The sequence below is a fragment of the Barbus barbus genome, assembly GCF_936440315.1.
Source record: "Barbus barbus genome assembly, chromosome: 24".
Taxonomy (NCBI): Eukaryota; Metazoa; Chordata; class Actinopteri; order Cypriniformes; family Cyprinidae; genus Barbus; species Barbus barbus.
The window spans coordinates 7884506-8172863 of NC_136752.1; the positions used below are offsets into that span (position 1 = coordinate 7884506).

The 288358-nt window shown below is 39.3% G+C and overlaps 6 protein-coding genes and 1 pseudogene across 12 annotated transcripts in view; 4 read left to right on the forward strand and 3 right to left on the reverse strand.

The window, feature by feature from the left end:
* The first annotated feature begins 24891 nt into the window (after nucleotides 1–24891).
* Nucleotides 24892–47491, forward strand: LOC306844179 (3'(2'),5'-bisphosphate nucleotidase 1-like; annotated as a pseudogene). The gene is made up of 6 exons: nucleotides 24892–25210; nucleotides 44412–44477; nucleotides 46696–46787; nucleotides 46877–47074; nucleotides 47157–47261; nucleotides 47340–47491. The product of its transcript is annotated as a 3'(2'),5'-bisphosphate nucleotidase 1-like (transcript).
* A 7846-nt stretch (nucleotides 47492–55337) lies between these two features.
* On the reverse strand, nucleotides 55338–81328 carry LOC306844165 (uncharacterized protein). 2 transcript variants are annotated; one of them, XM_079376116.1, is made up of 21 exons: nucleotides 80645–81328; nucleotides 79381–79575; nucleotides 71568–71765; nucleotides 70853–71412; nucleotides 68673–70766; nucleotides 68440–68566; nucleotides 68178–68328; nucleotides 68008–68097; nucleotides 67761–67923; nucleotides 67395–67552; nucleotides 65717–65871; nucleotides 65574–65636; nucleotides 65080–65199; nucleotides 64813–64989; nucleotides 64632–64715; nucleotides 64423–64506; nucleotides 64239–64319; nucleotides 58602–58653; nucleotides 56556–56680; nucleotides 56110–56290; nucleotides 55338–55769 (listed from the first exon to the last, which is right to left on the reverse strand). In XM_079376116.1, exons 1-20 carry the CDS (start codon nucleotides 81056–81058, stop codon nucleotides 56144–56146), a joined length of 5238 nt encoding a protein of 1745 aa, XP_079232242.1. In that variant the 5' UTR covers nucleotides 81059–81328; the 3' UTR covers nucleotides 55338–55769; nucleotides 56110–56143. The 2 variants fall into 2 exon arrangements, with proteins under 2 accessions (XP_079232242.1, XP_079232241.1); XM_079376115.1 differs by having other exon boundaries at nucleotides 80582–81304.
* A 9991-nt stretch (nucleotides 81329–91319) lies between these two features.
* LOC306843474 (potassium channel subfamily K member 5-like) lies at nucleotides 91320–98924 on the forward strand. The gene is made up of 5 exons (XM_079374998.1): nucleotides 91320–91652; nucleotides 93664–93775; nucleotides 95245–95411; nucleotides 95503–95671; nucleotides 96391–98924. The coding sequence occupies exons 1-5, from the start codon at nucleotides 91467–91469 to the stop codon at nucleotides 97095–97097; spliced, it is 1341 nt and encodes a 446-aa protein (XP_079231124.1). The 5' UTR covers nucleotides 91320–91466; the 3' UTR covers nucleotides 97098–98924.
* Nucleotides 98925–100540: 1616 nt separating this feature from the next.
* LOC306844181 (synaptotagmin-14-like) lies at nucleotides 100541–107317 on the reverse strand (the record flags this gene model as incomplete). The annotated part of the gene is made up of 6 exons (XM_079376130.1): nucleotides 100541–100857; nucleotides 102646–102826; nucleotides 102936–103373; nucleotides 104623–104846; nucleotides 104939–105088; nucleotides 106549–107317. The coding sequence occupies 6 exons, from the start codon at nucleotides 107315–107317 to the stop codon at nucleotides 100541–100543; spliced, it is 2079 nt and encodes a 692-aa protein (XP_079232256.1).
* Nucleotides 107318–121549: 14232 nt separating this feature from the next.
* Nucleotides 121550–162167, reverse strand: becn1 (beclin 1, autophagy related). Of its 2 annotated transcripts, XM_079376460.1 has the most exons (13): nucleotides 161991–162060; nucleotides 154769–154885; nucleotides 148202–148332; nucleotides 148035–148099; nucleotides 140208–140266; nucleotides 136833–136923; nucleotides 133350–133486; nucleotides 132985–133179; nucleotides 131741–131887; nucleotides 130304–130453; nucleotides 129699–129759; nucleotides 125568–125710; nucleotides 121557–122653 (listed from the first exon to the last, which is right to left on the reverse strand). In XM_079376460.1, exons 3-13 carry the CDS (start codon nucleotides 148326–148328, stop codon nucleotides 122485–122487), a joined length of 1344 nt encoding a protein of 447 aa, XP_079232586.1. In that variant the 5' UTR covers nucleotides 148329–148332; nucleotides 154769–154885; nucleotides 161991–162060; the 3' UTR covers nucleotides 121557–122484. The 2 variants fall into 2 exon arrangements, with proteins under 2 accessions (XP_079232585.1, XP_079232586.1); XM_079376459.1 differs by lacking the exon at nucleotides 154769–154885 and having other exon boundaries at nucleotides 121550–122653; nucleotides 161991–162167.
* An 8370-nt stretch (nucleotides 162168–170537) lies between these two features.
* Nucleotides 170538–226323, forward strand: LOC306844005 (ADP-ribosylhydrolase ARH1-like; the record flags this gene model as incomplete). Of its 2 annotated transcripts, XM_079375800.1 has the most annotated exons (8): nucleotides 170538–170655; nucleotides 181305–181413; nucleotides 192996–193104; nucleotides 193220–193318; nucleotides 203753–203858; nucleotides 203946–204212; nucleotides 217790–218004; nucleotides 225347–226323. In XM_079375800.1, the coding sequence occupies 8 exons, from the start codon at nucleotides 170648–170650 to the stop codon at nucleotides 225490–225492; spliced, it is 1059 nt and encodes a 352-aa protein (XP_079231926.1). In that variant the 3' UTR covers nucleotides 225493–226323. The 2 variants fall into 2 exon arrangements, with proteins under 2 accessions (XP_079231926.1, XP_079231925.1); XM_079375799.1 differs by lacking the exon at nucleotides 170538–170655 and having other exon boundaries at nucleotides 181285–181413.
* A 36915-nt stretch (nucleotides 226324–263238) lies between these two features.
* The window catches only part of LOC306844004 (ADP-ribosylhydrolase ARH1-like), a 42317-nt gene continuing 17197 nt past the window's right edge, over nucleotides 263239–288358 (forward strand). The window contains exons 1-7 of one of the 3 annotated variants that reach the window (XM_079375796.1): nucleotides 263244–263351; nucleotides 266487–266576; nucleotides 270450–270558; nucleotides 275041–275149; nucleotides 275265–275363; nucleotides 283206–283311; nucleotides 283398–283664. In XM_079375796.1, coding sequence (XP_079231922.1) covers nucleotides 263344–263351; nucleotides 266487–266576; nucleotides 270450–270558; nucleotides 275041–275149; nucleotides 275265–275363; nucleotides 283206–283311; nucleotides 283398–283664 — 788 coding nt within the window. In that variant the 5' untranslated portion in view covers nucleotides 263244–263343. Of the gene's footprint in view, nucleotides 263352–266486; nucleotides 266577–269423; nucleotides 269638–270449; nucleotides 270559–275040; nucleotides 275150–275264; nucleotides 275364–283205; nucleotides 283312–283397; nucleotides 283665–288358 lie in introns of those variants that run through there. The other 2 variants (XM_079375797.1, XM_079375798.1) reach the window with 2 other exon arrangements.

Here is a 288358-nt window from a genome sequence, read left to right on the forward strand (position 1 = left end):
GAGAGTATAGTTCCTAGCCATATCGGCCTAAAAAATTGCAACTTTTCATTTTCCGTCGGTCTTACTACACGATGTAACTACAAAAGAGTCAAGCTTTAAATAGGAAAATTATCGAAACTCTTTGGTCATTTTTGAGCGAGATGCTAACGGTCTAATCCGATTTAATGATCTATGCTAAGCTAAGCTAAAAGTGCTACCGCCAGACTCTGCGATCGGCTGAATGGATTCAAAAACGGTAAAACTCAACTGTTTGACTCTAGGGGAGTTGTAAAATGAGCCTATTTCCAAAAAAGTAGAGTGTTCCTTTAAAGCTCCCTCAGATGTGGGTCCGTCAGATCAGGGGATTCTTGAAGATGCACCCATTTATCTTTACTAATAGCTGTTTCAGTGATGTAACCTCAGTCCCACCAGGGGCCTTGAATCTGCCCCTCCCACACAAGGGCTACAATGGAGCGAAAGCGTTCGGTATGTGAGGATGGAGAGAAGCCTTGATCAGCATGTATATTACATGCTGCATGTAAACACCCACAGAGGGAGATCAAGGAACCGCTCTCACTGTGTCTTTTTTTGGACATGGGGATCCTTCCTCTAAGAGCTGTAACCGGTTGCTAAGCAACAAACAGGATATGGTACTGTATGTCAGTGGCACTGTAGCTTTGATTTACAGTTGGACTCCAAAACCTATACAGTGTGTTTCTCATTACATTACAGAGAGGTGTTGAAATGAGCTTGTAACTTGGGTATTCTCTCATAGTTTCTCAGTAATCTGAAACAAAACAAGGAATGATGCAATTTTTTTTTTTTTTACACAGAATTAAAATAAAATAAAATAAATTAAAAATGCTTGGTTGTAAGATGTGAATTTGAAACCATGTGCTCCAATGGGTAGCATGCTTCAAACAGTAGTAAACTGTACCCTAAACCCAATGAATAGTGTTAATAAAAGCAAATGTGAGATAAAAACACATTTGCTGAAGCAACCATGTCATTTTAGCTTCTTTGTACAAGCTTTTTTATCACAAATTGTGTTGCACAGGACTCATACCAGAGTGATCTGCATCTCAAATGCAATGTGTACCGGGTGAGCTTACGAGCAAGTTTACTATGTAAGACGTCATAAATATGAAGCTGTTTATGTGATGCTAACATCAAAATGTATTAGTTTACAAATCATGCACTATGGTAAAAGAGTTCTGAGGTCATAACATAGAACTGTGAAAGGAACTGCATGAAAATGACCTTTTATTAATCAGTCTGCTACTATATAATTTGTTTAAAAAGGAAAATAAGTTTTCCTACCATAGTGTTCATTTCAGCTGGAAACCCCAGAATTGTATGCCTAAGTATGTTTTTGGAGTTGGGGAAATATTTTGTATGTTTTCTAATACACTGTTGAATAATTACACCTTGTTTCTCAATAATGTTTCCTACTTTTTAAAGGGGGAAAATCCCATTAAAAACCAAAAATAAAAAACGAATAAAATATCAAAAAGATCAAATCTTTTATAAAAATAAAAAATAAAATAATTATAAAAATACAAATGAAATGTTATGCAACTGAACGAGCAAATACAATTACTAGTAATAATAAAGTTCTTTAAAACAATAAAAGAGCTTCAAGTAGTGAACGATCAGAAGAACTTAGTCATAAGGACACTCACACTCGAACAGCAGTGAAGGACTGGAGACCTGCGTCAGCACACCACAGCTTTATATGCCCTGTGGCTGCACAAGGAAGATATGTGTGTCTGCTCAGTGTCTCTAAGTGGTCCTGCTTTCTTTCTGGCTAGCTGCTGGGGAGCACTGAAGACGTTATCATGCCTGTCTGCTCCACACACACACACCAGCTGGGTCTATCCCTTGGAATCAGGCTCTAGGACATTCAGGTTGAGGTTATGTCACACCTGTGCTGCATTTCAGTGGATACGAGCTTTGTGTAACTGGATATTACACACAAAAGATGCCTGTTAATATGTGACAAAAGTAGGAGTGTAAAAAAAGTATATAGAAATTATTTTTTTATTTTATTTTTCAAGTCTCTTATGTTACATTAATTTAAATAAAATTACAGCAATACTGTGAAATATTATTATAATTTAAAATAATGATTATTACCATTTAAACAATTTTAATATATTTAAAAATGCATTCCTGTGATGCAAAGTAGTATTTTCAGCATCATTTTCAGTCTTCGGTGTTACATGATCCTTCGGAAATAATTCTAAAATGCGGATTCACTGCTCAAGAAACATTTCTTTGTATTATCAATGCTTGAAAGTGTTTTTGCCACTTTTTATGTTAATTGTGACAAAGAACTTTTTTTTAATCGTATCACATTTTCCACAAAAATATTTAGCAGTAAAACTGTATTCAACACTGATAATGCCAATAATTATTTATTGAGCAGCAAATCAGCATATTACAATAAGGTTCATGTGACACTGAAGGAGTATTGATGCTGAAAATTCAGATTTGAGATGACAAAAATTAAATTTTCAAATATATTAAAATAGAAAACATTTATCTAAATTGTAATAATATTTCATTGTAGTACTGTTTTTTTACATAAACTAACTTATTTTTTTTTATTAACTGATACAGTATAAAAGTAGCTTCAGAAATAATCTTCAGATGGAATCAAGAGACTTCCAAGATTTCCCAATGTCCTAAATTTCTCAGTGACTTTGTACCTTATACACTCAAGTAAATGTCTTTTAAAAGTAAAGTAAACTGGCCATTTTTTTCCTTTTATCAGGACAATAGAGGTGGATGGGAAAAAGGGAAAATGGGGTTGGGACATGATGACCCAGTCCAAAGACAAACCCCAAACCCTGTGAGCCAGTTCTTATCAAGAACAAGTGCAGTCACTTCCACACCACTGACACCAATTGATCCTCTGTAGTGAATGGGTGCCGTCAGAATGAGAGTCCAAACAGCTGATAAAAACATCACAATAATCCATACGTATTCCACACCACTCCAGTCCATCAATTAATATGTAACATCAATTGTTAAAAGTTAAATATTTGCAATAAATCCATTATTAAGACATTGCTTCCAGCTAAAATACAAGCCCTGAATCTATAATATTGATTCCTCCAGTGAAAAAGTAATCTTGTCTGAATCATATGAGAAATATCCACATATCCATCACAGTTTACAAGCAAAACAAAATGTCCAAAACAGTTCTAAACAAATATGTTGGTGAATTGCTATATGAGAGGACAACAGGAGAATGACTTTTTCATTAGAGGAAGCGTTATTATGCATTATGGACTGGTATTTTGACCAGAAACAATGGTTTAGGGATTTATTACAAACACAGCTTTTTCAGTTGATGGTCTGGAGTGGTGTGGATTACTTGTGGATTAGTGTGATGTTTTTATCAGCTGTTTGGACTCTCATTCTGACGGCACCCATTCGCCGCAGAGCATCCAATGGTGAGCAAGTGATGTAATGCTGCATTTTTCCAAATCTGCTCTGATGAAGAAACAAATTCATCTTGTGTCCAAGGGAGGGGGGGGGGGGATTAGTACCTTACAATAATATGGAAATTACAGTAACTTAAATGTTTAACAGCCTATGCGAGTTTTATCTATACTTACAAATTGTACAATACAGGATTATTAATCTAAAACATGCTAGTTTTTAATGTGCCATGCAGCTAAACTTTAAGCCCACTAGTTGATGATAACTCAATGTTTATACTAACTGTCTGCACACTGACAAAAACTTTTGGCACTCTGTCAAAACTATTATAGCACTGTGACAATCTCTGGCTTTTGTAGCTAAGCAACTACCCAACAAAATGCATACCAATTCTCAATGCAAAGCCATCTTTTGCAACTCTCTTGATGTAAACATTTTGCTTATGAGAGAGAAAACAAGCATCTAAATTTTTTTTTTTTTATAAAAAAGCAATATTTTATAAAGGATGGACTGCCTTGATGTGACCAAACTGTTGTTCTATTTAAAAAAACAAAAAAGCCATCATCCTAAGAGCACTAAGATGAATTACAATAATCTGAGTCACTCGGGTCCTCTGTGATTGCAATAACAGCAGGACGGGTCACTCCAGAAATGTTGGCGAAAGGTCTCTAGTCTCAGTATCTGAAGATGACAATATCTGTACTGTCTGATGGAACACAGATAAATATCCTTGAAGAAGCAACAGGAGTCTAATAAGTGTCTGGCATCGAAGACATTTCTAACTGCTCTTTTGAGGTCAATGTTATAGGCTTATGGGTACATTCATCTGATAACAACCAGTTTCAAAACAACTCTTCATACATCCCACAAATCATTTAATCGTACTATTATTATTCTATAGCTTCAGCATCATCAAGCCGAAAAATCCTAAACCCAAAGAAAACATCTTATCGTGTGTCTTTTATCCCAATCTCTACCAAAATCTACTAAACATGTACAAACAGTATAATAATAATGATATATAAAGGACAATAGAAATGCATATAATTGTTTTATGCTGTTTGTGTTGACAGATGTTCCCATTTTTATCACTTTAACTATGTTTTCCAGGTGTGACAGACTCATTTTTAAATAGTGTGGCTTTTCCAGTAACAAGCTATTTTTTTCCAACAATGAGCAGCGTAGTGTGACAGACAGCTATTGCTATTTTTAATGTTGCACTGTATTGCACACAGCTTTAAACCAAGCTCTCTTAGTACACTCTCTATCAAGCAGCACTCAAAATCTGAATTAGTTTGTTTGGACAGTTCATTTAAAAAAGAAAGAAAGAGATAACCTACAATCATCCTATAAATGGCTTATTTATTGATAGTCCTTGTGCTCTGCTGAAAACCCTTTTTTACCCTGATTTGGTATTCCTGGTCAAAAATAGACCACTTTTTAAAACATTGCTTGTAAATCTCTCATTACGCTATATTATCTCCAAATCTGCACATTAGTTGTAGTTTTGTGGATAATTTTGGCAACGCTCACTCAAAAACTGAGGTGTATAAGCGCAGAATATTGAGGCCTACAATCAATCAGTTCAAAAAATATATAAGAAACCTGTGCTATAACTGATATTGTTATTTTTAACCAGGAACGCCACAAGTGTAACAAGGTAGAGAAAAAAATCTCAAAAAGTACAAAAATTATCATTAAAACTGCATTGATTTTTTTATACCCTGTGTGAGCAAAGTCAGTAAGTTTTATTTCAATGTGATAAAATGAATTAGCATTAACTAGCAAAAAGAAAATTCACAAAATGAGGGTTAAGCTGTACATCCAGTAAAAATAATGATTTGTTTTTTTCATTCGGTAAACATTTCTTCTTTTTTCCCAGATAAATAACCCATAAATGAATTATATATTTTTTGGCTAGACGAGGTTTCTGCTCTTGCAAAACTTTGCTGAACCACATTTTCTTTAGGGGAAAAAAGTACATTTCTGGAAAATAAATAAATATTAGGATGATCTTTTCGACAACATGTTTAAAGACTCCAGAGAATCAATAAAATCAATAATTAAGAGAATGCTGAAAATGTCTCAAGATAGAGTAAACAAGCTCTACCATCTGCTGCCTGCTTGACATTTGACTGCTCCCAGCCCTGTCCCGCTAACAGGCCTCTCTCGTATGGCCGCTTCCTGATGGAATCTTGTCTTCCCACGTGAACGTGACACGCAGCCTATTGAAAACCGGCAGGGCACTTGGCAAAAGAGCTGGAAATGGAGGGGACTCTTCAGTCTGTGGCCAAAGGACAGACAAGCACAGGCCTGTTTTAACCCACATGAAACTGTCTTGCCACTCCACCAATAAAAATTCAAAGCGATTCAAAGGTCCAAAAATGGAAAAAGAAAAAAAAATCTGTCATCATTTGTGCACCATTGTGACTTTCATTCTTCTGTGAACACAAAGTGAGCTTCTCTTTCCATGCAATGGAATTGAATGGGAACAGTGGCTTTGAAACCACAGAAATATATATATATATATATATATATATATATTTGTGCTGTCAATAGTCGTTTACTGTTGTTAAAATATGCTATGTATAGCCTATTTTTTTGCTGTACAAATTAGCATTTCAGATGAACATTCATTGTTGTTATGAAAATATCCAAATCTCAAGAAAATCACATACAAATCATATCCTATCGTAATCGTGTGTTTTTTATCTTATATAATCTATAGTGGCTGTTGTCATGTTTATTTCTACTGCGTAAAAGCCTTAATTTTCTGGCTGAAACTCACGTTGTTTGAGATGTTACAACCACCTCTTCATTCTTAAGTTGCCAGGTAAATATTACAAGTATATAACACATTAGTAAAATGATCTATTTTCATTTTGATTTGTTTATATACACTTTGTGCGGCCATGGTACATTATAAAAGTAGCCCAAAAAAATGCAAGCCACGGCTCTGTAATTTTTCCCGCGACTGCATTTTCAAAATAGCCAAAAATAGCCCCCCCCCTTATCACACAATCAATGATGCGATGACAGAAAAAAGTTGAGGTCAAACCTTATCAAATGATTAATTTGCGTAAAAAAATATTAACATGTTAAGATTTTTAGATTAATCGCATGCATTAACGCGCTAACTTTGACAGCCCTAATATATATATATATATATATACACACACCATGCAACTTTCCTCTAAAGCCATACCAGAATCAGAATGAGCTTTATTGGCCAAGTATGTTTACACATACGAGGAATATTTTTTTTTGTGACAGAAGCTCCACAGTGCAACAGAAAGACAGCAACAGGACAGGACACAGATAATAAAAGAATAATACACAAATATCCAAATAGGCAATGTACAAAACAGCAAAAACACAATATATAATATAGACAATTATGTGTGTACAAGTCTGATATGTGCAAGTTTGAAATGAAAAAATAAATAAATAAATAAGTGTGGTGAATAAATAATGTATAATAGAGTTGTGTGTTCCGCGTCTATTGTCAAGTGTTCATGAGATGTATTGACTGAGGGAAGAAACTGTTTCTGTGTCTGGTCGTTCTGGTGCTCAGAGCTCTGTAGCGTCGACCAGACGGTAACAGTTCAAAGAGGTTGTGTGCTGGATGTGAGGGGTCCAGAGTGATTTTACCAGCCCTTTTGCTCACTCTGGATAAGTACAGCTCTTGGAGAGTGGGGAGGATTGTACCAATGATTCGCTCAGCAGTCGGGACTACCCTCCGTAGTCTTCTGAGGTCAGATTTGGTAGCTGAGCTGAACCAGACAGTTATTGACTGTCTCAGCAGCTGTTTCAGCAGCTTCTGTGGCAGGTTTAACTTCCTCAGCTGGCGAAGGAAGTACAACCTCTGCTGGTCCTTTTTGACAATAGAGTCAATGTGAATATCCCATTTCAGGTCCTGAGAAATTGTGGTACCCAGGAATCTGAATGACTCCACTGCAGTCACAGTGCTGTTCATGATGGTGAGTGGGGGGAGTGCAGGGGGTTTCTCCTGAAGTCCACGATCATCTCCACAGTTTTGCACGTGTTAAGCTCCAGGTTGCTAAGACTGCACCATACTGGATGAGGCCGATCAGTGTGGTGTCATCTGCAAACTTCAGGAGCATGACAGCGGGGTCTGTAGAGGTGCAGTCGTTGGTGTAGAGCAGTGCTTCTCAAAGTCCGGACTCCGGTCCGGATCCGGACCCGGAGGGAATTCAATCCGGACCCGCTTCTATTTCATATTTCAAGAACACTAATTATATTTCCTACTTTGATAAACGCACGTTAAACTTGTAAATCATTTGTTTATTTATTCTTATTTTTTTATGTATTTTGGAGAAGGTCCGAAATTGCAGGCGAGATATTGAAACTTTTCCTTCATGACATTTGTTGTCATCATGACATCCAGTGAGCGTATGACGTTTGACATAATCGGGCGACATTTCACCGCTAATATTTTATTTTTTTTGTTTTGTTTTGCTATCACTTATATTATGGCAATTTGTCTTATAGCAGTGCCCAGTGTATACATTTATTTGTGGCGGCTTGTCACAATATCAAAACCGCTACAAATAGATTTTCCAAAAGGCTTATACTTCGTTGAATAAACTGAGCACTGCGCGTTTCAAAAATAAAATGCTGCGCGGGTGTTTTTATATGAATGTATCTTTTAAAAGAACCGTCCGTTTTCTTCAGAAAAGCTTTGATGTCAATTTTCATTTGGTCTTTCTGATAAAGTAGCGCTTATTTGATTACAGTCGTTACCGGGGAAACAGCTATATATCACGCTGCAACAGCGCCTCCTGCTGGCAGAGAACCAACTTGCATTTGCTAGTCTGCGGGAAACACTGGTGTCTGTCAGCAAACATAAACAAAAAAGCATGCTTCAGAACTGTTTTGAGAAGGTGCTTAAGTTTTGAGCCATGTATTATTACTATGAATTAGGCTACTACTACTACTCTTACTATCTTGTGCCCTGCAATAACCATTTACGCAAACTCTCTTTTGATATAAAAGGAAAAAAAGAGAAAATCGGCCCAAAAAAATCAGCTTCATGTTTTGTAATAACCAATTGTTCCGGACCTTTGACACTGATGAAAATTCAGATTTGGACCTTTGAATGTAGACTTTGAGAACCCCTGGTGTAGAGGGAGAAGAGCAGTGGGGAGAGTACGCAGCCCTGAGGAGCTCCAGTGCTGATGGTGCGGGTGCTGGATGTGAATTTACCAAGCTTTACTAACTGCTGCCTCTCTGTCAGGAAGCTGTTGATCCACTGACAGACAAGAGGTGGGAACGGAGAGCTGTGTCAGTTTATTCTGAAGGGTGTCCGTGATAATGGTGTTAAAAGCGGAGCTGAAATCCACAAACAGGATCCTCACATAAATCCCTGGTCTATCCAGATGCTGCAGGATGAAGTGCAGTCCCATGTTGACTGCATCATCCACAGACCTGTTTGCTCTGTAGGCAAACTGCAGGGGGTCCAGTGAGGGGCCAGTGATGTCCTTCAGATAAGCCAAAACTTGGATAACAATATGATTGCTATCCAGTTTTTACTGAAAAAAAGAGAAACTTGGACATTCTGCTAAATAACTTATTTCTGAAATCAACAAGTCAAACCAAGGAAGAGGTTATACATTAAAATATCGACTTTTATAGCTGTTCAAACTGCATGTTTGTGTTTAGTTACAATGTAATAACATTGTTACAAATACGTTACTACACATGAACTACTTTTATGCAGCGCTGATCTGGATATTTGTGAGCTAAAAATTCAACTTTTATTTTAAAAGGAATATTATAAGACATTTTCTGAATAAGTAAGGGATGATGTACAGTCATGCAGTCATAGACTTTGCTAAACCCTATTTAGAGAGGATTCTGCCTCAACTTTGATCTCAGCCCCCCTAAAAATCAGCAATTAACTAAGTTGAAAGCAAAATCTGTGTTTATGTAATCTCTATTCACGTCTGCTGAAAACAGCAGCTGCAGTAACTAACCTCAAATCTGAGGTTATTTTATTCTTAAACCTCCCGTTGAAAGATATTAACCAGTATTAAAGTTCATTGCATGAAGTATTATCCTTCTCTAAATGGAGGACACAGTCAAAGATGACAGGCCGGCAATGATCGGCATGGAGTGCTGCCCCGCACACAGCTGTCAGATGCACTCTCTCTCATCTAAACACTTTCCTTTCAAGCGAAACAATAATAAAATACTAACAAATATGTACCTTTATTAATACCCATCTACTGAGAGACAGATGTCTGATTATATATACATATATATATATATATATATATATATATATACATATATATATATATATATATATATATATATATATATATATATATATATATATATGTATATGTATTTTTTTTTCAATCATAACAAGATTCAGATTTGCACATAGGGATAACTAAATAACTAAATTAAATGTATCTTCAGAGTTTGGTTAATCTTAAAAAAAAAAAAAATGTAATGTAATAAAATGTTTTTGATCAAACCTAAGAATTTTCTGCCACTATGGGGTCCTTATGGGTGAGTAAATGGGGACAGAATTTTAATTTTCAGGTGAACTAATCTATTAAGCCAAAAACATTCCTTTGCAATATAAAAAAAATAAGAAAAATAAAATAATAATAAAATAAACTAAGTAAGGCAAAACATTGTTTTTTTCATGGACTGTTCAATTTTGAGATGTTGGTCTATTCATAATGTGTTGTTTCAGACCTCTGGAAAGTAAACATCCAAAATACTCAAAGTGTTTATTTTATTGCACTTGTTCTATTTGAACATCTTTAAAGGGCCGTTTTCTCAAAATTATTATTTTTTCCTGTACTGAGCCAGAAATCACCACTTCAGTAGCACTTACATACAGCAAATTTGACTATTTTATTCCTATCTATATTCTGATGTTTTTACAGAGGAGTTTGTTCATATATCATTTGCCTGATTTTAGGCATATGCATTTAGCAAATGCTTTTTCCCAAAGCGACTCACAATAGAGAAACAAAAACAATTTAACAAAAAATGAAAAATGTGACTGAAAATGTATACCAATATGTAAATATTGACTTGATGCATTTATAATAATCAATAGTCCATTATATAGCTTTACACTTATTAAACAAAAGCATCTCTATCTCTCATGTCTTTAATTTTTTATTCGTTTTGTGTTTTAGACCTTGTAATTTACATGAATCAAAGTTTGGTATTGCATTATTGTAGCTCAAACAGTAGTGCGTGACACTAGCAACACTGAGGTCATAGGTTCCATTCTCAGGGAATGAACCGACTACTTATGCATTTAGCAAATGCTTTTATGCAAAGCAACTTACAACAGAGGAACAAAACCAATTCAACACAGAAAAATGTGTCTATACCAATATCTAAATGTACACCTGAAGCATTTCTTTCTTTCTTAATACAATAATCAATAGTCCATTTATACAGCTTTTCACTTATTATACAAAAACATCTCTATGGAGCGATCTCATGTCTTGAATTTGTGATCAGATTTGTCATTTAGACCTTGTAGCATGAAGCATCCAAGTTTTGCATTTTTGTATTTTTAATGTTAAGTTCATGGATTTGATGCCCAAGGAATGGACTGACTATATTTGTATTTATCTAAAGCGACTCACAATAGAGGAACAAAAGCAGTTTGTCACTGACTAAAATGTATACCATGTTAAAATGTTAACTTGATGCATTTCTTTATTCTTTGATAGAATGAACAATAGTCCTTTTTATGAATGCTAAAATTCACTTATCAGAATAAAATATTTCAGAGAGATGTGTAATACCACTCAATTTGCAATGCCTGCTAGCGGTTCCAGCCTGTGCTGGAATCTTTGTACTTCTTTTCAGCTCGATCTGACACAATCGAAGCAGCTACACTGACCCTTCTTGGTAATTATCTGCTGAGTCATTAAGAAGAGCCGGGGTAAGGGCAGATGTCACGATCTATGGCCCGATGTGTCATCAGGCTTTTGTAAATCTAAATATAAATTCACAGAGAGGAAAGAACAGCCTGCATCATCTGCTTCATTACGGTAGAGATTCACAGTATTACTGAGGATTCGAGTGGAGCGGAGCTGGTCGCCACCCACTCCTGTTAGCTGCCACCCACCCACCTACACACACACAATCATAGGCTTCATTATTGGCAGTTAATCACAATTCCATCAAATGCCAAACAGGCTCCTAAAATCCTCCACACACACTCAAGAGTCCATGATCTTTCCTGAATCCCAGAAACACCACCACCATTCTGAGGAATGTGATGAACGAAAAGGGAAACACATGCGCATACACACCCTCTCACGCGCACGCACGGTATCCATGGAAACAAGCGGGAGAGCGGCCCGTCCCACTCTCTTCTGTGGACTGATAGAGGAGGATGAGAAAGAGAAAGGAAGAATGAAAGAGATGCAAAATACAGAGCGAGAACAACGGAGACAGAAATAAAGCAGAGAAAGCCAGAAAGAGGTGCAACGCATCACTTTGGAAGGAATAATGCATGAAATCAGGCTCAGGTTCTGTTACAGACAGTATCAGAACACAGCTCAGCGTGTGTATGACTGGTATCCCCGATCAGAACTCAAAGCCAAATGCTGCCTTGACACCCAACAGCTGAAACGGTGGGAAACACTGCACTGCACCACAGCACTAATGTATACAACATCCAGGAAACCCCCTCTTGTGTGCACTGAATACTAATAGCCACAATATGATTGGCTAGCACTGATGTACGACCCGTGTTCTCAAGCAAAGCCGTGTCATATATATGGCTTGGATGCTCTTATGAAGTTTCCTAGAAAGGAAAATCGAGCAGCCTCTTGTACAGTGAAAGAGTAGAGATGAGGTACCACGGTACAGTGAGGTAATCAGAAGGTAATATCATGATATTGTAATATTCTACATGGTACTGTATGATCACTTTATTAATATACCATAGTATTTGCAAAATACACCAATCTATGTCAAAGAATACCATGGAATTACCTGTATTTGCATTAGAAATATGCACTACTACCCAAAGTGACTTACATTGCCCTACAGTTTGAGTTACATGCTCGTAAATAAAAATGGTTAAACTACAGTTGAATTACCATTTAAACAAAAAAAAGGTTACATGACAATCTACTAACCAAAAGTAGTTAATATAGATCAATTATATAATACATTATATAATTAAATTAAAGAGTGATGTAGCTTGTAAATCATTTTATCACACTACTCATTGGAAAAAGTAGCTGTTTCTGAAAAACGGGAATGTTACTTTGGTACTTAGTCGATACTAAAATAATAACAGGTGGCTATTGCTGACGTGTGTTTGCGCACATGCTCTGTGGAGAGCTTTCATATCTCAAATCTGAATTGTAAATTGTGAATTATACCTTGTAATTTACAATGAAGCTAAATCGAAGTTTTGCATTTTCCCATTATTGTAGCACAAATAAAGCATGACACTAGCAACACCAAGGTCATGGGTTCGATTCCCAGGGAATGAACTGACAACGTTTATATTTATGCAGCCACTTTTATCCAAAATGACTCGCAATAGAAGAACTAAAGCAATTTGTCAGAAAACATGACTGAAATTGCATACCGATATTTAAATGTTTACTTGAATAAGACATTTTGAAATATCATCCCAGTATTTCTGTCCATACAATGAAAGTCAATAAGGGCTAGTGCTATTTGGACCCCACAGGTTTTGAACAACATGAGGGTCAGTCATTGATGAAGAATTTGAATTTTGGGGGAACTATACCTTTAAGTAGTAGTTGCTAATTTTAGTTTGTGAACCCCAACACTGCAATGGTATGCATCCTAAAACCACTGTACTGCCATGGTACAGTACATGTCCAAAAAACCCGGTGTTACTGTGGTGAATGTCAAGAAAAAGAAAACAACTGACTGTACCATGGTATATGTTCAAAAAATAAATAAATGTAAGTACATTGCACTACCATGGTGCATGCCCAATACAAACATGGTATTATATGGTACATACCCCCAAAAAACATGGTAATGTGCATTAATTTTTGTTCTTGGCAGCCTACTTAATTATTGTACAGTTTCATTGTGTGCGTAACATGCACAGATTTTTGTTTATATTGTGTTTATGACTTTTCATTTTGGTTTCATTTTGCCAGCGTAATACACTAAGATCCATGCATGTGAGAACATTGTGTTTCCGGCTGGTCTGAGTCGTGATCAAGTGTGTGCTTAAGATTCTGAGCACTATCTGTTAGAAAAGCACAGGTCCAGCACAATACACACAGAGTCTTCGATTTACAAACGCTTCTCGTGCGAGTTACGCAATGACAGAGGTAGAGCGGCAAAATATTTACTCAGTCTTGCTCACTTGGATGCATAATCTCATTCACACTATCACACACAGTGTATCACACACACACACGCAAGTGTGTGAGAGGTGCTGAGGGCTGTCAAGATGCTCGGCCCCTGCAGTGTGGAGAGTTTCGAGTGAGCTGCAGACGCAGCAGACGTTTAGCTCAGTGTGTAACAGAGCGGTCAAGGGAGAAAGACAGAGCGAGAAACCATGAATCTTCATCAGCGAAACCCAGCGACAGGGTTCCACACCGCTTCACGTGTGGAAGCCTGGACTAAGAAACATAGACAACCTCAAGTCCGCCTCCTACCGTGCCACACGCAAACGCATGATACTCAATGTGCTCCATGTGGCTTCTGGCATGTCCTCGTGTGAAGGATGCCCCACCATCAGGCAGCAGAGCATAAAATCACATCTCTCCACATGGAGAAGGTTGCAATATTGCTAGGCAACGTTCCTGGCCTCTCCGGTTTGAAAATAGAGGTACAACCTGTACCCGCCACACTTGAGCAGATGTTAATGTCTCCATTGAATTAGAAGATCATGTCACGGACACCTGTATCTAAATCCTGCACGCATAGAAACAAGATACAGACCTACAGCAGTTTACACGTCAAACTGTAAAACGACGTTCTGGATTAAGTCCCAAGCACACAACTCCTCAGCACATCTTCATTAATTTCTCAGAGCAACTGGTTCTTCAGTGATACCAACTTGTTTTGATTGGACTTACCTCTGTGCAAGAAGCATCACATACAAGTCTTCTTCAAACCATCCCAGAAGACAGTTATGAGAGAGAGAGAGTCAGGAAAATTCACAAACACAAGGGCTGATAGTCCAAGCAGCCTGGAAAAAATAAAAAAACAGCTACTCTCTGTCTTTTCCCGTTTTTCCGTTGTTCCCCCCTCTCTCTCTCTCTCTGCTGTCTCTCTTTCCCGTCGCCTCCCCAAGAGCAGAGGAGTGGAGAGGAGAGCCGATCTCCCCAGCGCTGGTGTTAAGCTGTGCGTTTAGAGCTCCTCTGCAGCGATCTCGGCATCTTCCACGGACTCCACTGGCACACGGCAAAACATGGAGCCAGATACCGGATTCAGGATTCTTGATTGCCACTGGCCCCTGCTCACTCTGGAATACTAATCTGTATTCCTCTTATTTCATCTGTATCATCTGTTATCCTATTCTGCTCTCACTGTAAATGTCAAAACCATGCCTCATATCCAATCGAGGGGAAGAATCGATCCTGTTCAAAAAGGAATCCTCTTTCTCGTATGATCATGATGATGATGATGATGTCACTGTTTCAGTTTTTTCATTTCTGCATCATTGTCACCACAGATGGAAGAGGACGCAACCTGAGATCGCCACATTACGAAGCCCATAATTTCCCTTTGGGAAACACATTAGCGCGCAGGAGAGATGCTAATCACTAGGTTGTTAACAATTACAATGTGTGTTGGAGAAAAAAAAATAATAGAATGTCTTGACAAGCTTATTGTAGGATCTAATTTTAAAACAGAATACAGCTGATTACAGTGTCTGGTGTTAATATGAGAGCAGGTTCGCATCTAACTGTTAGCTTAGCATTGAACTTCTGTACTGTCTTCAGTTATACTGGCAATTATACTTCAGTTATACTACATGTGCTACTATTTTTGCTTCATAAAATATTTTGGTAGTGCTGGGAGGTACAGTGAATCTGTAAAACAAAAAAAAACTTACCTCTGTGTACAAATCACTGCATTTTCCAGTTGAAATGAACACTAGAGGCACAATTCCTTTCACTATTTTATTTTATGACTTCTAAACAATTCTAACATGCTGCGAGATTTGAAAACTGGTACTTTTTAATGTTAGCGTCACATATAGTGCTTCATATTTATGGATTTTCGAATGCAGTAGGTTTGCTCGGTAGCTCACCCGATACGTCGTTGCACTTGCGAAGTGAAGCGCTTAGGTACAAATCCTATAAAACTACAGTTCGACCCATGTATAAGGAAGTTAATATAGTACAGTTACATCAGCGATTGTGTTTTCATATCACTTTTGCTTTCGTTAACACTCTCTGGTAGATTTAGGGCTGGGTTTGGTGTAGGGGGTTTGTTATTTTCCAAGACAATAGAGCATTAGCCTTTTAGCGACACTCCCCGGACATTTGAATTCTGAACGCCCGTAATACATGCCTGAAGCAACGTAATAAAAACACTGCAATACGTGCCTGTACCAAAGGAATAAAAACGTGGCCACATGTTTTAGCGTAACTTAATGAACAGTTCCTCTTTGAAACTGCTACGAAATGTGCAGTAAGCTACTTGTTTTACTGCCTAAAGTGTTAATTTCAGCTGGAAAGTGCATTGAACGGTATGTATAAGAGTTTTGTAAAAATCTAGGTAGAGGCACATTTTTCAAGAATCTGTGTTGTTTATATAGCATATGTGTCCAAATTTATTTGCTATTGATTTTTCTATACTTCCATTCACTCCAATGTATGTCTATTATCTTAGCATTGAACGTCTTTATTAACTTTAGGTATACTGTCAAATTTAAAAATTATCAAGTCTGGCCTCTAGCAAACATTTTCCTAGTATTTTGCTTCACAAAATATTTTGGTAGTGCTGGGAGGTAGTTTATATGTTTTGCTCATTAAGTTGTTTGTAGCAGCAGCTAAAATTCACATGAAATCCAATTACCTATTTCAAAACGACATACATATATGATTTGAAATCCAATAAAAATCTGATTTGGAAAATAACTTTTCTTCATTATTTGGTGTGCAACACCATATACATTACACTCAATTTATATCCAACCCAGGTTCATCTGAAAAACATGATTGTGGAGACATATTTGAAAATATTATGTGTTGATTACATTTTTTTCTTATATGTTTTGCAACATTGTTAATGTGAAATGTCTGGTTCTAAAAGCATAATCAATTTTATACAAAACAGATGAATGTGAATCTGGTAATGTTTTATAAAGTTACTTATTGTGGCAGTTTGGAAATGAAATGTCAGGTCAGTGGTGCTGAAAGGTTCATTTTCTGTCACGTTTGAAAATAACGTGCCACCAACACTAAATCCTACCATAAACCTAACCGACAATATTAACAAAAGCAAACGTGAGATAATATCGCATCTGCTGAAGCAACCATGCCATTTTAGCTTGCTTCTACAAGTGTTTGATCTATTTTATTGTGACTTGTGTTTCATGCGACTCATACCAGAGTGCTCCATATCGCAAAGTGCAATGCTGTACCAGGTGTGCCACTGAGCAAGTTTATTTTTTCAGAAAAGTCATACGTATGGAGCAGGTTATTTGATGCAAACGTCAAAATGAATATGCACTGTGGTAAAAGTGTTCTGAGGTCATAAAAGTGTTCTGAGGTCTTTTGTAATCTTATTTAAAATGACATGAACTGTACATAAAAAAATGTGTGTGTGTGTGTATGTATAAAGGTATAGAGAAGTCTTTTGTCAGGCTTTATGAGTTTGTTTTTATTTTGCATGTTCTGAAATTCAGTTTTTCTTTTTCTTTTAGGCCCTCCAGGACCGAAGTTTCCCAGCCCTGCACTACGATACAAACCTACATCTGTATCAAATACAATATATCAATGTGTTTCAAGTGTTTTTGTGAATGGAGAATTTTCTCTGTGATTCTGCACCATTGTTGCACAACATTGCCCTAAGGCAACGAAAAAATATTTTGGGATGGGGGGTGAGGGGTGGTCAAAAAAAAAGGTTATATCAATAAAATGTTCCCAAATAAACCAAAAAATTATGTGAAATAAATTGTATCATGTACCATCAAAATGAGTGCAGTGGTGAGACATAAACTTTGCAAGAAAGTGAAGTAGTTGGTATTTTCACATTTTGAATTCATTATGCTAGGTATTGGAGATCAAAAAAATCAATGCTTTTCAAAGACTAGTGTGACAGCGGCACAATGTAGTGAATAGTGAGTGAATGGATGAGATTTTGAACACAATATATGCATGGAGGTGTAAAGTGCAAGACTGCTTGTGGCTCTTATATTGTCTGATGTACCTCAAGAGTTTAATTCCATAACAAAATGTCATGACCATTTTTCCTTTCTCCCTTTCCAAACTGACAGCTACTGTACATCAGTCTCGTGGCATTGTTCTTGGCTTGTGCCATTACTATGGCAACCAATGTAGATACAGTCGTGGTCAGAATTATTGGCACCCTTGGTAAATATGTTCAAAGAAGGCTGTGAACATCTGCATTGTTAATCCTTTTGATCTTTTATTTACAAAATTCACAAAGATTTTACCTTTCATTGGAAAATAAGAATTTAAAATGGGCGGAAATATCTTTATGAAATAAATGTTTTTCTCTAATACACATTGGCCACAATTAACGGCACCCTTTCATTCAATACTTTTTGAAACCTCCATTTGCCAGTTTAACAGCTCTAAATTTTCTCCTATAATGCCTGATGAGGTTAGAGAACACCTGACAAGAGATCAGAGACCATTCCTTCATCCAGAATCACTCCAGAACCTTTAGATTCACAACTCCATGATGGTGCTACTCCACTTAAGTTATCCCCGAAAAAGAAAGTCAATCCTAGCCAGAAGACCCCGAAAGTCAATCTTTCTCTACAGTTCTCCAGCTGTGGTCCTTGAAGAGCCACTCAAATTCTCTTGCTCACCGTGCATTATGACAATATAGACACATGTCTACATCCAGGCAGATTCATAACATTTTCTGTCGATTGGAAATTCTTAATTATTGCTCTGATGGTGGAAATTGGAATTTTCGCTGCTCTAGCTCTTTTCTTAAAGCAACTTCACTAAATTGAGAAGATAATTTATCTTTTGCTGCACATCAGAAATATAGGTAACACTTTATAATAATGTTCAGTTATAAGTCATTTACAAGTGATTAGATGATGATGAACTAATCATTTACAAAACATGACTATACATTCACAAATGATTAAGTAATATGCTAACGATTTACAAATCTGTCATAAGTTATCTTTAAAAAATAGCATCATGAAATAATCAAACAGATCCTTAATGGTTAATAGTTTAGTTAGGTTACAAGTTAATATATTATTAATCACTTATAAATTATTGAAATGTCAACATTGTACTATTATCTCAATAAACATTATAGGTTGTTTGTGTGTGTATATATATTTATGCACACACAGCTGGAAACCATAAAGTTTGTAAAACATTTACAACTGATGAGTAGTCAAAATTGTAAATATGAATGGGAATATACTTCAGAGATATTTTACTCATAAGAATTTCAAGGGGTACCGATAATTGTGTACAACATGTATTTGAGAAAAACATTTATTTCATAATGAGATTTTTCCCCGTTTTCAATTGTTTTAGTTCAATAAAAGGTTAGAGATTTGTTTTTGTTTTTTAAATAAAAGATCAAAAGGATTAATAATGCCGGTTTATTTTATTCTTTGATCAAGGGTGCCAATAATTCTGACCACGACTGTATACTAGACATTTGACTGCACTGTCTGAACAAATGGACTTGATTCATCACTTCCAAAATGACAGCATGGGCAATCAGTCCTGCCAATCAGATTTAAAATAAAATTAGAATTGGATGCAGTGTGAACAAAGCGCTTGGTATCCTCTTCAAAAGCAAACCGAAGAAACTTTCTTTAATTCTTTAAAACTTGATTCTTTAAAGGTAATGACAGACAAAAAGAGACACTTCAAGATTACATAGATAGCAATAGACAGGGGCAAAGGTGAGAGGTATAAAAGATTAATTAAGGCCACTGGAATCCAACAATACCATACATCTCAGAAGCTTAGGCATATTTTACACCAAAGTTGTAAAACAGATATTCTACTGCAGTGAGCTTCACAGAGGGCATTTGGACTTGGGTGGGTATGAATGCTTATATGAGTACTTGACCATTTCACAAGAGTCTGTTGGCATACATGCTTGAACCGAGAGAATGCATAAGAGAGAGTGAGTAACATAAAACATATGGCAAGGTGTCGTTCATCTCTAAGAAACCTGCAATTAGACAACTGGAACAATTTTTGATTGACAGTGTAAGGCAAGCTCCTTTCTGAATCACATGACCACAATTCTCTGAGGATCTCAACTTTTCTGGTGACACAACAGAGGAACTTGTATACACTAAATCTGACCACACTGTAAGACATTTACCACTTGTTTGCATACCAGCAATGCCAGTGTTAACTGGAGTAAAATCCAGCTTTTCATCTTTTTTTTTTTTTTTTTAAAAATAGATAACTCTGTAGACTACCATCTGGTGTCAAATATGGCTAACAATGTATTAAAAAATCAAACATTGTCCTGAGAAAGCAACACTGATTCAGCCAATAGTGTGAGTTTAGGCTATTTGTTTGCTGACCAATGGCAGACAGGAAAGCATTTGGGAAACCTGTTTGAAAACAATCACACTCCACGCCACTGAATATGCTTACTTCTCTACTATACAATGTGAAAAAAATATATAGAAATATATAAATAAATGTATATAAATAAGTCAAAGGGGTAGTATGTCCAAATACACAATATTCAAATAAATGCCCAACTGATTAACTATTTCTGAAAAGATTCCAAAGTGTGCATCCATTGGATACTTTACCATCCAATGAGCCAATATAACAATATAACATCCAATATAACACAGATATAAAAAATGCTTAAATAAATGGTTAAATGCTGATTATTAGTAACTCAAACCCGTTTTTCTAAACCACTCTACCAAACCATCAGTTGCGCACATCTGCCATGTTTGTAGTTTTTTTAACACGTTTTATTCTTGTTTGTAGTTCTGGACCCAATCCTTTGCCAAAGCGCAATGGATTGTGGCCAATATTAGCCATTAAAGTGCGCTCGGACCAACACTTCAAAAATTGACCTGAAAAAGTAAACCATCCAGGGATTTTTGCCATACCCTTTTCAAGATACAATGCTTTGTGACACACTTATTTTAATCTCACATACTATTTAGGATGGATACTATGAACATTGGGACGCAGTTATTAGAGATGGACTTAACATTGCGATATACCAACTTGGAAGGAGTTGGGAAATCGCAACACTCAACTTGGAAGGAGTGCCTTGATAACCAATCACATTACAGCCTTGACATCACTGAATTTCTGTCAGAGTTGTGCGGCAGTCAATCATTGTTTGTAGATATTATAGAAATGAAATGAGAAGTGCCACAAACTGAATTCTATCTAATGCAAAATTCATCATGACTTTCACTTGTAAAACTTATTTTCACAATATTTTTAGTGTAAACTCTAAAAACAGGTCAATCCAAAACAAATGTTTAATGGCAAACATGTTGAAGATTAGCCAAAAGACTGTCAGATCATTAAATGATAAGCTTGTTTTCCCACAAATGCAGTTTAGGCAGCGCATTAAAGCCTCTCCTCTATTGATATCCATCCAAAAAAGGCTTCTGCTTTCTTTCCCTGTGTGCCGCAGTGTTAGGGGCCATTCACACAGAAAGCCTTTTCCATTTTTTTTCTATGTAAACATGCACTAGAAGGATTTGTTTTGACCATATTGCTCACATCTCGCGCGTTTTGCAGCATCTTGCGAATGAAAATGTAAAAAAAAAAAAAAAAAACAGTTTAACACATTTAAAACACTTGGTCTTGAGGCCTTATGTTTTTTCCCATTCCCCTGCCAGTGTCTCAGATTTTTCAAAGCACCCTTAAACTATGACTTTTTTATTCTTTGCTAACATTGGAGGCTTACCATAAAGCAGCTTTATATTTACTGATTGTATTCATACAACACGCACCACTGAGAAATACTTCATCAAGTACTGTACATACAGGACATGAACCAAATTTAGTTTGGTGACGACAGTGGATCCTTGTTTAAAACAACACTAAAACATTTACAATTGCATTGAGTGCAGCTGCAAGTTAGTTTCAGAGTACATTCCTCTAAAGTTGGGTAAAAATTTGGAGCTTTGTCAGACAAAGACAGTGTGTACAAGACAGCTTTGGCCTTTTGAATGCCCATTGCTAAACCTTCCACAACAAAATCGACTGCCTTTCTGCTATCTGTTTCTTGGCTAACACTCATAGCATAAACTGACTGTTACAGCAACTGGAGTGCTTCACATGAACAACGTCTGTAGTTTGGTTAAATATAACCTTAGTTCAAGGCTCTGCTGTTTGTTTTGAAGGAACAAAAGTGTGAGTTTGAACCGAGAGACTGTTGCTTAACACCTAAGGTTCAGACTCATTAGCATCATTAGCATCAGGGTGTGTTTACACTCCCACTGTGACAAATATATCATTAACACTCCTTATGAAGATCACATTCACATTCACAGGCAGCACAAAGGTGCATTAGAAATGTTAAAATACCCTTAAGGTGTCACATTTCTTTGCTTTACAATTTAAAATGAATAAACTGTTTTGACTGGTAGGGTGTGTGTGAGTGTTTGAGACATCTCATGACAGCCTCCCCTTCAATGTGATTCGCTTCATTTATTCAGAGGGCAGATCTATCGGGCTGCTCATTATTTTGTTGCTGCATCCCATTTGAATAAGGTGAATCTTAATCACAGCAGAGGGCAAAAAGAGGGCCTTTTGGCTAACTACTTGCTATTACCATACACAGCTCAAGGACAAAGCATTATTGGACTGATCATCTAGCTTTAGTAGAATTCCAATGGACTAATTAAAATAATTATTTTGTTTCTCTTTGGAACACTTGATTCTGATTGGTCAGTTTCAACATTCAAATATATTAGGGCTGGATGTTTAATCAAAATCAAACCGAAATTGCGATATGGCTTAATGTGAGTATCAAATCACTGAACTGAGAACAGTATTTTTCAGACATGTCTGAAATGTAAACTGCAGAGGGCTTGAACCAAGCAGTTGAGATTTACATTTACATTTACATTTATGCATTTAGCAGACGCTTTTATCCAAAGCGACTTACATTTTGCATTCAAGTTAGTTTTACATTTTATCAGCTCTTGATAAAAGATAAATAAATAAGGAGAAAAATTAAAGTCTCTTTATGGTTTCGCAAGATTTATGTAAAGGGTGAGCTAGTTTAATCACTTTATGTGCTGTAGAACTCCGCCTATGCCAGTCCCAAGACCGGATACAAAAGGAGGAACAAACTATTGCTTCGGAAACAGCAAGAATAAATGGAAATTTTGGTCTAACAAGTGGGATTTCGGCTCTGAGTAAATAATTAATAATAATTTGTTACATTTATATAGCGCTTTTCAATGCACTCAAAGCGCTTTACATACAAGGGGGGAATCTCCTCAACCACCACCAGTGTGCAGCATCCACCTGAATGATGTGACGGCAGCCATAGTGCACCAGGACGCCCATCACACACCAGCTTACTGGTGGAGAGGAGACAGAGTGATGAAGCCAATCAGTGTATTGGTCAGAGGCCAATGGGCAAATTTGGCCAGGATGCCGGGGTAACACCCCTACTCTTTTTCGAAGGACATCCTGGGATTTTTTAATGGCCACAGAGTCAGGACCTCGGTTTATTGTCTCATCCAAAGGATGGTTCTTTTTACAGTATAGTATCCCCGTTACTATACTGGGGTGTTAGGACCCACACAGACCACAGGATGAGCACCCCCTGTTGGCCTCACTAATACCTCTTCCAGCAGCAACCTAGTTTTTCCCAGGAGGTCTCCCATCCAGGTACTGACCAGGCTCAACCCTGCTTAGCTTCAGTGGGCAACCGGTCTTGGGCTACAGGGCGATATGGCTGCTGGCACAGAATATGACTGTAATATATGACAGCATCAGAACAAAACGACAGCGGCGTCCGATGCCCAATATCGGAAACTATTTTCTGGAATGTATGAACTCTATCACAAAGCGGACGACTCGCTCAGCTACTACGGGCATTCGACGACTACCAGCTGGACATCCTTGGCGTCAGCGAGGTCAGATGGAAGACAAATGGCCGAATTAGCAGTGACGGCAAGACCATCTTGTACACGGGTCATGAAGAATGGCACGAACGTGGAGTAGGCCTTATCCTGAGCAAACAAGCGATGAAAGCACTCCTTGGCTGGAAGCCCATCAACGTTCGGATCATCACAGGCCGTTTCGCACATGGACACGCCAAAGCGACCGTGGTGCAAGTTTACGCACCTACAAACAGTGCGGATGACGCGGCAAAGGATGACTTCTACAAAAAGCTCCAAGACGTCTTTGACAACATCCCAAATCATGACCTGAAGAATGAGGATTGGGGATTTCAACGGCCAATTGGGCGGTGACCATCGAGGACTCAAACCGTAATCGGTGCCCACGCATCATCTGCCCTCATTAGCAACAATGGGGAGCGGCTGGCGTCGTTCTGCGAACATAACGGGTTATGCATCGGGACACATGTACTTCCAACATCGGAAAATCCACAAGAAGACCTGGCGATCACCAGATGGGCAAAATTTCAACAAAATCGACTTCATATGCATCAGCCAAAAGTGGAGGTCATCACTACGCGACGTGAGGGTCTACAGAGGAGCAGACATTGGATCTGATCATTACAGGGCGGATATCAAGCTCAAGCTCTGTAACCAAAGAGACCGTTCATGATCGAAAAGTTCAAACATCCCTCCACCGCAGATGCTTTCACCCTGGAACTGTGCAACCACTTCGCCTCTCTTGAAGAGACGGCAAATGTAGAAAACCTCTGGGGAAACCTCAGAGATACCACCACGGAGTGCGCCCAAAACATTATTGGGAGGCGTCGAGGAAGACGGAAGGAACAGTGGATCCAAAATAGATTGTGGAAGTTGATCGATGAGAGAAAAGCCACAAAGCTTAAAAGGGATCAGGCTAAAACAATGGACTAGAAGGAAGAAGGAAGCGAAGATATGCCAGGCTGGACAGATTGGTGAAGAAAAGCTGTCAGAAGGATAAGAAGGAATGGCTAGAGCGTAAAGGTGCCGAAGTGCAGGAAGCTGCTGACCGAAATGACTCCAAGACCTTGTACCACATAGTCCATGAACTGACTGGAACAAAGAGCAACTCCAGCATTCCAATCAAGGACAAAAATGGGAAGCTTTTGATCGCCCAAGATGACCAAAACAAGCGGTAGATGGAACATTTCCAGAAAACATTCTATCAACCAGACCCGACCACCACGTACGACTTCGATGTGGAGTCTGCCCAAGAGGAGCTTCAGGTGAACTCTGGAGACATCACCATAGAGGAAGCGAAGATCTTGATCAAAAGCCTAAAGAACAACAAGGTGGCTGGCTTGGATGAAATAACGGCGGAGATCTTGAAGTACGGAGGGCTACCCATGGCAAAGAAGCTAACGTCGCTCTTTAACAAATGGCGGAATGGCAAAGTCCCAGAGGACTGGCGCAGGAGCGCCATAATCAAGATCCCCAAGAAAGGCAACATCTCCGAGTGTACCCACTGAGGAAGGCGTGCCTGGAAAGGCGTTCTGTGTGGTCCTCCTCTGATGCCTACAAAGTGCTCATCGAGCAGTGCGTCGAATACCGAATACTGTTAGCCATCAATTTCGTAGACTTCAAGAAAGCCTTTGATAGCATCCACAGTGAGTTACAACTGATTACAACTGATGAGTAGTTTACACTTTAGATTAGGGGATGCAGAAAGCTTTCTAAATTATTTATTATGTTTATTGAGATAATAGTACAATGTTGACATTTCAATGATTTATAAGTGATTAATAATATATTAACTAGTAATTATTAACCATTAAAGATCTGTTTGATTATTTCATGATGCTATTTTTAAAGATAACTTATGACAGATTTGTAAATCGTTAGCATATTACTTAATCATTTGTGAATGTATAGTCATAGTTTGTAAATGATTAGTTCATCATCATCTAATCACTTGTAAATGATTTATAACTTAATCTACAAAACATAGAAAAAATATATTAACATATCACTAATTAATCATCTATGAACGCATAGTCGTGTTTTATAAATGATTAGTTCATCATTAGCTAATTACTTGTAAATGACTTGTAAATGAATGAACAAAACATACACAAATTATTAGCAGATCACTTATTAATTGCTTATGAATGTTTTGTAAATAATTAGTTCATCATTAACTAATCACTTAAAAATGACTTACAACTGAACGTTATTATAAAGTGTTACCCATAATGTTGCTGTCTGACATCAATAAATTGGTTGTTTTACACTTTAAAGACCTTATAAAAAGAAAAATTATACAAAATTATTTAGAAATTATAAGCGTAGAATGGTGTAAATATCATCAATATCATAATATATTTATTACATATTGGTTGAAGCCTGTGATTGGCTGAGCTGTGTGATTAAGGCCCCTCCTACTTATGTAGAGTGTGTCCAATGGAAGGTGCTGCACATGAAAATGACGTATTATTAAAGGACCGTGAATTTACATCAGGCAAAATGTACGATTCACCACCAATGGTTTGGAACAAGCTGGCTCGATGTCGTCCTGAGACTTTTTTCGATTATTTACTTATTTACTTATTTACTTATTACTTATCAAGACGATTATTTCAGTGATAACTGACAGGTAATCGGGACACATTAAGCAAGGGCTGTTTTCACTCTGGTGCCTTTTAATTAATAGAAGCTGAAAGTGGAGACAAAAAAAACAATGGAAAGGGGGGGGGGGGGGGGGGGGGGCTGGCTCGGAAAATGTCACAAGCGGAATTGAAACATGCAAAAATACCTCTGCGCATGCTGTAACCTGGAGGTCACTTCTGTGATAGGAATGTTGAACATTTTTGTTGATTTCTCTGCTTCTATCAACTAGGTAACTCCCATGGTGCAAATCGCTATCCCTAATAATGATATACAAAATATTTACTAAATGAAATCCACAACCATAGAACAGTCTTCAAACCAAACCATAAAAACGTTCCAACAGTTACACCCCTAAATAACATATTATATATATATAGACTGGGACTAGGCAAATATATAGAAAATTCACAATAATTCTCCATATTTTGCTTCAATATCAAAAGTGGCACTACAGTTGGTATTTTGATTAATTTCCATGACTTTACAATTTAATGAATCATAATGAATTATTTTAATGAAATATTTACGTCATCACTCATGGTCATGGTCACAGTCACCATGTGGCATTTTAATATTAAAATTATATATATAATATTTAATAAAGTTAATTTATTAGAAAACAACATGGGAAAACAAGCCTTTATTATTCTTAACTAGATTATTAATGTGTTTTAGTTTATGTAATTAAACATCTACTTGGCAACAATGGCTGTTGAATCGAATGACAAAAAAATCATCTGTTGAAGCTATTTCAGAGCAAATACACAGAACTTCTTTCAAACAGTTTTCACTCAGAAATTCCTAGTAAATTTAGCAAATAATTCTAATGAATATTTATTTATATTTTTTGAAAATGATTTAATAAATGAAGAGATACATGGAAAACAGTCAAAATGCTGGAAAAATGTATGATTTTGATTTGCTATATTGCCCAGCGCTAGTATGGACAGTATATGGAGAGAAGCCAAATATCAGTGTACAGCACCATATGACCATTAGTTAGCCATTAATAGAACCTGACCGACCTCTGGAAGAAAGCCGAGAAATAACATAAGGAGGAACACCAAAACGTGACCAGTTTATTTTTATCCCAAAGGAGGAAACACATTCTGCTGTTCATTATAAGCTACAACAAATATATATTCTATAGACCTTATGTAGCTCCGCTCCCGTTCAGTGCTGCGCTCGTTGTCTTCCAAATTCCTGTTTGTATTTCCACAGGTAACGAATTTATGAATATACCGTTCATTTTCAAAATTTCCCAGTCTACCGACATTCATGAAATCAGCTTCAGACAATACAATGCACATAATAATTTTCATTAAATCTACAATAAGTAAATTCACTTCCGCAAAAACAGAAGTTCAAGGACAAAATTCTAAAGATGGCTGCACACTTGTTTCTCTATATAATTTATGATCAGCTGTTGCAGTTAATGACATCCAATCTTTGAAATATTTTTGATAACTACAACTTGTTGTGGTATCATCTATTTCAGATAAACCCGCTTCGAAATGGCATGCAAAAATAGCGGCTGTTAACAGTTGTAGATGTCATGTAAGCTGCAGAAAAAGACCAGATTTTATCCCATTAGTTTAACGTCAAGACCTTCATCTAATTCATCTTCAACTGAACACTGATGACTTCACCCAATTCCACTTTCAAAGATCACAGCATATTTGTCCTCCAAAGCCCATTGACCCGTGGCTCACAGGTATCCCCAGAGGAAGATAACAGCTGCAGGGGTTCAGGAATCCCCCTCAAACCAGCAGTCTCACTGTCACCATGGGAACAGCTGAGAGAGCCACTACAGGTGGCTCTTCGTCCCTGAACCCATTTAGTCCAGCCAATTGAATCTGTTGAATTGCCTGACATGAGCCTTTTTAGGACTGGCATTCACAATGAGCAATTCTGTTTGCTCCAGGGGAAGCCCAATGCTTTCCTCTCTCTCTGTGTATGAGGATATTGCACAATTAGTTTTCCTCAAATGGTTTAGTTGAAATCTTACATTTTGATTTAATATTAATCAAAAAATATTATTATTATATTATTTATTGTAAAGACCGTACACCAGCAATAATGAGTGAAAATGGTTTCAGTATCAAATGTTTTCACTGTATTTGCTTTTAGTCAAACTGAACAAGAAAACACATAAACCACGATTTTATATTAGACCAATAAAAAATGCACTTTAAATAAATAACCCCAGTTCACTTTTTCAGGGCAGGATCGGAAACTAAATGTAATGATCTATCTTTTCAAATAAGACTAATTTCTAGATTTGATTCTTGTGAATTCAGTGCCATCTCATAATCCAAAACGAATAATAGGATTTGCACCTACAGCATTTATGGATACATTAGATTGAAGTAAACAAACATTAAAAATGAAGAAAAGACAAAAAAACTCGGGCAACGTTGGACAACGTTCAAGCTAAATATACCCTGGAAACTGAAATACTTTATTGTTTTTCCCAGAGGGAAATTAATTTTGGATGCCAAGGTGATTCACACAACAATACATAATCTTCTAATTATTTTATAAAAAATGAAGTCAGTAATAGTGCCATTTATTAGTTACAATTCTGGATGCTGAGTGGTCAATACAGCTGTGCTAAAATACTAAATATGTGTATGAAACACAACTTCACTGATCATCTATCATAGCAGATTGTTTTGTTCCATAGTAACATGGCATTTAAAATAACATTTTACAGCTGCAGTACGGAACCTTAGCCTTTCTATTACCAACTGTGGTTGCAATTCATGCATAATTATGATCAATGTCTTCCCATTGAAAATAATACTTTTTAAAAAAAATATATATGTTTTTATATTACTTTTCATTTAATGCAGCATTTCATGTTAACATAGAGTCAATGCCTTTAAAATCCAATTTTTTGAAGCCAGATTAGTGCCATCTGGTGGGAGTAAAATAAGAAAAACATCTGCAATTCCATGGTTTAGCCCATATATTCCTGTATACTGTAACTCTATATAAAAGCCCTAAACATTCTCTAATTGTTTTTAGACATAAATACTTATTTTTATTAAGTTGTGGGTTTAGATATTTATTTAGACATTCTATAAGACAACTTTTTGTAAAGTTTTAGTTTTTTGTTTTTTTTTTTGGTTTGAAATGTTGATTTGAAGCATCAGTTTTTGAATTATTATTACTAGAATCAAACCTGAACACAGAGAAAGCATTTTGTTACACAAAACGTTAAAATTCTATAAAAATGTAACAAAAATGAACAAGAATGTTTTATCAGAGCTTAATTCTTCTGGGTCTGATGTGATTTCAGTTTTCTTACTTGTTTTGGCTATATGGTTATAGCCATACCAATTCATTTGAGTGTGTATAATTGTGTGTGTGTGTGTGTGTGTGTGTATGTGTGTGTGTGTGAGTGGATGTGTGTGTGTGTGTGTGTGTGTGTGTGCGTGCGTGCGTGTGTGTGTGTGTGTGTGTGTGTGTGTGTGTGCGTGTGTGTCTGTGAGTGTGTGTGTGTGTGTGTGTGCGCGTGTGTGTGTGTGTGTGTGTGAGAGTGTGTGTGTGTGTGTGTGTGTGTGTGTGTGTGAGTGGATGTGTTAGTTTTGCACTCTTGATGTTTTAGAGTGTCACCCCATTATTGCTGTGTGCTTTTTTTCTGCATTGTGGCAGATTTGTAGATTGTCGATTTCCCATTCATTTCCTATGGTCAGTCATTTTAGACCACAAGTGTGACTTTTTTATGACCACTTAGCATGCTTGAATCATGCCCTCATTTTTTTTGTGTGTGTGTGTTCACATTCCAAATGCCATAAAAGTCACCAAGTTTCGTACCATTCCGATGAAACTGTGATTTTTAAAAATTCAAAACACAAAATTTTTCAGTCAAAAGTGACCGAAGAGCACCAGAGTAAGTTTAATCTCTGCTGCTTTTGACATGGACTCTGTCACTTTTTATTTTTGACTGGAGACTGTCCACAATTTGAGGTTTCCTTGTTTTGACACTGCATGGGTGATCAGTGAGGTTTCCGATTTAGAACTGTCCTTGTTAAACGCCAGCTAGCTAGTTCAAATTCCATGCAACATTACTAATTATTGCAGAATGCAACCACTCCTCAGCACCTATATGTACAAAATCCCACGCATGACGTGATATAAAAATAATGCGGCCACTCCCAGTAGTGTGGGTGGCATCGGGATGTTAAAGGTACTGTATGTCATTTTCTCTTACATTTTTGTATATTTAGCAAACATGCTAAGTTCACATACTAGTTTCCCTGAAAAACAATGCTACAGCCAGTTATTCTTTATTGAAATGTGCACTCCGTGTCAGAATGTCTGTTTTTGTTTTGGTCAGTGAGATTCCACCCACTGTTGGTTTGCCCAATAGTATTTCAACACTTCGGGTTGCCAGTTAGCGGAAAGTACAGCGTAGTGCAGCCATGGAAGAGACAGCAGATTGTACCTAACCTAAAAAGCCGTGGCATCCATCTAAAAAGCTGTATGACCTATGCAGTAGGTAGGTGTGGCCCTGAGGCTCCGCTTTCTTTGATATGGAAATCTTCTCTGTCGGATTAATTTCTTCTGTTTCGTTCATCGAGATCAGACATTATCTTTCAATATTTTTTTCAGAGGTGTTTTACAGAAGAATTTGAATTAGCCTCTAACTTGAATAAGTTTGCATCTTTAGCTATGTTTCCATCTAAAGTTGTGAATTTAACACAATGCACAAAATTACGATATCGCATGAAACATTTGCAAATGTGGTGTGTAATGACATCAGTGTGCTTTTTAGTTCAGTTATCCAATCACATGGTCTGTTGAGGCAAAGTCACGTGACACATCAAGACATTAATTAAAAATGGGTTTATAGCATAGTTTATGCACAAGTTTTCTCATCGGATAAAAAATCCTCAGGCTCAGTTCAGAGTATGTATTTTTTTTATGCACATTTTTAGAATTTATGCACATCTTGACATTTCCATCCAGCATTTTTTATGCAGTATACCAATTTGTTTTTATGCTATATCCCAAAAATAACAACAGCAGTTCAATAGAATAGAATAGAATAGAATAGAATAGAATAGAATAGAATAGAATAGAATAGAATAGATGAACTGCAGCATATACTGCTGTATGTCTCCCTCTGGTGGCACGATGAAACCTTATTCAGAACAGTGTGACATGTGATATTTACACAAATCCATCCACATACAAAGTTCTAATGTATCTTGAGAAAGCACTGGAAGTGCATAACCATTGGATACTGCCAATTTTGGTTCATAAGCATAATTCTTTTTATCCTAACACCTGAGTCACTGGAATTTGGGACTCGTTCTGGGCAATTTCAGGCAGTCCTAGTTAAACGTTTTCCCTGTCCTGTATCTCCCTCACTGCTGTCCCATCCTGCTTATTTTTTTCTGTCTGATAAAAGTGTCTTCACCTACAAGGGTCCTGTACTAACTGAGCAACTTCTTCATGAATGAACTGATTAAAGACGCTATTAGAAATCATTCTGAATGCTTTCACAAAGGATTGTTGCTGGATCTGGTTTATGAATACTGATGGTTTGTAGGCTATATGGCTGAATACATAATCAGCATCAGATACTGGCTCCAACAAACAGATCTGAGCATGTTCAGGATAACCTCCAATGACATCAACCTCCCTCGTCTCCATAGAAACAGCAGCAGGGCTCTCAAAATATTCACTGGTACATTGAAGTAAACTATAGCCATGCAGGACATTGCGGGCTGATACACAGTCGGCTGGACAGCTTGCCATCAATCAAGTGTGGGCTTAAAAATGTAGAAAATTGCATGAGGTGGTTCATCAGCAACCTTGATGGTCTTTGAACCTTCACAGAGAGGGGTGAGTTAACACAGGGCATCCCAACAACTGATAGAAATTGCCTTGATATTCAAAAGAGCACATTTTCTCTTTCAGATCCAAAAAGCATACATCCAATAGGTATTGAAGAATGAATTTGCCAGCACTGTACGAATGCATTAAAGTCCAGTTCGATGTTTCGGATGTAACACAAATCATGCATAAGTTCATAATAATGGACATAAGACATTCACTTCCAAACACAAGACAATCATCACAGTTGAACTTTATAATGGATAATTAAGTAAATGGCATGGAAAGGCACTAGGAACACTACAGGAAAAACAAAATAACTTCTCTCTGAGTGATTCTTTGGTGGTTTGGGCTTTTCAAAGTAAGTTTAAACTAACTCAACACAGAATACATTTAAAGGAAGAGTTCACCAAACATTCCAATTCTGCAGTCATTTCTTCACCTTCATGTCTTAACTAAGTCTGCTGAAGTTGGTCATGTGATTTTTTTTTTTGGTGGAACACAAAAAGCTTTTCAAAAGTTTGAGTTGTTTATGTTTTACTATTATTTTATTATTTTTTAAACATTAAGTTGATTATGCTCACCGAGGATGCATTTATTTGATCAAAAATACAGAAAAAAACTGTAATATTCTGAAATATTATTATGATTTAAAGTTGTTTTTCCCATTTAAATGATTTGACTGCAAAACTGAATTTTCAGCATCATTAATCCAGTCCTCAGTGTCACATGATCTTTCAGAAATCGTTCTAATATGCTTATCTGGTACTCAAAAAACATAGCCTATTATTATCAATGTTGAAAAAGTTGTGCTATTTAGTGCAAGTTGTAATTTTTATAGAAATCTTAATACGTTTGATTCAGGATTCTTTAATGAATACACAATTTAAAGGAACAGCACTTATTTGAAACAGAAATCTTTTGTAACATTATGACTTCCACTTTTACTGACTTTCAGTTTTGACCATCTCCATCTAATGTGTGTGTGTGTGTGTGTGAGTGTGTGTGTGTGTGTGTGTGTGTGTGTGTGTGTGTGTGTGTGTGTGTGTGTGTGTGATTGTAATACTGTTGAACGATACTGTATTTACCACAGAATGTTCAAGCTGCTATTTTGCACAAGTTGTATGGAGCACTTTTTTTCTCTCTCTCTCTTTTTGTTTTTGTTTTGGAGCTTGACTTTGTCACCATCCACTTTGAGTGTATGAACAAAAACCTTCTTCAAAACCCTTCCTTTTGTGTTCCACATAAGAAAGTAGTACGTCTTACAGGTTTAGAACAACGGGTGAGTAAATTCTGAAATAATTTTCATTTTTGTGGTGAACTATCCCTTTAAATCCACAAATCACTGCACAGCTTGCTTAGTCAGGAGTTAAGATGGCCCTAAATATCACATCCTGTCTCTTACCTGGACTCTTGTCAAGGAAAAGGCAGCAATGTGTCTGCAGTATCCATGGTAACACCTGTGGCAGATGGAGAAATGAAGATGGAAATAGTACAATGGAGTAAATTTCACACACAGAGATCGAGACAATCAGTGAATGGAGGGAAGAGGATGAAGAGATGAGATAAACCATTTCCCTGTGACAGGGGCCATGCTTACTCAAGTTAATGAACTCATCGACCTCCTGACTTTGCATGTGAAAAACGAAATCGCATACATTCACAGCTTACTCCTTAACCCTCAGCATACAAATAAATACTACTCTGCACTTATTCTAGTAAAATCACACAAAGCATGTAAGATGCACATGACGTCATCACTGTTTAGCACTGGCAACAGCAGGTGGGTTACTTAAAACATTAATTAAGACTATTTATGGCCACGTCTTTGGAATGGCAGGTGAATCATTTGCATAATCTTATAAATTAAACGGTCTTGGCTAGACGTCAGTCGCTAATAATGATGATTAGAAGACTATTATTACAACACTGTTTTATTTCCATCAACACCAGCAGCAATACCTTTTTCAGAGCTGACATTCTCCAGAGGCTCGTAGCATCGCTTCAGTCCTTGATGTGAATGCGGATGGTGTTTGTAAGCACACAGGAACGGGCAGGTGTGTATCAGTAGTCCATGGTTTTAATATACACACACGTGTCCAGCAGCAGTGCGCTCGCATCAGCAGAAACCCCGCAGACCCTCCGCATGATGCCGCTGCGCCGGACGCTCCTATACAGCACTGCTGCTTCTTTACTACATAAACTGCCTTATCACAACTGTTTTCTTCGTCTGATTAAAGACACAAAATTAAGCTTGTGAAGACTGAAAGTGGCCATGGTGGAGAGACGTTCAAATAAAGCGTCATTGCAATAAATAACTTGACAACTTTTGAGGCGCTTCGTCCACGAGGGGGAGCCATAGATAGATAGATAGATAGATAGATAGATAGATAGATAGATAGATAGATAGATAGATAGATAGATAGATAGATAGATAGATAGATAGATAGATAGATAGATAGATAGATAGATAGATAGATAGATAGATAGATAGATAGATAGATAGATATAGATTTTCTGAAATGTTTTAGTTGGATGCTCATCTAACATTTGTTAAATGTCACTACTTGCTTAAAGGGATAGTTCACACTAAACTGGAAACTGTTGTTATTTACTCTCCCTCAAGTTGTTCCAAACCTGTATTTCTTTCTTGGGGCAGTCGTGGCCTAATGGTTAGAGAGTCGCGAGTTCAAGTCTCAGGTCCGGCAGGGATTGTAGGTGGGGGGAGTGAATGTACAGCGCTCTCTCCACCCTCAATACCACGACTGAGGTGCCCTTGAGCAAGTCACCGATCCCCCAACTGCTCCCCGGGCAAAAAAAAATCTAAAAAAATCTGCACACATGGACCTATAGTTCAAAGCATATCTCCAATGATTATTTAGGTGACAACTGAGATCCAGTTTTAGGCATGAATTGGCCCAACAAAGACATATGTGACCCTGGACCACAAAGACCAGTCTTAAGTCGCTGGGGTATATTTGTAGCAATAGCCAACATTGTATGGGTCAAAATTATCGATTTTTCTTTTATGCCAAAAATCTTTAGGATATTAAGTAAAGATCATGTTCCATGAAGATATTTTGTATCTTTCTTACCATAAATATATCAAGACTTAATTTTTTATTAGTAATATGCATTGCTAAGGACTTCATTTGGACAACTTTAAAGGTGATTTTCTCAATATTTAGTTTTTTTGCACCCTCAGATTCCAGATTTTCAAATAGTTGTATCTCAGCCAAATATTGTCCTATCCTAACAAACCTCAATGGAAAGCCTATTTATTCAGCTTTCAGATTATGTGTAAATCTCAATTTAAAAAAAAAATAGACCCTTATGACTGTTCGTGGTCCAGGGTCATGTATATCAGCACTTCTATGTCCATTCTGTCATGAGAGTAGTTTTTCACCTCACTGAATCCTAGTCCTGCAAACACGGATTCCAACACACACACATAGAGAATATGCAACTTCTTTAAGGTTGAATGGCTCAGACTCAGGCACTTTCCAAAAACATACAGATAATGAGCGCAGTTTCTTAGAGAGAGAGAGAGAGAAGTTCAGACAATATTCAACATTATTCTTGAATATTGAATATTCCATATCAAGGGATGGAAAACAAAGTAAATGTGTTAACTATGAGTCGGTCACGTAGCTGAGGGGCCCTGATGACCTTTGTGACATAGGCTGTCAAAGTGGGCCTGAGGAGTAAATATATGTTTAGCATATGGAGAGATTGTTTCTGAAAAACAAGAAGAGACCACATTCCAGTAACAGAATACATCTGTGGCTAAATACTAAGATATGATATACTCATAATGTTATTCATTCAACTAAAATCAAACAGGTTAAATACTGATAAAAAAAATTTGATTTATATGGAAGCGGCCATGGATCAAGGATTACATTGCTGCAGTCCTTTGTATTAGACCACTGTGGGGTCCAATACCCGAGGTCTACCAAGTGAGGCCACTACAGAAGGCGGAGTGGTGAAGCATGCGAGTCGCATTTGTCTCTTCACCCCATCATGGACATGCCGGAATCTATTAATTCCGGTCCCCATGGCAGGGGCTCTCCCACCTTCCAGTCACAACAGAGCATTGATGTTGTCCTTCATCAGCTGGTGATGCAGGCAGACGCATATCCTCCTCCTCCTAATTTACGGTTCTACAAACAGACTTGAAGAGATATGAAAAAAAACAACAAGCAAGCATCCAAATACTTAAACATAATAGGAGCAGACCTAAACATCCCCCAAAAGCATACAGCACATTTTTCAACATGCCCATGACTACGTTTTCAGATACAGCAACAAATTCAGTCCAAGCCTCATCTACAAATTCTTCCACAAAGTCACATCAGTGTAGCCTATATAGATCTGTACTGTAGATGCAAACATCCAAGCTAAAGCTAAAGCAGAAGGCTCCTCAGGGTCAGACACGAAAGGTGATCCATTTGAACTGAGCCATACAAAATTCATAGACTCGTAACCAGCAAAAACATCTGGTGTCTTAACCTGTTTTAAGAAAGCATTAATATATTTTATATGAGCCATTATTGGCTTTAGCTTAGGATAATGCTTAGTTGCATTGGACATTTCAGCAACACATGAATCAAGTTCAGCACTTTTCAGCAGCATACTAGTCTGGTCTGACAGCATGTACCTTGTAAATCATACATTTACCTATAAAGTCAGCTTGGAGTGCAGATCCTTAAACTCTTGTACTGACGGCATGGTCCTCAAAAACTGATCAAACTGTTTATCCATATCAAACCACTCATTGACCAGAGCCACATCCGATACTCGGGGTCACATTAACACCTGGTATGGTTGTAAGTCCTTCCCAGTCAAATAAGCAATTGTCATTTTCCTACTGGCAATAATCTCTAAACACAAATGAAACATGTTCATATGCATCCAGGCAGTAACATTATAGACCCCTGAGGTGGTTCTATGGCAATTACTCACAAGACAGTCATGCAATTGCTCCATTCTGACGGCTGATTTACCATTCCAAAATTGTACAGTAATAAGACATCTATGAAATTAGCCTAGGTGAAATTAAACTTATCAAAAGATTAATTACAAATCACCCAAGGGACAGCAACCCCCATCTGGGAAACACTTCATTCAGCAAAACTTTGGCTGTTGCCTCTGCTGTGCAGATCAACTAACATTATGATATATGAGAACCCTCCACTAAGAGGCAGAGGACCGATGAAATCAATTTGCTGATGTGTCCGCAGACCCTGAGGGTGCAGAACAAGTCCAAAAATATTTTTTAGCTTTGAAGGAGAATTCACTTTGAGACATACTAGTCACCTTTTGCAGAAATCAGCACAAGCGTTTCTACTTTTTGGCCACCACCTCGTTTTTCATTGCATGTAACTTCACAGGTCCTGCATGTGCCAAACCATGATGCAAATACATTAATTTACTTTGGGCAGAAGAAGGACACAAAAAAAGCGCTCATTAAACTTCCACAGTCTGTCTTCTGTGCACCCAGTGAAATCCATTGTTCAATTTCATCTGTATCATCGACAGCATAGTTCAAAAATGTCTCTAGGATGCCCCTCCTCCTCTTGTGGAGAGAGAGACATTACACTCACAAGTTTTTTTAGATAGTTTTGCAGCCCCCTGGCAGCAGTGTCTCCAGCTTAGTCTGGTGAATCATCCTTGGAATGTCCTGTGATTGTGAAAACCACTCTTGTTTCAGTGTCATTTGTGCCCTTGTGTCATTTTCAATCAGCTTTATGCAGTTGTGCGCAGATCTCTCATCTAGCAGCAGTAAGGCAGGGTTGATAACATTAACAGCGTCAATTTGTATCTCCATGTTTTGGCTTAAAAGTGTGGCTTCCCACTTAGCTCACCTCTGGTTAGAAATCGAGCCCAAGCGTGGGTTTGTCAACAGTTTGAGAATCTAGTGTTTGGCATGCAATACCACTTATTGGTGGGCTACAATTTCCTTCTTGGTCCTGAAAGCCCACTCTGCACAGTCACAGATCAGCAGACAAAGATGTTGTCCTGGCTTGGACACAGGAATCGGGGTAGAATAGTATCCCACTATTCCATAAGGTGGTCTCCTGGGAACTCATTGGCCCAGGGCAGGTGAGCAGGACTTATTCCCCACCCAGGTCCACTGATGAAAGGGTCGGCTAGCATCGGCATGTCGTAAAGCTGGACAGGAAGCAAGAGTCTCTCTGATACTCACAAACGCATCTCTTCCATTCATTCGATGAGTTCTGATCCTGGTTTTTCTCCTTTCATGGATTCTGTAAGAGGCTTAGACAGTTCAGAATATTCAGACACATACTGGCGGCAGTATTTCAGAAGTCCCATTACTTGCCTTAGACCTGTGACAGTATGGAAAAATACTTTGTATTACAAATCTTTATATTATGTGATTTTCTATTAATGCAATACAATGAATCACAGCTGTCCACAGTCTCCCCGTGGTTTAAGTTAGACAGTTTAGCGTTTATTGAGTAATTTACACCAAAACAAAAAATAACATCTATGCTTTCATGTCCAAAAACATTATTTTCCCTAACATTTCATAATAAATTCAGACAAGCTCATTAATGACTCATTTTTCATCAGTTTTATTTTCATGAAATGGAATGGGTACAAAGGATCGTGGGTGATTGAAGGTCGCAAAGGATACAACCCATGCATCCTTCAATTTCAGCTGAATGAAGGACGCGAAACGAAGGCTGCCTTCCAAGGCTCCTTCCGATTGAGATGGCCTTCAGCAACATTTGATGACGTGGCAGCCGAGATGTGTAGCCTTCGTAGGATGCAGCCTTCCATTTGAAAAGCACCCATCGTCTAACACAGGGGTGTCATACTCAATTCCTGGAGGGCCACAGCCCCCACCCTAATTAAACACACCTGATCCAGCTAATCACGTCCTTCAGGCTTATTTGAAAACTATCTGGTTTGTGTGTTGGAGCAGGGTTGGAAGTAAACTCTGCAGGGCTGCGGCCCTCCAGGAACTGGTGTTTGACACCCCTGATCTAACCAGTGAAGAGGTAATGATGACTGTCAAGTTTGGGGTGTTGATCGACTGCATCTACGTTTAGATTATATCATTCAGAGTCTTTTTTTCAGCTTTTTGTTCAAAATGTTGTTTATTTCTTTATTTTTTATTTATGAAACGTACCCACATTCAAGTGTTTAAAAACTAAAAACATTGATGTAAACTAGTTGTGTACTCAAAGTTTACTTCTGGTATACTTAAAGTACACGTAAAAGTATACTTTTATATACTAGAAAGTGGGCCAATTTAGTTCCAATGAGTATTGAAATAGTACACTTACAAGAATACTACTAGTACAATGATAATTGTAGACTTACTACATAAAGTATACTTAAAAATATACTTGAACTTTACTTAAGTATACTTAATTAAATAAACTTGAAGTATACTATCAGATTCAAAAACAATATCCATCCCTTTGCAGAAGCTACTCAGATCACACCCCACATTTAATCCATAAATTTCTTCCACTTTATTAAATTTATTAACCAGACTATGCCAGCCTTTAGCTATTTCTGGAATTTTTCTGGCAGTTAATGGTACCCCTCCCATCTTACAAATCCAGGAATGGACACATACGGTTAGAAATTTAGATTTTTCTGGCTCTTTCTTTTTTTGTAGCCAGTCAAGTTGTTGTTTGACTTTCCAATCAGTATCAAAGCCCTGAATTACCATTCTTTTGATGAGTTTTGAACATTTCTGTGAAGTAAGAGCTTCAGAGCAGAGCTGCTTACAGCATTTGATATCTTCTGTCTCATCATTAGTATCTGGACTGAACAAGTTTCTTAATTTGTCAGCCATATTTCTGTCACAGTTAAAACCCTCAAGAAAGTATAGCAGTATTAAGGTGATGATCTTTCAATAACAGCACCTGGCTTCTGCGTGACAAAACTACAAAGTATGTTATATACTGGTCCACTCCAATTAGGGTCACAATTTTCAATTCAGGGTTGTTATGGAGGCATCCTTGACCAATCAACTTCACCTTTATTTATCTAATTTAATTCTAACTGAACGTTATCGCTATGTGACTCATTTTTAAATTCAGGGTACCACTGTCTGGAGGTGGAAGGAATCAAGAGTCGAGATTGCAATTTAACACTTCTCTAGTGACTTACACTCATGTGGAGTTGTCTATACAGACACCAGTGTACTGCAGTGCACCAGTGTCGCCCAATTAGAGTGTGTACACGTTTACTGTTTTCTTTTTAATCCCTTATACGATTCTCTCAATCCACTATACACCCCATTACAGGTGTATACTAATACCAATCCACCTCGTACCACCTCGCTTTCCCTTCTCCTAATGCCTTCCACCCAGACTATCCCCAATTAATTTTTTTTTTATAAAATCTTACCTTGTTTGTTGATTGATCAGGGATGTCCCAAATAATGATTGCCCACACACTCTCCGCAATTAACTATTGGGGAATTTACAGTTAAGACCCAGGGATATATGATGAAAGAAAACCAGGAGTTGTAGAGGTAGTCAAATAACAAGTAGTTTTATCAGCAGAAGTCAGCTTGAAACTCGTGAGGAGTTCGTAGGCTGCTCTGCGTACACTCAATACAGCAGTACCTTAACAAAAGTCACTAACGTCATTACTTTAGCTCAAAGGATTCTGGTTGGTTGAAACAGAGATGAAAATCTCCACACGTGGTCATGCATATCTCCACTGATATTTATGTGACAACCGAGATCCGGTTTAGGCATGAAGTGGCCATAAATCAGCACTTCTAGCATCAGATTGTCTGCAGATGTCCATTCTATCCTGGGAGTAGTTATTCACCTCACTGAAGCCTAGTCCTGCTAACACAGATTCCAACTTCAGACTCATACTCTTATCATACAAAATACATCTGAATGACTACTGAAGGGGTGGATTATCCGATCAGCACTAAATATAAGTCTAAACAATTTTGTCAACTGATTACACAAACCACATATGTAGATCCTAAACACCTGTGATTGCAGGTATTTCTAGTGTAAAGGCCCAGGAGATGCAGACAAGCTGCATTCACACTGCCAGCTATTTACAATTGCTCTACAAAATTTGGCGGCCATTTTAATTGGAATCCACATGTTCGGACATTTTGCATGAGGGCAGATATTTCCCTGGTCTCACAAATTTTCCATGCTGACCAACAGAAAGCTGCTTGGTTTAAAAGTGATGGCTATGCTATTTACAATGGACCTTTTTCATCCGGGATATTTTGCTAAATACAGTAATCGTGACCTCACTTTGAGACTCTTTTTTTTTTTGGTGTTGTGCCAGTTAGTCCCATCTATGGAAGCCCGTTTCCGCCATTGAATAAAAAAAAAGGTTATTGTGACTTTTTATCTCACAATTCTGCCTTTTTTCACTGAATTGTGAGATGTAAAGTCAGAATTGCGAGTTTGGAAACGCCCTAGAAAAGTGGGGTTTTGGACAATATTGGCATGAATGTTTTAATTTGTGATAATTTTGCACTGATAAGGGACAACACAAACTACGGAAACATATTTTATTACATAAACAGTTTATACATAGAAAAAACTTAAATTTTCGATTCATCAAAATATTCACCATTAGCAGCTATTACAGCTCTGCATAATCTGGGCATCCGAGCTGTCAGTTTATTCAAGTTCAAGTTCAAGTTGAGCTTTATTGTCATTCCGCTACATGTGGTCTCGCAGGACCACGGTGCTACATAAATACAGACATACAACAATGAAGTAAAAAACACTATAAACCTATACACTACTAACAGATTTAACTATAAGTATACTATATATAAGTATTTACCCTATACAAACTAAAAGAATAAAGGATAAAAAATACAACTATACGAATGCTTCACATAAATATTACCCTATACAAACTAAAAAATAGAAGACAAAAAATACAAACTGTACATGTGCAAAGAGAGACATTTGAGTCAGCAGCTGGTTGGGGAACAGTGCAGGATGTAAACATCATGTAAACATACATATATTGCTGAGTTTTTTGTGAGATTGTGCACACGCAGCAGTGTGTGTAAGTGTCCATAGTGCACATAGTGTAAAGTGTGAGTGTTCAGTGAGTGTAAAGTGTGAGTATTCAAACATTGACTTGATACTGTATATTACTCCAAGCCTCCTGAAGGATTGCCCAAAGATGATTCACACTGGTTGGACACTTCTTATGGACATCACGGTCCAGTTCCTCCAATCGTAGCTCAATTGGGTTGAGGTCGGGTGATTGACAGACATGATGCCAGCTGACTGTTTCCTCTCCAAATAGGATTTGCACAGCTTGGAAGTGTGCTTGGTGTCATTGTCTTTTTGGAAGGTTTAGGAAGGTTGGGGTGTTTCCAAACTTTTGGAGGGCAGTGTAACTTTTATATCTGACTTTTTTTCTCAGAATTGCGTGATATAAACTCACAATTACAAGTTATAAAAGTCAGAATTACAATTTATAAAGTCACAATTTTTTTTCGCAATTGCGAGTTTATATCTTACAATTCTGACTTTTTTCTCATAATTGTGATATGAACTCGCAATGGCGAGTTAAAAAGTCATAATTGTGAGATATAATCTTGCAATTGCCAGTTATAAAGTCCATTTTTGGGAGGGGAAAAAAGACTGATATGTTCTCAGAATTGCGAGTTTATCTCACAGTTCTGACTTTATTTCTCAGAATTGTGACTTTGTCTTGCAATTGCGAGTTTATATCACACAATTCGGAGAAGAAAAAAGTCAGAATTGTGAGAGGAAAAAGTCACAATTACCTTTTTTATTTTTTATTCAGTGACGGAAACGGGTTTCCATACCCATCTACAGCAGAAACATAAAAAAAAGGATTTATACTGTATAGTGGTACTGTGCATCTGTTACTGTCTGATTGGCTCTGATTTTTGGCTTTTCCCACAGCATTTCCCTTTCAGTGAGGACAGAATAATTACTTGTCGCATCTAGCAGTGCTGGGTAGATTACTTACAAATTGTAGTTTGTTTCTGATGACATGATGAAAACTGTGGTTAGTAACAATCTAGGTTACTCATTTTAGGTAATGTATTCTGATTACCTTAGGATTACATTATTATCTCATTTGTTTTAAACTTACCGTCAAATGTACCATATTGATATAAAAAAGCAAATACAAAGAAAACATTTCAGTATTATTTCATTTAAAATATTTAAATTATTTTATGTCAACATCATAATATGCCTTTAACATTACATTAAACCAGGGTTTCTCAAACTGGCCTTAATGTAAGAACTGCAGTGGGTTTGTGAGTTATTAAAAAGCTAATAATTAATTAAATCATAAAAAATGTATAATAAAATAAACTAAACACTTGGACGCCAAAAATAGAAGTATTTTATTTGTTTACCTTTATGTCATTGTGACCATTTACTGACACTAACCTGTAAACATGCAAATGTGTTGTTAAATTATTAAAATATTAACTTTTTCAGAGATATTTCAAGTAAATATTTCATGTCAAGGGGGATTGGCTGACAAAAACATTTGGGAATCGCTGTATTACATGAACAAACATTAATACACAAACATGAAAATTACACACCCAAGGTCTTGATGATGAAGACATAGTGTTTCACAGATATACATCACCATTGTTTAGTAACTTGCATAATTATTTCTAATACATGGTCTAATTTCTTTATGCTTTATTCAAATTCCGAAGCATTTATTTACATGACCATTCTATATTGTCAATTTAGTCAAAACTAAATGGTGTGACACAGTAGGATTTTTAGAAAGGATCATTTAAAAGAGAAAAAAAAGAATATGGGAAAATTAATACATTTTGAATTTACTGCCATTGTGTAAATATGTAATCATGTAATCCATTAAAAAGTAGCTGTAATCTAATTATGACCATTATAATGTAATATACTCTAATTACAAGACCTTAATTTTTAAACCTAATTATGTAATCCATATTGCATGTAATCAGTTACTACCCAGCACTGGCGTCTAGTTAGGAGATAGTGCTGCAAGCATGTCCACTTCAAGGGCACAGTGATGCATTTTTTATCATTTGCTTCTATCCCTCATTCTTCTCTCTCTCTCTAATTGACCTCCATTTTTCCAACACATCTGGTGCCGTCACATGGTGATCTGCTCTTTCTTTCCTCTTATTTCTCTTTCTGTCTTTGCTCTCCTGTCTCTGCTGTAGCTGCAAGGGTTTTGTACAGCCCAGTTTACATACAGAAGCCAGAGCAGCCCTACAGAGCCCTTAACAGTACGGTGATTTCATGTTTTTCTTTTTTGGGCATGAGATGTCACTTTGAAATTAGACTAAAGTAAAAGGTTGTAGTTAGTCAAAAGAGTTGTTAAGTTGGTCATTTACCATTTCTCAGGGCTGATCAGCAATTATATACACTTTGTTGTTGATAAAGTGCAACTAAACAATGAATTTTACAAGTTATCCAGTGTACCTGTTGAATCTGTCTTTGCCATCCATTTTTAGTTTGTAATTGGTTGTTTATTCAACTTTAGAAATTACCTCCACATTACTGGACAAGTACATTGTTAAGAATGGAAAGAATGCACAGGAAATGAAACCAGAAAGAAAGTGGGAATGGGTAGGGATATGTTGCAGACCTGACTCAAACCTGCATTACCACTAATGGTGTGCTCACTCTTATGTTCGACTTTTCTTTTGGTCTGGACCAAAAATGAATATGATCATTTTAGATTCAAGATTTTTATGTGTCACATACACAATTATACAGAGTATAACCAGCAGTGAAATGTAGGTCAGGTCCGCTCCAAGGACAGTGCAATTATATATAATACAAATATTAAGAAAAAGAAAAGTAGAAAAAAATAAAAGATAAAAAATATAAATGTGCAGGTCAGTATGTTGTTGACTTAAATAGTAATAAAGAGGAATATGCAAAAAAGTTGTCCAGGGTATTTAAATAGCAGCAATATGAGGTAGAGAAAAATTATGAATAGCTTATTGATATGGTGATATTTACATGGAGTCAAGTGATGTTATGACACAGAGTTAGAGTTTAGGAGCCTAAGTCTCTCAGTTTTTGCCATCAGGCTACGGAAGCGCTTACCAGATGGAAGCAAAGTGAATAGACGGTTACCAGGGTGATTTGAGTCCTTGATGATTTTGACAGCTCTATTTTTGCAGCGTTTGAGGTAGATGTCCTGCAGAGAGGGGAGAGCAGACCCTGAGATGCGCTCAGCTAAGCGCACAACTCTCTGTAGTGCTTTGCAGTCCTGATTGGAGCGGTTTCCATACCACACTGAGATGCACTGAGTCAATACACTTTCTACGGTCCCTGAATAGAAAGTTTTCAGGATTGCTGGTGAGACCCTGAATTTCCTCAGCTGTCGCAGGTGGTACAGTCTTTGCCTGGCTTTCTTAACCTGTGTTTGGATGTGTGTAGTCCAAGTCAGGTTCTCGGAGATGTTTACACCGAGGTACTTGAAGCTACTCACCCTCTCCACAGGGGTCCCACTGATCATAAGAGGAGTGTAGGGCTGCTGCTGTCTCTTCCTAAAGTCCATGATCAGCTCTTTAGTCTTGGTTCATTTAGCGTTCACACCTTCTTTTTTACACCAAACCTAAAGATACAAAACTGAAGGAATAAGGATAAGTTTACAACCAGATTGAACAACTTTTATGACACATTTTATGATGGAACTTAATGTGTAAAGGAGTCAAAACAGTGCCAGGAATTCCTCTGTTGCACCATTGTAGATCTGCTGCAAGAAGACTGTTCCAGTGCCTGTACCAAACTCTAATGGGATTTGGTTCATTTAGATGTCTTGAGTCCGTGTTGTGTTCATATTTCTAGTAAACTGCACTAGAGTTCATTAGGACAAAGACGCCCTGAAAAAATGGGTCTTAGTCCGCTTGTTTGGTGTGTACCAAGGTTTGGATGGCAGCGTTCACAGTTATTGAAATTAACCACACTAACAGAGCTATCGTGCCAGACTTTGTTTAATCAAATTAAATCTGCCAAGTGTGAACACATCCCAAGGAAGGGGTGTCCAGTCCTGCTCCTGGAGGGCCACTGTCCTTCAAAGTTCAGGTCCAGCCCCAATTAAACACATCTGAACCAGCTAATCAAGGTCTTCCTAGGCATACTAGAAACGTCCAGACAGGTGTTTGGTTAGTTGGAGCTAACCTCTGCAGGACAGTGGCCCTCCAGGTCCTAAACCTTGGTGCACACCAAACAAGCAGACCAAGACCCCTTAAAAAGGTAGGACTTGGTCCACTTGTTTGGTGTGTACCAAAGTTTGGATGGTAGCATTTACCTTATCAAATGAACCAGATTTTGAACCAGTTTGTTTAACTGAACCAATGTTACCATGTGTGAACACATCCTAAGGTCTTACCCATACAGTTCCATATACAAGAGCATAGTGGGTTTAACAATATTTTAATGTTGGAGCTGACTAATAAATACTTTGTATAATGTATAATTTTATTGCAGGACTTTTGGATCATGTGACAGTGCTAATAGGAATTGCTTATGGAGGGACCGCCATTGCTGGAGTCTTCAATCAACCCTTCTACAACTACCAGGTCCAGCCTGTTGGTTGTTCACACATGCTACACTATATTTGGTAGAGGCTGGGATCGGTTGATTTGTTTTATTCTCTCTATTCATTCAGATGGGGCAAAGTGCTTCTTTGGGCAGAACGTTATGGGGAGTATTGGGTTTGAGCGCATTTGGCTTTCAGCTCCAGGAAGTCCCAGATGGTAAAATAATCATCACTACTACACGGTCCCATAGCAATAAACTTGTTATTGATGCAGTGCAAGCTATGGAGCCTCATGATGTCATCCGAGTGGGAGGAGCTGGGAATAGGGTGGGTCACTAGCCTTTGATTTGACTGAGTCAGTGTTGGCGTAGAAGTTGAACTAATTACATCTTCATTCTGGGCCTGGTAGATCATCCAGCTGGTGGAGGGAAAGGCCTCTGCTTTACGTGTTTGCCAGTCCAGGATGTAAAAAGTGGGACACGTGCACCTGAAGCCATTTTGCACACAGTTGGAGGTGGCATTCATTTTTTTTGTCCATTCTTGAAAATGTGCTTGATTTTTAGGATAATTTTATGTTCTTTTTCACATACAGGCAAACTGACAGACATGCATGGTAAGGCATACAGATATGATGCCAATGTGAAGCACATGAACTCTGCTGGAGTGCTGGCAACACTGAGGAATCACGAGTACTATTTAAGCAGAGTGCCACAGGCTGTCCTACAGGCTCTTCCTTCTGACTGAACGATTGCAGGATATGAAGTCATACTCTTCATAGTCAACCGTTGTGTCTCAAAGCTGTGATATGTCCTTGTCATAAATTTTTAATTAATCTAAAACCAGAGATGGTTTAGTACGGTTTTCAGGTCTCACTTTATATTAAGTGGCCTTAACTACTATGTACTTGCATCATAAAATAAGTACAATGTACTTAGTGTGGTCATTGTATTGCAAAACACTTTTGCTGCTATTGAAGTGGGATATGGGTAAGGTTTAAGGGTGGGTTAAGGTGTAAGGAATGGGTCAACAGTGTAATTATAAATGTAATTACAGATGTAACTACATGCAGGTATTTTTTAGAATATAAGTACAATGTACAAACATGACACAATAAGTGCACTGTACCAAATGATTCATTTAAAATGTAAGTACATAGTAATTAAGGCCACTTATTATAAAGTGGGACCGGTTTTTATTTCAGCTTTTATTATTTCTTAATTTAACGCAACTAAAATGATTAAGAGTTCACTATTTACTGAGTACACAACATGTTTTGATCAATTTCCAGTAGAGGACCAAATAAACCCTTTCTAAATGTTTTTCTGCAGTGTTATTATTCATAATATAACATGCAGTTCATTTAAATCAAAATAAATGTCAACATGTTATACATTTGGACAAGAGTATCCACATCAAGTTAAATTTACAAAAAGTGATTTTATATTCATAAAATGCATATTAAATGCAAGCCAAGTGTCTGTTTAAATGTTTGAAATAAAATGTCAAAATATCTGTGAGAGAATGCTCAATCATCATTCAGCATAAAGGATTTATGTAAAAATTAAACGGCATACTTATTCTAATCTGTACTGTAAAATATATAAAAGGAAAATGTGATCATACTAAATTGTATTACATTTTAAATGATTGAAAACTTGCGGTTAAATAAAAGTAAAACCTAGTGGTTTGAAAGATAGTGGTATAGATGGGTAAAGATTAAAAATAACAATGAATTGAGTTTTTTGGGGGCTGCACTGTGATCCTTAAACAGTCTTTTAAAAGTCCTCTAATGATTCTAATATGCCTGACGAGATTTTTTGGTATATGAACTATTATTACACTGAATGACATTTTAGTGGGTGTCTTCTGATTACATTTGAAATTATTCTTGTAATCACTGGAAATTTGGGAAAGACCACCACCCTGTGAAATGTGCTTTTTTTTTCCATGCAAGGCCATTTGACAGTTTTGAATCACCAACCATAACCAATGCTTTACAACTGACACAACAAGTGTGTGCTAATAAAAGGACACTGTTAAAACAGTTTGATTGAAAACAAGACCACAAATTGGATGAGAAATAATCTTTATTAAATAATAGATATTTTATTGAAATGTCCAAAAACACTTGTAAATGTGCCATGAAAACAACAAAAGTACTAATCATATTTGTATTAATGCATGGTATGAAAAAGGCTTACCTGAGGTGTTATGCTGTCAGAAGTGTCTTCCCATATTTGATAAGCAGACCCAATGGCAGCTTGCAGGTCATCTGTTCAGCAGTACCAAGACATGGAGACTTAAAGACAGTTCACTCAAAAAAAAAAAAAAAAAACATTCTCATCCTTCACTGACACCTCATGTTGTTCCAAACCCCTTGTTCAATTCAACTTTATTTGTAAAGTGGTTTTTACGATACAAATCGTCGCAAGGCAGCTTTACAGAAAATTTAAGTTTATATTTTAAAGTTTCTACATTATATTTAGTAGTAGCTGATCAGTGGCGACTATGTCAAGTTGATGTTCATATGGTAGGAATGTACAGTAAAAATGTGGAACAAAGGAGGATAAATGTTAACGAAATGTACTGGCCAGTGTACTCCACATGATGTAAATGAATGGAGATCCAGCCAGTCATGCTCCAAATTGAAGTAAATAAGATTAAATTAAAAACTACTTAAAATAGCCATATGTCCAAATTTAAGTCACTATGTACTTAGAATCTAAAGAGAATTGGTCATATCAATGGCATGTCTAAATATGCCAATTGAACTGATTGTGAACAGTAGAGGACAGTCAATAAACTAAATATAACTCTTCCTCATATCGTGCGACTCCAAATGTACAATTCATTTTGTAGCTAAATAATTTACTTTTGTAACAGATCCCCATTCACTTTCATTTTGTGGAAAAGGGAAGCCAGTACACTATTCAAAATTTCTCTTTTAGTGTTTCTCATTAAGAAGTCAGTCACACAGGCTTGGAATGACATGAGAAAAATTAGTAAATCATGTAAATTGTCATAATTAGGTGAACTATGCCTTAAACTCATGCATTAGTCAGGATACTGCACAACTTGTTTTTGGAAAAACTGGGCTGCCTTCATGTTATTCATCATCCGTCAAATAAGAATCAAACTAACAAAATCATTACCCTCTTTATGTATTGCATAACTCTGAGTAAAAGTTTCCTGTGCAGTCTCTTCTGGGTAATATATTTACGCATGAGGAATGAAGTGGTGTTCCTTCAGTTGGCCTTCACGCTTAATTTATGAGACAATTAACTTACGCAAAAGGATGTTGTGCAACAGAATACAGCACCTGACAGTATGTGTATGCACTACGGCCTCAGTAGGGTGAATTGTAACAGATTCCCATGTGTATGAAATGTCACAAGTGGGTAATGTCATATGGGGTAGGTAAACAATTCCTGAAGGAAGAGTGGAAGTTCATATAAAGAAGCTAACTATGTTGCCAGGAATATTAATTGTGCCAAAAAAAAAAAGTTATCACATATGTTCCAAGTTGCTTACCACAAACCTCAAGCCTGAAAATAACAGAGAAATATATTTTGGTTATGTAAGTGAAAATATAATTTTCTTCATGATCACAAGCAGCCATTGAAAATAGTGAAGAATAGTCTTTTTTTCTGTCACATTTTGTAACATTAACGGACTATAACACTGTAAGAAGGCAGCAACATATGAATTAGTTTCATTGCAGAGTAACAATAATTTATCAGAACATGAATAAAAATAAAGCCACACATTTGTGTTTTGTTTAATAAGACAAAAAGGAACTAATATTCTTTTGGTGCTCTTTTTGAAACAAAAGCATGAAAGGAAAATGTGTTGGTGTAATACTGTTTTAATATGCAGACACAATTTTATTATTTTCCAAACAAACAATAAAATGCTTGTTATCAATATATGAGCAACTTGCAGCGTGGGGAACTTCTAAGAAATTGTAAAAGTATTTCAATTTGACACTCAAACTGCAGTCAAACTAAAATTGACCTTCCTGCAAAGTTCAGCTCCAACCTTGAACTCCTGAACCAACTAAGATCTTAGAAAGCACTTAACAGGGGTGGAACTGAACTCTCCAGGCAGGTAGATCGCCAGGAACTGGATTGGCCACATGAATGCCAGGTAGAGAATTCCAGGAACATTCACGATTCAGATTCATGTGACAGAACACAGCAATGTAGCATGCTGTAGCTGGACTGTGTTACGAAAGCTATAGTTGAGCTACTGAATACTGAAAAATGTATTTTAGTAGTGCAGCTAAATTCAGTTAGTTATACCCCAACACTGCTGGTATATGCAGAACATTCACATAAACATACATGGAACAAAATCAGAACAAAAATAACAGCCTTACATGGACGTCCAGGACAAATGAAAAGCTGCAGCCCAATTGTCCTCGGTTATCCTTTCTTCTGTGAAGACTTTTTGCCCAGTTGGTTGTGGAAATGGGAATGTGGGAAACCGCTTAAAGTGAGATGTGAAACACCTGGAAAGTCATCCGTTAGAGTAGGACCCCCACAAAGTATGATGCGAAAAAATCTTCATGGTCAAACAGACATTTTCACTTCTTCCCCGAGATGTAAACTGCTATGTAACTAATCGCTTTGGAGCTGTAGGGAAATTATATCATGACGATGTTGGGGGGTTGTTATGCTTTAAAGGGGTCATATGATGCGATGTTTTCCTTTGTCTTTGGAGTGTTACAAGCTGTTTGTGCGTATATAAGATCTGTAAAGTTGCAAAGATTAAAGTCTCAAACCCACAGAGATATTCTTTATAAAAGTTAAGACTCAGTCACGCATTCCTAAAACAGCTAATTAAAAAAAAAAGTACTTTGAAAGTAATTTCGAAAGTACTTTGTTTGGCCTCCCAAATGAGTACACAGAACAGAACACAGAACAGTTCAACGCAAATAATCGAGTGTGTGCAGCGCATTTTATGGAGGATTGTTTCCTGAATCTGGGAAAGTAGCCTACAATGTGAACACTATGAATGGCCAGGAACACTATAAAATGGGGCAATTCCAACGCCGCAAGGACAGTCTGGTGCTTCTGACTCACAGCCTGCAAATACGTTTTGATATTCAAATAATTTGTTACTATTCAAACGCGAGTTTTGAGCAGTGTGACATGGTATTATGTTTAGGCTGCGCGGCGCAACGCAACGCGTAAAAAGACAGTATGAGTCATTATAATCAGTAATTATGTCCTCGCTTTGGCAGTGACCAGTTAGCTTCTTCGAAAAGTCACTGTCCTGCTCAGATCAAATGCAAAATTGTCCTCACTGACTGTTATCCATTGTGATTGGGTAAGTAATAACTTTAAGATACACCCCTTATCCATTTTTGACTGGCAAGTTACAGGCCTTCCAATGATGACAGGCAGATTTCAGCAAAAAAGTGAGTAGGCTTGACACTTCCAACCAAAACTGGAGTTGATTGGGCCACTAGGAAGACATTTTAATGTACCAGATTTCAACAGCAGAGGGAAAGAGTTCCAGTAACTTCTATTTCATTCCCCCTCACAAAATGTATAGATTGGACTTGAAAGACTGCACACAGTGATTGTTAAGGTTTACTTGCCCCCCCCCCCCCCCCCCTCCTTTTCGGAGAGCCTTGACACATTCACCGTTTTTTAATTTTTGGAACGAACTACAGATTTTATACTCCTCATACAAAGCAGTATTTTGTTGTTGTTGTTATTTACAATTACTGACACTTTCTAATATTTTATAGTTTTTTCATTCAAACAGAACACTTTTTTGCAACGACTCGCACGTTTTGTAACTTTCACAAATTATTCAAATGGAACAAATGCAGTTTGTATTCATTGTTCATACCATCTTTAAATGGAACTCCCCCTAAAAATTCAATACATTTCACTGCTAAAAGAGAGAAGTAGAACTGTCTCCATTTAAAACCAATCCAGTATTTGGCGAATGCTACACAGGGCAACTTTTTTAAAACAATGTTGCTTGGGCACTTTCCCATTGAGAATGGGTAACAAATTTAAATTGGTCGTGGGCCCTGTGTCTCAGCTGGTTGCCTGTTGATGGCAACATTGCTCAAAAAATTGCCCTTTGGATTGCCCTCAAGTCTTTGGATTGTTAAAATTTGCACAGCATACCAGTCATTAAATAAGCTGTCAGGCCTGTGACGTATAAAAGGTTAAAACACACAATGATCAGACCCAATGTTTGGTGTTATTAGTGCCATTCTTGTTTAGCCAGCTGTGTATAGGTATGAGGGCCTCATTAGGCTTTTTTACTTCCATATAATTGTTTGATCGGATCATTTCCACATGGTTGTTGCCCAAAACATTACAGGTCCCCAGCTGTGTTTAAAAGTTTCTCTTTTTTTCGTCTTTGTGTGTGTGTAGAAACTATTCAAAGCAAGAGTGAGTGAAGAGTCATTATAGCACTGCATTGTGCACTGCTCTTGAATATAAGCAGGATCCAGCCCTGCATTAAACTCAAGCCTATCCACCTTTTTCCATCAACGCAGAAGTAAGCCCATGGGTGAGACTTCCGGATCATTAGCTGCTATAGATAAATAACGAGGAGAATAACAAAGTGCAGTAAACGGTAAAACTGTAATATGATAAGACACATCAATTTTCAATATCAAGCAGCAAAATTAACCGTTTTGAACATCTAAAAATAGCTGGACGCGGATAAGACCGGAAGCTAGACCCATAGAATTTACAAATTTACAAACCCTTTTTTGCGGCAAAAAAAAGGTGGATAGGAAAACTTTGTGTTGATTCTTTTGTGGCATTTAACAAATCATCAAAATATTAAATTCAAGTCAAGTTTATTACTTTGTCTGATCCAGACCTACATATTATACCAGCCTGTTTTTTTGTTATTTTTTTTTTTTTTTATGTATTATGAGCACAATACAAAATCATGTGAATTAATGTCTTTAGGTGACAGCAATCAATCTGTTAATTATATTGTGCAATCTGCACAGTATACTGCCTTATGGGAAAACAATATGGAAAAGTAATATCTTGATTAATACCAACTTAAAATTACCAATGGTACAGACTACATGTGTTGCACTTTAAATGTCAACATCTGCCTCTGAAAGATGGTTTAAGATGCCACAAAACAAGTAAATTCAATGCTGCAGTGAGTTTTTTTTTATCTTTAAATTTCTTGTGTATATGTATTTGTTTTGATGCATTTTTGGCAAGTTGTTTAAATATGCAAAATCTATTTTTTTTTTAAATTACTGACAACCTATATTAAAACCTGTTTTTTGTTGTTTTATTTAGTTTATAGATGTATGCAATGAACAACCACAAGTTTCAAGGACAAGTAATGTTAGTAGAAATACACAGTTGATGTTAGTGTTTTCTCTCTCTTCATTGCAAATGTGTGTAAGTCACCAAACGACAAGTCATTTTTGACAAATATATATATATATATATATATATATATATATATATAAACAGTGAATGACTTCAGACACAAATGCATCAACTACATTATCAACTTTGAACAGGAGGAATATTATGAGTTTATACTCCAGAGGGAGCAGTTGAACGGTCACATTGTGCATTCAATGAATAGTTCACCCAAAAATCAGTAGCCCACACATTGTTCCTAAACCATATTCTTTCTTCTTTGCAACACTATTTTCTTTTAAGTAACAGACAGCAGCCCTTAATTGTCAAGCTCCAAAGACAACAAAAGTACCATAGAGCAGTAGTCCCACAACTCCTGAATTATATTCCAGGTCTAGAAGAAAACTTTATTTTAGGTGCAGAAGATAAAAAGCTCAGAGCAACTAGTGTTTTTTTGAGTGAACTATAACCACAATCCACAAGTCCTCAAATTGCCAATAAAATATTTGTAATCATGTAATTAATCCATTAACTGCCAGAAAATTAAATAAATTAAAGCACCCAATAAATACTTATGAAACACTAGATTCATAGATCATAAATGTATAATGGATTGCGCAGTTTGTTCACACTTACCTTTAACGGCATCTCATTCGTATTGGTGTCTGAATATATAGATGCTGAATGTTTTTATATGAGCATTTAATGAACATCACTGTCGGGTGGACCACTTGATAATACAAGTGCACTAATACCCAGTGCGCATTCATTAAAGAACCCAAATATCAATGCAAATGCATTACATATCCCAACCAATGAGGTTTATGTCAGAATACATACAACTGCATATTGAACACTTATTAATAAAGCTTATTTCTGGCTCTTAGTATAACGAACAGATTGCTTTAGCAAAAATCAGACAAGAAGCATGGGTCACATGTGAAATTTTACAAAAGTATTCATACACTACAAATGCAAATTGGGAGGTTTCATGACACAAAGTATTGGTCTAGCCAAACTCTGTATAAATCATATGTATTTTATGCACAATTCATGCTCATGTTTCCTGGCAACTTATGAGGCAAACCAAATAATAAGCAGGCCAATAAAACAACCACTGGAACAGACCTGTCATTCAATTTGTTGCCACATGAGAAACCAGTAAACTATTTTGTAAGCAAGTCATGCGTCTTGCGTCAATCTGAAGAGTTTCTTTCGAATCTTTAATTACAGTTTAGCCACCAAACCAAAGTTCACAATTCAACATAACAGACAGATTTTTAATAGCAACAAAATGAAAAATGATTGTTTTATGAGACTTTTTAGTAAGCTTTATTGAGTGTGTACATGTGTGTGAACTACAAGAATATTCAGGCCCAAACACATTAGATCTATAGAATAAAAATAAAGTAAGGATATCACCTACAATCAAATGCACCACTGATGCAAAAACCACACACAATGCCTAACCTATTCATATTCAAATAAAATAAAACAAAAAAGGGATTTACATTACACCAGATATTATACGAAGGCCACTGCGTGTACTACAGGATCAACCAACAACTAATCGCCAGTTTCTGAAGAGACGATGCTCTTTCTTCATCAGGCAGTACACTTCGGAAATGAAGAATTTCATGAACTGTGACCTGGAAAAAGAAGATGACTAGTTAAAAACACATGAATAGAGAATTTTAAAAACTTTGTATAATGACAGTGGATCACATTTACTACTACACAGTTATTGAATGAGGCCCAGTCAATCTAAAAATGTTACTTTTTTTCCTTCAGAAATAACTGCAAAAGGAATTTTTCGGGGGAATCTATACCTAAAACATTCTTAAACTTAACAGTTAAAGATGTAAACAAGTAAACTGATGGAAAGCATGTTCTAAAACTTTAAAACTCTAAAACACAAAATGTGTGTCTCTAGCTTTCTATCTGCATCAATCTTGGCTAATCAAAAGAGCTGAATTATTAGAAACTTACCATAAATGCTGTACAAATGTCATTACAAAATCTCCTAAAAATACTTGGTGCGGTTAAGAGCTCTCTGAGCAAGCTGGCCGCTCTCATCCGTGATTTTCTCCCAGTCTGTCTGACCGACTACAAAACCAATCGCGCGCTTTCTTTCGGCATCCTTCTTCTCTTCGAGATCAGCCCAGCGCACCTGGAAAATTAGAAAGTTTAATGAGCAAAAAAATGTTTGTTTAAATCAAGACCCTCCCCAAACTGAAAAGCTATTAAAATTTCTGATTAATTAACCAACTAGTGAGAGTTTTGTTCAGACCAACAAAACAAATACAGACCAACTATTCAAGCCTTTTCAAAAGAGGGGTCTCAATCTGCAATTCTCAAGAACATTCAAAATAAAAACTGAACAGGTCACTATAAGCAGTAATTCAAATCTATATGAAATACGTGCAGCACATTACCCTCTTTTTGCCAGGTTCAGACATGCGACTGGCATAGTCATCAGGCAGCTGAAGGAAGTCCTCAATACCAGACACATCAGTTTCTCGTTTTCTCTTGCCTCCACCAGCCAGACCATCCAGTTTGTCTGGAAGGACAATGCAGCATCTAAAGTCATCACCAATTCTAGATCTGATGAACACTTAAAACCTGGCAAATCACATACTGATATGATAAAAGCTATTATTGTGTTAAGATCGACAGCTGTCCGAAGATGTAGATCATGTGTAGTTTCAAGGGCTTTTCACACTGTGCTGGGTTAGCTTTTTTTTTTTTTTTTTAAACCATCCACACTTCGGACATTTATACAAACTTTCATGTGCTTACAACTTTACCTGCTCACCAATAGATCCTTTGGGATGAATGGGTGCTGTCAGAATCAAAAGCCCAAACAGCTGATAAAACCATCATAACAATAAAAGGGCATTTACAAGACACCGTTTTCATCTAAAAATTGAAAACTTGTGTTTTAACTTTTAAAAATGTGTCCCAAAGTGCATAATACTGCCATTACATGTGTAAACGGTGACAGGGATCATTTAAAAAACGTTATTGCCTGTATGCAAAATGCAAAGGAAAACCTTTGGTCTTTATAGCACACTGTTGTCACGTAAACCAAAGAAACAAACATTTGTTTTACTGGTGAAAGTAATATTATAATGACTCCTATTTTAGCTGAAAGCAACGGTTTAGTTAGAAACATCTAAATGATAAGTGTGTTATCAGCAAACATGCAGCTTTTTGCTTCACAAAACATTAATTGATGGACTGGAGAGGCTTGGATTACTTGTGGATTATTGTGATGTTTTTATCAGCTGTTTGGACTCATTCTGACGGCACCCATTCACTGCAGAGGATCAATTGGTGAGCAAGTGATGTAATGCTAAATTTCTCCAAATCTGTTCCAATGAAGAAACAAACTCATCTATATCTTTCGAGGCCCGAGGGCAAGTACATTTTCAGTAAATTCTCATTCTTTGGCTGAACTATTTCCTTTAACGGTCTGAGAGCAAAAGAAACATGTAAAATATTTTCAGGTGATTTAAAAGCACGACACGATTCTCACAGATGGAAAAGCAGTTATTGAACTATCAAAGACTAATCAACCTAGGAAAAAGTATGAAAAACATTACCTATATGACAATACCAACAATTTTAAACAATTATATTAGGGTGTGTTCACACTTGTCATGTTTGGTTCAATTAAAACAAACTGGTGCGATTGCTCTCTTAGTGCGGTTCATTTGAGCAAGTGTGAACGCTTCCATCTGAATCCTGGTGCGCACCAAACGAGCGGACCGAGACCGCTAAAAAGATGGGTCTCGGTCCGCTTCCAAACAAACTCCGGTACGGTTCGAATGAAATATGAACGCAACACGGACCAAATATTTCTAAACAAACCAAAAACAGGAATGACAAGATGCAAGACTATGCGACATGATTTCACAAAGGGAACAAGCGGTGTATCCTAAACAATATAAGCAGAAAGCAAACATGAGCAACGAGGAGGTAAAGTGCCTTTTATGAGCTTTTTGTGAGTTCCCAGGAGGTGAAAATAAAATCATATACATGCAACAATGAGCGCACTTAGTCCAGCAGATGGCATTAGGTGTATTTGACTTAAAGCGGCACTGAGCAGACCGATCAGAGAATGGGAACTTTGATATCATACACCCGCAGTCGACCGCAACTTTTCTTCTTGTTTGGAGTGTTCAGTTCGGTGAGTTCCGTCACAAAATATACGACATTCAAACTGACCAATCAGGTTGTGAACGTATCTCTATGCCTTTAGTTTTGGTATCTTTAGGTTCGCTGTCAAAAATGCCAGTGTGAACGCTAAGCGGACCAGGACCAAATGTATTTTTGGTCTGGACCAAATGAACAGAACTACAAGTGTGAACACACCCTTAAAGACAACAACCATATATAGTGTATTAAAAAATAACAACAACATACAGTAGATACATATATTGCTACGAATATTGTGTAAATTGCAAATAAATACCCACCAAGCTTTGCTTCTGATGTGTCCATCTCCCATTTGCTTTTTGGAAGGTATCCCTACATTACAGAGAGACACTCCAACGGTTAATCTTCAGGTGATGAGAGACAGAGGGGACAGACAGCGTGACAGGAGGAGGACAGGGACAGAATAGGGGCTGGGGAGCAATGATGATGCTTTGGATGATGAGAGAATAAGCTTGAAAAAGAGATAATTAATAAGTCTCAGAGGCAACAACAAGCTCTCAACAACTGATAAACAGTTCTTTTTCAGGATAAGGAAACGTCTACTAAATACAGAAGATCATGCATATTTTATTACACTATGAAGTATATATGAACCAGATTCCTACTAAATTGACTACTTTACTAATTAATTTTATAGTAGATCACAAAGCCAAGACACTTTTTTTTTTGCAGCTGAAATTGTTAACTATGAGATAAGACAAAAAGCCAACAGCACAATGCACAGGAAATACTCAAGACTGAAACAGAGTCCACTTTTAAATGTAAAATTATTTTTCTCTGCCAAGCTTCAAGAGTATTTCTCAATCCTTCCCAAGAGAAATCATGTTAACACCGGATCTTTGGATTGAGAAACATCGACAATATATATGACAAATATAAAACATTTTTTGTTTTTTTTTTGAACTGGGAATTAACATTCAATTCATAGAGAAATTATAGATACAGTTAAAGTACAAATCCGCAAAACTCACTTAAATTCAAATTTATAAATGGGAGACTAACTAAAAATGTAATGTACTCATCTCTTAATTAAAACTTAACGGATCAGTATTACAGTTTACACAAAAACCAAGAAAATTACACAAAACTTTGGTATAAAGTCATCTACACCGAAGCCACATTAAATGTTTGTTATAGTACACAAGCCAAAGCGATTTTAATGTTACTAATGCACAAATATTAATGTGTTTTGTCTTACAGGGGTCATCGGATGCCCATTTTCCACAAATTGATATGATTCTTTAGAGTCTTAATTAAAAGTCTATAACACACTTTGGTTAAAATGTCTCAATAGTAGTGTTTTGCCTGTCAAAATCAGCTCTGTTTTCAGTAAGCCATTCTAGTCCATGTTGCTTTAAATGCTAATGAGCTCTGCTGACCCCGCCCCTCTCTTCCATGAAGTGACCAGCAGATTGTAAACTTCAGCCGCGAAACTGGCTAACTAGCACATTATTAGGAAAGGTGATTTGCAAAGATTCATAAAAAAAAAAAAAAAAAAAAAAAAACCTTATACTCACTTCTTCTGTAGGTGAGGCTCACAAATGATTCGTGTGAACAGATGCATTTAGGCAGATCGGGGGGTATATTCATATTACATTCAACAACAATGCACCTCAATCGCTTAATTGGAGACATCCGGGTCTAAGGTAAGACGGCCTTGTCAATCAACTACCGTGGGAGTGGTCTGTGCAGAACCACATCATTCTGACAGGAACCTCAGACCAGCCTGATTTGAGAATTTAAAATAAGGATTTAAAAAAATAAAAATAAATAAAACACTGCGTGGATTTTTATCATCATAGGATGGATGTGTACACACTTCCAACACACATTTATGTTCAAACAACTTGTAAAATTAATTTTGCATCCGATGACCCCTTTGATGCATTTTATTTCCTATTGCATATTGAATTATATCCAATGTTTACAATATTTCTATTAAAGTAGAATTAAAGGTGTCATGAACTGAGAAACCAAACTCTCCTTGATATTTTGCCATGTAAGAGGTCACTGTGCTAAAAAACAAGTTTCAGAACTCAAAACTTTCTCGTTAGCCCAAAAACATCTTATATTGAAGCCAGTCTGCCAAAACAACAGCTTGTGGAATGTTCTACACTATGATGTAATAGTATGGATAAGCACCGCCTCCGCAGAAGAAGATTAATGCCTGCTTCGACATCCCTGCCTGTTATCCCCACCTGCCGATTTGCTCATGTAGTGTTTATGAGAGAGGCGAACCTAGGTCTACGTAGAAATCAAACGATAAAGATGCTCCGAAGACAAGACGCTGTGCAGAGCCAAGTTATAGAAACAGTATTTGCACTGCCTTCCTTCTGATCCCAATGTTAGGAAAAAGTGGATTAACTTTATTTTTAAATGAAGATCCAGACCGCGTCACTAAGAACTAGGTCTTTTGTTCACTTTATTGTACCGTGGACTCGTTTACAAACAAGGCACAATTCGACGCAGGATTTTCAGAAAGACTGAAACTAAAAGACAATGCTGTGATGACTATATTGGATCTGACAGTAATGTTACAAAACAAGTGTGAATAACTGTTTTCATTACATGGTCACTATAGATACAGAGCACATTTAGGCCACATTTGGGGGGGTTGACAGCTTATAAAAACATAATTCTGGGTTTTTTAGCTTGTTTGCTGTACACCTTGTCACATAGCAGCTTTTGGACATTTTTCTGTTTTTTGTGTGATCAGTCAGAAATGACAACGAGGCAGCTTTCCACAATACAAAGTCCATGGAGAAAGTTGGATTGTTTTCCCCCCGATTATGACATGTGTCGCTCTCTCTCTATTGCTTTGTCTGTACAGCAGATTTGTTTAATATGCACCGACTCAGTCTTTATGCAGTTTTAACCTAAATCACAGCAGCGTCCATCTGTGAAGGATGTAGGCTGTGAAACACACAAGGTTCATCCAATAATAGCAGTGGGCGTTCACAATTCACCACTCCTATTCAAACAGAGTGTTCTGATATGGGGGTCAAAAACAGGACAGAAAATAGCCTATTACTTCTAAATGATATTTTTTGATGTAGAAATCTTGGTAACATAAGTGGACCTCAGAGAACAGTACAAAATAAAAAAACAGAGGCAGTTCATGACCCCTTTAAAAATTTTCAAGCTTTTACAACCACAAAGTACAGATCTCAAGAATAAACAGTCAGATTTCAGATAGATTTAGAACTATATAACTATTAAAATACACACAAAAAAAGTTGCACACAATCAAAGACTGAAGCTATATGCTCTCTTTGATAAGAGTGTGAACAGTCAGAACACCCTTGAACATTAATGTCCCGAGTGATGTTTGTGATCATAAAAGGCTGTATCAATTTTTAAAAAGGGCATAATTGACCCAGTACCATAAACCATTTAAATCACTGAATAAAAAAAAAATATATTGTTAACATACTGCATATTTTTGGAAGCGCATACATGTACACACAATGATTTCCAATATTTTTAAAGATCTGAATTAGTGTTACGAGGTACTGAACAGCCAGGTTGTTAGAGATCTAGTGTTTTACAAAGAGCTCAACAATCGTCTCTAACATCCCAGGTGTTTTAAATTTTAAATATAATCTGTGAAAAGTAAGGAGTACTGAAAATAGCACAGAAATAAAAGCCGTTTTGAAGGTTTACATGACTGCTACCGACACCAGTAAAGGGGAATATGCCAATATGTTGAGACTAAGACAAAGACATTTTTATAAAAAATAAATTATGAAAATAGTAACTGAATTTCTTGTGTTTGGCAGCTGCAATGATAAACACCGTGTGCTTTGTCCCAATTTCAAAGCCAGGCTTCATTCAGATGTCAAACCAAGTCATATTCTGACATTCTCATACATTCATCTTAGTTTACAAAATCTGTCAGCTTAATTTTAGCAAGACATGAAAGAACAAATAGATGGTCACAAAGCTGGATGTTATGTTATGTTGGATATTACGGACAAAGAAACTATTAATTATTTGTCTTGAATGTTTAAAAGGATAAACTTTCTATAAATGCTTAAGTTTGCATGACCTTTTTAAAATGAGTCATGCTGTCTAAAACAGACTAAAATAATATATATTTTTTTTTACACATTTAGAAAAGCTTAGTGTTCCTAATTTGGCCACCATTCAGTTCAACTATTCTTTAAACCCAATCTTCAATGCCAAGACAGATCAACATTTGTTAAAGTTGCCTTATGTAAGAACCTCCTTGCTTTCTTACAATGTTCTAGAACTACCCATTGCATTACACAGTTACTACATGTATGTAATTCCAACCAGCAATGATCAAAGCATAAACAGAAATCAGGCTTCGGCAAGCAATTCTGCTGCCTTTATCATTTATATTATACTGATATTTTATGAGCAATAGGCAGGCTGGTTTTCTTGACATGGTGGTTATTTGGTTTAGGTCTTCACACACTTTGTTTTATTATAAGCCACAAAGATAAGACTTGTGCAGAGCTTCCTACAAGACAAAACTGAGAAGCTTTCAGGAAGTCTTGCATTCAAATTCAAGTCCCATGATAAAAGATCCATATTTAGGAACTCAATTTTAACATCAGGCAAGACATAACATTTTGGTGTGCTTCTGTGTGATTGTCATAGTAATAGACGCTGTTTAATGTTCGGCTAAATCAAATAAGATGAAGACAAAGCTAAATCAAGAGACATTCCTGTATCCATCTAGAATACAGTAAACAAAAGTTGACATATATAATTAAAGCTACATTCAAGTGCAGCCATACCAATGTTTGAGTTCAATTTGAAGCCTTCTCAAAAACAAAATGATCAAATACATTCAGGAACTTTATACAACAGTCCATTCTAAGGCCGTGTTCACACTTGGCGTCTTTTTTGACTAGAAAAAGTTGACAAGAGCGTTTTTTTTTAATGAAACACAAAGCTGGCAGCGTCTGTTACAAATAGCAGCCGAGAGCGTCTTTTGTTGCCATAGCAACAGCTGCAACAGTAGCCTAGCGCTGTGTACTGCAGAAATGTCAAAAAAAAAAAAGAGTAAAAAGTTGGCTCTTGCGTTGACTTTTGAAGTTAACGGGAAAGAAAATGTCGATTCACAACGACGTTTGTGGGTGCACGACATTATACGAGGAAAAAAACAATATGGCGCTTACAACAATTTAGTCCAGGAGCTCCGGTTGGATGATGCACGGTTTGCGGTACCTTCTCCATTTTTCTTCTTGTTGCTATGGAAACGACAGATCTCGCTACTCGCTTGTCATTGGTCAGCTGTCAAAAAGGCGCTTGACGTGGGGCGTTTTTTTCAGAAAAGTTGAACTTTTTTCAACTCGAAAAAACGCTCTGAGCTGCAGAAAAAGACGCCGGCGGTGGCGTTTTAAAAAGTGCTCAGGACTTTTTTGAAAACACGGTTTACTCCATAGGATTATAATGTAAAACAGACGCCGGCAGCTTTGAAAAAGACGCCAAGTGTGAACACGGCCTAATAAAGTTGTTCCTAATCCATAAATTTGACTAATGGTTAACCGGTTACAAAAACTACTGTTCACAAAAAAAAAAAAACTTCAGCAAAATGTGATCAAGCACTTTCAAAGAAAATCAAGTCACTGCCTGAGTCGAGTGACGTTTGCTGTTGCCAATATATTTGATTGTGAAAGCATTTAATAATTCATAATAAGAATATGGATTGCAATTATACCAAATAGCCCCAGAAATATTCTTTTTTTTTTTTTTTATTGGTTTCACTTTTGTCAACTTGGAATGAGAAAGAGCATCCTGTGACTTTGATGCATGCTTAGAATACTTACCTTGTTTTGTTGAAAAACTGGTTCACGTTTAAAGTAACTACAAAATCAGTTTAAATTATTAGATGAAAGCAGCATGCATGAAAAGAGAGGTCCTACCAGATCAGTCTCGTCGTCATCTTCCTGTTTCACTTCAGCTTTTGGTTCTTCTTCAGATGGGTTGAAGTCTTCCATCTCCACCTATCACAAAAGCACTTTGTGTTACTATGAGAAGGAAACCACCATAAAGAAAAACATTTACAATTATTTTAATGAACATAATGGGTGTCATCAAGACACTTACATCTTCGATCGCAGCGTCCTGCAATAGAGACCTGATATCTAGTCGTACCATATGGGGTGGTGCAGATTCCCAGCCTCTGGCCAGCTGTGTGCAACAAACATATTATTAGCCAGGCTTCTTCTGAACACTTACATCGTATAATTCTGCTGATTAATGGAACAAAGACAGCAGGCTCAAACTCTAAATGTAAATCAAGTTAAAGAAACTACCTTTGTAATATCCTTCAGTGTTCGTCCATGTATGTTTCTCTTTGCACATGTTTGGTGATCAGTGGTGATTTCAGCCAAGTACACCTGAGAACAAAAAAAGCATGAAAACTTGCTCTACGGATATGACTAGCCTTGCCATTCATTTCAAGAAACGATTACGCGAGATGCCAAGGAAGCTCACCTCAAACCCTTTTGTCTTAGCAGCACTCCAGAACTGGTCAAAGTACTTCACTTTATCATTGATGGCATCCAGGATTATGAAGGGAAAAAATCCATCATCCAGTGTTTTCTTGAATGTCTTCAGCATACTGCTTCGATACGTATCTTCCATTTCTGGTTCATATTCATATTCAAGAACCTGATGAAGATGGTCCGAAAGCTTAGCACGATCAGTTGTGGGGAAGTGAGTGAATTTCTCATTTGAAATGAAACTATGAACAGATCAAACCTTGGTCTTGATGCGCTTCCCAGAATCAGGGTCCTTCTCAACTTTTTCCACTTCAGTCATGAAATAGTCATCTAGACCAAGAACTCTGGGTGGCGCACCACCGCATTCAACCTCTTTATCCTATATCAACAAAGGCAAATTTACTTAATGTATTCATTTAAATGACAAAGTAAATTGCAAAAAAGCAAATAGAAAATCTTAGATTAACAAGGTTATATGCAGTCTCTTCGGCTCAGAGCATCTCATCTCAAGCATTTCAAGCTATGCAAGCTTGATTTTGTGAGTTAGCATGTTTATAGCTGAAAAAACATACAGTTTAACAATAATAAAGACATTAAAGCAACTCCCTAGTCCACCCTCAAGGCTGAGGTTTGTTACTACAAGAGTATATGCCAAATTTACCATCAGGAACAGCTGAGGCCAACATGTTTGAGAAAAATGTACATGAACGTTAAGCTCAGCAGCAAATATGGAGACAAAACAAAGCATATTACCCTAATAAGTTTTGCAACATGACTTTTGCCACTTCCAGGTAACCCACGCATGATGACCACAATCTGAAGAACAAGAAAATGGTGAGTATGGTATTCAGAACATGATTATTCAGAAGGAGATTCAGAAGATAATTGTAGCATACCCTGTCAGGTCGAGTTGAGCGACCTGGCGGTTTGAGGATGTCTTCAGCATTTTTTGTCTCTGGTTTTCTCTCCACACGAGGGGGTGCAACAGGAGCAGAAGGGGGCAGTGATGTGGGTGGTGGAGGGCGCTCATCTGGATAGCTCCTCCGATCACCTGGGTAAGAAATACAGGCATCTTATACAGTTCTCAACTTTTTAAGCTTAACAATAACGCAGTTATTTATGGTAAACAGCATTCACTTTTGAATTGGCTTGTGTGAACAGTGAACAGGATTCTTCTAAGCATGTCATTTCTGTGCCACTAGCTTTACCAAAAAACTTTTTTCAAACAGGTTTCCCCAAACACCTTTAGTTAGACAAACAAATGCTCTCATCCCAAGTCACAACATTAGCTGAGCCAAGATTGTTTGATTGAGCCATAGTGTAATCAGCAGTCGAGTTCTTAAAGAAGAGATGCATTAAAGATGGAATAGAAGCAAGCATTTTAAAATAAAAAATTACACGCATCGACTTTAAAATAGTGCTGTCAAACGATTAACTAATCCAGGGCTGCAACTAACGATTACTTTGATCTGTAATCAAAGTAATCTGATTATTTTGACAATTGAGTAATCTTAATTTTCTTAGTAATACAATTAGACCCAAGTGAAAACGAGGCTTTAATATGCCTGTATTTACATATAAACTAATAAATAGGCAATAATAATTGGATTAAATAAAGTATCAAAACCACGTAATTACATGGTTTTATTGAACCACACACCAATATGCCTATAATATGAACATAACCAACTGTATTTATTATATCATAACATTCATTATTATAACAAATAGCCTACCAGCAGAGGGCGCCAACGACGTTTAAATCCATTTCATTTCACATGCAAACACAGAGCGAGGGTTTAAATTTTTATTATGAAATCGTGATGAACAAATCACATATAGAATGTATTATCCTGTGTTGGCATTGGTTTATAAATGATTTACGTTACAAATCTAGTGAGATAATGCACACTGTTTTCCGAGATGACCGTTAAGTAACCCAAACTCACAGCATATAGGAAGAGTTTAGCGCCTTTCACACATACAGTCTTTACTGGTAAATTACTGGTAAATTACCATTAAAATATCATGTGTGAACAGGACCTTTTCAAAAATCCCGGTAAATTTGTTCTGACAACCATATCGTTTTCATGGAGATGACGTGATTACTATGAGCTGTTTACAAAGCTCCGCTGCTTTTTTTAACAGCTTTTCTATGTGAATATGTACTAGAGTGACATCTTTGACCATTGCGCCTCGCAGCTTTTTCAGCGTGTCGCGCTCCAGACCCAGCTTCCCATTCTTCAGGGCTGCGGCTCTGGATACCATTATGCGCGTCTCGTGCCTAAGAGCAAAAACTTCTGATTGGCTAGTAATTTTACATTGGTTGAGAGTGAAAGCGGTGTTCCTCTCATACCATTGGTAGGCGAACCCGTGAGCTTGAACGTGATAAACAAGTTTTTTAAATGTAGGACAACATTTTCCCACAGCCAAACGCCGCACGCTGGAGATCCGGCACGGTGCCGGAGAACTTTAAGCCCTGACATTATGTAAACAAAAACTTTTTTGAATGCGATTAATCATTTGACAGCACCACTTTAAAAAAAGAGATGGATTCTTTTATAATTCACTTACTACCATAGCTTGAGGATCCATGGTCATAATGCTCAAGACTCCTTTCATAGGAAGACCGGTCATAGCTCGTTCGGTTATAAACCTCACGATCCCTGCTTGAGCGACTTGGGTGATCTCTTTCTCGGTCTCTGTGTCCGGGACGAGGCCCAAGTGAAGGTCTGAAACCAGACATACAAAAAAAAAAAAACATATCAAAAGAACATTGCAAATATATGCCGCCACACTTTTTTCCAATCCAAATTGGTGTTTTTCACAGACATTTTTATGTAGGTAAGGAAATTAAGTAATATGGGCATTATATGCATAAAACTCATAACATATGCAACTGTGAAAAATGATGCAGCAGCATGGTCTGGAAGTACTTACCGTTCTTCTCGTAAGAAACGGTCCCTTTCATATCGGTCTCTCTCATAATCCAGATGTGGCTTCTCCCTGTACGGATCTCTCTCCCAATCCCTGTCATAATCTCTGGGACCACCATAAGGGTCACTTCTTCTGTCATAGTATGGGTCTCTGTGGCCAAGCAATTCTAATGAAGGAGAGAGGTTGATCACAGATGTGAATTAAAATAAATCAACACAGTGTTCCTTCATATTCACAGAACAGAACAAACCTTTCTCATAAGATCGCTCTGATGGCAGTGGAGCAGGCCTCAACACAATCCTCTCTCCATAAGAAATCCTTTCCACTGTTGCACCAGCATCTGCTTCACAAAAAACCCAAATGTAGTTTGTCTAAATACCTTTAGAATCAAATCAGTTGAGAGGTAGAACGTGTACTGACCACGGCCATGCCCATAGTCCACTGTTTTAGCAATGAATGAGGCTGTAGGGGCAGGATCTGAAGAATGAAGGAAGCCTGTAGATTGATTTGAAGAGGGCAAACCTCCTTCTGGCTGATTAGTCTGTCCCGTTTCTGACAATAAATTGGTAGCCTTTAAGAAAAAGAAATGGTCAATCAGCAGTTTTTCAATAACATGCTCTTACAATATTGGAGATTAGTTTCTGAATCAAGGAGCGTAATTAGAAAATCAAGGTTGGCATACCTGCAGAGCACTTTTAACTTCAGGTGGAATTTCTAATCCAAGAATTCCAGGGGGAAGTTCTGAAGGCAACGCGGCTGACTCGGTGTTCGAAGCTTCTCCCAAAACCTTCTTGCTTTCCTGGAGCTCTCTATGAGCAAACATGTCACCCAAGTCAATATTTTAACCTCAGCCAGTTGGACTATATGACTTGAATATTGTTTAATTAATGATACACTGATGGGAACTACTTTTACCTTATCATTTTCAACTCCTGGGCAGCTTTGAGAATGATCTCATGCTGCCTTTGAGAAAGAGCAAGTACAGTTTTAGTTGCACTAGGTGAAGACTGCTCATGTGGAGTATCCAGGGTTTGAGGTGCGGGCAGGCCAGCTAGCTGCTCTGGGTTATGTTCATAATGTGGCTCAGTTTCACCAACTGGATGAGAGTAAGCTCTCTCTGGTGGGGGTGGGCTCCTTTCCCAATCAGAACAAGAGTGATAAGGAGGCTCCCTGTCACGTTCTTGATAAGGTAGTCCTCTTCGCTCCTCTCTATACCGATCCTCATCATCATATGGGAATGACTTTTCTCTTCCCTCTAACCAATGATCCTCTCTAATGTGCTCTGGGGGGTGACGTGGTGGGTAGTCTCGGTCAAGTTGCTCCCTGCCCCATTCCTCGCGAGAACTGCAATACTCATCGTCTTGTTCATAATCTTTATACTCACGAGTTGGCCTTCTGTACGCATCATCCTCTGCACCATACGGGTATTCCTCCTCATAATTTTCTTCTTCAAGTGGTGGAGGACCATGCCACCTCTCCCTTGGTATTGGGGGTCTCATGGGAGGTCTTCTAATCTCCACTTCATGGGGAGTCATAGGAGGACGTCTCAGCCCTCTCCCACGAGGATGAGCCCATCCAGGTTCTCGGTCCATTTCTTCTTCATATTCAAGAGGACCAGCTGGTTCCCTTGCTAAGATTTCATGAGGTGCTGATGGCCGTCTTATGTCTCGCTCCATGTCATGGCGGGGTGGCAGTGGTCCCCATGGTCCTAGACCACGTCTGAACCGTGGTCCCATTACCCCGCGAGGTCCCATGTGAGGAGGTCCATGTGGGGGACCAGGAGGAGGAGGGCGCCTTGGACCATGAAGCATAAATCGAGGATGAAAAGGGGGTCTTCTGGGGCCCCTTGGAGGAAAAGGAGGTCTAGCATGCATGGGAGGTCTTCTCTCCGTCCAGTATGGATCTTCTTCTTCCCAGTATTCTTGTGGTTCTTCTTCCCAGTTTTCATCTGTATGAGTGCTCTCTGGGTGCTCCCTGTGACCCACTGGAGGTCTTCTCTCTCTAGGCATTTCATAGTACTCTTCTGGGAAGTGTTCCTCCTCTGGATGCCACATCTCATGGGGTGCTTCCTGGTCGTCCATTTCTACAGGACCTTCCAAAGAGAGGTCTCTCCAAGACGAATCCTGGTCCTCTCCATGCGTTATGTCATCTGGTTGCTGATGGTCATAGGGATCCTCTGACATAATTTCTCTCTGACAGCTGGGATCAACCATTTGTCCTCCGTATTGTCCTCGGCCACGGGCACGGCCCCTGCCTCTGAGAGACACTGGCACTTGGCCCCTTCCTCTTCCTCGGGTTACCTGCGGTGGACCTGTTTGATTCATCACATGTGGCCCCCTAGGGGCCTCCTTAGGTGTATCAGGTTTAAACTTATCGTTTTGAGGAGGCTTCCTTTGTTGTGGTGGCCCATTAGTAACATTGTTGGTTTTAGACATTGTTGGTTGTGAGCTTGGCTTCTGAGAGTTTTTGTTGGTGGTGTTTGGACTTTCTGTAGGTAGGGAAGGTTTAGTAGCATCTTCTTTTAACTTATCCTGCTTTGCAGTATCAGCAATAGTATCGTCAGATGCATTATCCTTAGTTTGAGGAATGGGTCCACTCTGAATAAAAAATCCATCCACTGAGTCCAATATGTCATCTGTCAGTGACGGACCAGTGGAAGCCCCATCTTTTTTGATATTTTGATCTTGACCACTTTTGTTTTTTTCTGGGCCCATTTGAGATGGGGCAACTGGCGGTGCATCAGGTTTTGCTGATGGTTGCTTTATTTGAACGCCAGGGACAGGACTGAATTGCGCTCCATACCTTGGTTGTTGAGGAGGTACAGGGGGTCTTTCAAATCGTGTAGGTGGATTCTGCCTAGGGGGGTACTCGGGTCTTGCTGGAGGACCAGGGTGAGGAGGATTACCTCTGGGAGGTCGCATAAATCGTTGACCACCATCAAATCTAGGTGGTGCACTAAATCGTTGCTGGTGTGGCTGTTCAAACCGTGGGCCTCTAGGACCTTCAAACCTGAAAAAGAAAATATGAAAAATCAGTAATCTGGCTCCAGAAAAACGTGTTAAAGTGTACAATCCCGATTCTTCTAAATGCATTACCTTGGGCCATCAAATCTTCCACGTGGCCCAGGGGGCCCAGGAGGACGAACCCCTAATCCAGGTGGTCCAGCAGTTTTACCTGTTTCAGAGACAGAATTTGACCCAGAAGATGGGAAATGTTCTGCAGGTGATGGCCCCTGTGGAATAACCGGTCCAGATGGTGGTGGGACATGTGGTGAAGGTCCTGGCATGGCATCCATGTTAACTGGTGGAGGCATAGATGGAAGCCCTGGGTTGGCTAAATGCATGTTTCCATCTGGTCCAGGGAGTCGATGCTGCCCATATGGTCCCATCATGCTCCCATATGAAGGAGCTGTACCATACTGATGCTGCATAGCTCTTAGAGATGTGACTCTCTCTTGCAGATGAGCAGAAGTTGAATTCATTTGCTCTTGCCATTGTCTCCACTGGGCTTCATAATCATGTAGCTGGTCTTTGTGTGGGTATGCCTGAAACTGTTCTAACCACAAATTAAAGTGCCTGTCCCACTCTTGGTACAAGGGAGCAAATCGCTGTTGCTGCATTTCATAGTGTTGCAATTGCATCTCAAAGGGCATTGTCTGGTGGATATAATTAAACAACCACAATAAAATTATATGTTATTTTGGTGCTTTTTCCTATGTTTTTGCTCTATACCAAAATATTTTCTAAGCAAACCATGCAAATTAAGAACCACTAAGATTTAATAGAACAAAAAAAAAAAAAAAAATCGCACCTGTAGATGCGCTGGCTGTTGAATAACCTGCTGGTACTGTTGCAGGACCTGCTGTAGTTGAGCATGCTCTTGCATCAGTGCCTGGTACTGAAGGCTGGCCCTTTGATGCTGTACATGCTGCCAATGGGCAGCTGCCGCCTGCAGCTGCTGAAGACGTGCTGCTTCAGCTGGGTCTCCTGTATCAGTGATGCCACTGGGCTGTAGGAAATATGAATAATCATTTGATACGGTACCACGTTTAAAGTTACAGAACAGGTAAATAAATAATAAATACATACACACTAGTTCAGTGGTTCCCAACCACATTACTGTAGGACCCCAATACTGCACATTTTGCATCTCTCCTTTGTCTGACACACCCATTTCAGGTCTTGGGAGTCTCTACTAATGAGCTGATGATCTAAATCAGGTGTGTTTGATTAAGGAGGCATGGAAAACGTGCTGTATCCGAAATCGCCCCCTATACCCTCAAATAGGGCACTATTTGAGGGGACAGCCATTTTAAGTGGTGTTCAAAACCATAGTGGATGTTCTCATTCAATCCCACAATGCACCGCAAAAACGAGTGTACAACCGATGTACACTCAACGGCTAGAGAATCCCCATAATGCACCATGAGAGTAGCGCCGAATGAATTCCCGCGTCTCGCCAGAAGATGGCACCCGCGGCTGAATCATACATTCATTGATTTTAGAAGCGCTTGTCCACGGCGTAATAAGCATAATACAACACAGGTACAAATTAATTGTAAATTGACTATTAGGGTTTTATACATAATATCCGTGACAGAGTTCAAGATAAATTCATTCTTACTACTGGAGCTGCCCGTTTCAAATGCTTATTAAACAGTAAGCAAACTATGCAAAAGCGGCAGTCCTTCCAGTGCACTCAGTGTCCGAATTCACTCACTCGTTTTCATTCACTCCTTCAAGTGAACTGTATGAGTGGACTAATGTAGGGAATAGTGAATGAGGGTATAGGGGGCGATTTCGGATACAGCCATTCAGTGTTGGGGGGCCTCCAGGATCGTGGTTGGGAACCACTGCACTAGTCAACATTTGAAGTGGATCAAAACCTTTCAACAAAGTTCTCCTAAAATGCGTTCTTGTCTTAGGACAACTTTGATGAACTTTTTTGACCCACTTCAAATGTTGACTACTGTACATACAACATATGAACAAAACACCATATATTACTCAGAAAGCTATGTGAAGATGTGCATTCCTTCTGTTGTTCGTAAGACATTTAATAATGATAAACCATGGTTTTCTACTAAATTACGACAGTTAAGGAAGGATAAAGAGGCAGCTTACAGACATGGAGATAGGGTGTTATACAACAAAGCTAGAAACATCTTAACAAGAGAGATTAAAATGCCAAAAGACTTTATTCTGAGATGCTGGAAAAAGGTTTTTCAGCTAAGGACTCTGCTTAGGCTTTTTAAAGGTCAGACTATAAGGAAAGCTTCTGGCCCTGATAAAGTGTCTCCTTGTCTGCTGATAAAGTGTCTCACATTATAGTCCTCCACGTCCGCTGCGTTCTCAAAACTCTGGCCGTTTGATAATACCTAGAATATCAAAATCGACTGCGGGCAGCAGATCCTTTTCCTATTTAGCACCCAAACTCTGGAACAATCAACCTAACACTGTTTCGGGAGGCAGATACACTCTGTCAGTTTAAATCTAGATTAAAGACACATTTCTTTAACCTGGCTTACACATAACACACTAATACACTTCTATTATTAAATCCATTAAAGGATTGTTAGGCTGCATTAATTAGATCAACCGGAACCGGGAACACTCCCCATAACACACGATGTACTAGTTACAGCTTAAGAAGAACGGCATCTACGCTAATATTTGTCTGTTTCTTTCTTATTCTGTTTCTCAGTCCATGTCCGGATTAGATGGTGGATCGGTGCCGGGAGATGATGTCTCCCTGATCGTCGGCGGAGGCCGGGACACCTGGATGTGCCCCGGGGACATATCCCCAGTGAAGACCTCGACTTAAATACAATAAAACTAAAAATAAAATAACTAAAAATATAATAACATACCTAACTACATAATACTATTATTGTTAGAAATTGCAACAATATAAAATAGACAAATACATTTATAAATTTAAAATTTTAATTAAAACAATAAGTAAACAATAAATAAACAATTATCTCCTGGCCAGAGGAGAACTGGCCCCCCGACTGAGCCTGGTTTCTCCAAAGGTTTTTTTTTCTCCATTCTGTCACAGAGGGAGTTTTGGTTCCTTGCTGCTGTCGCCTCTGGCTTGCTCAATTGGGGACACTTAATTTCTAGTGATTATCGTCAAATACAGGGCTCCAGACAAAAAAATCGAGTAAGGAGCCATTGGCTCCTATAAAAGAAAAACTTAGGCGCCAAATTATTTTTTTAGGTGCCACAGAATAAAAGTGGTTTATTTTATTATTATCATTTTATTTTTCCCCCCTATTTTAACATTTCAATCATTTTGTCATGTGTTTATGTCTTATCTTTTCTAGGCTTTATCAGCATTTTAATCCATCTTGTAGATGAGCAGGTCGACCGGGGGACTAAGGTTCACTTAAAGTGTGAATTAAATGTCTTTTACAACTTGAAATATACAGTCACAAAGAATTGTTCGTTACACAGAATCTGTACCAATATCATAAGCATCACTTGGCAACTGAGTGCAGTGCATCCTATAAATGTTGTCACGTCTTTCACACATTCAGTCTGTTTTTCTTCATTAGTAAAATGCGATTTTATAGGAGGAGTTGAATCATGTACAACAGAATAAGTAAAGATAATATGCAACAGCGCATAAATATAGCAAACCGCTCCTCTTTATAGTTATTTTTCTAGCTGACTGATGAGTTTATGGACACTGAGTGGTTATTCTGAGGTAAATGTATTACAATGCAATGTTTACAAGCTTTATACATTTCCTCAGTTTGAAACACTGAATGAGTACAACAGCAAGTTGTACTATAGGCTCTTATTGCCTACCTTTTGATCATGTTAATTTCATACTATAGTAGTAAATCGAAATATATAATGGGTTCACTTGCTGCTTTAACTGAGGCGCTAAAGAGATCGCGCCTGAGCATTAAGTGCGATACTCTCCGCTCGCGCGATCCGGACGCATACACGGACTGTGTGGACGCGGGGTACTGGTGTTTATATTACCCAAAGTGTGCGCTTGTGGTCCGCATTAAAGAGCACCCAAACCGCATCATTTGAATTTCGTAGCATTTTAAAGCTGATACTTTTTTTATTAAAAAGTAAGACAGCACAAAGCTTTTTGCGATTACTGGATGGCAAGTGCGCTTCAAATAACAGGAAGTCTATGCATTAACAGAACACAGCATATAGACTAAGATCTCGATAAGAAGATCTGTGATATTGAAATTAGCTGATAATTAATACAATTATCCATTGCTTTCATTGACGTGAACTCAGTTATATTTGCATATGAAGCGGGAATTGAAGAACGGATTTATATCCGTTTTGCGAAGACACATTTATGTGGCCAAGTGTAAATGGGGAAACATTTTAACAAATCATATAGATATCCGATCAGAGAAAATGCATGAAGTGACCAGGTGTAAACAGGCCCTTTCAGGTCTCTCTCACTGCGTTCAGCAGACTGTGTGCGGCAGAGACGAGGTCTGTTTGAAACTCTTTTCCAGTAAAACTTTGATGCGCATCGTCTTATGTAAGTTTAATACGTGAACATAACAAAAGATGTGAGCGCAAAACAATCGGGAAAAAAGTCCTTTCATGCAAATTATATATAGTCGCCAGTGGCGACCTCAGCAAAAACTTCACTCGCAAATTAATATTTTTGGTCGCAAATGCGACCATTTTAGTCGCAGTTTGGAGCCCTGAAATAGATTTTGCAGATACTATTTAAAACTAGACAATGACATCTCTGAATTCAATAATCTGTATTGTTAAAAGCGCTATATAAATTATATAAATTATATATATATATATATATATATATATATATATAAAAATTATATATATATATATATATATATATATATATATATATATATATATATATATATAAATAAAGCTGACTTGACTTTGTCTGAAATGTTGTGCAGACCAGCTGGCCCCTTTTGCTCAGATTTTTAATAAATCATTAAAACTGAGTAAGGTTCCAGCATGTTACAAGCGTTCTGTTATTATACCTGTTCCCAAAAAAGTTTGCATCTCATGCCTAAACAATTACAGACCAGTCGCTTTAACCTGAAATGTTTTGAGAGGCTGGTAATAATTTATCTGAAGGCCATCATTGGTTCACTGCTGGATTCATTCCAGTTTGCATACAGGCCTAATAGGTCTGTGGATGATGCGCTGAATATGGGACTGTATTTTATTTTGAAACATTTAGATACTCCAGGGTCTTATGCACGTATTCTTTTTGTAGATTTTAGTGCAGCTTTCAATACTATTATACCAGACTAAGAAAGCTTTCTGTGCCAAGTAATATTTGCAGCTGGATCATCAATTTTCTCACTGAAACAGCATTGTATATCTTGGCATAGCATTTGGATGTTACCATATAAATATGTCATTTCTAATAAAGTAAAAGAAGTACTTTACAAAATTATTCACAGATGTTATCCTGTAAATGCAACTGTTAGCAGATATATTCATAGTGTTTGTGATAAATGTACCTTTTGTAAAATATATGTTGAAGATATTGAACATTTATTTATCTTTTGCCCTTTTTCTATTTCATTTTGGGTTGACTTTAAAGTAGACATAAAAAAAGTAAACAAAAGCCCTTAATTTAGAACCTCATGATATTTTACTTTGCTTTCAAAACCCATCTTTTTCAGATAAACAAATTTACATTATCAATCTGTTAATCATCTTAGCAAAGTTTTATATTCATAAGTCAAAAGCCATCATATTACATTTTGTAACACTGATCTTAAAATATACTTTGAAACCCTTTCTAATATGAGATCACCAAATAAGATGCTTATAAAAACAATACAAATTCTAACGCTTTTCAAATTTATGTAACTGCCCTAATGTATAACTTTTGTTTTGATTTTATTTATTTTTTTATCTTATTGTTTAATTTAAATGCTTGTATTCATTTTGTTTTGTTGTTGTTGTTCTGTTTTGAATGCTTTTGAGATGTACAACATTGCCCTATGTATACCTTGTGCTATTGTGTAATGAAACTGAATTAATAAAAAAAAAAAAAAAAGATTGTCTCATGGTGCAGTCGTAATAACTTGTATTTACACATCGGCAAGACTGTAGGGATGATTGTTAATTTTACGAAGAATTCTACCTGCTTTGCTCCATTAAAAACCAATGGGTGTACAGTAAGCAGCACAGATTCTTATAAGTTTATTGGCAACCATCTGTAAGTGATCTGAAGCGGGCGAACAATGTTATGCGTGTGATTAAGAAAGCACAGCGGAGGATGTACTTTCTCCGTCAATTAAAAAAAAAAGAACAATCTGTCTAGTGGAACTATGCGTATATTCTACAGTGCTATGATTGAATCGCTCCTGTGTTCTTCTTCATTTACTGTTTCGTACGGCTCTGCTACTCAGCGGGATAAGTTTCGGCTTCAGAGAGTAGTGAGAATGGCAAAATGCATTATTGGGACCGATTTACCCTCCCTTCAAGATAGGGGTGACCCCGAATAGTCGACGATTCGATGCTTCGATAGGAGGAGCCTGATTCGACTCCCAATCTCACAGTCGAATATTCGCAGGGTGTTATGGTCATGCTATTTTGGCTATATGGGGGTGCTCAAATGTCTGATTTCACACAGAACAACCACTTTTCTCCCAATAAGTTAATATACAGCTTATTAAAATAACGCTGTAAATAAAAATCTGAAGAACAAATAAGCTTTAGATAAATTTTTAATGTGCGTGAATAAATCCAACCACCCCTATAGATTTAAATTTCACTTTCCATGATCCGTGACCGACAGAGGAGCATCTTGGCGGCAGGGATTTAAATCTTTAACAAGACTCAAATTGACACAGGCAGAGTGAAAGACTGGATTTTTTCGATCAGGTAGGGTACAAGTGATTTCAAAACATTTCTGCCGGTTTATATTTAGCACGCATATAGTATTATTTATCTTGTATAAGATGCATTTGGTTGAGTTGCGGTAAAGCGCTTCATTGTAGTATTACGGTGATTATCTCGTCAGCGCGAGCAGAACAAACAACAATGCAGAATATTAATAACTATGACTGGGACTGTCATATACATAACATTATAACGAGAACACGATTATAATAAAATGCTATGAGTGTATTTGCCGTGTTTCTGCACGTTGTTGCGTGAAGAACGCGTCCACAACAAGAGCTCATTCAGAGCCACGCAGACATGCATTCGGGGCATTTTGTGCAGATAAGTCGTAATATTAACGTTATGTTGTATAAATAATGAAGCGTATTCTATATGAGATAAATGATTAAAAACCTGCTATCAAATGTTTCATTCTACTGGTCTTTAACGCACGCGGCTCAAAACAGAAATGCAGAACATTAATAACTACGGTCATATACATAACTTTCTAATGAGAGCACTATTGTAAGAAGAAAAAAATTGTGAATTCTTAGGTTTTCACTGACATTTAATGTTAACTATCTTTTAATCAAAACATAAAACATTATTTTTGTATCTGCAAGGCATCTGTTACACATTTTTCCTGTCTGACTTGACTCTTGCATCTCCCCCCCGCCCCAAACCATATGATTCAACTATCAGTCGACTAACGGCAAGATTAGACAATTCTGATTCGACTATGAAAATCTTTAGTCCGGGACAACCCTACTTCAAGATTTGTACTTGTCACGGGTTAAGAAATGGGCTCAGAGGATTGTCCATGATCCTTTACATCCTGCATTCTAACTGTTCAGACTTTCACCTTCTGGAAGGCATTATAGTCTGGTTACACCAAGCTTTTTTCCAGTAGCCTTCTATCATGTAATTTATTATTACAACCCTCTACAAAGCGAGTAAATCAATCGCATATGCGACTAAATTTCACTTTGGCCGACTAAATTACTGTATGTTTAATATTAGCCAATGGCTAACAAATACTCAGATTTTATTCGGCAGTGTGTGAGTTGGAGGTTAGGTATAAGTTTAGCACAGATATATTCACTCGCGGAACACTGACTGGCTGAGCGCTTCAGAATTTCGCTCTCCGTCAAGTGATCTGTGATATTTTTCAGATCATCTGAATGGATGCGCAGCACACCTGTATTTGACGTGAACATTTTTCCATGAACTCTAGGCGCACGACTCGCCGTCGCTTTGGTGAGAGCAGAGAGTCTTACATGCATGCAGAATTGACGCGCTACATGTAAACAATATTCTTTGTTGTATTTTCCTGTCAAAATAACTTCCTTTGGAGTTCCTTTGGATTTTTTCAGCTTTTAAGAACTGCCGGATTTCCGGTAATGGGCGGAACTAATACGCAAACGGCAATCTCATTATATTATATTATAGTCCCTGTTTTGATTTCAGCGAATCAGTTCGAGTGAAGCTGTACCATTTTACAAACATATAAAGTATATTACAGAGTATATATATATAGGCCTAGTATATCAGTCTGGTGAGTAAACAAAAAAATGTACTAGCCAATGGCGATTCAATAGCCAAGGTGTCCATAGAGGGTTATATTATTATTTTTCTCTCGTGTAATATTGTAAGTATTTTTTGTGTGTGTTAGCCTCATATCGGCAGAAAATTCCTTGTATGTTATGCATACCTGGCCAATAAATGTTGATTGATTAAAAAATAATAATTACCTTCGATTCCTCTGGTGGTGGGGGAGGAGGGGGTTCTTCATTGGGAGGTGGGGGTGGAGGGGTGCTCTTTGGGGGTTCAACTGGAGGCGGTGGAGCAGGAGCATTGCTTCCATTAGATGAATTTTGATTCTGCTTCTCATTTTTCAGTTTCTGCAAATTTTGACGGTGCTGCTGATACCAATATTCCTGCTGCTCCTGTACACAATGAATACAAATGCTACAAATATTTCTATAATGTTTGACTAACCATATTCCTTGAATCACATGATATCTTACAATACAACAATGACAATAATACTGAAACCTCACAATTGCAGTGTGACAGGCAAAGCAGCGTACTTGTTCAAATAAAATGTAAAAAAATTTAAATAATAAAATAGTGATTTGTACAACACTTATATCTCTCACAGTTCTGATTTCAAGATCAAGATTTTTTTTTTTTTAATGAACCGATCAACAAGCAGTAGCTTTTCTGTACAATATGGAAGGAATAATTGTAGCGTAAATTAAATTTACTGAAAAGGGGAGTGTGTATATGAGGACGTCAACTATGATATGATAACTGACTGGCTAGTTTACAGTGAAAGGATTCACACAACTATGCAATAGTGCAGTTCAAAAGACAATTATGAAAGTAGCTACATACTTTTAAAGACTAGTGAAAAGCAAGCAAACTGTGACGCATTAATAGGGGGCTGCTTTAATTAACATCTTCTGAAGTGAAAAGCTGCATGTTTTGTAATAGGTGTTTTAACATGAAACCATTACTCACATTTTTGCCAGAAAAAAAATGTATTAAAGATCTTAACTGATGGAATTATTTCCTAACAAAAACAACGTTTTTCACTTTACAAGAGGTTAACTGGTGGACAGGAGCTGTGTGGATTATTGTAATGTTTTTGTCAGCTGTCTGGCCTCTCATTCTGATGGCACCCATTCACTGCAAAGCCATTTGAGAGCAAGTGTTGTTTTTTTTTTTTTGACAAATCAAAGAACAAAATGCAGTAAGCTCATATAAAGGGTATACTAATTAGTAAAGTGATGTTTTAGATGGAAGTCCCAACTGACGACATATGAATTATGTTAATTATACTGTATTATCATGAGCTATAAAAGCTGGAGATATAATGTGCTGCATAAGAAGTGACTGTATTAATACAACGACATGAGATTAATAATGAACCATGCCACAGAAGCTTGCCTGCAGAGACATCGACGAAAAGTCGGGCTTTTCATCCGCCATTGGTGCACTGGCTTCGCTAACCTGTGGTGCTGGAGCGGGGGTCTTCACTGCAGGTGATGAAGATGATGAAGGCTCGGGAGCTGGAGGCTTCACTTCTGGAGGCGGAGGCGGGCCAGCAGGACCTCTCAGAGCTGACGGATCTTGAAAGCTGTTGGGGCCTGTCTGCCAGTACGGAGGCCCGCCGCCGCCGGCGTTGCCGGGGTGATGCAGCACCGACTGCAGCTGCTTCTGATGGAGCTGCTGCAACTGCTGCATTTGCTGTAAATGCTGTTCTTGGAAACTAGAGAAATTTGACGACGCTGGTAGAGACGGAGCGCCATATCCTCCTCCTGCTGCTGCTGCTGGAGGCTGAGCTCCACTAAACTGATGAGGCCGCGGGCCGAAGTGTGGAGGAGGCTGGTGTCCACCTCCGAAAGCGCCCCAGGAGGGATGCATGCTTGAACCGAGACACTGAGGGCCAGGAGAGGCCTAGCCGCCTGATCGCATAAAGCCGGTTACTTTGTAACTAACTTATCGCTGCTACTTTTGGCAAATAGGATCGCAGTTATTAGCATGGGCTCCAACTATCAACTGAAAGTTTTTTAAAAATCTGTCTTTACAGATGTACAAAAAAACAAGACGTTTAAATTCAGAGTTATTGTTTGAATGCTATTTCCTCGACGACCCAGCGTGACTGCGTCTGAGCGTCACCATGACGCCCACTTTGCGTAATACGTCATCGCATTTCTTTAACTCTTCCGCGTGAAAGAATCAGCGCCACCTGTCGCACTGGCTCGGCGACACGCTTTTCTCAAGGAGAATTTTATTCTTCAAATTTGAAGTAATACCCTTTAAAAATTCATCTTTTAATTTGGTTGTCAATAAGAAACACAGTTTATCAAGACCACGAGTAAGGAAAGATGAGCCTAGTTATCATATCTACTAAAGCAAAAACAAAATGTTTTCACAGCTATCCAAAACTTTGTACCTCTAACTACCACCAAAATACAATGTTTTAAAATCCACACCCAAAATGTAAATAATGTAGCCTCATTAAAACATCTTTGAAATGTGAGAATGCCCACATAACCCCTTACACAAAGAACATATGTCCTTAAATTATCGATATAGGATATTAGCTAAATATAACAGTAAATTATAAAATATACAGAACAATATAAACCAAGTATAATTTAAATGAATCTAAATGACTTTTTAAATAAAATAACATGGTCTCTTAATGGTGTTTGGCCAATCACTGGTAATAACCCCACGAACGTACACAGAAACCCTTTTAAATTTCTAAATGATACAATGTCAACCACTAACAGATCTCCCCTATAATAATACTGAGCAAAAACACATGAAATAATACTTCCTTTAAAGAAATTACTCTCCTTTAATGATCAGAAGCAAAGCATGCTGGACTAGAAATCTGCTGTAACTGCTATAACATTTATATGGGAACATATATGTGCAATATACATGAATATTAGATTATTTTAGATGTATTTTTATCTTCATTTCTAAATACAGTATATATGTATGTATCAATATATATAGCCATACATTGTCAATGCATATATTGCTGTATATTGAAAAATATAAGCACTATAGTTACACAAATGTGACCCTGGAGCACAAAACCAGTCTTAAGTCGCTGGGGTATATTTGTAGCAATAGCCAAAAATACATTATTTTATGCCAAAAATCATTAGGATTTTAAGTAAAAATCATGTTCCATGAAGATATTTTGTAAATGTCCTACCGTAAATATATTAAAACTTAATTTTTGATTCGTAATATGCATTGCTAAGAGCTTCATTTGGACAACTTTAAAGGCGATTTTCTCAATATTTAGATTTTTTTGCACCCTCAGATTCCAGATTTTCAAATAGTTGTATTTCAGCCAAATATTGTCCTTTCATAACAAACCATACATCAATAGAAAGCTTATTTATTCAGCTTTCAGATGATGTATAAATCTCAATTTCGAAAAATTGACCCTTATGACTGGTTTTGTGGTCCAAGGTCACATATATGGTAATGTATAATACAACAAAACCAGTCCAAAGTACTGCAACTTTTGTGAGATGGTGTTAAAATAATGCAATCTGTACATTGGAATAAAAATCATGACAGTATCAAATTGATACATTTACAAATATATAATACAAAATTATGCATTTTCTGACCTAAATTCCTGCGTACATGTGACAGCACCAAAACAAGTGAGTAGTATTTTCCATTAAGGAACTGACAGTAAGAGCAATTTACTTCATAAATAGAATCATAGCCAGGCTGAAAACATGCTGGCACAGCAACCACAATACACTCTGTTTCCTTTTCCACCTGTGTGCTTTATTGTCCTCTTGTAAAGGACACTCTGTATACCCAAAGTCCCTTTCGAGGTACAATCTGTGGTATACCACAGGAGATAAATCCTGACATTGCAACAGCCTTGAAAAGCACTTTGAAATTTAGTCCAGTGCAGGTTTCTTTTCTCAGAATGGAGGCATAGCTTCAAAATCCCACTTCTGAGAAGATCCTAGAGTGATTAGACAAAAACTCAAAAGAATGCAAACCAACAGGCAGGCTAAGATAAGATGGCTCATCAAAAAAACCTGAATCAGCTTTGTCTAAGTGGTCTAAGGCGCCAAACTCAAGGATTATCAAAATTTTCAGGACATGTGGTTTCTGGTATTTGATGGAGCTGTGGGTTGGTTCAAACGCCAGTCTTGACAGTTAGCTTTTAGAGTGACTAGATAAGAATGTACATGTATGCAAATGTATAACTTGCATGCAACACAGTACCACAAGGTACGCTGATAGGACAGATCATTAAATAACTTGCATTAGGTGTCAGGATGTCCAAGTGGTAGAAGGTGCCAGACTCAACAATTTCCAGAACTGGGGTAAAATCCCACTAGTGACTAGACAAGACTCATTAACACGTTAGGCACCAGACTCAAGGTGTTGCAACCTTCTCAGGCAATGAGCATTTCAAGTAATCAGACAAAAAATCAAAACTAAAGTAAATGCATTAAGTGCTATCATTTGCATTCTACATAGTGTCATATTGAAGGCTCCACTGAAGTGATCATTAAAAGCAAGCTGCTAAGTGTCAAAATAATTTATAGAGTGACTATATGTTAAAACTCAAAGCATGTAAATGCATTAAGTGCTATCATTTGCATTTTACATATTTGCATTGCCATAAGGCAGGCTCCACTGTTATGACTGATTAACAAGAAAGCAGCATTAGGTGTCATAATTCCATTGAGTGCTGCACTCAAGTGCTTTCAACCTTCTCAGGACATGAGGTTTTTGGTCTCTGAATGGAGGTATGAGTTCAAATCCCACTTCTGATGGCAAGTTATAGAGTCACTAGACAAAAAAAACATGCAGTAAGTCTATCATTTACATGAAGGTTCCACTGATCGAAGTGATCATTAAATGCAGTCCTCTTAAGTGTCAGAATAACTTGACTAGAGTGACTAGACGTTAAAACTCAAATATCGTAAATACATTAAGTGCTATCATTTGCATTCTATATAGTCACATTTCAGACTGCACTGATATCATTAGCATACTATTGTTCAGAATGGTTGAGCGCTTTTAGGCGCCAGACTCATTATTAAGTCTTAAGGCGCCAGACTCACAGGTTTCATTATTCTCATATCATAAGGTTTCTGGTCTCTGTTCAAATCGCTCTTCTGACAAGACAACAAGAGAAAGTCAAAATGATGTTTGTAAAGTAAGTTCTGTCATGTAAACAAAATAAAAATTTAATGAATCAAGTCGCATTATAAACTGCTTTACAGATTGCATGAAGTAAAGCAAGTAAATTTGCCTACTGTACTGAAAAAGTTTTACATAGTGCCGTACTTCAACTTCATTTCACTGTATTTTTAACGCTTCTGTTAACCACTCAAACTAATATTTCAAACCAATGCAGACACTTTGTTATTCAAAGTGGCATATATGCAGTATACATTTAATTGACAGTCAAGTGCTTTGTTCAAGAGGGGGGAAAAAATCCAGTAATTCAGTTAAGAGATCAAGTTAATAAATCACCGGAGGCAATCGGCCACTTTTGAATTATCAGCCCAAATATTTAACCACTAAGTTAACTCATTAACCCTAAAAGTAAAATTGAATCTAAATGTGCATTGTTTTATGAGCTTGAGCCATACTGATATCATGACTGTCTATTTGTGTTATGTTTCATGTCACTCAAACAGTAGAACACAGCCAAGGTCTGATTCCCAGGGATTGCATGAATTGCTAAAACATACTTTGAATGCAATGCATGTTGCATTGCATACAATTGTCTGCCAAATGCATAAATGCAAGTTTCACTCTCATTATTTGCAGCTGCTTACCTATTCAACTGCATCTTGTCACATGTTTTCTGAATCAAATCCAAGCTATATGGACAGAGACTGCAGTGCTACTATGTATTTGAGAGCTGGTGGTGTTGCCAAGCGACAAGTTGAATGCAGGTTTTGCTAATGGATGCATAACGTTCAATTATTGTATTCCTGCTAAGAATCAAATGAGCTACAAGCAGTCCTATAAGCATGGATGAAGAAAATATAATTTCCCTTTCCTCTGCATCTTGTTTTCCATTATCTTCATCCATCCTTCTTTATCGTATTCAAGTTTTTGATCTACTTGGGCCTGCTCTTACATATCTGGCCTCTTGTGTTCCTTGTGTGCTTTCACATATGTCCTTCAATCCCACACACGCTGTCATTATATCAGCGTGTCTTTAACAAACAGCATAGTATATACCAGAAGCCCCACACTTTGATTTGTCAATTAAAATAAGACATAATTTAATGTAAAACAGCATACATGGACAGCTGTTGCAAGATGTGCATAAGCTCCTTGTCTTATGTGTAATGCATCTCAGTCTGAAGGTAAGGTAGTCTGAATCTCTAAAAGGCTATTGAGCAAAAAAATGTCATCTGAGCTGTGATAATACTGAGCCTTGGAGAATATCCTTGTGTGACATTCACTCCTACACAACTGCGGTAGTGTGGTTGAGCACATGCTGTTCTCTGCTAAACACACACTTAAAAACATACACACACATACATAAACACACTCAAGCGCTCACAGATGCAGGCAAAGGTCTTGTGTTTAGTCTAAGAATGCTCTGTGCTTTTGCTCATTAACTCTAGCATGGCTATAATATGGAGCATATAAACCCAAGCACGACTACATGCTAATTATGGTTCAAAGAAACATGTTTGTCAGATTCAGTTAGTCATAACATTGCATGGCATGAGTCATAACCCATCATGGCACGATTGCTAGGCTCTACCAAGAAAAAAATGTCAGAAATGAATGGCAAAAGATCCAGTTATGTTTAAATTATATAGCATATATATATAGCATATATATATATATATATATATATATTTAAAGTCAAAAGTATACATACACCTTGCAGAATCTGCAAAATGTTTTTTATTTTACCAAAATGTATGCTTTTGTTTATTTAGTACTGACCTGAATGAGATATAGTCCACAAGAGAAAATAGTTGAATTTATAAAAATGACCCCGTTCAAAAGTTTACATGCACTTGATTCTTAATACTGTGTTGTTACCTCAACGATCCACAGCTGTGATATTTTCTTTTGTTTTGTTTAGTGATAGTTGTTCATGAGTCCCTTGTTTACAGTAAAACTGCCTGCTGTTCTTCAGAAAAATCCTTCAGGTCCCACAAATTCTTTGGTTTTCAAGAATTTTTGTGTATTTGAATACTTTCCAACAATGACTGTATGATCTTGAGATCCATCTCTCCACAGCTGAGGACAACTGAGGGACTCATATGCAACTATCACAGAAGGTTCAAACGCTCACTGATGCTCCAAAAGAAAAAAACATGCATTAAGAGTTCTTGAGTTTTTTTTTAACTCAAGAATTTCTTTCTTAACCCAGCCGAGGGAAAAAAAAAAACAGTAGCCTAAACGACTTAATGATGGTTTGATTTAAGTTATAAATACTACGTTTAATAACAGTAAGACTTTAATAGAGCGTTTATATATTCTGTAGGCTATGAATTTTATTTATTTTTTTCCTCTTTTCTGATGGAGCATGGGTTTATATATTACGTAGGCTATGTATTTATTTAGATTTTTTCCTGAGGGAGCATGTGTGCCTCTAGTGCGTGGAAACACATGACGTAACACAGTAAGGTAATTCCACATCCACGAAACGCTTGCGCTCTGACGCAATTGCCCTTTTTAGGAGACATTCGTCGTTCAAATGATTAAAATACTAGGCCAGTGAATGCCTGTTGCTGCACTGATTGAAAAGTGCATGGGTGGAACTGGATTATCAACAGCTGAACCAGGATAAATCCATGGCAAAATACCATTTAATTTGGAGATAGGATTTGGAATGAACGCAAATGAACGAAACTGCATCTCTGGAGGCGATATCTCCAGTTCCATGAGGTGAGTAATTATGATTTAGGTTAATGAATTCGCACGTTTTAACCATATATATAACCATTTGCACGTAGAAATGCAATATTTACCATCTTTTGTCATTTCATTTACCGCGTGTTTCTTTTTCCTTTGCTCTTTTCAGCCAGGTCGATATGCAGATTTCCAAAAGCCCTTTTATCGCAACTGTCAATGAAGTCAAATCGAGACAAGAGCTGCGCTGGATAATTGAGCCAGAGATGCCCAGTGAGAGTCTGGACCAGACCAGTCAGAGAAAAATCTACAAAAGAAATATACAGGTAAAATACAACGTTATTATTTCTGTGTGGACTTATGCGTAAAATGAACTCATAAAATACCCAAAAAAGGTCAAATGTAAAGGTTTTGGTTAATAAATATCGTCAGTAATAAATAATAAATTATTACAATCAAGCTTGTCTTGAAAACAATATAAAAAATGATCTTCATTAGATGGTTTCTGCCCGAAAGAGTGTTATACAGCTATAGCAAACTATAATGATATCTATATTGAATTCACACAAAAATATTCTTAAGATGTTTAAACCAGAATGCAATACATCATGTTTAACTTGCAATGAGATACAGTGACAACTTCCCCCAGTCTCCTCTCTCTATTTCTCTCTAACTGCATTTACCTTTAAAAAGAAACACATCAATAATGTAAAGGACAAAAATATATTACTCCAATTTTGAAAACTAATAATACTGTCATATTGATTCATTATTAGCTCACACCAGATGAAGAGGAGAAGATACGACGGAGAAGAGAGCGCAACAGAATAGCTGCTGCCAAATGCCGCAACCGCAGACGAGAACTTATTGACCTTCTTCAGGAGGTGAATAATAGGGCTGCACTGCCATTTTTTATTTTCACATTGTGTTCAGGGCGGTACACCTTTATGATACATCTTGTTTGTCCAGTTTTAACTCGAGACTTCTGTAATTATACAAAGAGTCTGGTAAGAATTACATAAGATGAATGAATCATCCAAGTATTAAGAACACCTAAATGAATGTGTCCATAGTTTCTGCTGGAAGATCGAAACAAGAATTCCACTGGACAGTCACACTCTCAAAAACAAAGGTTGTTTTTTGGCATCAGTGTTTCCACAAAGAACCTTCAAAGGAATAACTCATCCAAAAATGAAAATGAGCATTTGCTCACCCTCAGGTCATCCAAGATGAGTAGATGAGTTTCTTTCATCAGAACAGATTTGGAGAAATTTAGCATTACAATACTTGCTCGCTGATTGATCCTCTGCAGTGAATGGGTGCCGCCAGAATGAGAGTCCAAACACCTGATAAAAACATCACCGTAATCCACAAGTAATTCACATGACTCCGGTCCATCAATTGGCATCTTGTAAAGTGAAAAGCTGTTTGTTTGTAAGAAACAAATCCATCATTAAGACATTTTTAACTTCAAACTATTTCTTTCAGCTGTCCATAATATTGCTTTCTTCAGTGAAAAAGCCGTCTCGTCTGAATCAGGAGAGGAATATGCACAGATCAAGTACCATTTATAAGCAAAAACAATCCAAAACTGTTTTAAAATTAATGAATTTGATTTGAGAAGACAGGGGATGAATTTTTCAGTGGAGAGAAAGCAATATTATGGATTATAGACTGGCCAGAAACTAAAGTTACAACGCTTTAATGATGGATATGTTTCTTACAAACATGCATCTTTTTGCTTCAGCTGTTAACCGATGGACTGGACTTGTGTGGATTTATCAGGAGTTGTCAGCTGTTTGGACTCTCATTCTGACGGTACCCATTCACTGCAGAGGATCCAATGGCGAGGAAGTGATGCTAAATTCCTCCAAATCTGTTCTGATGAAGAAACCAACTCTGGATGGCCTGCGAGTGAGCACATTTTTGAAAGAACTATCCCTTTGACATTGATGGAAACTTTCCAATGCACAAAAGGTTCTTTAGTGAAAAATATTCTTAAGAATATTACAATGTTCAGACTGTTCATTTAAAGGTTAGGGAACCAAAAATGGATCTTTCTATGTTATTGCTATGAAAACCTCCTTTTGCACCCTTTATTTTTAAGAATGCAGTACACTCTGCTTCGGGGAATCTGTTACGTAATTACCAGCAGCACATGCTAATGGGATCCAGCTGTGAATTTGTTTTCAGGAGACTGAGCGCCTGCACATGGAGCAGGTCTTGCTGCAGAGGCAGGTGAGCTGCCTGCAACAGGAGAAAGAGCAGCTAAAAATGCTTCTGGCATCCCATGCATCCATCTGCACACTGGCACAGGACAAACCTCATTCCTTGGACACTTTTGTGTCAGGAGAGCCCCTGCCATCCAAAATTCCCATAACAATAAAACAGGAACCTCAGGATGATGTAAGAGGCTCTGGACATTTGGCGCTCCAACAGACAGAGAACAACTCTGAATTACACTAAATTCAGTTAAGACGATGGCGCACCGGCGCTTTTTATTTTATATCTTTGTAATACCTCATTACCACTACTAAAGAGACATTCTGTGTTCAACATACAGCTTACCCTGTGGTAAGAAACCCATTGCAAACGAGAGTGAACTCAATTCTGGTGCTCGGTTATAATTATTTTGTACCTGTTCCCATGTGGTGACCGTGTCTATTATAACTGTATTTGAAATGGTAATGATATTTTTTAACAGTAGCTGTAAATGAGTGGTATTTTTAATTGTGGTACGTCTAATTCTAAATGCACTGACCTTATATGTTTGACAAATACATAAAAAGGACTTGAGAATAAGAAAAGAACGGCCTGAACATATTGAACATTATTGTGAATGGTTAAATAAGATACCAAAGCAATTCATTTAAATAAATAAATACACTGAAATATTTTGTTCTCCAAAATATTCTATCCTATAAGGGTTCAGAAAACATGAATAAATGAGGATGCAATTTCCATTTTTGGGTGAACTATCCCTTTAAGTAGTAAGCTTAGAGTTACATGCAACAAGATACAACATGCCCCATAGCATGCAATAAAAGGAGGCTATTTTGACATCTGCACAGGAGTGGCAATGCTCAGGCATGCACGAAGAGCCCCCCTTCCCCATCCGTTACAAAAGGAGGAGGATTTCCACTCCACCGTGGGCATGAGTTCCTGTTTGGGATTTGGGAATCTGACTTTCAATGCACAGAGGCCTTTGCACTTGCTATTTAAAGGTCACAGGATATTGTGAAAAATCCCCAAACTTTTAATAGCTTTCTTCAGGTGTGAAATAGGAAAAATGGTGTTAGGTGTCCGGTGTTCACACAGAGAAGAAACCTTGACTCACATTTCCTTTTAAAAACAGAAACAGCATGTTGCTCAATCAGTAAGATGGATATCTACCATTATATATAGTATGTCACTTGGTAAGAAGGAACAAGAGAACTTCAGTATGAAATGTGTCTTGTAAACAATATTGCATTTTCTCATTGTTATATTAATTATCTTTTGATTTTTAAGATTATTAATTTAAATTTAGAAGCAGAAATAAGAAGAAAAAAGCTTTGACTGAAACTTGATCTCCGATCTTTTATCTCACCAAAGGGATCAAGACAAAAGTGACAGATACGTAAGAAATGTAAACACCGATTCCAAAATAATTGGACTTTGCCACACTTAGAAATGCATTAAAGCCATTTCATTAGATAACAAAACAAAAATGTACATTCATGTATACACACACACACATTTAGGCCTATATATATATATATATATATATATATATATACACACACACACACATACATACACACACAATTTTGGAAGTAGAACTTTTCTGTTGTACTGATGTGAAGAAAATAAAGGTTCTTTATTACCATTGATGGTTAGAAACTTTAATATCCATGGAACATTTCAATTAGAAAAAAGGGTTCATTAGTAAAATGTTCTTTTAAGAACTGGATGGTTCTTTAGGAAACATGGTTTTGTGGCACTCCTGGGAAAACATCATATTTGGAACCCTTTTCCTTACTCTGCAAGGGCACCTGTGTGAACTTGTGAGAAACACCTTAAAATTAAATACAAATATGACTAAGATTAGTGGGGATAAGTTCTGAGTAAATATCTCTGTAGTCTAATGATTGTAAGTTTGTTGTTTCACGGAGTCTTTCCTTCAAAATTAAAATGCAATTTCAAATCTATTAAAGATCAAAAACCAAAGAAAATTTCACAAAAAGCGTAGCCTCTAGCAAAACCAGGCAGTTTCCATCCAGACAATGCACTCCTCGCGTTCACACTTACAGGCGTGGCTCCGAATTCAACTTCCTCCTCTCCCGCATCAGTATGTTTAAGTAACACATCACCAGAAACTTTGGAGACTTTAGTAGTGGTTGTTGTTACTTGACGTAACAGAGCACGGAGAAGGATATACTTCAGTATTATGGAGGATAAAGGATCTCTTCTGACCTCCTTCATCATTTTCTACTTGTCCATCGGAGCCGCGATATTTCAGATCCTCGAGGAGCCGCATTTAAAAGCAGCTCTGGACGATTATAAAAACCACACTGACCATTTATTACAGAAATATCCCTGCTTAGAAAAGGATGATTTGGACATGATAATTGAGGTAGGTTTTATCATTTGATACATCAAGTGGTGTTTAGAAAAACAGTTTGGAGCTTTTTAGCGAATTAAACATTTCCAGAAGCTCTTGGATTGAAGTGTTAAGCCTAAGTATCTGTTATTGAATACATTTACTGTTGCTATAGTGCTTCTCACACACAATCGGCTGCTAAGAAGTTTTCTGTCTGAATTTAATGTAAGTTTAGAGCATTTTAAACAATTGTACCTAGTTTGTAACAGTTTCACGGATTTGAGCATGAACAAAACAAAGAGAAACTTTGTCCTAAACGTGTCAAATCTCTGGAGGTGACGGGAGTCGGCGAACCTAAAAAAGACTGAGGCGCGATTGTTCCAAGTTTGTGGGCAATAAAAGTGGCAAAGTCATTCTTAGGAATGTGCTTTAGTCATCGGACCCGTTCAAACGCGACTGTACCGCGAGAAAGCGCGCACACGTGCGTCATGCGTCTAATATGAAAACAAAGCAAGCGGCTGTTTCGCTTTGGTAGGCTACTATGTTCAATTTTTTTAGATCTAATCTTAGCACTATTTTCCACCACTTACTTAACTACCACACACAAAATCACCAACAAAGTTTTAAATCCACACAAAACATGCATTTAAACTCATTCTGATTCATTTGACCCCGTTTAATCCAGCTGATTTTGAATGATTAATCAACAAACCAGTACTTTTACACATTTAACTGCTTCAGGATGTATCATCATCTAAATTGAAATATGATTGAACTATGAAATATCATATTGTAACCACAGATGTTTACTATATACACACAATGTGTGAGCATTTGTAATTTGTCACCAGAGAACATGATATTGCAAATGCCTGTAACTCCTCTTTCTGAAAACATCAACTGTAGTATTAAATCCGTCATTTTTGAAGAACATTTTATGAACAACACCAGTAAATATGCGGTAAATAAATCACATTGCTGTGTTCATTAGCGCCTGTAACTCTTGCAATGTCATTTCCAGTGTTGATATTGAAAGTAGCTATGCTATAAATGGTGTCACAGCCTTTAAAACAATAACACTTGGGATGGATGTTTTTTTTAAAGTCATTTATTTTCAGTTTGTTTTGGTATTCTGTGTTTTCTTTGACACTATGGTAACATGCCAAATGTACTACTGCAACATTCAAAATCTTTTAGGCTGATTTGAAACATTGCATTGTTTCAAACTGAATTAGCTGATTTTTTAAATGTTTACCATGTTAAAATGAAACATTTTTTTCTATTGTTAAACGTGCCAAATTTTACCTTGACTGACATGAATTTAAAAACTGTAAAAGCCCTCATACTTGTGTTTACTGAGCATGATGTAACATGACGTGACTAAGAAAACCTGTTCCTCGGGTTTTCAAACAACACCATTGTGGTGTTGATATTTACACCACAATGGTGTCCACAATGGTGTTGATATCAAGTACTGATATTTATATGAAAAAGCTGAAAGATAGTGTTTTTGTTATTCAAGGAGATATGAAAAGTACATTTTAAAGTAAGTTGTTTCAGTGGCATATCCAACTGGACTTGTACGTGAAATCAGAAGGAGATCGAAACTGTAGGGCGTCCTATATTCAGTCAATTTGGGTTGGGTGTGTTTGTTTGTATAGTTGCTAATTTAGGGTATTTAAATAGCCATGTTTACGGTCCCAGAGATGGGCTGACTGCAGCCATGCCGCCTCTAACTAGTGTCCATGAAGACAAGGGTTTATTTTGCTGATATCTCTACAAACACTAAACACTCTTCCTCTTTTCCTGTTGTTTTGACTTATGTATGGAAGCCTGTTTCCGCCTCGGAGTAAAAAATAAAATGGGTAATCATGAGATGAAGATACTTTCATGAAATAATTGCTTATTTTAAAGTCTCTCTCAAAGATGCTTTGTTTACATCTCTTCTTGTTTCATGCTAAGTTCAAAAATGCTCTTTTGGCATTTGTATTTATTATTAAATAACATTTAATAGTTAATATGTTGTTCTATGTTTCAACATCAGGTTGTGGCTGCGGCGGCTGGAAGAGGTGTGACTGTAACAGGAGAAAAACAAATCAACAACTGGAGTTGGGAGAACGCAGTTATTTTTGCTGCCACAGTCATCACTACTATAGGTGGACACATTTTCTGCTTAAAGTACTTTATTATAAAAAACCCAGCTGACACATAACCGTGTAATTGACCTTCAATGCTGAAATGTGCGTTCGCAAAATTGAAACACTAAACAGTGATTCAACCTTGCATCACATCTATTAATTAGTGACAATGTTAAGAGCACAATAATCCTCAAAAATAAGAATTTTAAAGAGCAAATATTTTTTTGTAATGTCATAGCATTATTATCAATAGAAGACTGAATGGAATGCCACTTGGATTTAGTAATACAATGATTCACAGACCTGTTGGTGTCCTATTATGGAAGCACGTTTTCAACACACAATAAAAAATAATGGTTGTTATTAAAATTATTATTATTGAACAGGTTAATCTCCTTTTTAGACCTGTGTTTTAATATGGTTTCTGTTTTGGTTTTCAAAACTAATGTGAGACCAGTGAGGTGCTAATTCGGCGAGAGAAGGTGTCAATAAAAGGTCCGTACACCATACTAATCAAGCAATTACAACTGTTTATTGTTGATACACACAGCTGATATCAATAATACTGATACTGATTATAAGTAAATGCATAAAATGATGATAATCAAACCATAAACTCATTCAAGAAAGATAATCATAAAACCAGTGCATAATACAAGGATGATCATGAATAAAATATAATATTGCATGAATGAATAATACACTAACCCAAGCAAAAGTATTATAACCAATATACAACCTCAGAACTGTGCTGGAATCTTCACTCTTCGGTGGACTGGGGAGCTCGTTTCAGTCATCAGTGGAAGACCAACACCTGTCCGAGAATGCCGGGCAACGTGCACTTTACCCACGGCTGAGCTTCCAATGAAACTGAAAGAAACTCCATGTTTTATACCTAAAAATGTGTGTGCAGGTTAAGAACAACCCTCCAAGTGAGAGAGAAAGCACGTTGGCCAGACTCGATCCCTCTCCCAGTTGGGTGCACTGTGTTTTAATTACAAAAAGAGGAACCATTACTCAGCAAAATTTCGGAGGTTTCGCAATAAGTGTGTATTGTGCCAGAATTCTGCACCTGGATGATCAAACGACAAGAGTTTCCAACCTTATCTTGAAGGTCAATGTAACCTCTCTCTCCCAGGAGATTGTGATGTGGTTTTGCACCAGTTGCAACCATGCCCCTAGCTTTTCAGTCTCTGAATGTTCATCCGTTGAGCGTAACACAAAAAACAACCCATCTCTTACAACTTGCAATTCTGAGAAAAAAAAAATCACTTTATTATTGAGCTATGTCTCACAATTCTGAGATTGTATCTCATAAATCTTGACACTTTTTTTTTTTTTGCAATTCTTTAGCAATTTTTTTTATTAAAAAGAGATGTATGATAAAGAAACAAATTGGTTACCTTGATTGATTGTGGAGAACAAATGATCTGATTTTAGACAGAATAAAAATATTTTACACAGACTTGTCTACTCAATGATTTCAGGTTATGGCAATGTTGCGCCGAAGACAACTGGAGGTCGTTTATTCTGTATTCTGTATGGGCTCTTTGGCATTCCTCTTTGCCTCACCTGGATAAGTGAATTGGGTACATTTTTTGGAGGCAGGGCAAAGCGCCTGAGTCAGGTGCTCCTCCACAGAAGCTTCACTGTGGTAAGAACATCATTAACAAAGCCTTCACTTTTTAAAGAGACAAACAACAATATTATTAACGTCCCTATTCATGTTTTCTCTTTCACTACAGAAAAAAGTACAGTTCACCTGCACAGTTGTATTCCTTTTATGGGGTTTCCTGGTGCACCTGATCTTCCCTGCCTTTGTATTCAGTCACTTTGAGGACTGGACTTACTTAGAAGGCCTGTACTTCTCTTTCACCACATTGACGACTGTTGGTTTTGGTGACTATGTAGCAGGTAAGTGAACAATTGCAAACAGATTTTAACATTTGTGCTGAAGAAAATGTAAGTAAGTGAGTGCAGGGCTTATACTAAACTGTGGTCCGGCAAACGGAAAGAGATTGCAAAAAAGTGCTTTGTGGTCTGAGGAAATTTGACAAATTAAAAATCTGTTGTTTTTAAATCTAGTGTATATACATTGTTTCAGTTTTAGTTATTTTAGTACATCAAGTTAAAATAAAAAAACAACAACAATGTTCCTTTGGAAACTATCTGAAATTGGAATTTTCTTTTAATTCAGTTAACAATTTTCAATTAACTTTTTGTATGGTTTTAGTTAACTATAATAACCCTGCTTACTATTGTCCAAACACAGTACGACATTCTGTGTACATGAAAATAGCTGAGTGAGTATTCATCAAATTTGATGGTCTTTGGTATTATAAAGTCTAAAAAAAATCACACTTTGAGCTACAGTGGAGTGAAGGCATATGTTGAAAATAGAAAATTTCGCTTGTTGCTCTTTTAATCTAGATAAGGTGCAAATCTCTTGGCGTGCATCTTTCTGTCCACGTGAACCAACTTATGATGCATCGTTTCCTGTGATTGTGATTCTGTATAAACATATACTGCTTAAAAACAGCTTCTGTGTGGTGTAGAAATAGCTCTAGATAGGCAAATTTAACTATTGGCTTGTCACGTTGAATAAAGGAAATTCACTTTGTTTCTCCATCTAGGTGTGAACCCAGATAAAGAATACCCAACTCTCTACAAATTCTTTGTGCAGTTATGGATCTGCCTGGGTCTTGCCTGGTTGTCACTTTTCTTCAGCTGGAATGTGCATATGGTGGTCGAGGCTCATAAAGTCCTGAAGAAAAGAAGGCTGAGACGCCACAGGCTGTCCATCGATGATGTACCAGTAAAAAAAGAAGTTAGAAAAGCCCCGAAGCCACCACCTCTCTCTGGCGTCATTGACATCTTTGAGTTCATGTCTGAGAAGGTTGAAGACTACAGCGATGTTATCCAAGCCATCGGAACAGATAAGAGAAGGAAGAAAAAGCAGCAGGAGGAGGAACTGGCACGTTCCAAGAGCTGTAGTGACCTGTTGCATGGTCTGGTCATCCCACTCGATCACTCTCCTCGTCTGAAACGTCGCTTCAGCGTCAGCGCGAACATGTGCATGGTCACGTCCGGAGAGTCAACGGATGGCCTCAACAACAACCAAGAGGAGCAAACACTACAGAAAGAGCACCAAGGAGACACTAAAAATGAGAGAGAAGAGAAGCCTAGACATTGTGCATGGGACTCCAGGAGATCAGACCCAACAGTCTTTCAGAGTCCTGCTCAAAGACCTGCCCTTACCACCAGCAACGGAGGATCAAGATTCTCGGTGTCCAAAGTATCCGAAGACCATTTGTTAGAAAGGAGAAAAAGCATCGGTTGACAGAGTCTGATCTACAAGATCTAAAACCAAAAATGGCCTTAAAAAGTTCAGCACTGCTTTAAATCATGATTTTTCAGATGAAGGTCACTATGGCTGAGCTGTCACAAGCAGGAGCGTGGAAGAACTCCGAAGACATTTCAAGACCAAAGAATGTTGATATGCAGACAGGCGCTTCCTCTACCTAGATCAAGCTGCAAAAGTGTTCATTGGTTTCCGCAGTATTGAAAGACATTCAGGTATCACCCAGGGTTGTGCAGCCAGTCTGTGACCAAGATAAGGATGTGAGGGTTGGCAGAGGAATTGAAACCGATTTCCTTCACAGACGACGGAAAGATTGGGTGTGGTACTGTGTTTTTAACCATGGGTTTTTCATTCTTTCTCTGGATTTGTTATCAGAATGACAGCTTGGAGAAATCCTGGGATATGTTTGGAATGGAATACTAGCGTATTACTAACTATGCCGTACGAACTGAATAAAACACTGAGTAAGCTCCAGCAAAGGAATTGGAATAATAATGACAGTTTTCCAACCGGTTTCCCAAACACTACCCCTGGATTGGTCAGATAAGCAGACTGTCCTACCCCAAACTCACACTATTGGCCGATATCGCTGTGTCGGGATGCTGAAACTGAGCAATGTTTTGATACCATCAGTGTTTTACACCATCTTCAATTGAATATTCAGTTGATATTGTGTGTATATGTGTCTTTATCCATATATAGCTGGAATACAAGGTAATTTAAAATATAAAATGACATGCATCACCTTTAAGTTGTACTGAACCTGGAACATCCCTTTGAAAATAGATTGTGAAACCATATGAAAATAATGCTGTAGTGTTGGCACATGACCTCTTGTATCTATAAATCAGAGAGTTTTAATCCAGTTATAATATATGAGATAAAACAAAAAATATTTTATCCAATTTGGTGCACAAATATGCAAATTTTGGCAGTTTGACCAGTCCAGTCAAACTGTAAATTAATGGTTAAGTTGCAGAACACACTGCATTGTAGGACTGAGTAACTTACACAGTATTGTTTTGTTCTGAACATTTTGGCAAATGTCGTAGGTTGCAACATGCCAAGGAGTAATATTGTAGATTATATTCTGAGCATATCTTCTGTCTTGAATGCTGTAACAGTTCTGTGGCTGTTCTTGGGTTCAACTTGCACTTGGGAAGCATTTTAAGCATCGTCCTGCTGAGGAAGCACCTACACAGGCTTTCAGAAAATAAATTGCCTCCTCTTGAAAGATTTGTGGAGGATGTGTTATGGGACGTAACTTGAATTTACCACCTGATAGATGGAGTTTGCTTATGAATTTTGGCATTTTTATGACTCTGTTTATCATTTTGTATATATATATATTTTTTTTTTTCTGTACTAGGCTTTGTTTTCAATGCCACTTTTGGTAATAAAAAGTATTTTTTTTTCACAGAAAGTCTCTATCTGCTGTTGCCAAACCACATCCGGGCTGTTGGCAGAAGTGATGAAATTAAACATGACCGAGCATGATGAACAACCAAGTTCTTCTTAGTCTAGTTAAGTCCTTCCAAACTGCATTGGGATATTTCTAAAAAAGCATAAACTCTTCATAATGTATGAAAGCATACTTTTGAATGTCATTATTATCAGTTTTTCCAAGCTACCATAGTGATGCTCATAATATTAGTAATGATTGCATAAATGTTTGTAATTTTAGATTTTATTAAATGTAGTGTTCAAAGATTAAAAATGAACCTGAATCAGCATTAACATATGCATAATGCAGCATTTGCTTACACAATATGAAAACGGATGACAAAATTAAATTACTCAAATTTGCATCAGTTACCTCAGTTACTTGTAATTAGATGCATTTAGACAGTCTTCAGCAGCCCTACTGTTTGTAAATTTTTATTTTAAATATTTTTGCAGTATTGCTGGTGTGATATAGTCCCTATATAAAACAGAATTATGTTTATGGTCTTGCGCTTTGGTCCGATGTGCATTCTGAATGTTTCTCTTGATGCTTTAGCTGTTACCATGCAGTGCATATTTGTATTTGTATATTTGCAAGTCAAGTACAAAGGCTAAACCTCAAGTAATTTTAATGCTTATGCAACTGCCAATAATACAGTACATTTGCAGTTATGCTTTGATGGGAATAAACAATTGGTATAGATGGCAGTGCCAATGGCAGTAGTTCAATGTTCTATTGTCGTCATAAGGCGTCTTTTTCAGTCAGTCTCCTGCCTTCCCATGCCAACACTGCAAAAAACAGCAGGTCCATTGCTGCTATCCCGAGGAGCACAGTCTCTCTAAGAAGTCAACAGCACCTCCAACATGGAGGATTCCGCTACAGTACAAATAAAGGTACGACCTCATTTACCTTTAAAGGGATAGTTCACCCAAAAATTAAAGTTCTGTCAGTAGTTACTCACCCTCATGTCGTTCCAAACCTGTAAGACCTTCATTCATCTTCGGAACACACAGATATTTCTGATGAAATCAAGGCCCAGGAAGTTAGTAAGCACATTGTTAAAATGGTCCATGTGACATCAGTGGTTCAACCGTAATTTTACAAAGCTACAAGAATACCTTTTGTGTTCCCAAAAAAATAAATAAAAATAACTTTATTCAACAAATGATTCTCTTCTGTGTCAGTCTTCGATGAATAAGTCTGCCCCTTATTTACAAGCAGAGGAAGATGTATGCTTTACATAAAACAGTCTTTGTATGCATGTCTGAAGATTTCGACAGAGGATGACTTTTTTTTTTTAACCAGACTATACAGACAATGAGGTAAGAGAGATGGATGTACTACGTCAGAACGCCACAGCACCACCACACGCATGTGCAGGCGCATCGAAGACTGGCATGGAAGAGAAGAAACTGTTACTGACAGTTTAAGAACGTTATTTTGGTTTTCTTTGAGCACAAAAAGTATTCTCATAGCTTCATAAAATTAAGATTGAAGCACTGATGGCACATTTTAACGACGATTATTTTAATGATGTCTTTACTACCTTTCTGGGCCTTGAACGTGGTAGTTGCATTGCTGTTTATAGAGGGTCAGAAAGCTCTTGGATTTCATCAAAAATACCTAAATTTGTGTTCTGAAGATGAACGAAGGTCTTACGGGTTTGGAACAACATGAGGATGAATAATTCATGACAGAATTTTTGTTTTTGGTTGAACTATCACTTTAAGGAGGAATTCCATGGGGCAAAATGCAGTCATCTCAGTAAGAATCGATACAATTAGGAATTTCGGTTGAATGAAAATTCCCCCATGATGTTTCATGAAGAAAGCAAGTAATATAGGCTCGCAGCAACATGAAAGAGTAAATTAGGACAGAACTTTCAATTTAGTGTCAACAAATCCCTTACTTTGTACTCATATTGTCCTACTAAACCATCAGATGACCACAAACCGCATTGCATTGTTTTCCTGCACCCCTAAGAATTGAGGAGGGTGTGCCACTGGCAGACCTGCTGTCCCTCTGACTCTTTCATCTGGGTCCAGTGCTCCTCTTGTTCCTCTGTGGTGCTGTTAAGGCCCAGAGCGACCCAGCCAACCCGCTCTCTCCTCTTCATGCTGCTCCGCCGACTGTACACTGACACCTGCAGGGTGACCTCGGACAATTGGAATAGCGCCACCTGGAACACAAATGTCTCTTTGTAGGTTGGGTTGGGCTGGCCATGGCATACGGAGGTCTTACATTTGGACATCTCTTTCCCTTTGGAGTCCAGCATTGTAAGCTTCACATAAGTGTCTAATGGAAAGGGAAGGGAAACAATGAGTTAGCACCACCTGGTGGTGACAAGTCAAACACATGGGCTATGTTCAGAAAGGAATAGCATCTTACTACTTATCGTATACCGTACGTACAGTATATACTGTACTCTGATAAACATTACAGTAGTATGCCATATCATCACATGACCTCACAATGTTTATCATGTGACCTCATCACACATTAATTTCCGGTTAAGTCTAGATGGTATAGTGTTGTGTCTACTGCATCAATACAGTGTAATATTTGTCACACTGTACAACAATAATTACTGTTTTTGCATTATTGTAAGGGGTAGGTGTAGACATTAATAAAACAACCTAATAGGTAGGAAACTTAATTTATTGTTAACTTCCGGCTTTAGCTGTATCTTTTCTAGCCACAACCTTAATTTCCATGCTGTGCACAGTATACTATATACTGCAGCAATAGAAAAAGTAGCATGATAGTATACTACTCCTAACATAGCCTTGGAGATACTGGGTGAATACTAGCCAAATGAGAGCACACTGGCAATCAGCACCCAGATAACACTGTTTCTGGTGGATCTGCAAAGTATGCCTTTATGAATGCATTTTGAGCTAACACCGTGTAATGCCCTGTGCAAAAAAAGTGTTCTCAGAGGTTTGTAACGAGCATTTGTTTTGTTAAAAAATTATCAGTGAATTCAAGGCAAAGCTGCTTTTGCAGTGTTTACATGTATGGACATTAAACCACTATGAATTTTTAGGGGTAGTAAAGTTAGCAAGATGCTAACAACCAGAATGGCAGTAAAAAAGTTCAGCTTACTTTGACATCACCATTGCAATATGTAATTAGTACAAGTAAGTATCCAAACTAATAAGTATCCAAACTGGGATTCACCACTGGTGAGGTATGATTGTTAACCACTCATAAATGTCCCTTATGTGTAATAACCAACTAATAGATATTACTGAAATAGATGCCCAAATAAATCACACTTTGTGTTCTGCATGCTCTGGCTAATCAGATAACTGAGAAACCTAAAGAAATCTAACTGCTAGCTTTCTCATTCTTCTTGATGGCAGTTTCTTGGGACCCTGAAGTATGTGATTAAAAATCTGCCATCTTTGCTCCTTGCGGCTCATGGGCACTGTGTTCTGCAGCCAAATTGTGCTGAGCCAATCAAATTAGCCATAAAAGCCAGCTGACATGATTCTATAGCTAGAGCCACAGGTAAATATTGTCCAGCAGTGGCTAGAAGGACCAAAATAACTAGCCAAACCTTAGCCCCTTTGTTTGCCGACTTTGGGTTTATTGACATGTCTTTGAAGGGCTACTAATGGCATTACCTTTCCAGCAAGACATGGTGTTCTTTAACTACTGACTGACTATTGTCAAAACTTTTCAAATGTATTCTATAGGATTCTACCCACATATCTCTGTACATTTCACAAAAATACAGTGCAAAGAGACTTGACTGAACACACAACATCAATAAAATGCAGATTCAGTGGAGTAAACCAGGTAAAGTAGGAGAGTGGGTGGTTTTGTACTTTTGATAAGGCAGTAAACTTACCTCTCATGATATATAGTTGCCCACTAATGAAGTGTTTTACACAACAAAACAGGCCAACTACAAGACAGGATACAGAAAAAAGGAATGTGATAGAAAATAGAGTTGACAGATAAAACGAGAGCAGTTAAATCACAAGCAGAACACAGATAAAGAATTAAGAATGCACGTATGCATGAAACAGGTTTGCTTTTAAGAGGATTGTGCAGGTGGACACATGGATTTCTTACCGGGCAGTTTATCGGTGGCAGAGTTTTTAAAATGGCTGCCTTTGATAACCTCGGCAGACAATCTTCCTGTGGTGGAGTTGTAGAGGAGACCCAGCAGAAGCTCTGGAGTGGAGGATTCACCTGTGGAGCGGCATGACAGAGCTCCCGCACTACGAGAGACACTCACCACTGATCCACAGCCCTGAGGAACAGTGACATTAAAGGATTACCATTATAAAATGGATAGTTCTGACTCTGAAATCGGATTGGCTATGGACAATGTATACTGAATGTACACAAACACTGCTTACAGGAACAGATGTGCCAGGCTCTAGTGTAACAGGCAGAGTAAGCTTGCCCTGCAGATTGAGTTTGGTTAAGTAGAACACCTTCTCCCCTAGGACCTTCTCCTTCTTCATGCGCCTCACACTGTAGAGACGGAACCGGACTGCATAGTCCCCCAAGGCCTCCTTCTCCACACATGAGAAGCGAAATGTCTCCGTGAAGACGGGACAGGGTCCCTTCTGCACTCCTGTCTTGGCCCTCTGCTTTTTGGTGGGCAGTAGAACCAGGTGGACCTGCCAGGAAATGTTTCCTGTGCTCTTAAGTATTGGAATATCTGTGGCAGCGGTCACTGTCACCGCAAGCCGTTGTTCGCTAGGGTCATATTCAAATGCCACATCCAGTGTGCCATATTTCCCCAGTGCCTCTGGTTCATATGTTTCTGGAAGGGGTGGGAGTAAGCTATCCTGTCAGAGAAAGGGAAAGATGGGGTAGGTGGGATAGAGGACATGGAGGGTTCAGAAATGGTAAATTATGCATATGCATTTAAAATGAACAGCTCAAAATTCTTGAGGTTGCCTGTGTTGGCGACAAGGTGGTACAATAAAGACCATTAAGGAGGTCATATCATAGATTTTTTTTAGTTATCTTTTTCTTGATGTCATGATTTACTTTTTATGACTGTTTTCCAATCTGCCCATTTAGGCTTGTATCATATTGTAACAGCTTACCGTAATCCACACCGAAATGTATCTGAAAAGATTGAACATAAATGATCAGGAACCTTTTTAAGAATAAAGGTTAGCAGGTCTTTCCCATTGTTAGGAGCCTTCAGAAGGATATGCAGAGGTGCTACACACATCCAGGAGAAGTGAAAAGTCTGGCTAACTTTCCATTTTACAATGGAAAAATGAACATGGATAGTTTAAAAACACTAACTAGTCATCATTGGTATGTTGACAGTCATGTTTTGAAATGTATTCAATCATAAAATTGTTAAAGTTTAGAATGTGCTGTTTTTGCAGCTTAGTTTCAGTAAAAGCTCTTTTTGGACTGAGAAGTAAATTTCAAGTTCTACTATGATTTTTATCTCCAAAAATCAAGCAATATGATTCCTCATGATATGACACCCACTGAAGTAGCCTGGCTTGTCGTATACTGTGAGAAGTATATGTAGGTATTCAGGCTTTCAGGGTCTCCAATTACAGGCAAACTCAAAGTCAAACTTACCAGATGTGGCCAAAATGAGCCAAACCCCAGCCTGCGAGTCCTTGAACTGTCCTCCTTGCTCCTCATAATTAAAACCATCAGTGATATGACTCATTCATGTGACAATGAAATGAAATTTTAATAATCAACTGAAAATATTACTTCACAATGTTCTAAAAAGAGGACACTAGAGAATGGGAATCCAAACAGACAGGAATGGGGAAAAAAGAGAAATGGATGACAGGTGTCTTGTTTATCAGTTTGGCATTGCATACTTTGACTCAAAGAAAACAAAATGGATTTTAAAAAATCTCATGTCAAAAAACATGGGATTTGTGAAAAAAAAAAAAATTTTACAAATATTTGTCTCAACATTAACTGCAGTGAACAGCTCTCTTTGAGACATAACAACACTGTAGATTTCGACAGTTTGATCGGTGAATCTGAAGGTGGGGGCCGTGATTCTCACAGAAGGACACATCGGAAACGACGGGCCGAATCGCTCACCTCCGGGCCCAAAACAGCTGTGCTGTCACTAGGTGCGTCCTCCTCATAGCCCTTATTCAGGTAACTCTCTGTGTCTTCAGGGTCTTCACTGCCCTCACTGATCTCACTTCCACTGCCCTCTGCTGAGTCACTGCGGCCCCTTGAGCCACCCTTGAGATCATCTTTGTCCCGGTACGGTGGAGGCTGAAGTTCATTAAGGGAACTTGAACCTTTTTTCCTTTTAACTGAATAGCAAGACAGAAATGCAATAAGATTACATCCTGATTACAGCATAATTAAGAGTATTTCATCAGTCAAGACATTGTACAATATTTACCCTGCTCAGCAGAGGCCTCACTGCTGCAATCCTCATTCTCAGCATCCCTGTCTCTCCACCCACTTCTCTGCTCATGAGAGGATGAGTCCTTGAGTCTTTTTGGTGTTTCATCCTCACTCTCAGATGATCCTTTTTCTGGACAACTCCCATCTAAGAAAGAACGGAGATCTACAACTTCAGATTCTAAAAATGCCCTAAAATATCTTACAGTAAAGCTTTTGCAGACCAGTTGTAGGAAAGAGGAGAAGGAGTCCTTATTCTTTTTTCCTACCCTCTTATAATTTCAAACCCATGTGCTGGTATTTTAAGACAAATGTTTAAAGAATCTTTACACAGATGTCATAGCTATCAGCTTCAAAAACAAAAAGAAAACACACACAAAAACGTCTTCATAATCTCTATGATAGTTTATGTAAAGTAGAAAACATGAAAGACACAGAAAGAAGAGATAGAAATTTAAATAATTATTCACTTATAATCTTGCAAATTCTCCCCAGATGCTTGCAACTAGCCTGTATTTGCATGCAGTATTTAAAAACTCCAACTTTTGTATTTGATGAAAAAAGAAACTAGCAACATTTGGCACAACATGAGACTAACAGAATTTTTAAAGGTGAAGTGTATAATTTCTGAGACACTGGCGGCACCAAACAAAACTACTGCATTGTATCAAACACAAAAAGTAATTATTGTTTCCAAACAGGTTTCCCACACACTCAAACCTTCACCACACTCTGAACCCACTTCCAATGTTTGAGCAAACAGGTAACACCACCACAAAAGTGATATGCTTTGTTGAGCTAGAAGTTGACAAGTTGACTACAGTGTTTTAATCTTCGAGATGTCAGCCAATAAATGGCATAAAGTTATCTCTAAATGTCAAATTGGGATATAAAAGTATTTTAACAGTGACAACTTTACACACTTCACCTATAAATAGGAAAACACCAGTAAAAGCAGGTCAATGTCCAATGAGTAGGTCAGGGAGGCTCCTTCCTGTTCTTGAAGATCTGTCTTTCTAAAGAGTTCCAAGCCTGCTATAACATAAATGTTTGTAATTATCAAGTGTTCCTGAAAGTCTTCACTAGCTGGTTCAGGTGTATTTGATTAGGATTGAAGGTTAACTATGCCAGAAAAAAAAAAGATCTCCAGGTACAAGTCTGAGCAGGAGTACCCCCAACTCTGCACTTTATGGCCGCATTACATCACATGGTTCAAGTGACCCAATTAAGAATTTTTTTGTTCTCCCATACAGCACAGATTGGCTATCACCCATGAACATGTAAGCAGGAAAAAATCAAATGGATTCTGATATTCTCAGATCGGTTTTTGGGTTGGGGGTACTCAGGGACCAGGGATGGGAAACACTACCATAGAGAACCCTAGTGGGCCATCCTGGTCATAAGACAATTTTCCTGGTAGTTCTCCCATGATGACAGCCCTAGTCAGGAGTAAGACAGCAAATATTATAAAGAGAAAGATTCATTTGTATGTCCTTGGTTGAAGACTAGTGTAGAATGAAGGGAACGATGAAAAACCAAAGAGAACCAGTGATATAGATCCATCTCGTCAGAAGAGCATAACACAGCAAGTCCAGCATACAGTCTCACCTTTACCTCGTTTGTCTTTTCTTCTGCCTGTACCATCTTCTTCAACACTATTGTGCTCTCCATTCTTTTCATGCTTTGATGCTGATATATCAGTATCACCAGAAATTTCCTGAGAGTCCTGACTATTACCTTCGTGCATGCCATTAGCATTTTCATTGTGGTTGTCACCTTCATTCTTGTGTTTGCCAGATGAGGAAGCATTCTCTTCCTGAGCGACAGACTCTTTTGATGCTTGGTCACTGTTCTCTTTCTGATTGTCTGAGATCGGAGATGAGCTTTGTGGTTGGTTTGGGTCCCTCCTTTTACGATACCAACCTTTAGAGGGAGCGTAACACCACTCCCATTCCTCCTCCTCAGATTTTCTTGCTTCCTCTTGTCTTTCTTTCTCCCTCTGGACTTCCGCTTCATCTATTTCAATAGTCCACATAGAGTTCTTTTTTGATTTTCGGCTTTTTCGACCTTCTCCTTCTCCACTGTCTGCAGCATTACCTTCTGTCTCCTGACGCTTCAGCTTGCTGTTCCTCTTCTCCTTTTGGACTTCTTCCAAAGAACCTTCAGCATCCTCTTTCCTGGATTTGTCATCTTCTTCAGTCTGTACTTTGTTGATGATTGTATTGACCTGCTCCGATAGTTGGTCACTGACAGTGTAGGTAACATCACTCACCGCAGAGGACAAATCGTCCACGGCAGTTGAGACGGTGTTTGAGACCGTGTCCAGGAGGGAACTGACAGAGGGGAGGCTCTGTTGGAAGCTCTTGAAAAATGCCATTGCTTTGTGCCTTTGGTGTGTCTGCTAACCGACCACAAATTCTGTTGAAGAGTCAGCTCGTACATTAATCTCTAGGATCTTTCTCCAACATTTTGCTTATAAGCATGTATTATTTAAGGAACAAGCATGACATACAAGTGTTTTAAAGCCTAGTGAGCTAACTTATATTAAGCTGCCTATATTAAGGTGACCAGATGTGCCACTTCCCGGGGGACATGTTTGGCACAGGATTTCTAAATTGCCTAAAATAACCAGATCAAGTACCGCGAGAGCTATAGAGAGTAGAGCAGATGGTTCCATGCCTTTGAATCACTCTCGCTGTAATTTAATGTTATACAATGATCAATCAGCTCAACACAAACAACCAACACCTGGTTATTTTAGGCAATTTAGAAATCCAGGGCAGAACGTGTCCCCGGGAAGTGGCATGTCTGGTCACCTTAGCCTATATGACCAACATTCTAACGTAGCGGTGTCCAAACTCGATCCTGGAGGGCCACTGTCTTGCAAAATTTAGCTCCAACTTCCTTCAACATACCTGCCTAGACATTTCTAGTATGCCAGTTAAGACTTTGATTAGCTGGTTCAGGTGTGTTGCATTATAAGGTTACACTTTATTTCGATAGTCCACTTTTGACATGCTACTAACTATTTTAACAACGTCAACTACATGTCAACTAATTCTCATTAATTTGCAACTACATGTCTACTAACTCTCAGTAGGATAGGTTTAGGGTTAGTAGAATAAGTTGAAATATACTTGCAAAGTTTCTAATAGTCAGTATTGTATGTTGTGGACCCATCAAAATAAAGTGTTAGAAAATATTAAGCAGACAGTCTACTAATACTCTAATGAATGCTAGTTGACATGTCATGTAGTTGCAAAGTTACTTACTGTTAGTAGAATGTCTAAAGTGGACTATCGAAATAAAGTGTTACCTATTATAATTTTGTTGGACAGTGGCCCTCCAGGAGCAGGATCAGACACCCCTGTTCTAACCAAAATTCACGAGTTCGCACTTACATATAATCAAATTGAGCAAACAGTATGAATATTTGGCATGCTGTCATGGCATGTTGGAGGGCTCCAAGCTCTGAACCCAGGGAACTCCCCCATATCCCAAGCTGGGATACGAATGGTTAGGAGTGAGGAGTTTGGGTGGAAGAGGCATGCCAAAAAACTCTTGTGGGACAATGGTAAGTTGGCTGTATATGTATATAGTTGATTATCTGAACGTGCTCTACCTATGCTAAATTGGTGGATTATTTGAACATACTCCTCCCAAACTTTGTTAACATAAAATAATTAAAACCTCAAAGGTAGGAGTGTGTAAACCTGCTCTTGCTCTAGGATCCGAATTTGCCATATTTTAAATAGTTTTTTTTTTTTTTTTTTTGCAATTTCTTGTAATTTTTTATATTTACAATTTTAGATGGACCTTAGAAATGCTAGAAGGTCTGCTCACTAGGATTTGATACACAGCCATACCCATGTACACATTCATTGAAAACTCTTTAAGTATTTACCTTGCAAACCTTTGTCACAACCTTCAAAACGTGGCAGATCACTGCTTGGGGTCTCCACTGAAAGCTTGCTGCTGAGGTAAAGAAAAAACAGAGCGATCACGGCCATGAAGACAGCAATGGAGGACAGGACACCTAGCAGTTCAGGAGATACTAAAGGAAAAAAAGAAACAGAGAAAGAGAAAGCATAGGGTTGGAGGACAAAAGCTGAGAAAGTAAAGGTCAAGAGTTGAGAATTTGATCTACCTAGATAACAGACAAGCATTGTAGATGGTGATGGATGCTATCATGAGTTCCTCCAGTAATGACAGAGCAATAAACCTTGGTATCATTTCCTTAAAGGAAAAGTTAGTCTCAGTGTCAATATGGCACAAATCTCACTGCCATTGTTGTATTACTTTCATGTTTTTATAAATACATACAGATGACTGATGCCCTCCACATGTTGCATAAGATCACTGAGAACATTTTTAACTACCTATGTACAGTATAGACCAAAATAATGTGGGGACCAACAGTTATGACCACTAATGAAGATGTTTCTAATTTGCATTGTACAATTTAATATACATTTTAAAGATTATATTGTAACAATTTACGTGAAACCTTTAATTAAAAAGTACAAAGCAGTAATCTAAACTTTGTACCAGAAGTTAGATCGGTGCCAAATTTCCTTATTTTATTAATGAAAATATTTGATCTAAATTACTTAGTTTATGTCATTGCAAAAGTACTATATTTTCAAAGTGGTCTCAGACTTTTGGACCCCTTCAAAGATGACCATAAAGACATTTTCATTTATAAGCTGGTGAAATAGATCTTTCATGTATCTTTCATGTGTATGTTTCAAGTCGATACTAAGATAAGATTTGAATATGAACCTCCTACTTATAGTAGAAACATGAGAATAAAGCACAGACTCTCTGCTTCTTCAACAGACTATGAAATATACATTGGTCACAGTTTATTTAAACCTGTGCGTTACGATCAGAAAAAATCTGTAAAAGCACTCAACACTCCAGCAAATATTACCACAATCTGCAGATAACAAGGAGTCCTTCGATATCTCCTAAATCCAATAATCTCTTCTTTAGTCAGTTTGTGGACCTTTATATCTCATCTGCCAATGTTCCTTATTCCTCATCAGTTAGGCCATATTTAAAAGGTTTGCCTGCCATCTCTTGCAGTGAGTGAATCTATAGCACCCGTCTTCAATCTATCTCTCCCTGTGCTGAATAATTCACTAGTCTAAGGTAACTGGATGCCCCTTCACACTTTGTGCACACAATACCACTGGACCTTCCACTGGAACCTACCCTACATTAACCTGAAACCGGATTGACTCGTATATAAGTGGCAAACACATGTCCACATGCTAACTGGACCATAGATAGACAGAGATATCATGAGGCTGACACATAATTTGGAAGATATGTTTCAGAGACACTAAAATGTACTTATGACACGTCCACTAATTAGTGCTCACTTGAACCACCAAAAAGTTTAGACTATAAAGCACTGAATAGCATTTTGTACTATACAGAGATCATTTACTACAGAAAATATCTGTATACATGTACTTAACAGTATACTTTTCAGATCTATGAGTTACCCCATAATGTAATAATGCAAGCAAATGCAAATTTGTTAATCCAAATGAACTCAAATCCCATAAGGCAAAGCCGCTACGCTCAATTTTTGACATTTCACCCATAATCTTCCACTGCTGCCAACTGTTATGTAACACAATCTTCCCCTTTGCTCTGTGGCTGTGATAGACGGAGACAAAGACATGCTTATTTAAATATCAGCCACTAAGTAGTAGAAATTGTGTTGTTTACACATAGGTCTTCCTGCTCATGGTAACACAATCCTTTGTCGTGAATTAATAATGACCCTTGTTTTTGTTCACCAAACCTGATAGGTCATTCATAATTTATAGAAGTGTGGGACAAAGGAGGTGAGGGGGTACAAAAATATTTTATCTATTACAAAGAAAAATGTAATAATACAATAATATTCAGGAGCAATTGGTGCATGTTATTGTGGATGAGGAAGATGCTCTCACCTCTTCTAGCGCAGATGAGTTCATGAACACCACAGCTCCGCCCCCCACCTGAGGACAGGAAACAGCACTTGCAATCAAGAAAGTGCCTACTAACTCTCTTTGACACACTCTTCTATTTATGTCACTGACTTGACAATTCATATTCTATATGCGCACTGCAGGGACACAGTTTAAAATAAGTAGTTGCTAAAATGTTGCCAGTGACATTGAGATTAATGATGATGCATATATCTCTTACACACATTTTTAGTCAGAGCTTTCTCGAAGGAGCATGATTTTGTACACAGTGTGCTGGTTGGCAGAGCACTATGTCTTTCTGGCGCAGGCTCTTTCATTTTATTTCCATTAATATTGTTACATACCATTCTTAAAGCAACAGTTCATCCAGAAACGAATGACTAAATTTAAAAAATATATAATTTACTCATCCTCATGTTGTTCCGAACTTTGGAAACACAAAAGTAAGCATTTTGAAGAATGTCCTGGTCTATCTTTTCTAAGCAATTAAAATGAATGGTGACTGAATTGCAGGCCTACCAGATTTATCAATGAATCCTTCAGATCGGATTTGTGAATTTTATCAACTGATTCATAAAATAAGCCTAAATTTGTCTAAACAGTGATTGCCACGGTGCACACACGAGTATGAACACGAGACGAGGATGAAACTCAAATTAACAGTCTTTAATGACGACATCAAGGCAGGGCAAGGCAAGACAAAGCAAGGCTGACACAGACAGGAACACCGGGGAGTAACGAGTAGACCAGACAAAAACTAACTGAATAGACAGGATTATAAATACAAGGGATAATCATAGATAATTAGACAAACACAGCTGGAGAAGAATTAACTAATAATCACACTAGACGAGGACAGGAAACAAACCAAATATGGACACAAGAAGCGGGAACACATGACACACGACAGAGGACTGACAGTGATAGATTGTTCATTCACAAAAGAACACTCCAAGGAGAGCTAGAGCAGATGTCAAGAACTTAACTTAAATTTCAGTTAAATTTTAACTTTGTTTGTTAAAGCATTGTTATTAAAACTAAAGATAATTTTTTTTGATGAATTGAAATAACGCTGAAATAAAATAAAATATATATTTTAGATGATTAAAAAAACACATGAAAATTAGTAATGTCGCAACTAATAAAATAAGTCAAAGTACTAAGAATACTAAAAATAAAACCAAAATAATAAATTACAGCTATAAGAAACATTAAAAATAAACTTATAACTTACATAAAAGAAAAAAATGAAAAACAAACAAAGAAAAAATAGTACATAAATAATGCTAAAACCATTGGTCTGTTGCTCACAAAATCAATCCGGAGTCATGTGGACTATATTTTACAGTAATTACCGAGGCCTGGCATCCTCATTCCTCATTATCTGGATCAAAAAGCTCAATCATGGCTTTCTTCAAAATATCTCATTTTGTGTTTCATGGGACAGGGTCAGACAGGACAACATGGGAATAACCGAGTTGTACATTTTGCCTGAATCGCTTTGATTTTGCCATACTGAATAATTCACAGTTTCTTTACTTAGAGTTGATACTCTCAGGCATTTCCACTTCTGTTTTTTTTCTTCTTCAAAATGAGTTATTTAGGTTATCAAGTTATTTAGGTTAGTGAAAGTGACTTCAGATTTGAACAAAATGTGTTTTCAGATAATTATCTGATTATGTAAGCTACTGCTCTTTATAAACACACTAAATACAAAAAAAAACTGTCATGCTATTGGCATGATTTGGATAGGGTGAATGGTCATCTTTAAATGGGAGAAGCATGTCAATCATGTTATCATTCAGTACCATGTGATGCATGTTATTAACATATCCAATATCCTTCAGGTGTTTATTTAAAAAGACATATTTTTCTTGTTTGCTAATGTCAAACTCACACCAGATGACAGTGTATCAGTGAGTAAGCAGTCTTGTAGTTTTACTAATGCTACAACTTCATATGACCACCTGGCGGGTCAAAGACACGAATAACAGATGGAGACCTTGCGCACATGCTGCTATTAAAAACACTGAGCATTTCATGATGCGACTACATAATATCAACAAACAAACAAATCAAAACTTGAGCACACTATGAATTAAGGATTTCCCCGTCTTTGCGGGATTTAATTAAAAAAGCGTTATTGCATATTTAGCATCCAAGCAATATGGTTACATTACTCTATATGGCTGGGTCCGCATTGGTGCAGTAGCACATAACCAGCTATAGCCAAGTCAAACATGCATTAGAACTTACACTTAAAAATAAAACCGCTTACGTTTAACATTCCTCATCGTCTCGCGTAAAAAAGTACGTTCAGAGCGACCCTGTCATATGTTGTTACCTATAAAGATCACGGTGTACTCTACTCACGCTGGTCAGTGATGATACTCACCCTCAAACGCCATGATGCTGTGAATGGGACGTGATAAGGGGTGGTGTAGAGAGAAAGTGTTTCCATGCTGCCAGAGGGAGGAGAGATGCTGGGACAGTGATGCATGCTGCAGGACGCGCGACACAAACATAACACTGTAAAAAGTGGCACCTTATTTCTACACGATCTTAGGGTGAACTGAGGCGAGCTGTTGATATCAGTCTGTGATTCAGTCATATGCAGAAGGTTGCAGTGTTTAGATTCAGAACACCCCCCTCTATGCCCTATTGAAATCAGAAACAGAATCGCGACACGCTTTGATCTCGCCGCCGCGCGGTCACGTGGTTCACGGAACTCTCAATAGTTCCAAACAACTCCGCGCTGTCCATATGTTTGAGTAGGATAAACAGCAGTTTCACTATATTTGCAGCAATTTCTAGTGATTATTAACGCATAATGTGCATTGATTTTGTACTGGTAACTACGCTGACAATCGCATTTCATTCTGGGGAGTGATGAAGAGACAGCATTAACATTTTTTCTAATATGCTTATTATTTGTATTAGAATTAGCGTAGTATTTAGGGTTGAAGTAGATAATTAAAAAAAAAAAAAATTCTAAATCACAGTGCAAAGAGGCAAATTAGAAATGTTTGCTGGCCAGAAAAATAATATTCCTATGCCATGGTTTAAGCACTAGATGCCCGTATGGCTGTTTACTAAATATAGCCTATATATATTTAGCTCTACTCTAGTTGCTGTGAAGAGTTTTACCGGACATATAGCTTATTTATTTAATGTTTTACATTGTATATTTAGACATTATCAAACACGCAAAGTTTATAAGCTTTGCTCTTTTTTTAAATGTTGAATTTAAAAAGAGTATTTACTCACATCCCAGTATTATGATATGGCATTTATGCAAGAAGACAATATAAGTGAATGGTTAAAAAAGGCCAGAAAATAGGCTACAGAATTTAATCAGATAAAAAAAAATTAAAGTAACTTTAGGCTCTGAAACTCATTCAACTTCCTACAGGGAGAGAAAAAATAGCAAAGACTAAAACCTTAAAAATATGACAACTAGCATCTGGTTATGATAGCTATTAAGGTGTTTCTCACATTATCTAACTGCAAATACAGCATAACTGCCTATTATCTAAAAATAAACATTAACTATAACGCCTTTCATAAAATACAACGGCCTAAAATGCCAAAAACTGCTGTAATGTTCTCAACTTTCTGGCGAGTGTGCTCGAGAAACACTGAAATGAATGGGATTCAATACTGGAACTATTAGGCTTGTTTGAGATGCGCCTTGCCTGAAATGTAGGCAAGAGGCGGCTGCAGCGAGGGCAGGAGTGAAATAATATTAGATTTTTGGAGATTGCAGAGAGTTCTGTCAAGCTTGAGGACAATTATTATACATTGAAGCTGCCATTTAAAAAGGAAATGTGTATCTTACCATCAACTTTTCTTTGGCAAAACATCTGAGATTTGGCTAAGATCATGCTACAGGAGCTATGCCGGAGGAACTTTGGATGGGATGAGACTGTGCCCCATGATATTTTGCATGGCTGGACGCGGTGGTTGAAGGAACTCTATGCACTCTCTGAACTCAAAGTTGAGAGATGCATTACACCCATGAGGTCCTTCATACATGCGCAGCTTTATCACTTTCAGATGCAGGCAAACAAGGGTATGGCACAGTCACTTACCTTAGAATCCAGAATAGCAATGGTGACATCCATGTTGCCTTCCTCATGGGCAAGGTCAGAGTAACACCTTTTTTTTTTTTTTTTTTTTAACAATTTTTTATTTTCAAAGATTGTCATACAGGTTAAGACAACAGTTGAATTTTTCATTATAACTGAATAAAAATAAATAAATAATAATCCATAAATTAACTCAACAATAACTCAAAATCCTTAAAAAAATAAACCGTAATAATAATAATATGAAGTAAAATAAATAAAAAATACAGCAATAACATACTTGTCTATATACTTTCCATGTCCATCAATTCCACAAAAGAGTCACCATCTAGACTCTCCCAAAAGTCATAGAACACATGAAGTTTGTTTTTCAAAAAATAGGTAATCTTTTTTAAGGCAAGGCATGAGGTCATCCCCTTTATCCATTGAAACATGCCAGGACTTTCTTCTTTTTTCCAAGAACATGCAATTACACGTTCAGCTTCCAGCAAACAGAGAATTAACGACAATGTTTCATGTTGGGTAATTTTAAAGTTCAGAGGACAATTATGTAATATACACAACCTGGGATCAAGAGGAATTACTTTACCAATGATTTGACTTATAATATTCAATATTTTGATGTATCATGAATATTCGGGTTGAAGTGATGTAACTGGAGTGATATATTGTCTACTCAACCATTTATACTGAAGCAGTCTCAAATGGGTACTCATTGTCTTGGGTCTGGGCTTTTAAACATGCTATTTGCCACTTTTCCTCAGATATCAGCCTGCAGGTCAGACCGCCATGCGTGAAGTATGTCATTAAATAATTCTTTAGATTTGGCCACAAATTGTTTATACAACACAGATACCCGACCTCTACCTTTCAAACAGTTGTGTGTAATATTTTCCAAAGTAGAAAGAGGAGGCTCAACCAGACTGGCCTTGTCTTGACAGAATGAAGCTACGGAATTGCAAATATTTGAAAAAGTGCTTTTGCGGAATTCCAAACCTTGTCCTAATTTCTTCAAAGGATTTCCTTCATTATAGAGATCAGACACCTTACTGATACCTTGAATTGACCAATTAAAACCTGGACCGGCTTTACCAGGACAGAAATTTTCATTACCAAAAACTGGTGAAAAGCGTGAGAGTTGTGGTAATTCACCTAGATGAGCAAGAGCCTCAAACCAAGCTGTTATAGTTTTTCTGGTATGTGGATTTTTAGTACCTTTAATGAACTTTTTAGCATCAGCTGAATACAAATATAAATGAAAAGGAACTGGAATAGAGTGAGCCTCTATAGATAACCAGGTCAGAGGATAATCTTTCTCAAAATAAAACATTGCTGCAAATATTAGAATTCTCATGTAATATATTTAATACTCTACGAATATTATGCAAAACTTGCCTCCCCCAAACAAAGCCATTTTGATCCATGTGAACAAGCTTAGGTAAATGTATTTCTAATCTCTTTGCTAGCACCTTGCAAAGAATCTTTAAGTCATTATTCAGGAGAGAAATTGGTCTATATGAACCACAATCAGTTGACGTCTTTTAACAGCATAGTGATCACCACAGTATTCAGAGAGGGAGGCTAAGCCCCATTATTCAGGGATTCCTGGTACATATCCAAAAAGGGGTGAATTAATTTATGATGTAAAATTTGATATAACTCTATTGGTATGCCATCAGGCCCTGGGGTCTTCCCTCCTTTCATACTGATAATGGCCTCAAACAGCTCCTCAGACTATAGGTCATCTTCAGGGGATACCATGAAACCTAAATCTGTAGACTTAAAGTCCAAAGCATCTAGGAAAGCTTTTCGTCTCTCAGCTACACTCTCAGAATATTCAGAGCTGCAAAGAGTCTCATAGTAGGTCCCAAAGACCTCATTTATCTCAGTTTGATCAAATGTTAGCTTACCCTCCTTTATCTGAATGGAATTTATGGCTCTTTCAGTTTGTAACTGCTTAATATGGCAGGCTAGTAACTTACCCGCCCTCTCCCCACCTTCATAATAAGCCTGTTTTAGTCTCATCAGACTTTTCTTTGCATGTTCTAATGAAAGCTCATATTTAATTATCAATTTGTGCAGTTCCAAAAGAAGATCAGGAGTAATTTTTTTGGTACATTTCAGATTCAATTTACTTTATTTTGCTTTCACGGTCTCCCATTTCTACTTGACCTTTAGTAACTTTGGAAATTAGATCAGTAAATAAAAGAAAATAGTCTATATGAGGAAATGTTTTATAAGTACTAGAGTAGCATGAATAAGTCAAATTATCCGGGTGTCTGTTCCTCCATATATCTATTAAATTAAAACCTTGCATATACTGTTTTAACTCTATTCTGGTCTGTAAATGAGATAGGTCTGATTTAGTTGATCTATCTAATTCTGGATATAGAGCACAATTAAAATCTCCTCCTATAACAAAATATCCTGGCAGTTCAGCCAATATTAAAAATAGATTTCTGTAAAAAATAGGATTATCCACATTGGGCCCCTAAACATTCACTAAATTCAGTCTAACAGAAAGGATCTCGGCTTGGATGACTATGTACCTCCCAAGTCTGTCCTCAATAGTGTTAATTATTAGTAAAGGTATAGATTTATGTATAAGAACCCCCCTGGAGTATGAATTAAAGGAGGCCGAAAACACTTGTCCTGGCCATCTCTTCCTCACCATAACCACATCTTCTGGAACTAAGTGAGTTTCCTGAAGGAACGCTATTTTAGCTTTCATTTGCCTAATTCTGTTCAACACTTGTTTTAACTTTACAATTTAGTTTAGACCGCTTACATTCCAGGATGTAAACTGAATATCAGATAGGGTCTATTATTGTGAAGAAGAAAGTGTGTAAAAAAAAAACCCAACAAAAAACCCCAAACAATAACACATAGTAAAGGCAAAACACAGCCATGCAGAATAGCTGGCCAACAAACAGGTATTTGCCCAAATGAAATACCATCACCCCTCTTCCCCTCCACAGTTAAACACTTCCCAAGGTCTTCTCGAAAGAGCCAGATTATGGAACTATGCCGGTCCACCCGCAATCTTTTCACAGTGAGGAACAGCTTGTCTGATGGCTGGACGGGTCCCGCAACAGTCAGAAATGTCAACCCAACATCACAAAAAAAAAAAAAAAAAAAAAAAAAAATATTATCAGTAATAAACCAGAAGTTTGCTTAAGTTCATGAAACTGACCCAAAAGAGAAATGTCTTCCTTTAAGTCTTGCTAAGCATTAGTGTCTTTTAGATCTTGTAAAAACCTCTGAACGTCCGGAGGGTTGTCAAACAAGTGGTGCTTTCCCTTGTATGTCACGCACAAAGTAGCTGGATGCAAGATGCTATAACATAATTCGGGGATGTTGAGATCGCAAAGATCCTTCTTCATAACATCAAATCGCTTCAGTTTCTTGTGCAGTTCAGCTGACACGTCAGAAACGAACATAAGCTTTCTTCTGTACAACATCGCTGTGGCTTTTGCTCGAGCTGTTTTCAGAGTAATTTCATTATCACTGCTCTCGGTGGAGAGTCAGAACGATCTTTGGAGAATCTGCCGATTTGCAGCTCTTTCAATTACGGACCAGGAAAGTTTTCCGGGCAGAGGATCTGAGGGAGTAATTTCTCTAAAAAGGCACACATATCCTTCCCCTCGATTTTTTCTGGAAGTCCCACTAATCGTATATTGGACTGACGTCTGCAATTTTCCAGATCATCGACTTTTAATGAGAGAGATTCTATGGCAGATTCTATGGCATGTGTTTACGTTTGCATCTCTGAGGCACTATCTTCTTAAGTGCCTATTTGATCCTTGGCTTCTGTTACCAGTGTTGTGAGAGCTTCAAGATCGCACTTGTGGAGCTATGATTCGAGTCCACTCAGCACCGCGCCATAACCAGAAGTCCAAGAGTAATACCTTTAAAGGCCATCACTGTTCCCCGCTCAGAGCTACATGCAGCTGTTCTTGCTGTCCGTGTTGATCTGATGCTAAAGAAAGGGCTGAGGCTCCAGTTGCAAGAATCTGTTTTCTGGACAGACAGCACATCTGTGCTCAAATATGTCATGAATGAGGACAAGCGGTTTCATACCTTTGTTGCCAACAGTTTCCATTATCAGGGAAACCACAAAGACATCACAGTGGCGATATGTTGGCACAAAGGAGAATCTAGCTGACGGTGCATCCAGAGGAAGGAGGGCTGGAGACTTTATTAAGAACAACAGATGGATAGAAGGCCCCAAGTTTCTGTGTAAACCAGAAGAGGATTGGCCCGTAAATATGGTGACACTGCAGTAGGGGTTGATGACCTCGAGATCAAGAACGGAGCTTATGTGAATGTGGTAAATACTCAAGGCTCCCTGAAAGGTACAAATAGGTTCATGGCTTACACGGTCCTTGGTATACACGTGGTAAATATGTAGTACTTCCAAACAAGTGTGTGTTAATGTTAAATTGCTCTCCACAACAGTGCTTGCAAAGTTTGAAGAATTGGTAATTCCTGTGTAATGTTTATGTAAAATGGTGCACTTTATTTTACGGTCATATTTCCATATACTTACCATGTACCATCAATTACTCAATAAGTACCTTGGTCCATGTTTACACCCCCAACTTGAGTACCGCATAACTTATTCTGTACATTAACTAATAGGTACATACACAAGTACATGGAAATAGGACTATAAAATTAAGTGCACCATTTTACATAAACATTACACAGGAATTACCAGTTCTTCAAACTTTGTAAGCACTTGCTGATTTCAAATCACACTGCATATAAGCTTGAATATAGGCATAATACTGTCTCCTGTGCATAGTGATACACCTGTAATTTTTAACAAGTAAATTACTTCCAAGAGAAAAACAGCAGCAAAATTTGACAAAATACCTCATGATGTCAGTACTAGTTATTAACAATGTGCAAAAAGTCATTCCTTAGTTTTTCATTCAGTCTCTGACGATTGTAATTCTAGGCGCTTCATTGGCATCAATTCCGAAATAGGCACAAAGGCCACCCGTGGAAAGGTTACCTCGAAGAAGACAGGGGCGATTTTTTTTCCAGAAAAAAAAAAAGTCTCCACACTATTGAAGAACCTAATCAACTTTCAGTGGGACTTCATAGGTCAGTGAGCTCTCCTCTTGTTTCTGTCTGTGTTGTTTTGACAGACTGATGTTGCCACATTAAACCCCAAAATTCATTTAAAAAAGTAAAAGCATGCTAAAAAGAACAAAAGCAATACAACCTTTAAAAAATGTTTCAGGAGTGTAAAGGAATGAAAATCTAAAAAATTAAAAGCTACCAAATCAAATAGACCAGTGGTTCTCAAAGCTGTCCTGGAGTACCACCAGCCCTGCGCATTTTGTATATCTCCCTAATCTATCACACCTGATTCAACTCATGAGCTCATTAGTAGAGACTGCAAGACTTGAAATGGGTGTGTCAGATATAGGGAGACATACAAAACGTGCAGGGCTAGTAGTACTCCAGGACAGCTTTGAGAACCGCTGAATTAGACCAACCACAGTTGATTCCATTGTAGCTGAACATTTGTCCGGGTGTTAGTTATTCAGTTTCATTACCATCTAAAACAGGCGTTCTCAACCCTGGTCGTCGATGGCCACTGTCCTGCAAAGTTTAGCTCCAACCTTAATAAAACACACATGAACCAGCTAATTAAGCTGTACAGGATTACTAGTAAGCCACAGGCAGGTGAGTTTGATCAAGTTGGAGTAAAACTCTGCAGGACAGTGGCCCTCCTGGACCAGGGTTGAGAACCCCTGATCTAAAAGGTAACATCATAGGAATAATTTTGTGCTGTAATATACACATGGACCATTCAGTGAATCTGATCAGCAGTGTTGCCAATTTAGCAATTTTGTAAAATAGGTTCAGTACATTTCAGACCTCTTTTGGAAGAGATGGGTGAAAGAATACCTGCCTTTGCTGCAAGAAAGGCAAAAATGGAACAAGGTTAAGAATAGCCTCAAGCCTGGAGACATTGTGGCCATTATGGATCCAACAACACCTCGAGGCTCCTGGACACTCGGAAGAGTCTTGGAAACATTTCCTGACAAGAAAGGGTTGGTGCGCTCTGTTCGCTTACAAACTAAGACAAGTTTTATTGACAGGCCAGTAGCAAAACTTTGCTTTTTAAATGAGTCTGGGTTAAGGGGTTTTGTTACAAGCATCATGTGTTTACTGTACTCACTAATTGTTTTTGTTTTATGGCTCTTGTGTGTTGGGAATTGGTATGTTGATTCATCCCAACTAAGGGTCGGTATGTAAGAGCCATTTTGGTCTTTACTTTAAATTATGTACGTACATGTATGTCCAGTAAGGGTCACTCTTGGGTGATTGCTCACAGAATATAGGTGGGAACTTTCCCTCGGGTAACAGGTGTCGCTGGAGGGAAGGTGCACACAGTTTTTGTGATCGCTACCCTAGGCTGTTACGCCATGCTATGCAAGTCGTGTAAAGGTGAGTGACTTTGTGATTCTTGTCTACATGGAAATGAAGACCAGTAATAAAAATCTACAACAGTGAGAATTTTAACATCTGTAGAAGATTTTTATTGGTCAAGATGTGAATTAAGTATAATCAATGTGAATATAGCCATTTATGTATCAAGTTATTCTACTATTATAATCATCTATTTGCCTGTGTGTTTAGAGGTCTGCATGAGAATGGAATGTGCTGACATACATGTTATGGTAAAGCTACATCATTCGATCAAGCGGTGTATGGGACCTCTTCATTTACCTTAACATACATTGAGGCCTCCTGTCTGCTTCTTGGAAGATAATGGAAGATAAACAAAAACAGCTATGTTGGAAATGTATTGAATACGCCCAAAAAATTTATAAAAGAGTATACAAACAAAAACTCTGGAGATGCTCTGCAGAGTCTCTTGGCTTCATTGTCTCTCTTTGAGAAGAAAGTCTATCTTCTGGCATCAAAACCTCAAGATGCCAAGAGTAATGTACCACACATCTTGTGTGGACATTCTAGTTAATAGTATTTCAAACGTGCGGGTCCATTTTCAAGCACCGTCCAGCATCCCTCAGCTGCTAGAAAAGTATTAGACTTGACCGCTTAAAGTATATGTAAATATAAATGTTAATGTATAAGTAAATATAAATACCATGAGCAGCCAATTTTCAACAACATAAACCCACTGACTCCCATTAAAGCTGCACTTGACCCCTTGGCAGTGTTAGACAAGAAAACATTCAGGTATAAGATAAAAAACATCCTACTATCGCCTTCTCACCTTGAATATTCCTAGTGATGCGAATAAAATATACCAAACACAAATTCACTGGTATTTACATTACTGGTATTTAATGGAGTTTAATAGTTAAACACAAAACACACACATACAAATAAAGAAAATATTTAAATTGGGTAAATTCTCATCTTAGTATTGTGAATATTTCATGCGGTTTCTTGGTGTCATTGATCAGGTGTCAGTCTCTAGTCTAGCGGTTGTAAAACTGCGAGGAGACCCAGGCCAGACCCCACTTCAAGTTAGTGAGCATAAATTTGAGGGCTTTGGTCCATTGTTCCTCTGAGTTAAACTGGGTCTTAATAGAGTAAGAACCTCCACTGCCACCGGTGTCCTCGATCTTTCCTTTGTCCACATCCATTCTAATTATAGAAGAAAAACAGAATCTTAAGTACAAACACAAAAAACATGATACTGATCATCTCAAAATAACCAAACATTAGATATTAGCAGATTAATTGGCCCAATCAAATTGATAATAACAGCCTGATACTTGGTCATTTTTGGATTTTCAATATTACAATCAACTATCCACCACTTGCAGGCTCGCTTACTGCATGGTACGGCACAGTACAGCTCACTTTTGGGGGGGTTTCCACTGGGTACAGTTCCTGGTACCTGGTACTTTTTTTAGTACCACCTCGGCCGAGGTTCCAAGCGAGCCGTACCGTTACCAAAACCTAATGTGTAAACTCTGCTGATCACTGATTGGCCGGAAAAAATAGTCACTGCCTGCGTCATTGAACTTTCAGCACGAGACACAACAGACCCGCTAGATTTAAATCGGCACAGCCAGCGAAGGATCGAACGCAACTGTTTTGAATGAGCGAACCTTTTTAAAGCAACCAAAAAATGGCTGTGTCGTTGCCTGTTGAGGAAGTACAGACATTCCTCTCATTGATAGCCGAGGAGCGGATCCAGCGAGAGCCTGATGGAGCGACGCAGAATTAAAGTTTTTCAGGAGTCATGGCAGTAGAGGCGGTGCAACTATAACGACATGTGAATAATCCCGCCCACTCTAAAGCGGTACTAAACTGCAGTGGAAACGCAAACAGAGCCGAACTGAGCCGTCTCTCTCTGATTCAACACGAGACAAAACAAAACAATGGCTAGTGAACGTTGTACGGTGACCTGGAAGGGACATGTTCGGTTCACTTCCAGTAAATGGGAAGGGATATTCTCGGTTCACTTACGCTAGTTTTGCCGTGGACACAATCATTTTGTCAAGGGAATGACATCCTTATGTTGTGGCCACGAAGTTGTGGACTTGTGGCCAAGAGAAACAAACATGTAACTCACGGCAATGAGTAAAAAAACCTGCGTGACCATAGCAACCTGAACTGTAAAAAAAAAAAAAAAAAAGGTAACCAGCTTCAACAGATTTTTGAGTTTTCTCAACTTCTTGTTTTAAGTTTATACAACAAAAAGTTGAGAAATTTCCTAAAAAAATAAGTTGAATTTTTTTACAGTGTGGGGTCATCAGAAATGGATATTTATTAATATTTTATTTTAAATTAAGAATGACAAAGTGATATGTTCTGTTTATATCACTGGCCACTTTAAGAAAATCTGTGCATATGCGTGTGAAAAGGCACGCTGACATGCACAGATAAAGTTCAGTAAATTGGTTACAAAATGTCTCTTTATTGACTTGCACAACCAATTCAACACACAGGCAATGCAGCATTAAGACATGGATATTAGGCTACATTATAGCCACACAATGTTTCAATAGACTACTCTGACCTGTGACAGCATTGTAATAAAGTTTGAATAAATTATTATTGTTATTAGGCTAAATGTTATAAGAATAGCTATCTCAGTGATCTCATGCCAAAATCCATAATAGCTATGTATCTTGTTTTTGTTTAATATCTATATAGCCTATAGCTTATTTATTTTACACTTCATTTTATGTTGGCCTACCTCTTTATCCGGTTAATGTTCTGCATTATCTAATAGTATCATATAGCCTTTGTTTGGCAAATACAGTAAAAACACGTTAGTCGTGTCAATCAGGGCAGCGTTATCCTAATAGGGAACATGGGCTGCAGCCCAGGGCCCCAAACACTAGGGGGCCCACCGAGTCAATTCTCTTTTGCATTTTATATAGGGTTAACAAACGTTCTGTATAATATGGAACCGGTCCGTATTTAAGGCATCAGCTTGCAGGCATACAACGTATGACCATGCACCTAGACCATACAAATAAATCATTATTTTTCCAAATTGCTTGAATTGCGTGCGTAGCCGCTCAAGGAAGGCTTTAAGACCATGTGTAATCCTCTGCCGCCTATCGCCTATAGCTCCCGCTTCACAGCGAGTAAGACTCGTGTTTTGATTTCTGCAAATCATTTTGATTTCTGCAAAGGTGCGTTAACCCAGGGTCCCGCAAAGGCTTAACATGGCACTGGTGTCAATACACTTTTGGTTCTAGTATGACTCTATATGCGCACTTACGGGAAGTTACAAGAATTGAACATAGGTCATGAGGTGCATTTTAAATATTTTTTTTTTTATTTCAGCTAGTAATTACCATTATTAAATAGGTAAAACTGCAATAAAACTGTGAATACATTAACATTACACAGTAGTTAGCCAACTAATTCAGCACCAAAATAGCATAAAATAAAATAGCAATAACTGATGTCAATCATTGGAAATGATGCTGGGCTTGAAGAGAGAGAAAGAGAGAAAAAAACATTTAAGAGAGAAAAACATTTTTAAAGTGGAAAAAAATATTTTAGAAGTGATGAAAAATGTTTTTGAAGAGAGAATTTTTTTTCAACTTTTTCTCTCAAAATATAATTTTTTTCTCTCTTTAAATTTTTTGCACTCCAAAAACATTTTCTTTTTTTTTTCCTCTTACCAAAATCTTTCTCTCTTTAAACCTCTTTCTCTATCGAAAAAAAAAAAAACCCAAAAAATTTAAAAACATTTTTGTCTTTAAATATTTTTTCTTTCTCCAAAAACTTTATACATAGCTTATGTCCTGTAATCTTGTGGAACATTGGCATCCGATGTCCCCTTTGAAGCACAGCCACCACAAAATCAGACTTACTTTAAAATTACTTACTTTACCTTTTTTAAGACCTCCACATACAAAATATCATATGAGCGTAGTAGGGCAATGACTATGGTAACATATTAAACTGTAAAATGACTGTAAAAAGCATGACTTGCAGGTTTTCTCAAAACAAAAATTTTATATAATTTTTAAGAAAATGGATGAGTTGTATCAATTATTATATCAGTTTGTGCTCTGGCAATTCTTACCTATATGGCAGGCAAAAGCCTGTATCACCCTTCTCCACCTCGTCTTTAAACTGCTGGACACAGTCAAGGAAGGCCACCATAGCATGGTCAAATTTATTATCCCAGAAAAAGCGGAGACCACCTGAGCAATACAACGGCAACTCCTACAACAAGAAACAAGCAAAAGTATGCTGATGTTAACAGTACATTTCCTCCAATACAGTTTTAAAGGAAAGTATATGTCTTCCTGATAATTGAATTTAGCCCACTAGGAAATGCAAATAACCTCTTCGTGACCTGTTAATTTGTTTTACTGGTTTTGTTTAGTTTTTACTTTCAAGAATAGCACAGTACTTTTGGCAAACCGGTTGATGTACATTCACACAAGATAAAGACTATATAATTTGTCAGATTACCTTCATTCCCAGTGAGAGAACATTACATCACAAAGCGCATCATATAGCATAATAGAACGCGCTGATGACACATCATGGCTGTGTGATCAGAGGGGCGCAGAGGTATGGAAATAAATACATTGACAGGCAGGTAGGACAGCCTATCATAGCCCTCGGGAGGGATACGATTGGACGAACACTTTATGGTCCTACACCCTACATTTAGAGCACTTAAATGAGTGATTGCTATCAGGATGTGAAGAGAATTTCAACCAGCATAATTTTTTTTTTAACCAAATCACCTTGCCAAGACTCTCTCTAGAACACAGTTGTAAAACTCAATTCCTGGAGGGCCACAGCTAACGGAATGCATAGTTTATATAAAAAACTGGATGATGAGTAATTCATTACTGCTAAATTCTAAAAAAACAGAGCTGTTAATTATCGGACCTAAAACCTCTGCATGTAATAACCTAGAAAGCTGTCTAACACTCGATGGCTTCGTCATCAGTTAGGAACCTAGGTGTGCTATTTGATAGCAATCTTTCCTTCGAAAGTCAGATTTCTAGCATTTGTTAAACCACATTTTTCCATCTCAAAAATATACCTAAATTACAACCTATGCTCTCAATGGCAAATGCAGAAACGCTAATTAATGTGTTCATGACCTCAAGGTTAGATTATTGTAATGCTTTATTGGGTGGCTGCTCTGCGCACTTAATAAACAAACTCCAGCTGGTCCAGTTTTTACTAGAACCAGGAATTATGACCATATTAGCCCGGTTCTGTCAACACTGCATTGGCTCCCCATTAAGCATCAAATAGATTTTAAAATCTTGCTAATTACTTATAAAGCCATGAATGGTTTAGCACCCCAGTACATGAGCGAGCTCTTATCACATTATAGTCCTTCATTCCGCTGCGTTCTCTAAACTCTGGCAATTTGATAATACCTAGAATATCAAAATCAACTGCGGGCGGCAGATCCTTTTCCTATTTAGCACCCAAACTCTGGAACAATCTACCTAACATTGTTTGGGAGGCAGACACACTCTGTCAGTTTAAATCTAGATTAAAGAACCATCTCTTTAACCTGGCTTACACATAACACATTTCTATTATTAAAATCCGTTAAAGGATTTTTAGACTGCATTAATTAGTACAGTCGGAACCGGGAACACTTCCCATTACACCTGATGTACATCATAAGAAGAATGGCATCTATGCTAATATTAGTCTGTTTTTGTTCTTATTTCAAGGATCACCATAGCCACCCAGATCCAGACTGTATGATGACATCACTGAATTCAATGATGGACTGCCTTTAACTGAAAATTGAATGTTTACTGTTGTTCATTATCGATACACCTTTTTCACATTTAATACTGTAAAGCTGCTTTGACATCATAACTTGCTGGGGTATATTTGCAGCAATAGCAAAAAATATGGGTCAAAATTATTGATTTTTCTTTTATGCCAAAAATCATTAGGACATTAAGTAAAGATCATGTTCCATGAAGATATTTTGTAAATTTCCTACTGTAAATATAAAAAAGTAATTTTGGATTTGTAATACGCATTGCTAAGAACTTCATTTGGACAACTTTAAAGGCAATTTTCTCAATATTTAGATTTTTTTGCACCCTCAGATTCCAGGTTTTCAAATAGTTGTATCTCGGCCAAATATTGTCCTATCCCAACAATGTAAAAATCTCAGTTTTAAAAAATTGACCCTTATGACTGGTTTTGTGCTCCAGGGTCACATACAGCATACATGAATCACCTCATAGCAGATCTACATACAGGTGGAGCTGGGGAGGGTTTTTAAAGCATGCTGCAAACTGCTACAGCAAACACTAGTTGTATATTTGAATGTTGAGCAGTGAGCTCATTGGCTACTGATACAGGAGAGAACCAATCAGCCGTGCCATGTGATGATGTCATTAGGTCAGATTGAGTTAGACCTATCAGACTGTGCCATCTAGAGTTTCATGCCAGAACTCTGTATTTCTGTCATGACAACTCTCGGAGGGATTGGCATGGTAATGTACATTACAATGTTAATATATTTATTCTTGGCTTGGTGGAATAGACCTGCTACACTGCTGCTGCGGCAGAGCAAGTAACGAGACTTGCTACTGCCAATACATTCACAACATGCTGCTGTGAGCATGTAAAAAATACTGCTGCTGCACATATAACATCCATGAAATAACCCCCCACAAAGCAGGAGACACGGAACACAATACAATACGCATGCCGCTGAATATAAGGATTAACTGCTGCATCAGTGGACATGCATGTATCCACACACATGAAGATGAACAGACAAGGAAAGATAAGACACCCCCCCACAAAGCAGGAGACACGGAACACAATACAATACGCATGCCGCTGAATATAAGGATTAACTGCTGCATCAGTGGACATGCATGTATCCACACACATGAAGATGAACAGACAAGGAAAGATAAGACACCCCCCCACAAAGCAGATCTATTGCCAAGACATATGCACTGCTGCTGTTCCGAAGAGCCATATGAACCACATGGATTACTATCTATGTGTGACTGGGCTACCACGCCGACCGGCTTAACAATAGTGGCCTATAACTATGTGAGCCTTGGCTGCCACGCTGACTGGCTTAACAATAGTGGCCTATGACTGTGTGTGCCTGGGCTACCACACCAAATGGCTTAACTCCAATTAGGTGTACACTATGTGTAATGTTAATTAACAAAATGGATATACATTCCAATACGACAGATAAGACCCCAGTATCCACCTGAGCAAATATCATAATTTAGTCATTTGATATCTGCTGTTATTTTCTCCACTTTATCAGTCCTTATATCACTTCATGCTTTCAGTGTGGAACTAGCCACAGCTAGACAGACCTTCTTCTCAAACCTCATAAACAGTAACTTAAACAACACTCGCAGTCTTTTTGCGACTGTTGAGACTGACAAACTCCCTTAAAATTGCAGTTGTTTAGCCCCATCTGAAAAAGCGCAATCTTGATAACACCATGTTGAGCAACTATAGACCAATATCAAATCTTCCTTTCATAGGTAAGATTATTGAAAAGGTAGCTTTTAATCATCTGAACAACTACTTAAACTCAAATGGATACCTTGACAATTTTCAATCTGGTTTCCGAGCGCATCATAGCACAGAGACAGCACTCATTAAGATAATAAATGATATTCGCTTTAATTCTGATTCCGGAAAAATGTCAGTGATGGTACTATTAGATCTTAGTGCTGCGTTTGACACTGTCGATCATAACATACTTCTAGAGAGACTGGAAAACTGGGTCGGGCTTTCTGGGATGGTACTCAGATGGTTCAGGTCATACTTAGAAGGGAAAGGTTATTATATGCGTATAGGAGAGCATAAGTCTAAGTGGATGGCCATGACATGCGGAGTCCCACAAGCTCAATTCTTGTACCTTCAGGTACATGAAGGTGTTATGGTATATTGTTCCCATAGCGACCGCTATCGCAGCATGTCGTTCCTTATTCAGGGAAACCAGGTTACATCCATAACAGAGATGTTTTCAAATAAGCCTGAAGAACTGTATTAGCTGGATCAGGTGTGTTTAATTAGGGAACCATCACACCAGTATAAAGTCCAAGACCACTGTTGTATTCACCAGATAAACCCTTCACCATCTGCTTGAAAACTCACCTTGTACACTTATAAAATAATTTTTCCTTTACCTTCATATATTGATCAAAGTATATGTGGCACCCACCTTGGACTTATCTGTGAGAGATTCCAAATAGGAATGGTTTCCATAAGGAACTAGTCGATATCTGCAAAGAGAACATAAACCATTTTTCAGAATTTATGTTAATCATGTTGGCTTGGCAATAGCTTGAAAATTATGCTGTCTTCACTAGATGCATTGTGTCGGGTTTGCCGACAGTAAATGGATATTCCTTTCAATTTCTGATGTACTATTCGATTTTGAGCTATTAAGTTGACAAATGAGCTTTCGAAATTGAAATAGAAAATTGTAAAATGTATTTGCTATCTAAAATATTGGTGTCATATAAGCTTATTTACTATATAATTTTAGCTTGTTTTTAATTCTGTAAGGTCTGATGTAAGTTTGATAGATGTAGCTTGAAAGCTTTGTCAAACTTGAGATACATTACAGATGCAACTTGGTTAAATTTAAAATTGATCAAGTGTCTAAAGGTGATGATACATGGGGCAACTTTTTGAGCAATGTTGCTGAGCAATCAAGGTCTAATGCAGTTTGATGTTGCTTAATCGTACTTTCAGACAAGGCATCAAAGTTTGTCTACAAGCTTTATCTCTCTAGTTGTAAATATTTTTTTCTTATCTGACCACCTCTGAAAGCATAGTCCCATCTTGTTCGCAAGTGCATGCAGCAGAAGTACAGTTTGACCCCAGGCTGCATTGATCTCATTCCATTCCACTGGTACACTGGGTAATCTGCCCAGGCGGAAGTTATTTATTGTTCCGAACTGCCCACTGTGCCTGAGAAAAAAGTAGAAAAAGAAAAATGTAAATGTTTATATGCACAATTTTACATCATAAGTGGGTTAAGCAAAACCTGATTTTAAAGGTTACACAATTCTGTTTTGAAAATAAATGCTTATTCAATATGTTTTGATGGTGGTCTTAAAGGGGTCATATGATACAATTTCATGTGTTCCTTTGTCTTTGGAGTGTTACAAGCTGTTCATGCGTATAAAAGATCTGTAAAGTTGCAAAGATTAAAGTCTCAAACCCAAAGAGATATTCTTTATAAAAATTAAGACTCAGCCACGCCTTCCTAAAACGGCTCATTCAAACACGTCCACACACGTCTATGTCACTGTGTGGGAAGATTTGCATAACACCACCAAAATGTATACGCAAAGAAAGAAGACATAACACTTATTCTGCTGTAGTATTGTTGCAGCTGCCGCCATGTTGTGGAGATGCTGTGTTTCATGTGAAAGCGAAACTACTTTGTTTGGCCTTCCAAATGAGTACACAACTAGAAATCAGTAGTTAAGATATATTTACAACGCTGTTCCAGAACTGTGCAACGCAAATATTTGAGTGTGTGCAGCGCATTTTCTGAAGGACTGTTTCCTGAACCTGGGAGAGCGGCCTACAATGCCGGCTGTGCACAAAGGCTGTTTCTATAAAGTGGGGGAATTCCAACTTTGCAAGGACAGTCTGGCGCTTCTGACTCACAGCTTATAAGTACATTCTCATATTTAAAGAATTTGCTACTGACTATTCAAATGCGAGTTTTGAGCAGTGTAGAGTAGTGCTTGTTGTTTGTCGTTTCTACGATCACAAATGCAGACATGGTTTTATGTTTACGTGGCGCGGCGCAATGCGACACGGCGTGACGCAACACGTAAAAAAACAGTACAAGTCATTATAATCAGTAATTATGTCCCCACTGGTTGTAACAAATGCCTCGTTTATAATGGGTTTCATTGTTTTTGTCTCGTCGCGCTGGGACACGGCATCATGGTAAGGGGCGTAACATTTCCGTCATTCACTTGAGGTATTTGGCCAATCACAATGTACTGGATAGCTGGCTAATCCGAGCACACCGCACTTTTTAGACCGATGAGCTTTATAAAAATCGACGCGTTTCAAAAAGGCAGGGCAGAGAGGAGCAACAATAATGTACAGTTGTTGAATCTTAAACCGCATAAACACATTGAATTACACCAAATACACACAATAATGTTCTTTTTAGCAACATATGACCCCTTTAAAATACTAAATAAAACAAGTTTTTAAAAAGAGATATGAAACCAGATATGAAAGGTGGCGTTGAAAACGTTGGTCTTCTTGAGTCTGTCCAGCTGAATCTGACAGTAACGCATTTGATTGTCCACACTCTTAAGATCATCATCCAACTCCAGCTGCTGTCTTTTAAACTCGCAGTACTCCTTCTGATACCTGAGATAGAAACAAACAGACAGAGATGACAAATGCATTTACCTGGAAACTGGAAAAAAAAAAAAAAAACTGCATTTAAAAATGTCATCATAAAGAATACATTTTTCCGTAATCTCCATTGAGAAACATTTTCAATGGACTACAAAAACGCTACTACAACAACTATAACTGCAAATCATGTATGACATGAAGACTGATCGGAAAATATCCAGCCATTTAACATGAAAAATAGAGATATTTATCGAAGAAGATATAAGAAACATTGTACACATAACAATGACGCCTCAGTAATCTTCAAAGTAGGTACCTTAGGAACTCACACAGTTCTCCAAGCATCTCTTCCACTGTTCAACACACTCTGCAAAATCCTTGTCGTATTTTCCTGAATCTCACTGATGGTCTGAAAACTTTGACTTTCAAAGGTGATCTTCTTTAATTCATATTACATGGCTGTATACTTTCCAGACAGCTCTTGTATTTTAAAAAAAAAATTGCTAGCTTTGCCTAAAAGATGTCAGTTTCTAGCACTGATATATGTCTTATCTTAACAGTTTGAGAAGTACATTTCAGCACAGAATGCTTTATGAATATTCCATAATGCAAGCAAAGTAATACAAGCTTTGCAAAGAGGCTGTTATTAAAGGACATGTTATAACAGCACATGTGTGAGCAAGGAAAATTACTGTATGGTTATGTGCCTTTCAAATACTATGTGTTATTTTCATCCTGGGGAACAGGGATTTACCTATTACGGAGCCAGGTGGAGCAGCACCTGTCACCATTGAACAAGATCTCAAAGAGACTAATTAAATAGCTCTCAGAGCAAACACACAATTAAGCTGTTTTTAAGATGCTAATGGCAATGTGGCACAAAGGGTAGTGTGTTGCTTCAATAAATAAACAGCTGTAATGCTCATGGAGACCCTGGGTTAAGTTAAGCCTGGGTCATGTCTCAGTCATATACCCCCTCTCTCTCTCCCTGTACTTTCCTGTCATTTCTCTACTATCCTGTAAAATAAAGGCAATGATAATAATAATAATAAAATAATAAGAAAGAATAATATGACTTCTTAGTAAATATTTAAATTCATATGTACTGAAGTTCTTCGGTGTCCATCAACTGGCTATGGTTGCGTCCATCGGCCAGCTCTTTGGCCACGGCTTCACGCTGCACCTCAATGCTCTCCAGCTCCTGGATAAGAGAGTCCTCCTCTTGTTTCAGCTGCTGCAGTGCATTCAGTAGACTGGCTTCCTCCTCTTCTGGTAGTTGAGACAGCAGCTCTAAACAGCTCCTAACAATTGAGTGACTGGCTGAAGTCAATGATGTCAGGCATGCACTGACTAAAAATGTTTGACAAAAATAATTATATAAACCCTCAAACCAGGGAAATGACATACCACTCAGAGAATAAGAAAGAAAAACAGCTGCAGATTACTTGAGATGAGTGTGAGTGATACTAACTTGTAATTCTGGCACTCATTTTCTGTGATGCTGAGTTGTGTGTCCAGATGGTCCAGTAGTGTGTCTGTGCACTCCTCACACAGTGGGTGATCAATGTCTGTCTGACCAGACATGATATCAAACAGATCACTTGTCACCTGCAGGAAAAACACATACATGAACCCTCTATTCTGATCCATCCATCCACTATGCCACCTGTCCTTTTCATTGCCATTATTTATAGAACTCTAGGCCTCTATACACAGCTTTAAATACCCCTTCATGCCAGAAGCATTCTATATAAAGTATTTATATTTTAACATTAATACATTTAGTGTGCGTTATATTTGTGTTTTTATTCCAATTTCCACTAGTATACCGTTTAATCTACACACTAACATACGTGCTTCCAAGCTCATAAGACACCAAAGAGCTCTTACAATGACAAGTAACATGCTCATATCGTCGTATAGTGTGTCTGTAAAACGGATGCAAAATCAGAATGAGCTCACACAAAGAATTTGTTGTGATTTTTAGGAGCTCTTGGTACGCTCTAGGCCCTTTTTAGGGGGGCTTCAGCCTAAAAATTCAGATTTGCTCCGTAATTTGTACAAAAACTGTTCAGTTCTTTGTTGTAAATAACGTTTAATGTGATGCGGGAATAATACAAGACATTGTGGAGTTATTTCTTTCAAATAAATAATAATGACCCAGCGGCTGATTGCATCCTAGACCTATATTTATTAGCCTTAGATAAAAAGATTTGCATTATGCCATTTTTGAAGTGTTTAGAAGTGGTAAAGTGACTGATTAATGTGCTGTTATTATTATTATAAAAAAAAATGGTTTAATATGGGGCACACCAAACATTATGCCAATGTAGACAATTACTGTAATCTAGGTTTGTCTATATTCTAAATGAATATTAATGAATATGATCTGATTATTTTTAAATTATTCAGGGGTTGACTTGATGAGAATGTACTGTATGGGCCTATATTTCTGCTTATTTCAGTATACAAACAATATATTAATGCCCAGTTTCACAGACAAGGTTTAAGCCTAGTTCCAGACTAAAATGCATGTTTGAGCTCTCTTAACTGAAAGTAACTTTCAACTGACATCTTAATAAATAAATAATATACATAATATAAATATAATAGTACGTACGTAGGCTACATACATACACATATGACACGAGAACAGAGAAAACATTTAAATAAGACTAAGGAAAAAATAATAATGGTGGTATACATCTGGAACAGATGATTTATGCACATACTTGTGTATATATATTTAAGGGCACCTATTTTGCAAAATAATACAAGATTTGTGTTGGCAGTATGTGAACACTTTGGTCTTTGGTTGTACGCTGTTCTCCATGTTCTCCGCGCTCGAGCAGCTGTAACATCAACAATGTCTCATAAGAAATCCCGGTGTTCTGTGTTTGGATCTAAGACTGAACATTAAAGTCTTCATTTTCTCCCAACATCTGAGCCACTGAGAATGCAGTGGATTACTTGTATTTTTGAAGGTAATGCGCCTCAAAATCCACCTAAATACATTTACATCTGCACAAATCATTTCATTTCAGACTGCTTTGTGAATGTCATATCATTACACTGCTTAGTTAACGTTTCAGTTTTTTTTCTCTCCTTTGAATTAATTTTTTTCCCATCTCTTTTGAATTTCTCTCCTTTGAATTTAAATTTTTTTTCTAAGAATCTAGTCTTGGCCACACACACATTAACCAGCTGTTTTTGATGATTCATTAATTAACACCAGTTTAAGAATACCTGTTTGATCAATTGATGTGTGTCCTGAAGAAGGCTGTTTTTTGCCGAAACACGTGGATCTAGTTTTAACCATTTTGTAATGATTAAAGCCCAGTACATTAAAGGCTTTTTATCTTACCACGTGAGTGCCTTGGAAGTATTTTGTCTATATAACATTTTAGCTCTGTTTGTTTGCGTATGTTATCAAAGCATTTTAATTGATCAGTTTGCGATTGGTTCCCGCTGCCATTACAAATTTTATGATGGCGTCTATAGTTTTTTTTCAGCAGAAAATACTGAGGTTGCCCTCATACATCATACTCCAGGATTCCTCAACAACGCTTTACGTGCCTCAATAAACTAATACTGTTATATAAAAAAAAGACCAACCTAACTGATTTCTGTTTCCCACAGAGATCTGTTACAAAGAAAATGTTTCACGTGGCTCAGTAGACTAAAACAATATAGCTATTAAAAGACCGAACTCACAATACACCTTACTGATGATGTAAATTATATACAGGCAAGAATATGAAACCAGAATAGGAACGTAGGTCTAACGAACTATTAAAAATAGCTATTCAAACTAATTTGACTCTGCATGAGCCAAGGATTCATAGGAAAAATTATTTTCCTTCTATACCTTACAGTTCAAAAGTTATTAGCATAAACATGAGTGAAATTTTTGACAAGTGGTGGTGCTAAAGAGTTTGAGTTAGAGACTCCAAACTTGCTATGGTTAATGTTGAGACTGTCCTCTATCTGTGTGCCAAATTTCATAACTTTCCCGCAAGCGGTTCTATGGGCAGCCATAGACTCAAAGCAGAAGAAGAAATGGAAGAAGAAGAAGAACACCAACAAATACAACAGGTGCCTTCACAACTTCGGTGCTTGGCCCCTAATAAGAAGAAATCTAACAGATACAAGAGGTGCCTTTACACCTTCGGTTCTTGGCCCCTAATAAACATTTATTTTTATGGTAACACTTTATTTCGATAACTAACTACTAACAGTAACTAACTTTGCAACTACATGTCAACTAGCAGTCAATAGAGTATTAGTAGGCTCTCTGTTTAATATCTTCTACCACTTTATTTTGATGGGTTCACAACATACTGACTATGAGAAACTTTGCAAGTATGTCAGCTTATTCTACTAACCCTAAACCTACCCTACTGAGAGATAGTAGACATGTAGTTGCAAATTAATGAGAATTAGTTGAAATGCAGTTACAAAGTTACTTATAGTTAGTAGAACGTCTAAAGTGGACTATCGAAATAAAGTGTAACCATTTTTAGGCTGAAAGATTATAATAAGAATGCCAACGGTTACAATAGGTGCCTTTGCCCCTAGTAAGAATAAATTAACCAATACAAGAGGTGCCTTCATACCTTCGGTTCTTGGCCCCTTATAAACATTTATTTATAGGCTGGTGAAGTAAGTTAAATAAGTCTAAATAATAACAACAACAACTTTAATGAGTTAAATTAATATACTGGTGTCAAATAAATAACTTAATTACGCACGTCATCCTTTAACTGCTTTTTGTTTCGACTACTGTTTTAAAATTGCAACATCAACAGCAATCCAAAAATGTATCATAGATTTGTGAAATCAACTAATAAATCATCTGTTTTACTGTACTACTTTTGTGTCTGCCAAGAACATCAATTTAAATGTGATATTATGTATAGTTGTATAGTGCTGTTTTGTATTAATGAGTCCATACCTTCAGCCTGCGACTCAAGTTCTCCATAGTCCCTCCATCTGAAGCTTCTCCAATTAGAGTGAAACTATTTGCGCTTTCAGTTGACATCATCCTACAGAACACAAACAGCTCATTAATACACCACCATACATTTGTAATATTTACCTTCAGCTCAGCACACGTTGTTACAGTTCATAAGAGCTGCATATAACACATTACACAGAATAAAGAGATAAAAATATAAACCAGAACTAGAGATAAACAACTGTGATTTAAAAAAAGTGATTTACAGAACTAGAGCATTATACTACTGAAAAAAATAGCATGCAAAGATTTGTGGATGTTTCAGTTCATAATAATAATAATAATAATAAAAAAATACTATAAACATGGCGAAGAGTGTGAGACAGACAATGCAGCAACACTTTATTTGACTGTGTACTTGTTACTGTGTAATTATACACTTAAGTACTGAGAAATATTAAGTAACAACATGTACTTACTATATGGTTAGGGTTAGAATTAGGGTTTTGCTTAGCATGTAATTACGTATAATTAATTGTTATTATAATAGTAAGTACATGCAACGTGTAACGAGGACATCTTAAAATAAAGTGTTACCCATAATTTCATGCAACTAACCCTAAAAAGGTTTTAAAAAAGTTTTGTAGGGGTACTGTTGTGTCTACCTACAGTATTTTGTCTATACTGGAACCATTATTGCAGCAGTTTGTAGTATGCAGAATGCAGTAGGCATGTGGCACCAAATTAATTGTGAATTTTGGTCACACATTACTTAAGGGGAGTGTGAGAATGAATCAAATGACTCTTGCAAAAAAAATTTAAATATGTTGTGCTTGGTCGTGGTCAAGGGGCTGTACAGTGCCCCCAAACACAGGCTATGGTTAGGATGACATTTCTCTGATGTGCACTGAAAATTGGTATGGTCTCTCATTATTTATAAAAATGTTCACCATGTTGGATGGAATGTGTGATTTTTACATTTTCTCATACTGTATCATGGTTAAAAACTCATGAAAGCTAACAGACAAATTTGTCTGTCTTAAAGTATTTAAAATTTGATAATGCAATTTAGGAGAGACGTTCCTCATCAGCTCCAACTTACACTTGTGAAAGTTTAGCAAGACTTAGTCATTCTTTGGTCATTAGTTTTAATAATAAATGTTTTGGTTGTGGCCACTGGACTCCTTAGCACCCCCAAACATTTCCAGATTTATTTATTACTGTGCTTGACACAGATTTTGACTAATATTCTCAAATTTTAGTAGGGACATTGTCCTCCACATCACAAACAGATTTCTCATGAACTTTTATTGGCTCCGGCCAGCAGAAAGGTAACCAGATTTAGATTTTTGACTTCGAAGTGTGCTGCCATGGTGATGCGTTAAAACTGTAAAACATTGCACATTAGTGGTAAATTTCTGAATACATTAACATTTTGAACAAATCTGAGATTGAGTGAATGATTCAAAGTCAGTCCCTTGCTTTGTTGCTGAATTAATGATTTATTGACTCACTTATTAAGACAGTGACTTGTCACCACCTACTGGCAGTTTTAGTTTTATATTTAAAAATATAATTCCCATGATTTCATATTTCTATATTCAAAATATAACACTTAATAAAATATTAAACTGTCTGTATAAATACATCTGCCATTTTATATGCAGTTACTCATGTGGAAAAAAAGTGAAATAAGACAAATATGGGTTTTGGATAGACAAGATTGACTGAAATGTTCATCAATAATACATATTAATTAGTGGTGTCAAAATTAGCGCGTTAACGCATGCTATTAATTATTTTCAGATTAACGCGTTAAAAATATTAACGCAAAATAACACAGGGGCGGGGCTAGGGTTGGCCACCTCATTCGCAACTGTTGCCTCTGTCTCTTTTTTCTTGCAAAGGATTGCGTTTATTTAGATGCAGAATGTCTTTATGACCACATCAAACGGGAGAAGTTTCAGAAACGTGCTCTATACGTCGCCTCCACGCCAGACGCGAGTCAAACAAGCGCGTAAAAGATACTGTGCTCATAGCGCGCACTCTTCAAATACACGCACAAAAGTGCCGGTGCGCGCTGTAGCCTATATCATTTCATATCATACAGCGAAAGAAACTACGTGCATGCAATGTCGTAGTTATGCCGTCAGTTAAGGCATGAAGTTTCCAAAAAGGCGATTAAAGCTGCCTTAAACTGTGTGCATGCATGCAATAGCCTATGTTATATATGTGTCACATTTAAGTACATGTCTCTGAAATGGTTTTAAAAACTGTCCTGAGGCACCCTAGCACTGTCTCCCTCATCTAAAATACCCAATTCAACTCATCCGCTCATTACTTGAGACTTTCAGACCTGAAGTGAGTCAGAAAATGTAAAGAGATTTGTGAGAAAATAAGATGCATGTCAGATCCCCATCACCTTCAGCAGCAGCAGCTTTTAAAGCAATAGCAGGCAAATAAGTTAATAACCAGCTGCTGTGATGTCTATTAATCCAAGAACAAAAGAAAAAGAGCAAATCAATAACTTTTATAGTTTTAAGGGGTTCATCTAAATTTAATTTAGAATTTAGTGTTTGGTAAGTATTCATTTTCTGTATATTTCTGCTGAAGGGCACAGCTAGCTAAATATGTCATTTATTATAATGGGTTCATGTGAAGATTGTTTTAAGTTCACTTAAATTAGACGTTAAGTCTAATAAATGTTAAAATTGATAGCTCTCAATTATACTGTAATGCTGAATGGCTACAGTCAATGGTTAAATATTCAGGGGGCCAAAATTCTTTTTTTATAGAGACATCAGTAGTATTGATATCAGTGATGCTGGCCTTCAATCATAAAAAAGATACCATTAAAGAAATATTAAAAATATACTGTCTTTATGTTGTTTGCATATTGTACATTTGAAGATTGTTTATTTAAAAACTTGAATGTTAGGTGGGGTTAAGCGTGATTAATCACAATTAATTTTAGAAAAATGTGTGATTAATTAGTTAATTTTTTTAATCGATTGACAGCACTAATATTAATACTTATTAATAAAACTTATGACTAAAAAGTTTACAGTTTTCAGTGACTAAAAATGCAGCTGACTAAACTAGAATAAATTAATAGAAATGTCCAATAAATCACAATATTTTGTGTTAAATGATGCACGTTATTTGTTGTTTGTCACATGTAATAGAGTAGACCATTTTTGAGCTAGGAGAAAATGCCAGCCTTTCCTACTGGGTACAATCACAAGCATATTTCATACCTGTCGGAAATTCCTGTTTTTAAATTAAGATTGTAATCTTTTAACAGTTAATCATACAGGTCTAACCAGAACACGTGGGCTTGTGTAAAAACAGGTGTCATTAGGGTCATCATACCTTGCAGGTGGGATGTATTTCCGAGCCACACCATCCTGTTTGCTCTCCAAAAAGGTCTCCTAAAATAACACAGACACTTCTTTAAAGAATTCAAAATGTAGTATATTTAAGATCACCATTTTTTTTTATTTATATATATTCTTTACAAAATTAGAAGATTAAAATTTGGAAACCTTTGGTGTTAGTTTGTCAAAGCCTATAGTTTTACAGTTTAAAAGTAAAAAAAAATGCTAGATTGCTCTAAGTCATTGCTAGGCAGTTGCTAAAGTAATCTGAATGGTTGCCAATGTGTTGCTATGCAGTTACTAGGGTGTTCTGGGTGGTTGCTAGACAGTTGTTCAGAGTGTTCAATGAATAAAAGTTTAAAAAGAACAGCATTTATTAAAAAAGAAACCTTTTGTAACAATAAATCAACTTAAATTTAACATATCCTTGCTGAAAAAAAGCATTAATTTCTTTTGGGGAAAAAAGTACTGACCACAATGTGAGGGAAACAAAGGGAATTAATTACTATTAGGGCCCGAGCACTGGTGGTGCGAGGACCCTATTGGTGTTGCTCAGTTTCTTTTTCTTCTCCAAAATGAATCGCATTTTAGAGAGCCTAAACTTTCTCAAAAACTCATGAAACTTTGCACACGCCCCAGAGGTGGCGAAAATTTACATCTGAAATGGGTTTCAGAAGTGGGTGTTGCAAAATGGCTCGATAGCGCCAAAGATTGTCTTACTACAGGGAGATGAGAAGGTCTTTATTACTTACTATTAGAGTAAGTGTCCCTTAATAACCAATCACATTACAGCCTTGATGACATTGAATTTGATTTGTGTGACACTCAAATTTTGTCATTAATTACTCACCCTCATGTTGTTTCCAAACCTGTAAGACCTTTCATCTTCAGAACATAAATTAAGATATTCTTTATTAAGTCAGAGAGCTCTCTGACCCCTCCCATAGACAGCAAGGGTACTACCACGTTCAAGGCTCAGAAAAGTACCAAGATGATCGACAAAGTATGGGCTACTTTGTCGATCATCTTGGTACTTTTCTGAGCCTTGTGACATCATTGGTTCAACTGTAATTTCACGAAGCTACGAGAATACTTTTTCTGCACAAAGAAAACAAAAACAACGGCTTTATTCCACATTTTCGTCTCTACAGCATCACTTGTGGACATGCGTTCACGAGAGTACCACGACGCATGTGTGTGATGGTGCTGACCCAGATCAATAGATTTCAGTAGCTTTCATACAGCGTGCGTTTTTCTCCACGCGTAAACAAGGCACAGCGCATGTGTCATAACGCTGGATCTGGGTCAGCGCCGGCGCCGCCACATGCATGCTTCATGGCACACGTGGTACTTTGTCAATCATCTCGGTACTTTTCTGGGCCTTGAACGTGGTAGAACCCTTGCTGTATATGGGAGGTCTCAGTGAGCTCTCGTACTTCATCAATAATATCTTAAAGGGGTCCTATTATGCTTTTTCACTTTTTTAATTTTAGTCAGTGTGTATGTTTGAGCATAAAAAGATCTACAAAGTTCCAAATCTCAAAGTCCATTCCAAAGGGAGATATTTCGTTTAAAAAAAACAAAAAAAAAAACTTTTCAAGAACTACAACGAGCGGCTCGTTTGGACTACAGCGTTGTTTCCCTGTGTAGTGCCTAGTAGACCAGGACACACACACAAAATAATTTCAAGACAGCACATTCCTTAGCAGGAGTTAAGGCTTCCACTCCCAGCATCTGCATTTGACTGGCTGGCCGATTTCCTGCCCTAAATCTCCTTATCTCAGGAGACCTCTAAAAACCAGGATAAATTTGAGGGAGCATCTGGACGTATTCCAGAACAGGACTTTACTGTGGCTTTCTTATCACTTAAACATAATTCAACCAGAAACAGGATAAAGACCTCTGGATCTGGACACGACCTCCTGACTGCTTAACATGTAATTCAATGATTGTATCAACCAGGAGAGACGGTTTTACAACTGACGTCCGAGCTAAGAAAAACACCAGATCTCCACGAGAATGACATTCCCACGACCTCCCGTTTCTCACCAGCAGAGAAACGCGCCTTTTCTTCTTATTGGCAAAACAAAGAAGATCGGACATTTATGGGTGTTCCGAAAGACATAATATAGACAATATATATTGAGGTTGTGTGTTTATTTTATGTCTTTCATATGCTTGGTGTGATTATTTAGAAGGTAGCATGTTAATCGATGCATTAACCCATGTAGTATACAAAATTAAGGTATGTACTTTGTGTATACTAAATACCTGTTGTTTAATTTTGAATGAAAGCTAGTTGCGTCAGCAATAATGTGGTGTGGATGAAAGTTTACTTTTCTCATCGTAATGTATGATTAAAACACTTATAGGAATCTGCTAAGATATGTTCTTCATTTTATGAAATAACTCGGCAAAGGATTTACGCATGGAAAACTGAGCCGTGCGGGGCGGGGCTCCGCCCTACAGAAACACTTGTGATTGGATCAAACAGCAAAAGGGGCGGACTGAAACCAGCCCGTTAAAGACAGACGCCCAGCTTTGCTTAATGGCTTGCTGCTTGCTCGCGCGCTGTTTGAAACTTCGGCTCCTCATCTGATCGCGCTGTTAAGCGCTCTCAGCCATATACAATCTGGCAAGGATCCACACATGCCTTCAAAGTTCTGACCAAAGAAACTAACACCTGAAGCCGAAAGAACTCTAAACAGACTTCCTAAGCGCGTCATCACATCACAGAGAAACCAACCAATCGCAAGAGGGCATCCCCAGTGACATCACGCAACACCGATTTCAGCAGCCAATCCGCACCCGGGATTCCCTCAACCAGGAAAGGAACGAAACAACTCAGAACAGGTAATCAAATAATTCTTCATAATTCTGCTGGAAACTGGTTGCATTCATCTTTAAGAGTAAAGATAGTAAAGTTCCTTGCTTGTGACTCCCTCAGGTTAGAGCAATTCTTGGAAACAAGCATTGGAACCTTAAACCCTCTTCAAATCAAAACAATTCATTGCCTGCAGCGTGTATGTGTGTTTGTGTGTATACGTATTCTGTTTTGTGTTATTTTAGCTTAGTAGTGTTGTAGAGTAGAAAATAAACTTTGATTTATTAAGAAATCTTTGTCTGGTGCTATGTGATTTTCAAGTCTTAAACTATTTGCCAAAGACCACGTTACCTATGCTAAAATTTACCTATGCTAAAATTACCTATGCTAAAATGTACCTAATCAATTCGGTATTACTGTGGCCACGGGAATAATCTGAATTGTTAAAACATACTGGTTTTAATGCTTGCTGGACAAGTCGTTAATGAGGTATCGTTAATAAGGTATAAGTTGGACGTTTTGATTAATATCCATTAATCATATGAATATGAAATCGATTCCCAGAAACTAAAATTAAATTAATAGTTCTAAAATTACTACACCTGTATTTGTGATATCACAAAAATAAATAACGCCTACGAAAATTTGAATGGTTGGCGGGTGGGGAGAACACTTGTTTGAGCACTGCACGTTTCAAAATCAAAACCCGGTGCGGTTGTTTTTATATCACTGTATTTCTGATGGAAACCGACTGTTTTCAGAAAATTTTGGATGTCATTTTCATTTCATCTTGCATGTAATGTCTGATAAAGCAGCGTTTGTGAGTGGAGCTCTGTTTTGTGTACAGCGTTACCGGGGAAAGCTCGATCTTTCCCGTCGATCTCTCAACAGCGCCTCCTGCAGGCAGAGAATTCATTTGCGTATAGATGCTACCACAAATAGTGTAAGTCTGTGGGACTATGGTATAAATAAATTCAACTGTATAAGTTTCACTGCAATTCATGTTATAATGTTAGAATTAAAGAACAATAAACATAATACATATTACCGTTGCACTTATCTGTACATAGTAAATGCAGTTGTTTTTAAGCTGTTGTTGACATCCTATCTAAAATGCGATTTAGCCCCCCAAAAAAACCCAACAATAACGTTACTTTACATTACTTTAATATGTCTTGCGATATCCATGCATGCAAAGGTTCTGTGCAATCTTCTTGTTCAATATTCTCGGGGTCTGAATTGATATAGCAATATTGATGAACTTGCTGCTTTGGCAAGGGGCGGGGCAGTACTGAAACATCATCTAAGCTGTTCGCCAGTTACAACGCACTGGGACAGCTAACCAATCACAACACATTTAGTTTTTCGGAAGGCAGGCCTTCATCAAACCCGGAACTTGAGCCATTTATGCAAGGCTGGGGAGAGAGGTATTGTAATTATGTAAATTATGTGAAAAATAATGTGATTTTCGAACCAGCAAGCATGAGAGCATGTTCTAATACACCCCCAAAACAAAATCAAGACTTTGAACGAAGGTCTTATGGGTTTGGAACAACATGAGAGTGAGTAATTAATGACATAATTTTCATTTTTGGGTGAAATATCCCTTTAAATAGCGAAAATCTTGAGTTTTCGTTAAAGGGTGTGTCCGTGGCGGCCTGACAAAGTTTGATGTTTTGCCATGGGAAAAGAAGTATCTGCCCCAAACTTCACACGTTCGATAAGAGTCCTGGCCTGAAAACATCTAAAGGCCAATATTCCCTTGTGATCATAGCGCCGCCTGCTGGCAACTGTACGTGATCGTGTTAGAAACCTTGGCGTTGTCTGGGTATGTTTTTACTTTGTTTTATATTTGTTGTACAGCACTTTGGTTGCAGCTCCTGTTGTTTTTAAATGTGCTTTATAAATAAACTAAACTAAACATCTCGCTTATTTTGTTAAAATTACTCACATTTTCACAGATTCTGCAAGGGGTTCACAAATTTTCAAGCAGCACTGATATATACATATATATATATATTATCAGGGGTGCACATAATTGGTCCGCAGGTCCGCATGCGTGACCAAAATAAGAAATGCACTGTGAAAATAAGTTGATGCGCGCATTTGCGTATCAACATGGTTGACAGCTGTTAATACACAATTACCATTTTAGATTGACAAATTGTAATACTGTACTGTATAAGATTTCCCAGGTCAGGAAGCAGACAGACTGGCTAAACCGACCGTCTGCTAGGCACCTCACCTCACAGAAGTCAGTTAATTCTCAGCACATAGAGACTCTTTCACCTAGATATCACACTATAGAGACTGTGTCTGTTCCCCGAACTAGAAAATACAGAAAACGTCCAAACCAAATAAGAGTAACAATTTAATTGATGTTCAACAAATAAAAAACAGATATAATACAGATAAATAAATGATAAAGCTTGGCTTATTGAATATTAGATCCCTAATATTAAACATTTATTTAATAACATTAAATGAGTCTAGCCCCCAAGATTACGGATACAAATATGAGCCGCGTCTAAAAGGTAAAGAGGGAGGTGTTGCTACAATTTATAGCAATATTTTCAGTATTTCTCAGAGGTCAGGTTTCAAGTATAATTTGTTTGAAGTAATGGTTCTTCATAAATGTTATCCAAAGAAACAAGTGTTAATGATAAATCCCCTGTGATGTTTGTACTGGCTACTGTATACAGGTCACCAGGGTACCATACAGACTTTATTAAAATAATTAAATAGTTATAGTTACTGCTGGCTGCAGATAAAATCCTAATTGTTGTTGATTTTAATATCCATGTTGATAATGATTTGTTGGGATCAGCATTTATAGACATTATAAACTCTATTTGTGTTAAACAACACGTGTCAGGACCTACTCATTGTCGAAATCATACTCTAGATTTAATACTGTCACATGGAACTAATGTCAGTGGCATTGAAATTTTGCAGCAGAGCTATGATATCTCAGATCATTATCTAGTTTTGTGTACATTCCATATAGCTAAAGCTGTAAAGCCAACTCCTTGTTACAAGTATGGTTGAACCATCACCTCGACCTTTATAAATAATCTTCCTGACTTATCTCAGTTCCTCAGCATATCCAATAGCTCAGAACAACTTGCTGATGTAACAGAAACTCTGGACTCTCTCTTTTGTAGCACTTTAGATACGGTTGCTCCTTTACGCTTAAGGAAGATTAAGGAAAAGAGTCCAACACCGTGGTATAATGAGCACACTCGGGCCCTAAAGAGAGCAGCCCGGAAAATGGAGCACAGCTGGAGAAAAACTAATTTATTTTGTATTGCTTGGCGGGAAAATACTCTCTCCAACAGGAAAGCCTTAAAAACTGCTAGATCTGCTTACTTTACGTCTCTTTCAGAAGAAAACAAGCACAACCCCAAGTATTTATTCAATATGGTGACTAAATTAACAAAAAATATAACATCAGCAGCTGTAGACATTACCCAGCAGCACAGTAGTAATGACTTTATGAACTACTTTACTTCCAAAATCGAAACTATTAGAGATAAAATTGTAACCATGCAGCTGTCAGCCACAGTATCGAATCAGATAGTACGTTATAGATAGCCTGAGGAACAATTCCACTCATTCTCTTCTATTGGAGGTGAAGAATTGTATAAACTTGTTAAATCATCTAAACCAACAACCTGTATGTTAGACCCTGTTCCATCTAAGCTCCTAAAAGAGGTGCTTCCAGAAGTAATAGATCCTCTTTTGACTATTATTAACTCATCATTGTCATTAGGATATGTCCCAAAAACCTTCAAACTGGCTGTTATTAAGCCTCTCATTAAAAAAACACAACTACCCCTTTTCCACCAAGGCACCAAGTTACCGTGACCAACAAGACGAACAGAAACTTGGACCGCCATATTTGAAATAGCAGCTAAACGCTAACACGTTTGATTCGTCGTGTTTGGATGCCGATGTAGGTTCGCAAAGCCATGAACATCAATAGCAACGCAACATCCCCCATTGCTGATAGTTTGTTTAGGCTTGTTCGGGATAGATCGGCGCTGCGCGGACCGGTCGGTGAGAGGCATTTCGGGGTGCTGCGGGAGCGACTGGAAAGCAGCCGGCTCTTTATGCTTTTGGATCGCTCTCGTGGTGCTTTAGGGTGTTGTGTGCCGATCTATCTGCGTGGCGCTGATGCTTTGTACAGATGCCTGTTGTACCGTGCTAGCGATCCGAAACATGAAACGTATTCAGTGACGTAAGACCTGGCTCTGTATTGGCTCTCTAGCTTGTGGAAAAGCAACCGGTTCTTAAAGGGCTCGCCAGTCGAACCAACTAAGAACCGGCAATAGCACTGGCTCTGAACTAGCAACTGGAACTGCTTTGGTGGAAAAGGGGTAAACTTGACCCCAAATAATTATTTAATTACAGACGATCTTAATCTACCTTTTCTGTCAAAGATATTAGAAAAGGTAATATCATCACAACTATGTTCCTTCTTAGAGAAAAATGCTATATGTGAGGATTTCCAGTCAGGTTTTAGACCATATCATTGTACCGAGATTGCTGTCATTAGAGTTACAAACGACCTGCTCTTATTATCTGATCGTGGTTGTATCTCTCTATTAGTGCTACTGGATCTTAGCACCGCATTTGACACTATCGACCACAACATTCTTTTAAATAGACTAGATAATTATGTTGGCATTAGAGGAAGTGCACTGGCATGGTTCAAATCGTACTTATCTGACCGCCATCAATTCGTGGCAGTAAATGAAGAGGTATCATACTAATCACAAGTGCAGTATGGAGTACCTCAAGGCTCAGTACTAGGCCCCTTACTTTTCACGCTTTAAATGTTACCCTTGGGAGATATCATTAGGAAAATTGGTGTTATCTTTCACTGCTGTGCTGCAACCGCTGCATCCATGCCAGTTCTTGTTTTCATGGAAAAGCATATGTACACATAAGAGCCAACAAGATCACAAAGAAAGCTTGCTGGTGTGATATACTCACCTCAGGAAAACGGATGCCCTCACTGCTTTCCGACTGTTTATTGGCTGTCACCGCCAATAATGGAGCTGCACAAAAAAAGACAAATTAAACTCAATCTAATTAGCTCTAGCTCTGTCTGTCTGTGGAAAGAGACCAGTTTATAGTGGTGTAGGGCTGTATGGTCATACCTGTGAGCTCATTGATAGTCATTCTGTCTAAGACGTTGAAGGATGTGTCGAGTTTCAGTGGCTGACTGCAGCGTTGACACACAAAACTCACCTGCATGGTGTTGCTAGAAAACTTCAAACCCTCCATGTTTCTGTAGGGAACATAATACACACACCATTAAAGGAGTTTTTAGGATATTTATACACCAGTTCTTTCTGGTCCTCGAATCTGATTGGCTAATAAGAGTGTGATATTGGAGTCCAATAGAACTCCAAAAGCCGTTTCACCTTTTGTAATTGTATCACTCCGCTTGGATTGACACAAAACTGAAAAAATATTACTGTTTTTGTGCCCAGGAATGTATTTTTAAGAGGTTTTCAGGTGAGAATGTACTTGTTCATAGTTCAAATATGCAGTTTGTTAATAAAGACATTGTCTATTTGTAGCCAGATCTTCTGGAATTTACCGCTGGCTCTGATGGTTAAACATGAGATATTCCTTTTGGGTAAATCTAACAGGCAGTCTTCGGTCTCATTAATCTAGTATTTGTTCCAGAGCAAATAGCTTTGGCAAAATCTCATCAAGATTATGTAAATTCAAAGCGGCATATCAGAGCGCTGCTTGTGTACTTTTGACTGAATTGCCAAGCAACTTTTATGATGGCTGTTGTTGTTGTTATTAAATATTATTATTCAATAAATATTATCTCATATAAATAATAGTCGTATTTAATAATAGTGTTTAGCATTGACAAACGGTTTGTGTGTTCGTGATGGTGATTTTAGTTACATTTTTCCGCCTTTAGATGGCGTCAATAGACTGTTTTTACGAGTCAGCAGTAAAGACTTTTAAAATGAAAAATAAACACTGTTATAAACAGAAGATATTTTTATTTTCAACAACAGCTTGATGCAGCTAACAAATGTACTGAACAACGCTGTCATCGGAAATCACTCTTAACAAATGAAAGGATATTAATATTACGACAAATATAATGCTTTCCTCATCGGACATTCAAACTAATGTTTTATTGTGAATATTAGATGGAGTTGAAAATGAATGCTGTATCAGATGCAGGTAATCACACTTGCCCTGTCCATCTCTCCCTCATAATACTCTATTACACATAATTTAAAACTTTTAATGCAGTAATACAACAAACTTTTAATTAAGCAATTCAATGTTCTTTTGTTACTAGTTCTAAAGTGACGTTTTCAAATTAGTAATGGAGGCTTGAGCTCAGCTGTTCAACTGTCAAACTGAGATTTGAATCCATGGTGGAAGGAAGTAGTTCTGCACAAAAGAGGGTTTTTAAAGACAGCCGTGCCGATATACAGCCATATCTCACGTCTACTCGTGTGATATTGCACATATTTATCAACAAATATCAGATGAAGTGAGTCATACTGTTTTTATCCACTTTTAACTTTAATATTTAGTATGTCCACCTTTTGCAGCAATTACAGCAGCATATCTCTCTGGCATAGAGAACTTCAACACTAATGTTATCCCATGCCTTCTGCCACTCAAGTCAAAGGCTTTGCTTTGAATGTACAATAGATCTGTCCAGTTTATTTTACAACTTGCCCCAAATTTCCTTTGATGGAGTATGAGGTCTGGACTTCGAGGGGGCCAGTCTGTCATTTTGAAAATATGTTTTTAAATATGAAACTAAAACCACCAGTAGGTCGTGGCAAATCACTGTCTTAATGAAAGAGTCATCGAATCATTTGATTCATTAAAAAGGACTCATTCAGGAATAAAGCAAGTGATATTATGAATGTGATTGACCCTTCACAAACAGCGTGATTGACAGGCAATCACATCAATCATAATGCCAAATCCGCCATTTTGTCCGACAAACAAATCAGACAGGAGAGTAGCTTAACTTCGGTGGACTTAAACTTGAAAAATAATGTGTGTTTTGAGGTCTTTCCGTGGTTTAAATAAAATACGCTCTGATGTTCATTCATGTTTATTTTGTGCTTTAAGTAAATAAGACAAACGGTTCACGTGTTGATTCATCTAATAAGGCAAAACAGTGATGTGTCATGACACATTAAAGAGCCACAAAATGGTATTTATTGTTTGAATTTCTTAAAAAAAGACAACATTTTAAAACTGAGACCCTGTTTCATACCAGAAGTAACCTGCTCTGTCTTCTGTCTGTGTGTTGTTAGTTTCCTCTTTGTTCCTCAAGGTATTTCATTTACTGTGTAAGAACATGATGTGTAGTGTGAGAGCGGCATTTTGTTGGAACATAGCAACAGTAACTAAGGAGGGCAGGTTTTTGTGAAGGGTCAATTGATTAATTCCCTTAGCCGAATCATTCAAAACAAGGCTGCATTCACGAACCAAACGTTGCTCGCAGACACTCAACTCTTTTGATTTGGATTTATTTTGAAGGCAGTGGTTATTTGCATTATGTCATGCCATAAATTCTATTGAAACTAAGCAGAAAAAAAGTAGTATTTTCTTTGCAATAAGTGATAGTAATTATATGCTAATAATACTTAGTGCTCTGGGGTCGACAATATAATTGGCCCGGTGGCCCGGACGTGCTTTTAAAACCGTCAGGGCCACCAGATCGCTCCAACCACTAGCCCGGTGGGGCCAGTAAAAATAATGCCTCGATTAAAAAAAAAGTCTAATTTCACATTAATTACCTGTGGTTCTGTGTTTTGATTTCTGTTTAATCGTCTCGGTAACCACCGCTAACACGTTACGTGATCCCGACAGCCTTACAGATGCAGCGGGTTTATGCGCTCCGTGACGTCTGCACCGCCTTGCTCGCTCCCGCGGTTACGCGCGCAAACTGCACACTGCTGCTACTATTAAGCTAGGCTACATGTTTCTGAAACCCCCATCACCCGGCCAAACGCCGGGTAAAAAAAGAGAAGGCAAGGAAGAGAAAATCACCAGAGGAATTGAGGGAAATCGAAAGGGAATACGAAAAGAAAAGGCAGAGAAAGTTTCAGCCCCAGTGGCGAGACCGCTGGAATTGGCTGGGCTTAGGGGTGTGCGATATGACGATTTTTGATCGTGGACGATAAAAATGTCTCCACCATCTGCTTTTGAATAAATATCGTAGTATCGTGCTACAGCACACATTATGTCAAATCAGTTCTGGTGCCTCCGTCTCTATGTATTGTACAACAGGACATACAGCAGTAGAGTTACTCTGACAGGACACTGCACTTATTCGCGATCGCAAAAGTACATTATTTGCACACAAGCCTTGCTGGTTAAATGTTTCATTCGCGCGCTGGTCTGACGTGCGCTTTTTCTGAGCACAAACACCTGAAGCACGCGCACTAAAAAGCCTGTCTAACAGCGCCTGATTACTCAACTAACTTATCTTTTGCGCTAATACTGTCAAAACACACAAGGTTTACATACAGACTCAGTTGGTTATCTCTAAAATGAAAGTAAATAGTTAAGAGAGAAACGGATGCGTGCCTGTATATTAGATGCGTGCAGCTCTTAAAGGGACAGTACTAAACATGCTGTCGACTGTCATAGTTCATAGTTCAGGGATAGTTCACCCTAAAATTTTATTTCTGTCATTATTTACTCACTCACATGTTGTCCCAAACCTCTATTAATTTCTTGTGCTGAACACAAAAGAATATATTTTGAAGAATGAGGGTAACCAAACAGTTGCTGGTCTACATTGACTGATAGCAGGAAAGAAAAATCCTATGGAAGTCACTGAGGACCAGCAACTGTTTGGTTTTCCACCTTCTTCAAAATAGCATTTATGTTCAGCAGAAGAAAAACTCATTCAGGTTTAAAACAACTTTTGAGAAAATGATGGTATAAAAATAAAACATTATGACAGAATTGACAGACAGATGACAGAATATTTATTTTTGGGGGAACTATTCATTTAACGTTAACAAAACGCAAAGAGAAAAATCACTCACTATTCTTGACTGAAAATCTTTAATACAGTTGCTTTAGGAATCAGTCTATCTAGTGTTTTATTTTTATATTTGTTCATTCATTTTTATTGAATGCTCTGCTAAATACACCTATTGTACCTGAAAATAAAGCACCGTTTGTTTTATTTGTATATTATGTGTATTTGTAATGTGTATCTTTGTTCTTATTTTTTAATAAGAAAGATAGAATGATGACAAAGATTTTTATCTTCGCCCACTTTGGCCTAAATATCTGCCATGTCTTTTTTTTTGTTTTTGTTACCTTGAAAGGCTTTGTCTTTCTAGTTTGGCTGTAATGCTCAGACAACTTGTAAAACCAAAATAGTAAAACCAACATGACAAAGAATCGTGATAAAACCGTGAATCGTGATATTTCAAAAAAAAAAAAATTGTGATATGATATTTTTCCCATATCGCCCACCACTAGCTGGGCTACGATCAAGAAAAAAAGAGGTTTACTGTGAGCTCTGCAGATCAATGCCCACATATGCAGACAAGTAAGTTAGAGAAAAGTTAACGTGTATGAAACCTATGGTATGAACATAATATAATGAATTGCTGTGTGACTACAGAGAATGAATCCTATGCAATAGGTTTATTTGCACTTGTTTCATGTTTTTGCACAGTTTTGCTGCACTTTGCACTAAACCTACCTTAAAAAAAATAAATGCTATTCATGTTGTTCAAGCAAACTGTTCTTTTTCGTGATTATTGGGATCAATACCCGACGCGTTGACCTGGGCCAGTGAACTTCAAAAGAGGGCCAGTGGCAAATTTCCCTTATTGTCTACCCCTGGTGCTTATCCTTTTTATTGGCGCTATAGAGCAAATCAGAGAATACTGTTTGTTTAACTAAGTCACTAAATATTAACTTTTAGTTTTTAATTGCATAAAATCAGCAAGCTGCTAATATTCTGGTAAACAGCACTCTTCTTCCTCGACTGATATTACTTAACTATACTATATATGTTATAAATAGAACAACAATAACTTGAACAGACAAACCTCACTGCGTGAGAAAATGGCCGTGTGGCGTGAGAACAGTGCTGGCAGCCCTGGTTTACAAGATTGACAACAACTTACTTTAAGATATTTTTCAAGGTTATATGTTCCTTTGAAACCAAGAGAAGTTTTGTTGCAGGTATATATATATCAGGGCTCGACATTTACGCTTATCCACTTGTCCGGGACAAGTGAAAGTTTTGGACGGGCAAGTGAAAGAGAAATTTACTTGTCCAATTGGACAAGTAACTTGAAAATGTCAGTACCAAAAACAATAATATCTGCCTTTATTTGTGATATAGCCTCGCCTCGTTTGCGATAATATCATAATTGTTATTTTAACGATGTACGATTTCACATTATCGAGTATATTGCAAGAATCAAACAAAACACACCTACAGAGTGCACGCATACATTATGTAAAGAAGTCTAGTAATGTAGGTCAGACTAGCGCACGTGCGAGTGCGTCCTTTCACTGCATGATTCAGTATTAAAATGCATGAAGAATGATCAGAAAATTCAAGATATAGAGCTCATTATAATCAGTGATGCTGTCTACACTGCGATAGGGCACGACAAATACCCGACAGTAAACTGCTGCCGCGTTCTATTTATGACGAGCTGACACAAATTTCAAATGATTTTCAACGGTCGCTTTATCGCGTCCAGTATAAGCAGACTTTAGCTGATGCGACGCGGCACGTCCGGTGTAGACACAAAGGCTGTATCCGAAATCGCCCCCTATACCCTCAAATAGTTCACTATTTGAGGGGACAGCCATTTTAAGTGGTGTTCGAAACCATAGTGGATGTTCTCGAGTACTCTCATTCAATCCTACAATGCACCGAAAAAACGAGTGTACAACCGATGTACACTCAACGACTAGTGAATCCCCAGAATGCACTGTGAGTCGCGCGCAGAGTGAATTCCCACGTCTCACCAGAAGATGGTGCCCACAGCTGAATCATGTATACATTGATTTTAGAAGCACTCGTCCACGGCGTAATACAGCGTAATACAACAAAGGTACAAAATTTGTATTGGAGCTGCCCGTTTCAAATGATTAGTCCTTCAGGTGCACTCAGTGTCCGAATTCACTCACTCGTTTTCATTCACTCCTTCAAGTGAACTGTATGAGTGGACTAATGTAGGGAATAGTGAATGAGGGTATAGGGGGCGATTTCGGATACAGCCAAGCTGTGCCTCATTTAGAAGGCTGCGTCCTCCGGAGGTCTCATTCGAAGGATGCATTTTGCATGCTGTTTCATTTTAATTCTATTCTGTTGGCATACAGAGCCAAAAATATGAAAATTGTGTCAGTGTCCAAATATATATGGACCTGGCTGTATATACACACACACACACACCTAACTACTATATACATAGTCGCATCAAAAGAGCTATTGAAGTGCCATTGCTATTGGTATTAACATTATTTTGAAAAGGGAGCAAAAAAAGTTGTCTGAAAAATGTTTATAGCAATGCTGTTTAAAAGGAATTGCAAACTGCAAGACAATCACCGCACTTTTTTGTCTTGGCATAGCCACAGACAGGCATAGGAAGAATTTGCTGTGAACAACTGTGATTTGAATTAAAGGGATAGTTCACCTAAAAATGAAAATTAGCCAAAGATTTACTCACCATCAGGGCATTCTAGGCGTATCTGGACATCCATCTTTCAGACGAACACATTCGGAGAAGCTATATTCCACATTGTCCTGTCTGTTCCAATTTGTATAATTGCAGTGAATGGTGGCCCTGTTTGAATCCGAAAGAAAATACCCAGTACCCGGGATGTTTAAATAAGTTTGTGACAGGTGTTTTGTTTTGCTTTCTTCTCTGTACATGCGCGCTCGTCACTCTCTCCCTGGATCTTACGTTCGCCTTTCGTTATGCCTACGTCATACGCTCGGCCGCCTTGTCGTGAACGCGCCTGCTTGAGAGACCGGAAGCTGCACATTACAGTTTATAAAGTTTTAAGAATCAACATTTATCTTAAACTAACGCATCGTTTCGCTTCAGAAGGCCTTTATTAACACCCCGGAGCCGTGTGGAGTAGTTTTTGATGGACGCATACTTTTTTCGGATTCAGAAACAGGGCACCATTCACTGCAATTATACAGACTGTAGACAGGACCATGTGGAATATAACTCTAAATGTGTTCGTTTGAAAGAGGAATGTCAGACACACCTAGGATGCCCTCAGGGCGAGTAAATGTTTGGCTAATTTTCACTTTTGGGTGAACTATCCCTTTAAACTGGTTGACACAACAAATCAAAAAGGTACATAATAGTGAAACCATGGTTTTGGCCATCACAGACCACTGTATTGTGGCGCTCTTCCACTGCTCTTCCAAGACGAAAACCGCTGCTGAGCAAAAAGAACATAAAGGCTCATCTCAGTTTTGCCAGAAAACATCTTGATGATCCCCAAGACATTTGGGAAAATACTGTGGACTGACAAGACAAAAGTTTAACTTTTTGGAAGGTGTGTGTCCCATTACATCTGGCGTAAAAGTAACACAGCATTTCAGAAAAAGAACATCATACCAACAGTAAAATATGGTGGTGGTAGTGAGATGGTCTGGGGCTGTTTTGCTGCTTCAGGTCCTGGAAGACTTGCTGTGATAAATGGAACCATGAATTCAGCTGTCTACCAAAAAATCCTGAAGGACAATGTCCGGCCATCTGTTCGTGACCTCAAGCTGAAGCGAACTTGGGTTCTGCAGCAGGACAATGATCCAAAACACACCAGCAAATCCACCTCTGAATGGCTGAAGAAAAACAAAATGAAGGCTTTGGAGTGGCCTAGTCAAAGTCCTGACCTGAATCCTATTGAGATGATGTGGCATGACCTTAAAAAGGCGGTTCATGCTCGAAAACCCTCCAATGTGGCTGAATTACAACAATTCTGCCAAGATGAGTGGGCCAAAATTCCTCCACAGCGCTGTAACAGACTCATTGCAAGTTATCGCAAACGCTTGATTGCAGTTGTTGCTGTTAAGGGTGGCCCAACCAGTTATTAGGTTTAGGGGGCAAGCACTTTTTCACACAGGGCCATGTGGGTTTGGATTTTGTTTTCACTTCATAATAAAAAACTTAATTTAAAAACTGCATGTTGTGTTTACTTGTGTTACCTTTGATTAATATTTAAATTTGTTTGATGATCTGAAACATTAAAGTGTGACAAACATGCAAAAAAAAAAAAAAAATCAGGAAGGGGGCCAACACTTTTTCACACCACTGTATATTTAACACGGATAAGGAAAACAAAAAAAAAACTAAACAAAATATGAACGAGAAGGACCAAGCGAGACGGAACTCAAATTGATAATTCAATCAAAACTAAAAATTCTAAAAAAAAAAGATTTACTCACCCTATAAGACTTTCGTTCATCTTTAGACAACCAATAAAGATCTCTTACAAATTAGTTTTCAGGGACTAGTGTGAATAAATCTATATTTAAAGGGGTCATATGATGTTATTTCAAGTTTTCCTTTCTCTTTGGAGTGTTACAAGCTGATTGTGCATAGATAAGATCCCTGAAGTTGCAAAGACTAAAGTCTCAAAACTAAAGAGATATTCTTTATCAAAGTTAAGACTCTGCCACGCCCCCCTAAAGCGGCTCATTCAAACACGCCCCCACATGTCTACGTCACGATGTGGAAATATTTGCGTAATTCCACCCAAATGTTCACACAAGGAAAGAAGGCATGGTTTCAGTAACTGCAGTAGTGTTGATGCAGTGTGTCAGGGAGACGCTGGGTGTTTCTAGGCGAAAGCAAAAGCACTTTATTTGGCCTTCCTAAAGTAGATGCATTTAGGAATCATTAAGATTACTTACAGCAGAACGGCACAACCCAGATGTTCGAATTTGTGCAACGCATTTTATGGACAACCGTTTCGTCAACCTAGGAGAGGAGATAATTCTGAATTTGCTATGACAATCTGGCGCTTCTGAATCAGCTACTGTATGTTTTGTTATTAGTTTAAGTATTTTCTATTGACTGTTCAAATGCAGAGTTGCGTGTCGTGTGTGTGAGAGAGAGAGAGAGAGAGAGAGAGAGAGAGAGTGGGTCACATCACAGTGGAGTCCGTCATGTGACTCTGTTCCCCTTTCGGGCTTGTACTGATGGTAAAACTAAGGACATTATTAACTGGCTTTACTTTTATTTTGAAAGCTGAACCTCGCGATTATGGAAAGAGGCGTTACATTTCCGACGAGTGCTTGTGGTGTTTGCAATGTGCCAGTTGGCCAATCAGAGCAGACTGTGCTTGTTGGAAGGAGGGACTTTGTAGAAAAAGCGTTTGAGAGAGGCGGGGCATAGAGCACCTACAATAATGAATAGCATTTGAAAAATAATGTGTTTTTTGAACATTAAAGCATATCAACATGTTCTGTTACACCAAACACACAAAATAATGATCTTTAAAAAAGCATCATATGACCTCTTTAAATGCAAAGAGACAAGATAGTCTATGCATGACCTGACATTTTATTCGTATCCAAAACGAGGCGATCTGAACATTATGAGCTGAACATTATTATAAACACTCTCATGCTGTGTAGGTTTCATTCATACTCGAACCCGGAGGGTGCTCTTGCACTGAAAGTCCAATCTGGACTCATACAAGTATTTTATGACGGAACACAGCGGTAATCTCTGCAGCTAAACTGAAACGTAAAAACACACGATTGCAACAATATATGGTTTATGTGTGTTTTTCAAGTCATCTCCAGGTAATATGTAGGAAAATACAGGAATAAAATATAGAATATAAATTTGTTCTCGCGTGAGACTCACTCACGTTTGAGCTATTGTGTGTGTTTGTAATTTGATCAATGCTTATATGTGAATAAATGCCTTCTGTTTAACATCTAAAGCGGCCGATTGTGGATTGAATCTGCTCGCTGTGTAACACTTAAGGTGACGTTTTCCATACCTTATGTTCCATACCTTTTAATTAAGGATTTACTTTTCCCCAAGGGTAAATTAGTATTATTTTCCAAAGCTGATTTTGATCTTGTAGTTCCTTTCTGTGTAAAACTGTTTGTTTGTTTATGATTGATTGAGACATACCCACCAGGGGTAGACAATAAGGGAAATTTGTCTTTTGAAGTTCACTGGCCCAGGTCAACGCGTCGGGTATTGATCCCAATAATCACGAAAAAGAACAGTTTGCTTTAACAACATGAATAGCATTTATTTTTTTTAAGGTAGGTTTAGTGCAAAGTGCAGCAAAACTGTGCAAAAACATGAAACAAGTGCAAATAAACCTATTGCATAGGATTCATTCTCTGTAGTCACACAGCAATTCATTATATTATGTTCATACCATAGGTTTCATACACGTTAACTTTTCTCTAACTTACTTGTCTGCATATGTGGGCATTGATCTGCAGAGCTCACAGTAAACCTCTTTTTTTTTCTTGATCGTAGCCCAGCTAGGGGTGGGCGATATGGGAAAAATATCATATCACGATTTTTTTTAGAAATATCACGATTCACGATTTTATCACGATTCTTTGTCATGTTGGTTTTACAAGTTGTCTGAGCATTACAGCCAAACTAGAAAGACAAAGCCTTTCAAGGTAACAAAAAACAAAAAAAAAGACATGGCAGATATTTAGGCCAAAGTGGGCGAAGATAAAAATCTTTGTCATCATTCTATCTTTCTTATTTTTTAATAAGAACAAAGATACAAATTACAAATACACATAATATACAAATAAAACAAACAGTGCTTTATTTTCAGGTACAATAGGTGTATTTAGCAGACCATTCAATGAAATTGAATGAACAAATATAAAAATAAAACACTAGATAGACTGATTCCTAAAGCAACTGTATTAAAGATTTTCAGTCAAGAATAGTGAGGGATTTTTCTCTTTGCGGTTTGATTTTTTATTATAATGTTTTATTTTTATACCATCATTTACTCAAAAGTTGTTTTAAACCTGAATGAGTTTCTTTCTTCTGCTGAACATAAATGCTATTTTGAAGAAGGTGGAAAACCAATCAGTTGCTGGTCCTCAGTGACTTCCATAGGATTGTTCTTTCCTGCTATCAAAGTCAATGTAGACCAGCAACTGTTTGGTTACCCTCATTCTTCAAAATGTCTTATTTTGGGTTCAGCACAAGAAATTAATAGAGGTTTGGGAAACATGTGAGTAAATAATGACAGAAATTAAATTTTAGTGTGAACTATCCCTTTAATGACAGTCGACAGCATGTTTAGTGTCCTGTCCCTTTAAGAGCTGCACGCATCTAATGGCACGCATCCGTTTCTCTCTTAACTATTTACTTTCATTTTAGAGATAACCAACTGAGTCTGTATGTAAACCTTGTGTGTTTTGACAGTATTAGCGCAAAAGATAAGTTAGTTGAGTAATCAGGCGCTGTTAGACAGGCTTTTTAGTGCGCGTGCTTCAGGTGTATGTGCTCAGAAAAAGCGCACGTCAGATCAGCGCGCGAATTAAACATTTAACCAGCAAGGCTTGTGTGCAAATAATGTACTTTTGCGATCATGAATAAGTGCAGTGTCCTGTCAGAGTAACTCTACTGCTGTATTTGGTGTTGTACAGAATATAGAGACGGAGGAGCCAGAACTGTATTTGATATAATGTGTGCTGCAGCACGATACTACCATATTTCTTCAAAAGCAGATCGTGGAGACATTTTTATCGTCCACAATCAAAAATCGTCATATCGCACACCCTAAGCCCAGCCAATTCCAGCGGTCTCACCACTGGGGCTGAAACTTTCTCTGCCTTTTCTTTTCGTATTCCCTTTCCCTCAATTCCTCTGGTGATTTTCTCTTCCTTGCCTTCTCTTTTTTACCCGGCGTTTGGCCGGGTGATGGGGGTTTCAGAAACATGTAGCCTAGCTTAATAGTAGCTATAGGTAGGTGCTGAGCAGCGGTGCAGACGGAGCGCATAAACCCGCTGCATCTGTAAGGCTGTCGGGATCACGTAACGTGTTAGCGGTGGTTACCGAGACGATTAAACAGAAATCAAAACACAGAACCACAGGTAATTAAAGTGAAATTAGACTTTTTTTAATCGAGGCATTATTTTTACTGGCCCCACCGGGCTAGTGGTTGGAGCGATCTGGTGGCCCTGACGGTTTTAAAAGTACGTCCGGGCCACCGGGCCAATTATATTGTCGACCCCAGCCCACACATGCAAGTTTTTTCTAATTTAAAAAATATTGTCTTTTTATTAAAACATCTTTCTCCTTTTTCGCATAAAGTAATGTTATCTTTTAAACCGCTGTATATATTGTCAAATAAACATTTATTTGACTATATCAATAATGTATTTTGAACTACAGATATTGTAATTTCCATCACCTGACCATTCTTTTCTTTTCTGACTACATTTATTTTTGCTATTTTCTTTTTTATCCAATCACTTCAATTATATATATGCTATATATATTGCAAGTACTCTGATTATACAGTATATCAATCATACACCTATAAAACACTTTGAGAACTTTGCAGAAATTGTATTGCTTAAACTTGCGTTCATTACCAATATGCAAGTGCTAATTTCTCAGCAATCCAAACGGCATTATCATTAACTTCAACTAACATTACATTTATTTGGTTTTTATAAGATCCTATTCTAGATTATTAAAGTTCTATGTGGTGTCTAGGTGCGTTCCATTCGACCGTAAGAGGACTGATAAGTGGACTTCACAGGGTGTTCCACCATCTTAAAGGGATAGTTCACCCAACAATTTAAATTCTGTCATTAATTACTCACCCTCATGTCGTTCCAATTATTCGTGCATGTCGTTGTCACATTGACTATTTTTCTGGATCTTGAACATGGTAGGACCCTTGCTGTCAATGCAGGGTCAGAGAGCCCCCGGATTTTATCAAAAATGTCTTCATTTGTGTCCCGTACATGAATGAACGTCTTACGGGTTTGGAACAACATGAGAGTGAGTAATTAATGACAGAGAGTTTTCATTTTGAGTGAACTATCCCTTTAAGTGAGAGATTATAATCTGAAGGGAGGGAACATGTTCAATTCAAAGGGCACTACAAATGGCATAGGGAATAAGGTAACATTGATACATCACTTCACAGAAAGTGGCGAGGAAAAATACCTGTCATTGCATTGCATCTCCAGTTAGAGCTAATGATGGAGCAGAGCGAAAGAGTTTTTTAAGGTGCTACAATGAAGTGGTTGCAATAAATGTTGTTAGTATTTACTATTGGTTATGGCGATGAATATTGCATTTGCATAATGTATTGTATGAATAGGTGATAGTAAGTAAAACCAGCAAGAAACAGCTAAGGCTCTGTCATTATTATTTGACTTTATTTAAGTTAAGTTATCTCAGAAGAGTTAACTATAAAGGCTGCGTGTGCACGAGATGAGACCACAACAATCTGTTAATAGTCCAAACATATACATTTTAACTATATAAGATAAATAATTGTATATGTATTTTAGACATAGAGATTGTAGACATAGACTGTAAGGATTTTAGATGCATTTAAATTTAAAAGTAAAATAAATTACAATATTTATGTTACATCATAATGCCCTGTCATTGCATTTCTTTGATATCGTTTCAAGTGAGCGATTATTGTCAGCAAAGTCTACTTAAACGGATATTCCGTGCTTCTAGGGAGTAGGGGGCAATGCACACTCCTTAGGCACCTAAATTAAGCTTTGTTTTAGCAGCTCCATTCACTATGCAACTATAATTTATAGCTTCAAAGATCTCAATAAAGTTCGATGGACAGCTAATAAAGCTTATTTTCCGGCCCCATGCTGAAACAATTATAGGTACATCATTTCTAGACGAAACTATTATTCGATTTTATCATATTAAAAAGTACCTTTCAATTGCCGTCTCCTTACGGGATCAGTGTACTTCCTGTTTACTGCTTCTTCTTCTTCTTCATTGGTGTTTATTGGCGGTTGGCAAACCAACTTGTAGGTGCATTACCACCACCGACTGGACTGGAGTGTGGATCAGAATACGTGCTTATGGGATTGACATAACGCCAGAAAGAAATAAAAAAATAAAAAATAAATAAATAAACCAAACCCTGTTTACTGCTAGCAGGGGAAATGACGTTGTGAAATTCCTGTAAAAAATAAAACAAGCCACGGCGGGCGTGGCTTTTGAACTACTAACAAACAAGTGGAATCGGAATTGTTATGCTCTTTATGGGTCATTTCGATCATGTAATAAAGCTGAAGCGACACACGTTCACTTAGATGGATTGTTCTCCAACCTTATTTAAAAAAAAAAAAAAAAACTGAAGGTATGGCAAGCCGTTTTAGCATTTAATACACATGATTACTAGTTTTGACTAGTCAAAATACGAATTCCAGATATTTACTATATTTTTATATTGGCTAATATTTTGACCCATCTTAATTATCATTAAGATATCTACAATGTAATTATGAAATTACCGATAATAAACTGAAGATAGGGGAGAGCGGGGCACAAAGTAACACTTTTTGACTTTCTCAAATTGTGTAAATCCACATGGGGTTCAGAGTATGATTTTTGCTTTGTTTCATGATTACAGTGTATACGTTTTTCTTTATTTACCCTCAAAAATTGGAAGTGAAATGTGACAACATGCCCCATAGGTGGGGTACATTTAACATCTAAGGGGCGCGTTGTAACGACCATATGACAGCCTAAAAATGTATCTGATTTTATGAAAAAAAAAAATATACAAGACAATGAAATGTCACAAAAACTGTGGATATGGATAGGGACATAGTTCAGAGCACTTTTTACATGATAGATGAGTGGTTGTGAAAGTGTATGTTTTAACATTGCATGCAATTGCCACGCAGCACATGTTAATTGTAATATTGACCTTATTTGGAAGTAATCCTGATTAATTTCTTTCACAGAATCATGTCAAATGCCTTAATGGTGAAATTCAATATGAGGGGTGGCCAACTTTATACTATGTAATTCAAGGTAATTTTGGCTTTTATGACATTCAAAAAATATCTTGTTCCTTGTTTATTATTTGTGTAATTTTTATTGGTAAACATTTTGGAAAATAAAAATTGAAAGACTCTAAAAAAATAGTCACATACGTGTTAACTGTGATCCTGTACTTTTGTTTTCTTGTTTAAATAATGGCTGCTTAACATTAATGTAAAACTGTTAGAGAAAATTGCCACAGATTTAGAATTAACCACATTCTACTATTTATTTTTTACTATTTAGAATTATTTTCTTGTTTGTATAGTAGCTGTTTAACAAATGGAAGACATTTTTTTTTTTTTTTAATATTCACATTAAAATATGTTGTGTTAAATTACAGCACTTTTCTTTTCGTTTAAGTTTACAAATAATGTGTTGTTTGTAATGCACACATGGATAAAACGTTATATAGACGTTCAGGTCAGGACAGATTTTGGACCTTTTTAGAACCTTTGTGCCTGTGTAAATTGATATGTAAGATGTGTACACCTAAAGACATAAGTGATTGCCTTTAACGACGTTACAGAATGAGTGTGTTATTTTATATGCAGGCTTATATGCTTAAATTAATACATTAAATTAACACAAAATAGACATCCAGAAGATGACACATTTAGACGTCCAGGGAAGTGCAGAAACGACGTGTAATTCGCAGCCAGAAGACGTCGGTTCAATTTTCATTTTGGATATATTTTTTTAACCATGATGGGACATGTCGGAGGGACATCTTCCAAATGTTTGCTGGGTATTCTTACCCTGTTCAGTCCTCTTAAACCTGGCCGGCCGCAGCTTCTCCACTCTGAGGAGGATTTCTCTGACTGAGACAGCACCGGTTAAAAAAAATAAAAAAAGCGCATTCGGATGGAGAATCCACGCAGTGTCCGTACTGAGTCCGCAAAGTGACAGTGCGCGGTCCGGAGGCGGAGCATATTCTGGGCGAATGACCGAACAGAGTCTGACTTTACAGCGGAGCTGCCGACTTGAGGGATATTTAATCAGGGATGTTTCATAAAAGTAGGCTACATGTGATATTTAAATCAGAAATCATATTACTTTGTTGTGTTTATTTGTATATAACATTGTCACTTTTCTAGACCTGTTCTGCACACTCTACAGACATCCAAGAAAACCCTTTGCAAGACGTTCAAATTTTGAACCTCATATCTATGTTTTTTTTCCGTTTGAAATGTACTTGAGTTAAAGTAAAATTACCCATCTTTAAATCTACTCTTAAAAGTACAAATTAGAAGTAAATGTGACAGAGTATGTACTTCGTTACTACCCACCTTTAATGTACACAAAAAACATCTGCAACATTTTAGTTGGAAGGTTAGTTTAAATGGGGATAAAAAATAAAAGCCTAAATATAACAATTAGAGAATGTTGTGTATAAGTTTTTTAACACAATTAACATTCTAGGAACAATATTTCATGGTTGCAAATAATACTTAAAAAATAACCACCCTGCAATGTTCTATATAATAATATTTTTATAAAAAATGTTTTTTTTATGGTGGTAAAAAAAATAAAAAAATCCTAGAACGTTATTACTAATGTTGGGGGAGCAGTTTGTGTTTGCTTGGCTTTGCCTATGTGTGACATGCCAATTTAAAGGGGTCATATAATGCGATTTCAAGTTTTCCTTTCTCTTTGGAGTGTTATGATCCCTGAAGTTGCAAAGACAAAATTCTCAAAACCACAGAGATATTCTTTATAAAAGTTAAGACTCTGCCACACCCCCTAAAACGGCTCAAACATGCCCCCACATGTCTACGTCACGATGTGGAAATATTTGTATAATGCGGCCCAAATGTTCACGTAAAGAAAGGCAGCGTGGTTTCAGTAACTGCAGTAGTGTTGATGCAGCCATGTCAGGGAAACGCTGTGTGTTTCTAGGCGAAAGCAAGCACTTTATTTGACCTTCCGAAAGTAGATGCATTTAGGAATCATTAACCCTTCCAGTGGTGAGTTTAAAATATTCTAGGGGTCCCCCCAGAGTGAGTTTAAGGCGACCATTATTTTAGAACATTTGCCCTTACTGTTTCCATGGCGACGTGTCATGATTGTCACGTGACACACCGCGGCCACAATAACACTGTATGACAGATGGATCGCTTTTATTTAGTTTTTCCTTTTTTATTTAATATATTCACAAACTTGCTTATGTCATGGACAATCTGATATTTCAATTAAAAAATGTGTGTAAATGAGTGTGTTTTGTTGTTTAAACACCTTTATAAATGATCTTGATCGTGATCTGTAACGTCAGATGGGCATCGCCATGTTTGTTCGCGCTGTAGTTCAGAGTCCTATCAGTCGGATTTACAGCACGTGAATTCATCAGTTTCTCCCGAAATACAGGTAAGTAAGTGGCCGGTGAACTGGGAGAAGAATAGAGTGAACTTTATAGTTACTTACACTATGTGGATCTGATACGAATAAAAGACATCGGCAAATTAAATTTGAACGGATTGTTATTCCGTAGACATCTGTGTGTATTTTACAAGCTCTAAATGTATTGTTTTACTAGTACTTATGTGTATTTAAATGTCTGAAACCTAAAATATGCATTATGCAGTTAAGAACACTGTATATTTGTGATAATATGACAAGCGCAGTGCACATCTCTCTCTGGCTCAGCGCCAGAAAACACGCAAAACCACAGTTTGAATTTGGCAGTTATGCGACGTCACCGAACGTTATAAATCCCATATGTGGGACTGTACTCCCAGGGGCACTGAAATAAAAATCCCATATGTGGGACTGTACTCCCAGGGGCACTGAAATAAAAATCCCATATGTGGGACTGTACTCCCAGGGGCACTGAAATAAAAATCCCATATGTGGGGCCGTACCACTCAAAAGGTTAAGATTATTTACAACAGAACAGCACAACCCAGATGTTTGAATTTGTGCATTTTATGGACGACCATTTCGTGAACCAGGAGAGGATGTAATTCTGACTTTGATATGACAATCTGGAGCTTCTGAATCAGCGATTGTAAGTATGTTTTGTTATTAGTTTAAGTATTTGCTATTGACTGTTCAAATGTGGAACAGTGTGTGATACGGTGTGTGCATGCTCGTGTGTGATAGAGGGAGACAGGGTCAGAGTCAGCTTGAACTGATGGTAAAATACTGCTACTGAGAAGGATCAAGGGCAGGATCACCATGTGGTTGGACAAGCTTCTCATCCCTTCTGAAGGAACCAGCTCCTTGAGTACTATTGAACTCTAAGTCCACTATGTTTTCAACCTGTTGAGCAGGTCCTTTTCAATGTCTTTATCTTCCTGCTACACTAGTCTACAACATTGACATTGCATGCAAAGCATTGACAAACTTTTGACATAACATCTTTCAGAGCATCATGTATTTTAATTACAAATATATTTAAAGTTGAGAGTTCTTCTAACAGCCAGCATTTTTAAGTTTTACAGGTCTTTTGACCTGCAGACTTCACATGTGTGATATGATGGTGAATTTGTATTAAGTGTTCTTTTAAGTTTTTGAAAATAAAGGTTCAAACTGATACAACGTGTTGGCTGTTATTGAATATACACATGCATTTGTAGTTGAACTGAATGCAGATCAAATTTAAATGACAAATCAGGGTTAATATGAACACTATATTAGTCTGGAAATAACTCCCTTGGTGTTAGGTTATTGACACTATTAGTGTTTTCCCTCCTTTTTTACACCAAATTAGTGTTAATGGTGAACACATACAGTGTTGTTTTAACTCTATGAAGTGTTAAAAAAGTAACACTATTTCAAGTGTTAGTTTAACTCAATTTAGCGTGGACCTATATAAACCCCGAAAAAGTGTTAAATTATACACTGCGAGTGTGAATTTAACACTTTCAAATTTGCTGTGTACGGACATTATTAATTGTCTTTATATTTGAAAGCTCGAGCTCGCGATTATTGTAAGGGGCATTACATTTCCAACGTGTGCTTGTGGTGTTCGGCCACAATGCACTGGGTCAGTTGGCCAATTAGAGCAGACTGTGCTTGTCTGACGGAGGGGCTTTGTAGAAAATGACATGTTTGAGAGAGGAATAGAGGAGCTACAATAATGTACAGTATTTGAAAAATGTATGTGTTTTTTGAACATTAAAGCATGTCAACATATTCTGTTACAACCAAATACACAAAATAATGATCTTTAAAAATAGCATCATATGACCCCTTTAAGATATTTATGATGTCATTATACACTCACCTAAAGGATTATTAGGAACACCATACTAATACTGTGTTTGACCCCCTTTCGCCTTCAGAACTGCCTTAATTCTACGTGGCATTGATTCAACAAGGTGCTGAAAGCATTCTTTAGAAATGTTGGCCCATATTGATAGGATAGCATCTTGCAATTGATGGAGATTTGTGGGATGCACATCCAGGGCACGAAGCTCCTGTTCCAACACATCCCAAAGATGCTCTATTGGGTTGAGATCTGGTGACTGTGGGGGCCATTTTAGTACAGTGAACTCATTGTCATGTTCAAGAAACCAATTTGAAATGATTCGAGCTTTGTGACATGGTGCATTATCCTGCTGGAAGTAACCATCAGAGGATGGGTACATGGTGGTCATAAAGGGATGGACATGGTAAGAAATAATGCTCAGGTAGGCCGTGGCATTTAAACGATGCCCAATTGGCACTAAGGGGCCTAAAGTGTGCCAAGAAAACATCCCCCACACCATTACACCACCACCAGCAGCCTGCACAGTGGTAACAAGGCATGATGGATCCATGTTCTCATTCTGTTTACGCCAAATTCTGACTCTACCATCTGAATGTCTCAACAGAAATCGAGACTCATCAGACCAGGCAACATTTTTCCAGTCTTCAACCGTCCAATTTTGGTGAGCTCGTGCAAATTGTAGCCTCTTATTCCTATTTGTAGTGGAGATGAGTGGTACCCGGTGGGGTCTTCTGCTGTTGTAGCCCATCTGCCTCAAGGTTGTGCATGTTGTGGCTTCACAAATGCTTTGCTGCATACCTCGGTTGTAACGAGTGGTTATTTCAGTCAAAGTTGCTCTTCTATCAGCTTGAATCAGTCAGCCCATTCTCCTCTGACCTCTAGCATCAACAAGGCATTTTCGCCCACAGGACTGCCGCATACTGGATGTTTTTCCCTTTTCACACCATTCTTTGTAAACCCTAGAAATGGTTGTGCGTGAAAATCCCAGTAACTGAGCAGATTGTGAAATACTCAGACCGGCCCGTCTGCCACCAACAACCATGCCACGCTCAAAATTGCTTAAATCTTTCCCATTCTGACATTCCGTTTGGAGTTCAGGAGATTGTCTTGACCAGGACCACACCCCTAAATGCATTGAAGCAACTGCCATGTGATTGGTTGATTAGATAATTGCATTAATGAGAAATTGAACAGGTGTTCCTAATAATCCTTTAGGTGAGTGTAGATATCTTTATACTGGTCAGTATTAATATTGATATTCAGTGTTTTCAACCATATAATGCTTATTTTAGGTTTCAGACATTTAAATACTAGGGCCGGGACTCGATTAAAAAAATTAATCTAATTAATTAGAGGCTTTGTAATTAATTAATCGAAATTAATCGCATTTTAATCGCATATAAATATTTGACCTGAGAACAGTGAGAAGTAAGTTTTTTTTATATGGATTTTTAAATTTCCCATCCACAGGGCCAACCAAAGCGGTCTCATCAGCTTCTTTGTCCATGTTCACTGTGGTTTGTTTTTGGCTGTTTCTCAATATGCCTTCTTCAGCGATGTTGCTTCCTTGTGTTCTCGTTCTACGTCATCATTAACCATCGAAGTTCAGTTCCAATTCTCAAGAACGCAAGTACAGAGGATGCATGAAAGTGCCCGGATATGTTCTTGAAACTGAGGATGCATCGAGTGCAGACTTGAGAGAATCGAGCCGTTAGAAATCCCAGAAAACGCTGTGGGTGGCCGGTGTACGGAAGCCTGTAAGCTTTAAAGTCTCTCTCACAAATACTTAACGGCTCTTCAAGTTGAAAGTAAACATTTATCGTTTTGTTTTGGTTAATTTTAATAAAGTTATAAGACCCGGAGAAAGTCTGCATTTTTATTGGCATATTAAAATGAATCTTAACAGTAAAACATATAACGCTGTAAAATAAAACAATACAATTATATGAAAGTAATATCTATAATAGTATGAAATGTTTTAATAAGTTATATCTATAATAGTATGAAATGTTTTAATAAGTTATGACATTTTGTAATATTTATTGTTCATTGGTCGCTGCTTATGCTGAGACTATGCGGTCAGTTAAGCAAGAACGCAGTACATCTCAGTTCTCATAAGTGTGCGTTCTGTGTTCTCGCGTCCTTCCGAAGTTCCGAGTTCGTTCTTCCAAGGAAGCTTGGCAAGACCGGTCTCCACGAGAACGCAAGTCCGTTCTTTGCGTTGTTGGAACTGAGAAACAGCCTTTAGTCTGAACGCTAGTTGGTGCTCCAGTATAATCGGTCCGCCGAAACTCATCCAGTGAGAAATGTTCCGCGGTGCAAAAATAAGTGCGATTAAAATGCGTTAAAAAAATTTAATGCGTTATTTTTGTGTAATTAATTAATCTAAATTAACGCGTTAAAGTCCCGGCCCAATTAAATACACATAAGTACTAGCAAAACCATACATTTATAGTTTGTAAAATACACGCTGATGTCTATGGAAGCAGCAATAATGATCGTTACAAATATAATCTGACAACATGTTTTATTGATATCATATACAGATTGTGTAGATAACTTTAAAGTTTACTTTTCCCTCTTCTCCCAGTTTAACCGGAGACTTACTTTAAGGTTTTTCGGGAAGAGAGGATGAATTTACATGGTCTTATTCCCACAGCTCGAATTCAGCGCGAACAAACATGGCGGCGCCCATCACCCGGTATAGATCAACTAACACGGTCATTATAAAAGTATTTAAACTACCAAATAAATTTACTTGCACATATTTGAGAATCGGAATATCAGATATTTCATAATATTGTGAGTATGTTTGTGAATATTAACAATAAAAAAGGAAAAAACTAAGTAAAAGCGATCCATGTGTCATACAGCGCTATTGTTGCTGCGGTGTGTCACATGACAAGCACGACGCGTCGCCATGGAAACAATAAGGCTATACATTCGAAAATAACGGTCGCCTGAAAAAACTCATGCTGGGGGCTCAGCTAGAATATTTTAAACTCACGTGTGAAAAGGTTACTAATTATTATTTTGACTATTCAAATTATAAAAATGACTCATAAAGATACAACTGTTATTTCAATCTTCATTATGACAAGTCAAAATTAATGTATTTTACCTACATTATGACTAGTAGAGCCAGGTGTATTAAATGCTAAAACGGCTTGCCATACATACATTTCCGTAAAACGAAAGAACTTCAACACATGACCCATACTGAGTCAGTTGGGGAGCTGGATACACTGCGTAGGTCTGCCCTGTCATTGATACAACTGCACACAACCTCTGATACAGGGACATTGAAGCTGGTGTGATATTCAAACATGGACTGGTGAGTCGCATATGCTGCATTCTCATTAAACTTTGATATGAGGACCTACAATAACATAATACATTGCTGTGCAATATTTAGACCTTTGAAAAGAGTAGTCAAGATGAAGCTGTCATCTACAGCCAGTAAAATGACTTTAGTTTCTTAATTTTGAACAAATTTCAGCCATATATCTCGACAAATCTGTATATTAGGTCTATTTTCATACTTAGGCTACCTTTACACTGGTGCATTTTCGTTTTAAAACACATACCTGTTGCTACAGTTACACCCAGAGGTGGACAGTAGTGAACTATTTTTACTTTACTCAAGTAAATTTAAAAAGTATATGTAGTTTATCAGAGTGTTTTTCTTTGGAAAACTTTACTTCACTACATTCAAAAGCACACTCCCAAACTTTTTACCTCACTACATTACATAAATAAAAGTTGTTGTTTGTTTTACCTTTACTACTTAAGAACATTACAAATGTAGTACTTTCTTGTACTCAAGTAAATCTTTGAATTAGAGAGTAATAGATTTCTAATGTAATTAAGTATTAAATTATATTTAATATGAAATTTAATGCAGTAAAAAGTACAATATTATGCTTTGGAATGTTGTGAAGTAAAGTTTTCTAAAGAAAAACACTCTAATAAAGTACAGACACTTGAAAAGTACTTTTACAGCAGAGTAAAAATACTACTATAAAAATACTGCCTCTGGTTACACCTGTCGTTTACACTATTCCATAAACAGATACTTTTGAAAACGATGGCGTGGATGCCCACCACTGATCTATCCACCTTTTTCTTCCCGAGTGGGTGCGGCCATTTGAAAAATGTTATATGGGTGCTTCAGGTCTCATCAGGTCAAATTTGTTTCTTACCATATTATTGTAATGTATTATCTTAATTATGAGCAAACTGGTTTGTAATCCAAACAGTTTTACCGTTTACTGTACTTTGTTATTCTTCTTGCTATTTCCCTATAGAAGCTATGAGCAAGAAATCTCACCCATAGGCTTACTTCCACATTAAAGAAAAAGGTGGATATATAATGACTAGATTTCTCATCCTCATTGTGTTCTAAATAGGGCTGTCAATCGATAAAAAAAACAAACAAAAAAAACAATTAAATCACACATTTTTCTAAAATTAATCGCGATTAATATCACCTAACATTAAAGTTTGTAAATATACTTTTATATTGTAATAATTTCACATTCAATCTTCAAATGTACAATGTACAAACAACATAAAGACAGTATATTTTTAATATTTATTTAATGGCATCTTTTTTATGATTGAAGGCCAGCATCACTGATATCATTAGTAGTGATGTCTCTATAATAGTTTTTTCCCCTTAATATTTAACATGTGACGCACATGCATGCACACGGTTTTAAGGCAGCTTTAATCGCCTTTTTGGTAACTTCATGCCTTAACTGACGGCATAACTCGGACGTGCATGTACGTAGTTTCTATCACTGTTTGATATGAAATGATACAGGCTACAGCGCATGCCGGAACTTTTGTGCATGTTTTTGAAGAGCGCGCTACGAGCACAGTATATTTTCCTCGCTCGTTTGACTCACGCCTGGCACGGAGGCGAAGTTAGAGCGCGCATCTGAAATGTCTCCCGTTTGTTATGGTCATAAAGACATTCTGCATCTAAATACATGCAATCCTTTTCAAGAAAAAAGAGACAGAGGCAGCAGTTGCGAATGGGGTGGCCAACCCTAGCCCCGCCCCTGTGTTAATTGCGTTAAATATTTTTAACGCATTAATCTGAAAAAATTAATCGCATGCGTTAACGCGCTAATTTTGACACCACTTGTTCTAAACTGCTGTGAAGTGACATACTGCCAAGTATAGTGACCCATACTCGGAATTCATGCTCTGCATTTAACCCATCCAACGTGCACACACACACACACACACACACACACACACACATGTTGGGTTTCCATGTTTTATGGGGACATCCCATAGGCGTAATGGTTTTTATACTGTACAAACTGTATGTGCTATTGCCCTACACCAACCCTACACCTAAACTTAGCCCTCACAGGAAACATGCTGCATTTTTAGATTTTCAAAAAACTTTATGCTGTATGATTTATAAGCTTGTTTCCTCATGGGGACCAAAAAATGTCCCCACAAGATTAAGATTTACTGGTATTACTATCCTTGTGGGGACATTTGGTCCCCAGGACGTGATGAATACCAGGTGCACACATACATACATACACACACACACACACACACACACACACACACACACACACACACACACACACACACACACACACACACACACACACACACACACACACACACACACACACACACACACACACACACACACACACACACCGGAGCAGTGGGCAGCCATTTATGCTGCGGCGCCCGGGGAGCAGTTGGGCAAGGTTCGGTGCCTTGCTCAAGGGCACCTCAGTCGTGGTATTGAGGGTGGAGAGAGCGCTGGACATTCACTCCCCCCACCTACAATCCCTGCCGGCCCGAGACTCGAACCCGCAACCTTTGGATTACGAGTCCGACTCTCTAACCATTAGGCCACAACTTCCCCTTAAAGCCCCGTGAAGCCACCAGAAGTGCTCAATCCACCAGGCAGTGAGGCCACCAGAAGTGTTCGATCCGCCATCTTACAGAGATCCTCATTGATTTACAGCCAAACCACTGACCTAATGGTTCGTTTCCACTGAGCGGTACAGTTCGGTACAGTTTTATATTTTCACACAGACAATAGCCGTTTCTCAATATGTGTTCTTGTCTGTTCTTGTGGACTTGTGAAACGTCATTGCTCAAAAACCCGCGGAATTTTCAAAATATTACTGTTATTCTGTCATGAAATGTAGTTTTAAGAGTTTTTCAGGCGAGAATGTAGTTGTTTAAAACTCAAATCTGCGGTTTATTTATAATAAAATAGCACCTATTTGAAAATTTGCTATGCTGATTTCGGAGCTCCAGGCGATTACTGGGTGCTCCGTGCTCATGTATCCGCCTCGAGCAACCTTACGCTCGGTAAGTCCTTCCGACATTTGCAGTTGGCTCTGATGTCTCTGTAGTGATTAAACGAGAATCGATTCGTTTTGAGCATATTTAACAGGCATTCGTGGTCTCATGAATATTATTTGTTCCTGGTCATATCGTTTTAACTGAAGTTTAACTTTATATTTATTTTGAACTTTACCGTAGTAACTTACAGCCCTGACTTTGTAGCAAATGTTTTATTGTGAATTGTTTGCTTTATTTCCTCTTATATAAGCCTCTTATACTTTATACTTATACTTTTATAATGGCTATTATTGTTCATTAAAACTGACATAAAAGAGGAAGAGTTTTGTGCTTATTGTTGCGCTTTATTGCTACTTTCCGGGCATACACCACGCCTATCAAGTAAAAGGTAATGTTGGCAGTGTAAACGCAAGCCTGATCAGGGTTTCCCGTACCGAATCGTACTGTACTGAACTGTACTGTACCGTACTGCTCAGTGGAAACGAGACATAAAATCACCCGTTTTAAAGCATATCAGTCACACAGGATTCGTTTTTAGGATATGTATCACGTATTTGAGTTCCTGTTTGTCCATAATTGGTTTAGTTCCTTTTCTAATTATTAGTGTTCATGGTTTGATTAATTACCCCGCACCCGTTTCAGTTCCTCTTGATTACGTTCCGTTTATGAGTCCTGTGTTCTCCCCTCGTTCTTTGTCCGCTGTTATATGTCTATATGTCTTCCCGTGTTCCTGCATTGAATTACTTGTCATTAATAAAAGACTGTTTATTCTGACCTACTCCTCGTCTCCTTGCTCCTTGCTCCTACGAATCGTGACAGAACAGCGGACCAAACAGAAAGTGAGCGGTAACTTCTTCCCCCATTTTTTTCTTTTTCCCGTTTTTTGAAAGTTTTTTGTTTCCTGTTTGTTTCTCCTTGCAGCTATGGAAACCTCCGCATGCTTTTCCGCCCTGGCCCACCAAGATCTCCCGCTTATGGAGTTTGCGCGGGTGCTCTGCAGGATCACGGCAGGTACAGTGTTAGATGACGCCACACTGAATTCTCTGTTCTGGATCAGGGCCAACTACTATCGGCCCGTGGTCTCCGCTGGTTCCGTCCAGCCCTCCATCGTCTCCTAAGTCTTACTCTTCTCCGCTGGTTCCGTCCAGCCCTCCATCGTCTCCTGAGTGTTCCTCGTCTCCGCTGGTCCCGTCCAGCTCTCCATCGTCTCCTGAGTGTTCCTCGTCTCCGCTGGTCCCGTCCAGCTCCCCATCTTCTCCTGAGTCTCTTTCGTCTCCGCTGGTCCCGTCCAGCTCCCCTTCGTCTCCTGTGGCCGTCAGCTCTGCTCCTCGAAAGTGCCCCCCAGAGCCCGCTTCTCCAGAGCGACCTCAAGTGCCCGCTCCTCCAGAGAGCCTTCAAGAGCGCCCCCAGTATTCCTAATTTTTCCCAAGAAAATTCTGTATATCCACCTAGACAGGAGGAGTTTGAAAAGTTAATTGGGGAGAGGAGTCTCCGATGATCTTATATAAGCTCTGAAAAGACACATCAATGGTCAATGGTTGGTAGTTAGGTGACTATGATGCATTGGGCAGTTTTCACCACCTTTTGCAGGGCTTTTCTTTCCACCACCATAAAACTGGCATACCACACTTTAAAGGAGTTGGTCCGGATTCTTTCAATTATGCAACGATAGAAACTTGTTAAAATATGTAGGGACATGAAATACAGATACTGATGTGCCTTCCAACCACGAGGTGTTCTTATGACAGGACAGATCCTCAGAAATGGGTACACCCAGGAACCTGAACCCGGAGACACATTCTATTTCAGTCCCATTGATGCAAAAAGGGAGCATGCCCTTGAGCAAGGCACCGAACCCCCAACTGCTCCCCGGGCGCTGCAGCATAAAATGGCTGCCCACTGCTCCGGGTGTATGTTCACGGTGTGTGTGTGTTCACTGCTGTGTGTGTGCACGTTGGATGGGTTAAATGCAGAGCACAAATTCCGAGTATGGGTCACCATACTTGGCTGAATGTCACTTCACTTCACAATACTAAGCTAAACAACACGAAACAAAAGACGTAAACAAACACACACATTCGTTGCCATGGATTGTTTTGATCTGAAGAGAGTCTTAGGTTCTAATACTCGTTTCAACCTGAGGGAAATCACACACGCATGGAACTCTTCTATCTTTACTCTTAAAAGATAAATACAACCAGTTCAGCCAATTCAGGAGATTCTTCCTGTGGGGCGGAGCCCCGCCCTGCACAGCCCCTTTTCCGTGCATACATTATCTGTTCAGTTATTTATCACATGAAAACTTATTAACAGCAGATTTCAATTCGTATTGTAATCATGCAATGATGAGAACAAACAAATTTCATCCACACCAGCTTACTATTAATGAAATATGTTGTGAATATATTATATATAGTGTTTTTTCCAGTATATTGCTTCAATAGCAGAAACTAGTATAACTTTGTACCTGTAAGATACGTGACGTCTTTGTCTGTTATAAAGCAACAAGGAAAAGGCGCATTCCCCTCTTGAGGAGAAATGGAGGTCGTGGGAAGGTCACTTTCGTGGAGATCTGGAGATTTTCTTATTTGGATGTTGATCGTAAACACATCATCTTCAACGATACCATCCTTGAATTTACTGCGTTAATGGAGAGAGCTTAGGGAGTGTTTCTGTGGAGTTTCTCCCAAATGACAAGGTCTTTTCCCTTGTTCGACTTTTATCACAAATCCAGCCAAGCACTTAAAGTTGCTCTTCTCTTAAAAGCATCCAGATGTCTTTTCTCCAATATATCCTGGGTTTTATGGTCCCAGGAGAAAAGGGGGTTCGGAGCGATGGGCGCTGGAATGCGACCTTTGATTCTTGCTTCAGGAATGTGTTGAAAATAGGTGTGTGTGTGTGTATCCTGATTTCGACCAGGCCTTACAATGCCACCAGATTCATTGGGAAGTGCTTCATATTGCATCAGGACAATGACCCAAAACACCCCGCCAGTTCAGTCAATGAATTTATAAGGGAAAAAAAATGGAAAGTCTTAGATTGCCCAAGTCAATCTCCAGATTTAAATCTGATTGAATTTCACCAGCTGAAGAGGAGAGTAAAGGCAGAAACTCCCCAAAACAAGTAACAATTGGAATTGGTTGCATTAAAGGCTGGGGAAAGTCTTTCAAAGGATGAGACCAAGAGTCTGGTGATGTCTATGGGTCACACACTCACTGCTGTGATTGTGCGCAAGGGATCTGCAACTTAATAATAGCTTTTAATATTTTATATCTGCCTTATGTTCAACAGTCCCAATACTTATGCTCACATAAATGAGTGGGATGAACTCTAAAAGTGCTGTTCTTTTTATTTGGTAAAACATGTATGTGTTGAAACGGCTAATAATAAAATGTGACATGCTGTAGTTTTGTCTCATATTCATCTTTTAATCATATTTGCAAATGTCTTGACTCCACAGCCAACAGAGCAATTTTGTCTTTACTGTTCCAATACTTATGGAGAGCACTGTATGTACAGATACCAGGTCACTGAGCTTGGTGACCAGTTTAGTGGGGATGATGGTGTTAAACGCGGAACTGAAATCAATGAACAGCATCCTTAAGTAAGTGTTGTTATCCAGATGTCCTGGATGGGCGATATCCTGGATGGGCGCTGGGGAACGTCTGGAAGCCATTCCTTAAGGGAGGGGTCATGTCATGAGTCCGGTTCCTGCACTTATCCCTGTCGCCACAGGAGGCCGCCATCTCCTGTCCTCCTGGACTCATCTCCCATAACCACATACACCTGTAACATTACACACACCTGTAAACACTTCACACTCCCAGCTGTTCCCCATTATCATGGACTACTTATACACCACACTTTTTTTACACAATTTGTGTGTAGTGTTATGTTCATCTCGGGGGATACATGCACTGTGTTGCCGACGTGTACCCCATTCTTTTACTGCTTTGTTTTTTGCCTTGTTGGCCTTTTTGTTTGTTTTGAATTAAAAGAAAGCCTACTCGCACTTGGACCCTGACTCCATTTTTTTCACGGCGCTTCCTTCGCCGTTCACGAGGCGTTCCGTGACAGTTAAACTGTTATTAATTACAGTTTAAATACTGAATTGCTACATTATATTTTCCAGCAATGAGAGGATAAAATTGCTGTTTTTGAAGTAAGCTCACTCATTGTAAAGAGAGACGCACAGACGCTCATACATGCAACTTTCATCTCTAACTTAAAACAAAAGATGACTTTTCATTAAAGTCTTTATTAATTTGACTTCCGGTTATGCCTTGCTGAAGAGATGCACAAGTTCGCCCGGCTGTAATTTGTATTAAGATTTCCTAAATATATCCCAGTTTCATTCAACGTTTGAACTCAGTTTATTTATAAGCGAATACTGTTTAAGATGTCACCTAAACCAGCAAAGAAAACCCCCAAAAAGTAGAAACTACAGATGTTGTATCTGACTCCGAAAGCATGGAAGAGGTGGCGCAAGTTACATATGGCAGTGAAGACTCGTCGCCGGTTTGTGGAGCTCAAGCTGGTGGCTTACAAGCTGATACAAGTGGTATCATTCAAGCAATAAACTCAATGAACGTCGACATGGCCTCTCAGTTCGAAACTGTCCTTTCAGCTGTACAAGATATCAAAAATCAAGTTGCAGAGTGTTTCAGAAGATTAACGTAGACAGAGGAACACATTTCTCAGACTGAAGATTCGGTTTCCACTCTTCAATCAATGACCAACGCTCATGAAAAGAAAATTATTGCACTTGCCTGGATAGATGATTTGGAAAATCACAGCCGACGCTCCAATTTGAGGCTCCTAGGCTTACCAGAAAAATCTGAGGGCAACGATGCATGTACATTCTTAGAAAGCTGGTTACCTGAAGTGCTGTACATGGAACCACTGTGGAAACCACTGGCCATAGAGAGGGCCCACAGGACTGGTTATATGCGAAAGACTGCAGCGGATGCAAAGTCTACCCCGAGAGTGATGATTGTGAAGTTCATGGACTACAGAGACAAGGAGCGCGTGAGCAAAGAAAGATGTACTGTTCCAAAATCACAGAATCATGTTCTTTCCGGACATTTCTGCTGAAGTAAACAAGCAATGGAGGCAGTCCGACGAAGTAAAGAAGAAGCTGCAAGCTAAGGGGCTGATGTATGGATTCATCTTTCCAGCGCGCCTCCTAGTAAACATTGATGGCCATGCTCACGTCTTTCAAAGTCCATCAGAAGTTAATGAATTTCTAATGAGCTTGTAAGCTGGTGCTGTTTTCTCAGTTCTTTGTTCATTTTCAAAAATATATATGCAATAGACAAAATCAATAGGTCGAATTCCTTAGAAGGGGACAATATTAATTGCTCAGTGGGGCTCAAGTGCGGTGCGATTCATTGTACAGTCATTTTCCCTAAGTTAAATTGGAATGATCCAGTTAAGGTGTTACGAATCCTGACCATGCACTTCCGTTTACTAGCCACCAGAGGTCACTCGTTCACCACACGGACTCATACACAGCTGTTCACAATGATCACGCCCACACCTGAGAACCATCTCGCAATCACCATCACCCAAACACACACTATATAAGCCATGGACTTCCTCAGCATCGGGGCCGAGTATTGATCTGCGTTTAGTGCTCAACTAGCGCTAGCTGCTTTACCGTGCCATTCCGTGTTTCTGTTTTGTTCCTGTAATTGTTTGCATTTATCACTCACCTAGCGATAGCACTTTACAGAGCCATTTTCTTAGCCTTAGTCTTGCCTTGTTTTCCTGCCGTGTCTGACCCTGCCCGTGTTTCCTGGATTTACCCTTCGCCTCTGCCGTTTGGACTCTGTTCGCTCCCCGTTTGGATTATTGCTCTCGTCTCTGGATTATCTCTCTGCCTTGCCCCTTTGGATACTGTTCGCTGATCGTCGACCCACGCTTGCTCCACGGATTGCTCTGTCTTGCCCTTGCCATACCTGTTTACCGATCTCTGACCCTGCCTGTTTTCTGACCATGTTTGGTAATAAAGCTTTGCATATGGATCCGCACGTCTCACGTCTCGTCAGCCCCGTAACATAAGGAAGTTAGAAGCAGAGAAGAGTTTGGATTTGCTGGTGGTTCTCGGCAGTTCATAGTTGTGTGGAGTTAAAGTTTTTTTTTTCTTTTTTCTTTAACTCTAAACTGGATGATGTTTATAATCATGTTGTTTATTTTAGTTTACGTTATGTCTTGTCTTTACAAAGTACAGGTGATTTTTCCATTTTCAAATATGGGAGAGTGTTGGATTATTTCACAATACAGAAGGATATGACAGAGACCACTGGAGTTAAATTTGTTTCATGGAACTGTAGGGGCTACATACTTTTTTCTAAAATAAAACAAGTGATATCTAGATTAAAACAACTACAGTCTAAAATAGTTTTTCTTCAAGAAACACACTTAGGGCCCTATCCTAAGTACAACATGTTCCTGGATCAACATACTTGTTGATCCAGGATCAACAAGTATTCGCTTCCCCGCAGACATAGGCATAGGCTTCATCGCGGATGGCGGGCTGGAGTGAGCTGCGGTTGTGGGTTGGTTCTTGATTCGGGCAGGACACTCTCCAGACACCGGAGGATCCCTTCCCTGTAGCTGAGTCCGGTGGTGTCTGGGAGATCCACGGGGCGATGGTAATTATCCCCGATCCACAACAAGGAGTTCAACGTGGCGTCGTCTAGCCCCGTCCACACAGCGAGACCGCTGCACTCCCTCGCATACTCTGTCAGCGGGAGATCTCGGCGGGCCAGGGCAGTCAAACAATCCGCAAACTCCATTCTTCGGTATGGTCTCTGTTTCTGTTACGGATAGTGGTTGTAGAATAATAGAACAAGATAATAGAAAATAGATCACTTATAAGATAATACACAGAGACCAAAATGGATTCATTAAGAGCAGGCAAGGTTTTCACAATGTTAGAATCTTGCTTAAAGTTTTATATCTTAAAAAAGGGAACTTGTGATACAGCCATTCTGTCCTTAGATGCCAGAAAGGCGTATGACAGGGTGGAATCGCCGTATCTATTTGAGGTCCTTAAAAGATTTGAGTTTGGAGAAATTTTCTCTAAATGGATTAAGATACTACACACATCCTATGGCTGAAGTGCTCACTAATAATATAGTTTCCAAGGCTATCAACATTCAAAGGGGTACTCGTCAAGGAAGTAGAAGACAAGATAACTTGACATTTGACCTATCTCCCTATCTTCCCTTTTCATAGATTTATTTAAATAAACCATTGTTGAATAATGATTTGGTATATGCCTTCTATGCATGTTTTGTATTTTCAACTTCAACTTCTCGTCTGGAATAACCTGTTACTATTTAAAATAACCTATGCCTTTTTTCTCACATGAAAAGATGTAACTACAATACTGTTTTATTACATTGTTATATTTTGTTAAATCTCAATAAACAGAATTATTAATGTTTAATAAAAAAAAAATATATATTATTTAAATAATAATTTCACCAGTATCATTGGTAATAATAATGTTATCATTATCATTGGTAAAGTATATTGTCCAGTCTAGCATTGTAACATAAGTGATATGTAATATTTAGAATTTGTCTATTTTATTTTTAAAATGAATGAATGTTCTTGCAGTACTGTGGATCATTACACAGCAGGCATGCTGCTAAGCGGTGTAGGAGATGCTCTGGGTTACAGGAATGGGCTGTGGGAATTCAACCAATCCGGCCCTGCCATCCACAAGGTCAGACATACAAAAATACAACAATTCTTACTGTTAAAAAATCTTTGCATTAATATTTTAATATTTCTTTAATATTGTAAGTTTATTGTTAATGTTTTAATATTCAGTTTATTGTTAGACATAAAATAGTGGTTTAGTGGCGAGTTCACACTTACATATATTTAGCACGACTAATGTAATGTGTATTTGGCGAGTATGGTAATACGTTGTTGGCGTGCTGTCCTTGGGAAGGGCTCCGAGCTCGGGAATTGCCCGAACCCATAGTGTGGTGAGAACTTTAGTGATGGTGGTGGAGAAGGGGTGGTGGAGGGATGCTGATTAACCGTCAAATTAATGGAGGTATGTCAGCTGTATTTATATCCGTGTATTGATTAACTTGATTGCGTACCACTTGTGTCTAATTAGGCTAAGTATCTGACATGCTCCTCCTGAACTTTGTTAATGAAACATAATTTATTGTTAAAAAATGTTGACACATTTCTTGAAGGAAAAATTTGTTCAAGTAGCGAGTTACTAGTTACTTACACACACACATACATATATATATATATATTGTGACGAGTCGGCTGCCTCCCCCCCTTATTATCATCATCACCCCGTCCCATGTATTCGCCGCCCTTCACCAGGCTCCCGACGGGAGTGGGTGTGTGTGAGAGGAGGGGCGCTGAAACAGCCAGGGCTGGCGGCATGTGATGAGGCGCACCTGATGTGAATAAAGCCTCATCACCACCGCTGTTTAAATGCAGAGCGCGCCTCTCCTCGGGAGACCGGTCTCTTCCCCGTGCATGCACGCTGGTGTCCTCGTGGGTCCAGGAAGGGAGCGTCGAGAAGGGAGACTGCCGCCCCCTTGACGGCTGACAGGCCAGGATGCCGGGCCGTTTAATCTCCCCCAGAAGTGCCGGGGGCCAAGGAGTAGGACGAAGCCGCTGGAAAGAAGCCGCCGCCACTCGCTCCCGGATACGAGAGGGGAGCGCGTGCGGCCACCGGACTCCGCCCCTTCCCTGGACCCTTCCTTCCTGAACACTGCCCTCCTTCACGAACCCCGCAGCACGACGAGGACACCAGATCCCCTGTTTGTTTTGGACACTTTTACCCCCTTCTGGACACTTTCTTTGATCATTTTGTTTAATAAAAACCTCTCTGAGGCCTGACGCCACACCCACTGTATATATACACACACACACACACACACACACAGTCATGTGAAAAAGTTAGGACACCCTATTGAATTCCATGGTTGTCTGTATAAGGACATAAAGTCTGGTCCTTGGCAGGTCTTAAAATTTGGAAAATAAAACCTCTGATGTACAACAACACATGACAAATTGCACCATGTTATTATTTATTAAACAAAAACAAAGCCAAAATGGAAAAGCCATGTGTGACAAAGGTAGGACATCCTTAGTGTTAACATATGAATTAAGAGGGTGAGTAGCAGGTCAACTGCCTTTTGATTATCTGATCATCAGCAAGAGTGAACACCTCTATAAAAGTTTTGTCAGTTTGCTGGTCATGAACTTTCAGGTGTGTGTTAACACAATGTCAAGAAGGAATAACATCAGCAATGATCTTAGAGAAGCGAATGTTGCTGCCATCAATCTGCGAAGTGTAGCATTGCCATTTCCAAACAATCTGAAGTCATCATTCTACAGTGAGGAAGATTATTCACAAGTGGAAGACATTCAAAACAGACACCAATCCTCCCAGGAGTGGACATCATTTTTCTTCATATGACTGTTTATACACACACAGACACACACACACACACACACACACAAATCAGCATCAGAAATGGACTTAACTAAATTTTATAACTACCCTCATAGACCTCATTAAAGGTTGAAGTTGCAATGTCGTGCAATGGCAGTTTGTTGTTTATGCTGATGAGAGAATTTGCAAATTCATATTAATCAGAATTCAGTCAATGGGCCTCATTCATGAAACATTCGGAAATATAGGAGTAAATTCCGAGTAAAACGGACCTTCCCGAAAACTCTCCTCCGGATTCACAAACGTTTCATAAACGTCTGATTTGATAGTTAAAAATGCGTATGTTAATGAATTCCAATCATTCGTAAATAGGGTGCTCGTGCATGCTCATTCACAAGTAGCATAATCCCCGTCTGCCTATAACTACAGCTACACAAATTTCGTGTCCAGCAACGCAGTGGAATATTCAGGTCTACTTTCTCAGGTTTGGCTCCAGTATATTGCATAAATGCAAAAAAAAAGACTAATAGGCCATTTGGCTAACAATAAATACAGAATATAATATGTGTTCACCAAAGCATTTTTAGCCACCTGAAAAATGTCAGGTGCTCTTTTGAAAACGGCCAGCTGGCGGCGCTTGAAAACACTTTGGTGGCACAGCGTTTTTTTCCCATAGACTGTAATAAAAAAATTTTTTCCAGCTGTCAAATTGGTTGCTATGTTGTGGAATATCCATAGCAGTAAGGTATTAGTATCTCATTTTGAATATTACTGAATATATAAATGCAGTAACCAGCAATATTAACTTCTCTATTGTTGTTCAGTTGTTGTATATATATGATGATTGGTCAGTGTAGTATTTGTCCTGTTCCACCTCCATTGATTGGACAGCTGGCTAAAAAGTGACAGTGACAAGCGCCAAAGCTAAACCGGGGCTAAACAGTTTAGCTACAAAAAAACCCCAGAGCAAACGAGCTTGTAAAATATTATTACTTGTCAAAATTTAGTGTCAACAGTTTGCCAAAAAACACAAAACGTTTTACGCACCATTTACACGTGGTAGGGAGCAGGTGTATTTCTTTCGTACCAACTAACGTTTTGAAAATACGAACATTTTCATGAATCTGAAAATTCACGTCAGAACAGCTTTACGAACGATTTACATAAAAATTTGTTCTGCTCGTGTTTAATAATAATAATAATAATTCATTACATTTATATAGCGCTTTTCTGCTTTCCTAAGCACTCAAAGCGCTCTACATTGTGAGGGGTGGTGTCTCCTCATCCACCACCAGTGTGCAGCATCCACCTGGATGATGCGACGGCAGCCATAGTGCGCCAGAACGCCCACCACACACCAGCTTACTGGTGGAGAGGAGATAGAGTGATGAAGCCAATCAGTGTAAGGGGATGATTAGGAGGCCATGATGGTCAGAGACCAATGGGGAAATTTGGCCAGGATGCCGAGGTCACACCTCTACTCTTTTCGAAAGACATCCTGGGATTTTTAATGACCACAGAGAGTCAGGACCTCGGTTTAACGTCTCATCCGAAAGTTTCATGAATGAGGCCCAATGAGCGTGCATACTGAACAACTCCGGAGTTCTCGGCGGTGACAAATCAAAACGCCTCTGATTGGATTCATAAGATCATCAACAGAAAGGTGCGTGATTGGTTATAATGCTCAATGCTGCAGACCGCGATTGACACTTTTCCTTAATTTCACTCATTCAAACACACCCCCACATGTCTACATCACGATGTGGGGAGATTTTCATAACACTGCCCAAATGTATACGCAATGAAAGAGGACGTGATTTTTATTCTCGCTGTAGTGTTGTTGCTGCCACCGGGGCCATGTCCTGGAGACGCTGTGAAAGCAAAACTACTTTCTTTGGGCTTCCAAAAGGGGATACAACTAGAAATCAATGGTTAAGTTGTATTTACAACACTGTTCCAGAACAATACAACGCAAATATTCTCGTGTGCATGGCGCAATACACAGAGGACTATTTCCTGATCCTGGGAGAGAGTAGCCTTGCTTGCAGGCTTGCACAAAGGCTGTTTCTATAAAGTGGGGCAATAGGTTGTTTGCACATGACGTCATTGCTGTGGCGCGAAATTCAGCTGGAGGGCAGGAAGTAATTTTTTCTCCATAGGGATCAGTAGCTGAAAGTCAAGATGCCTGTGTTTTGTGTTGTTTATGGATGTTCAAATCGGTCAAACCGAGAAACCACAAGGAGCTTTTATCGTGTACGAAAATGTGTTGTTCATAAGGGGGTAAAAGTCAAGAAATTGGCTGAAAAATGCAGGAAAATGTGGCTTGTAAACCTGCGTGTGCGGTCGGGAGGAGCCGATCGGATAATGCTTGTGTGTGCAAATGGTTAATATAAGATATAATTTTAATATATTAAGATATTAATACAGATATAAATAGATAATCCAAGGCTGTCACCTCAAGCATTCAGCGTGGGACAGTCAGAAGTCACTCAATGCTAAACGCCACACGGAGACATGATGTAAATAAGATATTATTTGCAGTTCAGAGAGCTTCATCGACTATAACGGAACATTGTGAGATTGCAATAAATTGAAGTGAGCCAGCTTTTTAGTGATTATATAGAAGCGCTATTTACTCGCTGTCTAGGCTGTAAACAATTCAGAATTTGAATAAAAGTTTTGCTTTACGTGCTGTTAGGACCAACGTACACAAACCCTGTATGAAGCAAAGTGCCAGGAGTGACTGAAAAAAAAGAGAACGGATGAGCTCTGTGACGGTACGAGGAGAACAGAGGACTCAAATGCAGAGGGTAGAGGTAACCAGCAGGTTTATTCTCCAAAAAAGTGAACAAAACAAATAACACAAACAAAACAGCGCGCAAGTCTCTGGGGTAATCCAGCTCAGAGAGGAGCGAGGCAGAGATCGGCAGTCCTTCTCTCTACGCGTCCTGGGGTACAGACAAAATAGACGTGAGTAACTCCAGTGCACAACACAATCACAGAACACAAAACAATCTACTGACAACAAGGGCTGGTCAGAAGAGAAATATAAAGGAGAGGGAAAATGAGCGACAGGTGGAATAGAATCAGCTTGTGACACGCGCAGCCCCACCGCCGGATCAGCGCTGATTGCGCCCGTCACGAGCTGCTGAAAAAGACATGACAACACAGACGGCAGAGGGAGCCAGGAAGGCACCCTGACCCATGACAGTACCCCTCCCCTCAGGAACGCCTCCTGGCGTCCCCGGAGGACTCACCATGACGCCGATGGAACTGGTCGATGAGAGCGCGATCCAGAATGTCGCGAGCCGGAACCCAGCACCTCTCCTCCGGACCATAACCCTCCCAGTCTACCAGGTATTGGTGACCTCTACCCCTACGCCTGACATCAATCAGCCGCCGTACCGTATAAGCCGGTGACCCTTCAATGAGTCTGGGGGGCGGGGGGGGCAGAGGTCTGGGGCTGAAGGGGGGAGCGAATGACGGGCTTGATCTTAGATACATGAAAAACCGGATGAATCTTCTTAAAGGGGGGGGGGGGGGGGGGGGGGGTTAACTTGAGTCGCACCGTCACCGGACTGAGCACCTTAGAAATGATGAATGGTCCAACGAATTTGGGTCCCAGTTTACGTGAGGGGAGTCTGAAGTGGAGGTCCTGAGAAGACAACCAAACCTTCTGACCGCACACGTAAAGTGGGGGCTTAGTACGGCGACGGTCCGCCGACGCTTTGTTCCTCTCGCCAGTCCGGATGAGGGCTTCTCTGGCGGTCCTCCAAGTATGGAGGCATCTCTGAATAAACGCATGCGCGGACGGAACAACAGCGTCGGATTCCTGGGAGGGGAATAATGGTGGCTGGTAGCCTAAACAGCACTGGAAGGTAATTTGGGGAGGGGTATGAAATGAGACGCCTTAGAGAACCTGTCCACCACAGTGAGGACTACCGTCATGCCACTAGACGGGGGTAGGCCAGTGACGAAGTCCATCGCTATGTGTGACCAGGGCCGCGAAGGAACCGACAGTGGCTGGAGTAGCCCTGCTGGAGGTCGATTGGAGCCCTTCCCCGCAGCGCAAACTGGACAGGCAGACACGAACAAGCGGGCATCCCGCGCCATGGACGGCCACCAAAACCGCTGCTTGATTAACATGCTGGTACGAGTAGCTCCTGGGTGGCAAGCTAGCTTGGACGAGTGGCCCCACTGTAGGACGCTAGTTCGGACTGACTCGGGCACAAATAACAGACCCTCTGGGCATCCCGCGGGAATAGTGGTGCCACGAAGCGCCGTGCAGACCTTGGATTCCACCCCCCAAGTGACCGCCGCCACCACCCGTTCGGGAGGCAGAATGGGCACTGGGAGGATGGAACTAGCCTCAGTCTCAAAAATCCGCGACAATGCATCGGGTTTGCCATTCTTGGACCCCGGGCGGTAAGAGATGGTAAATCTAAACCTTCCGAAAAACAATGCCCAGCGAGCCTGCCGAGAATTTAGTCTCTTAGCGGTGCGGATGTATTCGAGGTTCTTGTGATCAGTCCAAACGATAAAAGGAACCCCCGTGCCCTCTAACCAGTGACGCCACTCCTCCAGTGCCAACTTGACAGCAAGTAACTCCCTATTCCTGATGTCGTAATTCCGTTCCGAGGGGGTTAAACGATGAGAAAAGAAGGCGCAGGGATGTATTCTCTCGTCCGAGGGTGATCTTTGGAATAAAATACCTCCGACCCCCACCTCTGACGCATCCACCTCCACAATGAACTGACGAGACGGGTCTGGTGTAGTTAAAATGGGAGCCGAAATGAAGCGACTCTTAAGATTCTCGAACGCAGTCTGAGCCTGCGACGACCAACTGAAACGCGTCCTAGTGGAGGTGAGATCAGTCAGAGGCAGGGCGACCTGACTAAAGTTCCGAATGAACCGCCTGTAAAAATTGGCAAACCCCAGGAATCGCTGGACCGCTCTACGACTATCTGGGGTGGGCCAATCAGCAACTGCTTCTACTTTGGCAGGATCCATCCGGATACCCTCGGGAGAGAGGATAAATCCCAGGAACGGAACCGACCGTGCGTGAAACTCGCACTTCTCAATCTTGATGAACAAACGATTCTCAAGTAGCCGCTGGAGCACTCGCCTGACGTGCTGGACATGATCGCGCTCGTTCTGGGAGAAGATCAGGATATCGTCGAGGTAAACAAAAACAAACCGGTCGACCATGTCTCTGAGCACGTCATTGACGAGTGCCTGGAAAACCGCCGGGGAGTTGGAAAGCCCAAACGGCATGACCAAATACTCAAAGTGTCCCGTAGGTGTGTTAAAGGCGGTCTTCCATTCGTCCCCCTCCCTAATCCGAACTAAGGGATAAGCGTTGCGGAGGTCCAACTTCGTAAAGATGGCTGCCCCCTGCAAGAGCTCGAACGCGGATGACATCAACGGCAAAGGATAATGATTCTTCATCGTGATGTCATTCAACCCCCGATAGTCTATGCAGGGACGCAACGAACCATCCTTCTTCCCCACGAAGAAGAACCCCGCCCCAGCAGGAGAGGAAGAGGGTCGAATGATGCCTGCTACCTGAGAATCGTGGATATATCTCTCCATGGCCTCCCTCTCAGGCCTAGACAGAGAGTATAGGCGCCCCTTGGGCGGAGAAGTGCCAGGCAACAGGTCTATCGCACAGTCGTACGGGCGGTGCGGAGGCAGAGATGAAGCTCGGGACTTACTGAACACCGCTCTCAAGTCATGGTAAGCCTCCGGTACATCCACCAGACTCACCGGCTCCTCCTGCAACACAGAACAAGACAATAAAGGGGAAAAAGCAGCCCCCAAACACTGAGATAAACAGAAAGGGCTCCAACCCAACACGGAGTTAAGAGCCCAATCAATGTGGGGGTTGTGCTTAACCAGCCAGGTGTGTCCCAAAACCACAGGCGCGGTGGGTGAATGGATGAGGAGGAAACGAATCTCCTCAGCATGATTGCCAGAAAGTGTGAGTGTGACAAAATAGGTGACATGAGTAATCCTGGTGAGGAGGGTGCCGCAAAGTGTTCTAGCCGATATAGGCTCAGCCAGGGCCACAGACGGAAGTCTCAAGCGTGTGGCCAGCCCATAATCCATGAAATCACCCTCTGCTCCAGAGTCAATCAAAGCCACAATCTGATAAGCTGTCTCTTTAACCAGTATAGAGGCTTGAAACGGCCGCCAGAGGGCAATTGAGTGCTAGTAACGCTCACCATACGTGCTCCCTTGAACGGTGAACGCCGTCTAGCTGCCGGGCACGATGCTGCCACGTGACCTGCTTCCCCGCAGTAGAGACATAGTTGGTTGTCAAGGCGATAACGCCGCTCTCTGACGGTCAACCGCGCTCTTCTGACCTGCATCGGCTCCTCCTCGGAAAAAACGAGATGTTGGAGGGGCGTGTCATTCGCCGCTCCTGACGCGACTCTAGTGACCAGCTCTGGGGAAAACCCGCTCCTCCGATGACGAGAACGGAGAGAAATCCGATTCTCTACTCTGATGGCGAGGTCGATGAGCCCATCCAGGCTCGAGGGTAATTCAAGGGAATAGATCTCATCCTTGATGTTTTCGGCCAGACCGTGAAGAAAGTGATCCCAAAGAGCTTTGTCGTTCCAGCCACAGGATGCCGCGAGTGTACGAAACTCGATAGAATAACTGGATACTGAACCCTCTCTCTGTCGTAGCAGCGCCAAGGCTCGTGCCGCCTCAGTTCCCTGAACCGAGCGATCAAACACCTTGCGTAGTTCCTCCGAGAAACTGTTAAAGGAGTAACAGCAGTCCTGCTCATTATCCCACATCGCCGTTCCCCATTCTCTCGCTTGCCCCACCAAGAGCGTGATGGTGAAGGCCACCTTAGACTGCTCCGTGGGAAAACAGGATGGCTGCAGTGAGAAAATCAGAGAGCATTGGGACAAAAAGGAGCGACATGTGTTGGGCTCACCCGAGTAAGAGGCAGGAGGATTGAGCCGTGGTTCGGCGTAACGGTTACTCCTTCCATCGGGATCGGGAGGAGGAATTGCCAAAGGAGTCGCGGGAGGGCTGGCGTGCAGCTGATCAAACCGCTCAACCAGCTGCTCGAGCTGGAGAGAGATCTCGGAATAAGCGCGGCGGGAAGCCGCAATCTCCTCCTGATGACGACCCAGAAGAACGCCCTGCTGCATCAGGGCTCGGCGCATCTCATCCTCCTCTGCTGTGTCCATAATTGGTCAGTAGATTCTGTGACGGTACGAGGAGAACAGAGGACTCAAATGCAGAGGGTAGAGGTAACCAGCAGGTTTATTCTCCAAAAAAGTGAACAAAACAAATAACACAAACAAAACAGCGCGCAAGTCTCTGGGGTAATCCAGCTCAGAGAGGAGCAAGGCAGAGATCGGCAGTCCTTCTCTCTACGCGTCCTGGGGTACAGACAAAATAGACGTGAGTAACTCCAGTGCACAACACAATCACAGAACACAAAACAATCTACTGACAACAAGGGCTGGTCAGAAGAGAAATATAAAGGAGAGGGAAAATGAGCGACAGGTGGAATAGAATCAGCTTGTGACACGCGCAGCCCCACCGCCGGATCAGCGCTGATTGCGCCCGTCACGAGCTGCTGAAAAAGACATGACAACACAGACGGCAGAGGGAGCCAGGAAGGCACCCTGACCCGTGACAAGCTCTCCGTAGACGTCCGTTGTTATGGACATGTTAGTGTACTGTGCTTTGATGTTGATTGTTCCTTAAGCCTGACATTATAAAGCGACCTTGTGTTTTGTAAAGGTGCTTTATAAATACAAATTATTATTATTATTATTATTATTATTATTATTGCATATGCCTACAACCAGGGTCAGGTGCATCTGTGCTATTCACTGTTCACCCATCATTTTGTGGCATTTTCTTTATATGGCCCTTTACTGTACTGCAGTGTTACACAGCCTGTTGGTTAATCCTCTGTCCACCGTAACACTTATTTAAACATACTGCCATAATTGCATGCAAGTTACAAAATTTCATTCAAGTTATAAAATACAGTAATTTTCCTGTATATAAAAAAGAGAATTACTGTAATTTGTCATTAATGGAATAATACTTAAAATAACAGACAAGTTGTTAATTTACAGATATTGTTTGTAAATTTACCAAATTTTGAATAGAATTTAAAATAACAGAAAACTCTAAATTGCTGTTCTTATCAAAAATTTTCGAAAAAGCTGTTTAAATACAGTTGCAAAATTATCTGCAAATTAATTCAATTTTCAGTATGGATTTAACTTTTTGTACACCACTTTGACCAATTAAGGCCATTTAAATGTGCTTTATAAATACAACAATTGAATTGAATATGTTCGTCTCGTTATCTATGATTATCCCTTGTATATTAGTCCTGTCTGTTCAGTTAGATTTCGTCTGGTTTACTCCCCGGTGTTCCTGTCTGTGTTAGTCTTGCCTTGTCCTGCCATGTCTTGATGTTGTCACTAAAGACTATGATTTAAATTTACATCCTCGTATGCGTGTTCCTGTGTCCTCCCTCGTGTGTGCACCGTGACAGAAGACCAGACCATAACAGTAAGCGGCGCCCCTTCACCTCGTTTTGTTTTGTTTTTATTTTTGTTCCTGTGTCTGTCCGTCCGCTGGCCGCGAGCCATCCAGCCCGCCGATCGTGGGAGATCACGCTGCTGCCCGCGGATATCCCAAGCCTGCCGCTCACTCCAGCCCGCCATTCGCGGGAGATCGACGCCGCCGTCCATGGGGAAAGCCAACCCGCCGGATCGACGCTGAGTCAATGCCCGCCGGATCGCCGCTGACTCATGCCTGCCGGCCGCCGCCGTTTCCTAGTTCCGGCCAGGAGTGCCAGTTTTGTGTTGTGTCCAGAGGAACAGTTTTAATCATGTCATTTCGGTCGGTCTTGTCCGCGGAGACTCGTCTGGGGTAGGCGGCTCTTCTTGTAGTGGCCACGGAGGCCATTTCCAGCCGCCTGCCCCCTTGACGTGGAAGTGGAGGCGGTTGCTGAGGGCCCCTGACTCCTTGTCATGCCCAGGAGAAGCCTCAGCTTCCGAGCTAGCCCAGGAGGGCTTCCTGTTCCTGTGGGTTGTCCTGTCCAGTCCTGTTCCTGTTCGTCTAGCCCATGTGGGTTGTCCTGTTCCTGTCCTGTCATGTACTGTTTTGTGTGTCTAGCCCCGGAGGGCTCCTGATACCCCCTAACTTCCCCAGGGAAATTTTTTTTTTGGGGGGGGGCCATAGGTTTTTTTGCAATAGGTTGTTTGCACATGACGTCATTGCTGTGGCGCGAAATTCAGCTGGAGGGCAGGAAGTAATTTTTGCTGAAACTCAAGATGCCTGTGTTTTGTGTTGTTTATGGATGTTCAAATCGGTCAAACCGAGAAACCACAAGGAGCTTTTATCGTGTACGAAAATGTGTTGTTCATAAGGGGGTAAAAGTCAAGAAATTGGCTGAAAAATACAGGAAAATGTGGCTTGTAAACCTGCGTGTGCGGTCGGGAGGAGCCGATGTACTGTTTGATTATACAAAGGTTTTAAAGCTTTAATCACAGCTGAATTTGTTTAACATGTTGCACATAACTCTCTACACATAACTCTCACTGAGAATACTTATTTTTATAAATAAGTATAAAATGTGTGTGTGTTGTAGTTTGCATCTGTTTTAAGGTTTGAAAACATAGTTATGAATGGATTTGGATTTCTCTTTGTGATCTCCCTTTGTTTCACCCACTGCTGGTGCATTAGGAGTTCTTAATTTTTATGTCAATCACAGACTAAAACCTTTGGAATTAGTGGTTAAGTCAGCAAAAAACTGTAGACCACCATTTTAAGATGAGTTAGTGTGAAATCACCCAAATCTATTATAATATTCTGTATAGGAACTGAAAAATCTAGGTGGGCTGGAAAAGATCTCTGTGAAGCTTCCTGATTGGCCAGTTAGTGATGACACCGTGCTTCACTTGGCAACTGCTGAGGCTTTAGCAACAGGTTAGTCCATCCGGTCGGGGGTTTGGATTGGATAACACTGAATTTCAGTTACTGAATTATGATACAGATTTTCTCTAAAATGCAACAAATATTTTGAGCTGTCATTACTTTGCAGGAAAAGCAGGTGAGGAGCTACTGCATGAGGTTGCTTTCCGATATGTGGAGGGAATGAAGGACATGATAGGGAGGAGCCCAGGAGGAGCAACTATTCGAGGTATGCAACAACGTTATAACTGTTGATAACATGAGTAACCATCTAACCAAAATCTAAATCAATAACACGCCGTTTCTCATTGCCAAAGACTATTAAATTATACTATTTATGTAAAAAATAATTTTTTGAACAATAATATTTAATAAACAACAACAGCCATTAAAAAGTTACTAAGCAATTCAGTCAAGAGTACAAAGTCCGCACTCTGATAAAGTTACATAAAAATAGAAAGTTACAAATCTTTTCCCTCAGCCAAAACTATTTGTTCTCAAATAATAGATAAATGAGACCAAAGATAGCCCGTTACATATACCCAAGACAAATAATATCTCATGTTTAACCACTATAGAGACATAAGAGTCAGTGGCAAATTATGCAGTAAACATCGGAAACATTTTCGGAGATGTGAGCTCAAAGGCATCAGCAGCTGTTTAGCACTCACAAACATGCCGTGAACAGCCCTACACGCTCACATCTCCGAAAATGTTTCCGATGTTTACTGCATATGTGACTCTAGACCACAAAACCAGTCATAAGGGTCAATTTTTTTTTAAATTGAGATTTATACATCATCTGAAAGCTGAATAAATAGGCTTTCCATTGATGTATGGTTTGTTAAGATAGGACAATATTGAGATAAACCTATTTGAAAATCTAGAATCTGAGGGTGCAAAAAATTCAAATATTGAGAAAATCACCTTTGAAGTTGTCCAAATGAAGTCCTTACCAAAGCATATTACTAATCAAAAACTAAGTCTTGATATATTTACGGTAGGAAATTTACAAAGTATCTTCATGGAACATGATCTTTACTTAATATCCTAATGATTTGTGGCATAAAAGAAAAATCAATGACCCATACAGTGTATTTTTGACTATTGCTACAAATATACCCCAGTGACTTAAAGGAACACTCCACTTTTTTTGGAAATAGGCTCATTTTCCAACATTCCTAGAGTAATACAGATGTGTTTTACCGTTTTTGAATCCATTCAGCCGATCGCGGGGTCTGGCGGTCCCAAAATTAGCATAGCTTAGCATAAATCATTGAATCCGATTAGACCATTAGCATCTCATTATAAAATGACTAAAGCGTTTCGATATTTTTTCTATTTAAAACTCGACTCTTCTGTAGTTGCATCGTGTACTAAGACTGGCGGAAAATGCAAAGTTGTGATTTTCTAGGCTGATATGTCTAGGAACTATACTGTCATTCCGGCGTAATAATCAAGGAATTTTGCTGCCGTACCATGGGTGCAGCAGGCGCAATGATATTACGCAGCGCCTGCTAATAGTATAAGGTGACCACCTGTTTGCACAGGGAGCGTGCCTTGCAACCATGGAGACATTAGTAAGAGACGATTTAGAAAACATTTCCTTTGGTACAGAACCTGAATACACAGAAGACGAACTTTTACAGCATGAAAGACAGGAAAGTTTGGAAAGTGTAGCTGAACAGTCTATGGCAGAAGAGAGGAGGAGAGCTGATTCGAACTGGTGGTGCAAGTGTGGGGCTTGCCAGCCCATGCCGACCGAAAGTGAGTGCCTGTGCTGTAGCGAGTGGGACCAGGTGTTGCCATCGATGGCAAGGGTTGATCTACCTGATGAGGAAGTGGCATGTATCGCAACATCCGAGGACCTCTTAGTAATGCTGCATCCTGCAGTGGTCGAATTTTTTTTCCGGTTTGACAAAATAAACTGGAAAAAACGTCCCACACCGAGTGGACCTGACGGACAGCTGTCGCTAGAGTAAGTGATTTCTGCAATCATTACAATGCATGACTGCAAGATATAGAATGCGTACTGTCAGTATGCATTTTCAAACTTATATTCATGATGTGCTATTTCTCAGTCAATACAGGTTGGTGTCATACCGCGTTATAATGGAGTGGGCCCTGAAGGGAGAGACTTTGGGCAGAGGCAACCGAAAACCATTACCATCGTGTGTGGTTGGTGCTATTCGTCGTAGATATCCATCAGAGTCAGGAGCTTATGTAGGATTTCAAGAAGCAGAAGATGCAATAAGTAGCCTATGCTGTAGGTACTGTAGGCCTACATTCCAAGTGCTCAGTTTTTATTGCTTCTTACTGTCAAAATCCATTGTTGCACTCTGGTGGACTATAAAGACTATATTCTGTTTTATATTGCACAATGTGAATGTAAAACGTTTGGGTTCTGCTTGTGAGAGTTATGTTACAAGTATGTTATCAGTAATTACATTATTCTGCTTAGACATTTCATCTGCCTGTGAGATTTTCAGGCTTTTCCATAATAGTAACTAGTTTTAGAAGGCCTCTTGCAATATGTCTGAACTTTGCTGCCTTACACTCAGTGTCATTTCATTTTTCTAAATAAAGCTTTACCTTCATGTACATAAGAAATATGTAAAGCCTTGTTTTTTTTACATGATCTACCAACTTATACAAATAAATGTGTAACATGGCAACGTGTACATTTGTTTTTGTTTTATTGTGACCATATGTCAACAGATTTTACTAGTAAAATACATAAGCCTAGCTGATGTTTACAAATATAAGGAGAATCACAAATTGAGAATGCAGTCTTTTATTTAACTGTACAATAAAGCAAAAACATTTGTGTATGTGTGTATACACACACACACACACACACACACACACATATATATATATATTATACACACACACACACACATATAATGGGAAGTCCCATTATATGTTTCCATGTTTTCCAAATAGTCATCTGGTCCAAAATGATCGGAGCAAACACGCCATTTCTTGATTGATTCTACCGGTGTTTTCAAATCTATGTTCAGAGCAGCTAGCCATTGATTCTTTTGTTGCTTGTTTTTCGTTGGAATTCTATGAAACATGACGGTGGAATACACCTTCGACTTACTATTACAGCCCTTTACAAAGCACATAACCATGGCTAATCGCACACAGGTAAATCCAGCCACTAAACTCACCGGCTGTAACTCAGCAACTACACAAACATAGTGCCGGTCACTTTGGAAGTTACCTAGATGGGGACTTCTTTCAGGCGCTGCGTAATATCATTGCGCCTGCTGCACCCATGGTACGGCAGCAAAATTCCTTGATTATTACGCCTGAATGAGAGCATAGTTCCTAGCCATATCAGCCTAGAAATTCACAACTTTTCATTTTCCGCCCGTCTTAGTACACGATACAACTACAGAAGAGTCAAGTTTTAAATAGGAAAAATATCGAAACTCTTTAGTCATTTTATAATGAGATGCTAATGGTCTAATCGGATTCAATGATTTATGCTAAGCTATGCTAATTTTGGGACCGCCAGACCCCGCGATCGGCTGAATGGATTCAAAAACGGTAAAACACATCTGTATTACTCTAGGAATGTTGGAAAATGAGCCTATTTCCAAAAAAAGTGGAGTGTTCCTTTAAGACGTTTTGTGGTCCAGGGTCACATATTTGAACAAACTGCATATTTGAAATTTAGATGACTACATTCTTGCCTAAAACTCTTTACAAACTCTTTACTCTTAACTTCAACAGTATAAACCCAATTAAACGAGATTGGGCAATAAAAAAAATTATTCTGATTAATTGCGGGTGGGTTGCAGGTGGATGAGATGGATCATTAATGATGCAAATATTAACTACATTCTCTAAAATATGAATGTGTTTTTAAAATCGTGTTCGCCTGTTCGGGAAGGGGCAGTAACAGAAACGGTGACATTCCAGTTAAAGTTTGAAGGGAGTAAAGCCTGTTTATGCTATTAACAAGCAGCCTACGATCAGCGCATTATGTTACCGTTACCTCTTACGGCTCCGACAAGGTTTTGTTCCGTCCTCCAAATTATTATTATTTTTTTATTATTATTATTATTGTTTAATTTGATTCCTTATGTTTTTTTTCTTGATTGGGATTCTACCGTGGGTTAGTTGCCTAAAGGGATGTTTTGTCTGGTTTAATTGTGTTTATTGTCCTATGTTGTTGTGCTGTAGCCTACAGGCGAAGTTAATACACTTAAAAGTGTAGTTATGAATGGCAAGGATAAAAGATTTGTAGCTGTTTTAATTCTTTTAAAAATCATCCTTAATTATCTAATTATGTGCGTCTTGGTCACGGCGTCCATCAAAAATAGACTGGGCACCTATCTTTAGTGAAGCAGCGTGGAGAGCTGCTTCTGGGACTCTTCTGAAACGTGTCGTGGCACAGCTGCTATAAACAAAAGCATTGACTAGAGTGGCCGTGATCAGCTCTGGTGGCCGTGTTGGAACCGTAATGTGCTGTAGATGTGTGCAATGATGTCTCGCCCTCTATGAACATTATCAATTGGGACTAAGATCTCTAATGTTCCCTAACACCTGCTGCACAGCAGTAACCAGACAGACACAAGACAATGCCTTTGAATATGCTTCTAATCACAGCTGATCTCATCTCAATCACAGAGAATCCCACCAGCAACAAGGTCTGTGTACTGTGCCGTAAGAGGAGCCTCCTTTGCTCAGTTTCTCTACATAATCCATTCACAATTAGGATAAATGTTTTGTTTGTCTAAGATGACCAAACGTCCACGTATTCTGTTTCAGGAATGACAAAATGCGAATGTTAAATTTAAGTGAGGGAATTTGTTAAATCATGCCACGAGTCATTTCTATGATTGACAGTGGAAACCAAATGAATCATCTAACCAGCCGATGTCAAAATAAAGCTGTGCATTAAGTGATTCAGACTAAATTCAGACTAATAAAACTGGGTCTGTGTTTGATAAAACTTAAAGTAGCCTAGTTATTGAATTAAATCTAAGCATTTCAAAATATTGAATGCATTATTTATTTGTTATAGGCTACTAACTTGTTTAATTTGTATTTGACTATATAGCCTAGGTATTTAAATAATTCAGACGTCTAGACGTCTGTTCGGAAAATATGATCTTGTGATTTGGGGAATAAGTTAAAGTCATCAGTAACAGAGGGGGGATGCTGATTTGACATATTAATAAACCAATTATATTGACCGGAAATGACTGAGCATACTTAAAATTCTCCTGTTTTGTCATGATTTCTTTGTACCAGTGTTTTTGCTTAGTCTTATGTAACGTTATTGCTTTGAGTTTGATGAACAATCGGTTTCCTCAAACCGTTTAAGTAGCTTTATAGTAGTTAAGACTTAGTTAGATTTTTTTACCTGAATTCAAACTGAGTGGAATAAAATAAAAATTAAAAGTAAATTAAGTTTAAAAATATCAGGATGTAACTTTAAACCATACCAGGACATAAAGGTACATTTCTATCACTAGGGGTGCATAAATGTTCTTTTAGAGGTACAAACAAGAAGGTACAAAAATGTACCAACGTTCTGAGGTACATTGCTGTACCCTACTAGTACGACAAAGGATTTATACCTTTTTAGGTACATTCCTGTACCTTGATTTTTCTGTGTGCAGTGGTGTAGATGGTAAAACGCATGCCATACTCATTTTTGACGCAATCAACCCGGGTTTGAATCTGTCTTTTGTCAAACATTTTTTTCTCCCTTTTCAAATCTCATATCACATCAGTAAGGCATTTATTTTTTATAAAAAGGTTGAAAATAAAGTATCGGGTATGGTTAGAGTAGGTGTAGGGAGCGCTTATATTGTCCCAGTAATGTAGCATCCATTTAATAATTTTAATTATAATTATAATTTACACGCAATATGTTATTGCATACTGTTTCATAATGTACGACTATACTGAGGTGTAGATATTTGCCAATATTTGCAACAGTAGTATAAATAGCAGAAAATCCTGCTGTTTTAACAGTGTAAAAAGCTATCTTATTATTATTATTAATATTATTATATTTTATTTTATTATGATATTATTAGTTATCGCTAAGAAAATACTGCTATTTTTACTTAGTGTAAAAAGTAGGCAAATAACTTAAGGTGCGTAGATCCAAAATATACAATAATACAAAGATGAAAGAGATCCGCACTCATCCAGATTCAGCCAAAGAGGCATATTTCATTTATTGCTCAGAGGTAAAAACAAATATGTGCAAAAAAGTGCAAAATGTGTAAAAGAGCAAAACATTTTCAGGTATTATCCCTTCCTCAGTGCCATGTGCTACCAAGCAACACCTGCGCTCATTAAAATGTATTACCGTAATGCACCTAATGTCACGAAGATACAACAAACATCTTTCAAAATAATATATACCAAAACATATAACAACATACAGCAAATACATTTGCAAATCATCCAAAATGATCCATACAGTCATGGCCAAAAATATCGGCACCCTTGGTAAATATGAACAAAGGCGGCTGTGTAAATTAATCTGCATTGCTAATCCTTTTGATCTTTTATTTAAAAAAATAAATCACAAAAATCGAACTTTTCATTAGATAATAAGAATTTAAAATGGGGGGGAATATCATTATGAAATAAAAGTTTTTTCTCTAATACACATTGGCCACAATTAACGGCACCCCTTTTATTCAATACTTTTTGAAACCTCCATTTGCCAGTTTAACAGCTCTAAATTTTCTACTTTAATGCCTGATGAGGTTAGAGAACACCTGACAAGAGATCAGAGACCATTCCTTCATCCAGAATCACTCCAGACCCTTCAGATTCCCAGCTCCATGTTGGTGCTTCTTCTCTTCAGTTCACCTCATTTTCTACAGGGTTCAGGTCAGAGGACTGGAATGGCCATAGCAGAAGTTTGGTTTTGTGCTCAGTGACCCATTTTTGTGTTGTTTTTTAGGTTTGTGTTTGGATTATTGTGTGGTTGGAAGATCCAAGCATGGCCCATTATAAGATTTCTAACAGAGTCAGTCACTTACTGATTTTTTATCTGTTGGTATTTGATAGAATCCATGATGCCATGCGTCTAAACAAGATGTCCAGGACCTCCAGCAGAAATATAGGCCGACAACATCAAAAATACAGCAGTATATTTCATTGTACATATGGGATACTTTTTATCCCTGTGTTCACCAAAGCCATCTTGAGTGTTTGCTGCTTGAGTGTTTCATCTAACCATAGAAGCCAGTCTCATTTGAAGTTCCAGTCATGTCTGATAACTGAATATGCTGGAGATTGTTTTTGGATGAGCTAGGATAATTTTTCTTGAAACCCTCCCAAACAACGTGGTGATGTAGGTGCTGTTTGACCATTTTTTAAAGGTTTTCTGACCCTGAGACTCAACTATTTTCTGAAATTCTCCAGCTGTGGTCCTTGGAGAGTCTTTAGCCACTCAAACTCTCCTTCTCACCGTGCATTAGGACAATATAGACACACGACCTCTTCCAGGCAGTTTCGTAAAACATTTTATGTTGATTGGAAATTCCCTCATGGTGGAAATGGGAATTTTCACTGCTCTAACTCTTTTCTTTAAGCCACTTCACTAAACAGGAAGCCATGGCTGGATAATTTCATGTTCATATTCACCCTGGAGTGCTCAAAATTGTGAATATGAATGGGAATATACTTCAGAGATATTTAATTCATAAGAATTTCTAGGGGTGCCAATAATTGTGTCCAACGTGTATTTGAGAAAAACATTTATTTGTAAAATAAAAGATCACAAGGATGACAATGCAGATTAATTTTCACAGCCTTCTTTGATCATATTTACCAAGGGTGCTGATATTTTTGGCCATGACTGTAACTACATCAATAAAATATACAAACAAATATATACACAAATATATACAAACAATCTCATGATCCAACAAAAGTTTTAACTAATGAAACATTAAAACAATAAACACATGATTGTGACAATATATGGTTTATGTGTGTTTTTCAAGTCATCTCCAGATAATAAATAAATAAAGTATATGAATGATGCAGTGCTAATTGACATATAATTTATTATAGCAGAGAAACTAATAAATATTTTCTGCCTTAAAATGGAAAAAAAGTGTTTGTAACTATATAAACCATAAAATTGTCATTAGGAAAATATAGGAAAAAATATTACTGAATACAGCTTACTGGTTATTGTAATTTCTTAGCCAATTAATAGTAAGAGATAATAAAATAATTAAACTTGTAATTTATGAATAAATACGTACATTCATACATACATACATACAGTTTCTGTTCCTCTCATTCCTGAAACGATTAACTTAATTTTACAAACTAAGTAAATTTGGAACGTGACTTTCACCAGGTTATCACTAATTTGGAATTTTCCCTAGACGTGTTTATAAATTTTAGCTAATACATTGGTGAGAGGGCTACATAATCAAGCCAGTTTTGGGTAATGCAGTTATTCTAATGAAATTGGATAAAGTGTAATTTGTAATTTAATGCAGAACACTGTGGGCCAGTTTTAGTAACAGCTTGCGCCAGTGCAAACCGTCTTTTGGTGTTAAAATAGTACTGTCAGGTTTTACTAAAGATGCGCAGTAACAAATTAGCACAGTTATTTTTGTGCCTGACCTTATTGAATATGCATTTGTAGGAGTTTCCCTTTCAGACGCAAAAATTTATGGTAGGAGAGTATTCACATGAATCATGCAACGAGATTTACTAACATTTGCACTCGTCAAATTACTGGCATTTGCGCCATTATTTAACGACCCAAAAAATCATGTCTTAAACTATTGAATGCACTGAAATGAATGCAATTTGTTGCTAGGAGAGGCACTGCAGAGAACAGAGCATGTGGTAGAAGGGAGAGGATTTTTTCCACACATATTAATATATTTTGAATGCCAGAAGAACATATTATCCGAACATATCATTTGCCAAGCCATGTTATTTTTAATTTGCTTCAGGAAATAAAAGACAACTTGGAAACCTCATCTAGGAGTCACGCAATACCAAGTCTATCAAAACTGTTGCAACCCTTTCTTTTCAACGTACTGTGGCTTATTAATTTCTTTATTGTTTATTCACAACTTCAATAATTTGCGCTGCGTTTGGTATTTTATGTTGGTCGATATGTAAATGAGATGTTGCACCGGCGCTGTTTTGGAATTGCGCTCTTGCTCTAATTTGCCCTGTTTAGTAAAACGCTCTATAATAAGTGTTCTTATGATGGCATTTTGAGTGATTGAAAAATGCTGGGGTCCTGCACCAGCTGCACAGCTGCCATTAAATGGGCTATTAACTTATGCTCTTTTTTTTTTGCAAAGTGTTGATTTTGATTTGGAGGTGTATTAGAACATGCTCTCATGCTTGGTGGTTCGAAAAACGCATTATTTTTCACATAATTTACATTATTACAATACCTCTCTCTCCAGGCTGGCACAAACGGCTCGATTAGTTCCAGGTTTGATGAAGGCCTGCCTTCCGAAAAACGAAATGTGTTGTGATTGGTTAGCTGTCCCAGTGTGTTGTGATTGGTGAACAGCTTAGACAGTGTTTCAGTACTGCCCCGCCCCTTGCCAAAGCAGCAAATTCATCAATATTGCTCCCCAACTGCTCCCCGGGCGTGTTCAATGCTGTGTGTGTGTGTGTTCAATGCTGTGTGTGTGCACTTAGGATGGGTTAAATGCAGAGCACAAATTCTGAGTGTGGTTAACCATACTTGGCCACATGTCATGTCACGTCACTTCACTTTTCATTTTGCCATATCCATTCAGACCCCGAGAATATTGAGTATCACGCAGAACCTTTGCACACACGGATATTGCAAGACATATTAAAGTGGTAACGTTTTGTTGTTGTTTTTTTGGCTAAATCAAGTTTTAGATAGGATGTCAACAACAGCTTAAAAATAACTACATTTTCTATGTACAGATAAGTGCAACGGTAATATGTATTATGCTTGTTGTTCTTTAATTCTAACATAGCATGAATTGCAGTGAAACTTTTATACAGCTGAATTTATTTTTTCCATAGTCCCACAGAGTTACACTATTTGTGGCTGCATATATATGCAAATTAATTTCTCGCTGTTGGAGTGGAAGAGATCTAGGTTTCCCCGGTAACGCTGTACACAAAGTAGAGCTCCGCTCACAAATGCCACTTCATCAAACATTACATGCAAGATGAAATGAAAATGGCATCCAAAATTTTCTGAAGGCAGTCGGGTTTCCTTCAAAAATACAGTGATATAAAAACATCCGCACCGGGTTTCATTTTTGAAACGTGCAGTGCTCAACCAAGCGTTCTCCCCAACCGCCAACCATTTGAATTTCCGTTGGTGGGATTTATTTTAATGATATTCTAATGGGCCGCTTTTTGATATCACAAACACCGGAAAGCAACGCTGTAGTCCAAACAAGCCATTCGTTGTAGTTCTTGAAAAGGGATTTTTAAAAAAACAAAATATCTCCCTATGGAGTGGACTTTGAGATTTGTAACTTTGTAGATCTGTTTATGCCCAAGCATACACACTACAAACTGATTAAAATTCAAAAAGTGAAAAAGCATAATAGGACCCCTTTAAGATAAATGAGAATGCTGACAGAAAAATTTCAACTTGTTTTTTTATATCCTGTATTTACTTCTTTCCCTTAAGGTGTTAAACAGTTGCGCCCAGGCCATGAAGGGGGTTACAGGGTGCAATATAACCCAGAAGCCAAAGGTTGTGGGGCAGCCATGAGGGCCATGTGCATTGGCCTTAGGTGAGGGTGAAACATTCTTTTTTTTTTTGTATTTTCACAGATATTTGGTATTAATGTTGGGGATATCTAATTGTCTTTACTTCAAAGATATCCTCGTCCTGATCAGCTGTCCTCACTGATTGAGGTTGCTGTGGAGACTGGAAGAATGACCCATACTCATCCAACCGGTTTCCTTGGATCTGTGGCTTCAGCCTTGTTCACCTCTTATGCAGTCCAGCGAAGACCAGTCATAACCTGGGGTCTGGGTTTATTGAAGGAGGCTTGTCCTGTCGCAAAAACATTTGTTAAGTCTGCAGGATATGCTGTTACGGAGACTGAGGGTGGCTGGGATTACTTTACTGAAAAATGGAGATGGTAAGAAGCTGAATTTAAAGCACAATGCATGACGATATGGTTCTATTATAATGCTAGACTGATATTTATCGGGGAGATTATATTAGACTATTTTGGTCTGAATGCATGTAATGTTAGGTCAGTAAGTATTTATACAATGATGCAAAACTTTTAATCTGCCCACCACCTCAAAGCATCTGAATTGCAAACTGTTATACTTATTTTAAAACTCTTTACATAAGAAATAGAGAAGCAGTTTATAAATTATTAGTTATTAATAATTATTAGCATTTTCACAATACACATTGTTTCAAAGAACAATACATAAATTGACAATATTGATGTCTATAATATCTAAATTCCTTTAAGTCCACATTTAGCAGTTTAGAGTTGGGTACAGTTTACATTTTCAAGTTCATCTTGGTGCTCCAGCTGTCCAGGATTTATGATCAAGGCCATCTTTTTTTCTTTTTTTTAGTATTAATATCTGTGACAGAAGTTTTACCAGTTGGGTCTTCAAGATGAATGATGAGATTTGTTGTCACTTTGATGCAGTACACTGTTTTAAATTATTATACAGAAGACATATCAGTAGCTTTTCTGTAAAATAAACAAGTAGATTTTAGTTTTCCGAAGAAAGTGTTAGTTTTTAGATAACCTCCTTTTTTGTTTTTAGTAAACATTTCTCTTTGTGAGCTTTGGTTAGAGGTGGCTGAAATGCAGCTTTATGCACAACTTAAGAGAGTCTGCATGTTCTCTGGGTTCTTGGAACTCCAGAGACACCAGCAGCTTCAAATGACTGTTTGCTGCTCAACAGTAGCTTTTATAGCTGCCTTTTTAATGACAGCAATGTCCTTATTCAGCTCCAGTTAGTTCAGTGTTGATTCAATTCAGTTGTCACAATGTCCCTTATAATCCAAAAATATATGAGAATAAGCTGCAAAATATAATGCGATATATTAAATAAATTTCCATACATGGGAAACCAGTGCTTATATTTTTCATTATACTGCAATATATGCACTGAGCATGTATGAATGACTACAGACCTGTTGCTTTAACGTCTATGGTGATGAAGTCATTTTAGAGGCTCGTGTTGGCTCACCTGAAGGACTTTACTGGTCCCTTGCTGGACCCCCTGCAGTTTGCTTACGGAGCAAACCGATCTGTGGATGATGCAGTCAACATGGGACTGCACTTCATCCTCCAACATCTGGACAAACCAGGGATTTATGCAAGGATCCTGTTTGTGGACTTCAGCTCCGCCTTCAACACCATCATCCCGGACACCCTTCACATTAAACTGACACAGCTCTCCGTCCCCACCTCCGTCTGTCAGTGGATCACCAGCTTCCTGACAGACAGGCAGCAGCTAGTGACGCTGGGAAAACTCACATCCAACACCTGCACCATCAGCACTGGAGCTCCTCAGGGCTGCGTTCTCTCCCCACTGCCCTTCTCCCTCTACACGAACGACTGCAAATCTAAAGACCCCTCTGTCAAACTTCTGAAGTTTGCAGATGACACTACAGTCATCAGCCTCATCCAGGATGGTGACGAGTCTGCTTACAGACAGGAGGTTGATCAGCTAGCTCTCTGGTGCAGTCACAACAACCTGGAGCTCAACACGCTGAAAACTGTAGAGATGACAGTGGACTTCAGGAGAAACCCTTTTTATTCTGAAGGGTGTCCATGATGATGGTGTTAAAAGCGGAGCTGAAGTCCACAAACAGGATCCTCACATAAGTCCCTGGTCTGTCCAGATTCTGCAGGATGAAGTGCAGTCCCATATTGACAGCATCATCCACAGACCTGTTTGATCTGTAGGCAAACTGCAGGGGGTCCAGTAAGGGTCCAGTGATGTCCTTCAGATAAGCCAAAACCAGTCTTTCAAATGATTTCATGGCCACAGATGTTAGAGCCACAGGTCTGTAGTCATTAAGTCCAGTAATTTTGGGTTTCTTTGGGACAGGGATGATGGTGGAGCGTTTGAAGCATGAGGGGACTTCACACAGCTCCAGTGATCTATTGAAGATCTGTGTGAAGATGGGGGCCAGCTGGTCAGCACAGGTTTTTAGGCAGGCTGGTGACACACCATCTGGGCCTGTTGCTTTCCTTCTTTTGTTCTTTCTGAAGACCTGTCATCTTCACTGATTTGAAATGTAGGTGTGGGGGAGAGGGGGTTTGCTGGAGGTGTTAATGGTTGTGTGGAGAGGTGTTCAGGGCGGATGTGGGTTGTTTTTTTCAAACCTACAGTAAAAGACATTCAAATTGTTTGCCAGTTGTTGATTCTCCAGAGCGGTGAATTGTAACTGGTGATGTCTTTCATACCTTTCCACACTGAAGCAGGATCACTGGAAGATAATTTTTTCTTTAGCTTGTCAGAATAATTCCTCTTTGCCACTCTGATCTCCTTTTCCAGTATGTATTTGGCCTGTTTATACAAGACTTTATCCCCTTTCTGTAAGCATCTTCTTTGGCCTGACGGAACTGTCTTGAGTTTTGCAGTGAACCATGGTTTGTCAGTGTTGTAAGTTAGATGAGTCCTGGTAGGAATGCACATATCCTCACAGAAACTGATATAAGATGTTACAGTCTCTGTGAGCTCGTCCAGATCGGTGGCAGCATTTTCAAAAACAGTCCAATCAGTGAGAGGGAAACAGGCTTCTAAATCCCGCTCTGTTTCATTAGTTCATCTTTTACCAGTTCTTAATACAGGTTTTGCAGATTTAAGTTTCTGCCTGTAGGACGGAATAAGATGAACCAAACAGTGATCAGAGAGTCCTAAAGCTGCTCGTGGGACAGAGTGATATGCGTCCTTTATCGCTGTGTAACAGTGATCCAGTATATTACTGTCTCTGGTGGGACATGTGATGTGCTGTCTGTATTTTGGCAGTTCGCGGGAGAGATTTGCTTTATTAATGTCCCCGAGAATGATTAAAACCGAGTCCGGGTGTTGTTGCTCACTCTCTGTGATCAGATCAGCGAGTTTCTGTAAAGCTGTGCTCACGTGCGCTTGCGGTGGAATGTAGACACTCACGAGAATGAACGAGCAGAACTCCCATGGCGAATAGAACGGCTTGCAGTTAATGAAGAGAGTTTCTAGATCTGCATAGCACATCTTCTTTAACACAGTTACATCTGTACACCACCTCTCATTGATGTAAAACCGCACTGACGAAGCTTCACGAGCGCGCCGGCTCGCTTCCCCCGTCTGTGCGTCCTCCTGAAGCGTTTGACCAGAGCTACGGCTCCGCCAACTACAATGTCCAGCAAAATGTCCGAATAGTCAAAAGTCTGGTAAAAGATTTTGTGGTGTGTTCTGCCGAATGTTCAGCAGGTCATCTCTGGTAAAACTGATCGTATTTGAATAGCAAAAAACTGGAAAAACAAACAAAAACAGTACAAACACTGAAGAGCAATGCACAATAGCTGCCATCTGCGGTGCCTTCTTAGAATGTATTTATGTAAAACTCCTAAAACGTCTTAACCTGTCCTGAAGAAGACAACCCTAGGAGCTCCCAGTCGAAACCATCCAGAGAAAACCGCAAGGGCATGGGCGGGTGAAGTACCGATCTCCCCCTATGACCCTTCAAGTGGGCTGTTTTCATCGGGAAACTACCTCTTTTTTGGTACTGGAGGGACCCACCATGAACATCATCCTGGGATGCCCCTGGCTCTCCCAACACTCTCCCGAAGTCAGATGGGATCCCATTTGATATTACCCGATGGAGTGAAACATGCCACCAGAACTGCCTTTCCAATGTTCCCACGCCTCAGATTCAGTTCCGCAGCGTCCAAGTCTGTTCAACCCTCATCGAAAGCCCAGAGCCTCTGGAGGTACACATGATCTCATCTTACTACGTGGCATTCCAGGATGTCTTCAGTAAACAGGCAGCAGCCCCTCTTCCTCCACACCGGCCATGGGACTGCGCCATCGACCTGCTGCCTGGAGCTACACTCCCTAAGGGTTGAGTGTGTCCACTGTCCATCCTGGAGTGCAAGGCAATGGAGGAATACAACAGCAGTTTAGCCGACCTTCCACCTCACTCGCCACATCAAGCTTCTTCTTCGTAGGTAAAAAGGACGGAGGCCTGCACTAACTACCGGACCCTGAATTCTTAGACTGTGAAGCTGCTGACCCGTACCCACTTCCCGTGGTCCCGGCTGTCCTTGAGGAACTCTGTGGAGCTCTAATATTTACCAAGCTGGACCTGCGGAGCACGTACAACCTCGTTCGGATCCGGGAAGGCGATGAGTGGAAGACGGCTTTCATCACTCCATCCGGCCAATATGAGTAGCAGGTCATGCCCTACGGCCTGGCCAACTCACTGTCAGTCTTACAAGGCTTCATGAAGTCAAGTCAAGTCACCTTTATTTATATAGCGCTTTTAACAATGTAAATTGTGTCAAAGCAACTGCACAATATCAAAAAAGGAAAATAGTGTGTCAATAATGTAAAATTAAAAGATTTAAAAAAGATTTTCAGTTAAAGGCATTTCATTATTGAATTCAGTGATGTCATCATCCAGCTCAGTTCAGTTTAAATAGTGTCTTTGCAATCAGACCCTGTTCCATCTAAGCTCCTAAAAGAGGTGCTTCCAGAAGTAATAGATCCTCTTCTGAATATTATTAACTCATCATTGCCATTAGGATATGTCCCAAAAACCTTCAAACTGGCCGTTATTAAGCCTCTCCTTAAAAAAAAAACACAACTTGACCCCAAAGAATTAATTAATTACAGACTGATCTTGAAATCTCCCTTTTCTGTCAAAGATATTAGAAAAGGTATATCATCAAAACTATGTTCCTTTTTAGAGAAAAAAAATATATGTGAGGATTTCCAGTCAGGTTTTAGACCATATCATAGAACTGAGACTGCTCTCATTAGAGTTACAAACGACCTGCTCTTATCATCTGATCGTAGTTGTATCTCTCTATTAGTGCTACTGGACCTTGCACTGTGTTTGACACTATTGACCACAACATTATTTTAAATAGACTAGAAAATTATGTTATGTAAATTATAAATAGACTAGATCTCTGTCTAATACTTAATTTAACTGCTCTTTAAATATTTCGTCATCAGTTAGGAACCTAGGCATACTTTTTGTTGGCAGTCTTTCCTTCGAAAAACATGTTTCTAGCATTTGTAAAACTACATTTTTCTATCTTAAATATATATTTAAAATATCGACATATGCTCTCAATGTCAAATGCAGAAACATTAAATACGTTCATGACCTCAAGGCTAGATTATTGTAATGCTTTATTGGGTGGTTGCTCTGTGCATTTAATAAACAAACTCCAGCTGGTTCAAAATGCAGCAGCTGGAGTTCTTACTAGAACCAGGAAGTATGACCACATTAGCCTGGTTCTGTCAACACTGCACTTGCTCCCTATTAAACATTTTATACATTTTAAGATCTTGCTAATTACCTATAAGGCACCTCCGTATTTGAGTGAGCTCTTATCATACTATAGTTCTTCACGTCTGCTGCGACCTCAAAGCTCTGGCCATTTGATAATACCTAGAATATCAAAATCAACTGCAGGCGGGAGATCATTTTCCTATTTAGCGCCCAAACTCTGGAACAATCTACCTAACACTGTTCAGGAAGCAGACACACTCTGTCAGTTTATATCTAGATTAAAGACCCATCTCTTTAATATGGTTAGCACGTAGTACACTATCACATTTCTATAATTCAAATCCGTTAAAGGATTGTTAGGCTGCACAAAACTCCCTCAAGCAGAACACCACTGGGCTGACACCATTCCAGTGCATGCTCTGTTTCCAACCCCCTCTATTCCCCTGGACGGAGGAACCCTCCAAGGTTCCAGCTGTGGATCACTGTTTCCGAGCGAGAGAGTCTGGGACTCAGCTCATGTCCAGCTCCAGCAGGCAGTGCACAAGGACTTCGCCGATTCCCGTCGCTCCAACGGCCTGGGGACAAGATCTGGCTCTCCACCAGGGATCTATGTCTCCGCCTGCCCTGCAAGAAGCTGAGTCCCCGCTATATAGGTCAATTCACCATCCAGAGGCAGATTAATGACGTCACTTACCAGCTCAAACTCCAGCACACTATTGTATCTATCCAGCATTCCATGTATCACTGCTCAAACCCTTCTCTCCTTCTGCCCCAGGTCCCAAAGCCGGCAGTACCTCCTCCTCCCGAAATAGTGGAAGAGTCCACCGTCTATCGAGTAAGAGAAATCTTGGACTCCCGGCAACGGGGGAAGCCGCTTGATGTACCTAGGTGACTGGGAGTGGTACGGGTCAGAGGAAAGATCCTGGGTGGCCCAGGATGATGTTATGTATCCCTTCTTGCTTACTGAGTTCCACCACAACCACCCAGATCACCCCGCACCCAGAGGTTGAGGCTGTCCCCTTCACGGCAATAGGGCATCAAGGGCCACTCCTGGAAGAGGGGGTACTGTCAGGGATTCTCAGTCACCACAGTCACTGCCTCCAATGCTCACCAGAACCCAATCACCCAATTGCTTACAGACAAAAGAAGTCATGGCCACTCCATCCCAGAGAGACAAAAGCGGATTGACCAAGTTCTTAGTCTCTGGCCCACAGCGCTTTGTGTTCAAGGGTCCTTTCCCCACTGCATTGTCATCCAGCACAACCAGTGGTACAAAGAACCACCACCAGACTGCTCACACAACCATGGAGAACATCAATATCACTTAAACAAACAAACCTCTTTCCAGAGACCTTGGCATTGTTGTACAGCAAAGATGGGCACTCGAGTTAGTGACTCGGACTCGAGTCGCACTGGAGTTGCGTTTTTATAGACTTCAGACTTGACTCAGACTCGACCTGAAATGACTCCAGACTTGACTCGACTCGAGGAATAGGACTCGTGAATATTTTAAAAGCAACTCGAATCTTTTATCCTTAAATACTTACATAGGCTAACTGATATTCAAAAGGCGGACCGCATCCGCACCCCGGCATCCATCCGGACCGCGAGCCGTAACAGCAGCACCATTTTAAGTGAGCAGCGCATCAAAACAGCGGAGCGGATCACATAACAAGCACTCACAGTCATTTGTGGCAAATATCTTTCATCTTTAGAAATTTTATCTAAAGCTAAATGTGCTTTATTCAAGCCATTTCAGCTCCGTGAGCTTTCTCTCTCTGTCCTGACGTGACACACAGCAGCCACAACAGCACTTATGTTTTATTTATTTTTTTCCTTTTTATTCAAATCATTCCCAAACGCATTAACTATATCATGAAATATCTTGATTCTCACCTTTATAGATTATGTTAGTTGATCTAGTCATGTTAGTTGATGGTCAAAGTAACCTAATAATGTAACCTATTAACTATACATAAAAATCTGTCTGTTAACTTAATTAACAGATATGGGTGTCATGCCATAACATATATAATATGACTGACTTTATATTTAATGTGAATTTAACATTGAAAGTTAATGTGAATAAAAACATTGTAAGTTAGGCTACTAATCATAACACTTTCATTGTACAGAAAGAGAATCAAAGTACATTATCAAAGAACATTTATACTGACTGTCACGGATCCGGAAGAGAGATTTACATTTACGCATTTAGCAGACGCTTTTATCCAAAGCGACTTACATTGCATTCAAGTTACAGTTTTTTTTTTTACATTTTATCAGCTCTTGCTTTCCCTGGGAATCGAACCCATGACCTTGGCGTTGCTAGAGCCATGCTCTACTATTTGAGCTACAGGAAAGAGATGAGGCGAGGACTCAAGTGCAGGAGAATGGTGGGTCCTTTAATAATAAAATTAAACAAAAACTGAACAAAAACCACCCCGAGGGGGAAAAACAGGCAGGCAGGCTGAGACTGCAAACATCTCACATTAAACATGAAATAACGAAACAGCACAGGACTGCAGACATCAGGAGAATAAATAGGGAGAAAAACGAGGAGGACACAGGTGAAGTCACTGAAACAATAATGAGATAACAAGGAGGGCGGGGTCAGACAATAGACAGGAGAGCACATGGCACAAACCACAAACAACAAGCCATGTGCTCAAACAAACACACAGTGACATCTGGTGGCCAATAAGGGCACACCAGCAGGACGTGACACAACCCCCTCTCTAAGGAGCAGATTCCAGATGCTCCACAGTAAAACTGAAATCAAAAAATGTCTGGGAGGGAGGTGGGCCAGAGGTGGATCAGGGGGAGGGATGGTGGGCCAGGCCTGTGTAGCGGCAGAGGGCCTGGAGACACCTCTGTGCCAGGGTGGTCCCGGCAGAGCAGGAGGCCAAGGCGGGGCAGGCAGAGCAGGAGGATCGTGAGCAGACACTGCCACTGCCTCGGAAGCGTTGTGAGCGTGCACCGCCGCCTCGGAAGCCTTGTGAATGTGCACCGCCACCTCGGAAGCCTTGTGAGCGTGCACCGCCGCCTCGGAAGCCTTGTGAGCGTGCACCGCCGCCTCGGAAGCCTTGTGAGCGTGCACCGCCCCTTCAGAAGGATCGTGAGCGGGCGCCGCCACCTCGGAAGCCTTGTGAGCATGCACCGCCCCTTCAGGAGGATCGTGAGCGGGCACCGCCGCTTTGGAAGCCTTGTGAGCATGCACCGCCCCTTCAGGAGGATCGTGAGCGGGCACCGCCGCTTTGGAAGCCTTGTGAGCATGCACCGCCCCTTCAGGAGGATCGTGAGCGGGCCCCGTCGTCTCGGAAGCCTTGTGAGCATGCATCGCCGCTTTGGAAGCCTTGTGAGCGTGCACTGCCCCTTCAGGAGGATCGTGAGCGGGGACCGTCGTCTCGGAAGCCTTGTGAGCGGGCACCGCCGCCTCGGAAGCCTTGTGAGCATGCATCACCGCTTTGGAAGCCTTGTGAGCGTGCACTGCCCCTTCAGGAGGATCGTGAGCGGGCATAGCTGCTTTGGAAGACTTGTGAGCGGGCACCGCCGCCTCGGAAGCCTTGTGAGTGGGCACCGTCGCCTCGGAAGCCTTGTGAGCATGCACCGCCCCTTCAGGAGGATCGTGAGCGGGCACCGCCGCCTCGGAAGCCTTGTGAGCGTGCACCGCCCCTTCAGGAAGATCGTGAGCGGGCACCGCCGCTTCGGAAGCCTTGTGAGCGTGCACCGTCGCCTCGGAAGCCTTGTGAGCGTGCACCGCCGCCTCGGAAGCCTTGAGAGCGTGCACTGCCCCTTCAGAAGGATCGTGAGCGGGCGCCGCCACCTCGGAAGCCTTGTGAGCATGCACCGCCCCTTCAGGAGGATCGTGAGCGGGCCCCGTCGTCTCGGAAGCCTTGTGAGCGGGCAACGCCGCCTCGGAAGCCTTGTGAGCATGCATCGCCGCTTTGGAAGCCTTGTGAGCATGCACTGCCCCTTCAGGAGGATCGTGAGCGGGGACCGTCGTCTCGGAAGCCATGTGAGCGTGCACTGCCCCTTCAGGAGGATCGTGAGCGGGCATAGCTGCTTTGGAAGACTTGTGAGCGGGCACTGCCGCCTCGGAATCCTTGTGAGCGGGCACCGTCGCCTCGGAAGCCTTGTGAGCATGCACCGCCCCTTCAGGAGGATCGTGAGCGGGCACCGCCGCCTCGGAAGCCTTGTGAGCGTGCACCGCCCCTTCAGGAAGATCGTGAGGGGGCACCGCCGCTTCGGAAGCCTTGTGAGCGTGCACCGTCGCCTCGGAAGCCTTGTGAGCGGGCACTGCCGCCTCGGAAGCCTTGTGAGCGTGCACCGCCCCTTCAGGAGGATCGTGAGCGGGCACAGCTGCTTTGGAAGCCTTGTGAGCGGGCACTGCCACTTTGGAAGCCTTGTGAGCGGGCACCGTCGTCTCGGAAGCCTTGGAGGGTGGGGTCAGACAATAGACAGGAGAGCACATGGCCTGAATTGGATGTCTGAACAAGACCTGAATTGGGTGTGTCTGACAAGGGAGTCATACAAAATGTGCAGGGCCGGGGTGCTTGCAGGACAGGTTTGAAAACCACTGGCTTAGGGTAAACAATAAATGATTGTTGTGAAATTGAGTCCATTTTACAATTTGGACTGAGACATTTAACATGATACCATACATAAAAGGCGGAAAAGCAATAGATTAACAATCATATGTGGTATATGTGACCCTGGACCAGAAAACCAGTCATAAGTAACACGGGTATATTTGTAGCAATAGCCAACAATACATTGTATAGTCAAAATTATCGATTTTTCTTTTATGCCAAACATCATTAGTTATTAAGTAAAGATCTTGTTCCATGAAGATATTTTGTAAATTTCTTAATTTTTAAAAAACTTTTTTTGATTAGTAATATGCATTACTAAGAACTTAATTTGGACATTTTTAAAGGCAATTTTCTAAATATTTAGATTTTTCCTATATATCTCCATTTTTTTTAAAAATGACCCTCATGACTGGTTTTGTGGTCCAGGGTCACAAATAGGGCCAGATTTACTAAACAGGGCAAATTAGCATGAGAGCGCAATTCCAAAATAGCGCCGATGGGCATGGACATTTCTGCAGGTGATTTACTAACAAAAAAAAAAACATGTTTTGATCAGGTCATTATTCGTCCACCTAGTCTCAGTGGCTTATTTCTAACAGTAGTGAGCACTAAGCAGGTGTTGATCTCCATGCATCATAAACTTTTGCAGAGTATTAGATTAGATTAGATTCAACTTTATTGTCATGTATGCAGAGTACAAGTACAGAGCTAATGAAATGCAGTTAGCATCTAACCAGAAGTGCAAGAATATAGTGTTTTATATACATATAAGTGCAGAGTAAGTGAAGATATGATTTACAGAATATACAGTTGAATTGCTATATACAGTATTGAGCAGAGTATATACAGAATATAAATAGGAATACAATGTATGTACATTATGAACAGAGCAATGTAGATTATATAGATTACAGATTATATATACACATTATGAACAGCAGAAACGTGAGAACAGTGGTAATAAATAAATACAGCTGGATGAGTGTGCAAAGTATTGATAGAACAATGTATTCTATGCAAAATAGCAGTAGTGAAATATTTTATAGAAATAGTTTACTGTGCTTGTACAGTAACAACTTTAGACAGTTTATAGTGTAATAACTTGTGCAGTCTGTGCAAAATATGAGTAGTGCAAATGCATGTGTGTAAAGTACTGTGACCAGTGCAGTAACAAGCAGGTGCAGGTTAGATTGGTGGTGTGGCGTTCAGAAGTGTCACAGCCTCGGGGAAGAAGCTCTTCCTGAGCCTACTAGTGCGAAAGTGTAGGCACCTGTAACGCCTGCCGGATGGAAGGAGGGTGAAAAGTCCATGGTTAGGGTGAGAGGCATCCTTGATGATGTTTCTTGCCCTGCCCAGACAGCGCTTATAATAAATGTTCTCAATGGAAGTTAACTGGGTGCCGGTGATCCGTTGAGCAGTTTTCACCACCCTCTGGAGTACTTTGCGGTCAGATGCGGAGCAATTGCTGTACCATACTGAGATGCAGTTCGTGAGTATGCTCTCAATGGTACAGCGGTAGAATTCCACAAGGATCCTGGGATTCAGGTGAACTTTCTTAAGGCTCCTTAAGAAGTAAAGGTGCTGCTGTGCCTTTTTGACCAGAGTGGAGGTGTTATGGGACCAGGTGAGGTCATCAGAGATGTGGATGCCAAGGAACTTGAAACTCGACACACGCTCCACTTCAGCTCCGTTGATGTAGATGGGTGTGTGTGCATGACTCCTAGTCCGCCTGAAGTCCACAATGATCTCCTTTGTCTTCTGGGTGTTTAGTTGTAGATTATTGGTGGCACACCACACAGCCAGGTGCTGCACCTCATCCCTGTAGGCTGACTCATCGTCATCCTTGATCAGACCTACCACCGTGGTGTCATCTGCAAATTTGATTATGGTATTGGATCCATAAACAGGAACACAGTCATGGGTGAAGAGGGAGTACAGGAGAGGGCTCAGTACGCAGCCCTGTGGCACGCCGGTGTTCAGGGTGATGATGGAGGAGGAGAGGTTATCTAACTTGACGGACTGGGGTCTGTTAGTCAGAAAATCTAGAATCCAATTGCAGATGGGTGTGCTGATTCCAAGCTGGCTGAGCTTGGAGATCAGCTTGGAGGGGATTACTGTATTAAATGCAGAACTGAAGTCTATGAACAGCATTCTCACATGTGTGTTTTGACTGTACAGGTGGGTGAGGGCAGAGTGAAGTGCTGTTGAGATGGCGTCCTCTGTTGACCTATTGTGGCGATAGGCAAATTGGAATGGGTCTAGTGTAGCAGGGAGACAGGATTTTAGGTGGGATGCAACCAGTTTTTCAAAACACTTGGCAATGATGGGGGTGAGTGCAACAGGACGGAAGTCGTTAGGGACCGAGGCAGTGGAGTGTTTCGGTACTGGTACGATGGTGGAGGTTTTGAAGATAGTGGGGACAGTTGTTTGGGCCAGGGACAGATTGAAAATGTCCGTGAAGACCCCAGGTAGCTGCTCCGCACAGGCTTTAAGCACACGACCAGGTATTCCGTCAGGGCCAGCTGCCTTCCGTGCATTCACCTTACGCAGAGTGGAGTAAACATCTGATGTGGAGAGAGTGAGAGGCAGTTCACTGGGTTGATGCTCAGCTTTGAGTGAGATCTCCTTATTATTTTGATCAAAACGAGCATAAAAGTGATTGAGCTCGTCTGGGAGGGAGGCAGAGCTGGAGGGGGGCACAGAGTTAGGTGGTTTGTAATCTGTGATAGATTGTATGCCTTGCCACATACGCCGGGGGTCTGAAGAATTGAAGTGTTCTTCAATCTTCTGTTTGTGTGTGAGTTTGGCCTGGCGGATACCCTTCCTCAGGTTGGCTCTGGCTGAGCTGTAAGCCTCCTGGTCTCCAGACCTGAAGGCTGCATCTCTTGCTTTGAGCAGGAGGCGAACCTCTCTGTTCATCCAGGGCTTCTGATTGGGGAAGATTTGTATTTTTTTGTGTGTAGTCACTCTGCTCACACATCTGTTGATGTGTTCAATGACAGAGTTGGTGTAAATGTCAATGTTAATCTGAGAGTTTGTGGTGGCCTGGGCAGCAAACTCACTCCAGTCTGTGTGCTGGAATTGATGTTGAAGAGTGGAGTCAGCGCCTTCCAGACAGATTTTAACAGTCCTTGTTGTAGGTTTCACACATTTGATGACCGGGGTATACTTGGGGAGCAGGAACAAAGAGAGGTGATCAGACTGACCCAGGTGGGGGAGGGGTGTGACTTTGTAGGCATCATGGGTAAGCAGCTTCTGGTAAACAACATAGTAAGAAAAGTGGCATGAGTCATGAGATATAAATGAGAAAACCACATGCAACACCCTTCAGTCTCGCTATAATAGTCTATTTTTACTGCATCATGAAATAAATCCGTAATCTGATTTTGAGTGAAATAAGAATTATTATTATTAAGCATTCATAACATGTGAGTTAAATATGGCTCACTATTTGGCAGGTATTGTTTTAAAATCACCTTTTAATTCATGCAGTTATAACTGCTTATCATCGATTTATAAATGAGTTATTAGTCATTAATGAACACCTTCATAAACCCTTTACAAAGGGAACCTTACTCTAAAGTGTTGTTAATTATTTCATCTCACTATTTTTTATCTCTCCATTCTCTAGGTATTTGGGTCTAAGGGGATTGTCTAAGGGGACTGAGCCAGTTACTTGGCCTGACCAATATGGGCCAGCAGAACGAGATGAGGCCTATGTGAGCTTCAGTCTATCAGGTTGGGGTGGTGGATGTGGTCATGATGCTCCAATGATCGCTCTGGATGCCCTCTTAGGAGCAGGCTCAGACTGGGAAGAACTCATGAGTCGTGCAGCATTTCATGGAGGTCATCTTACTAAATCAACTATATCAATTTTGTGTTTTAGTCCAGTTTGTGTAAAAACTAGGGCTGAGATAAACTATGCATTAAGACAGATAGGTGTAAGTGCAGAAACTTAGCTTAGCATAGGTCATTGAATCTGATTAGACCGTTAGCATCTTGCTCATAAATGACGATAGAGTTTCAATATTTTTCCTATTTAAAACTTGACTCTTCTGTAGTTACATAATTTACTAAGACTGACGGAAAATGAAAAGTTGCGATTTTCTTGGCCGATATGGCTAGGAACTATACTCTCATTCCAGCGTAATAATCAAGGAACTTTGCTGCAGTACCTTGGGTGCAGCACGCGCAATGATATTACACAGTGCCTGAAAGTAGTCCCCAGCTATATACACTGGAATGAGAGTATAGTTCCTAGCCATAACGGCCTAGAAAATCATAACTTTTAATTTTCCTTCAGTCTTCGTACACGATGTAACTACAGAAGAGTCAAGCAGAAGAGTCAAAATGGTAAAACTCAACTGTTTAACTCTTGGGGAGTTGGAAAATGAGCCTATTTTCAAAAAAGTGGAGTGTTCCTTTGTTTAATTTTTTTTTTTTCACATTTCTGTAATTATATCTATAATTATTAGGGCTGCACAATCATGGTAAATTGATAATCACAAATATTTTGTCAGAATTTAATTTAATCAGAATTACTGCATTTTCACGTAAACACAATTCAAGAGAACGTCAACTCATATGTATGGTTTAATTTAAAGGGCATATTATGCAAAATTAACTTTTATATGTTGTCTGAACATAAATGTGTGTTGGCAGTGTGTACACAACCACCATATGATGATAAAATCCACCTGCTCCTTTTTTATTTAATCCCCATAAATCATAAGCAGTGTCTTATAATGAGTCATTCGCAGAATCCGTAAACACATTTTATAGGCCCCACCCACAACTGTTGATGAACACTGACCTATTAGCACCTGAGTGAACCGCACACAATCCACCATGTTTATCTTCACTCTAGAGCAGTGGTTCTCAATTGACCTATTGGTAAGCCCGCCCCCCTTATTTACTGTTGCTCCCTCGGACAAACAAATGGAGTTGCTCACTGTTTAACAATTACAGCTGCAAATGGGAATTAAATATTCCATGGAGGGATTTATAAAATATTTAAAAATAAATGTGGTGGGTAACTCAAAGCGTGGGTTTACAGATCATAATGCAAGTGGGAGAAGTGTCATATTACGGTCGGTCATCACAATTGTGGATGACAACATGCAGGATCAACGCTGTTCATGTATCTCAGGATACAATTAAATTAATGTACATTTAATTAGTTTAATATGAAGAGAGTGTGAAATGTAAACCTTCCTTTATGTGTTTTTGACCTACACTGTACAAGACGTGAGAACAGTCCGCTATTTAGGTTTGTACATTAACATGGACTCACTAACTTTAACGTTAGCTAGTTTTAGTCAGAGATACCTTGCTGAAGCACAAGATAACATTAACGTTCTGCTTGAGCAGATGAAAACTGTAACTTAATGAGTGTATGACAACAAGAAAATGAACGTTTTTGTCTTCATTTGGATTGGGGTTGAATGCTTAGGGACATTTTGCTCTGTTATGTTTGGATTCAGGAAATGTAATCAAATAAATTATAATTGTCAGGATAAGTAACCACCAGATCCAAGTGCGAGAGCAAAAGGTTTATTAGAAACAGAGAGAGACGTTGGGAGTAGTTGGGACTCCAGCTGAAATCAGTATCAGAACTCTCACAACCGCCGCGAAGATGATCCAAACCGTCAGGTAATCCAGTGATGAGCGAGGATAATCCAAACTGGCTGAACGGAGAACAAGGGAGCTGACAGAAAACAAGACGAGATTAACGAACCGACAACACACGCATGCAAAACCAGCTAGATAAAGGCAGCGCAAATGAGCTGCAGGTGAGCACTCTGATTACGCTGCCAGCTGCGGTACTAGGCAACAGACGCTCCCACACAAACTAGACAGACACCAAAATGAACACACGGATCCATGAACCGTGACAATAATGCCTATCCTCTCAGGATATTTTTTATTATTTTTGTAGCATAAACACCATCAAACCTATGCGAGCTTTGGATCTTCCAATGTTTTTCTATGGCCCTGAAACCTAAAGATGTCCGAGTTTTGCTCCCCGTGCAAATTATACTCCACTGCCATTGGCTCATCTGCATTCGAGGGGAGGGGCTTACCGATAGGTCAATTCCAGTCCTGGAGTACCACTTCTCTGCACATTTTGTATGTCCTCTTATTTAGTGCACCTGATTCAGATCCTCAGCTCGTTAGGAGGGAGATCTATGAACTGAACCGAGGGTGTCTGACTGAGCGACATACGGTACAATATGAAAAAGAGAGACATACAAAATGTGCAGAGCAGCGGTACCCCAGGACTGGAATTGAAAACCACTGCGCTAGAACATTTAAAAGCAGCATTCATGAAATATCTTCTAATTAAAGCTACAGAAGTTATTCATTCAAGAGCAATGAGTGATTTTCTGTTTTTATTTTATTGTTTGGGTCATATTGACAGCTTAGACAGTAGTATTGGTACTGTATATTACGCTGCTATCACTTAATACACAATTGTAATATAAAGATGTAATTACTTTACCCGCAGTTTACCTTCACAGACATAACCAACAGTGTTTCTGTCACATGTTTTAAAGCGCCCCAATTATGTCATTTCCAATATTGCCCATCAAGCAGTTCGTAATGTAGCTGTATGTGAATGTAAAAAATCAGCAAAGTTGTAAATCCAAAAGTGCACGATAAATAGTTTTTGTCTTCCAAAATAAAGAATCAACGCTATACAGCCCAAACGAGTCTTTAGTAATTTGAATTCCACTTGCCGTCACGGGGTAACGCATTTGCATAATTCCCGCCTATGTTCTACACTGGCCGGTCGCAACTTGAAACACAGCCTGTAAGTATGATATATTTTCTATCGAGCGTTCAAAATACAGAACTATGTCAATGGGCCTATTGTTTCCGATGCTCTGTACATGGTAGACCAATCACAACAAGACTGGGCCATCTGACCAATCAGAGCAGAGTAGGCTCATGGAAAGGAGGGGTTTAGAGAGACTGAATCTTAGAACTGCTTTGAACGAATAGTTTGAGAGTCGCTGGAAAATGAGGTGATATTAAACGCATATTTTGAGAAAACAAAAGCGTTTTTTACCTTGCATGCATTTAAACCTATTTTATGAGACTCCCAAAACAATATTAGCAGCCTTAAAATGGCATAATAGGGGCACTTTAACATACTGTAACCTTGTGTGTATTTAACAGTTTAAATAAGACTTGAGAGAACATGGTTTAGTACTCTTATGCTGTGTGACAGCCGATTTCTGTGCGCGTGCTTCAGAAGTAAGTGTCACAGTTCTAATGACGTACAGAATGCAATGTCTCAGAAAATCCGATATGCCTGTTTACATGAGTCGCATTGACACATATCTGAATATATACGATTTATTTATTTATTTAATACACATGAATGAGGCCTGAAACCGATCTCGAAATATCTGAATGCATGCACTTTTTTTTCAGTTTAGCGATCTAAATGAAAGTGTCCCTCAGTCGGTCTGTGTTCTGTCATGAGATCTAGACCATGGGTAGACAATGTCGGTCCTGGAGTGCCGATGTCCTGCAGAGTTTATCTCTAACCCTGAAAAAAACCTCAGCTGCCTATAGCCTTAGGGTGCTTCTCAAATGGAAGGTTGCTTCCTACAAAGGCTGCATTTCTCGGCTGCCACATCATCAATCTTCGCTGAAGGCCATCTCAATTGGAAGGCGCCTTGAAAGTTTTGCGTCCTTCATTCAGCTGAATTTGAAGGACGCATGGGATGTATCCTTTGCGACCTTCAATTACCCACGATCCTTGGGTAATTGGGTACATTCAATTTCCTTCATTTCATGAAAATAAACTGACGAAAACCGAGTCATTAATGAGCTTGTCTGAATTTATTATGAAATGTTAGACAAAAAGAATGTTTTCAGTCATGAAAGCAGATGTTATTATTTGTTTTGGTGTAAATTACTCAATAAACGCTAAACTGCCAATAACTTAAGCAACAGGGAGATTATAGACAGCTGTGATTCATTGTATTGCTTTAATTGAAAGCCTAATGATATAAAGATTTGTAATACAAAGTATTTTTCCAAAACTAAGTTTTATTAGTATTTTCGTGCCGTGACAGTGACATATGTGACGTATCCATGCGCACTTAATAGACCATCTTATTCTAGTGTTTATATGATGAGGAGGACTCTAGCCTACATGACTCTGAATGACTGAACTAGGAAGGATGCAGCCTCGGTAGGATGCAGCCTTCCGTTTGAGAAGCACCCAATATAATCCCGAAGGCCTTGATTAGCTTGTTCAGGTGTGTTTGATTAGGGTTGGAGCTAAACTCTACAGGCAGTTGCACTCCAGGACTGACGTTGCCTACCCCTGATCTAGACTACAGGTGCTAGTCATAAAATTAGAATATCATGAAAAAGTTGATTTCAGTAATACCATTCAAAAAGTGAAACTTGTATATTAGATTCATTCATTACACACAGACTGATATATTTCAAATGTTTATTTCCTTTAATTTTGACGATTATAACTGACAACTAATGAAAGTCCCAAATTCAGTATCTCAGAAAATTAGAATATTGTGAAAATGTTCAATATTGAAGACACCTGGTGCCACACTCTAATCAGCTAATTAACTCAATACACCTGCAAAAGCCTTTAAATGGTCTCTCAGTCTAGTTCTATAGGCTACACAATCATGGGGAAGACTGCTGACTTGACAGTTGTCCAAAAGACGACCATTGACACCTTGCACAAGGAGGGCAAGACACAAAAGGTCATTGCTAAAGAGGCTGGCTGTTCACAGAGCTCTGTGTCCAAGCACATTAATAGAGAGGCGAAGGGCAGGACAAGATGTGGTAGAAAAAAAAGTGTACAAGCAATAGGGATAACCGCACCCTGGAGAGGATTGTGAAACAAAAACCATTCAAAAATGTGGGGGAGATTCACAAAGAGTGGACTGCAGCTGGAGTCAGTGCTTCAAGAACCACCACGCACAGACGTATGCAAGACATGGGTTTCAGCTGTCGCATTCCTTGTGTCAAGCCACTCTTGAACAAGAGACAGCGTCAGAAGCGTCTTGACTGGACTGCTGCTGAGTGGTCCAAAGTTATGTTCTCTGATGAAAGTAAATTTTGCATTTCCTTTGGAAATCAAGGTCCCAGAGTCTGGAGGAAGAGAGGAGAGGCACATAATCCACGTTGCTTGAGGTCCAGTGTAAAGTTTCCACAGTCATTGATGGTTTGGGGTGCCATGTCTTCTGCTGGTGTTGGTCCATTGTGTTTTCTGAGGTCCAGGACGTTTTAGAGCGCTTCATGCTTCCTGCTGCTGACCAACTTTATGGAGATGCAGATTTAATTTTCCAACGGGACTTGGGACCTGCACATACTGCCAAAGCTACCAGTACCTGGTTTAAGGACCATGGTCTCCCTGTTCTTGATTGGCCAGCAAACTCGCCTGACCTTAACCCCATAGAAAACCTATGGGGTATTGTGAAGAGGAAGATTCAATACGCCAGACCCAACAATTCAGAAGAGTTGAAGGCCACTATCAGAGCAACATGGGCTCTCATAACACCTGAGCAGTGCCACAGACTGATCGACTCCATGCCACACCGCATTGCTGCAGTAATCCAGGCCAAAGGAGCCCCAACTAAATATTGAGTGCTGTACATGCTCATACTTTTCATGTTCATACTTTTCAGTTGGCCAACATTTCTAAAAATCATTTTTTTTGCATTGGTCTTAATTGATATTCTAATTTTCTGAGATACTGAATTTGGGACTTTTATTAGTTGTCAGTTATAATCATCAAAATTAAAGGAAATAAACATTTGAAATATATTAGTCTGTGTGTAATGAATGAATCTAATATACAAGTTTCACTTTTTGAATAGTATTACTGAAATAAATCAACTGTTTCATGATATTCTAATTTTATGACCAGCACCTGTATATTGTTTGCGATTGTGATTGCTGAATAAATGCACTTACTCAACCGCTGTTGTTTTAATAGAGAAATATAGGCTATTGCCATTTGGAATTAGTGGAATTACTAGGAATTTCACTGTTAAAATATTTTTCGTTTGTTTTACCAGTTTTCATGATGTAGACAGAGAGATTGCACAAGTCTTTGATATTAATTTATATAATAAAAATCCTATAATAAATCGGTATACTAGATGAGGTAAAATACATCATGTATATGTCCACATTCTATTGATTTGTGCTTACTGGTGAAAGTGCAATACCTGGAATGCAGAAGTACATTTCTCAAATGACAACAATCATTATGATTATAGTTTTGAGCAAAAATAATTTTTATCAGTTTATCCATTATACAGACTGACGAAAATGTGACTAAGATTTAATTGACTAAAGCCTGACTAAAATGCTCATACATTTCATTGACTAAAACTAAACAACTAAACAAAAACAGGACGAGGTTGTCTAAATATGATAACTAAAATGTACATTTGAGTAAGACTAAGACTAAATTAAAAATGGCTTCCAAAATTAATACTGCTGTACGGTTAATTAATAATAATCTTATTGCTAAAATGTTCATTGACTAAAACTACACTTAAAGGATTAGTTCACTTTTAAAAAAACTTTTGCTGATAATTTACTCACCCCCATGTCATCGAAGATGTCCATGTCTTTCTTTCTTCAGTCGAAAAGAAATTAAGGTTTTTGATGAAAACATTTCTCAATATAATGGACTTCATTGGGACCCAAACGGTTCAAGGTCCAAATGACAGTTTCAGTGCAGCTTCAAAGGGCTTTAAACGATACCAGACGATGAATAAGGGTCTTATCTAGCGAAACGATCGGTCATTTCAAAAATAAATAAAAACGTTAAGTTTTATAAGCACAAATGCTCGACTTGCTCTGTTCTGTGATGCGAGTTCGTGACATCACGTAATACGCAATTACGTGGAAAAGGTAACTTTTAATACTTCAGGTTTTCTTTGACAAAACTAGACTAAAATACTTTAGATTTCCTTGGATTAAAACTAGACTAAAATGTTGAGACTTTTAGTCAACTAAAACTTGACTAAAACTAAATAATAAGTTTGACTAAATATTATAAAAACTAACAAGGACATTTTACCATGGGACTAAGACTAAGACTAAAATTGAAATAGCTGACAAAATTAACACTAATGTTAAGTTCTGTTGTACTATAAGCCTGACCATACTTCTCTCTTTACAGGAGACAGTGACAGCACTGCAGCGATTGCCTGCTGCTGCTGGGGTCTGCTGTATGGAATGGACGGAGTCCCCAAGTGTAATTATAGAAACCTGGAGTACAGGGGCCGACTGGAGAGTGTTGCACAAAAGCTGTATGCTCTTCAATGATTTTTCAAATATGACACACACTTAAAGTGTGTTCACACTGACAGCAATAGCTGGAGGTTGACAGTGTCACTTGTAGGTGTTCTGCATTTTCTACATTAAAATGAAAATAATAAGTAAATAAATACATAAAAACATTATGGATGCATTTGTTTAACTTCGCAGTTTTGAGCTTTGTTAAAAAAAAAAAAAATCAGAAATCAAATAACTTAAACATGCAATTAGAAATTTAAAACTTTATTATTTTATATATATATTTTTTTTTTTACAGTGTCATAAACAGTTTTGAGCCATTTTTGTTTGTGATAGAATTTCACAATTTAAAAATTATGGGAAACACTTTAGATTACAACCCGCAACGTACCGCATAAGTAAACAGAATTTACAGCATACCTATTTGTAACTATGGAGTACCTCTACATACCACATACCTACCTCCTGGTAGGTATAAGGGGAAAATATGCAACATTTGAGGAATAAGGGGGTAATAACCGTCAAAATTATAAAGTATTTATACTGTCAGTATTTTATAACTAAAGGGCACCTATTCTGAAATTATGTAGTATGTACGACAAACTGACTGCAATTTTCTGCATGTGAAACAAATATTAAAGCATAAGCTCATTTGTTTTTACTCATGAACAAAAACACGGAAAGAATCTATCTTAATTTTTGTTTTTCAGTTTCTCAAACAAAACAAAATAATGATTATTATTTGGGTTTATTATTATTATTACTAGCCTATTATAAAATATCTTAATTTCTTTCTGTTTGTATTTTGATTTGTTGTTAAATCAAACTTAAATGATTCAAATAAAGAAATATTTCAAGCCTAGAGTGTCACAACTTCAAAAGAGTTGAGAGCGAGGAGATGTAGGAATAAACTTAAACAAACAGACTTTAATAAAACAAACCAACGGAAATACAAATTCAGGAACACAGGAATGACGTAAGACCCCGGACGCTAGACGCTGGAAACACTGGGCTTAAAAACTAGGAACTAAATGAGGTAATAAATGGAGCACAGCTGAATCAAATGGAACCTAATCAAACAGGAACAGGAACAAAACCAAATATGGGCACAAGAGAACACGAGGGAAAACTAGGACACGGAGCACATGGGGAGCAAAACAAATACAAAAGGTGTATTCGACTTGAAGCGGCGCTGCACAGAATGATCAGTGTATGAGTCCCGACTACCCTCTGTAGTCTTCTGAGGTCAGATTTGGTAACTGAGCTGAACCAGACAGTTATAGAAGTGCAGAGGACAGATTCAATGATGGCGGAGAAGAACTGTTTCAGCAGCTCTTGTGGCAGGTTGAACTTTGACAGGTTGAGTCAATGTGAGTGTCCCACTTCAAGTCCTGAGAGATAGTGGTGCCTAGGAACCTGAATGGCTCCACTGTCATTACAATGCTATCTATTATGGTGAGTGGGAGGAGAGCAGGGGGGTTTCTTCTGAAGTCCAGATCATCTACACTGTTTTGAGCGTGTTGAGCTCCAGGTTGTTAAGACTGCACCAGACAGCCAGCTCTTTAACCTCCTGCCTGTAAGTAGACTCTTCACCATCCTGAATGAGGCCGACGAGTGTGGAAGTTTGTCGTCTGCAAACTTCAGGAGCTTGACAGAGGGGTCCTTTGAAGTGCAGTCATTCATGTAGAGGGAGAAGAGCAGTGGGGAGTGAATGCAGCTGTCTGTCAGGAAGCTGGTGATTCACTGACAGATGGAGATGGGCACGGAGAACTGCGTTAGTTTGGGCAGGAGGAGGTTTGGGATGATAGTGTTAAAAGCCGAGCTGAAGTCCATAGACAGGATCCTCACATAAGTCTGTGGTCTGTTGCAGAACATAATGCAGTCCCATATTGACTGCATCATCCACAGACCTGTTTGCTCTGTAGGCAAACTAACGAGAATCCAGTATGGGTCCAGTAATGTCCTTCAGGTGGGCCAGCACCAGTTTTTCAAATGACTTCATCACTGTAAGCCCGGATAAGTTGAATTTACTTAAAAAATTTGAGGAAACCGGTTGCCTTAAAAACTTGAGTGCATTTAACTTAAATGCATGAAAGGGTGGACTTATTATTTTAAGTTCAAAACACTGAATGCCAAGTTGATTTCACTTACAATCTCTTGTTATATTAATTGTCTTGTCACATGAACTCCACTTACTATTTTAAGTTAAAGTAACTAAACCTTTGTATTCATTGAATATGCTAAACTAGAACATTTAAATGAAGACAAATACGCAATACAAAAGTAATTGTTTTACCGTTTTATTTGAAAACAGCATCAACTTACAGGTTGCTGTCCCCTGCTTTAACAACCTTGAATAAGGAGCCTGAAACAGTGACAAAATGTGTCATTCATGCCCTGAACATTGCATAAAACAAAGCACCATCATGCCAACAAAAACACTTATTGTGCTCAAGCATGTGTACATCACAACAAATCACATTAAAAGCGGTTCCTGTTAGGGAAGATTTTCATATAGTTGAACATTCCCATTTATATGACTAAACATGACTAAAATATCTACTCTATATATCTTGAAAATCCAAAATGCACCAAGACATCTGCCTTTTAGTTGGTAATGTTACAAATACCCAACTAATTTGAAATGAAATTTTATCAAAGCCTGTGTCATGGAATCTTGTGCAAAAATCAGTGCAAATACCACAGGACACATGTACCCCAAACCATACACAACAGTAAACATTTTCATAAAAGTCCAACGTTACAAACTGTGGCAAACAAATCTGGAACCGTAGTAGAGCCACTTCGAACCCCGTTTTATGCTTCCAGCTGATTTTTCAAAGTTTGAATTTTACATTTATTCATTTCATTTAGCTGATACTTTTATCCAAAGCGACTTACAATTGCTATATATGTCAGAGGTCGCACGCCTCTGGAGCAACTAGGGGTTAAGTGTCTTGCTCAGGGACACATTGGTGTCTCACAGTGGATTCGAACCCAGGTCTCTCACACCAAAGGCATGTGTCTTATCCACTGCGCCATCACCACCCCAATTTTGGGTACCAGCTCAATTCTACCCAGTTTGAGCATTACTTGCTGAATAAAGTTGAAAGTGTTTTTCATGCACTTGGGGTAGTCCAGGTGCAGGGCATAGATCAATCCAAAAAGGACACAGAAGGCCTGAGGCAGGTTGGCCAGTTCATCTATTAACACAGACCCTTCCAAGATGATTCCTACTCTGGATGGGTTGAGCTGGGTATTTTCTTGACCAAGGCAAAGAATTCCCACTGGAGTTTCAATGTACAAGTCCTTGTCAGTTACATCCTAACAGAGAACATAAACATGCCAGTTAGACAATGGTGCTTTGTCCACCAAAAATAACCTGTGACTGTTTATAATGAAAAGTATCGTACAATATAAACCACACTGAAAGTAATTTATATTAAAAGGATGATACCAGTCTTGAATTTTTATCAAATGCCATATTCAGATCTGTACAGTTTGCAACACTTTGCCCAAAACATGGAGTTTACCCACTTTCAGTCACAGTCGTGCTGAAACATTTTTTTTATGACTCTCAGTACCTTTCACCTTAATTGCTTTTTTGTTTTTAACTTTACCAGTTGAAAGTAACATACACAATAAGATCTTTGATGACTGGAGCAACCAGAATCTAACAAGTGCAATCAGAACTCCCCATTTGAGTTTTAGACCCAGAAACAATTTCACAAGTTCCAACCAGTGACAGTAAAATCAAAAACTAATAGGGCAATTGTAAAATGATTCATACAACCTTAGTTATTGGGAGAAATGTTCTACTTTTTCAATAGGACTGGGACTGAAAGTGGGTAAACTATCTTTGTTCGGCCATAAAATAGAGACTTAATGGAGACACTGATGCTGATCAAATAATTCTGAAAATGAATGGAAGTGTTCATTAACAGCTAAAAATGAGACAAAAGGAGCATGCACCTGCAACATTTACAAAAACAAATTAACTTACAGAGCATGTCTTGAAGAAGGCAGAAGAATCATCCGCCAAGATGACAGGCAGTCCCCGAAGACATAGGCACCTGATGTCTGTTGGCTCAGTGGTCTGCAAGATAGTGGACACAAGCGTTAAAACATATCTTGCTAAGCATACTCACATCAGGGTTTCCCATACATTCATTAATTTGTTTTGGCCCGCCACAATATCAATATCAGTGTGTGTGTAAGTCTGTGTGTGTGTGTCCACCTCCAGGTCCAGGTTGGTGTGTGTGTGTGTGTGTGTGTGTGTGTGTGTGTGTTTGTGTGTGTGTGAGTCTGTGTTTGAATCTGTGTGCGCCAGTCTTTTTGAATGTGTGAGTGTATGTGAGCCTGTGTTTGAGTGTGTGTGTGTGTGTGTGTGTGTGTGTGCGTGTGTGTAAGTCTGTGTGTGTCTAAGTACCTTAACGGGTGACAATGTTAATGTCCATCGACGTCAAACTGCTTCACTTGGACTTCTCACAAACAGCGCACCAAGTGAAAAAAAAAAAAAAACTTTCAAACTGTAGGCTAACCGTTAACGTTCTAGCGGGTGAAAATGGCTGCCGACCTAACGTTAGTTAAAGTTATAGAGTCCCACTACCCACCAACATCACCTTATATCCACACACAAACACATTAAGTTGACTGACTCCTCAACAGCAACGTTAGATAAACAATGGACATCGGGAGGGCGAGACCAAAGCTACTTACCGTCTCTGGCGAGTTTTAGCAGCAACTGGACTGTCTGGTGCGCGGCAGGAAAATGACGTCGTCTTCTCAGCAAAAAGCATAGACACGGCGGCAAAGTGACGGCTTTCACGTTCCCATCGTGCATTGCATGACTAAAACTTGGGGATTTTAAGCTATTTCACTTAAAGTTATTCACAGACTCAACTAGGTCTACAAATTAGTTTAACATACTTACATTTGCTAGTAATGCAATCAAAACTTAATCGATTTGAGTCATGTAAGTACATTCTACTTGAAATTTTGATTAGATATGAAATCCGGGTTTACAGTGTGGCCACAGACGTTAGAGCCACAGGCCTAGTCATTTATTCCTGTAATTTTGGGTTGCTTTTGGACGGGGATGATGGTGGAGCATTTGAAGCATGAAGGGACTTCGCACAGCTCCAGTGATCTGTTGAAGATCTGTGTGAAGATGGGGGTCAGCTGGTCAGCACAGGATTTCAGACAGGCTGGTGTAACACAATCTGGGCTTGTTGATTTATTTCTCTTCAACTTCCAGAAGACCTGGCACACATCATCTTCACTGATCTGAAGTGCAGGTGTGGGGGAGATGGGGTTTGCAGGAGGTGTTAATGTTTGTGTGGAGAGGTGCTCAGAGCGGGTGTGGGGTGTTTTTTCAAACCTGCAATAGAACTTGTTCAGATCTTCTGCCAGTTGTTAATTCTCCACAGTGCTGGGGGATGGTATCTTGTAGTTGGTGATCTCTTTCAGACCTTTCCACACTGATGCTGAGACACTGGAAAATAATGGAATCCTTAGCTTTTCAGAATAATTCCTCTTTGCCACTCTGATCTCCTTTTCCAGTGTGCATTTGGCCTGTTTATACAAGACTCTGTCCCCCTTTCTGTAAGCATCTTTTTGGCCTGACGGAGCTGTCTGAGTTTTGCAGTGAACCACAGTTTGTCACTGAGTCCTGGTAGTGTCAGTCCTCTGGGGTGTGTGTCATCTGTTCCTGCCTCTTGTGTCCTTATTTGGTTTGTTTCCTGTCCTTGTTTAATGCAATCATTAGTTAATTCTTGTCCAGCCCTGTTTTCCTTGATTATCCAGTGTATTTATAGTCCTGTCTGTTAAGTTAGCTTTCGTCTGGTCTACTCGTTACTCCCCGGTGTTTGATGTCTGTGTCTGCCTTGCCTTGCCTTGTCCTGCCCTGCCCTGTCCTGATGTCGACATTAAAGGTTATTATTTGAGTTACATCCTCGTATGCGTGTTCCTTGTTCCTCCCTCGTGTGTGCACCGTGACGGGTAGGAATGCACATATCCTCACAGAAATTGATATAAGATGTCACTGTCTCTGTGAGCTCGTCCAGATCATTGGCAACAGCTTCAAAAACACTCCAATCAATGAGGTCGAAATAGGTTTTTAAATCCCGCTCTACTTCATTAGTCCATCTCTTTAACCTGTTAGCCTTCACCAGAGCGACCTCGCACTGAACGCTCTTTGTTTGCATGTGTCATTGTTTTCTAATAGAATAAATGAAACGGGACAAAGTTAATCTTGACAAACTATATATCATTCTGAGGGTCTAAGCCTCAAGCATCGACGACAGATCGCTGTTTTTCGATGGAAAGCTTATAAGGAATGAGTGGCACAAATTTGCTACATTTGTGTAAGCAGTACACATCCAAACACGCAGAGTAAAAAAGCCGTACGTACCTTTATCATTGTAATAACGAGCCACAAACGCGTCCACTGCTGAAATCCCAGTTTAGTTAGAGAGGTAAGGGTCCACAGAAAAACATCCCAGCGAGCACTTTTAGTCCAGCGAAACAATAACGTTGTAATAAGGATGAATATTCCTTTGTTTACGTTTCATTTCTTCAGAGAGTTATTGTTCGCGTCCGTTATGGAATAAATTACGCTCAAAAACAGCGTCTTGGTGGTAAAAAAACAAAACGATGTTGTAGAATACGGTCTTACAAACATAATGAGACCGTCTACGGAAAAAAAAGTCTCAGAAAAGCGGAATATAGATTATTTGAATTTGGCGCTCCCTCCTGCGAGCTCTGACGCACACTGTGACGCACGCTGTCATCTGAGCGGGGCGTAACTTAGCGATCTGCTTTATCCATAAAAAACTGTTTTTTTTTTCTTCTACATTTTTTATATGTGTGTGTGTGTATTGTGTGGGGAATGTGGCCGTGTCTGCATGATTATAATATGTATGGACGCACATCAGCGTGTTTATTAGCGACTCTATGACGGCTATCATTGTGATTCATTGATCAGCTATTATTGATTATATGGCCCATCTGTTTGATTATAATCTGAATGGAAGCACATCAGCGTGTGTTTACTGACTCTATGACCATGTCTGGCAATATCACTTCACGTCTGGCAGTGATATTTATCATTGTAATAACGAATAACGAAGAATACTTCAGTATACATACTATATACAAAGCATTTTTTTTCTATTTTTTTTCCTTTTTTATTACTCAAATAATTATTTTTGTATTTTTTAGTGCTCAAATAAATCTGTCTATTATTTTATAATTGAAAAACTATGCAGGAACATGTATAATGACTAAAATAGCTTGTATAATTCTGTAATCCATTTGGTGGTTATTTTTCCTCAAACAGGGGGGTGGGGGGCACTATAAATAGTTTCAGAAAAAATATTGCAGGAATCTCATTTTTCATGGTATCTTCTTCAAATTTGAAATATGAACTGATGAGACACATGGCTTTCGATCCATTACTTTTCTGGATTGCTCCAGGACTTATTTCATGTATTTGTATATGAAATAAAAAAAAACATTCAGTGTGGAAAAATATTTTTCAAGGCACGTCAGTGTCTATAACTTTTTATCTTTTTGAGCATTATCAACTCTGGATGATAGATAGTAAAGCCCAGAGTCTCTTCTTTCCAAAGATACCTAATTTGTTTGTGTAAGCACACTTTGTCACAAACTGTTACCATTTTAATTCAGGTAGGTTATTTTCACCTGCGAGGCCCTAAATGGGGTTGAAGGTTAACAGGTTAAGGTCCTTAATAGAGGTTTAGCTGATTTCAGTTTCTGCCTCTAGGTCGATATAAGATGAACCAAACAGTGATCAGAGAGCCCCAAAGCTGCCCATGGGATAGAGTGATATGCATCCTTTATTGTGGTGTAACAGTGATCCAATATATTACTGTACCTGGTGGGACATGTAAAGTAAAAAAAAAGTAAAGTCGTGATGTATTGTCAAGTATGGTGACCCATACTCGAAATTGGTGCTCTGCGTTTAACCCATCCAAGTGCACACACACAGCAGTGAGTAGTGAACAAATGCACACACACACACACACCGTGAACACACACCCGGAGCAGTGGGCAGCCATGCTGCAGCGCCCGGGGAGCAATTGGGGGTTCGGTGCCTTGCTCAAGGGCACCTCAGTCGTGGTATTGAGGGTGGAGAGAGCGCTGGACATTCCCTCCCCCCACCTACAATTCCTGCCGGCCGGGGGCTCGAACTCGCAACCTTTCGATTACGAGTCCGACTCTCTAACCATTAGGCCACGACTGTGATGTGCTGTCTGTATTTTGGCAGTTCACGGGAGAGATTTGCTTTATTAAAGTCCCTGAGAATGATTAAAACAGAGTCTGGGTATTGTTGTTCTGTGTCTGTGATACTGATCAGCAAGTTTCTGTAAAGCCAGGTTCATGTGCACTTGCGGAAGAATATAAAAACTCACGAGAATGAACGAACAAAACTCTTGCGGTAAATAGAATGGCTTACGGTTAATGAAGAGCACTTCTAGATCTGGACAGCACATCTTCTTTAATCTGATCTTAATGAGCGCGACGGCTTGCTTCCCCTGTCTGCGCATCCAGAAGTGTTTGATCAGTGCCGCTGCTCCGCCAACTACAATGTCCAGCAAAACCTCAGATTAGTCGAAAACTGGTGAAATATCGGGTGGTGTGTACTGCCGAATGTCCAGCAATTTGTCTCTGGTAAAACTGATTGCAGATATATAACTAAAGACAGGACAAACTAACAAAACCATAAAAACAACTGTGGAGCACGCCACGGAGGCAGCCATCAGTGGCGCCATCATTTAAATTGTTATTTTTTAAATAAATAAATTAATAAATAAAAATCTTACTTACTAATAATGGCTTCCCCAATTATTTGTATACGAAGTTGTCGCGTGATGAATCTGCATTTTGGCGGATAATTTAAATTATCTTTGAGCTACTTTTAATCCATGCACTGTAAAAAGTCTTGTCAGAAGTGGGATTTGAACCCACGCCTGCATTCGGAGACCAGAAACCTCAATAACTGAAAAGGTAGAAATGCCTTGAGTCTGGCGCCTCGATGGAGCTCAACCGATGTACGCAAATGGTATTATTTAGTGCTTTTGTTATTACTTGTTGTCCAGCTACTCTAAAAATCTGCTGTCAGGATTTGAACTGTACGCCTCCATTCAGACACCATTAACTGAGGATGCTGAAACCCCTTCTGGCGCCGAGTGTGCGTCCATTCTGTTATAAATAGAGTCAGACTTGATGATCAGCGCCATTCAGACCACCACGATAAAACAGTGTTTTGAACTCCAAATGTTTTTGAACGAATTGTATGGAGATAAAATGATACCAAAAAGATTTGCATGCGCAGGCTAAGATTTGTGAAAGTGTACATAAGATAGCAAGCGTAAATTAATTTTGCATTCGCAATGAAATGTTTGTAAAAGTGTAAATCACGTTTCAAGTGTAAGAAAAAAAGATTTGCAGCCTTTTACTGTTTTTTGTTAGTGTAATTCATGTATTGTGAAACTGAAACTTCATGCTAAGGCAAATTAAATATGATCTGTATTCTTCTGACTTCCATTTTTCCGTGCTTACAGGCAAAGAGATTATGTACATAATGTACAAAGTAAGTGCATTCATGTTCATATAATAAATTCCAAATATAATACCAATTGCCGTTTTAGAGCACCCAGTTGCAATTTTGGGATCATGACATGATAGCTTGCAGGAATCTATTTTGTGATAGCCTATCATACTCAAATTTGAAAACTTCTGGATTTGCGACTTTGAGACCACTGCAAACATATATATTTGAGACTGTGGACATATTTTCTGATTAAATAAATATACTTTTTATGAAATAAAGATATTTTATGGACAATATTTCACTTACACTACACTTGAACAAAATATTTAATTTTAATTCTTAAAAGTTGTTGGGAAAGGATAATTCTACTCTGGACACAAGAAGCACGACACATTCTTAAAGGTGGCATAGAATGGAAATCTGTTTTTACCTTGGCATAGTTGAATAATAAGAGTTCTGTAGAGTTCCCCCTTCTTGCAGCCAATCAAATGAGGCTCTCGCTAACTCTAGATTTACGCTTATCTGATTGGTTCAATAAACACTCCAGACACGAGAACACATTTTTATGTTCATCTGGGATGGTATTTTTAATGCACACACACACACACACACACATATATATATATATATATTGACAAATAAAATAATAATAAAACAAAAAAGCATGATCCTTTATAAACTGTGATCCATTAGACTGACTACCATGTGCTCATATACTGATTTTCAAGCTAGAGTGAACTTTATCGGATTGGTTCGACATTGCATTGAACTTTAAGATTTTATATAATCTGCCTACATGAATTGATGTTAAACTTTACAAACAAAATGTTTAATAGCGCTTTGCTTCCAGATTTGACTGTTATGCAAACACTGACACTTCAAACCAAATCAACATTTAAAAACACTACAACTACTTTGACAAAATATAGTCTTTAATAATGTCTAAATATATGTGTCTAAATGAAAAAACAAATACAAAGTAATTATGTCTGAATCAAATGTTCCAGAAAACCATGAAATACACAGTAATTTTGATATTTTTATATTGTTATACAATATAAAAATATCAAAATTACTAGTGCTTACACGTGGCATTACAGATGGTAAATTCATAATTTAGGGGTAAATATTTAGCACAGTAAAATCTCCTTTAAAACAAAAATTTGGCATCAACCCTGATCTGGAGACATGGTGAAATTATGCATATTAGTGCAGATATGCCTACTTTCAGTAGCATCAAGATTACAAATTAATATCATATGGTCTGCTGAAGAGGAGGAGGATGATTAGGATAAATACAGTAAATACACAGAAATGTAATTTCCTAACATCAGCTTGAAATTCAAAATTAACACATGGTAGTCAGCCTAATGGTAGCCTGCACAGCTTATAAATTATGTTTTTATTGTTTTATTATTTAATTTTATTGTATTATTTAATATTTTGTATTATTTTATTTTTTTAATATGTATGTGTGGATTAAAAATATAATTCCAGCAATAACAATGATGCTGAGTCAAATAAAGTCAGAAGTCGGAAGAATACAGATCATATTTATTTTGCCTTAGCATCAAGTTGCTGTTTCACAATACATGAATTACACTTACAAAAAACAGTAAAAGTCTGCAAATCTTTTTTATTTTTTTGCACTTGATTTACACTTCTACAAATCTTTTTTTGCGAGTGCAAAATGAATTTATACTTGCTATCTTATGTACACTTTCACAAATCATACCTTGTGAATGTGAATTTTTTAGGCATCATTTTATCTCCATATAATTGGTCGATTAAATTATTAGTGTGTAAAGCAGTCACTTGACCCACCTGCAGATAGGGTCTCTGATGCACAGACTACTGGCCAGTCTCAAATTCAAAAACTTCAGAAGTAGCCTAGCAGGTCATCCGGGTACTTTTCACCTATTGTTTTATCAGTGCTGTGAAGACAGATAGGCCTACTCACATATTGTTTTTCACCTAGTACAGAAGGCACTTCTCGTAAAGAGGGGTGTATCCCCGGTGTCCTGGTCAAATTCCCTCCACTGGCTCTTGTCAATCATGACCTCCTAATAATCCCCATCCACTGAATTGGCTCTATCGCTCTCTCCTCTCCACCTGTAGCGCTGTGTGGTGAGCGCACTGGCGCCATTGTACTGTGTAGATAAAGCACTGTAAAAACTTTATATCGTGTGTCCCATCAGGTAATGAAAAATTCTACACAGCCTTGTGGTCTTCAAGCCACTTGAACACTTGTGCCAAATGAAAATACATCATGGAAGTAGATAAGTCAAGTGGAAAGACTGTAAGTTTGGGACATGCCCTGAACGGCAAACGATTAATACAAATACATGAAAAATGATGTACCATCATTAGATCATATCAATAGTGTTCATCAGACGACACATTATATTATGCTATTAGGTGGTATCACAGAGAAAGAAAAAACAACAACAACAGAATGTCTTGTTGATGTAATAATTACACATAATTTAGATAATTAAGTGGAACACAAGAAGCATATTACATAAAATATTTAAAAACATACTAGATATTTAAGTCTCTATTCTATTCTATTCTATTCTATTCTATTCTATTCTATTCTATTCTATTCTATAGGCTATTACACACCCAAACATTTGGTCACAAAAAAAACGAATCTGTCCTATTTTAATAACAAAAACATTCAAATAAGTGACATGGTCTTGGAGATAAAACCCTTATGTTTACAGTGAACAAAAATGACTAGCTCTTGATCTCAGACTAGTCTCTGCTGAGAGTGAAAGCACAAACGTCCTGCGTCAAACGGAACGCCTCCTACTCAGCATCCAACCCCTTCACATTTCTGCGATGTCTGACATCCAGCCCTTACTCAACATAGAAGTTAAGCAGGCACATTAACATTAACACACAAGTTACAGTTAATAAGATACAATCAGCGAAATAAAACAAACAGAAGGGGCTTCAACGGACACAAAGGAAGCTACAACAGAGGAAAAGGACTGGGCAGCTGCTAAAGCGCACTTTGAAAACTTAAAATCAACAAAACCGAGACCGGTAAGTGTTCAGTCAAATTCAATAGGGCGTTATGTTCATAGGCTACTGTATACGATTAGTTGCAGCCAGTTTGACTGTCATTGTTTTTGGCCGTGTCTTTTAACAGCCCAAGCCGAAATATGCAGTTCCCCTTCAGGAACTCGAGCTGCGCCCGAAGACGCTTAGGGAACACCTTCAGCGTGACCACGCTCTGAATCATCTGTACAATCAGTCCAATGGAAGGGTGAGGCGTCACGGGCGGGTGATGTCATGACCAGGAAGCTATAAAGGCACGTGCGGCAGAGCCGGCTTCAGCTTTCTGTCATTCAGCAAGCGCTCTGTGTGTCTGTCAGTCCGATATTTGTTTTGTGAGTCTTATTTGGTGTTGTTTGTCAAAAAAAAAAAAAAAAAAAAAAAGCACTATGTCCAAAGCCACAAGTAAATCAAAGCATAAGGGCGATCTTTGATCACGCTTCAAGCTGTGTGTTCCTCCCTGCTCTCACTACAATCACGAGCGGGGATACACACAGTTTGTGCGTGGTCTGCCTGGGTGCGAAGCACACTGTGAGCGGCTTGCGCTACGCACGCTTCGCTCCCGGAGGGCTCTCTTCAAGAAGGGAGCCTTTGCGAGTGTTCCTCACGGTGCTGGCCCCGCGGCTGCTGAGGCAGAGTGGCGGCTGCGCTCGTGGGGCTCACACATGGATCATCAGATCCAGCGCCCGCTCTCTGTGTTCGGAAGCCCCGCCCCACGGTTTCTTCCCCCACAGAGAGGGCTCGACGCTCCGCTTGTCTTCCTCCGAGGAGGTGGACGTGAAAGACGTCGATGAGCTTTGTAAAGCTGCAGTGTTTGCACAAGCATATTATGAATGACGACATCATTATATTCGCACTGTCAGGTCTAAGATAAAGGGCTGATTGTGCTTCTCCCCACTGTAAGATCTCGCGGTTCCGGTCCGCCACTGCTGAGGCACTGCGGCGAGTGAGATCGCGGGGATTGCAACATGGATCTGGCGGATGGGTTGGAGACGGGTTCGCCCTATCTCCACCTGCATTCCCCAGATCTAGCACTCTCGCTTGGGGCTGGAAGCCCGCGGTGCGGTTCTTCCCCTTTTAGTGAGAGCTCGCTGTTGCAGCGCGCATTGCCGAGGCGACCGCGTGCATTACGTCATTCTCATTCTTATTATGAATCCTTTTCATATCAGACCGTGTTTACTCATCTGGTTGTCTTTCTGCATTTAATTTCTGGGGAATTAAATTATGTATTTCATCTAACTAGGAGAAGTTAGATGTGTATATATGTATACACATACATGTATATAGGAGCCTCTTGGGACTTTTCTCAAGTGAGAGCACGATGCTTTACCTTTCTTCCTCTGAGGAGGTTGAGGTGATCAGCAGGGGCTGCTGGGCAGAGCAGCCCCAACCGTGGTCCAGCTCCTCATTTAGGGAGCATCACCTCTCGTCCTCCCGATAATATTGGAGTCAGAGTCGCGCTCCCAGGCCAAAGGCTTCTAGCAGAAGGCGGATCTGCGGATCGTCATTCTCGCTGGATAGTCTTTGGCTAAAACGTCCTGCTGCCTATGACCCAGGACTTCTGAGGGCCGGCCCCTCTGGGGAAGAGCAGCGTACATCGCATTACACGGTGCCCGTCTCTCCTCAGTGCTCTCGGGAGATCGGTCTGCCAACCCTGCCGTGTTCCAGGGCGCAGCGGTCTCCAGCGAGCGCTTCTCTCCGTTACTTCCGCCCGGAAATGTAGCGGAACTGAGAGGCTCGCCACCCCTTTGGGGGTCTCTAGAGCAGCTAGTTCCGCTGTCTCCTGCCGGTGTGCCGTTCCAGGACACCGAGCTAGCAGCTCTAAGCACACCAGAGGCCAGTCTCGAGAGACTGTTTCCCTCAGTAGGCACCTGGCGGTGAGGGAGCCCCTGCTAAGCGTGTCTCATTGGGTCCTGTCTAGTCTTCCTATAAATGATGCGGGTCTGAGGACCGTCGTCTCAATAGGAGACCTCAGCTGAGGCAGTCCTGATGCTATGGTCCATGACTCATGAGGGCAGGCCCCTCTGGGGAACTTCGGCATACACCGCGGTACACGGTGCCTGTCTTTCCTCAGTGCCCTCGGGAGATCGGTCTGCCAACCCTGCCAGTGTTCCAGGGCTCAGCGGTCTCCAGTCAAGTTAAGTCAAGTCAAGTCTGCTTTATTGTCAATTCTTCCACATGTACGGCACATACATACAGAGAATTGAAATTGCGTTACTCTCAGACCCTTGGTGCAAACAGTTAACATTAAACGCGTTCAAATACAGATAATACAGTTTAAACATATGTACATACAACTATACAAATTAGGACATTGTAGAAAAAATAAAGAAATAGATAAAGTGGCATAAGGCACATGGCAGAGTGCAAACCAGGTAAATAAAACTAAACTGTGCAGATATATGTGTATATGTATAGAATGTATATATATAGTGCAAGAGGAGCTTATCAGACTGAGGACATTGTAAAATAATAAAAACAAACAAAAAAAAGAGATAGATGAAGTGGCATAAGGACATGGCAGAATAGATAGAGTGCAAACCAGTTAAATAAACAAAACTGTGCAGATATATGTCTAGTGCAAAAAGAGCTTGTCAGTCTGTTAAATTGACAGGAGAACAGTCTTATTATGAGACTATCCAAGAGGTAGTTTGCAGTCAATGCTGGATGAGGTAGTGATCAGTCCAATGCTGCACAAGTGACAGGTGCTGGTCACAGTTTGTAAGATTGTAAGTTGGTGGGGGTGGCAGGACCTGGGGGTGTGGGGAGCTGGGGGGGGGGGGGTCTCATAGTGTCAGAGTTCAGTGTTGCATGGGGTAAAAGAGGAGAGGGGGGGGGGGGCAAGGACGGGAGGGAGTTCAGCTTCCTGACAGCCTGATGTATGAAGCTGTCCTTCAGTCTGCTGGTCCTCGCCTGGAGACTCCGCAGTCTCTGAAGAAGCTGTGTGTCGGGTGGGTGGGATCACCTGCAATGCGGAGGGCTTTGCGGGTGAGACGGGTGCTGTAAATGTCCTGGAGGGAGGGGAGAGAGACACCAACGATCTTCTCAGCTGCTCTCACTATGCGCTGAAGTGACTTGCGGCAGGATGCGTTGCAAGCGCCATACTACACAGTGATGCAGCTGGTTAGGATGCTCTCGATGGTGCCTCTGTAGAAGGTGCACATGATGGGGGCCGGGGCTCTGGCTCTTCTGAGTTTGCGGTATTTGCAGCGAGCGCTTCTCTCAGTTACTTCCGTCCGGAAACGTAGTGTAACTGAGAAGCTCGCCACCCCTTCGGGGGTCTCTAGAGCAGCTAGTTCGGCCGTCTCCTGCTGGTGTGCCATTCCAGGACACTGAGCTAGCCGCTCTGGGTACACCAGAAGCCAGTCTCGAGAGACTGGTTCCCTTAGTAGACTATTTGGCTATTGCCAAATGTGTCTCCATGGGTCCTGCATACTGTAGAGAGAGACTACAGAATCCAGTTTGGTTCTCCTCCGCCTCAATTCAACGGGGTGAATCCCACTCAGGTGGGCCCTGAGCAGGCTCTGGTAAGGGAACGAGAAGTAGAGTACTCTCTTGAGGAAGGAGGCCATCGAGGTGGTCCCTCCTCACGAAAGAGAGTCCGGGTTCTACAGCCGGTACCTCATAGTTCCCAAGAAGGATGGAGGATTGCGTCCCATTTTAGATCTGCATCAGTTGAACCACTCATTCAGCAGACTGAAGTTCAAGATGCTCAAAACTTTAGCAGATCAAGTCCGAGGACTGGTTTGTCACGTTAGATCTAAAAGACGCATACTTCCATGTCTCCATCCTTCCCACTCTCAGGAAGTCCCTGCGGTTTCCTTTTGAGGGCAAAGCTTACCAATATCGGGTTCTTCCCGTTGGCGTTGCACTCTCACCCCGCACTTTTACATCAACGATTGGTTGATTCTAGCTCATTTTGAGCAGCTGGAGATTCAACATTGAGGTGTTGTTCTCGCACACTTGAAAGAACTTTTGTCGAGACTGAACGCCAAGAAAAATGTGCTTTCTCCAGTACAGAGAACCACTTATCTAGGCGTAGTGTGGGATCCGACCACGATGCAGGCATGCATTCCCCTGCTCGGATTGTGTCGATCCTCACGTCAGTCAAGAGAGTGAAAGAAGGCCAGTCACTCACTGTCAAGCACATATTTGTCACAGCCATATCACCCTGCAGCCAAAGACTGGTTGCCCACTGAAGCTAAGCAGGGTTGAGCCTGGTCAGTACCTGGATGGGAGACCTCCGGTGAAAACTAGGTTGCTGTTGGAAGAGGTGTTAGTGAGGCCAGCAGGGGGTGCTCACCCTGTGGTCTGTGTGGGTCCTAACGCCCTGGTATAGTGACGGGGACACTATACTGTCAAAACACACCGTCTTTCGGATGAGACGTTAAACTGAGGTCCTGACTCTCTGTGGTCATTAAAAATCCCATGGCACTTCCTGGGATCATTGGCATGTCCTGGCCAAATTCCCTCTACTGGCCTTTGTATATCATGGCCTCCTAATAATCCCCATACACTTCATTGGCTCAATGACTCTCTCTCCTCTCCACCTGTAACTGGTGTGTGGTGAGCGGACTGGCGCCGTTGTGCTGTGGCTGCCGTCGCATCGTCCAAGTGGATGCTGCACACTGGTGGTGGTTGAGGAGAGACCCCCCCCCCCACATGATTGTAAAGCGCTTTGGGTGTACAGCAATACACAATAAAGCGGTATATAAATGCATCATTCATCATTCATTCAAGCAGTTTCAGAGACTGCTGGGTCTGAGGGCAGCTGCGTCCAATGTGATACTTTTTGGCCTGCTGTACATGAGACCCCTACAGTGGTGGCTCAAAACCAAGGGATTTTCCCAGAGGGGAATCCACTTCGCATGATCAGGGTCTCTCGACGGTGTGTGCGAGCCCTAGACATGTGGAGGAAACCTTGGTTTTTAAATCAGGGCCTGGTGCTGGGAGCTCCGTGTCGCCAGTTATCATTAGCGACGGACGCGTCTCTCACCGGTTGGGGAGCGGTCATGAGTGGCCACCCTGCCCGTGGTCTGTGGAGTGGCCGCCATCTGACATGGCATATCAATTGGTTGGAGATGCTGGCCGTGTTTCGAGCACTCGAACACTTCCTCCCAGACCTAAGAGGTGACCACGTGTTGGTGCGCACCGACAACACGTCGGTGGTCTCGTACATAAACTACCAGGGAGGTCTGCGGTCGCGACCCTTGTACAACAAGCTTGCGCACCAGATCCTTGTGTGGTCCCAGGGCAAACTCCTCTCATTAAGAGCAGTGCACATTCCTGGGCATCTCAGTGTGGGAGCAGACGTTCTGTCGAGACAGGGGCCGAGGCCCGGGGAATGGATGTTTCACCCCGAGGTGGTGAAGCAGATATGGAGAGTTTTTGGCCAGGTGGACCTGTTTGAGACTATAAAGTCAGCTCAATGTCCCCTCTGGTTCTCTCTGACTCCTCCGGCTCCTCTGGGACTGGATGCTATGGTGCAGACTTGGCCGAGGCTTCGTCTGTACGCTTTTCCCCCTATCGCTCTGCTCCCGGGAGTTCTGGCGAGAGTGCGCCGGGACGAGGTCAGTCTACTACTGGTAGCGCCGTTCTGGCCGAGCCGAGTATGGTTCTCAGACCTGATTTCTCTCCTCGATGGCACTCCATGGGAGATTCCCGTCCGGAGAGATCTCCTCTCACAGGCGGGGGGCACTATCGTCCACCCTCGCCCGGAGCTGTGGAAGCTGTGGGTGTGACCACTGAGGGGGGCACAGCTCATAGCTTCCGGTCTCTCAACCGAGGTTGTCGAGACCATCCTCCAATCCAGAGCTCCCTCTACGAGGAAACTGTACGCCCTGAAGTGGACACTCTTCACTTCATGGTGCGGAGACCGCCAGTTCAACCCAGTTAACTGCCCGATTGGTACAGTTCTGGAGTTTCTGCAGGCCTGTCTCTCCGCAGGGTTAACCCACTCCACCATTAAGGTGTACGTGGCGGCCATTGCGGCCTACCACGTTCCTGTCTGTGGTCAGTCAGTCACATTTCCTCTGCGGTGCTCTGAGGCTTCTGTCCTCCTCCATATCCACAGAGCTGCCCTTTGGAGAAAGGTGCTATGGTCCTCCTAAGAGGGGTCTTCCTGCTACTAAGCAGACCCTCAGTAGGTGGATAGTGGATGTTATTAATATTGCCTATGAGTCCTCTCAGCTCCCCTCGCCGATGGGAGTCAGAGCTCACTCAACCCGAGGTGTGGCGGCCTCCATGGCCTTCCTAGCAGGTGTGTCTATGCAGGACATCTGCAATGCTGCTGGGTGGTTCACGCCCCTCACTTTTGTAAGGTTTTATGACCTCGACATTCGAGTCGCTCCGGGCTCTTCTGTCCTCTCGTCCTAGTACACACTAGGCAGGGACTTGTCAGTCTGGCGGCGTGGGTATCTCGTTCCCTAAGCGTCTTCGGACGCAGCTCGAGTTCCTGAAGGGGAACGTCTCAGGTTACGCATGTAACCATGGTTCCCCGAAGGGAACGAGATGCTGCGTCTCGAAGCCACAGTTCCGGCATCCCTGCCAGCACTTGCTTCATTCCTAGAAGCTGAAGCCGGCTCTGCCGCACGTGCCTTTATAGCTTCCTGGTCGTGACGTCACCCGCCCGTGACGCCTCGCCCTTCCATTGGACTGATTGTACAGATGATTCAGAGCACGGTCACGCTGAAGGTGTTCCCTAAGCGTCTTCGGATGCAGCGTCTCGTTCCCTTCGGGGAACCATGGTTACATGCGTAACCTGAGACGTTACTATCGCAGTTTCTTCCCGCACCTTGTTTGATATGGTGGCAGAAAGGAAGATATTTGAGGAAGAAGGACTGGAGAAATATGTTCAACATCAGCAAGAGCACGAGAATGAGCCACTGAAACAAGGACCTGCTTTTCCTTTCGTTAAAGTGAGAATAACATCCGCACATTAGAATAATAACATCGTCCACAAATGAATACAGTAGGAACAATTCTTTTTTGTTCAATAAATATACTGTCATTAAAATATGTTAATATAAAACATATATTTTAAATACAGAAACAAAATAATTTTAATTAGTAAAGATTCTGAACGTATTGGCTTCCGGCTTTGCTAATGTTCGGACGCTCTTGCTCTTGCTCTTGCTCTGCGCTTTGCTGCCTATTTTTGCACTTTTCTCAGATATCTCTAAGATTTTAACTTCAGCAGATCAGCACAGTGTTCAGACAACACATTTTTTGGGGAAAATTAAGACTCTTTCCCAACAGTTTACATTCCAGAGATGGAAAAACACAGCTGTCTACATTCAAACAGACTAGAGAAAATGCCTCTCGTGGAATCTACTTGCTGCAGAAACTGCCACGAACTTCTACAAAGGATTGTGGTTCTTGAAACAAAGTTACTTGCTGGACTTCCAAATCAGGTGGAACACACAGCAGAAGGTCATCACGGACCCCCTCAGCATACAGCCGGTGAGTCCTGTGAATCTAGTGAATCTCAACAGTTTATACAAAGTGTAGAGGAAAAAGACGAAACAGATCGACAGACAAATCGATGGCACAAACAGGGAGCGAGACCCAAAGGCAATCGAGACATCAGATTATCACGAGTATCTCGTAGTGCTGCCGTAGCATCCTCTACCCCAGATATGGCTATGACAAGACAAACACTGGTATCCTACCACCCCCTATACATCTTGAGAACAGATTTGAAGCATTAATGAATGTGGGTGAGGAATCCGCAAATGTGACTAAACACGGATCGAATCAGCCAGCAGCTAACATCGCTACTAACAGGCGCTCAAGGTCGAGCAGACAGCGGCTTTCAGCTCAGAGCGCAGCCGAGCCCAGGACTCTGATAGTGGGTGACGCTATTATCAGAAACATCAGTAGCAGGACTACAACTACATACTGCTTTCCTCAAGCAACCGTCTCTGATGTGAACAAAGAAATTCGGAACATTCTGATGAAGCACAAGACTGCAAATCGAGTCATCATCCATGTGGGGAAGAATGATATTCGGAAGGAGCAGTCAGAACTCCTTAAGAAGGATTTCAGTGAACTCTTTGAATCTCTTCAAAGTCTTGAAGTTCAGTCGTTCATCAGTGGACCTCTCCCAGCAAGGGGAACTAACATGTTTTCACGGTTGCTTGGGCTAAATACATGGCTACAAAGAACCTGCAGTATAAAAGGAGTCAACTTCATCGACAACTTCAATCTTTTCTGGGGCCACAGAAAACTGTTTAAACTGGATGGCCTCCACCCAAACAGACTCGGTGCAAGAGTGCTAAAGGACAATATCTATTTCTCCCTCCGTCATCCTTCAGCGGTGTGTGCCAATCTACTCGGCCTGAATGGCACACACACACCTGGACAGAATATGAGTGACCACAGGACTTCATGTCAGCTTTTGAGTCAACATGTGGTTGACACATCCCACAAGGATACTGATAACACCACGCAGCCACAACAAGCACTGCTCATGGACATCCCAGCTGAGCCCTGCCCACAGAGCTCATCACATGCAGACTGTGACGTATTTCAACAGCTCCAAGACTCAGAACCCAAGGCGACTTTCTGGAAAACAGCCAGGGAAGCCAGGACAACATCTCACAGCCACCGGAAACACCAGAGCCAGAGCCCTGCTCACCAGATACACTATCCCTCTCCCCAGCATCTCCACTTCTAAGCTTCTCACAGAAAATGGAGGAACTGGTGTATGCTGGGACCAAACTCTCCCACTCTTTCGCTGCAAGCCCCCAGATATCAACTAAAAAACGGCGGGCCCCACAACCACCAAAGACTGCAGGCCCAGCTCACCCTCCTCCTCCTGCGAGAGCTCTCCGGCCGCTGCCACAACGCCAGGGCCCAAACCCCTCTCCATCTGGTGTAGGTGAACCAAAAACAACTGATAACAGCTCTCAGTGATATGTTTCGGGTCCCCGCTATATTCGCCACAACATTCAAAAATGTTTACAGAAAAAGCGGGAACCCAGTGTGCCTGTAGCCTCCTCTATTTCTGTTTTATCACGCGATAGAAAGTCTAAGGCTTCTCAAGCCGTACGGCTGACCCATCTAACCTGCGACCTATAATGCATCAATCTAAGATTGCTCCAGAGACAAAATGTAATTCCATCAAGTTAGCATTTTTAAACATTCGCTCACTTAAAAATAAATAATTTTTGATCAATGATTTAATAACCACAAACAACCTGGATTTTATGTTTCTAAATGAAACATGGTTAGAAGACAGCTGCAGTGCAACAGTCCTCAATGAAACAGCCCCTCCTAACTTTAATTTTATAAGTGTCTGCAGGACTGTTAGGAGAGGTGGAGGTGTAGCTGCTCTGTTTAAAGATGTTTATCAGTGCAAGCAAATGTCATTTGGTCAGTATTTTGAACACCTAGGTATTGTGCTGAAAGGTGCTCCACGCACCCTGTTTATCATTATTTACAGGCCTCCAAAATATTCTCCAGCCTTTGTTGATGAGTTCACTGAGCTGTTAGCAATGATTTCCTTAGAGTTTGATTGTTTTGCTATTGCAGGGGATTTTAATATTCACATAGATAATGCAGAAATAAAAACTACAAAATAAATTATAACTGTTTTAAACAATTTTGACCTGAGTCGGCATGTGCACGGACCCACACACAATCGTGGACACATTCTAGATTTACTCATCAGTAGAGGTCTAAACATCTCATCCATTGTAATTAAGGATGTAGCACCATCTGATCACTTCTGTATTTTCTTTGATATATTGATCTCAGTCACCACTGAATCTAGATCTGTCTCTATCAGAAAGAGATGCATTAACGAGAACACTAGTGCGCTATTTATGAAGGCAATATCATTAACACCAAGCATTTCTGCAGACCCTGTTGATCTTCTCCTGGAGTCATTTAACTCAAAAGTTAAGAATGCTATTGATGATATTGCTCCGATAAAGGTCAGCAAGAAGACTGGCAGACAAAAATCACTTTGGGGAAAAAATCAACAGCAGTTCAGAGTATGAAAAGACAATGCAGAAAAGCTGAGCGGATGTGGCGGAAGACGAAACTTGAAATTCACTATAGCATCTATAAAGACAGCCTTCATGCTTTCAATGTGGAACTAGCCACAGCTAGACAGACTTTCTTTTCAAACCTTATAAACAGTAACTTAAACAACACTCGCACTCTTTTTGCGACTGTTGAGAGACTGACAAACCCCCCCAAGTCAGATTCCCAGTGAAATGCTCTCCAACAGCAAATGCAATGAGTTTGCTTCCTTCTTTTCTGAGAAGATCAATAATATCAGAAAGGAGATTGGCACATCCTCAAGTTATGCAGAGGTCACACAGATTCGACCGCAATTTCAAAAAGACAAAAATACAAAACTTTAGAAGAAATAGTACAGCACCTTAAATCTTCAACCTGCTATCTTGACACACTTCCCACATAATTTTTCAAAAATGTGCTTAACTGTTTAGAAGCTGAACGCCTCACTTCTGAAAAGAACGCCTCACTTCTTTCTGGGACTTTTCCAAACTCCCTTAAAACTGCAGTTGTTAAGCCATTTCTGAAAAAGCGCAATCTTGATAACACCATGTTGAGCAACTATAGACCCATATCAAATATTCCTTTCATAGGTAAGATTATTGAAAAGGGAGTTTTTAATCAGCTGAACAACTACTTAAACTCAAATGGATACCTGGACAATTTTCAATCTGGTTTCCGAGCACATCACAGCACAGAGACAGCACTCATTAAGATAATAAATGATATTCGCTTCAATATTCAATATAATATCGCTTCAAAATATCAGTGCTGGTACTACTAGATCTTAGTGCTGCGTTTGACACTGTCGATCATAACATACTTCTAGAGAGACTGGAAAACTGGGCCGGGCTTTCTGGGATGGCACTCAAATGGTTCAGGTCATACCTAGAAGGGAGAGGTTATTATGTGAGTATAGGAGAGCATAAGTCTAAGTGGAAGGCCATGACATGTGGAGTCCAACAAGGCTCAATTCTTGCACTGCTCTTGATTAGCCTGTATATGCTCCCACTAAGTCAGATAATGAGGAAGAACCAAATTGCCTATCACAGCTATGCTGATGATACCCAGATTTACCTAGCCTTATCTCCAAATGACTACAGCCCCATTGACTCCCTCTGCCAATGCATTGATGAAATTAACAGTTGGATGTGCCAGAACTTTCTTCAGTTAAACAAGGAGAAAACTGAAGTCATTGCATTTGGAAACAAAGATGAAGTTCTCAAGGTGAATGCATACCTTGACTCTAGGGGTCAAACAACTAAAAATCAAGTCAGAAATCTTGGGGTCTTTTGCATCTGCCATATTTCTGACACAGTTTTAACTTGGAATAAGTTCAGTTTTCAGCTAGTAATTACAACTCTTCTGAGGCTTTCATGGGCGTTCAGCTAATTACAATCTTTCCAACATGACTTGAATGCACCGATAGCAACCTATAAAGTACAAATATATTTGGAATTATGTAAAAATGAAAATAAAGTGAACCCAGTGTGTTTTGCTTTTCCTAAAGACAGTTAACCATTGACCCTTTGACTAGTCAGCTACTTCTAGTCAAGCCCTTTATAGAAGAAACTTTACATAACTTACAAGTGTTTTTTATTTTTTATTAATGGATTCAGTGACATGCTATTTATACAACACCACATGGTTCTCCATAGGGTAATTTTTAACATACTTGAGTCTATCTGCGTTGAAAGCTGACTTGAAATGCAATTTCAGGCAGTGATTTGCAGGCAAAAGTACCTCCTGAAGCTAATAGCATAAAGGCCCGTTCACACCAAAGACAGTAACTATAGCAATAATGATAGCGATAAGATTTTAAAAATCATTCACACTACAACTATCACGATAATGGCACAGAGGAGCAATTTCATTGTAATCACTTTAAGAATAAATTTTTCCAGTTGATATACAATAAAAACACTGACAGCCAATCAGAATCCATCCTGCTTTGAAGAGCTTGAGTATTTAAAGTGGCAGACAACAAAACAAACGCATGTTTGGTTACTATTCTAGTTAATTTTATAGTTATCGTTCTTTGTGTGAACGGACCTTAACTGTTTTATGATCTAAAACAAAACAGAGTGAGCTTTGGTGAGAATTAGTACAATTTTAATTTCACACTACAAATTAAATAAAAATTGAAAAATCTGTTCAAAAACATACATTCACACACAAACTGACCATCAACCATAACTTTCAGATGACACTTAAATTTTTTACCTCAACTGTCTTTAATCAAATGCACAGGATAGTGGGATATCATAGGAAACAATGCTGCATTCAAAACTGACAGATTAAAGTATTTTAGTAGACAGGATGTGACACAATCACTGGATTTGGACAGGCCTTGTGGGGTTCCTACCTCCATATGCTGTCTGTGGAGGCAGCATTTTTCAGCTTTCGAATGCAGACTCTGTCTTAAATGGGCAGCTGTGGTTGCTCCAGCATAAGCACTTGCCAATAATAGATCATAAGGTTCACTCTAATCCCATTGGCTGACACACTCCTCCCCTCTTATTCATCTTCAGGGTCCTCATTAGTGCTTTCTGGAGGCTCTAGGGAAGCTCCAGAAGAAATTCTACGCCAAAAACGAGCGACTGAACTGCCCTATACGCACCTTCTTGGTGACGTCCAGAAGCGCAGCAAGCTCTGGGGTCCGTGTGCTTAAGGCGAGACACGGCAGGCAAAAACATGGTTTTTTTTTTATTGGTCAATTTTGAGATTTTTGGATATTTGTCTTCAATAACATGTCTTCTTTTAGACTCGTGGTGAAAAAAAGTCCGAAATACACATTTAGGTCTTTATTTTACTGCACTTTGTCTGTTTGCGTCTGTAGATTTCTCATAAATTCAACAAAAGTTGGCGTTCTAAATCAACATCCTGCTCCGCGATCTCTGCCTGTACCCAGTCATCACGTATACTGCTGGAAAGCTCTCTCTCTTCTCTACAATGCTGTCGGATCCAAATATGGTCATTTCCTTTTTATCAGCAACCAATCGTGAAAGTAAAAGAGGTGATTTAACTCTAAATGCGCAATCTCATTGGCTGAAGACAATTTCTGACAACGTGATTCGTTCAGAATCGTCACATGGTATGCTTTGACGCTTCTTTGTTTGATTTAGCTTTCCGCGGGATCTTTTGAGTGAATGAATGAAAATGACTTTGCGTCAATCATCAAAAAGAGTACAGCAGTTGTCACTTGCAAGGGGGAAAAGGAAAATTAGTGATGGATTACCCAGTGAAATGCCCTCGGGAAGCGCATCTGAACGTAAGCTGTCGATGGGAGGTTTAGATATAAGCCAATCTATAAATAAAGTACACTCTACACAACAGTGGCTGCTTGTTCATGTTGCGCGACTGAATGAGCTGATTGGTGATTTAACTTGTCCGAATTGTGGTATGTCAGGGCTAAAAATTAATATAGATCCACAGAATCAAGGGTTCTGTAGCAGTTTATTGCTCGAGTGCTGTCTGTGTAAAGATGACAAGTACCGCAGGAGCGTGTACACGTCTACGCGACTTCGCGATGAGTCCAGAAATGATGTCGCATTTGATGTGAATGTGCGAATGGTCCTCTTGGCACACGAGTTAGGATTGGGATATGCAGCTCTCAGAAAAATCAGCAAGGTGTTGGGGCTCCCTGGCCTTCACCTTAAAACGTATCAGAGGCACGGCAAGAGAGTGACAGGTAGGCTATGGAAACAGGGTTGTAGCCTATCCCAAAAATTGAAGCAGTCTGTAGAATTTCTAATGTCAGAAATAGCCCAATACGTGTGGCTGTTACCACCTTGTAACATATTATAACATTACTGTAACAATATTTGTTTTGTATGGATGAAATATTTATTTATTTATAAGATTTATAAGAATAGAATAAAGTGCCATCTCATTCATTATGTTGAGTTGCGGTGGTCAGTTTTACTTTTACAGTACAGATTTCTGTGTGCTGTATCTATAAAAACAAAACAAATGAACAGTTATTGATACTATACACATTTCATTTTAGCGGCAGAAATTGAGAGAGGTCTTGAGTCACTTCACAGGACCAGGGAGCAGGTCAGGCAGGCCTATGCAGATATTGATGCAGATGTGGCAGAGTTGCTGAGAGAGGATGCAGATGCGGTGATAAATATCAGTGTGTCTTTTGATGGCACTTGGCAGAAAAGAGGGTTCACGTCACACTATGGGATCGGGGTGTGCATCGATATTTTTACGGGACTGGTGATCGACTTTGAGGTTCTATCCTCCTATTGCCATGCTTGTGCCCTTAAAGAAGCTGCCAGACATGAGGGAAAGATTACAGATGAGGAAATTGACAGCTGGAGAGAAACGCATGACTGTGCACAACATTTTAGGGGCTCAAGCAAGGCTATGGAGCAGGAGGCAGCGAAGAGGATGTGGGCCAGGTCTGTGAGTCGCCACCAGCTGAGATACATTCAAATGCTGTCAGATGGGGACAGTGCTGCATTCAGGGAGGTGGTATCCCTCAACCCATACCCTGGGCATGAGGTAGTGAAATTAGAATGCATCAACCATGCCCATAAGCGTATGGGCACAGCACTACGAAGATTAAGTGCTGAACGCAAATTGGGGGGGAAGGGTCTGGGAAAATTAACGGCCAAAAAATGTAAAACATTACAAAATTATTACAGGGGGGCAATTTTAAATAACCAGGGTTCAATAGAAAAAATGAAAAATGAGATCTGGGCTGGTCTCCTCCATAGCATGTCCTGTGACGAAGTCCCCTTGCACACCAGGTGCAACCTGTCCTGGTGTTGGTATAGGAGAGCGGAGGAAAATGGAGAAACTCCAGAGAGCCACAGGCTCCATGCAGGAAACTTTTTGTCTCGGGAGGTGGGGCAGAAGCTGATACCTATATACCACCGCATGTCAAGTGACAGCCTGCTGCAGCGCATGCAGCATGGTGGCACTCAAAATGCGAATGAGTGCCTCAACTCCGTCATTTGGGCCCGCTATCCAAAAACAGTGTTTGTAGGTAAGAGTAGAGTTGAGGCAGCTGCAAGTATGGCCATTTCAACTTTTAATGAGGGGGCCTCTGCCATGCTTGCCATTATGGATAAGCTTTGGCTGGAAAGCACTGTCGTTACCGTCACCACCATCAGGGAAACCGACATGCTGAGGATCACAAAAGCCGAATCCATCCAGTCTGAGAGTGTAAAACGTTGCAGAAAGACTCTGAGCACAGCTAAAAAGCTGAAAAGGCATCAGCAAGAGAGGGGTGAGGGGGCTACATATGGTGCAGGCATGGAGAGCTAGGCTTTCAAGCCTCATGGGTGAACTTTGTGTTCCGATGGACATAGATGACTAGAGTTGCAGTTCTGATGATAAGTTTGTGTCTGTATTTGTGGTTCTCTGTGGTTAGTTGAAGGTCTTTTTTGGCAATGTTGTTTTATTCAGTTGTCATTGTTCATGGTCTACATTGTTATAAACAATTACTTGGCCAGTTGTTTTGCTTGTTAGCAATGTTTTCATATAAAAATGTGTGGATTTTTACAATATAAATCTTTAAAGCCCGTTTTCTCAAAATGACTTTTCTCTCATACTCCAAGTCCGAAATCTCCACTTCAGTAGCACCTATATACACCAAACTTACCAGTCTTGTACCTAGTTATATTATGAAGACAATTACAGAGGGATTTGTAAATATATTATTCCTAGCCTGATTTATATAACATTTTATTCCAAAAAACATGGCGAAAATACATTTTTTAAGGCTATTGACAGTATATTCTGATTTACAGGATAACAAAAGTAGATATCCATAAATCCCTCTGTAATTTTTTTCCCATCTAATATGTGAACACAATGAAAAAAGAATTTTGAACCTGGCTTTATCCAATTCTGAGATTTCGTTTTTTAAAATATATGCAAATTTGCGCATATTTAATTAGATAATGCCTAATTTGCATATTTAAACATAAAATTACAGAAACTTTGTAATACATTTTTTTCTCATCTAAATGTAGGTAATCAACTGGGAAAGTTTCATGGTGATATCTGCTAGTTAAAAATTTTACCCTATTCACCTGTAGTGTCTCGCCTTAAGACACTCAGAAGCTGGAACCTGGAGATCGATGAGGCTTTGTTCCATTGTTTGTTGTACATTTTATGCTACATTGGTTTTGTTTTGGTTTTAGGCTGTTTTGTTTTGGGTTGAGGTAAAATTGAACTCAAGACTTGTAATGGGGATAAATAAAGGTTTTTAGATGACAAAAAAACTTTGCATGCGTTAAGTTATTTGGAACACAAAATAAGACATTTAAAAATGTCTGAAACATTTAAAATGTTTCAGCTGCTCTTTTCCATACAATGATATAAGAGTGCTATATAAACAGGAACAGCTAAACATTTAAATCATTGGCTACATACCTTATCCTCCACTGTTCTTAATGGAAAAGAACAATTATAAACAACATAAATACAAACGAGTGCTATACTGTTGCAAACAGGTGTGACATTGCTACACGAGATCTCGCGAGATCCGACTGGTCTCGCAAGAACGTGAAAATATCCTAGCAAAACATATTGCAGTGTTTACATTAGAGCTGCACCATTAATCAATAAAAAATTGCGATCTTGCTTCAAACACCCACGCGATCTTAGTCCTGAATGACAAAGATTCGTTGTCTCGACAATGACGGCTATGTCTATTACGACTGTTCAACATCGCGAGTGTCAGTGGATCGTGTCGCTGCCCATGTTAATGACTCAGAGGGTCGGCCATCATCATGCTTCCGATGTGAATACTGTCATATGGGTGGCGACAAAACATGCGCTGCTCACACTCCACTAACACCTGTTTCACATCGTAAGCGTCTTAAAGACATTCAAATCTGCATTCATGTTGCTTCTGATCCAGAAATAGCAACACAAACAGTCTTTTCAAACACACATTATTACTGTGTTACAGACATTTAAATAACAGAAGTAGGCCTACTGGGATAAACGTTTATAGATATAAACACTTGTTGTCTACAGTAGCGATCAAAACGAAAGTATCTTAACACTTGTATTGTAACACTTATCTTCTGCTAGCAGATGGCGACAACCCGTTTAAAAAATTTATTTGACATTGAATCATTCATTCAGGAGATTTCAATAGTGAAATGAGTCTTTATGAACTTAGACACTGACTCCTTCATTGCTTTTTTTATTTTGTTCAAATTAATGTATATTTTTAAAAGACTTAAGCAATGAACATTTTGTCAAAACCACTAGTAAATTACGTTATTTTGTTTAGTTTTCTAATACAGGTGCATCTCAATAAATTAGAATGTCGTGGAAAAGTTCATTTATTTCAGTAATTCAACTCAATTGTGAAACTCGTGTATTAAATAAATTCAATGCACACAGACTGAAGTAATTTAAGTCTTTGGATCGTTTCATTGTGATGATTTAAGCTCACATTTAACAAAAACCCAACAATTCACTATCTCAACAAATCAGAATACTTCATAAGACAAACAACAACAAAAAAAATCATTTTTAGTGAATATTTGGCCTTCTGGGAAGTATGTTCATTTGATGTATATGTACTCAATACTTGGTAGGAGCTCCTTTTGCTTTAATTACTGCCTCAACTCGGTGTGGCATGGAGGTGATCAGTTTGTGGCACTGCTCAAGTGTAATGGAAGCCCAGGTTGCTTTGATAGCGGCCTTCATGTAATCTGCATTGTTGGGTCTGGTGTCTCTCATCTTCCTCTTGACAATACCCCATAGATTCTCTATCAGGTCAGGTCAGGTTCAGGTCAGGCGAGTTTGCTGGCCAATCAAGCACAGTAACACCATGGTCATTGAACCAGCTTTTGGTACCTTTGGCAGTGTGGGCAGATGCCAGGTCCTGCTGGAAAATGAAATCAGCATCTCCATAAAGCTTGTCAGCAGAAGGAAGCATGAAGTGCTCTAAAATTTCCTGGTAGATGGCTGCATTGACTGTGGACTTCAGAAAAAAACAGTGGACCAACACCAGCAGATGACATGGCAGCCCAAATCATCACTGACTGTGGAAACTTCACACTGGACTTCAAGCAACATGGATTCTGTGCCTCTCCACTCTTCCTCCAGACTCTGGGACCTTGATTTCCAAATGAAATGCAAAATTTACTTTCATTTGAAAAGAGGACTTTGGACCACTGAGCAACAGTCCAGTTCTTTTTCTCCACAGCCCAGGTAAGACGCTTCTGATGTTGTCTCTGGTTCACAAGTGGCTTGGTAGCCCTTTTCCTGAAGACGTCTGAGCGTGGTGACTCTTGATGCACTGACTCCAGCTTCAGTGCACTCCTTGTGAAGCTCTCACAAGTGTTTGAATCAGCTTTGCTTGACAGTATTCTCAAGCTTGCAGTCAACCCTGTTGCTTGTGCACCTTTTCCTACCCAAATTCTTCCTTCCAGTCAACTTTGCATTTAATATGCTTTGATACAGCACTCTGTAAACAGCCAAACCTTTCAGTAATGACCCTCTGTGACTTACCCTCTTTGTGGAGGGCATCAATGTTCGTCTTCTGGATCATTGCCAAGTCAGCAGTCTTCTCCATTATTGTGGTTTCAAAGAACAAGAGATACCCGGAATTTATACTGTAGGGATGGTCATTAATTGAAACTCAAATGTAAATATTCTAATATTTTGAGATACTGATTTTTGACTTTCATGAGCTGTAAGCTCTAATCATCAAAATTAAAACTTTTTTTGAAATGTTTTACTTTACATGCAATGAATCTAAAATATATGAATGTTTCACTTTTTGAAATAACTTACAAGAAAAAATGAACTTTTTCACAACATTCTAATTTATTGAGATGCACCTGTATATATATATATATCTATATATATACTGTGTATATATATATATATATATATATATATATTAGGGCCGGGACTCGATTAAAAAAATTAATCTAATTAATTAGAGGCTTTGTAATTAATTAATCGAAATTAATCGCATTTTAATCGCATATAAATATTTGACCTGAGAACAGTGAGAAGTAAGTTTTTTATATGGATTTTTAAATTTCCCATCCACAGGGCCAACCAAAGCGGTCTCATCAGCTCCTTTGTCCATGTTCACTGTGGTTTGTTTTTGGCTGTTTCTCAATATGCGTTCTTCAGCGATCTTGCGTCCTTGTGTTCTCGTTCTACGTCATCATTAACCGTCAAAGTTCAGTTCCAATTCTCAAGAACGCAAGTACAGAGGATGCATGAAAGTGCCCGGATATGTTCTTGAAACTGAGGATGCATCGAGTGCAGACTTGAGAGAATCGAGCCGTTAGAAATCCCAGAAAACGTTGTGGGCGGCCAGTGTACGGAAGCCTGTAAGCTTTAAAGTCGCTCTCACAAATACTTAACGGCTCTTCAAGTTGAAAGTAAACATTTATCGTTTTGTTTTGGTTAATTTTAATAAAGTTATAAGACCCGGAGAAAGTCTGCATTTTTATTGGCATATTAAAATGAATCTTAACAGTAAAACATATAACGCTGTAAAATAAAACAATACAATTATATGAAAGTAATATCTATAATAGTATGAAATGTTTTAATAAGTTATGACATTTTGTAATATATATTGTTCATTGGCCGTTTCTTATGCTGAGACTATGCGGTCAGTTAAGCAGGAATGCAGTACATCTCAGTTCTCATAAGTGTGCGTTCTGTGTTCTCGCGTCCTTCCGAGTTCGTTCTTCCAAGGAAGCTTGGCAAGACCGGTCTCTCCACGAGAACGCAAGTCTGTTCTTTGCGCTAGTTGGTGCTCCAGTATAATCGGTCCGCCGAAACTCATCCAGTGAGAAACGTTCCGCGGTGCAAAAATAAGTGCGATTAAAATGCGTTAAAAAAATTTAACGCGTAAATTTTGTGTAATTAATTAATCTAAATTAACGCGTTAAAGTCCCGGCCCTAATATATATATATATATATATATATATATATATATATATATATATATATATATTATTTATTTATTTATTTATTGTTTTCAGAATCATGATCTGCAATTTATTTTTAAAAATTGTGAGTCTCAATTTATCCAGAATCGTGCATCTCTAGTTTATATAAACTAGATAATATTATAATAATTAAAATTAGAACTAGATTATAATATTACTGCATATAATTATTTCTTTATTACTGCATATAATTCATTAAAATATAAGTTTAATTTCATAAAGTACAGTTTGATTTCAAAATGCTCCTACATGCATTTTGTGTTTTTCAGTTGAATAAAAGACAATTTTTCCCCATATATTTCATCATTGAGGATTTTTAAAAAAAAGTCTAAAAATCTTGTCTGGTCTTGTTCTCGTGAACCCAGTCTCGTGTCTCATCTCGTCTCGTGGGATAAGTGTCTCGTCACACCCCTAGTAGGCTGAGTACATGTGTACAGTTGAAACACCTTAAATAACTTGTGTACACAAGAACCCAGAGCTGTGATTTTTGCTCCACACATGTGTTTTAGGGTTCTCTTTGATCGTGAGAAATTTGAAATGTGTGCGTCTTTCCACTCCGAAGATATTGGCAAAAGTTTTTTAATTTTTAAACTTTCATTTCACTATGTCCCTTCCACAATGAATAGTTTATTATTCTTTTATGATTGTTAACCTTAACATATATCATTGCAGATGTTACTCTGTGCTCTAAAAATAGACATATTTTATGACATTGTGCCATGCAAGGTCTTTTCATAATCTAGAGAAATGGGCGAGCATGTCAGTGGGGTACGGTTGAGAAACAATGTGTCAACTGTACCCGAATTGGTCTCCTATTGCTTCCCATGATGTTTAGATGTTTAGTTGTACAGTGTTATGATATTTCAGCTGTGTATTATTAATGGACATATTTTCGAACATGAATGTTAGAAGGATTACATAGCAAATATTACATAGAAATATACATGGTGGTAAAGTGGGTACAGTTGAGACAGCTTTTATAGGTTGCTATGTACTGTATACAGCAACAGTTCAATCATAGAAAATATAATGCATACAGAGGCTGTGTGTGTTTGTGTACTGGTAGTACCTACATTATGGGGAGCAAACCTTATGGGAATATTTTTTTAGGTCCCCATGATGAAACAAGCTTATAAATCATAAAGAATGATTGAAAATGCAGAAAGATCCGAGTCATGCATAGGTTTAGGGGTAGGATTATAGAATATACGGGTATGTATATTGTTATTTTTACTGTTATGTTTACATTTGTACTGTTTTCCATATATTTTTGTAGTGTTAAATATTTGTTCCTGTTTTGTTTAAATGAATCTGAATTAAATAAAGCAAATAAATAAATTTATTTTTAAACAGTAATTATTTAAAACTGTAATTTTGGAATTTATTACATTTGCTATAAATGGTTAGCCAGCTTTAGAGCATTAAGAATGGGTGTCTCAACTGTACCATGCTACTGTTTCAACTGTACACCATATGGGTACATTTGAGACAAAAATGCACCTCATGTTTATGAGCTAATTGTGGAAAATATTAAATATTTATGGCTATTATGAATTTATGACATTTTAGTACACAAGCAAAATAAATATCATGTGAAAAATCACTTAATTCCAGCATCTATTTTTTGTGTAGAGATGAAAAAAGCAGAACGTGTCTCTACCGTACTCAGTCTACCCTACATTACACAAAACATTGACAGTTGCATTGTCTGGTTTTCTCCACCATCGTGAAAACAAAGCCAACTGTTGCAGCTTAGCTGCGCTATGGCTTGTTGCCTCACCCTATCACCCAGTGAGTTTTCAAGTCGTTTGCGAACCCTCTGAAATTTATTTTCAATGTGCTGTGTCTGAAAGCTTATTAGGCAGCTAACTTGTTGCCTTGCTGCCCTACCAGGCAATGGCTTGATGAATGAAAATGATTTCGGACAGAATTCTGAGGCAGCATAATAGTTTAATGATCTACAATAAAATAGAGAGTGCTTTTGTGATAGCTAAGCAATTTTTAGTTACTGCAGTACAAATTTCTCACTAGAAATGAAATTAAAAGTGGGGAACATTGGTAAAAAAACAAAACAAAACATTTACACACAAACTGACCACCAACCACTATAACAAGTGTTATCAGATGGGTTGCCATGGAACCAGAGGCCTGTTCTGCCTTTCTTAGGTGTTAGATGCATTTCGGGGGAAGGGTCCACAGACCCTCATAGTTGGCCCTTTGGTTAGGTGAGGGGGCATAAGAGATTATTTGTTAAATATAACAAATAGCTGTGTGTCTGATTGGTCCAAATGCTACACAAGTCAGGTAGACAACAGTACAGAATCTCACATTTGTTTTGAAACAGAGCTATTTTGGAATGTAAGTACATAATGTAGTGAATGAAATGCAACTGAAACAGCTTTATTTACAAGTGGCTTGAGAGGGCGTTTGAAGACTGTCACGGTTTGGTTTCTGTTTAGTTTCCTGTTTTGCCCATATTTGGTTTTTCCTGTCATTAGTTAATTATCTATCATCCTCATCACCTGTGTTTAATTAATTATCTCGTTTGTTCCTTTGTCCCGATCCCTTTAAAGGTCCTCAGTTCTCCGCATGGGTTTGTCTGATCTTAGTTTTCAAATGGTTTATGTGTGTTGATGTTTAATAAAATACTTCTGTTTTTCCTACTCCTCGTTGTGCGCCCATTGCTACAACCACAACCATAACAAAGACAAAATTACCCATCTTTAAATCTACTCTTAAAAGTACAAATTAGAAGTAAATGTGACAGAGTATGTACTTCGTTACTACCCACCTTTAATGTACACAAAAAACATCTGCAACATTTTTATTGGAAGGTTAGTTTAAATGGGGATAAAAATAATAGCCTAAATATAACAATTAGAGAATGTTGTGTATAAGTTATTTAACACATTTAACATTCTAGGAACAATATTTTATGGTTGCAAAATAATAATTAAAAAATAACCACCCTGCAACGTTCTATATAATAATATTTTTATAAAAAAATATTTTTTATGGTGGTAAAAAAACCAATCCTAGAACGTTATTACTAATGTTGGGGGAGCAGTTTGTGTTTGCTTGGGTTTGCCTATGTGTGACATGCCAATTTAAAGGGTCATATAATGCGATTTCAAGTTTTCCTTTCTCTTTGGAGTGTTATGATCCCTGAAGTTGCAAAGACAAAATTCTCAAAACCACAGAGATATTCTTTATAAAAGTTAAGACTCTGCCACACCCCCTAAAACGGCTCAAACATGCCCCCACATGTCTACGTCACGATGTGGAAATATTTGCGTAATGCGGCCCAAATGTTCACGGAAAGAAAGAAGGCATGGTTTCAGTAACTGCACTAGTGTTGATGCAGCCATGTCAGGGAAACGCTGTGTGATTCTAGGCGAAAGCAAGCACTTTATTTGACCTTCCGAGAGTAGATGCATTTAGGAATCATTAACCCTTCCAGTGGTGAGTTTAAAATATTCTAGCGGTCCCCCCAGAGTGAGTTTAAGGCGACCATTATTTTAGAACATTTGCCCTTACTGTTTCCATGGCGACACGTCATGATTGTCACGTGACACACCGCGGCCACAATAACACTGTATGACAGATGGATCGCTTTTATTTAGTTTTTCCTTTTTTATTTAATATATTCACAAACTTGCTTATCATGTCATGGACAATCTGATATTTCAATTAAAAAATATGTGTAAATGAGTGTGTTTTGTTGTTTAAACACCTTTATAAATGATCTTGATCGTGATCTGTAACGTGAGATGGGCATCGCCATGTTTGTTCGCGCTGTAGTTCAGAGTCCTGTCAGTCGGATTTACAGCACGTGAATTCATCAGTTTCTCCCGAAATACAGGTAAGTAATAATAGGTATGTGATAATATGACAAGCGCAGTGCACATCGCTCTCTGGCTCAGCACCAGAAAACACGCAAAACCACAGTTTGAATTTGGCAGTTATGCGACGTCACCGAACGTTATAAATCCCATATGTGAGACTGTACTCCCAGGGGCACTGAAATAAAAATCCCATATGTGGGACTGTACTCCCAGGGGCACTGAAATAAAAATCCCATATGTGGGACTGTACTCCCAGGGGCACTGAACTAAAAATCCCATATGTGGGACCGTACAGCTCAAAAGGTTAAGATTATTTACAACAGAACAGCACAACCCAGATGTTTGAATTTGTGCATTTTATGGACGACCGTTTCGTGAACCAGGAGAGGAGGTAATTCTGACTTTGATATGACAATCTGGAGCTTCTGAATCAGCGACTGTAAGTATGTTTTGTTATTAGTTTAAGTATTTGCTATTGACTGTTCAAATGTGGAACAGTGTGTGATACGGTGTGTGCATGCTCGTGTGTGATAGAGGGAGACAGGGTCAGAGTCAGCTTGAACTGTTGGTAAAACTACGGACATTATTAATTGTCTTTATATTTACTTTGAAAGCTGAAGCTCACGTTTATTGTAAGGGGCATTACATTTCCAACGCATGCTTGTGGTGTTCGGCCACAATGCACTGGGTCAGTTGGCCAATCAGAGCAGAGACTGTGCATGTCCGACGGAGGAGCTTTGTAGAAAATGACATGTTTGAGAGAGGAATAGAGGAGCTACAATAATGTACAGTATTTGAAAAATAATGTGTTTTTTGAACATTAAAGCATGTCAACATATTCTGTTACAATCAAATACACAAAATAATGATCTTTAAAAATAGCATCATATGACCCCTTTAAGATATTTATGATATCATTATAGATATCTTTATACTGGTCAAATAATAATTAATAATAATGATATTGACAATTATATATACAGTATACATATACACACACACACACACACACACACACACACACACACACACACACACACATATATATATATATATATATATATATATATATATAAAATTTGAATAGTTAGAATGATAATTATTATTAATAATTATAATTTTGACTATTCAAGTTATAATAATGACTCATAAAGATACAACTGTTATTTCAATCTTCATTATGACGAGTCAAAATTGCTGTATTTTACCTACATTATGACTAGTAGAGCCAGGTGTATTAAATGCTAAAACGGCTTGCCATACATACATTTCCGTAAAACGAAAGAACTTCAACACATGACCCATACTGAGTCAGTTGGGGAGCTGGATACACTGCGTAGGTCTGCCCTGTCATTGATACAACACAACCTCTGATACAGGGACATTGAAGCTGGTGTGATATTCAAACATGGATTGGTGAGTTGCATATGCTGCATTCTCATTAAACTTTGATATGAGGACCTACAATAAGATAATACATTGCTGTGCAATATTTAGACCTTTGAAAAGAGTAGTCAAGATGAAGCTGTCATCTACAGCCAGTAAAATGACTTTAGTTTCTTAATTTTGAACAAATTTCAGCTAAATATCTCGACAAATCTGTATATTAGGTCTATTTTCATACTTAGGCTAACTTTACACTGGTGCATTTTCGTTTTAAAACACATACCTTTTGCTACAGTTACACCCAGAGGTGGACAGTAGTGAACTATTTTTACTTTACTCAAGTAAATTTAAAAAGTATATGTAGTTTATCAGAATGTTTTTCTTTGGAAAACTTTACTTCACTACATTCAAAAGCACAATGCCAAACTTTTTACCTCACTACATTACATAAATAAAATTGTTGTTTGTTTTACCTTTACTACTTAAGAACATTAAAAATGTAGTACTTTCTTGTACTCAAGTAAATCTTTGAATTAGAAAGTAATAGATTTCTAATGTAATTAAGTATTAAATTATATTTAATATGAAATTTAATGCAGTAAAAAGTACAATATTGTGCTTTGGAATGTTGTGAAGTAAAGTTTTCTAAAGAAAAACACTCTAATAAAGTACAGACACTTGAAAAGTACTTTTACAGCAGAGTAAAAATACTTCACTACTGTCTGCCTCTGGTTACACCTGTCGTTTACACTATTCCGGCATAAACAGAGACTATTGAAAACGATGGCGTGGATGCCCACCACTGATCTATCCACCTTTTTCTTCCCGAGTGGGTGCGGCCATTTGAAAAATGTTATATGGGTGTAGCTTCAGGTCTCATCAGGTTAAACTTGTGTCTTACTATATTATTGTAATGTATTATCTTAATTATGAGCAAACTGGTTTGTAATCCAAACAGTTTTACCGTTTACTGTACTTTGTTTTCTTCTTGCTATTTCCCTATAGAAGCTATGAACAAGAAGTCTCACCCATAGGCTTACTTCCGCATTAAAGAAAAAGGTGGATATATAATGACTGGATTTCTCATCCTCATTGTGTTCTAAATAGGGCTGTCAATCGATTAAAAAAAAAATGAATCACACATTTTTCTAAAATTAATCGCGATTAATCCCACCTAACATTAAAGTTTGTAAATATACTTATATTGTAATAATTTCACATTCAATCTTCAAATGTACAAACAACATAAAGACAACATAAAGATTTCTTTAATGGCATCTTTTTTATGATTGAAGGCCAGCATCACTGATATCATTAGTAGTCTCTATAATAGTTTTTTCCCCTTAATATTTAACATGTGACGCACATGCATGCACACGGTTTTAAGGCAGCTTTAATCGCCTTTTTGGTAACTTCATGCCTTAACTGACGGCATAACTAGGACGTGCATGCACGTAGTTTCTTTCGTTGTTTGATATGAAATGATACAGGCTACAGCGCATGCCGGCACTTTTGTGCATGTTTTTGAAGAGCGCGCTACGAGCACAGTATATTTTCCTCGCTCGTTTGACTCGTGCCTGGCACGGAGGCGAAGTTAGAGCGCGCATCTGAAATGTCTCCCGTTTGTTGTGGTCATAAAGACATTCTGCATCTAAATACATGCAATCCTTTTCAAGAAAAAAGAGAGAGAGGCAGCAGTTGCGAATGGGGTGGCCAACCCTAGCCCCGCCCCTGTGTTAAATATTTTTAACGCGTTAATCTGAAAAAATTAATCGCATGCGTTAACGCGCTAATTTTGACACCACTTGTTCTAAACTGCTGTTAGGCAGTGAAGCCAACAGAAGTGTTCAATCCACCAGGCAGTGAAGCCACCAGAAGTGTTCGATCCGCCATCTTACAGAGATCCTCATTGACTTACAGCCAAACCACTGACCTAATGGTTCGTTTCCACTGAGCGGTACAGTTCGGTACAGTTTTATATTTTCACACAGACAATATCCGTTTCTCAATATGTGTTCTTGTGGACTTGTGAAACGTCATTGCTCAAAAACCTGCAGAATTTTCAAAATATTACTGTTATTCTGTCATGAAATGTAGTTTTAAGAGTTTTTCAGGCGAGAATGTAGTTGTTTAAAACTCAAATATGTGGTTTATTTATAATGAAATAGCGCCTATTTGAAAATTTGCTATGCCAATTTCGGAGCTCCAGGCGATTACTGGGTGCTCCGTGCTCATGTATCCGCCTCGAGCAACCTTACGCTCGGCAAGTCCTTCCAACATTTGCAGTTGGCTCTGATGTCTCTGTAGTGATTAAACGAGAATCGATTCCTTTTGTGCATATTTAACAGGCATTCGTGGTCTCATGAATCTATTATTTGTTCCTGGTCATATCGTTTTAACTGAAGTTTAACTTTATATTTATTTTGAACTTTACCGTAGTGACTTACAGCCATGACTTTGTAGCAAATGTTTGAATGTGAATTGTTTGCTTTATTTCCTCTTATATAATCCTCTTATACTTTATACTTATACTTTTATAATGGCTATTATTGTTCATTAAAACTGACATAAAAGAGGAAGAGTTGTGCTTATTGTTGCGCTTTATTGCTACTTTCCGGGCATACACCACGCCTATCAAGTAAAAGGTCATTTTGGCAGTGGAAACGCAAGCCTGATCAGGGTTTCCCGTACCGAATCGTACTGTACTGTACTGTACCGTACTGCTCAGTGGAAACGAGACATAAAATCACCCGTTTTAAAGCATATCAGTCACACAGGATTCGTTTTTAGGATATGTATCACGTGTTTGAGTTCCTGTTTGTCCATAATTGGTTTAGTTCCTTTTCTAATTATTAATGTTCATGGTTTGATTAATTGCTCCGCACCCGTTTCAGTTCCTCTTGATTACGTTCCGTTTATAAGTCCTGTGTTCTCCCCTCGTTCTTTGTCCGCTGTTGTACGTCTATATGTCTTCCCGTGTTCCTGCATTGAATTACTTGTCATTAAAAGATTGTTTATTCTGACCTACTCCTCGTCTCCTTGCTCCTACGAATCGTGACAGAACAGCGGACCAAACAGAAAGTGAGCGGTGCCTTTTTCCCCCATTTTTTTTCTTTTTCCCATTTTTTTGAAAGTTTTTTGTTTCCTGTTTGTTTCTCCTTGCAGCTATGGAAACCTCCGCATGCTTTTCCACCCTGGCCCACCGAGATCTCCCACTTATGGAGTTTGCGCGGGAACTCTGCAGGATCACGGCAGGTACAGTGTTAGATGACGCCACACTGAATTCTCTGTTCTGGATCAGGGCCAACTACTATCGGCCCGTAGTCTCCGCTGGTTCCATCCAGCCCTCCATCGTCTCCTAAGTCTTACTCTTCTCCGCTGGTTCCGTCCAGCCCTCCATCTTCTCCTGAGTCTCTTTCGTCTCCGCTGGTCCCGTCCAGCTCCCCTTCGTCTCCTGTGGTCGTCAGCTCTGCTCCTCGAAAGTGCCCCCCAGAGCCCACTTCTCCAGAGCGCCCTCAAGTGCCCGCTCCTCCAGAGAGCCTTCAAAAGCGCCTCCCCCAGTGTTCCAAATTTTTCCCAAGAAAATTCTGTATATCCACCTAGACAGGAGAAGTTTGAACAGTTAATTGGGGAGAGGAGTCTCCGATGATCTTATATAAGCTCTGAACAGACACATCAATGGTTAATGGTTGGTAGTTAGGTGACTGATGCATTGGGCAGTTTTCACCACCTTTTGCAGGGCTTTTCTGTCCACCACCATAAAACTGCCATACCAAACTGTAAAAGAGTTGGTCCGGATTTTTTCTATTATGCAACGGTAGAAACTTGTTGAAATATGTAGGGACATGAAATACAGATACTGATGTGCCTTCCAACCACGAGGTGTTCTTATGACACGACAGATCGTCAGAAATGGGTACACCCAGGAACCTGAACCTGGAGACACATTCTATTTCAGTCCCATTGATGCAAAAAGGGAAGTGTTTGCTGCATTTTGATTTACAAAAGTTCACAGTAAGCTCGTTGTTCTTCATGGCATTGAGGGTAAGGTTGTTAGTGGAACACCATGCAGGCAGACTTTCGGATCTCCTCTCTGTATGCCGTCACATCATTGTTGCTGATCTGACCTGTCCCTGTGGTATCGTCTGCATACTTGATGAACATTTTAGTGTTACGTAGAGGCACACAATCATGGGTAAACTGGGTGTAGTTGAGGAGATCTCATTGCCCAACTTCACTGACAGAAAGTCCAGAATTCATCTGCATTTATACAGTGCCCTCCAAAAGGGGAAAGGGAAGTGAATTTGTGCTCTGCAATTAACCCATCCAAGTGCACATACAGTAGTGAACATACACCCGGAGCAGTGGGCAGCCATTGCTGCAGCACCCGGGGAGCAGTTGGGGGTTTGGTGCCTTGCTCAATGGTCTCACCTCAGTCGTGGTATTGAGGGTGGAGAGAGTGTTGATTATTCAATCCCCCACCTACAATCCCTGCCGGACCTGAGACTCGAACCCACAACCTTCAGGTTTCAAGTCCAACGCTCTATCCACTAGGCCACGACTGCCCAAAAGTATTGGAGCAGTAAAGACAAAACTACAGAATGTCACATTTTATTTTTGGGTGATTCAAAACAGATGTTTTACCAGCTAAGAAGTTCAGCACTTTTAGAGTTTCATCCCCCTATCTGATGTGAGCATAAGTATTGCAACTGTTGCCTCACAGGTCTTTCTAAGTGATCAGCTGTGTCCTGTTGCATTAGACAAAGATGAACATTTATCTAAGTGATGGGAATGTAAAAATGTGGAGAAATAAAGGGAACTGCAAATGATCCCAAGCATACAGCCTCATCTGTAAAGCATGGTGGAAGTGGTGTCATGGCAGGGGCATGCATGGCTGCCTCTGGAACTGATGACAGTAGCAGAATGAATTTGGAAGGGTACAAAACCATCTTGCCTACCAATATTCAAGAAAAATCCACCAGATTAATTGGGAAGTGCTTCATATTGCATCAGGACAATGACCCAAAACACCCCGCCGGTTCAGTCAATGAATTTATAAGGGCAAAGAAATGGAAAGTCTTAGATTGCCCAAGCCAATCTCCAGATTTAAATCTGATTGAACATGAATTTCACCAGCTGAAAAGGAGAGTAAAGGCAGAAACTCCCCAAAACAAGTAACAATTGGAATTGGTTGCATTAAAGGCTGGGGAAAGTCTTTCAAAGGATGAGACCAAGACTCTGGTGATGTCTATGGGTCACAGACTCACTGCTGTGATTGTGTGCAAGGGATCTGCAACTTAATAATAGCTTTTAATATTTTATATCTGCCTTATGTTCAACTGTCCCAATACTCATCACATCAATGAGTGGGATGAACTCTAAAAGTGCTGTTCTTTTTATTTGATAAAACATGTATGTGTTGAAACGGCTAATAATAAAATGTGACATGCTGTAGTTTTGTCTCATATTCATCTTTTAATCATATTTGCAAATGTCTTGGCTCCACAGCCAACAGAGCAATTTTGTCTTTACTGTTCCAATACTTATGGAGAGCACTGTATGTACAGATACCAGGTCACTGAGCTTGGTGACCAGTTTAGTGGGGATGATGGTGTTAAACGCGGAACTGAAATCAATGAACAGCATCCTTAAGTAAGTGTTGTTATCCAGATGTGTGAGGGCTGAATGAAAAGCAGTAGAGATAGTATCCTCCGTCGACCTGTTTGGGTGGTAAGCAAACTGGTATGGGTCCAGTGTAGACAAGAGTTCACTACAGTTCTGCAAGTCCTCTCACTCAATGGCGCTGCTGAGAATGTTAAACTGTTATTAATTACAGTTTAAATACTGAATTGCTACATTATATTTTCCAGCAATGAGAGGATAAAATTGCTGCTTTTGAAGTTATCTCACTCATTGTAAAGAGAGACGCACAGACGCGCATACACGCAACTTTCATCTCTAACATAAAACAAAAGATGACTTTTCATTAAAGTCTTTATTAATTTGACTTCCGCTTATGCCTTGCTGAAGAGATGCACAAGTTAGCCCGGCTGTAATTTGTATTAAGATTTCCTAAATATATCCCAGTTTCACACTCTCCAGACACTGGAGGATCCCTTCCCTGTAGCTGAGTCCGGTGGTGTCTGGGAGATCCACGGGGCGATGGTAATTATCCCTGATCCAGAACAAGGAGTTCAACGTGGCGTCGTCTAGCCCCCGTCCACACGGCGAGACCGCTGCACTCCCTCGCATACTCTGTCAGCGGGAGATCTCGGCAGGCCAGGGCAGTCAAACAATCCGAGAACTCCATTCTTCGGTATGGTCTGTTTCTGTTACGGATAGTGGTTGTAGAATAATAGAACAAAAGATAATAGATCACTTCTAAGATAATACACAGAGACCAAAATGGATTCATTAAGGGCAGGCAAGGTTTTCTGTTAGAATCTTGCTTAAAGTTTTATATCTTAAAAAAGGGAACTTGTGATACGGCCATTCTGTCCTTAGATGCCAAAAAGGCTTATGACAGGGTGGAATCGCCGTATCTATTTGAGGTCCTTAAAAGATTTGGGTTTGGAGAAATTTTCTCTAAATGGATTAAGATACTTTACACGCATCCTATGGCTGAAGTGCTCACTAATAATATAGTTTCCAAGGCTATCAACATTCAAAGGGGTACTCGTCAAGGAAGTAGAAGACAAGATAACTTGACATTTGACCTATCTCCCTATCTTCCCTTTTCATAGATTTATTTAAATAAACCATTGTTGAATAATGATTTGGTATATGCCTTCTATGCATGTTTTGTATTTTCAACTTCAACTTCTCGTCTGGAATAACCTGTTACTATTTAAAATAACCTATGCCTTTTTTCTCACATGAAAAGCTGTAACTACAATACTGTTTTATTACATTGTTATATTTTGTTAAATCTCAATAAACAGATTTATTAATGTTTAATAAAAAATATATATATTATTTAAATAATAATTTTACCAGTATCATTGGTAATAATAATGTTATCATTATCATTGGTAAAGTATATTGTCCAGTCTAGCATTGTAACATAAGTGATATGTAATATTTAGAATTTGTCTATTTTATTTTTAAAATGAATGAATGTTCTTGCAGTACTGTGGATCATTACACAGCAGGCATGCTGCTAAGCGGTGTAGGAGATGCTCTGGGTTACAGGAATGGGCTGTGGGAATTCAACGAATCCGGCCCTGCCATCCACAAGGTCAGACATACAAAAATACAACAATTCTTACTGTTAAAAAAATCTTTACATTAATATTTTAATATTTCTTTAATAAGTTTATTGTAAGTATATATATATGTAAGTTTATTGTTAATGTTTTAATATTCAGTTTATTGTTAGACATAAAATAGTGGTTTACGAGTTCACACTTACATATATTTAGCACGAGTAATGTAATGCGTATTTGGCGAGTATGGTAATACGTTGTTGGCGTTCTGTCCTGGGGAAGGGCTCCGAGCTCGGGAATTGCCCAAACCCAGAGTACCCCCCATTGTGTGGTGAGAACTTTAGTGATGGTGGTGGAGAAGGGGTGGTGGAGGGATGCTGATTAACCCTCAAATGAATGAGAGGTATGTCAGCTGTATTTATATCCGTGTATTGATTAACTTGATTGTGTACCACTTGTGTCTAATTAGGCGTCAGATAAAAAGTATCTTACATGCTCCTCCCGAACTTTGTTAAAGAAACATTTCTTGAAGTAAAAATTTGCTCAAGTAGCGAGTTACTAGTTACTTACACACACACACACATATATTTACACACACACACACACACACACACACACACAGTCATGTGAAAAAGTTAGGACACCCTATTGAATTCCATGGTTGTCTGTATAAGGACATAAAAAAGTCTGGTCCTTGGCAGGTCTTAAAATTTGGAAAATAAAACCTCTGATGAACAACAACACATGACCTATTGCACCATGTTATTATTTATTTAACAAAAACAAAGCCAACATGGAAAAGCCATGTGTGACAAAGGTAGGACATCCTTAGTGTTAACATATGAATTAAGAGGGTGAGTGCATGCTCATTCACATGCATGCTCATTCACAAGTAGCATAATCCCCGCCTGCCTATAACTACAGCTACGAAAATTTCGTGTCCAGCAACGCAGTGGAATATTCAGGTCTACATTCTCAGGTTTGGCTCCAGTATATTGCATAAATGCAAAAAAAAAGACTAATAGGCCATTTGGCTAACAATAAATACAGAATATAATATGTGTCCACCAAAGCATTTTTAGCCACCTGAAAAATGTCAGGTGCTCTTTTGAAAACGGCCAGCTGGCGGCGCTTGAAAACACTTTGGTGGCACAGCGACTGTAAAAAAAAAAAAAAAAAACTTTCCAGCTGTCGATTTGGTTGCTATGTTGTGGAATATCCACAGCAGTAAGGTATTAGTATCTAATTTTGAAGAATATTACTGAACATATAAATGCAGTAACACGCAATATTAACTTCTCTATCGTTGTTCAGTTGTTGTACATGTATGATGATTGGTCAGTGTAGTATTTGTCCTGTTCCACCTCCATTGATTGGACAGCTGGCTAAAAAGTGACAGTGACAAGCGCCAAAGCTAAACCGGGGCTAAACAGTTTAGCTACAAAAAAAAACCCCCAGAGCAAACGAGCTTGTAGTTTGCCAAAAAACACAAAACGTTTTAAGCACCATTTACACGTGGTAGGGAGCATGTGTATTTATTTCGTACCAACTAACGTTTTGAAAATACGAACATTTTCATGCATCCGAAAATTTACGCCAGAACAGCTTTACGAACGATTTACATAAAAATTTGTTCTGCTCGTGTTTCATGAATAAGGCCCAATGAGCGTGCATACTGAACAACTCCGGAGTTCTCGGCGGTGACAAATCAAAACGCCTCTGATTGGATTCATAAGATCATCAACAGAAAGGTGCGTGATTGGTTATAATGCTCAATGCTGCAGACCGCGATTGACACTTTTCCTTAATTTCACTCATTCAAACACACCCCCACATGTCTACATCACGATGTGGGGAGATTTTCATAACACCGCCCAAATGTATACGCAATGAAAGAGGACGTGATTTTTATTCTCGCTGTAGTGTTGTTGCTGCCACCGGGGCCATGTCCTGGAGACGCTGTGAAAGCAAAACTACTTTCTTTGGGCTTCCAAAAGGGGATACAACTAGAAATCAGTGGTTAAGTTGTATTTACAACACTGTTCCAGAACAATACAACGCAAATATTCTCGTGTGCACGGCGCAATACACAGAGGACTATTTCCTGATCCTGGGAGAGAGTAGCCTTGCTTGCAGGCTTGCACAAAGGCTGTTTCTATAAAGTGGGGCAATAGGTTGTTTGCACATGACGTCATTGCTGTGGCGCGAAATTCAGCTGGAGGGCAGGAAGTAATTTTTTCTCCATAGGGATCAGTAGCTGAAACTCGAGATGCCTGTGTTTTGTGTTGTTTATGGATGTTCAAATCGGTCAAACCGAGAAACCACAAGGAGCTTTTATCGTGTACGAAAATGTGTTGTTCATAAGGGGGTAAAAGTCAAGAAATTGGCTGAAAAATGCAGGAAAATGTGGCTTGTAAACCTGCGTGTGCGGTCGGGAGGAGCCGATCGGATAATGCTTGTGTGTGCAAATGGTTAATATAAGATATAATATTAATATATTAAGATATTAATACAGATATAAATAGATAATCCAAGGCTGTCACCTCAAGCATTCAGCGTGGGACAGTCAGAAGTCACTCAATGCTAAACGCCACACGTAGACATGATGTAAATAAGATATTATTTGCAGTTCAGAGAGCTTCATCGACTATAACGGAACATTGTGAGATTGCAATAAATTGAAGTGAGCCAGCTTTTTAGTGATTATATAGAAGCGCTATTTACTCGCTGTCTAGGCTGTAAACAATTCAGAATTTGAATAAAAGTTTTGCTTTACGTGCTGTTAGGACCAACGTACACAAACCCTGTATGAAGCAAAGTGCCAGGAGTGACTGAAAAAAAAAGAGAACGGATGAGCTCTCCGTAGACGTCCGTTGTTATGGACATGTTAGTGTACTGTGCTTTGATGTTGATTGTTCCTTAAGCCTGACTTTATAAAGCGACCTTGTGTTTTGTAAAGGTGCTTTATAAATACAAATTATTATTATTATTATTATTATTATATATGCCTACAACCAGGGTCAGGTGCATCTGTGCTATTCACTGTTCACCAATCATTTTGTGGCATTTTCTTTATATGGCCCTTTACTGTACTGCAGTGTTACACAGCCTGTTGGTTAATCCTCTGTCCACCGTAACACTTATTTAAACATACTGCCATAATTGCATGCAAGTTACAAAATGCAGTAATTTTCCTGTATATCTAAAAAAAGAGAATTACTGTAATTTGTCATTAATGGAATAATACTTAAAATAGCAGACAAGTTGTTAATTTACAGATATTGTTTGTAAATTTACCAAATTTTGAATAGAATTTAAAATAACAGAAAACTCTAAATTGCTGTTCTTATCAAACATTTTCGAAAAAGCTGTTTAAATACAGTTGCAAAATTATCTGCAAATTAATTCAATCTTCAGTATGGCTTTAACTTTTTGTAGACCACTTTGACCAATTAAGGCCATTTAAATGTGCTTTATAAATACAACAATTGAATTGAATTGAATATGTTATCTTGTGTAACGATAAACTGTTGGGCTGTTGAGTTAGAATCCGTTTCAACAGCTTTGCTGGCCGAAGCTTCACCTTGTTGCAAATGTCTATATGTCTTCTGCCTCTCTGCTGCAGAAATTGAGAACTTGGTCAATCCACTTTTGCCTCTCTGGAATGGAGACTCCAATAATAAGCAAAAAATATTTAATAATTTATATACAACACATACCTTTGAGAAAGGTTTAAAATTGATCATAACTAACTCCAAAGGTTAATTTTCTCCAAGATCCTGCAATTGTGATTTTGGATTGTTTTTTATTTTGTATTATTTAACCAGTATTTTTAAAGTCTGATCATACAAAGACTTTAAAGATTTAATCACAGCTGAATTTGTTTAACATGTTGCACATAACTCTCAATGAGTATACTTATTTTTATAAATAAGTATTTCACGTGTTCACACTTACATATATTTAGCACGAGTAATGTAATGCGTATTTGGCGAGTATGGTAATACGTGGTTGGCGTGCTGTCCTGGGGAAGGGCTCTGAGCTCGGGAATGGCCCGAACCCAGAGTATTCCCTCGTGGTATGGTGAGAACTTAGTGATATTGGTGGAGAAGGGGTGGTGGAGGGATGCTGATTAACCGTCAAATGAGTGGAGGTATGTCAGCTGTATTTATATCCGTGAGTTGATTGACTTGATTACGTGCCACTTGTGTTTAAATAGGCTAAGTATCTGACGTGCTCCTCCCGAACTTCGTTAATAAAACATCATAAAATGTGTGTGTGTTGGAGTTTGCATCTGTTTTAAGGTTTGAAAACTTAGTTATGAATGGATTTAGATTTCTCTTTGTGATCTCCCTTTGTTTCACCCACTGCTGGTGCATTAGGAGTTCTTAATTTTTATGTCAATCACCGACTAAAACCTTTGGAATTAGTGGTTAAGTCAGCAGGAAACTGTAGACCACCATTTTAAGATGAGTTGAGTGAAATCACCAAATCTATTATAATATTCTATATAGGAACTGAAAAAGCTAGGGGGGCTGAAAAAGATCTCTGCGAAGCTTCCTGATTGGCCAGTTAGTGATGACACCGTGCTTCACTTGGCAACTGCTGAGGCTTTAGCAACAGGTTAGTCCATCCGGTTGGGGGTTTGGATTGGGTAAAACTGAATTTCAGTTACTGAATTATGATACAGATTTTCTCTAAAATGCAACAAATATTTTGAGCTGTCATTACTTTTCAGGAAAAGCAGGTGAGGAGCTACTGCATGAGGTTGCTTTCCGATATGTGGAGGGAATGAAGGACATGATAGGGAGGAAGCCAGGAAAAGCAACTTTTCTAGGTATGCAACAACATGTTATAACTGTTGATAACATGAGTAACCATCTAACCAAAATCTAAATCAATAACACGCCGTTTCTCATTGCCAAAGACTATTAAATTATACTATTTATGTAAAATATTATTTTTTTGAACAATAATATTTAATAAACAACAACAGCCATTACAAAGTTACTAAGCAATTCAGTCAAGAGTACAAAGTCCGCACTCTGATAAAGTTACATAAAAATAGAAAGTTACAAATCTTTTCCCTCAGCCAAAACTATTTGTTCTGAAATAATAGATAAATGAGACCAAAGATAGCCCGTTACATATACCCAAGACAAATAATATCTCATGTTTAACCACTATAGAGAAATATGTGACTCTAGACCACAAAACCAGTCATAAGGGTCAATTTTGTTTTAAAATTGAGATTTATACATCATCGGAAAGCTGAATAAATAGGCTTTCCATTGATGTATGGTTTGTTAAGATAGGACAATATTTAGATAAAACTATTTGAAAATCTGGAATCTGAGGGTGCAAAAAAATCCAAATATTGAGAAAATCACCTTTGAAGTTGTCCAAATGAAGTCCTTAGCAAAGCATATTACTAATCAAAAACTTTTAAGTTTTGATATATTTACGGTAGGAAATTTACAAAGTATCTTCATGGAACATGATCTTTACTTAATATCCTAATGATTTTTGGCATAAAAGAAAAATCAATAATTTTGACCCATACAATGTATTTTTGACTATTGCTACAAATATACCCCAGTGACTTAAGACTAGTTTTGTGGTCCAGGGTCACATATTTGAACAAACTGCATATTTGAAATTTAGATGACTACATTCTTGCCTAAAACTCTTAAAACTCTTTACAAATACTTCAACAGTATAAACCCAATTAAACGAGATTGGGCAATAAAAAAAATAATTCTGATTAATTGCGGGTGGGTTGCAGGTGGATGAGATGGATCATTAATGATGCAAATATTAACTACATTCTCTAAAATATGAATGTGTTTTTAAAATCGTTCGGGAAGGGGCAGTGACAGAAACGGTGACATTCCAGTTAAAGTTTGAAGGGAGTAAAGCCTGTTAAGTTTAGAAAATATTTTGTTTTATAAATAAATCTTCATTTAAAAGCAGCCTACGATCAGCGCATTATGTTACCGTTACCTCTTACGGCTCCGACAAGGTTTTGTTCCGTCCTCCAAATTATTATTATTTTATTATTATTATTATTATTATTATTATTATTATTTTATTTGATTTCTTATGTTTTTTTTCTTGATTGGGATTCTACCGTGGGTTAGTTGCCTAAAGGGATGTTTTGTCTGGTTTAATTGTGTTTATTGTACTACATTGTTGTGCTGTAGCCTACAGGCGAAGTTAACACACTTAAAAGTGTAGTTATGAATGACAAGGATAAAATATTTGTAGCTGTTTTAATTCTTTAAAAAATCATCCTTAATTATCTAATTATGTGCGTCTTGGACACGGCGTCCATCAAAAATAGACTGGGCACCTATCTTTAGTGAAGCAGCGTGGAGAGCTTCTGGGACTCTTCTGAAACGTGCCGTGGCACAGCTGCTATAAACAAAAGCATTGACTAGAGTGGCCGTGATCAGCTCTGGTGGCCGTGTTGGAACCGTAATGTGCTGTAGATGTGTGCAATGATGTCTCGCCCTCTTGAACATTATCAATTGGGACTAAGATCTCTAATGTTCCCTAACACCTGCTGCACAGCAGTAACCAGACAGACACAAGACAATGCCTTTGAATATGCTTCTAATCACAGCTGATCTCATCTCAATCACAGAGAATCCCACCAGCAACAAAGATACAACAGTTTATATAGGAAAGGTACATGGCAAAAATAACATGTCACAATGGTAGACTGATCTCGTCCCGGCGCACTCTCGCCAGAACTCCCGGGAGCAGAGCGATCGGGGGGAGAGATGTACAAACGAGGCCTCAGCCAGGTCTGTACCATAGCATCCAGTCCCGGAGGAGCTGGAGGGGCTACAAGAACCAGAGGGGACATTGTGCTGACTCTCGAGTCGCAAAGACGTCCACCTGTGCCTGGCCAAAAACTCTCCAAATCTGCTTCACCACCTCGGGGGTGAAGCATCCATTCCCCGGGCCTCGGCCCCTGTCTCGACAGGACGCTTGCTCCCACATTGAGATACCCAGGAATGTGCACAGCTCTCAGTGATAGGAGCTTGCCCTGGGACCACACAAGGATCTGGTGTGCCAGCTTGTACAAGGGGCGCGATCGCAGACCTCCTTGGTGGTTGGTGTAAGAGACCACTGCCGTGCTGTCGGTGCGCACCAGCACGTGGTGGTCTCTTAGGTCTGGGAGAAAGTGCTTGAGTGCACGGAAAAACTGCTAGGATCTCTAGTCAGTTGATATGCCACGTCAGGTGGCGACCACTCCACAGACCGCGAGCAGGGTGGCCACTCGTGACCGCACCCCAACCGGTGAGGGAGCGTCTGTCGCAAGCGAGACGCAGCGACAAGGAGCTCCCAGCACCGGGCCCTGAGACAAGAACCAAGGATCCCTCCACATGTCTAAGACACGGACAGCGGCGTGACACTTTGACAGCGTGGAGCGAGTTTCCCCTCAGGGAGACCCCCTTGGTCTTGAGCCACCACTGTAGGGGCCTCATGTACAGCGGGCCGAACGGATCACGTTGGACGCAGCTGCAATGAGCCCAAGCAGCCTCAACTGCTTGACAGTGAGTGACTGGCCCTCTCGCACTCTCAGGACTGTCGTGAGGATCGACTCATCTAGATAAGTGGTTCTCTGAGCTGGAGAAAGCACACTTTCCCTGGCGGTTAGTCTTAACCCCAAGTCTTTCATGTGGGCGAGAACGACATCTCGATGCCGAATCGGCAACTGCTCTGATTGAGCGAGGATCAACCAATCGTCGATATAATTGAGTATGCGGATGCCCTGCAGTCGCAACGGGACCAGTGCTGCATCCACACAATTGGTGAAAGTGCGGGGTGAGAGTGCTAGGCCGAAGGGAAGAACCCGATACTGGTACGCTTTGCCCCCGAAAGCGAACCTCAGGAACTTCCTGTGAGAAGGAAGGATGGAGACATGGAAATAGGCGTCTTTGAGATCTATCGTGACAAACCAGTCCTCGGACCTGATTTGAGACACAACCTGCTTGACAGTGAGCATCTTGAACTTCAGCTTTCTGACTGAGCGGTTCAGAAGACGCAAATCCAGTATGGGCCTCAGCCCCCCATCATTGGAACAATGAACTACCGGCTGTAGAAGCCGGTGTGGACTTCGTGAGGAGGAACTAACTCGATGGCTTCCTTCCTCAGCAAAGTAACGACTTCCTGTTCTAGCACCAGAGCCTGCTCGGGACGGACCGCAGCCAAAATAACCCCGTTGAATGGCGGGGATGACCCGCCGAACTGAATGCGATATCCATTCGCTATGGTTTGCAGGACCCAACGAGACACATTCGGCAGTCGCTGCCAGGCTGCCAAATGATCTACTAAGGGAATCAGTCTCTCGAGACTGACCCCTGGTGTCAGAAAAGCGGCCAGACCGCTGTCTCGCTGCGGCGCACCGGAAGGGGACGCGCGATCTGGTGGCTGAGGCGAGTCTCTCAGGCCCGCTGTATTCACAGGCGGAGAAACCTGAGGAAGATACTCGCTGTGACCCGCTGCGCCCTGGAACAACGGCAGGGTTGGCAGACAGGTCCCCGGAGGGCACCGAGGGGAGCCGGTCACCGAGTACCGTGGTGTAAGCCGCTCAGCCCCAGTAGGGGTCGCCCTCCGCAGTCCTGGGGCTTGCCCGTCAGGACTTCTTTGCCGAGGACCTCTTGGCCGACAAGACAAGCCAAATGATCTAGTAGGGGAATCAGTCCCTCGAGACTGACCTCTGGTGTAATAGAAGCGGCCAGACCGCTGTCTAGATGCGGCCCACCGGAAGGAAACGCGCGATCTGGCGGCTGAGGCGAGTCTCGTTTTTTTGAGAAAAAACGGGTGGATACACATGAGAGCAATACTCGCTGGGACCCGCTGCGCCCTGGAACAACGGCAGGGTTGGTAGACAGGTCCCCGGAGGGCACTGAGATGAGACGGTCACCGTGTACCGCGGTGTAAGCTGCTCCACCCCAGTAGGGGTCGCCCTCCAAGGTCCTGGGACTCGCCCGTCAGGACCTTTTTGCGCGAGGAGCTGGTATGTGGAGGAGGGCACTGAGTTTAGAGTTTAGAGAGGTTTCACCCGCGATCTCGACACCTCGGTGAGTAGATCGGGAAAAAACGGATGGCTCCTGTGTAGAAGTGGCTCCTCAAACTGGGGCGAAAGAGGCGGCGAAACCTCATCAACGCTCGTCACATCAACCTCCTCGGAGAAAGAGAGACGAAGCGTTGAGTCCTCGTCTCGGGGGGAGGAGTACCGCTTCCAAACCGAGAGTCAGATCTGGCAGATACGGGAGGAGATAGGGACATGCCCGTCTGACTCTCGCCAGCCAGATCAGCCTTTTTTTTCTTTTCTGCGAAGCAGCCGCCGCTTTGCCTTTTTTTTTTTTTTTTTTTTTACAGCAGAAGTGGGACCGGCTTTATTTTTCTCTTTATGCTTGTGCAAACACTGCAGCTTACACAGCTCATGACGTCTTTCACATCCACCTCCGAGGAGGAAGACAAGCGGGGCGTCGAGCCCTCTCTCTGGGGGAAGAAACGCGGCTTCCGAACACAGAGAGCGTGCGCGCACAGATTGTGTGTGTGTGTGTCCACTCATGATATAGCGAAGGCAGGGACTAAAACACAACCTGAAACGCGATCTGGGATCGCTCCCATCTTTTAGGACAGACAACACTAAATAAGACTCAAAAAACACACAGAGCGCTTGCTGAATGACAAAAAGCAGACGCCGGCTCCGCCGCACGTGCTTATATACTTCTATTTTTGACTGATTACAGGTGAATTCACCGGTGATGGTCAAATAAAAGATCACAAGGATGACAATACAGATTCATTTTCACAGCCTTCTTTGATCATATTTACCAAGGGTGCTGATATTTTTGTCCATGACTGTAACTACATCAATAAAATATACAAACAAATATATACCAAACAATCCCATGATCCAACAAATGTTTTAACTAATAAAACATTAAAACAATAAACACACGATTGCGACAATATATGGTTTATGTGTGTTTTTCAAGTCATCTCCAGATAATAAATAAATAAAGTATATGAATGATGCAGTGCTAATTGACATATAATTTATTATAGCAGAGAAACTAGTAAATATTTTCTGCCTTAAAATGGAAAAAAAATGTTTGTAACTATATAAACCATAAAATTGTCATTAGGAAAATATAGGAATAAATATTATTGAATACAGCTTACTGGTTATTGTAATTCCTTAGCCAATTAATAGTAAGAGATAATAAAATAATTAAACTTGTAATTTATAAATAAATACATACATACATACATACAGTTTCTGTTCCCCTCATTCCTGAAACGATGAACTTAATTTTACAAACTAAGTAAATTTGGAACGTGGCTTTCACCAGGTAATCGCTAATTTGGAATTTTCCCTAGACGTGTTTATAAATTTAAGCTAATACATTGGTGAGAGGGCTACATAATCAAGCAATTTTTGGGTAATGCAGTTATTCTAATGAAATTGGATAAAGTGGAATTTGTAATTTAATGCAGCACACTGTGGGCCAGTTTTAGTAACAGCTTGCGCTAGCGCAAACCGTCTTTTGGTGTTAAAATGGTACTGTCAGGTTTTACTAAAGATGCGCAGTGACAAATTAGTGCTGAAAAGGCGTGGCCACAGTTATTTTTGTGCCTGACCTTATTGAATATGCATTTGTAGGAGTTTCCCTTTCAGACGCAAAATTTATGGGAGGAGAGTATTCACATGAATCATGCAACGAGATTTACTAACGTTTGCACTCGTCAAATTACTGGCATTTGCACCATTATTTAACGACCCAAAAAATCATGTCTTAAACTATTTTGCACTGAAATGAAAGCAATTTGTTGCTAGGAGAGGCACTGCAGAGAACAGAGCATGTGGTAGAAGGGAGAGGATTTTTTCAACATTTTGAATGCCAGAAGAACACATTATCCGAACATATCATTTGCCAAGCCATGTTATTTTTAATTTGCTTCAGGAAATAAAAGACAACTTGGAAACCTCATCTAGGAGTCACGCAATACCAAGTCTATCAAAACTGTTGCAACCCTTTCTTTTCAACGTACTGTGGCTTATTAATTTCTTTATTGTTTATTCGCAACTTCGCTAATTTGCGCTGCGTTTGGTATATTACGTTGTTCGATATGTAAATGAGATGTTGCACCGGCGCTGTTTTGGAATTGCGCTCTTGCTCTAATTTTCCCTGTTTAGTAAAATGCTCTATAATTCCTAAAGTGTTCTTATGATGTAATTTTCCTGCTGATCTGGAGTATTTATAGATTCTATGGCTAAAAATGAGTGATTGAAAAATGCTGGGGTCCTGCACCAGCTGCACAGCTGCCATTAAAGGGGCTATTAAATTATGCTCTTACAAATTATGCTTTTACAAAGTCTTGAGTTTGATTTCAGGGTGTATTAGAACATGCTCTCATGCTTGGTGGTTCGAAAAACGCATTATTTTATGATCTCGATTAGTTCCAGGTTTGATGAAGGCCCTCCTTCCGAAAAACTAAATGTGTTGTGATTGGTTAACTGTCCCAGTGCGTTGTGATTGGTGAACAGCTTAGACAGTGTTTTAGTACTGCCCCGCTCCTTGCCAAAGCAGCAAGTTCGTCAATATTGCTCCCCAACTGCTCCCCGGGCACCGCAGCATTAAATGGCTGCCCACTGCTCCGGGTGTTTGTTCACGGTCTGTGTGTGTTCACTGCTGTGTGTGTGCACTTAGGATGGGTTAAATGCAGAGCACAAATTCTGAGTGTGGTTAACCATACTTGGCCACATCAATTCAGACCCCGAGAATATTGAGTATCACGCAGAACCTTTGCACACACGGATATTGCAAGACATATTAAAGTGGTAACGTTTTGTTGTTGTTTTTTTGGCTAAATCAATTTTAGATAGGATGTCAACAACAGCTTAAAAATAACTACATTTTCTATGTACAGATAAGTGCAACGATAATATGTATTATGCTTGTTGTTCTTTAATTCTAACATAACATGAATTGCAGTGAAACTCATACAGCTGAATTAATTTTTTTCCATAGTCCCACAGAGTTACACTATTTGTGGCTGCATATATATGCAAATTAATTTCTCGCTGTTGGAGTGGAAGAGATCTAGGTTTCCCCGGTAAAGCTGTTCACAAAGTAGAGCTCCGCTCACAAATGCCACTTTATCAGACATTAAATGCAAGAAGAAATGAAAATGGCATCCAAAATTTTCTGATGGCAGTCGGGTTTCCTTCAAAAATACAGTGATATAAAAACATCCGCACCGGGTTTCATTTTTGAAACGTGCAGTGCTCAACCAAGCGTTCTCCCCAATCGCCAACCATTCGAATTTCCGTTGGCGGGATTTATTTTAATGATATTCTAATGGGACGCTTTTTGATATCACAAATGCAAAGCAACGCTGTAGTCCAAACGAGCCATTCGTTGTAGTTCTTGAAAAGGGATTTTAAAAGAAACGAAATATCTCCCTATGGAGTGGACTTTGAGATTTGTAACTTTGTAGATCTTTTTATGCCCAAGCATACACACTACAAACTGACTAAAATTCAAAAAGTGAAAAAGCATAATAGGACCCCTTTAAGATAAAGGAGAATGCTGACAGAAAAATTTCAACTTGTTTTTTTTATATCCTGTATTTACTTCTTTCCCTTAAGGTGTTAAACAGTTGCGCCCAGGCCATGAAGGGGGTTACAGGGTGCAATATAACCCAGAAGCCAAAGGTTGTGGGGCAGCCATGAGGGCCATGTGCATTGGCCTGAGGTGAGGGTGAAACATTATTTTTTTTTTGTATTTTCACAGATATTTGGTATTAATGTTGGGGATATCTAATTGTCTTTACTTCAAAGATATCCTCGTCCTGACCAGCTGTCCTCACTGATTGAGGTTGCTGTGGAGACTGGAAGAATGACCCATACTCATCCAACCGGTTTCCTTGGATCTGTGGCTTCAGCCTTGTTCGCCTCTTATGCAGTCCAGCGAAGACCAGTCATAACCTGGGGCCTGGGTTTATTGAAGGAGGCTTGTCCTGTCGCAAAAACATTTGTTAAGTCTGCAGGATATGCTGTTACGGAGACTGAGGGTGGCTGGGATTACTTTACTGAAAAATGGAAATGGTAAGAAGCTGAATTTAAAGCACAATGCATGACGATATGGTTCTATTATAATGATAGACTGATATTTATCGGGGCGATTATATTAGACCATTTTGGTCTGAATGCATGTAATGTTAGGTCAGTAAGTATTTATACAATGATGCAAAACTTTTAATCTGCCCACCACCTCAAAGCATCTGAATTGCAAACTGTTATACTTATTTTAAAACTCTTTACATAAGAAATAGGGAAGCAGTTTATAAATGATTAGTTATTAATAATTATTAGCATTTTCACAATACACATTGTTTCAAAGCACAATACATAAATTGACAAGATTGATGTCTATAATATCTAAATTCCATTAAGTCCACATTTAGCAGTTTAGAGTTGGGTACAGTTTACATTTTCAAGTTCATCTTGGTGCTCCAGCTGTCCAGGATTTATGATCCAGACTATCTTTTTTTTTTTCTTTTTTTTTGTATTAATATCTGTGACAAAAGTTTTACCAGTTGGGTCTTCAAGATGAATGATGAGATTTGTTGTCACTTTGCTGCAGTACACTGTTTTAAATTATTATACAAAAGACATATCAGTAGCTTTTCTGTAAAATAAACAAATAGATTTTAATTTTCCGAAGAAAGTGTTAGTTTTGAGATAACCTCCTTTTTTGTTTTTAGTAAACATTTCTCTATGTGAGCTTTGGTTAGAGGTGGCTGAAATGTGGCTTTATGCACAACTTAAGAGAGTCTGCATGTTCTCTGGGTTCTTGGAACTCCAGAGACACCAGCAGCTTCAAATGACTATATGCACATCATATATGCACTGAGCATGTATGAATGACTACAGACCTGTTGCTTTAACATCTATGGTGATGAAGTCATTTGAGAGGCTCGTGTTGGCTCACCTGAAGGACTTTACTGGTCCCTTGCTGGACCCCCTGCAGTTTGCTTACGGAGCAAACAGGTCTGTGGATGATGCAGTCAACATGGGACTGCACTTCATCCTTCAACATCTGGACAAACCAGGGATTTATGCAAGGATCCTGTTTGTGGACTTCAGCTCCGCCTTCAACACCATCATCCCGGACACCCTTCACATTAAACTGACACAGCTCTCCGTCCCCACCTCCGTCTGGCAGTGGATCACCAGCTTCCTGACAGACAGGCAGCAGCTAGTGACGCTGGGAAAACTCACATCCAACACATGCACCATCAGCACTGGAGCTCCTCAGGGCTGCGTTCTCTCCCCACTGCCCTTCTCCCTCTATACGAACGACTGCAAATCTAAAGACCCCTCTGTCAAACTTCTGAAGTTTGCAGATGACACTACAGTCATCAGCCTCATCCAGGACGGTGACGAGTCTGCTTACAGACAGGAGGTTGATCAGCTAGCTGTCTGGTGCAGTCACAACAACCTGGAGCTCAACACGCTGAAAACTGTATGATGATAGTGGACTTCAGGAGAAACCCCCCTGCTCTCCCCCCACTCACCATCATGAAGGGCAATGTGACTGCAGATTTTAGATTTGAGATGCGATCTGTTTGATAGTGAACATCTTGAACTGAAAGCATTTGATAACGGGGTTCAGAAGATGCAGATCTATGATTGGATGGAACCCTTATGACCTCCTGAAACCTCTCGACGACAGTGTTTACTGTGTCGCCAAAGAGGCCAGAAAGTGAAAGCGGAGCATTCAGAAAAAATAATCTGTCCTTGTCTTGGAGATATGACAGTTTCAACCACAGATGTCTCTCTGTGGCTACCATTTCCCTGCTCTTTCAGCCGCACAATATTTGAGTAGTTGGACACAGTGGGGCTGAAGAGATGGGAAGAATTTGATTTATTACACAATCTCGACACCTCAGTGAGGTGATCGGGAAAAATTGGAAGGCCCCGGCGATACAGCATTTCCATTTTCCAACTCACCAGTAAGGTCTCTTCTGTGACTTTGGTAACCGGTAACTTTGCTGTGAGTTCTCTGCATTTTATCTTCAGTTGGTCTTCTGTCATATTTGTTAATTTCAGAATGGGTGCAAAAGTTTCACAGATGGCTACTGTTCTCTGGATTCTTACACTGAAGTCATGGATAACTGAATCCATTGACACAAAAAGCACATTGTTTCAGAATGAAATTTCTGCACTCTCTACAGTTGTGTTCCCTTATCAAAAGCTACTCTCGATGCTGCGCTTAAAGCACTATTGGGAACATTCTTTGTTCGACCGGTTGTTGAAGCATGTGTGTCAAACACGCCAAACTTTGGCTTATATAACCTCGGTCAAGTGACGTCACTCGATTACGAACACCTGGAGGTTATAAATAGATGTGACGCGGAAACATCCTCAGGTCTTTTGTCTTCTAAAAAAAAATAAAGCAGGAAGCGAGTAGATATATAGAAAGAAAGAAAAAAAAACAACTACTCACTATGGTAGATCAGGAGAGATGTTTACCTGCTTGTCAGAGGCAGCTCTCTGACGAAGATCTCCATGCTTTCTGCTTTGAGTGTTTGGGGGAAGAGCACGCGATCCTCGGGCTCGAGGGCGAGTGCGAGCACTGCGATCTCCTTTCGATCAAAGTGGTTCGCGCGCAGCTTGCCTTCTTTAGAAGCTCGTGGGGATCGCGTGTCGATCTGGCCGAGGCACGTGACACGGACTCGCCCCTTTCTCTCGCACTCTCGCCGGATCATGAAGCCCTCACCTCTGTTTCTCAAGCGCGCTCCAGGGTTTCTTCTGAACTGGCCGAGGAGACTTCATCTCTTGCTTCTGCGGAGGTGGAAAGTGCCACCTCAGAACGCTCCTCTTGTGATGAAAAAGCTTATGAGGAGTTACTCGAGGTGGATAAAGTGTTTGTAATGCAGGTCAGTGTGTGTGTGTATGTGTATGTGCGTATGCGCGTGCATGCATGCGCGTGTCCAAAAGGAGAGATGGAGTGCCTACAGAGCATGGCTAGAGTTCAACAGTCTAACAGCTTCAGGAAAGAAGCTATTTCTGAGCCTGGTGGTCCTACTCCGGATGCTCCTCAGCCGTCTGCCTGAGGGGAGGGGTTCGAAGAGTCCGTGTGCAGGGTGAGTGGAGTCCTTCATGATATGGAGGGCCCTCCCCCTACATCGTGCTGTGTAGAGGTCTGTGATGGTGGGAAGCCGGCTCCCCATAGTCCTCTGTGCAGCCCTTACCACCCTCTGCAGAGCCCTCCTCTCAGCAGCAGTACAGCTGCCATGCCACACCGTAATACAGGTGCAGAGGACACTCTCCACCGCACAGTGATAGAAACTCCTCAGGACTGAGCTCCCAAGTCCAGCTCGCCGCAACTTCCTGAGGAAATAGAGACGCTGGTGGGCCTTCCTGACCAGCTGGATGGTGTTGGTGCTCCAGGTAAGATCCGTGGTTATATACACTCCCAGGTACCTGAAGCTAGAGACCACTTCCACAGCTACTCCTCCAATGTACAAAGGAGGAGGAGGGCGCCTGTCTCTTCTAAAATCCACCACCATCTCCTTGGTCTTCTTCACGTTGATGCAGAGGTTGTTTCCTCTGCACCACTGCATCAGGTGTTCCACCTCCTCTCTGTATTCCGACTCATCATTGTCAATGATGCGTCCCACTACTGCTGTGTCGTCCTCAAACTTCACTATATGGCAGCTAGGGTGTCTTGCCGAGCAGTCATACGTCAGCAGAGTGAACAGGAGGGGGCTCAGCACACAGCCCTGTGGCGAGCCAGTGCTGAGAGTGATGGAGGAGGAGATGGTGTTGTGGATCCTGACAGTCTGAGGTCTATTGGTCACGAAGTCCAGAACCCAGTTACCCAGTGTAGGACTCAGACCAAGGGAGGAGAGCTTCTGTACCAGGGTCTGTGGGATGATGGTATTAAAAGCCGAGGAGAAGTCCAGGAAGAGCAGACGAACATAAAAGTTTCTACTCTCCAGGTGGGTAAGGGCTGTATGAACCACTGATGAAATGGCGTCATCCGTGGAGCGGTTTTTCTTATAGGCATACTGGTGGGAGTCCACAGTGACGTCGATGGAATCTTTAATGTGGGCCATAACCAACCTCTCAAAGCACTTCATGACTACCGGGGTTAAGGCTATAGGTATATAAGGTAAACATATATATATAGAAATAAACTAGCAATAAAATAAAATAGAATTAAATAAAAATAGATATGAGAATAAAAATAGAATATGAAGAATAAAAATAGAATATGATTCTGCATAGATTCTATAATGGATGAGAGTTGCTGAAATCGCGTTTGGTCTCGTACTGTATCGAGTATCTTGTCAGTGTGTGCACTTGCTTGGCCATTTGTAGTTGATAAACAGGAAAGTGGGTTCAAGCGCCAGCAGAAGGCAGTGTAATGAAGTGGTCTTTAAGAGAAGCAGTCTATCAGCGGAAGTTTAAAATCAGCTCGTAAGTGTATTTACTTGTCTCAGTGTTTAGCGCATTTGCCGTTGCTAGGAAACGCTTATTTTGTTTACTAGGATGAGAGTTGCTGAAATCGCGTTTGGTCTCGTACTGTATCGTGTATCTTGTCAGTGTGTGCACTTGCTTGGCCATTTGTAGTTGATAAACAGGAAAGTGGGTCCAGCTGAATTGAAATGATCATTTGTTGGTTTGGTATAATAAAGGTTATTATACCGCGGCAGCGGTCGCGGCAGTCGTCATGTGAAGCCCTCTTAGTGTGAAGACCAAAGAGTGTAAAGACCATCGACTCTACCGTG

Excerpts from the sequence above, each read along its gene's own strand:
- LOC306844165 (XM_079376115.1), bottom strand. The coding sequence starts at position 81,058 with ATGCATCCCTCCTGGGGCGCTTTCGGAGGTGGACACCAGCCTCCTCCA. Across the intron at positions 71,413-71,567 it reads AACAGCCAGCGCATCTACAG|ACAATGCCCTTTGAGATGCA; the intron begins GTGCGATTTTTT and ends TATATCCACCAG. Across the intron at positions 65,200-65,573 it reads ATGTTGCAAAACTTATTAGG|GATAAAGAGGTTGAATGCGG; the intron begins GTAATATGCTTT and ends TTGTTGATATAG.
- becn1 (XM_079376459.1), bottom strand. The coding sequence starts at position 148,328 with ATGGAGGGTTTGAAGTTTTCTAGCAACACCATGCAGGTGAGTTTTGTG. Across the intron at positions 133,180-133,349 it reads AATGAGTGCCAGAATTACAA|GAGCTGTTTAGAGCTGCTGT; the intron begins GTTAGTATCACT and ends CTCAATTGTTAG. Across the intron at positions 122,654-125,567 it reads GGCTTTTGCCTGCCATATAG|AATGGATGTGGACAAAGGAA; the intron begins GTAAGAATTGCC and ends TTCTATAATTAG.
- LOC306843474 (XM_079374998.1), top strand. The coding sequence starts at position 91,467 with ATGGAGGATAAAGGATCTCTTCTGACCTCCTTCATCATTTTCTACTTG. Across the intron at positions 93,776-95,244 it reads CACAGTCATCACTACTATAG|GTTATGGCAATGTTGCGCCG; the intron begins GTGGACACATTT and ends CAATGATTTCAG. Across the intron at positions 95,412-95,502 it reads TCCACAGAAGCTTCACTGTG|AAAAAAGTACAGTTCACCTG; the intron begins GTAAGAACATCA and ends CTTTCACTACAG.